This window comes from Leucopleurus acutus (assembly GCF_964270905.1).
Source record: "Leucopleurus acutus genome assembly, chromosome: 19".
NCBI classification, from domain to species: domain Eukaryota; kingdom Metazoa; phylum Chordata; class Mammalia; order Artiodactyla; family Delphinidae; genus Leucopleurus; species Leucopleurus acutus.
Genome location: NC_139161.1, coordinates 46,973,384 through 47,261,741, shown reverse-complemented (window position 1 = coordinate 47,261,741; position 288,358 = coordinate 46,973,384). Strand labels below are relative to the sequence as shown.

Sequence of the window (288,358 nt, the reverse complement as noted above, 5' to 3'; positions counted from 1 at the left end):
GGGAGATAAATCTTTGTGCTCACTTCTGATTATTTCCTTAGGATAAATTCCCCAAAGGGAAAGGAAGTGTATTTTTTTTTTTTGAACTGCACCTCCAAAGAGCATCTAGAATCATTCACTACAAAAAGTTCTGCTGCAGGCAGCTGTGTCCCGTCCGCCTCATGTGGACTTTTGTATTTTCAAACTCAGAACTCAGAGATGGAAGAATCTGTCTGTAAATCTCCAACAAGTTGCTTTTAATAATGTGTACAGTCCTAATCACTAAAAAAAAAAAAAAAAAAAGACCACTTCTCTGCAAACATTCAAGTCTACTTAAAAGAAGGCTTCTCCCCCTTAATGGACTTCGTGGGCTTAGAATCCGGTGAAGCCACACCGGCCTGAGAGCCCGGTGACCCGGCGGTCAGGTAACACCTCGCCAGCCGAGTTCTCTCTACAGAGGGCTGGGGTCTCCACCTCCACACAGGCCCGCAGAGAAGATGAAATGAAAACACGAGCCTGTAAACTCCAAAGAACAGCTCACGTCATTACTAACCCAGGAAAACACTGCCGTTTGAGCCAACCTTCCAAATCTTACAGTCTCTTTAACACAGCCTGGAAAACGTTCCTAGCCTGCAGCTGTCTCTGAGATGTACCAGATTCTGAAGAAGATACCGGAGGGCAAAACAACCTGCCCCTCGAGAGGATCACACCTACCCATGGAGGCTCTGCCCTGCCTACAGGACCACAGGGACAAAGGTAACTACCAAGCAAGGACAGCTCCTCATCGCCCGCACCCTCTCCTGGTGGGGTTCTCTTTTCACCTTCAGACCCTGGTGTTTTCACCTCCTTGGTTTTATTTCAGGGAAATTTTCACTGGTACATACAACTGAGCCATGTCTGACGCCCCAGGCTGGGATGTGAATGGAAGAGCGTTCATGGAGCCGTAGGGTCTGAGCTCGTGGGAAGAGCAGAGATGATACAGGGAGAACAGCGAGAAAGAGGCAGGGGGGGTGGAGGGGCTGAAAGGAGCCGCAGGGTCTAGGAGGGGGCGCCACGTGCAAAGGCAAACACAAGTCACCAACAAGTGCAGGACGCCGGGTCCAAACAGCCACTGAGAGAGAGCAAAAGTGCATCCTTCCACACGGGTGCAGGTGGGTCTTCTGGGAGTGGCTGAACCAGGATGAAGGAGACATGAGGCCCAGGCAAGAGCAGCAGCCACCCCACAGGCTCAGAAGCAATAAAGAAATGTCATAAGCCACCCCGTTAGGGAATGGATGTTACGTGGCATTACCATGGCAATAGATAACTGATACAAACGGCATTTGGTAGACAAAATCCCAACCCTGGTCTCAATATCCTGCTGAGTCCAACCTCCCAGAGCTGTTGAGAGTTTGATCTGCAAACTGTGAGCAGTGGAAAAGCCAAAAGGCCAGATGAGGGAGGCAAAACAGGAGGCACAAGAAGCAAGTAAAACCCATTCTGCTCCCCACCCACGTGCCAGAGGAAAAGCTCAGAGGAGAGGGGTCTGGGGGAGGGCCCGGGAGCCATCTCGGGTGGCCTGTACAGGACTGGAAAAGGGGTGTCATCCCAGTGCCAAATCTGAGCCGATGCCTGGAGAGTCACGCAGGAAAGGAGCTGGAGCCTGCATCAGCCTCTGGAAAGAACACTGTGATCCTTTAGTCATGCCTGCCCTGGGTGTGGGAGGGGATGGTGGCTGCCCATTCACTGCTGCTGCTGGGTTTGCCATTTGGACAACCAACTGTGCCTGGGCAGGGGCGGCGGGGTGGGGGGTGGTCAGGGGGAGGAAATGAGGGTCTAAAGGAGGGAGAAAAAGCAGGGACGAATATAAAAGCATACTGGCCACCCAGCCCGTGCTTCCCGAGGCCTCAAAGACACCGTCTAAGAGCCTGCAGTTCTACACCCAGGGTATTAATATTCCAGGGAACCCTTAGCAACAGGCCCTGACATCTGCTCCGTTACTATGATTCGGGAAACATGATAATAGCAGCAAGATACGGTGAGTGGAGACATCAATGTTTCCTCCACCTGTCACAGTGCACTCGGAGGATGAAAGATTCAGACAGGAAGCATCGAAGGCCTGTCTGAAATCCGAGGGAAGCTCTCTTGGGCTAATTATGCACGAAGCAAGGCTGGAGAGGATTCAGGAGATGAGACAGGAGTCCCAGGGAAGCTACTGCCTGACAAACGTCCCTAGGAGTCACCCTATCAGCGGGCACCGTGCCAGATGTGCTTCCTTGGGTGACTTCTCTCCCCCTCCCCATTCGATTCTCCCCCTATCTTTGCCCAGACTTTGGCCTTTGGACCTCCTGAGGCTCACCTCACCCCCTTCGCTTGTAGCCAGAGAGATCATCCTTAAAGTGTGGGTCAGACCACAGCAAGGCCATTCCCTTGCTCTAAACCTTCGATGGCTCCCCAGTGCCAAAGGGAAAAACCCAAGCTGCGCTAAGGCCGTCCACGATCTGGCCCAAACCATCCTTCCGGCCTCACCTGCCACCACATCCCTCCGCAGGGTCTCCACTCTCATCGCTGGGAGCCTGGATGTGTTCCGGCTGCTCGGCTCTGTTTCTGGAAGTTCTCCCGTGACCCGCCTTCCCTGTACACTGTCTACCTGCAGAGGCCCAGCACCGACCCTCTGGGGATTCTCCTCCCCACCGAACCCCAACTCAGAATGGACCCCCTTTGCCTCCCCTCAGCATTTCACTCCACTCTGTGTCCCGGAGCGGGTGGGTCTTTACTTCTGTTAATCCCACGAAGAAGGCAGCTCTCAGGACACAGGATGCAGGTCCGCCTTTACAGAATGAACACTGACCTTCGAGAGTTTACCACAGCCCATGGAATAAGGCCCAGCGTCCCTAGACTAGAATTAAAGGCTGGGCACTGTGACCTCCCCCCGCCCCTTAACCTTCCTCCCAGCCACACGCAGGCCCCCGCCCTGAGCAGGTCTCACCTATCCTGCCTCAGGTCCACTCTGCAAAGCAGTTTATACCAGCTAAAGCTGTGGGAAGGGACTTCCCTGGTGGTCCAGTGGGTAAGCCTCCACACTCCCAACGCAGGGGGCCCGGGTTCGATCCCTGCTCAGGGAATTAAGATCCCGCCTGCATGCCGCAACTAGATCCTGCGTGCGGCAACTAAGACCCGACACAGCCAAATAAATAAATACATATTAAAAAAAAAAAAAAGTTGGAAATCCCCAAAGGGCTCTAACTCTTGAATGGTCAACAGTAGCCCATCCGGCACAATGTCACAGTCAATGTTAAAAATGACAAATGATCTGGAAAAGGGTTTACAGCAAGAGTAAGTGCAAGACGTGTAGACCACATCATAGACACACAATATAACAGTCATGGGCCCACAAGGAAAATGCAGAGTTTGTGTGTCAGAGAGCAGGGTTTGGGCTTACAGGTGAATTTACTTCTGGAGCATTTTTCTAAGGGTGACTTAGGAAGAGTCAGACAAGTGAGGGCACCCTACCTGTCCTCATGGCCCACTCAGGTTCCTTCTCTCGGGTGGGGCTCTCTAAGACCCCTCAGCCCTAGCTCAGATTCCTGCAGCCTTTCCTATCTGTGCTCTGCAAAAAGCAGTCCATCCTAGACGCCCCAGGGCACATCCCCACTGAGGCACAGGGCCGAGTGGGCTGCTGGCCTCAGAAAGACAAGTGGCACTGCTTTTGTCTTCGTTGCCCTCATTCATTCATTCAACAAACAAGCTCTGAGTGTTGACTCTGCACCAGGCACGTGCCACACCTCAGCTGACCGCAGGGCGAGCCGGGACAGCTCTCTGTACCCCCTAGAAGGCCCCACAAGGTGCACAGCTAGGAGCCCCACATACCACTGCAGGGGTCTTCTCCCCGGGGAAGTAAATCCTCACCCCAAATGCCCACTCCAGTGGACCCAAATCCCTGCCCGTCTCTTTGTCTCACTGAAACTGTTTTCTCACTTCCAGGCTGCAACAGTATTTGCAGCCTCCAACCGAAGTGAGATGCAAAGCATCCCACTTCTTACCCCTCTCACTTCAGGTGCCAGCCCTCCGATTTTAACAGCCGCAAGCTCTGCCTACGTGTCCCCAGAGGCACAGCTCACTTCTGTCATTTCTAAAAGGCCTGAAACAGAGCAGGTGGAGGTCCCAGATCAAGACGATCACAAAGTTGATGGCGGCCAGCTCCAGGGCAACCAGACTCCTCAGGCAGGACTCACCCTTGAACACACGGGAAGGAGGGAAGTCTCGTAGGCTGGCTGTCGCGCCCAAAGCAGTGCTCCAGTCCCCGTTGGACCACGTGGTATTTATTAGTCTCCGACAGCCGCTGTAACCAGGTGCCACGAGCTGGGAGGCTTACAACAGTCTTAGAGCCTGGAAGTCCAAAGCCGAGATGTGGGCAAAGCCAAGCTCTCTCTGCAGGATCCAGAGAAGAATCTGTCTAGAGAAGCATCTCCCTTAGCTTCTGCTGTCTGCTGGCAATGCTGGGTGTGCCTTGGCTCATGGCTGCTTTGTGCCAGTCTCTGTCTTCATCTTCACATGGCATTCTTCCCTCTGTGTCTCCACGTGGCCGTCTCCCTGTGTTTCTATCATGTTGGATTAAGACCAAAGGAGATTCCGATATGACCTCATCTTAACTAATTACATCGGCAATGCCCCCATTTCCAAATAAGGTCACATTCTGAGGTTCTGGGCATTAGGACTTCAACATGTCCCCCTTCAACACGTCCCCTACACATAGGTGTTTAAGCTGGTCTAAAATGCCCCCTGGAGTTCCTGGGGTCCTCAGGACCAGGAGAGAGGTTTACATCTAAAACAGGGAGTTGTCATGGTTGATGCAAAAAGTGGATTCAGGAAAACAGTCTCCTTTGGTCATTGCTTGTCTTGGGAGTTCTTAACAAGGGAGCCATGAACTTGGATGGGAACAAACTGTATCTTCATTTTCATTAACCTATAACTGAAATCACCTATTTCCTTTCATTATAAATATAGGCGACACACCACAGTCATTCTAGAAGTACCTGTGTTTTAGTCATTGGTGGAGTCACAGATATTTTCATACCACAATACTGACCTGCAGACACCTCGAAATATTATTCATGCTCACCACTACTTTAAAATTACAATAGTTATTAGACCTACTGCAAGGCTGTTTACTTAATGATTCAAAAAAGAAGCACAGGGACTTCCCTGGTGGTCCAGCGGGTAAGACTACACGCTCCCAATCAGGGGGCCTGGGTTCAATCCCTGGTCAGGGAACTAGATCCCCCGTGCATGCTGCAACTAAGAGTCCGCATGCCACAACTCAGAAGTCCGCAATGCCGCAACTATGACCCTGCATGTTGCCACTAAAGGATCCCGCATGCCGCAACTAAGACCTGGTGCAGCCAAAATAAATAAATAAATAAAATAAAATAAAATAAAAGAAGTACATAGGTTACTGTATCAAAAGCTTGTTTTTTTAAAAAAATTCTGATAATGATAAGTCAATATAATTGGCATCCTCTGTAATCCTGTTTGTGCATTTAGAGCCATTATTCTGAGAAACATTCCATAGCATTCACCAGACTGTCAAAAAAGAAGTCTATGGCGGTTCCCTGGTGGCGCAATGGTTAAGAATCCGCCTACCAATTCAGGGAACACGGGTTTGAGCCCTGGTCCAGGAAGATCCCACATGCCGTGGAGCAACAAAGCCCATGCGCCACAACTACTGAGCCCATGTGTCATAACTACTGAAGCCTGCCCGCCTAGAGCCCTGTGCTCTGCAACAAGAGGAGCCACCGCGATAAGAAGCCCACACACCGCAACGAAGAGTAGCCCCCGCTCGCTGCAACTAGAGAAAGCCCGAGTGCAGCAACGAAGACCTAATGCAGCCAAAGATAAATAAATAATTTTTTTTTTAAATTAAAAAAAAAAAGAAGTCGATGGCACAAAAAATAAAGAACAGGAGATGGAACTGAAACTCAGCTCATAGGTTACCAGAATAAAATCGAGCCTTCAGGGTGAGCAGGTGTCCGTGGCTCGGGGGACTCTGCTCAGAAAATGCCCAAGTCGTCCATCCCAGGGGCTGCCAGGCACCTGGCTTGGGGTGCACACCGAGGGGTGTGAAGGCTATCTGTCTTTTCACGCAGAAATATAAGCCTGTTTCCATCTTAGCAATTTGTGTGGAAAGTCCCAAGCAGACAGAGTTTTTGCAAAGGAAATCTGATTTCAGCTCACACCTGACAGCTGCTTATTGGAGGAGCCCAAGAGAAACCTCTCCATGAAGCAGAGAAGCCTCTGGAAGGAAAAGAGGCCCACCCCTTCTCACCCAAGCCTCAGGTGTGACGACAGGGTAGTCCTCCGTGTGCTCAGGTCCCGGGAGCAGCGGCCTCTGACAGCCCTGCCCGGATACCAGCTCTAGGCGGCTCTTCTCAGGCTCTGCCAGGTCCTTCAGCCCACTTCTTCCGCCTACTTCCCTGGAGCCGGGGCGGGGACCCTGGCCCTGGCTGTTTGCATAAAGCCAGGAGGCAAGGCAACCCCTGCTGACCTCGCTGCTATCTGTGGCCAGCTGTCCTCTCTCGTTCATGGAAACAAAAACAGGCGGTTCCCTGTTCCAGCTCCAAGGTTAAGTACGTGCTGCCCAGGTGCCAGCTGTCAACTTCTCTGCACACGCCCTGTTCCTCTGGCAGAGGTGAAGACCCCAAAGAACTGGGGATGCCCATCACGAACGACCACGGTGAGGACTGCCAAAGACTCAAGCCAGGCGGAGGGCCATCTGAGAGTGAGAGCGGGGACCACCCCCAGAATGTGGCTTGGTACAGAGAAGGTGAGTGGGGAAGAGGCCAAACAGGACCACCGGCATTTTGCAGGTAGTTTTGGAGGCTTGTAAAAGGAGCCCGCAAACCAAAATTCGCTGCACATGCGCAGCCTGGCCCTGAGCTGCCTAACTGGGAAGGGAGGGCAGCCAACTTTACAGGGTACTGCCTACCTGCCAGGTGCTGGCCACAGGCTGACCGAGTGAAACTCATCACAACCCCAAGGGGATGGCATGCCGTCATCCCCTTCTAGAGAAGAGGCTCGAGACCTGATGCTCGAGAGGTGCAGCCACTCGCTCAAGGCCACGCAGCTGGCTCCTGGTACCTTCTGTCACCCTCTCTGCCCCCAAGGAGCCCTGGCTGCAGCGTGTGGCACCTAATGAAAGCAATAAGCCAGGGCGCATTCTCCAAGCCTCTCCCATGCTCCCAGCACTCAGGAATGTGCCAGGAATTCACAGAAACCGAGACCTGCAGGAACTAGACGAAGAGGAGTTCTGAGAAGGCTCAGAGTTACCTGGGCTGGAGCAGAGCTGGAGGTACCGCAGAGGATGCAGGCTGGCGTGGGTTTCCCAGAGCAGGCAGCCAGTGGCTGGGATTAGAGGTGCGAGGCCCGGGAGATGGGCAGCAGGTGCTCAAGCGCTGCTGTGCCCCACCTATGCCCCCAGGGCAGAGCGGCTTGAAGCCACAGGTCTCTGACAGCCCCTTGTTCCCCACCATTTCCACTGCCTGACCCAGGAGCTCATGCAGAGCTCTGTCACCCTACGATCCTAAGCGGTTCCCCTGCATCCTAGCTACCCCCCAACCCCGACCCAGCCTTCCCCACCACCAGAGGGGCCCTGCAAAGGCCCGGCTCTGCTCAGACACTTCCAAATCAAGCCCAATGTCCTCACTTGGGAGTGCACAGCCATCCACAGGCTCTACGCCACCCTGCCAAATTTACCTCCAGACAAACAGAAACACTTGGCATCATATCCTGTAACTAAGCCCAGGCCTCCTCCAGGCAGCCCCCCTGCTGCTCCCCAGTCCATATCCATTGCCCCAGCCTGAAGCAATGACTCCCTCCTCGGCATCTCCACGAACACTTTTTACCTCTTCCCAGCACTTCCCAGTTTTGGGTGGTTTACGAAAGCGTCTGATCTCACCTTCTGGACCAAACACTCCCTGAGAGCAGGACGCACCTCGTGCCCAGACGACACTCAAAACACGTGCACCAGAATAGAATTGAGAGTCCAGAAATAAACCCATACATCTGTGATCAACTGATTTTTCAACAAGAGTGTCAAGACCACTCAGGGAAGAAAGAAGAGTCTTTTCAACAAACGGTGCTATGAAAACTGGGCAGCCACATGCAAGAGAATGAACTTAGACCCTTACATCACACCATTTAAAAAATGGACTCTAAACGGATCAAAGAGCTAGTAAGAGCTACAACTATAAAGTAAGAGCTACAACTATAAAGCGCTTAGAAGTTAATAGAGGGGCAAATCCTCACGACCTCAGATGTGGCAGTGGGTTCTTAGATACGAGAATGCAAACCCAAACCACAATGGGATACCCCTTCACACACCAAAAGCATAAGCAACAGAAGAAAAAAAGTAAAGTGGATGTCATCGACATTCAAAAATTTTGTGCACCAAAGAACCAAGGCTAATCCTAAATGTTTTCCTGAACATACGTCTATTTCAATATTTTCATGGTATATTTATAGAAAAATATTAAAAGAACAAAGGCTCACCATACACACCTTTTATTAAATTTCATAAACAGCAGAATTATTATTGCTTTCCATCTCTTACTTCCTATAACTTCCCTACTTCTGTAAACCTGATTCAAATTATTGTCCTGATTTTTATAGCTCGGGTCTGTCTCAGGTGTTTGGGAGATAAATACAAATGTCTATTAATAAACGTTGCCTTTCAAGATTTTGAACGAAATGGGTGGCTTTGTTGCCGGTACTTTGGTGCCCAGGCCCATACGGCCAGCACAACCCACCTTTCTCTCATGGGTGTGAATCTTTAAAGTTGAGTATGTGACTACGTAACCCTGGAAGGTAAGGATGCTAAAAAAGCTGCCACTCTGGTCTTGGAAATGTTTTCACCCCTCAAAATGTGTTCACTTGTGCAACAAAAGATATGTATAAGTATGTTTGTAGTTGAATTGTCCTTAATGCACCCAAACAGGAATCGTTTCAAATGGCCATGTAGAGTGCACTAGAAATGATTCATAAAATGGAAAAAAAGAAGGTGAAAAGATAACTCAGAACGGAAAAAAAATATTTGCAAATCACATATCTGATAAAGGGCTAGTATCCAGAAAATATAAAGAACTCCTACAACTCAACAATAAAAAGACAACTCAGTTAAAAAATGGGTAAAGGACTTGAATAGACATTTCTCCAAAGGAGATATACACATGCCTAAAAGCACGTGAACAGACCATCAAGCCCAAACCACAGTGAGATACCACTTCACATCCACTAGGACGGCTATACTTTTTTTTTTTTTTTTGCGGTACGCGGGCCTCTCACTGTTGTGGCCTCTCCCGTCGCGGAGCACAGGCTCCGGACGCGCAGGCTCAGCGGCCATGGCTCACGGGCCCAGCCGCTCCGCGGCATGTGGCATCTTCCTGGACCGGGGCACGAACCCGTGTCCCCTGCATCGGCAGGCAGACTCTCAACCACTGCGCCACCTGGGAAGCCCCTATACTTTTAAGAATGGAAAATAACATGTGTTAGCAAGGATGCAGAGAAATGGGAACCCTCATTCATTGCTGGTGTGAACGTAAAGTGGTGTCGCCACTGTGGAACACAGTTCGACAGTTCCTCAAAAATTTAAATATAGAATTACAACATGACCCAGCAATTCTAATCGTAGGTATATACCCAAAAGAACAGAAAACAGGTTTTCAAACAAAAACTTGTACACAAATGTTCATAGCAGCACTATTCACACTAGCCGAAAGGTAGAAACAACCCAAATGTCCATCAACTGGTGAACAGATAAACAAAATGCGGTGTAACCAACAATGGAATATTATTTGGCCATAAAAAACAAAGTGCTGATTCATGCTACAACATCTATGAAGCTCAAATACATTACACTAAAAGAAGCTGGCTGCAAAAGACAACACAGCATATGACTCCATTTATATGAAATGTCTAGCATAGGCGAATCTGTAGAGACAGAAAATAGATTAGTAGTTGCCTAGGGCTTCATGGGGAGGAAGACAGGTAATAGCTAAAGGATACGGGGTTTCTCTTTGTGGAGATGAAAATGTTCTAAAACTGGCTGTGGTGATGTCTGCTCCCATCTGCGAATATACCAAAACCCACCAAATTGTATACTTTACACGGGTAACCTCTGTGGTATGTGAATTATATCTCAATAAAGCTGTTAAAAAACAAAGCGTGGGGCACAGTGAAGAATGAATCCGGGGTCTGGACAGGGCAACCAGCTACACAGTCTCCAGGGGACAAGGAACTGGCCACTTACATTTTACCGTCACCCTCCGGTGGCCTGGGGACAGATTAACTGCAAATTAACCTCAATAATAAAAAACAACAGATGGTGCATTTGTGAAAACACTGCGGGAGAGGGGCAGGGGAGAGAAAGAGAGAGAGAAAGCAAACATGGTCAAATGCTAAGAATGACTGAATCTAGGTGGAGGGATTTCTTTATACTGTTTGTCCAGCTTTTCTGTAAGGGTTGCAAACTTTCACAGTAAAACTTCCGTAATGAGCTCTCAAAGGCTAAAGGTGGAACACTTTGCACAACCAAAAAAATAACAGTAGTATTGGATTATAACCCATAAGATAAAATAAATATCTGTGAGTCTTTATGATATAAATAATTGAATAAATATACAAATTAACAGGGAAAGGGGACAACTCTCTCTTACAGAAGGGCACCGATTAATAAATACAGGCACACCTCGTTTCGTTGCGCTTCACTTTATTGCGCTTTGCAGATACCGCGTTTCTTAACAAATTGAAGGTTTGTGGCAACCCGGCATCTAGCACGTCTATCGGGGCCATTTTTCCAACAGCATTTGCTCACTATGTGTCTCTGTGCTACATTTCAGTGATTCTCACAATATTTCAAACTGTTTCATTATTACGATATTTGTTATGGTGATGTGTGATCAGTGACCTTTGATGTTACTACTGCAAAAAGATTACAACTTGCTGAAGGTTCGGGTGATAGTTTGCATCTTTTAGCAATAAAGTATTTTTTAATTGAGGTAGGTACATTGTTTTTTTTTTAAGACAAAATGCTATTGCACACTTAACAGACTACAGTATCATGTAAACATAACTTTCATATGTACTGGGAAACCAAAAAATGTGTGACTCACTTTATTTCGACATTTGCTTTATCCCAGTGGTCTAGAACTGAACCTGCAATATATCTGCAGTCTGTCTTGGACAGAAGGAATGAAGGGACAGAAGAATCCGCATTAAAACATCCCAGTAATAACTGTTGCAGTGTCCATGGATGGACATGGATGGACACTAAGATTAGTAAGCAAAAGTCTGGGGAGAAACAGGACACTTACATAGTCTCAAGGTATCTCTCTTGGATATTTATTAATTACAAAATAAAAAAACAGTAACTTTACAGGGGAGAAAGCTGGCAGACACGACCTTAACCAAGTGATCAAGACTAATATCACCAGGGATAAGATATACGGACATCACGTCCCTCTTGAAACAATGTACTGAGAAGGACATAACATCGTTTGGGTGGTATTCTTGGCCGAAATGCTAACTGCAGTCTAATCATGAGAAAATACCAGGCGAATCCAAACAGAGGGACATACTATAAAACAACTGACCAGGACTCTACAGAAACATGAAGGTCACGAACAATAAGGAAAAACTGAGAACGGTTATATTCTTATATGAGATGTTAACAGGGCAGGTAGGGTGAGGGGTATGCAGGAACTCTCTGAACCATTCTTGCAACTTTCATGGAAGCCTAAAATAATTCCACAATAAAAAGCTTGAAAAAGTTTTCATAATTAAAACGCAGCAGTTTTGATGCCAGGTGTCTGTTGTTTAGAATCACACGTACCAAGCAGTACACGATGTGCTGCGGCCTCACAGGACGGTGCCAACTGGGGTAACATCCCCTCCCTGCCCAAAGCAGAAGCTGAGGCCCACCCGGGGAAGGTGAGAGGGGACTGAAGGGGTGACTGTGAGGGCCCCCACTTCCCCGCAGGGGATCTGGGCTGGAGGGAGCAGGGGTTGGTGGAGGAAGGGGTGAGAGTATCTGCCAAGGTCTTTGCTTATTTCTGAGACAAAGGATGACTCCACAAAAGGGAAAGAGGACGTCATCTAGAATTTCACACACGTGGCCTTCTTTGTGTGTGACAATTTGTATGACTTTTGTTGTTTGAAATTATTGCACTTGCAGTATTTCTATACTTTCAGATGGCCTGGATTAAATACTAGACGACATTTTTAACTAAATAACTTTCCAATCTACTTACTAACTTGTTTTCACTAGTTTTGCTTTAACAGTGAGTAGGGTCATCCACGACCCTTTACCTCCCCTATTAACCTGGTTAATGAAGACCAAATTGTCTGATTACCACTGTCTATGTTATGAATGTGTTCTCCTCATGGAGAATTTACAGTGTGTTCACTGACCCACCAGCCAGAGACGAACGACACTGAACTGGGGTCCAGACAAGGAAAACAGAAGTGTGATAAAATGTTAATAGTAGAATCTAAAGTGGTGGGCATGTAGGTGTACACTGCAAACTTCTTTCAACTTCGCTTTGTATTTTAAATTTTTCATAATAAACCAGTGTTAAAAAAAAAAGTAAGGGCTTCCCTGGTGGCGCAGTGGTTGGGAGTCTGCCTGCCGACGCAGGGGACACAGGTTCGTGCCCCGGTCCAAGAAGATCCCACATACCACGGAGCGGCTGGGCCCGTGAGCCATGGCCGCTGAGCCTGCGCGTCCGGAGCCTGTGCTCCGCGACGGGAGAGGCCACAACAGTGAGAGGCCCGCGTACAGCCAAAAAAAAAAAAAGTAAAATTACAAATGAGTATTTTGGGCATACAAACTGTAAACCCAGATTCACAGCCTCAGTGGGAGGATGCGCCCAGGAGGCTCCATTTGCAGAAAAATACGTGCACACCTGTTCCTTCTCCCCGCAGGCATCTGCAGGCAACAGGGCTGTGTCTGAAGGAAGGAGAAGCAGTGGGACATCCCTGTCATGGCCAAGGCTGGAGGCCTGTAGACACAGTCTCCACATAAATACATTCAGCTCCTTGGGTTCAAACCAAGTCAGAAAATGGGTAGCAGCCACAGGTTTCGTTAGCTCTGAATGAATTTGGCAATGGATGCCCGGGCTGACCAAGCGGGTCCCAACCTGGTCACGTACCCTAGGTGGCCCTGCCAATGGCTGATGAATTCTCTTCTTCTGCCAAAAAATAAAGGGAGATGGTTCCTTCTGAGTCTGCTCCTTGGGGCAGGTATCTGGGACCTACATTCTCGCTCTGTGTGAATTAGTAGCTCAGTGGCCTTGGGCAGCTTCCTTCAGTTCTCTAAGCCTCGGCTGCCTCACCTGTAAAATGAGTAGCAGCCTCCCAGTCTGTTGGGAAGAATAAATTAGATCAATGGTTCTGAATCGGGGTGATTTTGTTCCCGCACGAGACATGTGGCAGTGTCTGGAGACATCTCGGGGGCAGGGGTGCCACTGGCTACAACCCAGTGGGTAGAGGCCAGGATGCTGCTAAACATCGTACAATGCACAGCACAGCCCCCAACAACGTAGAATTATCCAGCTGAAAATGTCAAAGCGCCAAGTTAGAAAAACCCTGATTTAAATGGTACAGGTAACCCACCTAGCATAGGACCTGTAACACTGTGCACTCTCGGTGCAGGGCTGCAATCATCATCTTCACCACCACCACCATCACCATCACCATCACCATCACCATCATCACCATCACCATCATCACTGTTATCATCATCATCGTCACCACCATCATCATCACCACCACCACCATCAGTATTATTAGCCTGGAACTCCCAGTACCCAGCAGAGCACAGGTAGGGAGCATCAATGACAGCGTTTTACTAAACTGAAAAAACAGGTCATTCCTTTGAGCTAAGGACATTCCAAAATGTCCCTTCAATCCCCTAAGCCAGTGGTCCCCAACCTTTTTGGCACCAGGGACTGGTTTCATGGAAGACAATTTTTCCATGGACCGGGGGTGGGGTGATGGTTTCGGGATGATTGAAGCACATTATATTTATTGTGCAGTTTATTTCTATTATTATACATCAGCTCCACCTCAGATCATCAGGCATTAGATCCTGGCGGTTGAGGACCCCTGCCCTAAGCTCACCTGAGGGAACTGAAGCATGTAGGAGCTGTGAGATGGGTAAGGGGAGTGGCGGTGCCCTGGGGAAAGGGTCCGAGCAGATGATGGCAATACCACCCGACATCCTTATTTAACACTGAATGTGTGTGAGTTCGGTTCTAAGCATTTGACGTGTATTAATTCATTTTACTCTCTCAGTGACCAAGGAGGTCAGTTCATAACAGAATAACATATTATAATAATGTTCTATTATTACTCTCCACTATGATCATAACCACTGAACTGCTGTTTCCCTGATGGGAGGGAGCAGTGGCTTTGCAGAGTTCACCCTCTGCCTGTGGCCAGTCCTGCCGCCTGCCTGACTGCTCTGCAAAGAACCTTAGAAGGCACGGTCCTGTCTCCCAGCAGCCTGCAGGGAATGTGGATGGTTTCCGAGCCTTCCATTCAGTACTGTAGGAAATGCCCAGACAAGGTCATTTCTGGGCAGGGCAGATGCCTGGTGAGCAGAATGCGTGTCGACTGGGAAGAGAAGCCAGCATGAGGGGAAAGGCCATGTGGCTTTCTGGAGAGGGGTGGGGGACATGTTGGTGAGGCCACCTCAGAAATCAACTCCAAGGCCCATCTCTAAAGGAGCCAGGAGCCGGCCAGTCTAGAGCCACTGCTGGGAGCACCCCACCAACCTGGTCATTTTCCTGCCTGTTTCCCTCTTCCTCACTGCCACCAGCAGGATCCCTACTGGGCCTAGGGTTCATCCTCAGAGAAGTCAAAATGGGTAGTAGCTGGGGTGCCTACACTTATAGCCAGCCTTGGAGAAGCAGGAGCCCAGGGGACATGGTGGATAGAAGGAGTGACCAAGAGAGATGAGTGGAACACATCTGGGGCTCCCAATGGGGAAATGAGAGGAAGATGGGGAAGGGCTGAGGCTGAGAAGTGGGTACCTGCTGGGACATGGCAGGCTCCCCACATGAACCCCCCCAACTGTTCACTGTAAGCACAAATGGAATTCTAGTGGGTTCTGGGGTCTCAAAGACTAGGACACAAGGGAAACCCAAAATGTCACATAGGAGAAGCAAAAAGTACGTCTGCTAATTATCTATGAGAAGACCCCCCGTTTACTGAGCACTTACTATTCGTCAAGCTTGGTGCCAAGTGCTCTATAGAATCACCTTCATTTTTCACAGTAGGCTTTAACAGCTCCATTTCACAGGGGAGCAAACTGAGGCTCAAAGCCATAGGAAGTGAGTTAGTAGGTGACAACGCCCAGAATTTGAACTCCAATCTCAAGCTCTTAATTTCAAGGGTATCCCAACTTCTTGGCACTAAACAGAACTATGTGTGTTTTGGGGCCTTGTCCCATGCCAGTCACCCCCACTTACCCACACAATCTTTCCTTATCCCTTCAGCTAAGTCAGAGACAATGAACAAGATTCTAAACAGGGAAAACACTATTTTTCAAAAAATAAGAAAACAAACAACCCAGTTAAAAATGGGCAAGAGACCTGAACAGAGACCTCACCAAAGAAGATATACAGATGGCAAATAAGCATAAAGATGCTCAACGTCATATGTCATTAAGGAACTGCAAATTAAGATAGCAATGAAATACAACTACAAGCCTATTACATGGGCAAAGTCCAGAACACTAACACCACCAAGTGCTGCCAAGGATGCGGAGCAACAGGAACTCTCATTCACTGCAAAATGGTCCAGCTGCTTTGGAAGGCAGTACCTTACAAAACGAAACATACTCTTACCATATGATCCAGCAATTACAGTCCTTGGTGTTTACCCAGAGGACTGAAAACCTACACACACACACACACACACACACACACACACACACACACACACACACAAAATGGCACACTAATACTTACGCCAGTTTTATTCATCATTGCCAAAACTTGGAAGCAACCAAGATGTCCTTCAATAGGTGACTGGATAAATAAACTGTGGTACATCCAGACAACGGAATAAAATTCAGCAATAAAAATCAGCCACCAAAAGGAAATTAATAAATAAGAAAATGAAAATGAGCTACCAAACCATGAAAAGACATGGAAGAACCTTAAATGCGTATTGCTAAATGAGAGACGCAATCCATACATACATACTGTATGACATTCTAAAAAAGACAAAATTACGGCGGCAGCAAAAAGATCAGAGGTTCGGGGGAGAGAGGGAAGGATGAATAGGTGGGGCGCAGGAGATTTTTAGGGCAGTGAAACTATTATTCTGTACGATGCTGTCAGGGTGGATACGTGTCATTATACATTTGTCAAAACCCACAGAATGTACAACACCAATAGTGATCCCCTTACTGAAATCTATGGGCTTTAGTTAATAATAGTGTATCGCTATCAGCTCATCACCTGTAACAAATGTACCACATCAATGCAAGATGTTAACAATGAGAAATTGCGGTAAGTAGGGGGTACATGGGAACTCTGTACGTTTCAATTTTTTTCTGTAAACGTAAAACTTTTTTTAAAGTCAAAGGCTACCAATACAATGGGAAAAAAATTTTTTTTAATTTTCTTCTACAGAGAAAAAAAAAATATTGCCCTAATCTTCATCCATGGGAAAGAATCTTGAGATATTAATATTATTACAGTTAGATTTGTATAACGTGTCATACTTTTCAAATTGTTTTTGTGTTGATTAACAATTTGATCTCATCCCATCTGCGAACAAGGAAAGTGCACGCTGTTCGGGCCTTTAGTCCACAAACGTCTTGCCTGTCCACACCACATGGCCCTCATGGGTGGGGGACACAGCCTAGTGCTGAAGATGGATAGGTCTTCATTGCATGTATCACAATTTGAATGTGTGCATCTATTTCTTGGTTTACTTGTTAATCTCTGGAGAGGGGCCACCTCTGTTTTGTTGGCTGTGAATACCCAGTGTGGACTATACATGGGCGAGATGAATTCTGAACGAATCAGGCAATGGCTCTAATAGATGCTGGGATTGCACAAAGAACAGTGGGAGCAAAGAGCAGTCTCAGGATTTCTCTCTGTGGCAATCCCAGAGGGCTTCCAAGTGGAGGAGAGTCTGGCAGAGAGCTGAAAGGAAAAAGTAAGGCCTTGGCAGGCATTAGGCAGGCATTCCAGGAAGAGAGACATCCTGGTAGAACTGCTGGAAAGGAAGAAGCCTGTCTGATGTTAGAGCTGGAAACTAACTCAGAGAATGGCTAGTTAAGGTCATAGGGAATTAGGACACAGCTTCTGGGCAGTAATTTAGGGCAGGTGAGATCATAGACCTGGGGCCTCCTTAGAGCCAGGGGAAACAACAAGGTGCACCTTTATTCTCAAGCTTTTACCCAAGTAAGGCTAACAACAGAGGAAAAAGCACACAGATTTCCCCTTCTCTTTACATGCACATCCCCTGACATCCAGGGACGGGGAGTGTGGCCAGAAACAGGCAGGCCAAAGGCACAATGTCTCCAAGGTCAAATTTTCCCATCCTAAGCCATATGTATTAATTATTTTAAAATCAAAACAATTCTTCTCCCCGACTCTGATATCCTCCCAAAAATGTCTCCCAGTAAAACCGACGTTCAGGATTGCAACTCTAGTTTTCTGTCTCACAGCAGTAAGAGCAGGTAACGCTTACACAGCACCTTAGCTACATCATGACTCATGCAATCCCTGCAACCACACTGCTGGATGCCAGCACCCCTATTTCACAGACACAGCCCAGCACACTGCATGGAGCAGCCCCACGGCAGACAGGGGGGCACAGACAGTGAATCTCTCTCCCAGGTGGCGTATCTGGCCCACAGTCTCATTCCTACAACGACACAAGTGTGTGAGTTTGGAATCAGGCGCTGCAGTGAACCGACTGTATAGTTTGGGACACGTCCTATTTCCCCACACCCTGCTTCGTTCTCTGTACAATGCAGGTTTTGTCCAGGGTGAACACAGTAAAAGTTCCAAACACAGCGCCTGGCACACAGTAGGCCTTCAAAGGGAAGAAAAACAAAAACAACCCTGTTTTTTTTTAAAACCAAGCCTGTCTGGGAGAATTAAACAAACAACAACAATCTGTAACCCAGATGACCACGGGCCCAGCTGATGAATGAAATCTTGGCCCAGGGCAGGAATCAGCGCTCTGACCCAGAGAGGAGCTTCCTTCAGCCGACCCCACCCGCTTCCCCCAGAACATTCCACACTCAGCCAGGAGACCCCAGGAACAGGCCACTGGGCCCAGCCCGGAGAGGCAGGCACCTCCCTTCCAGGCCTCTAGGCACAACCTCTGAGCCGCACCCCTGCCCGGCTCCCACTGCTTCCCTACAGAGAGACCCAGAGCTGGCTCCTCTGCCCCAGACCTGCCTCTCTCCAGCGTCTCTAGGCAGCCAGCCAGAGCCCGCTGGAGACAGGCCGGGGCGCTGAGCCACTGGTCCTCAGCCACGGCTCCAGTTTGGCCACTTTACGCTCTCTTTCCTTAGGCCCCTGCCTGGACCTCCTGCCTCCAGTCCTGGTACCCACTACAGATAAACGAGTCTCTTCAGATAGGCATGAAGCACTCCCCACCTCAAGCACCTTCAATGGCTCCCACTTCTCCCTGAATTCAGTTTGGAGTCTGTATCCTGGGATTCGAGACCCTCCACGATACAGCCCAAACCCACCCTCCAGTCCCGACACGACTCATACGTCGCAACTAAAATGGATGATACCAAGATTCGCACACACGCACTTGCACGCTTGCCAGCTCCGATGCACCCTCTCCTGCCTCCACCTAGCTGGATCCTACCCCTCCCCCACCCCTGCTCACTCCTCCAGGAGCCCTTTCCTTTCCGAGCCTGTGAATTTCTCCAGCACGCTCTTCCCACACCTCAGGCGTTCCCATGCCACCTGCCATCCGTACTACTCTTTACTTAATATTTTCCTTTAAATCAACACACTCTTTTACTTAAATTTATTTTCAAAGGAAACTTTATATCTCCACCATAAACAGCAAACCGTATCATTTGCTATAAATAGAAGGGAACTTTAAAAAGTTACGTTCTAATGCACATGAAAATACATAGTCATTAAAATGTTTTAAGTGCTCGTCTGTAGAATATACTTAATATTACTGTATAATATACTTAAAAATCCTCTCACACTCTAAGAAACGCCGCCTTGGCATTTCTTTATTTTTGCCTCCTTCTGGCCCTTGGTTTTTCTGGTCCTGTCCCACAGTTTTCTGAGGACTTGTCACAGTCTTATCCTAGTTGACCCCAAACAACAGCACTTGGGGGGCTGCAGCCCCTCTTCCAGTGCCTACACACAGCGTGACGTGCAATAAAAATATTTAACAAAAGTTCCATTCGCTCAGTTATAGTAACACGGCCCCTTTCTCCACCTGGCCCTGGGCCGATCCACCTCTCAACTTTCCAAAATACATATCCCCTCCTCCAGCCACCCCTAAACCCAGCCCTGTCCACTGGGGTCTCTCAGAGGATGGTACAGCGAGTGTGGCAACTGTCAGGGAGGTGCGGGGGGGCTCCCCCCATTCTCCGACCCCTGCCACCTCTTCCTGGGAAGCAGCAGGCCCTGGGGTAACCCGGAAAAACAAGTCAACCATTAACGACACTCTCCCAGCACAGACACACCCTTCCCGAGTGTTAGCAAAGTTCTGGGAAAACTCCTGGCTCCAGAAAATACAAAATCTTCCCGTCACCTCGTTGCCAAAGACCCCGAAACACCTACCGGGAACCGAGGGGGCCTGGCCTGGGCCTGGCCCTGCTGGCACCCCAGGCAGAGGAGGTCCGGCTCCCGCCCACCACGTGTTGCCAGGGGCGACCCTGATGAAGAGGAATCACTGGGACTTAAGTCAATAAGCGGCAGCTGCGGGTAGGCCCAGCTGGAGCCAAACCAAGGCCTGGATTCTCCTCGGTGGACGGTGGAGGGAAGCCCAGCTGAAGCCCGCCCTCGGCCAATCACGGGTGACCAAGTCCCCCTAATGACATCTTCTAAAACTGAACAGATAAGGGACACTCTCTATTAGCGGGAGGCCTCCCTTGGGAACGTTTGCATTCTTTTTGTTTTCTTTCTTTTTTTAAAGTCTTGCCACTTTTACGTAAAAGTTTTAAGGATTTTGCTGTTGTTATTTTATCTATTTATTTTTTGGTTATCATTTTATTTTATTTTTTGTTGTTGTTTCTAAAAAGGGCACATTTTATGGAAAGGTATCAAAGCCATTCATTCCAGGCAGTGGTCATACGTGAGGTGTCAGCATCTCATGACTTCCTGAAACTTCAACTGCTGGGGGCGAGGCAACCACCTGGGTGTAGCTCCCCAGGAAGGTTTACCGAGGCCCAGACGATGTGATGAATGCCGCAAATGGAGTGGCCTCCCACATGCAGCTCGAGGAGGACAAGGGTCATGAAGGGACAGCCTGAACACCTGCCTGCAGGGAGAAGGAAGGATCCCCTTCTTGCCCTTTTCATAGTGCGAACAAGCTAATGACAGAAAAAAATGTGGTGGTGAGAAAAACACCACAGCTAGCAACTATCCCTCATGGGGGACAAAATCAGGTGCTACAAAGAGGGATGGATGGACGTAATCATGAAGAGGTTCTCAAACTGGGTGCCATGTACCTCACTGGGGCTGCTGATGAATGCGGGGCAGGTGGGTAAAGGGGATGTATTCCAACCTAGCCCAGGGCAACGCTGCTCTTGTCAGCTTCCTCTACTGGAGTTTCAGGGAAGACAGCCTTTGAAGAGAAGATGCTGTAGCTAAAAACGTTGAGAAGTGCTAATGTGTGATCCCGGTTGTATCACGTAGGAGAATGTGATGTGAGTCTCTCTGAGTCTGTGGAAAGCGGTCGCCACATACCCAGGTGTGCCGGGAACCGACTGGTCCTTCATCCTGAGTGGGTGCTCTGACTTTAGGAGAAGCGACAGGTCCAGCCTGGCCACTCTGCCCTTCTCCTGGCAGGACCACAGGCTGGACACTGCAGGCACAATCAGGCCAAGCCTTGAGCTGAGTCAAACGTCCAGATAAGAGACTCCATAGCGACGGGGGCCAAATGCAGACATTAGAGGCAGATTTGTGGATCCAGGGACCAAAGGCCAAAGAGAAGTGAAAAGTGGTGTCAGTGGCTGGAGGCGGCCTCTGGGACACACACGGTGGAGAGAGGTTGGTTTCCACGTGCTCCCGGCAGCTTGCTCCACAGAAAGGCCGAGACTCTGTTTGAAGGTCCACGATGGACCAGACCTGAGGATGTGAAGAGGCCCGAGGGTACACGCTCACTCAACAGAGAACAGCCGGTGTGCTGCTGCCCTGCTATGCAGTTGGCGCCCTGAAAGCTGCCTCCAGACGGCCGGGGCCTCTGCTGGCCTTTCACGATGGACGTACATTCTGTCTGCCCAGCATCCCTCTCTTTGAGAACGACTCCCCCTCAGGGCCAAGGAAATCAAGCCCAGTTCTTCTGGGTGGGAGAAACAGGCCCTTCCTTCCTCTTCCTCAGGGTGAATGTGACTGGGACCGACTGACTAGAATATCCCCACCCACTGGGCACAGTGACTGGCTGAGGCCCAGCTTCCCTGGGCTCTCAACAGAGTTACCGAGAAGTACCCTCTTTCTCTGTGACAGCAAGCTATGAGAGCAATGTTGGCCTGAGATGGTCAATGGCCATCTTGCTGCCACTTGGAAACAGCCTGAGAATAAAGCCAAGCAGAGCTGAGAGATGGACATAATCAACTGCTGGATCCAGCCATGCCTGAACCCTCCTTTGGTTCCAAACTTGCACATCAAGTGTCCTGGGTACGTCACCTATCCAGGAGCGGGAAGGGATAAGAATGCACCACATGTACTAACCTGAGTGAGCCTGACGTCTTAACAGAAATGACAGGAGCCCTGGAAGCAAGCTTCTTGCCCCCATGCCAACTACCCCTTTGGAGCCTGTGCCCGCAGCTGCCCGGCTCAGGGATATCAGGGCGGCAGTTGCTTTCCTCTGAAGCGCCCAGTGCTCATTCCTAGGCTTCCTTTGGTTTCTCTGCAGCAGTCACGTGGTCCACAGGGAGCCCCTCCACTGGGGGCTGCTTCCACGGTCCCTAGATGATGTGGCAGCCTCCTCTGTCTCAGCATCCACCAGACCACTGCAGGAAGTTGACGCGCTTGTTCACACCTCCAGGGACACAGGAAGCTGCCCTGGGTCATCCCAGACCCTTGGCTCATCTCCCAGGTTCCAAGTTCAAGCTCCATTGTCCACCTCTGGCCACCCCAGGTTGGCCGGTCTTCTGGGCTAATGCAACCAGAACGAACGTGGAAAGGAGGCCTCGCGTGCTGGCTCGAGAGCCTTCAGCACCAACACGTGAGGAGCGCGTGCATCCCTTAGCATCTTTCCACCCTGCCTCATCCTAGGATCCAGGAATCACAAGCAAAAAGGTCCCATTGCCATTGCATCTCCTCACTCTCCAGTCAAAACCTCACCGGGTGGGCCTGAACAGTGAAAGTGGGCGCCAAACTGCTTAACAAATCCACACATAAGGGCTTCCCTGGTGGGACAGTGGTTGAGAGTCTGCCTGCTGATGCAGGGGACACGGGTTCGAGCCCTGGTCCAGGAAGATGCCACATGCCGCAGAGCAACTGAGCCCGTGTGCCACAACTACTGAGCCTGCGCTCTAGAGCCCGCGAGCCACAACTACTGAAGCCCGCACACCTAGAGCCTGTGCTCCGCAACAAGAGAAGCCACCGCGATGAGAAGCCCGCGCACCGCAACAAAGAGTAGCCCCTGCTCGCCACAACTAGAGAAAGCCCGCGTGCAGCAACGAAGACCCAACGCAGCCAAAAATAAATAAATTAATTAAAAACAAAAGATAATATGCTACATGTGATCAACGCACGTTCTGTTTAAAATTAGAAATATGTTGGCCACAGTGCTATTGGGTAAATCAGCTACACAGCGCCCCCTAGAGAGCTGGGCCAGGCTGGGGGCGGGGGAGGGCAGAGCATGGCTGGGGCTGAGTCCTGGGGCCAGAACCTGAAGAGCGTGGTCCCCAAGGGTCAACAGGCACAGGAGAGGAAGGAAGGAAACAAAGTCCAGGGAGCCCAGGCACTGCCTCCAGCACCCCCAGGCCAAACTGGGGCCTCCCTGATTTCCCCAGCTCTCCCACCAGCCTGCCCCTGCCTGCCTGGGGCCCCTCCCACCCCATCCCTGCTCCACTCCCAAATCTGCTGCCCAAATCAAGCCTGTGGGCAAAGCTCCAGCAGCTGGCTCGGACTCACCTTTCCTGGTGTGCTCCCTGCCACTGCCCTAAAAGCACCCCAAAGTCATTCTGGCTCCTCTCTCCTCCAGATCTACCTCTCTGCCTCGGTTCCTGCTGCCCCCAGGGCCCCAGATGCCCCCCCCCCTCCACCTCATCCTTCCAGACCCAGCAAAGGGTCCTGCTACACCATGGAGCCTGCCTTGCTTTCCCCTTCCCTCTGGTAGCAACCTCTCCTCCCCTGAAGTCCCTTAGCTCCTTGCCTGTCCCCTCCCTGTAGCACTGAGCATTTGACACCTTATATCTATGTTCTATCTTCTACTGGGCAGTCTGCAACCGCTTCGCCTCTGCACTCTCTTTATTCTTTCAGTCATTCATTCCACAAATATGTATTGAGCACCTACCTGGACCCTGTGCTAGGGCTGGGGATACCATGATGAACAAGACAGATACTGTCCCTGCCACCTTGGGACTCACATCTCAGTGGGGGAAACACTAAACAAGCAAACGTAAATAAATATATCCATATGTGCTGTGGTACAGGCCATGAAAGAAAGGTGCAAGGGGGTGTGATCTGTGAGCTCTGGTGCAGAGAAGAGTCAGGAAAGCATCTCTGAAAAAGCGATGTTAAACTGGGATGAGGCAGGTGAGCACAGTGGGTCAGGCACTCTTGCTAGGCACATAATAGGTGTTTTCTAAATCTCTGTGGAACAAGTAAATGACTGTAATGAGTCAGAAATTCCTAGTATGTCCCCTGTGTCCCTCCAGACACACTTACGACCCGTCATCACCCTGATGGGTCCCTCCAACTGGCACCTAGAGGCGGTTTACAGCAAACACACCTCCTATGGACAACAGGACATGGTGTCCACTCATGTCACCCCTGCAGAGGTGCTTGCCACGGCTTCCTGTGGCTCTCCACTCCCAATACCACCATCATCCCCAGAGCTGGAATAGCAAGCAAGTGGTTTTGTCCTGTATGCCGACTCCACACCGTTGGTAATAGCCGCCTGGAACACCATGCTTGAAGGACTCTGCAAGGCTCTCTCTGGCCTCAGTGAGAAAGGACCGTGATCGATTAGTGATGTCTAGCATGGGAGGAGGAACAGAGAGCAGTGGCACATGTGCCACGTATTTCCCTTGCCCCTCAGGGTCTCGTGGATGACCACCCAGGCAAGAAATTCCCTTCAGATCTAATTGCCTGGAAAAGCACTCAGCGTCTGGCCTCCGGCTTCTTATGGACCCCATGAACCGTGTAAATAATACAATTTTTTTCCTGCTTTGATCACTCATTAGCTCAGAGCTAAATCTGCGGTTCAACCATAGTAAAGTGGGCATAGCTCTACGGCCTGAATATGTGTCTTAACTCTCTCCCTCCTTGTGACCTTCCAGTTAATCTATGTTTTCCCTGATCTTATTTTTATGGGTTTCTATTTAATTACATACACACACACATATACAAGCATATCTAAAAAATATCTATACATAGCTCTGGCATTAAGTATCTACTTTATACCTTTTTATTATAAATACACTTTTCTCTAATTTCTTATATAGTCAAGATATATAGAGAAATATATGTTCTGGTTAGTATCTCAATTCCTTTACAGAACAAGACGGAGGCATAAATGGAGGGATGGATGGATGACAGACAGGAAAACCAGGAAGAATAAGCTACAGACTGTGCCTGAGAGAATTCCGAAGATCGTTCCGCTCTGTTGTGAACAGAGTCCGGGATCCGAAATCAGAAGGCAGGCTTTTAGTCCCAGCTCTGCCCAGCTGTGTGGCTGTGAAGGGTAAACAATTACTGACACCCCCCCTCCATCCCATGCCCAGGCAACCTGAGCGTTTATCAGCTATTAAATGCATATAAAACAATCTGCCCTACTTCCTTCACTAGGTTATAAGAGAAATTAAATGCAGAGGTTCGTGACTGCTAATCAGGGGTAAGGCACCAGCTGCGTGCATGCCACCAGCATCGTTATTAGTATTGGAAGCAACATTCCAGGGAACCAGCACACGGATGTAAAGAAGACGCCAAACAGCTCAGCCTCCTATAAATGCTGCAGGAATTCAAAGAGAAATGGGCCTTTGGAACTCACATCTGCATGCAGTGTCCTTCCTTGTCCCCCCTCTCTGATGTCTGAGAGAGTATCTGACTAAAGGACTTCAATTCCCTGCTTCTCACAGCGAGAGAAAAAGCCCCGTCCAGGATCAATCCCCCTCCTTAGCACTGGAAATGGCTGTCCCGGGGTGAAGGGCCTGGGGCTCCCTGTGTCTCCCCGCCCCCAGCGGTCTCCCTTCCACAGCGTTCCCTGCACAAAGGGCGGGCGGCATAGCACGCCTTACCAGCAGGCCTGCTGAAACCAATGAGCTGAGGCTGGAAACGGTGGGGCTGGGGACGTGACTGGCGGCTGGCCCTCACACATGCCCCCCACTGGACCTCACAGACACCTCCTGTCCCCTCCTGTCCCCAATCAGAGGCCCATTTATTCCGCAACCACCAGGGCCTCCAGGCATCCGATTCAGCGCCACTGAGTTTCAAACAGCAGGTGAAAATGAGACAATGACAGTAACTGGGGTCCTTTTCAACAAGTTTTTCAGCAGGGCATGAGCTAGACCTTGCTTTTCTGGGAAAATGGACCGAATTCACAAAGGTAGTAAGACTCATTCTAAATTCTGGAATGTTCCCTGCCCAGTTAAGGGCTGAAAGTGGAGGCCCAAAGGGGAGGGGAGATGGATAGTCAGAGGGCTGTTTATAAGCCAGTTCAAGTGATAAAATAAAGTCCCCTGTGGTTTATCCCTAGGGACAGACCCATCTTAGGCAGTGAGTTCTCCAGAGTGGTGGGGGAGGGACCCTTGACACAAGGTCGCTTGCATCCCGTTGGACGCCCCTTCTTCTCTCTGGTCTTACCAGCTGCCCAGCTGCCTTCAGGCGTGGGCTCCAGAAGCCTCCAGTTTACACTGGGACCAGCCTCCTCAGGCCCAGCTGACTCTTCCAGGGGTGCACTCAGCCCAGGCTGGCATGTTGAGGTCCCTTCCTTGAGAATCTAGGAAATGGGCCAAGAGACTTCAGTTTTAACTCAACTGCTCTCTGGAATAATAAGATGCAAATTTAGGAGCTGATGGAGGGGCCATTTTCCCCAGGTGGGAACGCCCAGGGAAGAGAAAGGTGGTCTGCGGTGAGAGAAAAGAGAGAAGAGCCGAAACAGAGGATGGCCTGGGCTTCTGTGACATGCTCCAGTGTCCTGGCAATAAATCCCCATTTCTACAGTTTATTTATTTATTTATTTTGCGGTACGCGGGCCTCTCACTGTTGTGGCCTCTCCCGTTGCGGAGCACAGGCTCCGGACGCGCAGGGCCAGCGGCCATGGCTCACGGGCCCAGCCGCTCCGCGGCATGTGGGATCTTCCCAGACCGGGGCACGAACCCGTGTCCCCTGCATCGGCAGGCGGACTCTCAACCACTGCGCCACCAGGGAAGCCCCTCTACAGTTTAATGTCTACTGTTTGCAGCGAGGCGGCCCTAGTTAGCCACAAATCCTACTTAGCCTGATTAATATGATGTCCATTTCCCTCCCCCTCTCTCATTAAGCACAGAGATCTCAGCCACTCTCTGGGCTGATCAGGAATACCTGGGAGGATGCAAATCAGTGGCCTGTGGAGAGCAGAGGTTGCGTTGCCAGAGGGACCCAGGTCTGGCTCCATCTAGTGGGGTGACCTTAAACAATAACCTCCCTGACAGGTAGGTTTCTCTCTCACCTGGGCTACCGCTGACGCCTCCCCAAGTCCACTCCTGGCCCTTTCCAATCTGTTCACCAGGGCTTCTCTGGTGGCACAGTGGTTGAGAATCCACCTGCCAATGCAGGGACCACAGGTTCGATCCCTGTTCCGGGAAGATCCCACATGCCACAGAGCAACTAAGCCCGTGCGCCACAACTACCGAGCCTGTGCTCTAGAGCCCGTGAGCCACAACTACTGAGCCCGTGTGCCGCAACTACTGAAGCCCGCGCGCACCTAGAGCCTGTGCTCCACAACAAGAGAAGCCACTGCAATGAGAAGCCCACGCACCACAACGAAGAGTAGCCCCCGCTCACCGCAACGAGAGAAAGCCCGCGCGCAGCAACCAAGACCCAACTCAGCCAAAAATAAATAAATAAAATAAATTTATTAAAAAAAAAAAAAAGTCACAATGAGCTCTTCAAAATGCCAGCCCTGCAACGGAGCCACCTACAGAAATCCTCCAGTGACTTTCTACTGCTCTAATGATAAAACCAAAGGCAGCCCAGCCCAGCCCACCTGGGGCCTCTGGTAACACACCACGCTCTTTCCCCTTGGGGCATGGAGACACCCTGATACTCCTCCCTGGGGCATGCTTCCCCAACTCTACTCCTCCCAACCTCCTTTGCCTAGTTACCCGCTTTGATTTTTTTTTTTTAACTAACACCATTTTGAGATTTAATTTAGGTACTATAAAATTCACCCTATTAAAATGTACAATTCAGTGGTTTTAGTATATTCACAGTTATGCAGCCACCAGCACTCTCTCATTCCAGAACATTTTCATCTCCCCCAAAAGAAACTCTGTACCCATTAGCAGTCACTCCCCATTCCCCCCTCTCCCCAGCCCCCAGATACACTAATCTTTCTGTCTCTATGGATTTGCATATTCTGGACATTTCATATAAATGGAATCACACAATCGGCGGTCTTTTCTATTCTCTATTTCCCTTTTTGTGCTCTAATCTTTATTACTTCTTTCCTTCTGCTTGCTTTGGATTTAGTTTGCTCTTCTTTTTCTACTTTAAGGTGGAAGAAGGCTAGTGATTTGAAGTCTCTCTTCTTTTTTAATATAGGCAGTTACAGCTATAAATTTCCTCCTGAGCACTGCTTTAGCTGCATCCCGTAAGTTTTGGTACGTTGTGTTTTCTTTTTCATACATCTCAAAGTATTTTCTAATTTCTCTTATGATTTCTTCTCTGACCCACTGGTTATTTAGGAATGTTTTTACTTTCCACATATTTGAGAATTTCCCAAGTCGCCTTTTTGTTATTGGTTTCTAATTCCATTCCACTGTAGTCAGAGAACATACTCTGTAGGATTTCAATCCTTTTAAATGCATCGAGGCTTGTTTTATGACGTAATATATGTTCTCTCACGTGCACATTTAAAGAATGTGTATTCTGCTGTTGTTAGGTGGAGTGTTCTATAAATATCCATTAGGTCTACTTGGTTTATAGTGTTCTTCAGGTCTTCTATTTCCCTACTGCTCCTCTGCCTACCAGTTCTGTCCATTATTGACAGTGGAACCTTGAAGTCTCCAACTATTATTATTTCTCCCTTCATTTCTCTTAGTTTGTGCCTCATGTATTTTGGGGGCCTGTTGTTAGGTGCATCATGTTTATAATTGGTATGTTTTCCTGATAAATTGACTCTTTTATCATTACAAAATATCCTGTTTGTCTGTAGTAAATCTATTTTGTCTAATATGAGTGTGGCCACTTCAGATTTCTATTAGTTACCGCTTGCATGGTATATCTTTATCTTTTTACTTTCCACCAATGTGTATCTTTGAATCTAAAGTGTTTTGTAGATAGCACAGAACTGGGGTTTTTAACTTATTCTGTCAATCACTGTCTTTTTATTGGAGTGTTTATTCCATTTGCATTTAATATAATTACTGATAAGATAGGATTTATGTCATTTTGCTATTTGTTTTCTATATAGTCTTATGTCTTTTTGTTCCTATACTCTTCCCTTACTGCCTTCTTTCCTGTTAAATAAGTATTTTTTTAATAAGTATTTTTCTAGCATACCATTTTAATTCTTTTTTTTTTTAACTTTATTTTATTTATTTTTGGTTGTGTTGGGTCTTTGTTGCTGCGCGTGGGCTTTCTCTAGTTGTGGCGAGCGGGGGCTACTCACTGAGGTGGCTTCTCTTGTTGCGGAGCACAGGCTCTAGGTGAACAGGCTTCAGTAGTTGTGGCACGTGGGCTTCAGTAGTTATGGCTCGCGGGCTTCAGTAGCTGTGGCGCATGGACTTTGTTGCTCTGCAGAATGTGGGATCTTCCTGCAGGGCTCGAACCCGTGTCCCCTGCATTGGCAGGCAGATTCTTAACCACTGCGCCATCAGGGAAGCCCTTAATTCTCTTTTATTACATATTTTTTAGTTATTTTCTTAACAGTTGCCCTGGAGATTACAACTAACATTTTAACTTAAAAAAATCTAGCTCTGATTAATTTCAACCTAATTTCAATATATACAAAAACTTTGCTCTAATATAGCTGTTTCTTCCCCCTTCTTTTATGCTATTATTATTATACGAATTACATCTTTGTACATTATAAGTCTGTCAACACAGTTTCATAATTATTGCTTTATGCAGATAGGAGAAGAAAAGAGTTACAACAAAATACATTTACACCTTTAAAGATGCTCCTTATTTCTTCTTGTGAACTTGAGTCACAGTCTAGAGTCCTTTCATTTCAGCCTGAAGGGCTCTCTATAGTATTTCTTGTAGGGCAGGTCTGATAGCAACAAATTCAGGTTTATTTATACAGGATGTCTTGATTTCTCCTTCATTTTTTTTTAACGTCTTTATTGGAGTATAATTGCTTTACAATGTTGTGTTAGTTTTTGCTGTGTAACAAAGTGAATCAGCTATATGTATACATATATCCCCATATCCCCTCCCTCTTGCATCTCCCTCCCACCCTCCCTATCCCACCCTTCTAGGTGGTCACAAAGCACCAAGATGATCTCCCTGTGCTATGCAGCTGCTTCCCACTAGCTACCTGTTTTACATTTGGTAGTGTATATATGTCAATGCTACTCTCTCACTTCATCCCAGCTAACCCTTCCCCCTCCCCGTGTCCTCAAGTCCATTCTCTACGTCTGCATCTTTATTCCTGTCCTGCCCCCAGGTTCATCAGAAACTTTTTTTTTTTTAGATTCCATATATATGTGTTAGCATACGATATTTGTTTTTCTGACTTACTTCACTCTGTATGACAGACTCTATAGGTCCACCCACCTCACTAGAAATACTCCAATTTCATTTCTTTTCATGGCTGAGTAATATTCCATTGTATATATGTGCCACGTCTTCTTTATCCATTCATTTATCAATGGACACTTAGGTTGCTTCCATGTCCTGGCTATTGTAAATAGTGCTGCAATGAACATTGTGGTACATGTCTCTTTTTGAATTATGGTTTCCTCAGGGTGTATGCCCAGTAGTGGGATTGCTGGGTCATATGGTAGTTCTAGTTTTAGTTTTTTAAGGAACCTCCATACTGTTCTCCATAGTGGCTGTATTAATCTACATTCCCACCAACAGTGCAAGAGTGTTCCCTGTCCTCCACACCCTCTCTGGCATTTATTGTTTGTAGATTTTTTTGATGATGGCCATTCTGACTGGTGTGAGGTGATACCTGACTGTAGTTTTTTGATTTGCATTTCTCTAATGATTAATGATGTTGAGCATTCTTTCATGTGTTTGTTGGCAATCTGTATATCTTCTTTGGAGAAATGTCTATTTAGGTCTTCTGCCCATTTTTGGATTGGGTTGTTTGTTTTTTTGATATTGAGCTGCATGAGCTGCTTGTATATTTTGGAGATTAATGCTTTGTCAGTTGCTTCTTTTACAAATATCTTCTCCCATTCTGAGGGTTGTCTTTTCATCTTGTTTATGGTTTCCTTTGCTGTGCAAAAGCTTTTAAGTTTCATTAGGTCCAATTTGTTTATTTTTGTTTTCATTTCCATTTCTCTAGGAGGTGGGTCAAAAAGGATCTTGCTGTGATTTGTGTCATAAGAGTGTTCTGCCTATGTTTTCCTCTAAGAGTTTATAGTGTCTGGCCTTACATTTAGGTCTTTAATCCATTTTGAGTTTATTTTTGTATACACTGTTAGGGAGTGTTCTAATTTTATTCTTTTACATGTAGCTGTCCAATTTTCCCAGCACCACTTACTGAAGAGGCTGTCTTTTCTCCATTGTATATTCTTGTATCCTTTATCAAAGATAAGGTGACCATATGTGCGTGGGTTTATCTCTGGGCTTTCTATCCTGTTCCATTGATCTATATTTCTATTTTTGTGCCAGTACCATACTGTCTTGATTACTGTAGCTTTGTAGTATAGTCTGAAGTCAGGGAGCCTGTCTCCTTCATTTTTAAAGGACGTTTTTTCCAGATATAGATTTGATTGGTGGTCTTTTTGTCTTAGCACTTTGACTTTCATTCCATTGCCTTCTGGCTTCCACGGTTTCAGGTGAGAAGTCAATTGTTACTCTTATTAAGGATCCTTTGTCTAATTAGTTTTACCCTTCAATTCTGGGCTCAACCATCTCTTCCTCCCCGGACTAGGTCAGGCCCTTTGGTACATGCCCAGTGCTCTGTACTTGTCCCCTGTAGAGATGATCACAACTGTAATTAAATAATTAATGATAGAAGTAGCTCTCCAGTTTGTTTCTATCACTAGACTGTAAGTTCTGTAAGGCAAGGACCAAGCTTGCATTCTTCAGTGGCTTGCATTGCCACTCTATCCCCCAAGGCAACACAGTACCAGTCATACCGCAGCCTTTCAAAAAAACATTTACTGAGCAAATAAATGAAACTCATCCTAAAGTAGGCTGAATCATTGGTGTCAATTCTTCTCTCTGTAAGAGTATGAGATAGCCACACTCTGCCATGGCTCAATGGTAGGCAGGGTGACTCCCTGCCCCTTGGCTTAAGATTGGCCATGTGACTTGCTTTGGCCAAATGATGCCAGTGGTGATGATGTAAGCAGAGGCTTGAAATGTGCTTGTGCAGCTGAGCTTGCACTCTTGCACTCCTGCCTGCAACTCTGACACAAACATGCCTTGGTGTTCATTGGACCAAGTGGGATAGGAGACACATGAAACAGGCCTAAACCCAACTCACAGCTTAAAGCCAACCAAGTCCCACTGAGAGCAGCCTAGGTCAGCCAAACCCCACCCAACCCACAGATACATGAGGGATGAATAAACACTTATTGCCAAATGCCAGTGGGTTTGGGGGTTGGTCTGTTTCACAGCAATATTGTGGCAAAAGATGACTGAGACATATGCCCTAGGCAAGTCTGAAGAGTGGGAGGAAGTCCTGGGGAAGGTCTCGCACCTGACCCTTCATATGGCCCACAGTTGGGTCTGGGTTGACTCTACAATAATGGGATGCACATCCCGTCTCTAACTTACAGACTAAACTTCCCCAAATTCTACAGTCCCACAATGGGGATACTCATCTACCAGCCTCCTGGAGCAGCCCAAAGTGCGTTAAGCACCTACACAGTGACAGGTGCAGGGTGGGTACTTGATAAGAGTTAGTCTTCGTCCTCCTCCACCTCCTGCACCTTCTCATCCATTCCACCCCCGGGCCTGAGAGTGACCTTCACAGCCAGAATATCTGCAGCCTCTTCTCTGCTGTGCACCCTAACCTGTCCCAGGGGCTGCCCCTTCTTATTGCCAACTGATCCCCCAGACTCAGGTAAGACGAGGAGACAGGGATGTGGGCAGTTGAGCATACCTCCTTACACTGTAACTCGGATTCCATGTATGATCTAAAATTATATTTATTCATTGGAAATTTATAACTGCCTATTTCAAGGAGGACTTGAGGCAGCTTAGGGGCTGAACACAATAAAAAATAAACAACTTGAGGATCAAAGAGAACAGAGGCCAGGCAGAGAGCAGAAAGAGGAGGTGCCACCAGAAACCTGATGCAATACATGGGACTCTGCAATTTCCAGCAGCTGTAGAAACAAGACAAGCAAGTGGGCTACAAAATTCAATATAATGAAAGCAGCAGCCCTCAAGCCTGGGTGTGAACCCCATTCGCAGGCAGCTCTGAGGCCAAAGGGGGAGACCTCAATACTAACAATAATAACCACCACCCATGCGCCAAACACTGTTCTAAGTGCTTTGTACATGACTTCTCACGGAGTCCTCTGAACAATGAGACAGATACTATTATTATCTCCATTTTACAGATGAGCAAACAGAGGCAAAGCAACTTCTCCGGGGCACAGGGTGAGGGAGTGGCAGAGCCAGGATGAAAGCCTGCAAGTCTGAGCCCAGAACCCTTAACCACTAAGCAAGTCAGCTTCTGCTTTGCTCACGCTGGGCCCAGCCACAACCCGGAGACCCTGATCACTGGGCCTCTGGCTCTGAGTTGGTTGTAGGCCGACCTTCTTCCCTGTTGAGGCCTTATCCCCCACGCTTCTGAAGATCTGTCGCTAGCCTAGCCTGTTTGTCAGGACCCCATTACTTCCTGGAAAGACCCTGCAGATGGCCTGCCTCAGTTCCCACCTGCCACCCTCTGGAGATGTGCCTTATCTCCCTTCCCACCTAAACCTGCACTCCCAGAACATACCCCTTGCCACCCAGCCCTCCCCAAAGTGTATCAACTTCAGCTCCTCCGACCTGCCACAATTTGCTATCCATCCACATGCCTGTTCCATATTCCAACACAAACTCTAAGAGTCCACGTTCTACATCTGTCAGCAGAGCCCACCATTGAGAGTGATGTACAGTGAACGTCCTCTAAGGCCATGACCCCTGAAGTGCAAGCCTTCAGCCCCTGACTAGCTACCGTGTGAGCCCACGCTCCGGACACCGGGTCTTCACCAAGAGAGGCCAGCCCACAGTTGGGTCCTGCCTGCCCCCTGGGCCTGTCCTCTGTGCCCTGACCTCAGAGTGTCCTGGATGCAAAGTCTCAATTCTGTAAAGGCATTTTAGATTCCAAACAGGGAACTCTCACTCCTGAGTTACCCGCTTTGCTAAATTATCCCCCTTCACCCTGTCAGGGGTGACCCAGTTCACCTCACGATACCCAAACCTGCAGATGGGTTTGGGGATATCTGAGGCCGTCCCAGCCCATGAGGCCCTTTTCCATGAAGTGAGAAGAGGCAACCCTTGGTGGAGGCGTGTCTCTTCCACCTGTTGGAAAATCGCTGTCATAAACTGATAATGCTAAAACAAGATGCTTCACAGCCACGTGTGAGAAAGTCGCCGTCATAAACCACAATGGAAAGCCTCTTCCGTGCAGTGCCCTCGTGTGGCTCCCAACCCGCAAAAATGACTTTGGCAGACCTGCTGCGTCCCCAGCCATGGCAGCTCTGGCCAAGCAAGATACTCAAAGCAGCTAGTTTCCTGCTCCGCAGAACCCTGCAGACGCGGAGACCACGTGGTCAAGAATCACGCCCACTTTCTGCTGCGCTCACGTTAAAAGTGGAAGGTCCTAACAAGCCCCAGGAATGGGAGGAAGGTCTTCGTGTCCAGGCTGGGGTCATCGGCCCCCAAGCAGTGGCTTCTGCAAAGGAGGAGAACCGCCGGCAGGATTAGAACTGGCGGGTAGAGAAGGTCCCCACAGGAACAGGCTCTCGAGAAAAGCCAAGGAATGAGACCCGGGAAACACGGAAAGGAGCCCCGTGGCTGCTCCAAGACACGGCCCGGGCTGCTCACTACCATTTGGGGTTAGAAAGAATTTCACAGTCATCTCTGACCTTTTCTTGGTGAGCCTCACCCAGGGCACCGACCCCTGATCAAACACCTGCCCAGACCCTGCCATTAATGAGGACAAGAGCTGACAGTGCTGAGACCAGTTGAAATTGGGTCGTTTCCTGTCACTAACCCGTGTGATTCAATGACATTAAAAAAGAAACCAGAAGAGAATTCATTTCTTTTTTTACTTGTAAATGAGGCCCCACTTACAGCAGACCAATTTCAACGTTGAGCCTTCTTAGGCAAAGGGTCCCTGAGGGATGGCACGAAAGAACTTGGGGTCTAGCCCTTGTTTTCTGATCATGGCACCAAACACCCCCTCATCCAACCCCCCTGTGCTGTACATCGAAGAGAAATAAACCTGGTTTCCAAAAACGAAGTCTGGAAAATAATATAGACTCCTACATTCCACCTTCTAAATTAGGCCAGTTACTTAAGCCATTAACTTTCCACTGGGGACCGAGAGAAAATTGTTTCAGAACTGGGAACTAAATAGAAAGTTAGGGGGAATGGGACTTTGCTGGTGGGGCAGTGGTTAAGAATCCGCCTGCCAATGCAGGGGACGCTGGTTCGTAGGGGAACTAACATCCCACGTGCTGCGGGGCAACTAAGTCCTCCGGCCTCAAGTGGAGAGCCCGAGTGTCGCAAACTACAGAGCCCACGCGCTCTGGAGCCCACGTGCCACAACTAGAGAGAAGCCCACACACCACAACAAAGATCTCATGTGCCACAACTAAGACCCAACGCAGCCAAAAAAAACCCCACAAACACAAATGGATCTATTAAAAAATGGAATACAGTGTGACTCCATTTATAAAAGTTCAAAAGTATACAAAATTTTAAAACAGATTGTTTAAAGACATAAACCTACATGGTAAAGTTATAGAGAAGAGCAGGCTAATAATGATAACAGAATTCAGCTTAGCGTATCCCCTGGGGATGAGGAGAGAGGAAAACCCACCTAAGGAGAGGCATAAAAACAATTTCTAAAAGGCTTTCGATACTCTGTTTCTTCATTTGGCTGGGCATATGTCTACTTTATTACTCTTCTTTAAACTGTACATATTTGTTTTATATGCATATATATCTATTTCACAATAATTTTTTAATCAAATACTTTCTTATATTCCAACAATATCCAGTTAAAGATAAGACTGGGGGGAAATTATCCTATTCCCTAGCAACAGAAAACATAAAACATCTAGGAACAAACAAGAAATGGTCACAACCCCCATAAAGAAATCTATGAAACTTAAGTGGGTGCTATAAAAAAAGAGAATGACGGGAAGGAAGACACGAATCAGTAAGGGACAGACCACATTTCTAGAGAGGAAAACTCAATATTGTTATTATTTTAGAAATTTATTGTCATTCTAAATTAGATTCTAATGATAAGAGCAGAAAAGCTATAAAATAACTAAATATCATAGAGAAGAATGACTAAATAGGCAAGCATAACCAAAGAAAAGTTGAGAAAGAATCTGCATGGCCAGGGGTTAAATTTATAAAGTCATAATTTAAAAAATGTGATAGCAGAAGAAAAAGAGATCAGTTAATGAAAAAAGAGAAAACCTGGAAGCTCATACGTTTGTGCACGATAATAAAGCTAACATTTAGAGTCAGTCGGCGGAAGGGGGAAGGAAATCTAGTCCAAGACCAAAATCTATTAACCTAGTAACACAGGTTACTGGACCTGGGAGGCTAAGGGAGAGAGGTGGGAGGGAGACTCTCATGTTTTGCCTTTTTGAATTTTGAGCAACATGGTTGTAATGTACAGTTGACCCTAAACACGGTGGGGGAGGGTCAAGGGCATCAACCCCGTCGTAATTGAAAATTCCCGTATAACTTTCCAGTCAGCCCTCCATATCCATGGTTCCACATCCTCAGATTCAACTAACAGCAGGTTGTGTAGACCTGTAGTACTTATTTAGTGAAAAAAATCCATGTATAAGTAGACCCACAGAGTTCAAACCCGTGTTGTTCAAGGGTCAACCGAATAGTCCAAAAAAATTAAATTTCAATTTCAAATGTAGTTGGTAGGAAAAGAAATTGAACTAAAAGAACTGGCGGACAATTTGAGAAGAAATAAAATCAGGTTCTAATCTTATACCATAAACTAAAATAAATTTTGATAGGATGAGAGTTGAATGTAAAAGAGAGAGCTGAGTGGAAAAGCTGACGCCAAATAAAGAACGAGAAGAAAATATAGGTGAATATTTATCTGAACTTGGGGTGGGGAAGACCTTTCAAACCCAAAAGCAAAGGAAGAAATCACAAAATGAAAGGACTGATAGACTTAACCACATGGATCAGTCTGCTGGGGCTGTGAAAACAAAATACCATAGACTAGGAGGCTTAAAAAACAGAAATTTATTCCTCTCAGTTCTGGAAGCTGGAAGTTCAAGATCAAGGTATCAGTCAATTCAGTTCCTGGTGAGGGCTCTCTTCCTGGCTTGTAGACAGCAGCCTTCTTGCTGTGTGTCCACATGGCCTTTCCTCAGTGCATGTGTGAGGACGGAAAGAGAAAGAGAGAGAGAGAGCTCTCTGTCATCTCTTCTTATAAGGGCACGAATCCCATCATGCGGGCCCCACCCTCAGGGCCTCATCTAACCCTAAATACCTCCCAAACATTCCACCTCCAAATATTATCCAACTCTTGGAATTAGGGCTTCAACACATGCATTCAGGAGAACACAAACATTCAGTCCACAACACCACATAAACATTAGAAACTCCTCTATGTTTAAAAATAATAGAAAAACAAACACTGATCTGAGAAAAAATGTATTACATATATGTCAGTCACTATTCTTATGGATAAATAAATGTTAAATAAAATATAGCTTATAAAATCATTCAGGGGGCTTCCCTGGTGGTGCAGTGGTTGAGAGTCCGCCTGCCGATGCAGGGGACACGGGTTCGTGCCCCAGTCCGGGAAGATCCCACATGCCGCGGAGCGGCTGGGCCCGTGAGCCATGGCCGCTGAGCCTGCGCGTCCAGAGCCTGTGCTCCGCAACGGGAGAGGCCACAACAGTGAGAGGCCCGCATACCGCAAAAAAAAAAAGAAAAAAAAAAAAAAGCATTCAGGGACTTTCCTGGCAGTCCAGTAGTTAAGACTTCACCTTCCAGTGCAGGGGGTACAGGTTCGATCCCTGGTCAGAGAGCTAAGATCCCACATGCCTTGTAACCAAAAAAAAAAAAAAAAAAAAAACCCAAAACATAAAACAGAAGCAGTATTGTAACAAATCAATAAATTTTTACTTAAAAAAAAATAAAATCATTCATATAGAATGATCTCAATTTTTAAACATTAAACATGGTTATCTCTGGAGGCTGAGAATCACAGATGTTTACTTTCTCCTTTGTGTTTTTGTGTATTTTCTAAATTTTCCATAATGGATATGAATTACTTTTAAGATTCAAAAAAATTACCATTATTTTTCAAAAGTGTTATGTTCAAGCAACATCGCGGGCATAGGGTCCAGTTCTGCAAAACTTTAGGAGGATGTTTGATGGGCCAGGTGCCCAGCACGGCCTGGAGTGTGATCCATATCTCCCTATAGACTCGACCAGGAGCCCCTGAAAGAGGCAAGTCCTTCTCCCTGGAAGAGGCGGGCATGATGGGGATCTTGCCCCAGCGAAAATCCTGCCCCGTGGAAAACAGACTTATTTGAGATGGCTCGAAAGGGACAGACCCAGAAGCAAAGTGACAAAGAGACAGATCTCAAGATCTCAGCTCAAAAGAGGGAATAATTTCTACCTCTGTGAGCTGCCCCTGAATGCAAAACACCATACAGTGAGCTTCACGTCACGGTCCCTCCATGACTCAGGCATTGATGGAAGAAGGCTTCTTGTATGAGGAAGGGGGTTAAATTAGACATTAATTTTTAATTATGTAATTACTTTTCCTTTTAAAAATTTTAAACACATCAATGAAATTATTTTTAAAAGTTTAAATATCACAGAGAAGGCTAAATTTCTCTTTGATCCCCCCCCCCACACACACACACACAATCCTGATGCCCTGAGGCCCTGGAGATAACAGCTATTATAAGTTTGGAATGCCTTTATCTAGACCTTTTTATATTCTTTTACACGTAGGTATGTGTCACTTATATTTGTATTCATATAAAGTATGAAGGACTATGTGAAAACGTTTCTGTGAAAGGCATCATAATGTATTCATCCCTTGGAAACTTGCTTTTCTTCACCTTATAATCTGAGAGATTCATCATTATTGTTATAGAGAGATCCAACTAATTCTTTCTCAAAGCTGCACAGGACTCCCAGGTGTGAAAATGTGAGCTGATGTAGCGGGTCCTATTCCACCACCAGCAGACGTTCAAACTGTGTAGAGCTCTTCACCGTGGACGGCAAACTGCCACAAAGGCTGTCCCAGGACTTTCCACCTGTGCACACATGCCACGTTTCCTTTAGGGCAGACCCTGGGAAGTAGAATCCTCGTGATGTAGGGCAGGTGCTTTTTAATTTGACAGGTCCTGCCAAACTGCTGTCCTAGCCTCAGATCCCACGGCTTTAAAAACCTGATCCCTGTGAAATGTCTTCTTGTCAGTTTCAGCTCAGCGTTTCAACCTACCTGGCACATCCTGCACCTCGGCTTTGTTCCATTGCGCTCCGTAACTATTCAAAACATCATCCAACCACGAGATGGGCTGCCCTGGTCACTGGCGGCACTCAAGCCAATGGCCACCCTCCCGGCCACTCACGGAGGGGACCTCTTGAATGGGGAGGAGGCCCTTCTAAGCTTCCGTGAACCAGAAGATGCTCTACCAGTACATGAGAAGGGGATGAGGGCTGAGCAAGAAGAAACTGTACAAACCCCGGCATCAACTCAACTGCTTGGATGGGCTGGGCCTAAAGAGGAAAATGCAATCAACACATGGGGGAAAAAGAAAAAAAAGCATCAACACGTAAATTAGGTGTGAGTGCAGCCGAGTGAGTCAGGCAGGCCTGGATACTGACGACCGTTCACCCTCCTCACCGGGCAAGCCAACCGCCAACTCTGTGATGACGCCCACCAAGGTCACCGAAACGCCTGACCGATTAATTGTCTGCGGTAACGCTAAGTGCTTCTACATAAGGTGCCAACTACGGAACTGTGGTCTTACAGAAGGTGCGCCAGTATTTTTAGCAGCACACAACTGCCACGTGAAAGGAGGAGCTGATCTCCCAGCGAATGCCGCTCACTTTCCAGGCGGGCGCAGTCCTGCTGTTGGAGGGGTGAGGATGTCTGTGCAGAGGGCGGCAGACCATCCATACTCTGCAGTTTCTCCAGGCCAACCTGACACCCCGCCGACCAGCAGAAGGCGATCCACGTCACCTCCTTACCCCCAGGCCTCACGGCGGGGAGAAAAGGGCTGCTTCATGGGCAGAACCCCACCAGCCGCCTCCGAGCTTATTAGCAAGCTCTCCCCAAGCCCCACAGAGTAGATGGGGACGGGAGAAAACCAGAGCTGGCCCTGGCCCTGCTCCCACATCCCCAGAACCCGGGTGCCTACCCTCATGTCACCTCCCACCTCTCACAAGAAATCTAAGATTCCGAGTATAGTGCCAAGTGTGTGGCCCCTATAAGGGAGTGGAGCATCAGTATTCATGTCCTGGGTTGAGGGTCACTGCTGCCTTTTGCTCTGTTTCAGTAAATTTTATTGAAGTATCACACACACACAAGTGCACACACTAAATTTTGAAAATATGAGCACACGTATGTGACCAACACCCACATAGAGAAACCAAACATCACCGGCCTCCCAGAAGCCTTCCTTGTGCCCCTGGGAACTACTACTCTGACTTCTAACACCTTATATTCATTCTGCCTCTTTTGCACGTTATATAAATGGAATCCTACGGTACATGCTCTTTTCCGTCTGGCTCCTTTGCTCAACAGTGTCTGCGTGATTCCTCCATGACGTTCCATGTGGCTGCGGACTCTTCTGTGGTAGAGCGTTCTATTGTATGTATTCACTCCACTGTATCTGTCCATTCTACTGCCAAAGGATGCTGGGTGATTTTTAGTTTTGTGACTATTAAAAACAGTGCTGCCGTGAACGCTCTCGTACATGCCTTTTCACTGCAGCCTTTTGCCTCTCATAAGATATAAAAAGTTGAAAACGACTGCTTTAAATCAAATCTTGAGAGAGCCAACCTGCTCTATCTCTCCAATTCACCCTCTCATTCTTTAAACGCAGTCTTTCCACTATCCACGTGGTACCAAGTAAAGAGCGTTGGCCACAGGAGTCAGACTTCCTAGTACTAAAGCCCAACTCTACCACCTACTTGTTCTGTGTCCTCGGGCAAGCACTTAACCTCTCTGCGCATCATTTTCCTTACCTGTAAAATGGGGAAAACAATAGTATTTCTACCTTCATTTGGTTGAGGATTAAATAGAGGAATAAGGGCTGCGCAAAATAAGCACCCATCAAAGTTAGGAGCTCTGATTATGGCCAAAGGCACCCCGTCTCTCTCACCCTTGAGGCACCCTGTTCTGGGTGGCCTCTGCCAGGATAGCTGAGCAAGGGTCTCACACAGGAGGAGACAGCAGCTAAAGACAAACAATTTCACCGCCTCCAACTGGAACGAAGCTGTACCAAAAAGCCCTCCGTAACTCCCTGGCGGTCCAGTGGTTAGGACTCCACGCTTCCACTGCAGGGGGCACAGGTTCGATCCCTGGTCGGGGAACTAAGATCCCACATGCCGCGTGGTGCAGCCAAAAAAAACACAACAACACAACTGCTCTAAAAAGCCTTTTTTTTTCCGTTCTCTGTTCTCGGGGTTCTCTGTTACACCAGACCATGCTCTTTTCCTCTGTCTTTCCAGCCATCAAGGCTGCGTGGAGGCCGCAGCTACCGTCCTTTTACCCACAGGGCGCTGGATTTCATTCGAAATGTGACCTAAACCAGAGGCACCATTCGGGGTCATTATTAATGGTGACAAGCTGCTGGGGTGTTAACAGTGCCCAGAAATCGCTGCCTGAAAAAAACAAATGTTTTAAATGTCCCGGCAAAAGGAGAGTCAAATGGAGTATCTCGTTTTTTTAGGCGACAAAGATGGAAAAAGCCCCTAGAAGCATACGGTGCAGAGACCTAGGAGCAAGACTCCAGGCCTCGCATTACTGGTTGCCGTGGCAACTGTATTTCACATCAGGAACTCATTTTCATATGACAGTGACCTGTGGAGGGAAGGGGAGTATAGCTCCTAAGGAAACTTAGTTGAAGGTGGTACTGTTTGGGGATAGCGTTGATTTTGTTTACAAAAAAAGCATTTAAAAGTGCCCTAAGGGGGACTTCCCTGGTAGCACAGTGGTTAAGAATCCGCCTTCCAATGCAGCGGACGTGGGTTCGATCCCTGGTCGGGAAACTAGATCTTACTTGAATGCCTCTACTGAGAGTTTGCATGCCACAACTAAGGAGCCGGTGAACCGCAACTAAGAAGCCCGCCTGCCACAACTAAGACCCGGTACAGGGGCTTCCCTGGTGGCGCAGTGGTTAAGAATCCATCTGCCAATGTAGGGGACACGGGTTCGAGCCCTGGCCTGGGAAGATCCCATATGCCGCGGAACAACTAAGCCCGTGCACCACAACTACTGAGCCTGGGCTCTAGACCCCGCGAGCCACAACTACTGAAGCCCGCGTGCCTAGAGCCTGTGCTCCACAACAAGAGAAGCCACCACGATGAGAAGCCCATGCACCGCAACGAAGAGTAGCCCCCTCTCGCCAAAACTAGAGAAAGCCCGCACACAGCAACGAAGACCCAACACAGCCAAAAATAAAATAAATAAAAATAAATAAATTTATTTTAAAAAAAGACTCGGTGCAACCAAAAATAAAATAAATTTAAAAATTAAAAGCACTTACTAAAAAAAAAAAAAAGTATCCTAAGGGACAGAAATGACCTGAGGGCTCCTCGGGGTTCTCTGTTCCACAACTCTTACTTAAGACACACATACACACATTTGCACACATACGCATGGCCTGTTTTTGAAGGCCTCGGGGGCAGCTGTCACAGCCTCCCCGTCACTGGTCCCACCATTAAGCATCTGTTCTGTTACAAAGTCCTTTCCTGGAGTCCAGTGGGGTCCCAAGCAAACAGATGACCACACCACCAGGACATCCTGCACATCTGGGCCAGGTGCTAAGAGGACCTGTAACACACTCCCTGGACTGAAGCGTACGCTTTCCTGGACAAATAGCAACCCCTACTATCAATACACAGTCTCAGGAGTCAGACAGACTTGAGTTGCAACCTCCGTTCCGCCCACCTACAAGCTGTGTGGTTTAGGCAGGTCCTTGGACCTCACGGGGTTTATGTCCTCATGGGGAGAATGAAACAAGACTCCTAGCTCCTACCCCTCTGGGGGCTGTGCAAATAACACACACGAGGGATTGCTCGGAGAGATCAGCACACACCCAGCACATCCCGACCACTCAATAAACAGCTGCTATGATGAAGAACCGGAAAAGCATCTCTCATACCCATGGTACAACTGGAGGCTAATAGCAGAGAACAAAGTTGGGTGGCACAAACGGTAATGAATCCATCCATGAGCCCAGAAGTGCAGGCCAGTGGGAATCTGGGACTCGAACAGTCCAGGAGGGAGGTGGGATTTGAACCAGACTCTGAAGGATGGCCAGAGGTGTTCTTGGAGGTTAAGGGGAGGAATTCCTTTATCGAGAGCCAACAGGATACCCAGTCCTGGAGGAAAGGAAGAGGACACAAAGGGGCTGCGATCAGCAGACAGACAGCGGTGGTCCTGAGGGCACAGTGGAGTGGGAAGGCCAGGAAAGAGGCCCCCAGGGCAGCTGGGAGAGGCAAAGCTTTCCCAGGGAGACAGCTCTGGGCTGGGTCTCTAAGACTAAAGCCAAGAGGGTTGACCATGGTAGGGAGGGAAGAAATCTCGGGACTGGAAAGTGGCTCTGGAGGGTGAGGCCACACGACTGAGGGGCTACAGGAGGTGGCGGAGCTGAGCTTTGTGTGGGAGGAGACCAGGAGCCTCTGAAGACTTCCTAGGCGAGAGGGCTCAGCAACAGGGTAAAGGCAGTCGTCATCCAGAGACCGTTGGTCTAGAGGTGACATGCCAGCTGGACTGTGGGAGCTGGAAGGGATTCTGGCATCAGGCCTGACCTCCTGCCTGAGACATTCAAGGCCTGGAACAGCAGCCTGGTCACAAAGGGGCAGGGAGAGGCAAGACGCTTCAGGGAAAAGTCAGTGTGACAGAAGGGAAGGAAACCCACTGCTGGGGAGTAAGGAGGACATGGTGAGTTTGGGGTGTCACTGGGCATCCAAGGAGCCAGGACTAGAGCTAGAATGGCGGGGGGGAGTTCCCTGAGGGATCCTGAAGCAAATTCTCTGAGAAGATAAACACGGGGCCTCACAAAACATCCCAGAAAAGAGGGAAGGGGCATCAGAAGAGGAGAAGGAATGATGGAGAAACAAGAACAAAATGAGGAGAGAAATCGCAGCAGAGAAGGCTGCAAAGAGGGGCCTGCTTCCTGGGCAGAAGGACTTGGCAGCAGGATGAGGCCGACAAAAAAAAAATCGGTGTTTGGAAACAAGCTGACTTTCAGGGAAGCAGTTTCAGCAACGTGGTGGGGACAGCAGCCCAGGCTGCGCAGGAATAAGAGGGGAGGAGTGCAGCCAGGAGGCAGGCGGCAGGTGCAGAGCCCTTGCCGGGGAAAATGTGGCAGTGAGAAAAGAGGAAGCGAAGCTGTCTGCTCCAGTGCATGGATTTTCCCCCCCAAGAGATGGGAGGCCAAGTGAACGTCAGAGGAAGGAGGATGGAGGGGCACCCGGAGACGGGCACAATCTCTCAAGGTGTGTGTGTGGGGGGAGGGGCAGAAACTAGACTGCAGCCCCGGCTCGGCCAATGCTCTTACCAGGGTGTCCCGGGACACTCTGACTCCCCCAGACCTCCAAATGCTGGGGGATCAAAGGATCTCACGCGGCTGCACAGATAGAGCCTCATCACCACCACCCCCAGCCCTAAACTCACGGAGGATGGGTGCCCACCTCCCACATCACACCTCTCCCCAGGGCCACCTCCAGCGGTGGGCATGTCACAGACCACGCAGGTAGGAAAATCAGGTCCTCAGCCTTCCGAGCCCCAAGCAGGGGACAAAATTCCCAGACTTCCCAGCAGAGCCGTCGCTGCAGCCCAAGCAAGGGGGCTTCCACACCCACAGCGCAGGTGTCACAGGCACCACTGTGAGCCCAGAGCCTTCATCCTGAATGCAGGGAGCCCCCCTGATGATTTCTACACTTCCTCCAAACCCGCGGCTGAGGAAAACAGAGCTTGGCCCGACTGCTGGGAGCAGGGTTTTGGGAAGACTGGAAAACCAACCCGGGGCAGGATTCTCAGGCTGAAAAGAGGTGCTCAGGCTGAGGAATCCTGCCTGGCCAGTGAGAGCTACCTCCATCCCGCCCTCCTCACACCCTCCCCGGCACCAAGTGCTATTCGATTCCCACTCCTGACCACCTAACTGGGGGCGAAAGCCCCGACGGCCAGGGCCCAGGCCCACCATCTGGAGCGTGGGATCCTCATCGAAGGCCAGGCCGAGCGCGGAGAGGGGGGGGCGCGCCGTCCCCGCGGGGCCCCTCCCGCGCACGTGCGCGCCCCGCGGGTGGTGGGTAAACACTGCGCTTGTTGACGCGCTCGCCCGGAGCGCTCTCCCCAGCGCCGCCCGCAGTCCGCCGCCGCTCTCGGCCGCCCACTCGCTCCCCGCGGCCCCCCAACGCGGGCGCACGACGCCCCCCACCCCCGAGGGCCCCAGACAGGCTAAGGGCCGGACGCTGAGCACCAGGCGCTCCGGGGGCCGGGCCCAGGCGGTGCCCCGAGCCTCTCGAGACCAGCCCCGGACTCCAGGCCAGGCGGGCAGCGGGCACGGCGGGAGGGAACGCGGCTCGGGCCCTGCGCGCGGCCCGCAGCCCCCAGGCTCGTCCCCACTCCGCGCGCAACAGCTCCCCGCACCCACCCGCCGCTCCAGGGCCGCCCCACGCGCCCCCGCGGTCCCTCCCACCGAGCCGAACGCACGGCCCGGCGCTCGCAGACCGGTCCCCGAAAGGGGGGCCGCCCCCGGGGCGCCAGACTCACCCGGGGTCCGGCCGGCCTCCGGCACGCTCCCTGGCTGCCCTCTGGCGGCGGCCGCGGGAACCCGGCGCTCGACCCGCCCCGCCCCGCCCCGCGCCGCCCCGCCCGGCCCGGGACCTGAGGCCTCTGGCGGAGGACCGGCCTGAGGTCACCCTGTAGGCCAGGGCCCCTCTGGGTGACTGTCCTCGCCGCCAAACCAGTCTCAACGGCCCCTTCTTGTTTCTGGGTAACGAACATCACTGTCTGTTCCCTAAGCAGCTCCAAGTCCCCAACCCCCAAAATGAGCCATTCTAACCGCCCAAGGTGCAAAAGTAGGGCAGGTATGACTTCTGGGGCCTGAAACAGCACCTGGCACCTCCTGCAGCTCAACGTGCATTTGTTGAATGAACGAACGCTCCACTGATAGACACCGGACAAGCTGCGGCAACTTGGCTCAGTCACTAGAGGAAACGGCCACAAAAAAGACCCATCAGCCCTGTGTCTTGGCTCCCCCGTTTCAAGAACATCTGCCACGTTCTCCACTTCCACCCACTCGGAGCCGCGGTGCCTGGCTTGGTACGCAGGTGGGGTGGGAGCGCGAAGCTTGGAGGGGCAGTGCTAGAGCCCTGTTACCCTTCGTTCTCTATCAGGAAAACGATTCGACCCCAAACCTGTTTACGAACTGATGTCCTGAGATAACTCCAGGATCAGGTGCTGAGTGATGACCAAATCTGGAAGTCCTGGTCTCCAGCCTCACACAGCAGCCTCCACCGGTACCTGGGTCAGACCTCCGTTTGGGTTCTGGATCTTGCCCATGGGAGAGATGACCTTGGGTAAGTGAGCACGTCTCTCTAGGCTACCACTGTCCAGTAAACTTCCTGCCATTATGGCAATGTCATACTGCCATGCTGTCCCCTGGCCACCGGTCACGTGGGATGAACTTTTAAATTTAATTTTACTTCGTTTAAATTTTACTTCGCCAGTGTAGCTAGTGGCTAAGCCTCAGTGTCTTTATGTGCAAAAGGGACGTGATAGTCCCGCTGGGAGGACTGAATGAGATCGTGTGGGAGAAGCCCCCGATTCTAGGCCTGGCTCACTGGAGGGGCTCAGTCGAGTCATTACATCACCTTCACCACCATCATCACCTCACTCAGCCTGAAACCTCAAGGCTGTAGGGATTCTGCAGGCTCTAGGCCGCCTACCTGCCCCACAGCCGCCCCTGCAGGCAGGAGCCGCTCACATCGCCGCCTGCACAGCCCGTGACGCAGCGCTCACCACCTCTGGGGGGACCTAGCCTCTCTTTGGACTGCTGACCATGGGAGAAAGATTTCTACACTGACCTGAAGTGGCCTCCCTGTAGCACCTCTTCCTGGCTGAAGTTGTACCTCTTTGGGGCTCAGAAAAAGTGAACCCCGCTAGTCTTCATCCCTTCAGTATCAAAGCTTTCAGCAAAGCACTGCTTGTCCTCTGCTCTGTGCCAGGCTCTGACTAGACGGGATTCGCACTCATTTCCCCAGGCCTCACCACATTGTCCCAGTGACAGTAACAAAACAGCATGTGTCTGGCCCTGGCCCTGCCCCATGCCCCGGGGATGACTCACAGGGGAGAGCAGACACAGCCTCCCAGCTCGCTTAAAAAGCCATTTCCTGCTCTCCTGGCCCAGTGTTTATTCCCTTGGCCCCGCGAGGCAGTACACTGGTCCCGGCCCATTCCTGCCCATTCCTCCCCCGACGCCCTCCGCCATAACCTCCTCCTCCTCCTGGTGTTGGGTCCGTCATGCTCACTGCAGAGGGACACACGCTTCCACACGTGCGCACACGCCGACACACACAGGTACCTACCGCCCTCAGGCAGTCACGAGCTGCTGCACAGCCTCTCGCTCCAATGTCATGGCCGGAGTCTGCTGCTGAGGCCCTTTCTTTTGACCAGCTCCTCTCCCCACAGCTTGGGGAAGAGCACCCTGCCTGCACCCCCTCCGCAGCCAGATTCAGAATGGCCTCCTCTCCTCTCTTCTTGCGACTTGGTCCAAATAAGCTCACGCCTCCTCTTTCTTCAGATGGATTTACGGGATGACGGAACAACAGACACAGAAAACCCCTTCGAGAAATCAAGGGTGCCTATGAGAGGGGCATCTCGCTCCCCAGGAGGATGCTGGCCGAGCTGGTGACTCTGTAGCTCCAGGAGCAGAGAATGGTGAGAGAAGAAGTTTAGGGGAGTTGACTCTGCCTCCTGGACTTTGGGGGCCAACATGAACCTAGGAGAGGGTCTCTCAACCATAGCTCTATTGACATTTGGGCCAGTTAATCCTACGCTGTTGGCCGGGGGTGCTGTCCTGTGCCTCCTTAGCCACCCACTCCCCAGTCATGACAAACAAAAATGCCTCCAGACCTTGTCAGTTATCCCCGGGTGGGGGGGTCCACCCTCGTATCTTCCACCCCCCATCATTGAGAACCACTGACCCAGAGCCTAGTGTATCTTTTTAGCCTAGAGAATTATGGAGGGGAGGGCAGGAAACTGCTCTGTGTTTGCAGTAGTGGGACAAACAGGACAGGGTACGTAGGCCTGCATTTCCACTATTAGGCCAGGGGAGAGGCCAAGAGGAAACTGTGGAAGAGAGCTGTGTTTGGTCTTGAAGAAGTTCCTGTCCAAGAAAGTGGCTGGTGGGACAAGGGAACCCTAGCTGTCGGGGGCTGCAGGATGTTGCTTGGGAGGCAGGTGCTTAGAGGGAGGCAAGAGAATGCATCACATAGGGGCTCCTGGAGAAACCCTCAAATGCCCTAATCCGGAGGAGATCAAAGCAGGAAAAAGATAGGGAGAGAAGAGAGCTCGCCTCCTTCCTCCCTTGAGAAAAACAAGGCTATTTCCTGGATTGACATCATCAAGTTGAACTTGTTCAACAAATTCGTTACACGATCAAATAAGAATATTTTTACCCAAACTTCTGCTTCGTTCAAGATGGAGTAACAGGGACCAGAGTTAGCTTCAGGCCTGAAACCACTAAACTGTCAGACAAAACATATGAAACAACAATACTCAAGACATTGGACATCAGGCAACAAGGCGAAGTGATCCCTGGGAGAGAGGAAACAGCAAGGTAAAGCCTGCACTGCTCAACTTACTGCCTGGAGAGTTTCCAGACCATGGTTCAGAGAAGGAGAAATCTACCTGAATGGAAGAGACAGAGCTGGATTCTGGGGAAATGAAACCAGTTAGAATTCTCAGGGCAGAGGACTAGAGAGGAGAGAGATGCACAGAGAGAGAGAAATCTAGAGATCTGCACAAGTTCCCCCTCAAGTATTCAGAGTACCGCTCAGCGCATGTGTGTGAGAAAATTATGCGAGGCTGGGGGATGAACCACCCGAAAGGATTAGTGGGAACAGTGCCTGGTGTTCACACAAGGCTGGAATAATGCCTGTTCCCAAGAGCCAAAGTGGAAAACATCTCAGGGGCCACGAGTTAGAATACTAAGAAAGGTCTTGCTTTGAGGCTAGAGAAAAATTAACCTTAGACTAAATCCAGAAATCCAGTTCTGGTCCCACTTAAGAAAGCTTACATTCAACATCGGAAAGGATAAAACTCTTTCCAAGTAACTTAACTGCCACAACCAGGTTCAAGAATGTTTATAGGAATTCAGAAATATAACAAGGTAAAATTCACAGTGTCTGGCATCCAACAAAAAATGACCAGAACACAAGAAAGAAGGAAAACACAACTCATAAAGAGGAACAAACTCAATTAATTGAAACTGACTCAGACATGACACAGATGATAGAATCAGTAGGCAAAGGCACTGAAACAGTTATATGTTCCAGAAGCTAGAGGAAGGCTTGAATATATTAGGTACAGATATGGAAGGTTTTTTTTTTAAAAAAAAAAGACCCAAATTGAACTTCTGGACGTGAAAACTACAATGTCTGAGATGAAAAATACACTGAATAGGATTAATGGCAGATTAGACATTGCAGAAGAAAAAATGGGTAGCTCCCCTACAAAACCCTCAGTGAAGTCTGCTTAACTCGCTGACATTTTTGTGTGAGTTGATTTTGGTGAACAACTCAAAGAAAGTGTTGAGATTTTTAAAGAAAGTGTCCGTGCACAACAGCAAGGACAGGGCCCAAGGCAGGGAGCCTTAAGAGAGTAAGTGCTTCACGTTAGGGATGGGTCCTGCTTTGATTTCAAAGCAGGCTTGGAGGAGCCCCAGCTGACATCCTAGTTATTAAGAGTTCTTTCCCAAATTTTCTTTGGTTGCTTTGGCAAATTCCGCCCCCGCCCCTGTGCTGCCAAAAAGGCCCAGTGTTCCTGCGACCACAGCAGGTGTGTGACTTGGAGGAGCATTGAAATCTGCTACGTGAGGAAGATGGGTAAAATACTGGGTCTTCAAGAACCTCATAGTTCAATTGGGAAAACAGAAACATAAAGAAATCATCTCTGGGACTTCCCTGGTGGCGCAGTGGTTAAGAATCTGCCTGCCAATGCAGGGGACACGGGTTCGAGCCCTGGTCCAGGGAGGTCCCACATGCCGCAGAGCAACTAAGCCCGTGCACCACAACTACTGAGCCTGTGCTCTGCAGCCCGTGAGCCACAACTACTGAGCCTGCGTGCCGCAACTACTGAAGCCTGCACGCCTAGAGCCCGTGCTCCACAACAAGAGAAGCCACTGCAATGAGAAGCCTGTGCACCACAACGAAGACTAGCCCCCGCTCGCTGCAACTAGAGAAAGCCTGTGCGCAGCAGTGAAGACCCAACGCAGCCAAAGATAAATAAATTAATTTAAAAAAAATCATCTCTGGACAATGGCGTGCAGGCTGTAACATGCTGCCTATTGTGTGCTGATCTCATGGTAGACAGGTGCCATGGAAGTAGGACACTGTTTATCTCCATTTTACTGCTATGATAGTTGAGACATAAACACCTTAAGGAATGTTTCCAAGGTCGTACAGCAGGTAGTAGCAGGGCCATTATGCCACCTTACCCCTGTGGCTACATAAGATACAAAAGAAACACAGAGGAGTGAACTACAGTGTGGCAGGGCTCAGATCCGGCTTTTCAGAGGAAACCCTTGTTCAGCCTCCCAAAGGATTAGGAGTTTGCCAGGTGGGCCAGATAGGGAAGGACATTGCAGGTAGAAGGAACAGCAGGTGCAAAGGCACAGAGAAGGCAAGAAAGGGGATGTTGAAAGGTTGGGAGTGGTGAATAGTTATGCAGAGCAGAAAATGAGCCCAGAGTGGTAGGTGGGGACCAGTGGGAGAAGGGTCCCGGGCACCTGGCCAAGGATGTGGATTACAGCTGGCCAATCATTTCCAGTCTCATATGCTTGAATTCTGAGGCACCATCAAGAAGTACAGAGAATCAGCAATCTATCTGTGTGTGTGTGTAAAGAAGACATGCCTCTTTTCTATTGAGTCTAAGAGACAAAGGTAAATAGATATTGGCTTACACAGATTCACTCCCACAGATGGGACTGCTTGCTAATGGAAGACTTTATGAATAAAATACGTCCTCATTATAGTTTTATATATTTCCAAGCGCCACTGATTGATGTAATAATCTGTGGCATAGACATTCATGTCCTCAGGTTATAGACGTGCTCATTTATGTGCCCAGAGACACACTGGCACAAATTAGTGATTAAATCTCAAACTCTCTTCTTACTTCAAGGCATGTGGTGTTCTTTTGGTCCAGTAAACCACAGCCCTTCTGTGTGTCTCCGATGACACTTTCAGAAGATTGGAGATGGGGAGCAGGCAGTGTGGACAAGTTAGGTGGCAGGACACGCCTGCAATGAGAAGCCTGTGCATCGCAACGAAGTGGGTGCAAGAGCCCGAGGGGTTCTGGGTGTCTGTAGTGATCCAGGACCACATTGGCTGGCACCCTCTGGCCACCTAATCCGGTGGAAGACCCGGCAACCCTCACTCTTGGCTTCCCAAACTACAGGGATGACGTCATTGACTTCCACCTTCCATTTGACAAAGGCTCTTTCCTTGACCAAACTTCCATCAGGTACTTCTTCTCAACTAGGCCTCAGCCTTGGCCTGTGAGAACTGCAACTCCCAACACAAATGATTTTGTCCACTGTCCCACACACAGAGACTTGAAAAAAAAAAAAATCTAGCCTGGCTTCTAGCAGTCTAAGGCCACGGTGTCCCTGCAGTGACCCAGTCCCTCCCTCCCTCTTGAGTTTCTGTCTGAGAAAGCTCCGTCTGCCAAGGGAATTTACCATTTGTTCCAGCCAACGCCTGCTGACAGGCTCCTGGCCTCCATTTCCTTAGAGCATTTATTTTGGAAACTTATTGTTGTAAATCCTTTCTCTGTGCCTTTGAGATGTATGTGTATCTCCTGGAACCCAGGAGTGTCTTTCTCATGGACCTGGGAGCTATTCCTCTGAAATATAACCATGAGGGACGACGGGGCCCCTGTGTCTCAATCTCTTTAGGCAGGTATCTTGGTTGAGTGATTAGGCCAGACTAAGATGGCCTAATCATACTGACACTGACCACTTACTTGCTTTTTGTAATTTTTCACTGTCTTGACTACACTTGATGCCTCACTCACTCCCCTTCCCTACTCCCTTACTCTCCCTCTAAAGGCCAAGTGCCTTCTACGTAGATCAGAACCAAGCTCGGTTCTATTCTAAAGAAGTCTCTTTCCCCCGCTGCAGTAGTACCGAATAAAATCTGTCTTTACCGCCATTAACTATTATCCAGCTTTGTTTTCTTTAACACTTTCTAGAAATGTTCCTGGTGAGTCGGAGCCTTGGGGCTCCCTCATCACCTCAGAACCAACAGGCGTCCAGGACTCGGAGTTAAACAGCAGCCCACAAAGGCAAACATGGGGGCAGCGATTTAGATCTTTGAGTTCCGGAAATAGACTGGGTGCCAAGATGTAGAACAATCAACGAACGTTCTGAAGGAAACTAAAGCCCCAAGAGAGGCTCCAGCATCCTCATCAGTGTAGCGCTTAACTACAGACGGTGTGGGGAAGGGGCTGTACAAACAGAACTGCCTGTGTAGGTCCCAGCTTCCTGGGGTTTGTCATATGAAGAGACAAGCAGAGCAGCCCAGACGTGAGGAACAGACCATCACATCTGAAAAGCACCCAGACCCTGTGTAAAGAGGCATATTTGGGGGTGACATATTCTTCTACCCTTCAGGATGGAGGCGGGACATCTAGAGCAAGAGTGTTCAGGGGGAGGGAACAGGAAGTCAGAGACCTGGGCTGAGACGTGGACATGTAGGAGAAACAGCTAGGCGGTCAGTGGGTCAGTGTGGCTGGAGGGGAGTGAGGAGAGGGTAGCAGGTGTTAGCAACCCCTTCACACTGCTCTACTTCTTCTCCAAGGACACTCTCTTTGCCTTTGTCCCAAATCAGCCTAAACCAGCCTGCCTCATTCTGTTTTAGAAACTCCCAAGTAGGCTGCCATATGGCTATAATGCGATTTACTTAATAGGTTGTAGGATTTTTCTTTTCCTTTTTTTTTAAGGTACCATGAGGTACAAAGTGAAAATCAGGAAGCAGTTGGAGTGGCTTATGAAAGGAGGAAGAATAAGGAGCAAGCCTGCTCTCAACAGTTGCAAAGCCCTGTTGGGGCAAAAGTAGATGGAGGCCCACATACCATACGTCTAAATATTAAAAATGGTAAAATAAATTGACATACTGTTAAATAAAATAAATACTATCTTTCTACCTTGACAAATAGACCTTCATACCAGTCTGGAAGGCCAGATTTAAATTTAGAATTTCTGGCTCTTTGGGGTTCTGCACCCAGCCCACAGCCTGCCCCCTTCTCTTCCAATACCCAGCTCCATCCTGCACTGAGAAGGCCCTTGAATACACAGGTCTGGACACCTCAGCCTGCCTATTGAGTTTCCACCTATGCTGCCCTTGGCCTAGGGCTACTCAGGAGGATGGACTCAGGAGTGAGGCCCAGATACACCCTACAAGCAGGCAGGGGTCATTTGGGCAAGAAAGTCCAAGGTGCCAGGTACTCAGACTGTGGGCCACAAGTTGGAGGAGGAATGTGAGGTGCTGGGTGGGAAGGATCCCTTGATTCCACAGACTTCCTGTCCCTTAGGGAAGGATACAGTCGTGGGGGGAGAGTCAGAGCAGTGTCCTGTGAAGCGCAAGGCCCAGGGCAGGGACCCCACTTGCCCAAGTCTAAGGCTGGTGCTGCTAAAGAGTGGACACTGCCTGTCTACCTTGGGGAAGGAGCTGACAGCATGGAGAAAGTGGGCCAGAAAGAGCAAAGAGCTGGAACCAGCAGCCCAGCCAGCTGGGGGGACCAAGGCTGAGCCGGTATCAGGGAGGGACAAAGCCGCAAGCCCCACCCAGACACGCCTACGTCAGCACTGGCCAAAGGGGACAACCTGAGCCTTGCAGAGAAGGAAACCTCAGCTCCTACCAGCTCATAACTATCATAGCCACTGAAACCACAAAGAGAAGTACAAACAAGGAAGCTGAAACAAACAATGAAAACACTATCATCTCTCCTGTTGGGCAGCGAACACCTTTGTAAAGTCAACTGTTTTCCTGCAAGATGCTAATGTGTAAAACTGGGAAGGTAGGGCTTCCCTGGTGGCGCAGTGGTTGGGAGTCCGCCTGCCGGTGCAGGGGACGCAGGTTTGTGCCCCGGTCCGGGATGATCCCACATGCCGCGGAGCGGCTGGGCCCGTGAGCCATGGCCGCTGGGCCTGCGCGTCCGGAGCCTGTGCTCCGCAACGGGAGAGGCCGCAACAGTGAGAGGCCCGCGTACCGCAAAAAATTAAAAAAAAATTTAAAACAAAAACAAAAAAAACTGGGAAGGTGGACTCCAGGCCCAGCTGGGAGGCTCATTAGCACTGAGAGGTGAACAAGTCACTCTGCATCTCTCTGTTTCCTCATCTATCAAACAGGTATATACTCGCCTTCTCTCTCTCTACTTGCAAGGGATTTTTGTGATTATTCCAAAAGATGTATTCCTTTGCTGGATGTGAATTTTGTCTCTCGAAGCTGATTGGCTGGTTCAACATAACCTCGATGCAACCTTCACAAAAATCGGGAAGAGAAGTGGCCTAGCTGCCTCCTACCAGATAAGCATCGAGGCAAAGAGGACCAGCTGAGAGGGAAGACAGGCCAGCCTTTCTCGGAAAAGGAGGGCAGCCGGTCTTTGTAAGCACCCGTCTGCGAGCACCAGGGTCAGCAGGGTAGGGTATCTGGAAAGCCAACCCCAGACATCTCGATTAGCAGGTGGTCACCTGCACAAAGGACCTCTGTGATTTACATTTCACTCAGCTCCTGGGGACAAAAGCAGACGGTCAAGGGGCAGATCACAAGCACTCGCTGTGTGCAGAGCTGTAGGGGATACTTTAGGGAGCTGGACAGCAAGTGAGAGACGGAGGAAAATAGAAGAACAGAAGAGTCTTTTACGGAGCAATGTGTTCACTCACGCCTGTGTGTGGATCAGTACTGATGACGATCCTCGCTGAGTACTAGGAGTGCCAAAATGCATAGATCTGATGCCATTCCCATCAAAATCCCGGCCGGCTATTTTGAAGAGACAGACAAGATGATTTGAAAATGTATATGGAAAAGCAAAGGCTCTAGAGGAGTCAAAACAATCTTCAGAAAGAACAAAGTTGGAGGATTTAACATTATTTAATAGCAAGACTTACTATAAAGCTGCAATCACCAGGGCGCTGTAGTACTGCTGTAAGGAAAGACAAATAGATCAACGGAACAGAACAGAGCCCAGAAATAGAGTCACACATGAACAATTAGCTGATTTTCTACCAAAGTGCCAAGTCAAGTCAGTGGGAAAGGAACATTGTGGTGCTCCAGCGACAAAGGACGACCCTGCCTGAAAAAGTGTCGGCGGTGTTACACCCCCTACCGGACTCTTACTCGCCCTCCCCACCATGTTGCGATGGTTACGAAATTCCTGAGCCCACCTGGGTGACGCCCACCTGGGCAATGGGACCTGTCCTGAATAAGGAAAGGCATCTGGACTGTCTCACTCCCACCCTATAGAAGAAAGGTATATGTGCCTCGACCAATCAGTAAACAAAATTTTCACCTCGGACCGTTCTTTCATTTTCTGGCTATAAAAACTGATCAATAGCACATGTTCAGGCCTGACTCTACCAGACTACTAGGAAGTCGGCCCATTGTTGTGGCAGCGACCCTTCCCTCTAATAAATTCTATCTTCTTTACATTCTGCCTTGTGCCTGGAAATTCTTTTCCAACTTGCATTCAGACCACGACAAATGTCTTTTCAATGAAAATTTCTAGAACAACTGGAAATCCATTTGGAAAAAAAATGAATCTTGATCCCTATCTGACTTTATTCACAAGATGAGTTTGAGATGGATGGTGGACCTAACCCAGAACCATAAAGCTTCCTGAAGAAAACAGAAGAGTACTTTTGTGATCTCAGAGTAGGGAAAGATTCCTTGGTCAGTATACAAAAAGAAAAAAACTTATAAAATGGCTTCATCAGAATAGAAAAATTCTGCTTACCACAAGACACCACTAAGAAAATGAATTGACAAGCTACAGACCTGGAAAAAAAAAATCTCTGCAGCAATATATGTGACAAAGGATTTATATCCAAGACATGTAAAGAGCTTTTACAAATCAACAATAAAAATATAAATATCCCAATGACAAAATGGGAGAAGACTTGAACAGACACTTTACAAACTAAGTTACACAAATGGCCAATAAGTAGTTTAACAAATGCTCAACATCATTAGTCATCAGGGACACGGCACTTAAAACCACAGGGAAATACTTCATACACACTAGAATGGCTAACATCAAAGACTGATGTTTCAGCTACCTATTGCTCCATAACTTATCACCCCAAAACTTAGTAACTTAAACAGTTACAATCATTTTATTATTTCTCAGTGTCTTTGAGTCAGGGATTCAGGAAGGGCTTGGCTTAGTGATGCTGGCTTGGGAGTCTCTCCTGCTGTTATAGTCAGACTATGGCTGGAGGTGGAAAAGTGGGGGCTGGAGCAGCTGGGGCATCTCTCTCTCTCTCCTTTTACATAGTCTGGGGGTCTCTCCATGTGGTCTAGCTTGGGCTTCCTCACAGCATGGTGGCTTCAGGGTACCCAGACATCAGATGTCTTAGCAGGAGACTCAGGTCTCCAGGAGCAAGTCTTCGCCTAACAAGGTGGATGTGCCGTACCTTTTATGACCTGGCCTAAGAAGTCACACGGTGTCACTTTCACCATATTCTACTGGCTACATGTGGCCCCACCGAGCCACCCCGATTGAAGGGGAGGAGTTAGACTGTGTCTCTTGATGTGAGAGTGGCAAGATTCTAGAAGAGCCTGGGGAATAAAAGTTGTTACTGCAGCCATTTTGGGAAAATACAATCTGTGGCAGATTAACCTGGAAAGAAAAGCTGACAGATCATACCAGGCCTTGTAAGCCATACTAAAGTTCAGTCGTGTGATGGCCCACTCCCCACCACCCCCCCGGAGGGTTTTAAGCAAGAGAGTGAAATTGTTCATCATCTTAAAAAGTTCTGGGCTTCCCTGGTGGTGCAGTGGTTAAGAATCCATCTGCCAATGCTGAGGACACGGGTTCGAGCCCTGGTCTGGGAAGATCCCACATGCCGCCAAGCAACAAAGCCCGCGAGCCACAACTACCGAAGCCTGCGCGCCCTAGAGCTCGTGCTCTGCAACAAGAGAAGACACCGCAATGAGAAGCCCGTGCACCGCAACAAAGAGTAGCCCCCGCTCGTCGCAACTAGAGAAAGCCCGCATGCAGCAACAAAGACCCAATGCAGCCAAAAATAAATAAATAAAATTATTAAAAAAGAAAAGTTCCTCCTAGCAGCTATGTGGGTTTGGAAGCAGAGACCATTTAGGAAGGGGGTGCAGAAGTTCACGTCCCAGACACGGTGGTCAGCCCCAGCCTAGGTGAGGGTACAGGGAGAGAGTGGGGGTAAGGAAGACTGCCAGGGCTCTGGACTGACCAGCTGTTTTTGTTCACAGAGATGAAGAATAATAGAGAAATGAGTTTGGACACAGTGGGCTTAAAAGGCCAGGATAGACATATGAGATTGGAACTCAGGAGATAAAAAATTAGGAGAGAACACACAGCATTTAAAAGGGCACAGGGGACTTCCCTGGTGGTCCAGTGGTAAAGAATCCACCTTACAATTCAGGTGACGCGGGTTCGATCCCTGGTCAGGGAACTAAGATCCCAGATGCCACAGGGATGCAACTAAGCCCACAGGCCACAACTATTGAGCTCGCGTGCCTCAACTAGAGAGCCCACGTGCTGCAAACTACAGGGCCCACACGCTCTGGACCCGCGCGCTACAACTAGAGAGAAGCCCTCGTGCCGCAATGAAGAGCCCGCATGCCTCAACGAAGCCCCTGCTTGCCACAACTAAGACGGGAGGCAGCCTAAATAAATAAATATAGATAGATAGATAAATAAATCCTTTAAAATAAATAAATAATAAAAGGGCACAGGAGTGGAAAATGAGTGTCAACCCAAGCATTCACAATCTCGGTACCCACTCTTCCTCTTATCACCGCCGACCAAGCAAGCGCACAGGATGAAATGCGCATGCGCACATCTCCTCCGCCAGCGGCTCCTAGGCAGCAGCCTGTGGATTGCGCGCGCAGTGTGCGGCGGTCGCCGTGGAGACGCGTGGCCCTAGCCTGGCCCTAGCCTGGCCCTAGCCTGGCCCTCGCCGCCGGAGCCTCCGGCTCAGCCGCAGCGGGTCTCTGCTGCCCCAGGCGCGGGGGTCGGCCCCGCGGGCGGATGGACTGCGGCGGTGGGGATGGGGTGTCGGAGGACGGCGAGGAGGAGGAGAGAGAGGGCTGCATGGCGGCCTCGCAGGGGTCCAGACTGCCCCGCATCTCGGGCTGCGCCTCAGAACTGACCAAACGGAAGGTGAAGAAGAAAAAGAAGAGAAAGACCAAGGGGTCTGGGAAGGGGCACGGTAAGAGGAGCAGCTAACGCGTCCGCCTCGCTCCCATACCTGAGATTCTTCTCCGAGGACACCCACCCCACCCCTCAGAGACCCCCACCTACTTGGGGAACTTAAGCCCAGAAACAAACTCGCCAGCCCCAATCAGAGGTCCTCCCTCTCTCCGCACGATGATGATCCAGCCCTCCGCACAAAGACCATCCATGTCCGCAGAGACCCCAAATCCTGCGTCGAGAATTCTCAACATCAATGGAGACCTTCAACCCCACACAGAGACACGCCACAGAGCCTCCCAGCCCCACACTGTGACTCCTAGCTTTACACAGACACTCACTCATCTTCCTCCTCCCTCAGTCCAAGCTTAAAATCCTGAACATCTATTCCTTCCCCACAGAAATCTCAAGCCCTCCTACAGAGATGCCCCCATCCTCACACAGAGACTGTCCCCAACCACTGCTACTAAGGCACTAGTGACAGATGCTCTCACTCATACACAGAATCACAGGCTCCTGCCTTCCGCCTGGACACCCTCCTTTCACCCTCATTTGTTAGGGGCACCTGCCTCTGGTTGCCTCTATGTAGACACCCAGGACATTCATATAAAGTATGCTCCCTGTACAGACCGCCCTTCCTTTTCCCTCATCTACGGAGGCCACCCTTCAACTGCACACAAACACCATCACACCAGTCACTGCTACACACTCTTATAATCCCTGACACCCTCAACAACACCCCCTTCTATCAATATAATCGCCAAATAAAGCTAAAGTACAGATACCCCAGCAGGCACACGCATTCACAGTCTGCACGCACAAGCACACACTCCGCTACATACTCACATGCCTAGACCTCTCCAGTACACGTATGACCATACACGTGGGGTTCTCACTCCAGGCCCTCCTGCGGACACTTCACAGACATACACCCACTAACAGCTGCCACAAAAGCACAGAGCCCTCCGTTCTCATAGAACGCCCCGGGAGCTCGACAAAGCCCCTGAGCACCCATTGGTGGAGAGAGTGCAACAGTGACGTCGAGCGCACCTGGCCAGGGGTGCTGTGAGTCTCCACCGTCCTTGTGTGGTTCACCTTGGTGGCTCTTGTCTGTCAGGGAGGTGGCTCTCGCCGACCCTGGCACAGCTGCCCTGACCTCCAGCACGACTAGTCCTGGGTTCACGTTTCTGGGTCCCGGCCCTCTTTATGCAGAACCAGCTCCCCTGACAAGCTGAAGGCAGAAGGCGCGACGGGCAGATGATAATTACTTCTCCAGTTGGGATCGTAAGAAAGAGGCAAGAAAGCAATTCTGGAGTTTAGGTCAATAAGCTCCACGTGTATCTGCCAAACCAAATGAGGAAATTTATTATCTTTTTAGCTTAGCTTCTGCCTCTAGAGATTACAGTGGCACGGACCTCATACTGTCAGCAGGGGCCACCAAATAATTCTCAGGGAGTAGGAAGGTATAGGAATGCCAAGAGAGGATTTTTTTCTTATTTTCTTCTCTCTTTTTTTTTTTTGTGGTGGGGGGAGGGAGATTCCTCTATCCCAAAGAAATAGGATGAGCTGATTAAAGAATCGTATGTTGTAGTACTGTATATGCATGTTATATAATTCAGAAGGGCTGTTAATATTTTTAAAAATCAGTATAAGCCACACAGAAAAAGTATTTCCTGGCTTGGCAGAATGCTTTCCACAGTCAGATTTAGGAAGCTTTTCTGCTGTTCTTCATTTCTTCCATCATAAAGTGTCTAGAGGAGGGGTAAGTCATAGGCTCCCAGAACTGGGCAGTACCTTGGCGAGCACATGGGTAGGTGAGGTGGGGGGCAGTGTGGAAAGGACAGGGCCCTGGCAATCGGGTGTGTGTTCAAATCCCAGCTCTGCCACCTGCTTTGTGACATCGGCAAGCGACTGAAACTTTGGGAGTCTGTTTCCTCACCTGGAAAATAGGGCTGACAGCCTTTACCCAGAGGACCTGGCTCATAGTACATGCTCAATAAATGGTTCCTCCCTCCCCAAAATGACAGCCCAAAGCATGTAGGCAGTGGATGTGTACGGGGCTGGTGGGCTTGGCCACCTGAGGCCCCAGGTGAGGAGGGGCCTCCAGGTCCCCCCTCACATCTTTAGTGGTTTGGGCATCACCCCCAAGCAGGCTGAGGGCAGGCATCACAAACACTAACACCACCCATCTGCTCAGCAGATAAACATCAGAGCGGAGGCCTGAAGACCCAGGAGCTGTCTCCATCCTTCCACGACATCTTAAGTCCCAGCAAAGATCATGGCCCGGGGCCAGAGCACAGACAGGACAGGGACGAAAGCAAGCTCACCCCCTCTTACTCCTCTGCCGTATGTCTCCCCTGCTTTGCCAAAATAGAAGAGACCCTTTCCAACCAGATCAACGAAAGTCTGCGTTGGGATGGCGTTCTCGCCGACCCAGAGGCAGAAAAGGAAAGGATTCGCATTTACAAGCAGAACCGGAGGAAGCGGTACCAGGTTTGGGCCCTGAGGGGCTTCCACTCTGGCCCCCGTGACGAGGAGGCCCCAGAGAACCCAGCCTACCTCTCTGAGCAGACGGCGGCAGCGGCGGCCAGCAGCCCTTGCTGACAACCGAGAGCGCCAATCACTGCTTTAAAGGAAAACTTATCCCGAAGTAGCAGCTCCACCTGAGTGAAAGCCCACCTGTGACGCGGACAAGCTTATCATTTATCCTTACCACACATTTATGTGTTAAAAAAAAAAAGAATAAAAATAAAAGGAAATCAGACCTACCTCTGAAGGAAGCATGTGTCTGGTGTGTTGATGACCTCAACTAACCTTCCACCAAAATGCCGCTCGAGGCCCCAGAAGCCACAGCTCCTTCCTTAAGAGAGTAAGCAAGTCAATGAATAAAATTCTTTTCCGAATATCCTTTTTTTCTCAAATAATCTGGCATCTCTTTGTTATTTAATTTCCCATCACAATTAGATATGTATAATCTCCCCTGCCCACAAAAAAAGAGAAAGTGTGTAGATTGTATCAATTCTAATTTTAAATTAATTTCATGGGTAAAATTCCTCACACAGCATGCTTTCAGAAGCCCAAGGAAAATGCCCCGAATTCCCTAAAGCCTTTTTTTTTTTAAAAATTAAATATACTCCCTGCCCTATGTGGCCTTCAAAATAAGTGAGTTCCAGAACATCATCTTTGGGAGGTTATTACGGAAAGTCTCAAAAGGAACATTGCTTCTCATATCAACGTGGGCCTCCTCTAATCCCCCAAGACAGCATTTCAAGCAAAGTTCTGGAGCATTAAAAGGGCCCCACAACACTACTTGTTCTAAGTTAATATTCTTCCTTTCCACAAATATTGAGTGAGGGCCATGTACTGCCTTAGTTTAGGTTCTTCCAGAAGCAGACAAAGACTGCACTGCAAGTAGATTATCTCAATGGAGAGGATGCAGGGAAGGGGAGAGGGCCAACCCAGGGACACTATGAAAACAGCTTCCATGCTGGGCAACAGGGCCTCAGTCCCATAAGGAAACACTGTCAGGATTATCCCCGCAGAGGGGGAGGGAGCTGGGGTGTTACACTCCCCAGAGGCATTGGCTGATGGGTCCTGGGGGGGTTGGGTTCCTGGCATTTCAAGCCTGCCACACCGGGACCAGAGAGCAACCTCAGCTCAGGTGGGGGGTGGGGGAGGAAATCGCCCTCAGGCACAAAGCAGCAGCCTGAAAGTTCCAAGAGATAGAGGTGGTCTCTGGGGTAGCATCGGACACCTGTGTCCAGCACAGTGCAGGCCCCGAGGGGGACAGAGTGGACACTTAGGATGAGGTTCCTGCCTTCCAAGGAGGTAAAGACGTACAGTGTACACAGGAGAAGTTGAAAGCCAACACAAAACATCACAGAATGCCTATTTGAAAGTCAAGCGAAAGTGGTCCTCTTGGTCTCCGCTAGCCCCCAGCTGACAGAGCAGCCCCCTACCCCTTCCTTAAAAGGACAGTGACAGGTTTCACATCGGCCACCACACCCTGGCAAGATATACTGAGGGGCTTTCAGAAGAGCCCTCTCCTCCCCTGGAGAGGAGGTTAGCAGCCGGGCCTGGCAGGGGCCCTCCCTGTGCCGAGGCTAGGCCTGTCCCCTGCTGCCAGGTTGGGGCACATCCATGGAATCGAGCAAAGGGCACTGAGGGCTCAGGCACAGCTCCATGGGGAGGAGGAGATGGGAAATATACTAATACTCAGACCTCAGCCAATGATCTGGGTTTAAGGTAAAGATAGCAGAGGGTGGGGCAGTTCAGTTGGCATTTCCTGTGCCCTCTGGCTCTACCATGGTGGCTGGGGGTGCGGTGCACATATGAGTCTGAGGGCACACCTGCCTCAGAGTACCTTGGTCTCCTGGTATCGTCTTCCATGGGGGGTGGGGATGGGGGTGGCCTGTGGCCGCCTTTCTGCCATGAGATATTCTGGGATAATGGTGAAAATGACGCACTTTGACCTCAGAGCTGCATTTTTCTCTTTCCCACCACGTGCTAGCTGTGTGACCTCAGACAAATTGCTTAACCTCTCTGAGCCTTAGTTACCACATCTGGAAACGGGGATGCAAATACCCATCTCAGTGTTGTGAGAATCAAATGCAGTAATTACATAAAGCATTTAGCATAGCGCCTGGCCCCTAGGAAGCGCTCAATCTATTGTAGGAGCTTTGAGCAATGATGTTTTAGGTGGGGTGGCTACACAGCCACCTCATCAAAGGGTGAGCTTCACAAAGAAACGTGGCTTCAGCGACTGGCTGATAGAATTCAAACAAACCGCAAAACAAATTACAGGGGTCTGGAGCAAGAGGAATGTAGGAGGAATGAACCAAGGGTCTCAAAGCCCAGTGTTCTGGGGAGGGGGCTTTGAGCCAAACAAGAACGTGCCTACTTGTAGCCTGGAACTAAAGGGGAGTCTGTGCTCAAGATATGAACAGAGGAAGCAGGTGGGGATTAACTCTTCCACAAGCACAGAAGTGGCTCCAACTCAAACCACGCTGGGTTAGAAGTTTTAAGTATCTTTCTCATATCCAGCCTGTTTCAGTGAGGACTCTTTACCCAATGAAAACCGGCTTACTGACAAAACGGAGAGACTGATTTATAAGGCCAACAGTCCATGGATATGGCTTCAGGCATGGCTGGACCCAGGAGGTCATACTGTGTCATCAAAATTTGTCTCTTTCTCCACATCTTGCCTCTGCCTCCCTGATTAGCTTCACGTTCAGGCAGGTTCTCAAAACAGGATTGCAGAAATGGCCACTGACATCCTTATAGTTCATCGAAGAAAAGAGAGTCACTCTTGTATTCATATCAGCCCCAGAGAAGATCTCTGGCCTGGCACAGGTCATATGCCCATCAATGGACTAATCACAGTGGTCAAGGAAATGGAGTATTTGCTGCAGAGACCTAGTGTACGGTGGGGACGTGGCGGAGGGAGTCAACCCCACTGGACACATGTACTGAACAGATTGTCATAGAATCTATATAAAACCTACACAGAATACAGAGTGACTCCCTAGAGAGATGCCAAGTAGATTTGTCCATTACCCTCCAAGTGGAGAATGATTCTTTTTTTTTTTGCGGTACACGGGCCTCTCACTGTTGTGGCCTCTCCCGTTGCAGAGCACAGGCTCGGCCGCGCAGGCCCAGCGGCCATGGCTCACGGGCCCAGCCGCTCCGCGGCATGCGGGATCCTCCCGGACCGGGGCACGAACCCGTGTCCCCTGCATCGGCAGGCGGACTCCCAACCACTGCGCCACCAGGGAAGCCCGAATGATTCATTTTTAAAAGAACTTGAGGAAGGGTCATGGGGGTGGATTGCATAGCGTGAGTTAATCTCAAGGACCCAGATTGGCTGCACACTCATCTCCAGAACTACTGACCCTTGCCCAACACTAGGGAATCTATTAACTAAAGATGAACAAGACTGTGTAACCATGGGTCCCTGAGCTGTTTTGGAGCAGAATGTTATCAGCTGGTCAGCACAGTTTAGTAATAATTGGGTTTATGATTTGCACCTGGTTTTGGTGGCGCCTAGGGGGCGGATTTCAACCTTTAAGGCTAGAAGCTAGCCTTAAGGTCAGGTAGCTAGAATGTGCCTACATGACCAGCTCACTCTAAGACACTCCCACCCTAAGTAGCCCCTGGGTCTCCACACTAGTAGTGGTTGGAGACTCGGGAACAAAGCGCTACTGTTTGAGCCTCGTGAACATCCACTGTGGACACTGCAGGAAAATTCCAGGGAGGTTACGACTTCGGTGCGGATTGGCGTGGCAGACACGGCAAAAGTGATGGAATGTCTCTTCCGAGATGAGGTTAACAAAAAGAGAATGTGTTTGCAGGAAGGAGGGAAGCATGAACAGGTGGAGCACAGGTGGAAGGAAGGACGAACAGGGCTGTGAAACTATTCTATAGGACGCTGCCGTGGTGGACACATGTCATTACACATTTGTCCAAACCCATAGAAAGTAGAACACCAAGACGGACTCCTAAACTATGGACTTTAGTTAATAATAATGTATCAATGTGGGCTCATCAATTATAACAAATGTACCAACTCATGCAAGACGTTAACAACTGGGGAAACTGGCGGGGGTCGGGGGGAGGTTCACGTGGCAAGGAATCCACGCCCCCGCCGACAGCCCACAGCCCCACGCGTGAGCTCGGAAGCAGGTTCTACCCCCGTTAAGCCTTGAGGTGACCACGCCCTGAGTGACGCGGTGGATTACAGCCCGTGAGACTGAAAACCAGAGGCATCCAGCTGAGCGACGCCACAGAAACTGCGAGATAATAAAGTTGTTTGAAGCCACTCAATCTGGGGGTGATTTTGTTACGAATGCAGTTGGCTTCTTCCCTCACCGTCAGCTGTGCTTCTCAGCAAGCTGCGTCCCCCTCGACCTGAGGGTGGAAAAGCCGAAACCCAACCTTCTCCTAAAAGCCATGTATTATTGGGCACCACGGACTCCCACCGCTGGTGCTCCGAGGAGGCTTAAGTTTATACCCAGAAGCAATGCTGTGCCCTGCAGGGTTGAGGGGGGCTGCTGGGTGAGTTAAGGGATAGGTGAGACTGAATGGTTTCCACCTGTTACGCTCACACCTGGAGCTGTCGACAGCTATTTATATTTTCGTGGTCTGTGTTTTGCATCCTGCCCCGCACCTTGTAATTATAATATCTTAGGTCACTTTCTAGTTTATAGGTTCTTCTATCTCATTTGTTCCTCAGTCAAGATGTCCTCTGAGTGGTGGGAACTATTATCTCCACGGTACAGTTTAGGCTTAAAGAGAAGAGGTGAATTGCTCAAGTCACACAACTTGTAAGAGATGGGCTCCAAGGTCTCCAATGGTCGTTTAGAAAATGTTTATCAAGTCACTACTCAGTCTGCAGTTCTCTGCTAATTGCTGCCAGGATACTGGGAATAACCATCTCATGGATCAGGCTCCTCCCTGCCCAGGAGCGGTGGTGCCCAGGAGCGGTGGTGCCCAGGAGCGGTGGTGCCCAGGAGCGGTGCCCAGGAGCGGTGGTGCCCAGGAGCAGTGGTGCCCAGGAGCGGTGTAGGCATCACATACCCAACATAACACGATTCTATCTCCACAACCATCTCTGAGATGCGAGATGTTGTGATCCCAATCACACACGAGGAAATGGACGCAGAAAAGGAAAGTGACCTGCCTACATGAGGAGGGGAGGAGCTGAGATGCCACACCCAAGTCTGGTTCGTTCCAAAGGTCCAGCTCTTAATCGCTGTGCTGTGGTGCCTCAGATGGGCTCCCAAAGCAGCGGGGAGCCAAGCTACACTCCCTCCTGGAGTTCGACCGCCATGGAAAGAGGCAGATGAAGACAGAATGGGGGCTCGTCGGCAGGGCCGGTGGCTGAAGCCGGCTGGGGTGTAGTTGAAAGGTGGGAGTCCTTCCTGGGAACTGTGGCTGGCAGGGCAGCTTGCTGGGAAGAAGAGGCCTGGGGAGGTAGAAATCCACACCCACAGGGCTCCAGAGGGCCCCAGGGTGATGGGAAAACACTCTCTGGGGCCTCGTGGACATGCTGTGTACTTGTTCATGGTCAAATCTGGCCTTTGAAACTCCTGACACACTCCCTTCTGATCATCACTGGGAAGGGCTTAGGAAGCATCCTCTCTCCCACCTCACCCAGGCCCGCATGCCCACCTGGGGCCACTTACCGGCCACGCCTTGGCGTTGAGGATGGTGCCAAGGCCTCACTGTCAAAACAGGGGCCTGGGACCAGCAGCACCCACAGGACCTGGAGCTTGTTAGAAACTCTCCGGCGGCCCCAGGCCAGGCTTCCCGAATCAGAGCCTATAGTTAACAAGCTCCCCAGGTGACTCACGCACGTTGATGTTTGAGCAGCTCTGGTGCTTGGGAGACAGTGTCCCCAGATCTCTCACGTGGTGCGCATCTTGTAAGGAGTCTCCGACTGCCTTTTGTTTTTCCTTTTTTTTTTTTTTAGCTGCACCGCGCAGTATGCGGATCTTCGTTCCCAGACCAGGGATCCAACCTGCACCCCCTACAGTGGAAGCACAGAGTCTTAACCACTGGACTGCCAGAAAAGTCCCTTTTCTTTTTCTTTTTTTTTTGCCTTTGCTCTTTGAAGGATGTTGGGGTGACCAACAGCCTTGGAAGATAGACAGGGTCTCGATTCCAGTTCCTAAGCTCAGAGATCCTCTCCCGTCAAACACCCTTTATATCCCAGTGCCACCTGGCCCCCTCTGCATCATTCTGTGGGAACTGAGGCTCTGGAAACCAACAAACAAATGCTGACCCTCTAGCTATTGCTGTGACTCATAAATCATCCTTTGTCTCTGACCCAAGAGTCTCATGTCTTTAGCCAACATCCCTGAAAGCGTGGAGGCTAATGTGTTAGCTTGCAAATAGTGTTAAAAGCTAAGGCGCTACACAGTGCTTAACACGCTGACCATTTAACTCTCTGGTTTCTCTTCACTCAGATCACAAAGCTGTACCATGTTCTACACGCGGGTTTTGCTTCTCAAATTACACAGGAAATGCATATACATTACAGACAAATTAGAAATTACACATAAGCAAAAAAATGTTTTAAAAACACCCAACAGTCTCACCATTCAGAGAAACTGAGCCTCATCTGTTTCGTCTCCATCCTTCCAGCCTTTTTCTATTCAAGTATCTATATACAGGAAAACAAAATTAATGGGTTAATAATACATGTGTTGTCTTCTAATGATCCTCTTAAAAATATAGCATGAACATCTTTCCAAGTCACTAAATTGACATCCACATCGGACTTTGTAAAGCTGGCCTGGTATTTTATTGTATAGACTATTTATTCAATCCCTATTTGTGGACATTTACTTGGTTTCCTACTTTTTGGCGATTCTGAACAATTTTGCAAAGAACATCCTTACAGGCACATTTTAGTGCAATTGTCCAGTGCTTTGGGTACATTCTTGGGAGTGAAATTACAAGCCAAAAGATAATTAAAACAAGAAACACTTGTATGGCTTTTAACTCATGGCAGGTACTGTTCTAAGCACTCTGCATGTATGAACTCATTTAATCTTCACAAGCTGTCTGTGAGGAAAGAACCCTTCTTATCCTCATTTTACAGAAAGTTTAAGGGACTTGCTAAGGTCACACAGCTAATAAACGATGGAGCTGGGATTTGAATCCAGGTGGTCTGGTGAAGAGGTCTAGAATATGCCACTCTAAAATATGCCACTTTGGCATAAAGATTATTTTGAGCTGAAGGCAATTAAGAATCAACAGATGTAGGAAAAGTTCTTTGCTTTCCCCTTATCTGCCTAAAAGCAGGGCACCAATTTCCCTTTGTGAAGCTGGGATAGATTGCTCCTGCACCTCCTATACCATGATGAGGACAGCAACTCTTGTCACCAGAGACAGAGAGGCACCGAGATGAATCTGCATAAACAGGTCTTATCTTCCATTAATTTCCCCAATTATTTCCTAGTCACTTTCCCACAGTTTATTGGACCTAGGCCCAAACTCCCTTTCCTTTTTCTAATGACTTCTCAATTTATCACCCTTTGTTAAAATGGTATATAAGCTTCTGAGTCTAATTTCTTTGGCTTTTCACTTCTGTGACAACCCCGTGTACGTAAAAAATATTAACATCGGGGCTTCCCTGGTGGCGCAGTGGTTGAGAGTCCGCTTGCCGATGCAGGGAACACGGGTTCGTGCCCCGGTCCGGGAGGATCCCACATGCCGCGGAGCGGCTGGGCCCGTGAGCCATGGCCGCTGAGCCTGCGCGTCCAGAGCCTGTGCTCCCCAACGGGAGAGGCCACAACAGAGAGAGCCCCGCGTACCGCAAAAAAAAAAAAAAAAAAAAGAACTCATTTCAACTAACTTTTTGGACCCTTATTGCTTTGTAAGAACTTCTCCAGGTTGGAAACAGTGGCGCTGGCATTCAGAACATCCTGTTATTTGTGCTCGCCAGCTTAATTACCTGCCCTAAGCCCCAGTGCTTTTGGAGAAAAGCAGTAATTTGTAATTACCAGCAATTGGTTTGACACACCAAAGACCCCTGCCTTCTCCTGCATTCTCATTCTGAAAAAGAAACCAGCAAATGTAAAGAATAGAAACCTCCTGGGAATTGCCTGGCAGTCCAGCGGTTAGGACTCCACACTTCCACTACTGGGGGACTGGGCTGGATCGCTGGTTGGGGAGCTAAGATCCCGCATGCCGCACAGTGAGGCAAACAAACAAACAAACAAACAAAACCCTTTATGCTCTGATGACTAAAAGCAATGTTGTCCCTTAGATTGGTCCATTCAAACCACCATCAAAAGCTACGGTTCTCCAGAATCAGTAATGGTTTATCAGGGAAATAGGAATGATTTTTATTTTCTCTAATATGTATTTTCCAATTTAAAAAAACGATCACTTATCAGTTGTGTCGTAGAAACATTATTTAAGATATACTTTTTCCAGTATTTTAGTATGGAAAATTTCAAATATAAACAAAGCAGACATAGCATAATGAAACCCCATGTACCCATCACCCAGTTTCTAGAATTTTCATCTTCTACCATTCTTGTTTCATCTATATCCCCATCCATTCCCCACCCCTCTCACCTTTTATGGTTCTCTTTTCTTTGGGTAAAAAATTACATTAGAATGCATAGATCTAAATTGTGTAATCTTGACGAAGTATATACCCATGCAACGTACCCCCATCATGGTATAAAACATTTCCATTCCTAAAGAAAGTTCCCTCACTTCTCTTCCCAGTCATCCAAACCACATACACCTAGGCAATCACTATTATTTTTTTCAACTTAGTTTTGCCTGTTCTAGAATGTCCTGTATATGAAATCATACAGTATATATTCTGATGCCTGTCAGCATTATGTCTATGAGATTCATCCATAATGTTTCATGTAGGAGTAATGTATTCCTTTTACTGCTAACTGGTATTACATTGTAGGAATATACACCAAGGTGGATCAGTTCTCTTATCGATGGATGGACATTTCAGTTCCTTCAACATATGACTGTTGTGAACAAAACTGTCGTGAACATTATATATTTTATGGACCCGCATTCATTTCTCTTGGGTAAGTATCTAATGGCATTTCATTGTGATTTTAATTTGCATTTCACTGCTAGCTAATGATGTGGAACACTTTTTCACGTGCTTATTCTCCATCTATATATCTTCCTTTATGAAGTATCTGTTCAAGTCTCTTTTCCATTTTTAACAGGGTTGTCATTCTTATGTTGACTTGTAAGAGCTCTTTATATAGTCTGGATATAAGTCCTTTGTCAGCTGTGAATTGTTTTTTCAGTGCATGGCCTATTGTTTATTCAATATTTTCTTAATGGAGTCTTTGAAGACAGAAATAAATAAATAAATAAATAAAATAAACAGTTTGCTTTTCTTTTCAGATTTTCTATTTCATCTCATGTCAGTTGGGTCAGATAAAATTTTTTAAAGGAATTTTTCCTTTTTGCCTATGTTGTCAAATTTGTTGGCCTACAGTTGTTCCTAATATTATCTTATTACGCTCTTGGTGCCTGTAGGATCTCTATTCAGTCATGATATCGGTAATTTATGCTTTCTATTTCTTAATCAATCTAGCTGAGATTTATCAATTTTTTCAAAGACTCAAATTTTTGTTTTTAAAATTTTCACAATTGTTTGTCCATTTCTATTTCATCAGTAAGAATCTTTATTATTTCCTTTCTTCCTCTGACTTTGGGTTTAATTTGCTCATCTTTTTCTAGCGTCTTAAGGCAGAAATTGCCAGAAGGGGGCGTTAGGGGTGGGAGCTGCTTCCTACAGTTACTAACAATTGGGATTACGTCCCCTCATTCTTTTAGCCTTCCAACATCTGTGTGGTCAACTCTCTGTATGAAATCCCCTTTGTTGGAAATATCTTGTATGGGTTTAGTTTTCCAGACTGGACTCTGACTGTTATACATACGAACTAGCATTTCTTAAAGTGCATTCCAAAGAACACTAGTCCTATGAAATGCACGTAGGCTCTTTGATCTAATGAGTTCGGAAAATGTTACATACTAGACCTTGCCTTTTGAAGATTATCAATGCATGTTATCACATTAAAGTCTAAGGTAGACTATTCTACAGCAAAAACTCACTCCTTCTCACATCCATGGTGGAAGTATGGTTCCCTGACCCACTGATGTGAGCTTTGGCCATGCACCTTGCTTTGGCCAGTAGAAAGCGGGTGGAAGTACCAGGGTGCCGGTTCCTAGTGTAGACCTTAAGAGGTATTGTATGTTTCTACTCGCTCCTCTGGGAGCTTTTGACCTCTTCCATGAGAAGAATGCAACCTTCCCAGCCTACTCCAGAGACAAGGGGAACAAACTTGAACTCAACACCTAGCCTTGGGCAGAAACGCCCTATCGTATCACTGTGATTTTGTGGGCGGTATTATACAGCAAGAGCTGATTAATACACGGCTTCCAAGAAGCCTTCAAGAAGCATGTTTAGCATTGTTCACCTTTTCATTTCCCCAAACTTATTTGATCACAGAACCTTATTTTACTCCACAGAAAGCACTCTAGGAAATAGTGACACATACAAACCACTTGATAATGATTATACGCCAAAATAAAATTATGAGAATTTAATTTTGACAAGAGGCGTCCCACACAATAGGAGTCATTGCCTAATCAATAGGGTTATTCATTTCTTCAATTTCTGGGAAGTATACCAAAAGGGCTTTCTGAGAGTTATCACGTTACTATTAATTCCACCTACTGCTGCTTCTCCAGGGCACCAGCTTAGTCTGATACACTTCAAAAGGCTGAACATTTGAAATATTATTAGCTTCAACACACTTTCGCCTCTCTCTCTCTCGCCACACACGCACGCACACACGCACACACACACACAAATTATAGCTTTAATCCTACAGGCTTTAAATATTTTTCTATCAAAACCTTGGAACTGCTGATTAGCTCATTCATTTTATGGAAAATTTACACCATATGACCTAAAAGGCAAAATTAGCCCTCATTGTCGTCCCAATCAGCCAAGTTAGACTTAATGTCTATTAAAAAGAGACTGGCTTTGAAAATGTATTTGTAAGAATGGTAACATGTATTCCTGGGACATGTTTATTTCTGAGTCGCAACCCAAAGACTAATGGATGAGGCACAGAGCCTCGCCATGAGTTTGAGGCTGGAGTGAAATAAGATGCTTTCACTTTCAGTAGCTCTTACTGACCCTCTCTTTTGCTTTGCCCAAAAGGACGTTTCCTCAGGGAAGACAATAGTCTGAGATTGAAGAGATACGGGTGGTCATAAGGAGTGTCATCATTCTGATTGCCTCAACTGTATGAGACGTTGCAGATGAGAACTCCCAACGCGGGCCCGCCTTGCTTCCACCACCATGACGATTTACATGCAGGACGCTTGCTGCAGGCATGCACAAAACCTACAGTGGATCCTGGTGCCCAGACACCATGTTTCTATCTGTCCCTTTGTCCTGCCTACAGGTTCTTCCAGCCCAGAGCAAAATACCACAATAATATTCAGGCTGGGTGGACTAAGGTGTGTATTTCTTCTGCAAAGTGGGAGGAAGGCGATTTGAAAGGGAAGGTGGGAAGGGGCTGGCCTGACAACATCATTCACAGGTGCATCTCAGAGCAGATCGGCTTTGGGAAAGAGTACACATCAAACCTGGGAACAAATTCCTTAAAATTCCTGTGCCCAGGAACCCCTTGGAAAATCTTCTTATACCCCCAGGAGAATGCACACCCCAGTCAGAAGTATTGTACTATTACTTCTATTACTTCATAATCACGTCTTAAAATTTCTTAAGAGGAGGAACCGTTTGTCTCACTTTTCTTAACCAGGCATTATGAGTTTCTTTTAAAAAAAGGAAGCATCTCCAAGTGTTTTTAAAGGATAATTTATTATTAAATGAAGAAGTCATAAAACAAAATGAAGTGAGACAGATGTCAAAGATAAATTCACAAAGTTATTTTCATCAAATACTATTCCTAAGGTGAGAAACAGGAAATGCATCAAATGAAAAGGTACTTACTCTTTTTCAAAGGTCTGTGATTTCAAAAGAAAACTTTTCTCTGAAAATACAAATCATCTTTATTACATAAAAGACATCATTTAAGAGTCTGAGAAAAAAGACTTTTTAACTCATAAGTAAATGGTATTTCCCAGACTCCCTTAGGAATGCTTGTTTTTAATCAGTGGGTTTTAAAAATCATCGCTTCCACCTTGCAAACTAACATGAATCCACCATGGATCGACAACATGCTATCCACCCTGACGTGTCCCCTTACGTCTTCACATGCTTCCTCTTCTGCAACTTTCAGCAACGCAGATTTGGAGAAAAAGAAAGGATTTGAGAGAACTAGTTTGGTCCCTAGTGAATAACTTAAAACAAAATCTGCTTTTCCACTCACATGACACATGTACAGTCACTCACTTCTACTTACTTTACTATTTCATATCAAAAAATCTCATACATGCATCTCAGCACGGGGCTGTTTAAAGGCCGCATTCTCTACCACTCGTCTCTCTGGCCGAGCTGCCCATGGCATTGTCCTGGGCTCGTCAAGTGTCTCCATTGGGCCAGAGCAAAACCTTGGGAATTCTCTTACCATAGTTTAAAAATCACACTTACCACTTGTCTTAAATGACAAGATCATGAAATCAGAGAGAAAAACCCATTTTTAATCAATAAATGCTGTGTAATTTACTCTTCCAAACGCAGGAGGCTGCTCTGCATGAAGACAGGAGACTACGGGGTCTTGGAATGACCCCTCGAGGGGTCCCTGCTGAGCTTCACGCTGGCAAACTCGGGACCATGGAGCTGATCGCAGGCTCCACGGAAGGGATGCTTCCAACCAGGTGCACGACAGACTAAACACTATTCAACCTGAAGAGGACAGCAGACCATTTGGCTCTCTAGGCCTCTGATGACTTTAAATGACAGTGATTATCATCACACCTGCTCTCCTCAGAACAAAAGTCCCTGCTGTGGCTCCAGGGTACCCAGAGAACTCTCAATTCTGCTTTCAGGACAGATGGAAGCCATCAGCACAAACCCAGAGATACAGCGAGAGTCCGAGCTTCCAGGACTCTGCAAGCCCCAAGAACTTGACATAACTTGGATGCATTGAAAGGAAATACCCACGGTTTTGTTCTCTCCGATATCAGAAGAGCAAAAGTCCTCTGCCACTTTCTTTACTCAAAATCCACAGGGATCGGCAGGAGAAAGAAGTACGGGCCGGGTGAGGCAGGGCGGGCAGGAGGCTGAAGGCCAGAGGCAGCCTGGCCTCCACGCCCTCCTGACCTGGCCCAGCCTGTGTCCCCGCTTCTGTGGCCCGTTCAGCTGAATTCACACAGTTTCTTCCATTCACACGCAACGCCATGATTGTCACACTAAAACGAACGCTTAGACGTGTACGGTCACCCCAGCGCCCAGGTTTGGGAGCCTGACATGTGGCATCATTCCCTATGCTCAGTTCTCCTTTGCTTCCCTTGGCTGGAGGTAGGGAGGTGGATTTCCTTGCTTTTTCGCTTGGACCTCGGGCACCAGCAGAATTCCTCCGCGGTGTTGACCCAAAGTCACTGGAAAGGACGCCCACCCTGATGAACCAGATCACCAGAAACATCTGTGTCCACCTCCTCCCGGGGGGTATCAAGTCCTAGGTGTGACTGTCGGCTCCCACTGTGAGTGAAACGCCCCCTGTGGACTCCGCCAAAAGTGCTTTCCCTAAGCATTCTTTCAAGACGCCATTTCTCTCCAAAGGACCCTCTGCTATGTTTCGCCTTATGAAAAAACTAGGAAAGTATTTGGAAACCCCAAAATACATATCAGGAGAGTTACACAAGCCTGTGGAGACATTACCAGATGCCAGGGGTTCCAGGCGCTTCGCCAGAGCCCGAGCTTGGAACCCACCCGTGGAAGGAACCAGAACCAAGCCGTTGCCCCCGGACTCAGCCACCAGTTGATCTGACCCCACTCTAGAGGCAAGAACAGGGTGAACGCCTTCCTTCCTGCCTGCCTTTCCCTTCCTCTCTTGCTTTTTTTTTGAAAGGCATCTTATATTGTGGTTTGGGGTTTTTTGATATCACAAAAAAGATTTAGAGAATTCCAAGAGTTTTGGTTAACAGGAAATACAAATGGAAATTTTAAAAACCAGAATGGAACTCAACTCTCCACAGATTGAACCCATATGGGTGTCACAGCTCACTGAATTAGCACCACTTTTGTAGCAGTGAAGACACCGGGGCAGAAAGTTCTTCCAACTCACTTTTTCCATCTCAAAGACTTTTTCCACACTCCTCCTCAGATAAACTGACCGCCGGAGGAAGGGCGCTCCCCTCTTCCCTATTTCAAAGTGTGGCCATTTTCCTTTTGCTCTAGCCATCCTTTTATTTTCTCATCAAATCGAGACTTCGGGGAAGCTATGTAGCAGCAAACTAGGAAAACACACTCCTTTTCAAAACACTTGGAAAAAATTGTAAAAAATCAAATTCTTTCAATAATTAGAAGATGTTGTGACTTTTTTTTTTTTTATTCCCCAGGCTGGGCTTAGAGGTATCTCTGGGTTAGACTCTTCTGGGGCTGGAATGACACACAAGGGCAGCCTGGCCCAACCCAACCTGGGCAGGAAAGCCGGGCCAGACCCCCAGCCTGCTGCAGTCAGCTCTCCTCCGACAGGTAATCACCGCCCACGAGCTCAATGGCTTCAAGCTCCACGCTGGACAGGAACCTCCTCAGTGTCTTGCGGCAGTTGTAATCCAGAGTGGTGGTGTAGACGGTCTTGGGGTACTTGGGGTAGACGATGGTGGTGCTGAGAAAGCGGGCGGGCTTGTGGCGCGGCTCAAAGCGCACCTCAGCCTTGTAGTTGCGCCACGTGCAACTGGGGATGCAGGTGATGGTCTGGCTGCAGGAGGCCACCGCCAGGCCCAGGGGCAGGTGGACGTCGTCGATGAAGTGTCGCTCTGAGTCGTACTTGACGGAGGATGTGTACCTGAGCGGGAGACATAAGGCAGCGTGAAGCCGCTCCTCTGAGCTGGGGGCGCAGGGATCCCTACCGTGACCTTGAACCTTGATACTCTAGGGAGAAGCCGCACGGAGTTTATAACGTGCTCACTGTGTGCTCCTGTCCTAGCGCTTTACTTCCAGGATCTAATTTAATCTTCCCAACAACCCTGGGAGAAGAAATCGGGGTGCAGAGGTTAAGGTCACAGTGGGAGGGAGCGGTAGAGCTGGGGTTTCAGTGCAGAAATGCAGGATTCCCAAGTTCAACCCGCACTCACTGTTCCTCACTGCAGGCGGCAGCCCCTGGAGTCGGCTCCCACTGACTTAAGCTTTGAGACTTTGGCCAAGTTACTTAACTTCCAAGCCTGTTTTCTCTTCTGAAAAAGGTGCCCAATAGAATGGGGGAGAGTGTTAACCCAGCAACTGCTGTTGGTGGGGTGATTATATATAACAAGGCAGATTCTCCTGTCCACGGGGGATGAGTGGTTTCTCTATCCCCTGAAGTGAACAGTCAGCTCTTTAATGAGAGGAGAAGGGGACCCAGACATCCTGAATGCTGGTTCTGAAAGCTTGGTGATACCAAATCCTAGTATTGGGGCCACCTCTGCCTTCGGCTTGGAGACTCCCTCAAACCCAGGGAACCGAGATCTGACCTGATCCATCACAGCCAATTACAGTCTTGTTTTCCATAAAATAAATTAACATCCACGTTCCTCAGCAGCTACTTTATAATTCTTTTGAAGTCCATCTTGGGCAATTTGGGAATTTCTTTTTTTTTTTTTTTGGAAGCAAAGCATGAATTCATATTACTTCCTAATTATGGCATCTTCATAGATACTAAAATATGCACAAGCGGGACCTCCCTGGCAGTCCAGTGGTTAGGACTCGACGATTCTGCTGCAGGGGGTGAGGGTTCGATCCCTGGTCGGGGAACTAAGATCCCGCATGCTGCGAGGCGTGGCCAAGAAATTTTAAAAATAAAAAATAAAATAAAAAGTATACACAAGCATCACACACAGACAAACTGAACAGCACTGCCCCTCGCCAGCCCCTACCCACTGGTCAGGGAGTAAGAACCGGCACTCTTTTTTTAAAATGAGTCCAGTGGAAACATCTCTTCGCCTTGGGCAAGTAGGTTAAAAGGCTGGGAAGCTCATGTCATGAAGTCATGTCCCCATTCTGTTCAAAATACAAGCTCCTCAGGAATAAAAGGCTGAACTGCTCACCTCCAAACTGGTGAGCCTCCTTTGTTCTGTGTCAAAGGGCCCTTTGTATTCGTGCAACGGAACTCCATCTCTAAAGCCACCAGCTACCAAAAGTAAAATTCCGTTCTCTAAAAAGACATATCTTTAATGGAGCCTCTCAATGGATCTCTGCCCCCAGATGAGCCTGGATGATAAATTCCCCGAGGAAGAAGAACGGTACTTGCCCAGTGAAATTAGAACCTGAGGCAAGGTCACAGCACCTTGACACTGGGGTGGGGGTGGGGAGATGTGGAAAGAAGCTTCTGGAAAGGGGAATTACTTTATTACAAATTTTTAAACATCTGATGGCCATGATAAGTGAAGTGCAAAAAGCAAGTGGCAGGACTTTATGTATAACACGATCTCGTTTTTATTTTAATAAGTGTATCTATATTCAAATGGTTAGAGCACAGAAAAAATGTCCGAAAGAGTACCCACCAAACTATACGAGTCTTTGGCACACTTTTGTCATTGACTATTTTTTTTTTAAATAACAAGCGTTAATTACTGGAACAAAAAATTGACAATAGAAATAAAATGAAATCAGGGCCTGCTATATTTACCTTACTTCAGTTGGTGGTAAGGGGTCAAACTCCACTCCTTCACCGAACGACAGGGGGCATAACCTTGGCGAGCAGCCGGAGCCCAGGGCGTTGGGGAGAGAAGCTGGATTCTGCAACAACAGAAAACGCAGTTAGATCACAGCCCCATCCGACGCGTTCCCCGCAGAAGGTCCTGGCTCTAGCCTCCAGCTGAGGGGCCCAACGGAGATTTGTGTCACCCTCCAGGGAATGATGCCAGCGAAGGGCTGACCCACAGCACGGGAAGACCACTGGACAGGGCACAGAGGATGCCAAGAGGTCTGCTCGAATCCCAGGCCTGTCATGAATGTGTGCTCTCAGCAGAGTCACAGCACATGCCCTCTGACCTTATTTGCACACCCAGGGGGTATCCCTTTCCATCGATGAGGTTTTGTGGAAGGATGAAAAGAGGAAACAAATTACAGCTCAGCGTCGTGACCGCGGCCAGACCCCGGGGCTGCTGCATCATCCCGCAGCAAGGCGGCGAGAAAACCGACACGAACTGGGACTTCACTAACCAGAACCTTCAATTATGTGCCCCCAACCCTGTCATTGTCTCAGCAACTCTTCAGAAAAGGCCAAAACCAACAAAGAGAAATGCTACAAGGGATTTTTTTTTTTTTTTTACACTGAAGATTCAGTCCAACTTCCCCCATGTCCTCTGCCTCTGAGGCCACCAGATCAATACCCAGCCAAGATGGAGGAATCTGCAAACTCATTGGGAAGATGAACACCACAAAGTTCTCTATGTCATCTTCCACTATCCAGAAAACTCAAAGAGCCAGAGCACAGCATCCCGGGGGTTCACCGCCTTCCAGCCTGGTCAGAGCATTGGGCTTTCTGATTCAGCAAGTAGCCTGAGTAAGAGACGGGACCATCCTCCACACAGCTGCTGGGTTTTCACCTGACCTGACTGGAATCAGGGCTTCTGTGTTAAGCGAGCAACAGAGAGCAGCCCTTTGGGTTCCTGGGCTAACTGGGGGCTGTCATTTTCTTTGCCTGATTTGAGAGAAGAACCGACACTTGGGTCAGGGTATGGCGGTGGCAGCCCCACCCCCATGTCTTCCAGGAAGCAGACGTTTCTAGAAGGTTGACTCTAAGACTGTTATGTTACCAGGACAAGGTGTCAAGTGGGGGCATAGGGTGGACATGCAAAAGCCAAAGGGGACCAGGTAGGTCAGGGAGAGGCAGGGGGACCCCAGGGTCCAGCCCTGAACTTGGTGGGGGGAGAGCTTAATAAGCCCCCACTGGGGCTTGAGAACCCAGCTGGGGGAGGGGGTAAGGTGCGGGCACCAGCTACTGCAGAGCTTTAGGAAACAGCCCCCAGCAGTGACAGGGGGCCCTGCGCTGCCCCAAGCTCTCTAGCTGCCGGGCACTCCCCAACCTGGGGGTGCCTTCCGGGAGTCCTGGGGGCTGCAGGACAATGCAGCCACCAAGAGGAGGTAGGCGCCACCCAGCACTCACAGGTATCCAGACAAGCACTCGGTTCTCTTGCTCCTGCTTCCTCTGCTCCCTCATCCCTGCCACCCAAGCTCCCTGAGCACCCAGCCTGCTCCAGGGCAGGCTGGGAGTGGGGCGGGGCAGCAGGGGTTCTACGCATGAACAAGGGGCTTACCAGGGAAAGGGGACGAAGTCACAGCCTTTGGCATGGCTCTGGGAAGCATCCAGGAAGACTTCCCAGAGGAGGTGACAAGTTGGGCACTGCAGGGCTGGCAAGGGTTTGACAGGTGGAAAAGCCAGCTGGGTGTTGGGAGAGGTAGAAGGGGATGGCTGGGAGGGAAAAGGCACACCAGGGGGACGAGTAGCATCAGAGGCACCGATGTGTGTATCTGCCTGTTGTCAGGGGATGTGGAAGATGAGGCTAAAAAGGGCCAGGTGGCGAGGGTTCTGAAGGCCAAGATGAAGCAAGTGCTGCCTTCTAAATGGAAATGAGAGGATGCACTGATGTCCACCGAGAGACAGGATCATTGGTCAAGAATTCCACGCACCAGCAAAGTGGGTGGGTCCCCAAGGAGCAGCAGCTGCCACTGACTACTTCACCCAGGGGAGAAGGCTGCAAACACCCATCCCCAAGGGGGAGGGGTGGCCTCAGAGTCCCACTTTTAGCTTGACTGTAGGCAGGATGTGGGTCCCCTGGGCTCTAGGTAAAGGCAATAAACACCACCATGTGAGCCATTTCTAAGGTAAAAAGGACGTGGTGTTTTTTCTTTAAATAAAAATTTTAAATTAAAGTAAAAGGACTCATTTTTGAAAGTTTCCACCCACCTAAAGGCCTCCCACCCATCATGGGCCAGACACGGGTTAGGTGACGGGACAAGAGGGGCCACGGATCTGAAAAGGTCCCCTCCAAGGCCACTAACAGTCCCCCAAAGCTGGCCCCCTTTGCTCTCTGAATCGGGGAGCCCGAGTACACCCCTCTCCCCAACACCCACCGGGAGGGGAAGCAGGCCCGTTGGAGCCACCGGGGGCGAGGGCAAAGCCCGGAGGTGCCTGGGGGAAGTTTGCTCTCGGTGTTCCCGGACCCCTCCAGCCCGGCAGGGTCAGGAATGTGGACGAGCCGCAGCCTGGCAGCCCCGGGGGCCATCACCCCGAAGGGAGGAGGCGGTGGTCGCCTTTCCCGGGGCTCCCGGGCCTCCCAGGCGACGACAATTTTCCAGCCACCGGCTCCAGCTGGCCGGGCTCTCGCCGCGCCTCCCGCCCCGGGCTCCCAGCGCTGGCCGATGGGCGGGCGGCGGCGGGGACAGCGTGCCCCGGTAGGGCCGACACGACCGCCTGGGGGTCTCCGGGGCCCGGGCGCGGGGGAATGCAGAGGATGGGGGGAGGGGCCGAGGCGGGGTCACTCACCGGGGCCGCGGGGGTGGCCGCCGCGTCGGGCTCCAGCGCCCCGGGGGCCGGCGCCCGCTCCCCGCCACCGCCGCCCCCGGCCGCCGCGAGCGCCCAGTGGCTGGGGCTCGGGCTAGGGGGCAGCCCCGAGTCCGGACTGTCCAGGACGCCGTCGCCCTTCTTCTTCGCGTCCACGAGCTCGGGCACATCCTGCAGGCTCAGCCGGCCCACCATGGCGGTGCGCGCGGCGGGGCCGGGGCCGCTGCCCGCCGGCCGCCCTCCCTGCCCGCCGCCCGCGCGCCGTCCGGGTCCGCCGGTCTCCGCGCTCCCGGGCCCGCCCCCTGCCCCGCCCCGCCCGGGGCCCGCCCCGCCCGCCCCGCCCGCCCGCAGTGGCGGAGCCGCCAGGCCGGGCGCCAGGGGCCGCTGCGCTCCCGCCGCGCGCAGCCCGCGCTGCGCTCCGCCCGGCCGCTCAGCCAGCCCCGAGCGGCCGATCACAGGAACGGGGGTCGCCGGCCCGGGCCCCCGCTCCGCTCGGCCACCCGCCCCGCAGCAAGCCGACCCTGTACCCCTCTCGCGCCGGGCCCGAGGGCGCCTTGTCCCCTCGCTCTGGCCCAGCCAGGCCGGCAGGCGCTCATATCTCGAGCCCTGGCGTCGGGCGGGAGGCAGAGTAGAGCCCGGGCCCGCAGAGGCCGGGGGAGCCGGCTGAACCCAGCGAGCAAACAACTGGAAATTATTAATAGTTAATGTGCTTCGTATGGTTCCAGCCGCCTCTTGGCTCAGCCGGGCGGGCTCTCAGTTTGTGTCTGGCTCTCATTTCTGCCCCGGAGGAAAAGAGCGCCTACTCCGTTTCTCCTCAGGGGGCTCAGGGGCTGGGGGGTGGGGGCGGAGCTGGGAGGAGCGCATCACCCCCTGGCCTGGGTGCTCAGCGGAACAGGCCGTGGCCACACCTGGCAGGAAAATTCTGCGTGGACTGGACCTCGAACCAGATGGACGGGCTCAGCAGGCTGCCCACCGGCTGTCTGAAGTGCCAGGGGCTCCCTGGTGGGGGTCACAGCTTTTCAGACGGGGGACTTCTTCCTCCTTAGACAGAGAAGCCCTATCTGAGTGGGAACTTGTTGCAGTAGCTGCCAGCTGTAGAACTGGGCTGTTCTCAAATCTAAAAGTACTAGAAAGTTCGAGTACTGTTTCTAACAGAGACCTCCCTGATTATCAGTAAGTATAGGAAGTCCCCACCTCCCACCAGCCACTGTACCCTGGGGGTTTCTGATGGGTGCCCAACTAGGGCCTCAAGCTGGAGCTTGCCCAGACCTAGCCCACAGGTGCTAGCTCTGGAGAGGAGCAGTGCCGTGGACTAGGGACTTCCCTGGCTAGCTGAGAGGTGGGCGTGCTGCACGCCCCACCATAGCGGGCCAGTCTGTGTCCTTGCGAAAACAAAGGATCCTTGTCCTGCTTGGGACCTGGTGATGTCCAAATTTCGAGCAGGTAGATGTTCGAGATTTGCTGGGAAAGTTCAGCCCTCCTACTCTCCTCACTCATCACTTTTAGGTAAGGAAACGGAGAAGGAATTTGACTTGCCCCAAGTCACACAGCTGGTACAACGCAGCTTGCTGTGACCAGAAAGCCCAGGATCATCCCCTTCATAGAGAATAAAACCGGGTACGTGCCTGTGTGCTGGAGGTCATTCATTCAGGACCTGTGGGAACAGATTATAAAATCAAGCGTGCACAGTCCTGGATCGATGGTTCCTGCAAGGACATACTGTAAGCAGTGGGTCTTAGAGATTGGGCCAATTGTGTGGCTACAATTCCCTACTCCTGTTGACCTCACCACCTGCACATCCCAGACTGCCCCCAACCCGGGGCATCACGGGAGGAATCTAAGAGCTTCCTGGGGGTGTGGAAAGGCGGTCTGCTGGCCGTGGCAGGACTCGGCGCCCTAGAGGGAGTTTGCCCTCCAGCATTCCCACGTAGATCCTGAGAACTCTTTCCCGGCTTGGCCAGCTGGGAAAAGGTGTCCAGGAAGGTGGCAATTGCTCCCTCTTCCAAGGTCATCAGTCTGGAAGAGGAGGATGAGGCTGAGGAAGGTCATCATGCTAGGCCAGTGCAGCCACTGTCTCCACCAAGGCCTGGATCGTTGTGGACTGTCTTGGGAGGGATCGCCCCCTGGACCCGCTAAAACATGGAATCTAGGGGGAGCCCTGAATTGCCACCTTCTCAGGGGAATTCTGAAGGGCTTAGATTACTCACATTCTGACAGAGATCCACAGAGACATCACAGCCGCCGAAGAGAGCAAGGGAGCGTGCAGCTGCCAGCTTCGGAGGGTCCAGGCAGATCAAGGGGACACCTTGGAGGCACCCCTTCCTCCTTGGCACTGGGGTCATCAAGCAGGTGGCCCAGGACTTCACGTGGGCATCTCAGCCATCAAACTGGACCCAGGAAGCATCTATGTCCTGAGCTCCAGCCTATGACAGTTCTGTCTGATCCCCAACATAACCTCTCCCCAACCCAGAAGAACATCTTGGCTTTAATAGAGATCAGGACATCCTCAGGCCTCAGGTCAATTGCCAAGGAGCTCGCAAAGCGTGAAATGATTGCATACCCTGGCCTCCTTCCTTACAGAGGAGCCCAGCGCTGATACACACAAAGGAAACTGGAGTGGCTTGAAGAGGAATTCAGCCCCGGGACCTGACGCTGACGGAGAAGCGGCACCAAAGTCTTCCCCGCCATGGTTCCCAGAATCCTGCTGAGCCAATAGGAAGACACCTGGGACCTCAGGTTTGTCCTCTCCTGTCCAGACTGTCTTCAAAGAGCTCAGAGATAAGCTGGAGCTGACTGGAAGCTGCTCGGGTTCAGAGGAGAACGTGCAGGGCATGCCCAGCCAGGCCCAGGTGTCCTGCCTGCACTTGGATCTCCATGAACTCGTGGCAGTCCTGCTGGAGATGGGCAGAGGGGTTCTTACAACAGGAACCATCTGACTTCAGCCTGCCCATGAGTGCCCCTGGGTGGGAGAGCAGAGGGACTTCCTTTGTAACCTCATGGGAGCCATGTGGCACAGACCCTGGAAGACAGCTGTGTTTCGTCAGCCCTGGGACGTGAGTCCGCACTGCATATCTGCTATAGTCCTTGGGAAGAGCCCCATGCCCTGGGCTCATCATTGTCCTACATCTTCTGCCAGGTTGTTTTCCAAAGGACGTTTCTTAAAAAAAAAAACAAAAAACTCTAACCAAGGCTTGGGAAAGACAACGGATTCCACTTGACCCCCTCCTGGTCTGGCTTCGAAGATAGGCCTTCTTTTGAGGAGCATCTGGGTTGCACCTAGAAATCAGGGGTGAGTTGCACAAAAACGAGACCACGGACCCTGCCGAAAGAGTGGCCTCTCCTCAAAGCTGTCCTTTCCGAGCGGCCATCATCCCCTGCCTGGATCACAGAGACTGGTGTCCTCATAGGACTTGGCTTCTGGCCCTGAGGCCTCTCCCAGCAGGGTCTGAGGAACAAAGCTGCGTCACAATGAATGCCAATCCTGCATTTTCCCTTTTTCTCCACTAAATTAAGCTGATGCCCAAACAGGAGTTGAGTCAGTCAAGAGCAGGGCGGGACCCCCCACAGCGCGGCTGCTTATTGTTTTTGGAGTAGCTTGTTTTCAGTAAACCCAGCCAGACAGCGGATTAAAAGCACTGTGGGCTCCAGCGCGCTGGCGTGGGCCCAGGGCCCCAGGTACCTTGCGGTCTCAGCCCCCTGGGTCTCCGGGCTCCGGGAACCACGAGGCAGTGGCTTGGCCTTAGTATTAAACCAGGTCCCCCCTTGCGTTCATATACACCCATGTCAACCAAAATGCTTAAATACATGGGACTTTGTTTCCTTATGTGTCTTAAGATTAAGGTTATTGGTTTCAAAGAGCATGGAAAGGAAACTACCATATTCGATAAAGAAAGAAACTGCATTAAAAAGATGTACTGGGGCTTCCCTGGTGGCGCAGTGGTTCAGAGTCCGCCTGCCGATGCAGGCGACCCGGGTTCGTGCCCCGGTCCGGGAAGATCCCACATGCCGCGGAGCGGCTGGGCCCGTGAGCCATGGCCGCTGAGCCTGCGCGTCCGGAGCGCAACGGGAGAGGCCATAACAGTGAGAGGCCCGCGTACTGCAGGAAAAAAAAAAAAAAAAAAAAGATGTACTGACACGGCCCAGCCCACAGGAGTCTGTGCACACATGAGTTGGTGAGCTTGGTTCATACCTCTGTGCTCCTGGGACTCACAAAGGTGGCCTGAACCAGAGGCCAGGGACACCAAAGGCTGGCCATTTCAGAGCGAAATGGGCCTGAGGGAACAGGCTCCTTTTCTTTCTTTCTTTTTTTTTTTAAAAAATATTTATTTATTTGTAAAATTTATTTATTTATTTTTGGCTGGGTTGGGTCTTCGTTGCTGTGCGTGGGCTTTCTCTAGTTGCAGTGAACAGGGGCTACTCTCAGTTGCGGTGCGTGGGCTTCTCATTGCAGTGGCTTCTCTTGTTGCGGAGCACGGGCTCTAGGCACGCGGGCTTCAGTAGTTGTGGCACACGGGCTCAGTAGTTGTGGCTTGCAGGCTCTAGAGCGCAGGCTCAGTAGTCGTGGCGCATGGGCTTAGTTGCTCTGTGGCATGTGGGATCTTCCTGGACCAGGGCTTGAACCCCTGTCCCATGCACTGGCAGGCAGATTCTTAACCACTGCACCACCAGGGAAGCACCCAGGCTCCTTTTCTGACCTCTCACCTGGGAGACCACCAGGTCAGGTGGAGAGGTGGGATCTGGCCCAGCCTCAGTGGCGACGCTCACCCAGACACCGAATGAAGCTTGGGGTGGAGTCAGGCCAGTGACCCCTGTGTGGGGAACCTGAGGACCCCAAATACAGGCTCCACCCTTGGGGCCTCCTATGTGTAAGCTGAGAGCTGTTCTCCCAAACGCTCCCTAGTTACACAGAAAAAGGGCCGTGGCATCTGCAAAATAAAACCCAGATGGGATTTTGCAAAGCTGGGGCTCACGGCCTCGTTGGAACGACATCAATACACTTGCACTCCTGGCTCCGTTCTGCGTATTCACACCAGACAAGGACTTGCAGCCCAGAAAAATAGCCCTTAGTTGAGCAACTGAAGTTAAGACCCTTGGCTCCTTGGTTGAAGGGCGTGATAGAAGGGTGTGCAGGCAACAGTTGGCCAGTCTGCACAGCCACTCTCCAAAGGCAGCCTCCAGGACCCTCGGGGGATTTCGGTCTGTAGGCTGCGTGGGAAAGGGTGGAGAGTGGGAGCCTGGGGGCGGCCAATTGGCTCTGCTGTCCTTCCCTGGAGCCGGTGTCCCTAAGTGCATTCCTCTCCTCCCTCAAATTCAAAGCAGAATACCCCCCAGCGGGAGGCGGCTGTGGTTTGCAGCTATGTACTGTTGGGAGCTCCTGAGACTTGCCGAAGACATTTACATGCCTTTGAAGAAATGTTTTTCAGTTCTGAGGAAGATTAGCCAGGGGTGGGGTAGGAACTTGAGGTGAGAGAAGAGGTACCAATGAAAAATTCCACGAGTCTCATGTTTTCCCAGGTCGCATCAGCTGGCGGTTAACTGGAATTTTATTGACTCTTGCCTTGTACTTCTGCAGGATGACCCCAACCAATGACAAGTATTTCTGGAAGTCTCTGCCTCTCATATGCTCATAAATAAATCTGGGTATATGCAGAGGATGCCTGCCATTAATTTTCTTTTCCTTTTCCTGCACCCACTGCCCCAGCCTTTGGTTCTGCTAAGTTGGGTGACAGTGACCCACACGGCGGCCCTCCAACAGGCTGCCCTTGCAGAGACCACCACCAGCTCCACCAGGCACTTAGAGAGGGGCTGCAGCCACGCCACCGCTGTGGGTACCAAAGCCCCGGGTGCCGTTGCCGGTGCTGGTGCGCGGGGAGGGCCACGTAGCTTGGAGGTGCCGGAGCTGTGCTGTGGTCCGCAGCTAAGTGCCTCTCGCCCCTTCTGGTTGCGTTTACAGGGTGGTCCTGATGCAGTGCGGCTTCCTTTATGCCTGCTTCCCGCCCTAGGATTCACCTTGAACCGTGCAGGGCTGGGCCAAGAGACAAATAATAAAACAAGCAAGCAAAAAACCCCTTTGAATTCCAAATCCCTCTCCCCTGAGCCAGGCTTACCCTTCTGGGCCGTTCTCTTGGGATTTCTCTAAGAGGCTTCCAGGTCCTGCAATGCAAAGAGCATGTCTGGTCCTGAGAATGACAGGGATACTCGACTTCAGTCGCGGCTGGGCCCCCTGCCCCATCAGACACCCATCAAATATCACCCAACTCCCATCTCAACACCTTGCTTTTCAAAGACTGAAAGGTAGACTCTGCTATTTCCAGGGATGCCTTTTTTAGCATCAAGGCTGTCTGCCATCTGAGAAAGGACCTTCTGCTGTTAGCAGGCTGTGTTGGAAGCAGAAGCTTCTAGAATGTCAGATATCATCATCTTACAAACCCCAAGACAGGGCACAATGCCTACCTATTCTCCACGCTTGTAATAAAAAGAGCAGTTAATACGAGTGCAGCCCGGGCCTTCCATCACACACGGACATTAAGGAATCTGGGCTTTGTGTTCCTCTTGAAAGACTCTTTATCAGCAGATACCCTGTTCTTGTTCCCCAGAATCCATTTCACCTCTACTCCCAAGGCTGAGAGCTCTGCTCTGGGTGAGAGATTTTGGGGTTCGTGTGTGCTCTCCTGCTAGACCCATTAATTCAATCAGCACCTCCCAAGGGCCTACTTCGTGCGAGACAGAGTGTGAGAGCACAAAGAGAGCCTCACCAGCCTGGTGGAGAGAGGGAGGTGAAGATTGGGGGAAGACTTCTGGAGGGAGTGACACCTGTGCTGGTACTAAAGCAGCAAATAAGGAACAGGCAGGCAAAGAAGGGAGGAGGAGATGATGACCAAAGCTCTGCCATGAGGTCTCTGAAGATCTGGTCATCCTTCTCCCCTGGCTTAGATTCACTGAGCGGAGAGCATTGCAGACTTGACAAGTGCCCCAAGTTCATTGCCTCTGGAGTCAATTAGCTCCATTCCCGGACGTGCATCCTGCAAAGATGTTGCACTGGTGACAAAGGGAAGCAAGAGTTAGGGTGGCTGGTTTAGTCCAGCTGTGCTCCTGGAAATACCATGGCGAGGACACTGCAGCAAGCTGTTACTTTTCCTTTTGCACTTGTCACGGGTATTGTTTTGTGACTGTACTCTGGCATCCAAAAGCTTAATTCTCTTTTTATTTTTTTAAACTGAGCTCAGTTTAGCTCGTAAACCCCCGTTTCTCTCTAGACTGGAAGTGTCTTGCTCACAGTATAGTTCTTCTGGAAGATGACTAGTGGCTCTTGGGTAAGTACTACTCTCATCCTTCCCTTTTGCCTGGGTGGCATCTGGGGAGGCTTCCGTCACATCACAGCAGCAAGGATGGGGTGGCTGGTGGTGAGTGCCTGGTCCGTGGTCGCCGTCCTATCTCTCTGGCCTCTACGGAGGAGAAATTTGCTCTGCTTGGCCAAGGAATGCCACCCTCTGCTTTTTTTTTTTTTAATGGCACTGGTTGGCATTTGTGCCTCTACAACGTCGTTTTTTGTTCTGTTTTGCTTTTTTATTTAATTTATTTTTGGCTGCATTGGGTCTTGGTTGCTGCGCAAGGGCTTTCTCTAGTTGCAGTGACCGGGGATCCACTCCTCGTTGCGGTGCGCGGGCTTCTCATTGCGGTGGCTTCTTCCGTTGCGGAGCACGGGGTCTAGAGCGCAGGCTCAGTAGTTGTGGCTCACAGGCTTAGTTGTTCCGTGGCAGGTGGGATCCTCCAGGACCACGGCTCGAACCTGTGTCCCCTGCATTGGCAGGCAGATTCTTAACCACTGCGCCACCAGGGAAGACCCACCCTCTGCTTTTCATGTCCATATGCCACTTGATCTGTACCCTAGTTGTCCCAGCCTGAAGTCCCTTCCAATGAGCTGGCCCTTTCATTACTTCTGGGAGCTCAGGGAGCTTGGAAGCCATCACCTCCCCATGATGGGGTGTGAGGGACTCTGTGAGGTGTGCCCGCCCTTGGGCCCACCTGGCTGGACAACACTCTCAGACACTCTCTCTCCTCCTCAGGTGCCTTGTTGAACACCTCACTTCTCTACGGGGACTGCAGTCTCCCAGGTTAATTGCTGGAAGCCAGGCAATGGTTTCTAGATCAGCGTTTCCCTCAAACTTATGGGGGTTTCGCTTATACTGGGGCTCAGCCCAGAGCGGTAGGGTTCTGGTTTTCTTCTCCATGACCTTCCAGCCTCAAAACCAAGTCATATCCCCTCTAGTTCTTCCTTTTCTATTGATACCTGCTGGTCAAAATTCCCCCTCCCCCCCCCACCTCTTTTTTCTATGGAAAAAAATGTTTATGTCAAGATGCACTGTCCCTCTGCTGATGGTGCTGGCTGTGTGCAAAGTCCTCCAGCATTTTGGCTCTTAAAATGTAAAGGGTAACTTTTAGAATAAAGGACAAAAACAAAGCAAAACGCCATTCCAACAATTCTTGTAACTCTCGTGGCTTTCAAGACTTTCTTCTCTACTATAGAATCACAAAGTCTCTACAGGAGTTCAGAAACTAAGAATTTAAGCTGTTATCTCCATAGCGTCACTGCCAGAAGACAGTGCATGATAGGAAGCCCTGTCTGCTGATGGAGTCTGGGGAAAGGGCAGAGATAAAGAACAGAAGGGATGCTCAACTGAATATCAAACTCTACAAATACAAAGGACGACCGCTGCTTTCATGAGCGAACCAACAAAGCATGTCCTCTAGGAGCCCTGACCATGAGGGAAGCCACGGGGCTTTTGCTCAGAAAGTTTTCTTGCAGCAAGACACAGCACTGGTTGGGTCACATTTGGTTTTGTGCAGTGAAAGCCAAAGGGGGAACTTCTGCTTACGGGGTTTCTACAGATAGAGCTGCAACTACATCCTCTCAGTCAAGAAGCAGGAAAGAACATCTAGGGCAAGTGAGGATGTGGAGAAGAGGGTACACACGTACACACGGTCGATGGCAGTGTGCAGCATAACCTCTGCAGAGGACACTTTGGCGAGAGCTAGCAACATTTCAAATGTGCGTACCCTTTAACCTTTTAAAATGGGAATGGAACGATTTTAGGAGAGTAGCCTACAAAAAGGTGGGCACAAGTAAGCAAAGATATTTACAGGAAGATTTTCACTGGCGATGTGTTTCTCACTGCCAAAAAATAGAAACCTATTTGTATACTGAGAGGAGACTGGCTAAGTAAACGGTGGTCTATCTCAACCATAAAACACCATGTAGCCTTAAAAAGAATGAGTGGCTCTATGTGTGCCGAGGGAAAAGATATCCAAGATTTCTTGTTTAGCTGTAGAAAAATATGCAGATATGCTTAATATTAATTTTGTTTGCAAAGCGCCCTCCCCCCACAGTGTAAGACAGAATGTCTGGAAGAGGTGTGTAGCACTTCTGATATATTTCTATATTGTTTAAACTTATTAACATGAATACTGTGTACTTTAAAAATGAGTAGTATTATTGCAATATTTTATAAGGTGAAGAAAATAGAAACAGCAGTGCAGAAACACTCAAAATCATTGGGGTTAGCAGTCATGAGAGGAGGTCAGTGGAGCGAGCCTTATGCCAGCTTCTTTGCAGAAGCCCTCAGAGCAAAGAGGAACTCCGTGGGCCCGGCTGGGAAACCACGGAGAAGGGCTACCCCACGAGGAAACCCCACCTGCCAGGCCTGACTGGGACTGAGAGCCTTGATTTGCTGGGGCAACTTAGATTTTTCTCTTGGTTTCTGTGACTGGTGTTTGTATAATCATTAAGAAAATGTTTTACGATTAACTAACCATATTGGTTGACAAAGAGAGTTGTCAAGGGTGCCTTACTCTAAGGCCTTGAGACTGAGGAACTAGGAAAAGGAAGGTGGTGCCCTTTAGAGACGAGGAATTTCAGGAAGGGAGCCGAGTGTACCTGGAGATGCTCCACCCAAGTCGATGATGGGACCTGCAAGCGGACTGGGGTCAGCTGAAGGGGACGGACAAGGGCTAAAAATCTGAGAAACCTCAGAAGGCATAGCTGGTGTTTATACCTGTGATGGGCAGAAAAGTCCTCTGAAAGAGTCTGGAGTGAAAACCACAGGAGGCCTAAAACCTTGGGGCTTGACCAGAGTCAAGGTTCAAAAGGAAAAAAGCATCAGTGACAGAGACCAAGACGTTAAGGGAGCAGGAAAGCAAGGCATCGAGGGAGTGAAGGGAGAATTCCCAGGGGCAGGGAGGACTCACCAGATCCACGGAGAGTGCAAAGAGGATGAAAGTGTGGCAAGAAGGTCATCCTTCCAGAGAAGTTTCCGGAAGGTAGTTGAGATGGATGCTGAACAAGAGGGAATGCACTTAGGGGCTGGAGGTGATGGCTGTAACCTTTTGTTGGAAATGGTAACGAAGGCCACAAGAGAAGTAGCACGGGGACCTGGGAGGGTGGTGGGAGATCAAAGAAAGCATGGAAGCCCTGGTTCATTTCTTCAGGCAGAACAGAAAAGGGGACGAGCTCTGAGAAACCTGGTGGGAGTGGAGGAGGGGGCAGGAAGGGAGGGTCGGGACTCCAGGGAAGGCCAGCCAGGGAGGGTGGAGCGGTGAGTGGCAAGTGGGACACAGAGGTGGCTTGGACTTTGCCAGTCCTCGCCACAGTGAAGGGCAAGCTCACGACTGGAACTCTCGAGGTCTCAGTTTCCCAACTGATAAATAAGGAAATTTGAACAAAGCTCTAAAAACAAATAAACCCACATACCACCCAACGTTGATGCTCCAATTCAGAGCTTCCCAACTACAGAGCTGGGTCGTGGCCGGAGTGCACAGCAAATGCCCACGTGGATCCCCTCAGCCCGGTTGGCCGGGGGCGGGGGCGGTCCCCTGAAGCAGCCACAGTCCCCAGGCCCATGAATATGGCCCCGGCAGCCTCTTCAACTGGTTTGCCCCAGTGTGATGCCAAGGGAGCACAAATGTCATCATTTCTATGCTTCAAGTCCTGAAAAGGTTGGGAAGCTTTGCATGTACACAGACAGACGTGTGAGGCCTCAGGCGTTAAGATTTGGGGCTTGTCGGGATTTTGAGAGAAGGATGGGCTTTCTTGCAAATGTTGCCCAAGCCCCCTCCCCCAGTTCCGGTTGCATAGTTTTGTTCTTAGAAAAGAGCTGCCTCGCACAGGGTCGGGGGGTCGGGGGTGGTCCTTGCCCTCTGATGTCCTCTTTCTAAAGGCGGCAAGGCTCAACCCAGAAGGTGGCCTCCAGCGTGACTCGGACAGGATTTGGGTGACAGTTCAGGGATGTGGAGCTCAGATGAAAAGCTGCTCTCTCCTGTACAAAGGTGACACCGCCAAACACCCCCGCCCCTCGAGCAGCAGCCGCCGATGAGGACAGCAGCTTCCAAACTGGCTTCTGGGGAACCTGGAATTCTTGAGATGTTTTAGGGGACAAAGGAGCTCCACAAGGCTTTGATTCTAACCTCCCTTTAAGGATGCATACTTTAAGCTTATTCTAAAAACTGAACATTCGAAAGTAATAACATAACATGCGAATGTGTTATTGGTGCAAATATAAGATTTTACAGATCCTCGGTGTGTTAACCTGCACTGTCAGGGCTGTTCTGTCCACGTAGACCTCAGGATAAAGAGTCCTTGTCACATCTGGGTAACCAAAGAGTATCTGGGATTGGGAGGAGGGCTTGTTTAAAACAAAACTGATGCTGTTTGCAAATTCTTAGCTGGATTAAGTCAAGATTTCTCTATTCTATGCAAGCAAAGCAAAACACAGAAATAAACTGGATGCTGGCATTGGTATATATCGACTGCCACCCATAAACTTAGCTTTGCAATGCTTTCTATTTAACTGAAACAGTTTCAGTGTTCTCACTGATTTGCTTTGAAAGATACTTGAACTCACAAAATGTATTAATAAAATACTTTTATCTATTCGTAGAGTGAGAGTCCCATGTAAAGTTGGGTCTCATAAATTTGAAAACCACTTGTGAAGTGCAAAGAGCATGGATGACACCAGTCCTGGCTCTGCCACGCACGCACGCACGAGCTATATGGCCTTGGGCACATCATTTGCCCCCCAGGCTTCCAGGTCCACATCCATAAAATCCTACCCACTTAACAGGGGTTTTGATCCAATGAGGTCTCTTAACTATCCAGGAGGCAGTAAATACTCAGTTCCCTCCCCCCCCAATAGCATGGGATGGCCTGGATCTCTCGGGCCTGCTCACAATCAGGTATTATTTGCATGCCAGACAGTAGCTGGGCTGCAACTATGGCCCAGGGCTTAATCCACGGGGACCATAAGGCCCATGAGCGCCCTTCTCTGACGACTGAGCAAGCCAGCCAGCCGAGGGGCCGACACTTGGGATCCGCTGAGAGCAGTGCCAGGGTTACAGCAGGGAGTGGGTATGAGGCTGGGGGAGGGGGGTGTCTCTGTGTGTGCACTCATGTTTTCTTTACACAACATTGGCCATTTTTCCATTTGCCTGCTAAAGCGCTTCCGCGGCTGCCCCAGGCCAATCGCAGGACTTTAGTGAAGAATTCCGTGGAATGCGGTCTCTTTAGCAGGTGGTGCGCTTCCCCTCTGCTTGAGAAGGGCCTTCCTTTTCCATCAGCACAAAGCAACCAAGCAGAAGCTGGAGTTTCTCTCCACCACTTCACCTGGTGCCCCTGAAAGTTGCAGCCTACTTGGTAAATGCTTTTCATGGCCCCAGAAGTAAAGGGGAGTTATGCTGAGAAGCTGTTCTTAATTTCTCACGTGTTGAAGAACTACCCCAAGCAGGATCGCACCAGCGATTATGCAAATTCTATTTGTTGCTGAGCAGAGGCCACCAGAGCTCTCAGATTAAGTGATAAACATTCTTAGGGGACAAAGAATGTACACAGCTTTTCCTCTGTATCACTCTTATCGCCCAGCATTCTCTGTATCGATATCCCCAGAGGGGATTGGAAGAGCCAGGCAGGTACTTTTGAGCTGATTACAGGGATTCCGCTGGCCTTGGGAATCATCTTTGAAAGGCAACTGTGAAGTAATCCGAATAGCTGGTGAACTTCTGGCTTCCCTGTTAGGTCTGCCTGTCCCAAGATAATCTCGCTTAGCATTTTCTAGGCATTGAAGGTCAAAAAAAAAAAAAAAAAAGAGTGCAGGCAAGAATTTTGTCCCTGCCAGGACTGGCCGGTTGAAATCGGTTCTGTGGACACCAGACACCATTTCTAAAGACATGTTTTTTGGAAAGCAGCCTTTGGCAATCCTTCTAATTTGCATTCAGAGGAAATGTGCCACATTTTCCGTAACAGGCAGTCCAGCCAACACCACCGAGGAGGGAGGAAGCTCTTTTCTCAGTGTCTGCAGGTTTATCCCTAAATGCTACGGAAATAGCAGCTGCTGGGGCAAGGGGAACAGAGGATGGAGCGTCTTTAAAATGCTTGAGTAAGCTGGATATCCCAGGCGGCAGACCTAAAAAGGCAAAGGCTCCGTATTCCGGTGCTTGCTTCAGATGCGGCCTGCACCCAGCAGCAGGCTGTGTCGTCACATGGCCATCCTGTCCAAGTGAGCCCAGGGACAGAGCAAGCGCTGTGGCCACCCACTTGGGGCTCAGGCCTGGCGAGTGGTAAGGAGCAGGTCACATTTCACACGGCCTCGTGGCTGACAGAGCGTGTGCACAGCTGGCTCTTGTGTGACCTTCACTGCCCTGTTAATTACACGCACCCCCCCCCGCCCCCTTTCATGGATTCTGAAAACTGCTTTTGTTTCAAACTTTCTTTACATCCCTCTACTTACCTGGTTATGTATGTGAGAAAGAAGAGAGCCTGGTGGGTCAACCATCTGGCAGCGTTCTTCTGGGTGGGGTATACGGAAATGTTTCTTTTCTCATCAGATGGATTTCCGGCTACCCTATCGAAGTGGTGAGCTGGTGAAAATAAAGAATGGAAACTAGGGAATGATCTTGAAGCCAACCTAATGGAAGTGCTGCCGCAGATTTTCCAGGGCTGAGGGGAACATCAGACTTCCCCAGAGGTTCGCTGCAAAATGCCCACCCAGCTATTAAGGAAACCGGATTGACTTACTGTGCACAGGACAGAAGGCCTCTGGCAGTCACATGGAGAAGCAGGCTGTGATTGGAGCTGGGAGGTGGAGAAGGGAAAGTCAACGGGGTAGAAATTTGGAGCACAGGGAGGATTCCAAATCAGAAGCAGAACGCTTTATACCTATTTACAGAGGGTTTCCACCACCGCTGGACATGCCGGGACCTCGCTGAGGAACATCACATTCTGGTTTCGTGCTGTCAGGGAATGGGCGCATCTTCACCAGGCAGAAGGGCAGATGCCGAGAGGGGAGCCCGGGCTTCACGGGCTCGCTAATTCTTTCCCACAGCCTGTTCTGTTTTCTGTCAACAGTGAGGAAATACATCCTAGCAAATGACATCCAGTAATGCTTTAATTAACTGTAGTATTTTATGCTGCGATATGCGCCACGAAACCACTTCCAGATGGGGGAAAAATGAATGATATCTACACAAAAAAGCAATCCCTTTATTTTCAGGAATCGATACCTTGAGGGTCCAGGGGGCTTATCTATTTTGATAAATACTAGTAAGAGACTGGAAGAGTTTCTTTACTGTGTAAAACCTAACAGTACTCTTTCTGCACGCCAGCTTTTCATGTGTCCGTGTTTCCAAGGCTATTGTTTAAATGGCCCAACACAGTTCTAAGGATTTTATTTTTAGCAATCTGACTTGGAGGAGACAAGAAGTGTGAAACACTTGCTTTCACGCTCAAGCAAGTTGGTTATTTTGGAGATTTCTCTTCCTAGAGAGAGGAATTACATTTCCAGCTGTGAACTTGTGGCATTTTCCCTAGCGTTCTGTAAACGGGGGACCAGGGCTCCCTGTCCAATGGCAATTCAGGATGGGCTGGTGTCACGTCCCCTGCGTCCCCTGATCGCTCGCCCTGCCTGCCCGTCACTCTTAAATTGGTCCTTGGACGTCTGCTTTCGGTCCTGTTCCACCTGCACCGAGGAGCTGCCCGAGGCATGAGAAAGTCGGTGCCCTTTCCTGGGAAAGCCCCAGGTACTGGGTCTTTGTTCTTCAAGAGAGGGAGGAGTGGCAACAGTTAGCTTCAATTCCAGAACGGAATTTGGAGGTCAAAACACCCCATCCATGGTGGTTCCCATTTCCCTGTTATGATCCAAACAGAACTTTCTCCAGCCTGGGCACCTCTAACGAGCAATCAGGAAGTCTGTCCAGAGTAAAAACAGCAGTGAACTCTTTATCAATTATAAATTACAAATATTTATTTTAACCACATAAGGTGACTTTAAGTTGCTTGTTTTTTTTTAAGGGGCTAGAGAAAGTGGAGGGAAGGAACCGGTACAGTATCTATATAATTTAGCTGAATAACAGAGTTGTTAGCTACTGTTTTTATCAATGAGTGCTCCTTTATATATATTATTTCAAAGTGACAGTAATAAATAAACCTTCTGTTTGGGGCTTGATCATCAAAACAAGAAGAATCCTAGTCAGTATGGGGACAGCATGATTTCTGCCATGGTCCCTACCACCAACACAAATTCAAAACTCAAGCTGCTGGCTATCAGCAAAAAGAAGAACCTTTACCATTTGGGTACCAGCTCAGTTATACAGTAATTACACTTGCTTAGAGTCAGAAAGAACATACCTTTATGAAAATGTGCAATAGGAACCTTCAATAAAGCAAACTTCTGTTACATGGTTCTTCACAAGAAGAAAGCATTATAATCACCTATGGAACTTCTAAACCTAGATGCTGGGCCCCACTCCAGACCTAATTGACTCACAATCTCCATACATCTGTACTTGTAAAAAAAAAAAAAAAAAAAAAGAGCCCCAGGTGATTCTGATGCAGACCCCCCAGATGAGAAACATGCTCTGTCTGTACAGGGCGCACACAGGGCATGCAGCGCCCATCAGCGAGACACTTAACGTAGCTCCTACTGACTTCTGCTGGCTCCTGGAGCTCACTGACAGTGTAATAAATCAAGAAGGCAACTTCCCCGGCTGTGACCACCACCCGGGGTGCAAAACAGCAGCTTGACATCTCAATGCCGTCATGGAGACTTCCAGAAAATGACTCCTCATGATGAAACACAAAGAGAAGTGTGGATCTGTAAACACTGAGAGTGACAAGAACCAGGTGTGGGAGTCCACTGGGTTTCCAGCTCCCAGGCCGAGGACAGATGGCTGAAGTGGCTGTTTGGAGATGGGCCCATCATCCCTTCTTTCAAGAGTGGGAAGAGAATGTTAACCTCAATTAGCTCGGGCTGGATAACCTTACCAGAGCCACACCATGGCTGTCTGGGCAGAGTGAAATCTATCGACTGAGCTGCCCACGTGCCCCCCCAGCCCCTTCCCTGCCCTTCCAGCGCTTTTCTTATTTAGCCAGCTTTCCCTACTAGGGCTTAGCTAAAGGCCACACCTCTTTCTTCCGTCACACCTGTAATCTTCCACTTCATAACTTGGGCCCTAGAGCCAAGCCCAGACGACATCTCTTAAGGGTCCGGCCTCAGAGGGAACCTCACACGGCTGCATGTGGAGGAAGGGGTGAGTTCCAGGCTTTGTCACCCACAGTGCTGGGATAGAAGCATGGAAAGGAACAGGACCACATGCCAGAGGGTGTGACTGCGGGGGTGAGGCTACAGAGTCAGTGACAACTGGACCAGTTGGGGGCAGCCCGGGACCAGCAAGTGAAGCACACGGAAACTTCACCCCCAGCTGCCTCTGCTGCAGGAATCAGGGACCATCTTGACTGCCTTTTTATAATCTGGCTGTTACCCGTCTTCTCCGATTAGGACAGGAATTAAGACAGGACATGGGAGAAACATGTGAATGACCCAAACGCCCCAGCAAGTTTCAAGACTGATGATCTGAGAGTCGGGGAAGCACAGGAGAGGTGGGGGGCTTCCGGAGATCTGGGTGCTGGTGGGGGGGTGTCACTGGCTGGGGGAAAAGTGCCCCTTGGACGCTCCTACAGTCTCTTTTTAATTAGTTTCTCCAGTTTGCGGATGCGAGATGACTCCTGTTCTGGAGTTGGAGCCAGGAGGGACAGAGAACTGGAGCCTTCGGGCCCTGAGGGCGGCGCGGGGAGCCTCTGGCGGAAGAGATCCAGCATGCTGCTCTGCTCGCTCCTTTTCAGCCCCTGAGGTGGAGAGAGAAAGGAGGGTGATGTCAGCTCTGGCCCGAAGGGCCCGAGGGCAAGCGCAGTAGCTGGTATTCACTGGGCTGAGGATTAAGGCTTGCTTCAGGGAGATACCAGCCCTGGGTAGCAGCCTGGGAGAGAATCAGAGGAAGAGGCAATAGGAGAGGAGGGAGAAGGGGCTGAGAGGGCAGAGGACAGGCGGCAGGATGCGTGAGGGTAGCCTCCTCTCCACTGCAGTCCCGCTGAGCCTGGCTCTCTGCTGGGCGTCAGGGTGCCATCAGAACGGGGACATTCACAGGCCCCGGTTCTTCCTCCTCCTTAAAAGGCTTCTGGGAGTTGGGTGTGCAGCCCGGGCCAGGCATGGGCACTTTGAGATAGCTCCCGGGGCCAATATCCCATCCCCCAGTTAACCACTGAGCGTGAGAAGAAGGTGCCCGGGGACAAAACAAAACGCGGAGCCAACCTTCATGTCCAGGATCTTCTGGAAGGTTTCTGTGTTGCAGTCCGTCAGGAGTTTGATGTAGTTGTCCACAAACACCACCAGCGGCTCGTGAGGGGCCATCACGACCTACCGAGGGAGAGAGACGAGAGTAGGCCTGCCGGGAACACTCACGATCGGAGGCCGAGGATTATCTTTCCTCACTTGCAGGCTGATCACAAAACGGACTCTGCACGATCTCCTTAGGTGGCAGCAGCAGCTGCAAACCCAGAAATGTCCTGACAGCCTGTTTCATCTCGACATTCAGTTAGAGCAATGCTTCCTAAATCATAAATGTAACCTGGATTGCTTCTTAAGTACACCTTCCTACGTCCCTCCTCTGAAGGTTCTAATTCAGAGGGCCTGGGGGGAGTCCCAAGTGACTTTTTAAATATCAGGACCACGGGACACACTCTGCTGCAGGGTCCCCTGTTTGAGACATTTCGTAGGTTCGTGGTACCTGCTCCTTCTGTCCTGATGTATCACTGTTCCCGAAAGATGGCCTCAAAAGGCACTGAATTAAGTGCATTTTCTCAAAAACAAAACCCCTAGAACAGCCTCACTCTTTTCAAGACTTCAAATCTGGAACTTCATTTAACTACGTCCAGTTCATGTACCAACAGCAGGAAAGCAATGGCATCGCAACCCTCACATTCACTGCCATTTGGTTTTCAGTGTGGCATCTGATTTCCTTCCTCCAGCAGACTGTTTTTTTTTCCTCCAGAGGCAACCATTGCTTCAATTTTCAAAAATTATTTAATTAATTAATTTTTTGGCTGTGTCGGGTCTTAGTCGCGGCGCGCAGGATCTTTTGTTGCGACGCACGGGCTTCTCTCTAGTTGTGGCGCGCGGGCTCCAGAGCAAGCAGGCTCAGTAGCTGTGGCGCGCGGGCCAGCAGACTGGTTTTGTTTTGAATTTCTGAGCATATGACTCAGACTGGCAAGGAGTCTTCACTCAGAAGTTCTCTCTAAACCCTGCTCTCCACCCTGCTGAGTAAACCGGCTAGGGAAGAAATGGATTAGCCTGCTTCCGGTTTCCTCAGGCCAAAGCCTGAGGTCTGTGTGGGCCCCTTACCTGGTCCCACCCATGTCAGGGCCTGCCGTTACTTTTCACTCCTCCATCATTCGAGTCATTCTGTTTGGAGACAGACCTGAAGGGCCTGCAGGCCCTGGCCTTCTAAGAGCATCCCCTGACAGTTCCGTTTTTTCTCCAGCCTTCTCTCCCCTCCCCAACAGGCCCCCTTTCCCCTTGACACATCCAGATGGAAATCATATGCAGGAGCTCAAGGCTTCAGACGTTCTCAGCATCATCACCCCATGTATATTTTATTAAACGGGGCTTTAGAAAACCCATTTGCTGATTAGAATCAGTTATGCAACATCTGTTCAGAGTTCCTATAAAGTGGCAGAGTTCAGAGTGCCAAAGAGGCTTACGTGGACCTGAGTAACTGACAGCTGGGCCAGAAATTCCTGCTAAGAAGCAGAGAGATCCCTGACTTAGACGCTGATTCACAGTGACAACGCCACCCAACCTCCAATCTTGGTCAAATCTTATTACAAGAGAATCCCACTATGATGAAGAATTCATTTGTCAGATAGAATTACTGACCCCCCGGTAACAGTGCACTGACTTTCAACAATATCTGATGGGGCCAAAGTCTGGTTCAGCCAAAGAATGTGGACAATCTTTTAGGACTGATGGGCATAGGTCCTAACCTGTGCTTTCAAAGACTAGTACTCAGTACTCCTTGGAATAAACAATCAGATAACCAGGCCCTTTAACCAAAACCCCGAGGAAGACACAAGCCCCACCTTGAGGATCATCTCCGCTCGGGTCATGCCTTTCACCACGATCTTTGTGTAACTGGCTGGGGCTTTCCTCACCACCTGAGAGCCGATGGAAGGCAGATCGAGCAGGACCATCTTCAGGGAGTGGGTGTCCAGCAGCAGCTGAGGGAAGAGAGCAGAATAGAACCAGCCACTTCACAGGGACACGATACCTGGTGTACGCACACTGATAAATAACATTTTCCTGATTTTAAATGTAATACGTTCTCATGAACGAATGAACAAACATAAAAGGAAAAACATGAGTTATAATTACTATGACCCAGGAAAAAATAATAAGATGTCACAGTTCAGTGTGGTATCATTCCCACCAGCTTGTGTGTGTATATAACATGCTAGAGTTATACTGTATAGACAGTTTTACGACCTGGTTTTTCCACTTAATACATGAAGTTTTTTGAATTCTATTTTCCCATCTTGGCAGTCTTTAAAAAAAAATCATGATTTTTAATGGCTATACAGTACTCTATGGCGTGTGTGTGTATGTAACTTTAATATTTTTAACCATTCCCCTACACTTTGTTTCTAGATTTTTATTATTATAAATAACGAATACTGTAATGAACAGCTGTGTAGATATAATTCTAGGTCTATCAGCGGCATTTCCTTAGGAGACAGTCTTTGGGACAGATCAAAGGACAAGGGCATTTGGGAGGCTCCTCTCACACATCCTGAGCTGCTTTCTGAATGGAATGTACCTATTTACACAGTGCGGACCACACCCACATCAGCACTGAAAACTGCCATAAAAATTTTGCGTATTCAACAGGCAAAACATGGTAATTCCGCGCTGCTCTATTGTGGATTTCTCTGGATACCAGTGAGGATGTAGGAGATTAAATCAAATTTAAACATCAGCATCTTGGCAACAAACTGTCTTTTTCTTTCTTTTTTTTTTTTTTTGTTCTCTTGGATAGCAATTATTTGGAAGGCTATCAGCTTTCCTGATTGCCCACCAACTGCAGGCACAGAAATGGCATATATACACTGGCCTGTTCAGACAGTGTAGGAGGATGGAATCACATGCCCACCAACCAGACAAAGGTAGCAGTAGGGTGACAGTCTCACTACTGCAACTCTGATGGTCAATCTTACGTTCAGGACAGGGCTTGCTGTATCTACCACTGCCTGCTCCTCTCAGAAAGCTCTTCGTAATTATATCAAGCAGGGGTGGAATGGTATCCCTTCAGGCCCTAGGACACCCTGAATTCTCTCATTCTCCCTGTACTTTGCTATGGACAGGAGAATTAACGACTAAAGATAAGACAAACTCATTAATGAGAAACACCATTAACTTAATGGACATGGTGATTATAATTTTGACAATGGTACAAAAATTTGGAGAAGCCATCAATGTTTTACTTGGGATAACACAGAGGGAAATATTGCTCTCAAAAAATGGTGAGGTATTGAAACAGACTGCTTCTGAAGTTTATATGGAGAGGCAAAAGACCCAGAAGAGCGAACGCAATATTAAAGAAGAACAAAATTGGAGGACTGATCCTACCCAACTTCCAGACTTATAATAAAGCTACAGTAGGGACTTCCCTGGTGGCCCAGTGGTTAAGACTCCACACTCCCAATGCAGGGGGCCTGGGTTCGATCCCTGGTCAGGGAACTAGATCCCACGTGCCACAGCTAAGAGCCCGCATGCCACAACTAAAAGATCCTGCATGCCACAACTAAAGATCCTGCATGCTGCAATGAAGATCCCGCACATGGCAACGAAGATCCTGTGTGCCACAACTAAGACCAAGTGCAGCCAAATAAATAAATAAATATAAAATAAAATAAAGCTATAGTAATCAAGACAGTTTAGTACTGGTGAAAGAATAGACAAATAGATCAACTGAGAAGAAAAAGCCCAGAAACAAATCCACACAAATATAGTCAACTGGTCATTCACAAAGGAGCAAAGGCAATTCAATGGAACAAAGACAGTCTTTCCAACAAATGGTGCTGGAACAGCTGGACATCTATGTTCAAAAAATAAAAATAAAAGGGAATCTAGACACAGATCTTACACCCTTCACAAAAACTAAATCAAAATGGATTACAGACCTAAATGTAAAACACAAAACTATAAAACTCCTTGAAGATAACATAGGAGAAAACCTAGATGACCTTGGGTATGGTGATGACTTTTTAGATATAACACCAAAGATATGATCTGTGAAAGAAATAATTGATAAACTGGACTTCATTAAAATGAAAAACTTTTGCTATCCAAAAGTCAATGTTAAGGGAATGAGAAGACAAGCCACAGACTGGGAGAAATATTTGCAAAAGACACACCTTATTAAGGACTGTTATCTAAAATATACAAAGCTTTTTAAGAAAAACTCAACAATAAGAAAACAAACAACCCAACTAAAAAATGGGCCCAAGAGCTTAACAGATACCTCACCAAAGAAGATATACAGATGACAAATAAGCATTTGAAAAGATGCTCCATACTATTTGTCATCAGGGAAATGCAAATTAAAACATTTGCATGAGATACCACTCCTGAGATACCACACAATGAGATACCACTATACATCTATTAGAATGGCTAAAATCTGGAACACTGACAACATCAAATGCTGGTGAGGATGTAGAGCTACAGAACTCTCATTAGTTGCTGGTGGAAATGCAAAATGTTACAGCCACTTTGGAAGACAGTTTGGTGGCTTCTTATATTAAAACTAAACATACTCTAACCATACAATCTAGCAATCATGCTACTCGTTATTTGTCTAGAATTGAAAACTTATGTTCACACAAAAACCTGTACGTGGATGTTTTTAACAGCTTTATTCATAATTGCCAAAACTTGGAAGCAAACAAGATAACCTTCAGTAGCTGAATGGAGAAACTGTGGCACACCCAGACAATGGATTATTACTTAGTGCTAAAAAGAAATGAGCTATCAAGATATGAAGGAACCTTAGGGACAACTAAGCCCATGCGCCACAACTACTGAGCCTGTGCTCCAGAGCCCACCAGCCACAACCACTGAGCCTGCGCCACAACTACTGAAGCCCATGCGCCTAAAGCCCGTGCTCCGCAACAAGAGAAGCCACCGCAATGAGAAGCCCATGCACTACAATGCAGAGTAGCCCCCACTCGCCGCAACTAGAGAAAGCCAGTGTGCAGCAACAAAGACCCAACGCAGCCACAAAAAAAAAAGATATGAAGGAAACTTAAATGCACATGACTAAGTGAAAAGGCCAATTTGAAAAGGCTACATATTGTGCATGACCCATAACACAGCACTCATATCCTTTAGAGAAATTCTTGCCTATGTAAAAGAACAAACAAAAAAAACCGTTCCCTGCATCCACTGTTTGTAAAGCAGAAGACTGGAAACAGCCTAAATGCTCATCAACGGTAGAATGGATAAACAAATGGTGGCATGTTCATGCAATGGAATATGATATTTTAGTTAAAATGAGTGAACTCAAACAACCTATAACAACATAGATAAATCTCAGAAAACATTATGTTGGGCAAAAAAAGCAAGTGGGGGGCTTCCCTGGTGGCGCAGTGGTTGAGAATCTGCCTGCCAATGCAGGGGACACGGGTTCGAGCCCTGGTCTGGGAAGATCCCACATGCCGCGGAGCAACTAGGCCTGTGAGCCACAATTACTGAGCCTGCGCATCTGGAGCTTGTGGTCCGCAACAAGAGAGGCCGCAATAGTGAGAGGCCCCCGCACCACGATGAAGAGTGGCCCCCCGCTCGCTGCAACTAGAGAAACCTCTCACACAGAAACGAAGACCCAACACAGCCAAAAATAAATAAAGAAAGAGCGAGCTTTCATTAAAAAAAAAAAAAAAAAAGCAAGTGGGGAATGATATGTATAGTACCATTTGTATAAAGTTTAAAAATATGCAAAACAAAATTATATATCTTTTGTGAATAGATCCACATGTAACATATCAAAACATATACGGGAATGATAAAAATCAAAATCAGAATAGTGATTACCTCTGGGCATGTAGGGAGGCGAGAGGAAGGGTAGGGTCCAGGGGGGACTTCAGCCATAACTGTAATGATTTACTTTATATAAAAAACATCTAAAGCAAATGTGGGAACATGTTAAGATCTGACTAAGCTGAGTGGGAAGCTGATATTCTTGACATTATTTTCTCTACTTTTATTAACTGAAACTATGTCTTTTTCTTCTTCTTCTTTTTTTCCCACACTATGTTATTTGAGGCCTAGTGAGGATTCAACTTTATCTTCCATACAGCAAAATTTCAGAGCCTTGTCAAAATCAAAGGCATGTCTTGGCATTATTTGCTAGCAGGAGAAAAAAGATCAATGATCATTTAAAAACTTATGGGGATACTTCCTGTTTTTTCTGTACTTTCTATTTCCCAGAGATATATTATATGCATAAATAATTGTACAGTCTTAAGCGACAGGAAGAGCTTTGAATGAGCCAGACATAACTCTATAGTGTCTCCCATATTTTGAGAGATAGGACTTTTTCAATTCCCAGCCAGTCACAATAAAATTTTGTCCTCACCAGACAGCTGTACAGATGGAAATCTTCGTCTCAGGTTTTACCGGAAGTAATGCAGTCAGAAAAGGTGGGAGCTAGTCTGATAGGCTTAGCAGCTGTCTGTGGGCAATGAAGGTGAAAGGCCCCATTTATCATGAAAATCTGCTGGCTTTCATCTTTGAAAATAGCTGAAAGTTCATCCCCTTAGGCATGAGGCATTGGGCAAGAGGTGGCCATCCACCAAATTTGTTTGAGCCTCAGAGATAAATTTTGGGGTGGTGTGGCTCATGTTCTTGATGGGCTACTGGGGTGCAGATCTGGCCAGCATGCAATGCCTGGGAAGCGTCATCACCCAGCAGTGGGAAGCTCTGAGGGGTTTACTTCTTAAAGAGCCCCTACAACTCTTGGGGGTCATCATGACCATCACAGTGATGGAAACCTTGAGTAGACAAGATAAAAGGCCCACTGCTAGAAGGTAAAGGACCATATATACAACGCTAAGTTTCAATGAGGTGACACAGAAGAGACAGTTCCAGATATGAAGAATGGATGGACCAAGGTGAGGACATGCCTAGTTTCTTTCCTCTTTTCTTTTTTTTAAAATTTAGGTGTAACTTTCATACAGTAAACTACACAAAGACCAAGTACATAGCTTGATAAACTATTACATATGTATACACCTATTGCCTCATTAAAGATAGGGGATATTTCTCCATCGACAGAAGAATGGATAAAGAGATGTGGCATATAAGATGTTACTGAAAAACCCGAACGAACTTTTTGGCCAACACACACACACACACACACACACACACACACACACACACACACACACACACACACACACACACACACACACGTGCGCGTGCAAAATGGAATACTACTCAGCCATAAAAAGAATGAAATAATGCCATTTGCAGCAACATGGATGGACCTAGAGGTTATCATACTAAGTGAGGTAAGTCAGACAGAGAAAGACAAATATCATATGATATCACTTATATTTGGAATCTAAATGAAATGATACAAATGAACTTATTTACAAAACAGAATCAGACTCACAGACACAGAAAACAAACTTATGGTTACTAAAGGGGAAAGGGCAGGGGGATAAATTAGGAGTTTGGGATTAGCAGATACACACTACTATATATAAAATAGATGAACAATAAGGTTCTACTATATAGCACAGGGAACTATATTCAATATCTTGTAATAACCTATAATGGAAAAGAGTATGAAAAAGAATATACATATATATAACTGAATCACTCTGCTGTACACCAGAAACTAATACAATATTGTAAATCAACTATACTTCAATTTTTAAAAAATTAAAAAAAAAAAAAGGATATGAGACATTTCTTGCATCCCAGAAGGCTCCCTCAGGTTCTCTTCCAGTCAACGCTCTCCCTTCCTTCCTAACAAAGATGACCACTCTTCTGCCCTCTGTCACTCAGGATTCGTCTACTGCTCATTAACGTGCTATGGACATTCTTGTATATGCCTTTGGTGGCCATACACCCTTATTTCTCTGGGGTGGCATCTACGCAGAATTGCCGGTTCAAGGAGTAAGCATATGTTTAGCTTTAGTACAGACTGCCAGATAGTTTTCCAATTTGGTTGTGGTGATTTCCATTCCTACCAGCGATGCATGAAAGTTCCAGTTGCTTCACATCTTCACCAACACTTGGTATCGTTGGCCTTTTTAATTTTAGCCATTCTAATGTCATTGTGACTTTAATTTATATTTCCCTGGATGATTAATATGCTTTTTGGCTTTTTTGGTGAGCCTCCTTCTGAAGTGCCTATTCAAATCTCTTGTCATTTTTCTACTGGTTGATCACCTTTTTCTAATTGATTTGTTGAGGGGTTTTTTAAAGTAATATTTTCAACTTTATTGAGGAATAATTGACAAATATACTTTAACTGCATATACTAAAAGTGTACAAGGTGATTATCTGACATACATATATATTGTGCAATGATAACCAAGATCAAGATAATTAACTCTCCTTTTGTGTATGTGGTAAGAATGCTTATGATCTACTCTCAGCAAATTTCAAGCATATCATACCACATTATTAATTACAGTCACCATGCTGTACATTAGGTCCTTAGAACTTATCTTAGAACTGAAATTGTGTACCCTTTGACCTACATCTCCCCATTTCCCCCTTCCCCCAGCCCCTGGCAACTAACATTCTATTCCCTGTTTCTATGAAATTGTTTTTTTTTCTCCTTTTAAGATTCCACATATAAGTGATATGTTAAGAGATTTTTAAAAGTATATACTTAGAATATGAGTACTTCGTTACATATATTGCAAATATCATCTGCTACTCTGGCTTGTCTTTTGAGAAAAAGAAGTCCTTAATTTTAAGTACTCCACATAATCTCTTCTTTTATGATTGGTACTTTTAATGTTTTGTTAAGGAATCTTTGCCTAACCCACAGTCATAAAAATATTCTCTTATTATCTTCCAGAAGTTTTGTTGTCTTATCTTTCACTTTCAGAGCTATAATCCACCTGGAATTGATTTTATAAAAACTGAGATACAATATACCATAAAATTCACCTTTTAAAAGTGTACCATTCAGTTCCAGACATCTCAACACACCACAAATAAATTCCACACCCATTAGCGATCACATCTCTTTTCCTCCTCTCCTCCACCCCTTGCCAACCATTAGTCTACTTTCTGTCTTGTGGATTTGCCTGTTCTGGACATTCCATATAAATGGAATCATACATTATGTGACCTTTTGACCTTTTGTGGCTTCTTTCACTTAGCATAACGTTCTCAAGGTTCATCTATGTTGTAGCATGTGTAAGTATTTCACTTCTATTTAGAGCTGAATAATATTCCCTTGTAAGATTAAACCATTTTCTTTATCCATTCATCAACTGATGGGCATTTGAGTTGTTTCTCCTTTTTGGCTATTATGAATAACGCTGCTTTGAATAACGCTGCACAAGTGTTTGCGTGAACATACTTTTCCAGTTCTTTTGGGTTTCTATCTAGGAGTGGAATTGCTGGGTTACATGGGCACTCTATGTTTAACATTGTGAGAAACTGCCAACCTGTTTCCCAAAATGGCTGCAGCATTTTCCATTTCCAGTGTACGAGGGTTCTAATTTCTCCACATCCTTGTTGGAACTGACTTTCCTATGTGGTGTGTGGTTAAGGTCAAGATTAATTTTTTTTCCACGTGGATATTCAATTACTCAGCACTGTTTACTGAGAAGACCATCCCTTCCCAACTGAATTAGTGCTGTTTTTGTCATAAATCAAGTGTCTATGTATGTGTGGGTCTATTTCTGAACTTGACTCTGTTCTGTTGGCCCATTTGTCCCTGTGTGCTTAATTACTTCAGCATTAAAATAAGTCTTGGTATCCTGAGGTTTAAATCTTCCAACTCTCTGCTCTTTCTTTAGAGTTATTTTAGCTATTCTTGGTCTCTGCACTTCCATCCAACTTTTAGAATCAACTTATCAATTCCCATTCACACCCACATCCACCCCACCCCTACTGGGATTTTACTGTATCTAGAGGTTAATGTTGGAAGAATTGATATTTTAAAAATAGTGAGTCCTGGGCTTCCCTGGTGGTGCAGCAGTTGAGAGTCCGCCTGCCGATGCAGGGGACACGGGTTCGTGCCCCTGTCCGGGAAGATCCCACGTGCCACAGAGCGGCTGGGCCAGTGAGCCATGGCTGCTGAGCCTGCGCATCCGGAGCCTGTTGCTCCACAAGGGGAGAGGCCACAACAGTGAGAGGCCCACATACCGCAAAAATAAATAAATAAATAAATAAAAATATTGAGTCCTTTAATACATGAACATGAGCTTTCCTGACATTTTAAAGGTCTTCTTTAATGTCTCTTAATATTGTATCATTTTCTGTGTAAAAGACTAGCACACTTTCTAATAGACTTATTCCTAGCTATTTAAGGTCTCCTAACGCTACTGTATATGGTTTCATTAAAAATTTTTCATTTTAAATTGTTTGTTGCTGTTATATGCAAATATTAAAAATAATTTAAATACTGACCTTATATCTCACACCCCTACTAAATTTATATTCTAATAGTTTGTAGATTCTCTTGGATATTGTCATTCACAATCACGTTCTCTGTGAAATGTGAAAAATGACAGTTTTGTTTCTTCCATTCTAATCTGTGTACCTTTTATTTCTTTAAAACTTTCTTTTATTTTTTGTCTTATTGTTCTGGCTAGGACTTCAAGGGCAATGTGGGATAGAAATGGTGACAGCAGACATCCTTGTCTTGTTCCTAATGTCAAGAGAAAATCTTTCTATATTTGACCATTAAGTGTGATGTTTATGGCAATATTGTTTTTCATTAACTGATTCATTTCTTTCATGAGCTGGCTCGGTCTCCCCATCTCCAGGACCCTGGCGACCCTGCCAATGCTTGTAAACCCCTGTGGAGAATGGCTGTGCCTGTCTCTTTGTGTGGCACAAAGGGAGGACCCTTTTGACTGGGTGACAGAAGAGGCTTCAAGCTCTCAGTGGGAAGGAGGGCCTCATAAAAATCAAGACGGGCCAGAGCTTAATGAGACAGAGAAAAGTGAGCAGTTGGGTAGTTAAGAGATTCAAAAAGGCCTTTAGGGACTTCCCTGGTGGTGCAGTGGTTAAGAATCCACCTGCCAACGCAGGGGGACATGGGTTCGAGCCCTGGTCTGGGAAGATCCCACATGCCGCAGAGCAACTAAGCTCGTGCTCCACAACTACTGAGCCCGCGTGCCACAACTTGCCACAGCTCCTGAAGCCCGTGCGCCTAGAGCCCGTGCTCCGCAACAAAGAGAAGCCACCGAAATGAGAAGCCCACGCACCGCAACGAAGAGTAGCCACCGCTCGCCACAACCAGAGGAAACCCGTGCGCAGCAACAAAGACCCAACGCAGCCAAAAATAAATAAATAAATGAATGAATAGAAAGAAATGTAGATGTTAAAAAAAATCATGTTATTTAAAAACTAAATAAATAAATTTATTTTAAAAAAAGTCAATATGGTCAAAATGTGGTAATATGTAAGATGGAATACTGTTCAGCCTTAAAAAGAAGGAAATTCTGAAGCATACTAACATGAATAAACCCGGAAAGCACGCTGAGTGAAATAAGCCAGACACAAATGGACAGATACTGTATGATTCCACTTCTAGGAGGTCCCTCGAGCAGTCGTAGTCATAGCGATAGAAAGGAGAATGGTGGCTGCCAGCAGCTGGGGCAGGAGGGGTGGGGAGCTAGTGTTTAATGGGAAGGGAGTTTCAGTTTGGGATGATGAAAAAGGTCTGGAAGTGGATGGTGGATGTTTGCACAACAATGTGAATATACTTAATACTAGGAACTGTACACTTAAAATGGTTAAAATGTTAAATTTTATGTTATGTATGTTTTACCACAATAAAAAAAGTCAATATGGTATATAAAGATAATTCAAAGGAAAATATTTATGGATCTAAAATATTCTGAGCAATATAGTTCATGTCTATATTTCATAGACATGAACTATATTGCTCAAAATATTTTATTTTTATTTTTTTAAGAATTTTTTTTAATATTTACTTATTTATTTGGTTGCTCTGCGTCTCAGTTGCAGCAGGTGGGCTCCTTAGTTGAGGCAGGCAAACTCTTAGTTGTGGCATGCATGTGGGGTCTAGTTCCCTGACCAGGGATCAAACCCGGGCCCCCTGCATTGGGAGCGCAGAGTCTTAACCACTGCGCCACCAGGGAAGTCCCCTCAAAATATTTTAGATCCACAATACAATAGATCTAGAAGGAGGCGTGTGGAGAGTCTGATTCAGGGCTCTTATTTAAACATGAGGAAACTGAGTCCAGGGCAAGGAAGCAACTGCTCATGATCACAGGGACCATTAAAAGCAGAGCGGGGACTGGACCCCAAGTTTTAGGATTCTTTTCCCAACACTACAATGTGCTGCTTCCTCTCTGGTAAGTAGTTTATGCAAATGGATTCCTTTTTTTTTTTTTTTAAATAAATTTATTTATTTATTTTTGGCTGCGTTGGGTCTTCGTTGCTGCACGCAGGCTTTCTCTAGTTGCGGCGAGTGGGGGCTACTCTTCGTTGCGGTGCGCGGGCTCCTCATTGCAGTGGCTTCTCTTGTTGCGGAGCATGGGCTCTAGGCACGCGGGCCTCAGTAGTTGTGGCACGTGGGCTCAGCAGTTGTGGTTCGTGGGCTCTAGAGCGCAGGCTCAGCAGTTGTGGCTCACGGGCTTAGCTGCTCCGCGACATATGAGATCTTCCCAAGACCAGGGCCCGAACCCGTGTCCCCTGCATTGGCAGGCAGATTCTTAACCACTGCGCCACCAGGGAAGTCCCTGGATTCCTTTTCTACTGTGTGCTCGGACATAGATACTGTGGCCAAAAGACTAATTAATGACCCTGCAAATCCCACAAGACTCTCTGAAAATCACAAACTAGCAAGAAGCATTACAAATACTGGTATGGTTCAGTTCCACGTGCCCTTGCAATTGCTCAAGTGGACTCTGGGGCCCAAAGAGAAATAATTTACTTTATACAGTAATCAGGAAGAGAATCAAGAGCAGGAAAATGTCTCCTTTCCTATTTTTGGCACAAGTATTAAAGTGTAGTCTAAATTTAGGATCTAGTACTTCTGTGGCAAAGCAGAGGCATCTGAGATTAGGCCTCAGTCTTTGCTTTGACTCTCACAGCTTTCGTTAAAGTTTGGATTACAGCCGCTGCAAGACTTGCAGCAGAATCTGTGTTTTTTTTTTTTTTTTTCCCTGGTACGCGGTCCTCTCACTGTTGTGGCCTCTCCCATTGCGGAGCACAGGCTCTGGACGCGCAGGCTCAGCGGCCATGGCTCACGGGCCCAGCCGCTCCGCGGCATGTGGGATCTTCCCGGACCGGGGCACGAACCCGTGTCCCCTGCATTGGCAGGCAGACTCTCAACCACTGCGCCACCAGGGAAACCCGGTTCCTATGGTTTTGCTGCCTGATTGATCACGCCTCCAGCTCCATGACTGCTTGGGTTTCTAAGGCCAGATACTCAGGGCAAGAACGGACCCAAGCTAAACCTGAACTTCACGTGGGAATCCTCCAAGGGCCACATTGCCTTTAGTTCTCACCCACGGCCTCCCCCAGGCTGGGCCTGTTGAGATCTATGCTCTCCTGTCACCCACTCCTATTTGTCTGGGGTCTGAGAAAGTAAAACACCAGTTTCACAGATGGTTTTCTCATCCGCATCTCAAAGCAGAAGTAAATACTGGCCAAACTGATATATTTCTGAAGGTGCGGGCTTTCAAGTCTGAGCTGATTATTTTAACATTCTTTTAAAGAAGAGAAAATCTGAGGAAAATAGATATGACATTGGGTTCATGTGACAATATGAAAATATCATGCTACTGGACACTAAATGAGCTTGTAAGGCCTGGGCAGAGCTGCAAACTCATGGAAACGTGCTCCCAATGAGTCAACTTTGTGTTCCAGTGGCTTCATCAAGTCTAGAGACAGAAACCTAGTAACTGAGAATCTAAAGCTTCTCTCAGACACACAGAGAGCAATCACTCCGCGTCCTCTCCTATCACACACAAAAGTGAACGGAGTGGATTCCCGATAAACATGAGTTAATGAAACTGGGCGTGCTGGGGCATTATTCTGCTGTTTCCCGAGGACAGAATTCGTTCTGTGTTTATGACATGCAAGAGGTAAGAATTTCCAAACACTGAAATTCTACACTCAGACACAGTCGGTCAGTGTCTGAACCCACACAACCTCCCAGGAAGTTTGCTGAGACAGTACTTCTGACTCTGCTAAGCTGGTCAGCCAGACAGCCCGCGGCAAGCATCAACTAGATGTTTCTATGTGGGGAGCTGGGCATTGACAGTGGAAACAAACTATCAGTAGCAACAGCTGGCATTTGCTGAGGGCTTCTCATACGCCTGACATCGGGTCAAGCACTTCAGTGCATTATCTTGTTTAATCTTCACAACCACCCTGTGAGGCGCTGCTGTGAGTATCCCCATTTTATAGCTGAAGAAACTAAAGCCCTGGAAGGTTAAGCAACTTGTCTAAGGACAAACACCTTAAGAGGTACTCAATGAAAATGTTTTCAATAAATGGATGAATAATTTAAGCTGCCAGGTCATCATTCTGTCCTCAAACAGGGAAATCAGTGACTTTACTTCTCCACAGCAGCTCTGTACTAGGAAGTTACACAGTTTGATCTACGACAAAAGCCATAAGGAACAGTCCTATCCCAGTTCCGTCTTACCTGTTCTGCTCCCACCATGCTAATTGGCTTGCACTTGAAGAGGTGGGTGATGAACTTGGGAATGAAGGAGCTGTGGATAAAAAAGAAGTGACAAATTAGGCTTATATTCTCTTTGGTAAAGAACTGCAGAAACATTTCTTCTTTTTCTAAGGCCCCACTTCCTTCTACAAGAAAACTGAGAATTAAAGTAGACACTACTGTGGCCTACAAGCATCCACTCTTCTTCTTTCTAACTATAGCCCTGGTTTTATTTGGGTAAATCTGGCCTTGGGATGCTGGGGAAAAGCTGATCCGTCCTAAACTACAGGCAGAGCCTGGGGTCCCTTGGTGACTGTTGTTGGTGCTGACGTGGCTTGTGATCCAAGCCAGCTGGAGGGAAGGACTTCACTGCAAGGCTGGGGCGAGGCTCTCTTCTTCTTTAGGGTATTCGTGTGTTTGGATTCAACATCTAGAGCTAACATTTTACCACTGTTCTAAGGATGAAGCCAGGCCCAAGGAGAGGAGGGTAAGTAAAGAGCCTGGGTCCTTAATGACATTGCTGAACCACTGAGGCAATCATCTTTGGACCTCCCCTATCTCTGGACTCTGGACTTATATGAAATAAAAAAATTCACCTCTGTTTAGGTCAGTCTGAGTCAGGGCTTCTATGACTAGTAGCTGAAAACATCCTAATAGATAAAGATAGTCGAATACACATGAGGTAGTTATGCGATCTTAAATGCAAAATAATAGGAAATAAATGCTAAGGGAGTAACTGTCAGATCAGGGAACAAAATACATGATCTCCAAAAAGTTTACTGGGGACTGAAGGGCAACCTGGGCCAGGTAGATTGGTGATGCTGGTTTGGGGAAAGGGAGAATATGATTTTAATAGGTCAGGAGGGCTTTTTAGAAAATAACTGCAGAGGCCTGTGTAGGGAAGGCTGAGTTGTACTGGTGCAGAACAGAAGATGTGGGAACTAGAAATGCCTATAATCAGGCCAGATTCAGAGTGAGCTGACCAGGAGAACACAGGGCCCACGACGAAGGGAGGACCATGGCAATAAAGGGCTTGGAGGTCGAGGTAAAGCCTGGCCAGCCTCTCCCTCTCCTCACTCTCCAAATGCTGCTCTCAGGCTTGCGCTCGCCACGCTCTGCTCTCTCCACATCTTTCCCAGAATGCGTGTGCCCACTCTGCTATCCAGAGGCCTACTGGACATCCCTCTGGCATGGCACCAGTACCTCGACCCCAGCATATCCAAGACTCAGCCCCACCCCAAAATCAGGCTCAGGGGACTGGATCTCCTCTGCCCAGTCATCCAAGTCAGAAACCGTACCCTTGCCCTCAACTCCACTATCCGATCAGTTCCCAGCTCTTCCCTGAAGGCCCACACCCACCCCTCCTGACCAGCCCCCTGCCGCTGCCCTTCTCTTTCTCACTAGAGCTCTTTCAGTTGTTTCCTAACTGGTCTCCTAGCCTTCGGCCTTACCATTTCTCATCCATCAGCCAGCTGCCAAAGAAATGTATCAATATTTCAGATGCAAACATGACCAAGACGCTCCCCTGATTACAATTCTTGCGATGGCTGCAGACAGGCCTTCCTTCACTGTCTTGACTCTCTCTCCCCAGCCCCATCTTGCTAAGCCCTGGTGCGCTGTGCTTCAAGTGGGCTGGGCCACTTGCAGATCCTACGACTCTGCAGAGGCTGTCTGATGCCTCTGTGCACTTGCTCACGCTGCTCCCTCTGCCTGGAACGCCCTTCCCCACGGCCTTGCAGGTCAGTGCACACGTGTCTCCCGGACGCTGCTCAACGCCAGCTTTCCTATGAAGCCTTTCCTCAGTCACCTCCACCATACTCTGCAGAGTTCACAGACCTCTAGCCTAATACGTAAGCTACTCTCTTACACTTATTTGCTTACACGTCTACTTCCCTCCACTTGACCGTAAGGCAAATGCAGACAGGGACCACGTCTACTAAGCCAAAGCACTTAACTCTGCATCTGGAACACAGCAGGCGCTCAACGGACTGCACACTGAATAAATAATAAATAATAATGTAACAGCTAACACTTTTTAAATGTCAGCATGGTACCAGCACTTTACCAGGACATTTTTAACACTTCTGATTTTATCCCTCCAACCACTAGTAAGAGATCTATCATCTCCATGACTGAATGGAGGAGAATCAGCTGAGTGGATGAGGGCAGTCGCTTATGGTTCAAACAGTAGTTTCAGTCAGCGGGGTGATCCTGATGTCTAAACAGGAGAGACTGTGGTTGCTTCAGAGACCCAGTGGAGGCAAAAGGAAACATCTAAGGCTTTGCATTAGTGAGATGAGAAGGGAAGTTAAAAGGAAAGAGATGTCAGCTCCAGATATCAGATCTACGGGAACGCCTGCCGATTGATCAGGAGGGGGTGAGGACAAGGGCCTATGCGGAAGGGACCCTTCGGGCTCTAAACCAGAGCCAAGTAGTGTGAGATTGCATTACGACCAATGGCAATGACGCACACAGGTTATAACCTAAATCACTTCACACTAGAGTAGGCTTCGAGCGTGCCCTTGAACTGGCTCTGGTGCTAGACTGTAGGGGTGGGGCGGGGAAGATACAGGGACCAGGGACATGTCTGTGTGGGAAGAGCTCCAGCAACGTGACGGGTAACTGCCAGAGGCTCCTCCAGGCCGCTGCAGTGGTGGCAGTTATCGCTCTTGGCTGCAGAAGGGTTTTCTCACAGCCCCCATCTGAGGGTTCTGGCCTTCAGCTGGGAGTTTATAATGATGAGAGGGTACCGGGGATTATATGAGAAAACCACTTTTTAGATCACAGGTTAAACTTTTCCAGATGTGAGAGGTGGGCATCCTCTTCCCAGCTCACCCAATACGGGCTTAGTAATGAAAGCAAAGGGCCCTGAGAGAATGTGAGGCGGACGCCGGGACTAGGTAAGTAAGTGGACCCCTGACTCACTTTAACATTGGCTCCATCAGACCCCCGTGCATCGCACTGGAGGTTCCTGGCCACGGCCAATTTTTACAGAGACGCTGTTTCTACCCAGGGTCACGGGGAGTGTCACAGTGTGATTTATCAGCAATGCTCTCAACACGCACTAAGGAGCACCCAGAGAGTGGAGGGGTGTCAGCTGCTGGCCCACCCGCCGCCCCGCACATGTCAATGCCTCCCGGGAGAGGCCACGCGCGCCTTTCCTGACAAACTGGGAACTGAAGCTTACGCCACAAGCCACTCCGTAACTGTTGCTCCTGAGGGATTCATTTGTGAGGGAAAGCCTTAACTGAACACAAACTGGGAGAGATCTGGGGAAGACAGAAACTTGGAGCCCTAAATCACCCTTTGGGACTTGGATGAGAACAACCTAAATTCAGTAGCTGGGACTGGGCCCATCTTCCTGAGGCCCTTGCCTGCGAAGTCTGCCAAAACGCTTGTTTGATACTTGGTCAGAGGAGGTACTGACCCTCCACGGTGTCCGGTCTCCAGAGAAACAGTGCTATAACCAGATGCTGACTGTCGAGGGACCAAACCATTTCCCCTCTTTAAAACAAGCGAGAAATGGCCACACAGGAGGACGTGGCAGGAAGACACGCAGCGCAGTGTTCACTCCACCTACTTGGCAATGGACTGGCTCCCTGACTTGCTCTCCCCGATTTCTAGTACCTTCCCTGGGCTCATGCATGTCCACAAGTGGATATATTCCAGCAGCCACAGTAACGAGTGCTATGAGGAAGGAGTAAGACAAGGCTCAAAAGAAACAACTCATGGTTCCTACCCTTAAAAAGCTTATCACCTAGCTGGAGACACAAAATACATACATGAAATGTTGAAAAATAATTTTCATTACCCAAACCTGGGGGGAGGCAGGGGTGTCATCATGTCCACGTAATTCGAATGACAGGAGCTCCCCACTCACTTCTGTCTGTCTTAATGAGGATGACTGTATGGCTACTACTGTTCTTTAGGACTTTAAGTAGCAAATTTAGTTTACTATGCTTCTCTGGGGTACAAAGAAATTAGCTGGATGGCGGGGACACCTGGATCGGGCGCGTGCTGGTGGTCAGCATGGCATTCAGAACAACCCAGTGATGAGGATGTTCTAGGACTTACTTTGCAAATTTAATGCAGAACTGTGTGAAGTATTTCCGCGTGGAAGCCAGGTTGTCACGGATGATGGGGACGTTCTGTTTAATGTGAAGAATGACAGAGGTGACGTAGGGGCTCTGGTCACCGACATGCTCCACGTTCTGCCACTGCATCTGAAAATGGAGACAGGGCGGGACAAGCCTTTAGGTCCTCTGCTGGAGGATAGCCTTACCTCTTAGCGAGGAAGGGGCAAGGGTGGTGGAAATGAGCCCGTGACTTGCTGTCACGGAGGCTGATTTGTCTTGGGGGGGGTTTGTCTCTCCCTGTCTATAGGAGCTAATCATGAATAGAAACAAGTAAGCCCACCTTTTCCCTGACAGTGAAGTGTACCTTTTCCTACCCTGTCCCTCTCAGGCTTGAAACAGCCTTCCCCCCTCATCTAAGTGCCACCTTCTTTCTAAACGAACCCTCACCAGGCAGATGAACTGGATCGTATTCTTCTACAAGCTGCTCCACCTGAAAGGGGCTGTGGGTGGACAGGGGAGGGACGCCTACTTCCGACCAGGCTGGCAGCTTGGGAAACCCGAGAGGTGGCTGGGCCACACGAAAGGAAACCTGGAATGCCCTTCTCTCAGGTACACGGGGAGGAGTTGGGGATTTTTTTTTTTTTTTTTTTGCCGTACTCTGCAGCATGTGGGACCTTAGTTCCTCGACCAGGGATTGAACCCGCACCCCCTGCATTGGAAGGCTGAGTCTTAACCACCGGACCGCCAGGGAAGTCCCAAATTGGAGATTTTTTTTTTTTTTTAAAAAGGAAATTAGAAACAATATGACCTGTGAGACTTGCTTCAAAATAATCTAGTGCTGGGAGGAGCAGGTGAAACAAGATTAGTGAAGCTGGGTGATGGGTACATGAGGTTCATTATACTGTTTTCTCTATTTTTTCTGAAGTATAGTTGCTGTACAATACAGGTGTATTGTACAGGTGTATAATACAGCAACAGTTACCGGTGTACAATATAGCAACTCACAACTTTTAAAAAGTATAGTTGATTTACAATGTTGTGCTGGTTTCTGAGTGACTCACAGTTTTGAAAGGTGATGCTCCATTTATAGTTATTATAAAATATTGGCTATATCCCCTGTGTTGTACATTATATCCTTGTAGCTTATTTTCTCTGCTTTTTGGTGGCTTATTTCTTCTACTTTTCTGTTTTCTCTACTTTTGTATATAATTGAAAATTTTCATAATCAAACATTAGACTCTTACTCCTAGAGCCTTTGGGGTTATGTGGGATTTCAATCAAGGGGAAGGAAAGAGGATCTCTGGCAAACACGAGGGGCAGGTCAGAGATTAAGACAGTGCCATGGGGAACGGGGCAGGGACTGTGTAGACGGCAGGTGCGGGGGAGATGGGCATCACTGAGAAGCCCTGTGTGACCCCTGACCAGGCCATGAACAAACACGAGAGACCTGCTGGGCTTAAGTTCTCACAACCTGAGGAGAACTAGGGAAAATGCTCTGAAAGCATGTACAGTAAAAGGGAGGAAGAAGCAGTGGTGTGATACTGCTTCCGCCTCGGATACACATGGGAGAAGGGAGGTCTTACCAGCTCCCAGCCTGCCCCGCGCTGGGGCTCTGCTGAGTCAGCCTCTCAGAACGGAGCCGGGCTGTCTGATAAAAAGACCCTAAGCCAAACACAAACCATGTAACACGTTCACAGAACGAGGGCAGTAGTTCTGAGGCCTTGATGTCTCTGGCAAGAAAATACTATTTTTATAGAGCTCTTGGGGAAAGGAAAAATTCAATCCTGAGAGAACTTGTTTGAAAGAATCATATTGTACGTGGATGATCCCCCAGCTCCTGGGAAGCTCAAATGACTCTATGTTTTACCCGAATGTTTCTTCAAGTCAGCAGATATTTATATCCTGAAAGCTTTCAGTCTGTGCAAGGACAGAACCATGGCAAAGCAGGAAGGCACCTCCGTCTTCATTTTACAGATAAGAAAACCAAGGCCCAGGCACATGAAGTCTTACGCAAGCTTTCACAGTGAGGCTCCAGAAAGAAAAGGGTCTCTAATTCTCTTACTGGGAAAAAAATAAAAATGAAGAACGGAGAGATGGTAGAAAAGTCTAATATGAACTGACTTTATATTCTAATTCTTTGGCTATGTGTAATGTTTTCCTCTTTTTCTTCTATTTTATTCAAGAGGCTTCTCTTCCATCTGATTTTAGAGATGTGACCCATCCAAACAAGGAACATCCTAGGGGGTTTTAAATGAGCGCACAGGGTTGAGGCCAGAATTGGCAGGTGCTGTTAGCACCTGCGCTTCATCTTCCGCTCCCAGCTCGGCAGCGGCTCCGGAGCAGCAGGCCCCAGGACGGCACAGTCAACTGGGTAGAGAGTGGGACGCGCCACCCCTCCACCCGACGCAAAGCTCGTCCACAGTAATGACCACTGTTTTCCAAGTCGGCAGCAGTTTAGGTTTCAACAGCTCAAAAAGTTCATAAACAATTATCTACGCACAACGGTTCTCCATCGACAGAAGACAACCACAGAGGGAGGTGGTGACATGTCCTGTCATCGGTTTCAAAGCAGCTCCGGGGCAAGACGGAGTGTGTGGCGTGAGAGTTCAAGTTCCCGCTGGAGAGCTATCTCCTCTTGATCACCACTGGCCACGTCAATACGTGCCCACATTGGGAATCGGTGTGAAAAGACTGGATTTGCCTTAATACTTAAGCCAGTTAGGACTCCACCGGTCAAGTTAAAGGAAGTATTGGCAAAAGTCAAGTAGATTCGCAAGTTTAAATTTAAGTCAGCTTTATGAAGTAAGAAAAGAATTTAAAGTACTGGAAAACAATGAAAGTTGACATTGCTCGGACTATTTTCTAAAAAATGAACAAAATATCGTCAGCGGTGATGCTGTCCAGCCACTGCCTAGGACGGATGCTTTGCCATCACCCATCCCAATGACTTAGGGTTTGGGCTGTAACTCGAATGACCCAATATACCTACATCAGGGCCTACCGTGTGCAGGCTGCTTGGCCTGGCACTTTGCAAACATCATCTCATTACTATTCAGACGTCATCTTCCTCACAGCGGTCTTCTTGACGAGGAGACTCAAAAAGCTCAAAGAGGAGAGGTCACCTGCCCAAAGTCACACAGCTAGTCAACAGCAGAGGGGAGGCAGCGCAGGTCCATCTACAGCCCAAGCACTATACGAGGCCACTTCCTAGACACTTGTTAACAAATGATTTAAAACAAAGAAAACAAAGAACAAAGCACTCAACTGGCCCTAGTTCAAGGGGAGCCTAGTTTCTCACGGAGAAGCTAATGAAATACACAGGGATCAAGCAAAGTTCTCTTTCAAAAAGGGACACAAACAGTAGCTTGCACTGGAAGAACAAACATCCTGAAAAGCCATCAGTCGAAGTAAGACTCCAACTTTTTCAGATGAACTTTGCATCTGACCTTTGAAATTTACCCCTCCATACTTCAAGTTTTTCCTTCTGCACTTCTTGTTTAGAAGGTGGGGTGGGGTGGAATACCACTGGTGCGATATAAACAAGAAAAACAGTTTGCAAAAGAAGCGGTAACTAAGATGTAGGAGTGACAGAAACAGCAAGCAAGGAAAGGATCAAGAGGACAATGCCAGAGCCTGTAGGACCCCACACTTGGCCTGAGGGAGAGGTTGTGAGGCCCGGGCCGTCGCCAGCACCCGTGGTTTCTGCCACCTGGGGAGGAGTGTGTGGCTGCACCTCACAGGGAGCGTCAGGGAGATGCTCATTCTTCCTGGCGAGAACCCACAGGAGCAGAGAATTCTGACCCATCCACTGATCAGAGGACAGGGCTCCACACTAGTTTACTATGGAACTTGTGTTTCTCCACAGCTGTGTAAAACTTACAAAGGGGTCTCCTAAGAAACTGATTTTCCTTAAGTGAGAATTCAACTTCCCAAGTACTCATCTTGATCATGGGAGTAGAGCTGTACAGAGCACGGATTCAGATATGTGGAGTCTGGGAACACTGCAGGTAATCAGTCTAGTGCTACAGTTTAGGCTGCTGGGCCACTGGCCCCAGGCATGCACACATGCACACGCGCACACTCTCATGTCTGTCGGGGCTACTTTTACTCATAGAACAAGCGTGTGCTATGTTTCTAGGCACCTTCCCCATGTACAGCACTGAACCAAGAACTGTGGGGGAAATAAAAAAGAGGAGGGAACATCTATCGAGCACCTACTGTGCACCAAGCACGATGACTGACATTTTCCTGTGAACCTACTGCTTATGATTATGCAGCGAAGAAGGTATTCTTACCCCTGCTTTATAGATGATAAGACAGGCTTGCGGACAATAAGGGGCTGGTCTAATGAAGCATAACTGGTAAGTCCGAATGGTTGAGATCTAGATATTGGTCTGACTAACTCCAAAATCCATGTTCTTTCCACTTTACCAGGTTGCTTTCCAAAAGAAGTGTTACCACCTGAAATGAACTTGAAATTCGCTGAGGGATCTGGGGGGCAAGCAAAATCTACGTACAGAATGAGCTTGTCCACAGTAGATGATGTAGTGGTGGTGATGGTGGTGCAGAGGGGGAGGAAAGGATGACTCTCCTCACCTCTTTGCTCAGGGATACACATTCCTTAACTCCAGGAGGAAAACCAAGAAGACCCAGGATAGAAAGTGGAGCAAAAAAGGCTCTAAGAAGATATATAGATATAGGGACTTCCCTGGTGGTCCAGTGGGTAAGACTGCATGCTCCCAATGCAGGGGGCCCGGGTTTGATCCCTGATAGGGGAACTACACCCCACATGCATGCCGCAACTAAGAGTTCGCATGCCGCAAAAAAGATCCCACGTGCCACAACTAAGACCCGGAGCAGCCAAAATAACAAAATAAATAAATATTAAAAGAAGATGATATAGGTGTAGATTTTTTTCCCCATTCATTGCTGGGCCAATGGGAAGGTGAATTTGTATAACTTTTCTTTTTTTTAAAAATAAATTTATTTATTTTTATTTTTGGCTGCATTAGGTCTTCCTTGCTGCACGCGGGCTTTCTCTGGTTGCAGCGAGGGGGGGCTACTTTTCGTTGCAGTGCGCGGCCTTCTCATTGCGGTGGCTTCTCTTTGTTTCGGAGCACAGGCTGTAGGCACACGGGCTTCAGTAGTTGTGGCACACGGGCTCAGCAGTTGTGGCACGTGGGCTCAGTAGTTGTGGCTCGCGGGCTCTAGAGTGCAGGCACAGTAGTTGTGGTGCACAGGCTTAGTTGCTCCACGGCAGGTGGGATCTTCCCAGACCAGGGCTCAAACCCGTGTCCCCTGCATTGGCAGACGGATTCTTAACCGCTGCACCACCACGGAAGTCCCCGTATAATCTTTCTTTCTTTCTTTTTTTTTTTTTTTTTGCGGTACGCGGGCCTCTCACTGCTGTGGCCTCTCCCATTGCAGAGCACAGGCTCCGGACGCACAGCCTCAGCGGCCATGGCTCACGGGCCTAGCCGCTCCGCGGCATGTGGGACCCTCCTGGACCGGGGCACGAACCCATGTCCCCTGCATCGGCAGGCGGATTCTCAACCACTGCGCCACCAGGGGAGCCCCCCGTATAACCTTTCTTAAAGGCAAATTTAAAATATCTATCAAAAAATCTTAGCATTTTACATAGCTTTAGATCTCTGCAATTTCACAGCAGTTAATCTGAAGTTAATAATTATGAAGGCTCAGAAAACATACACACACACGAACTTGTCCACTGTCATACTGTTTATAAATGTGAAAAATTGGAAATAGCCAAAAGTCCATCAAAAGTGAAATGATCACTTACATTTCAAGGGCAATAGATGATAGTACTTAGGATGAAGGAATCTGGAGTCACCAGTGATGAGTTCTAATACTGTCTGTGCAACTTGCTAAGTGAGTGACTTGGGCAAGTGACCAAACTCTCTGTGCCTCAGTTTTCTCAGACATAGAATTGGGATGATGATAATGTGTATAATCTATACAGTTACTGAAAGACAGCACAGCGAATGCTCATAACATAGTACCTGGCATGTATTAATTCCATGGTAAATGTTAACTATTGTTATGATTTTAACAGTAAATACTCTGTACTATGGAATACTATGCAATCACTAAAAATATCATAGCTCTAGATCAAATGACACAGAAAACTATTAAAACCTGCTAAATGAGAAAAACAGGTTACACAGTAACTAAAGTATAAACTTATTTAAAAGTATATGCATAGAAAGAATGAAATATGTCTATTAATCAGAATTATGGGTGATTTAAATTTTCTTCTTTTTTTTTGTGGTACGCGGGCCTCTCACTGTTGTGGCCTCTCCCATTGCGGAGCACAGGCTCCGGACGCGCAGGCTCAGTGGCCATGGCTCACGGGTCCAGCTGCTCCGTGGCATGTGGGATCTCCCCAGACTGGGGCACAAACCTGTGTCCCCTGCATCGGCAGGCGGACTCCCAACCACTGCGCCACCAGGGAAGCCCAAATTTTCTTCTTTTTAAAAATCTGTAATTTTCTGTAATGAAGGTAATTTGTTTTGGTCATAATGAAAAAAAAATCTCTTTTTACGAAGAAAGAAAGATGTGCTGTGATTATAGGTGGTATATGAAATTGAGGATTTCTTAACCATGGAGCTCTGTGGGCCTCCTGAAACAGATCTACATTTTAATGACAGAGGGAAATGAGAACAGATTTGAGGACTGTTCTAGCTATTTCGAAATGTCTTTGGGGGATAGTAAGGCGGCCTCCTAAATTAGTACATGTTCATGATCTTGAAACCTAATAGAAATTACATGCAAGACTGTAAGGAAATTTAATTTGGTTTTTTTTTTTTTTCTTAAAACTACCATTAATGGGCAAAAAGCTAAGTTTGTTTGATTTTGGACAGAGACTTAGATTCTTTAAATCTAGTGATGTGAGTAGCCCTAGGGAAAAGGACAGAGTGAGGAGAGGACCACAGGACCTTTTAAGGAAGCCACAGATTTTTTTTTTTTTAAATCCTACTTGTTAAAAAAAAAATCCTACAAAAGGCCATAAGCAGACATACTAATTCCTAAGAATTCACAGAATTTACATTTAAAAGACAAAACTCTTCACATTTCCACCAAAGCATTCCAAACAACTTCCTTTTCAAGAATCAGGAGACTTGGTTTTATTTTTGGCTTCACTGTTATAAACCTATATGGCTTTTTTTATGAAAAAGAAAACCAGGCAACACACACCCCAGAATGACAATTCATTAGTTTTAGGGAGAAACGTGCAGAGCAGACTGCACTACTTGGGGTGGCTGCTCAACCCGATTTCTCCCCTGTAGGAAAGTCAGTGTCAGATTGAGAAATGCTGAAGACCAATATCTAACAGGATGCTTGTAAGTGCTTGAAGAGCTCATAGTCAAAGTGAGCATGAATGCACACTCGTGTGAACCCAGCAGTATCGGGCACACACTGTCATCATTTCTGCACTTTTAGACAAGATGCTTACGCTCATTTTTGCCTCAGTTTCCACGTGTGCCAAAAACACTAACCCTTACTCTGTAAGTGCGGTGTGGTACAATCCTGCACAGAGGGGAGACCTGAGCCCTGGCTCTGCCACATGTTATCTAAGAGTTCTGACAAGCGACCTAACTTCTCTGAGTTTCAGTTCCCTTATCTGTGAAAGAGAGAAGGAACTAACACAGGTACCTTACATATTTGTCAGAATTAAATGAGATAATGCCTTTGGGTGCTGATTCCTGGTAAGCGCAACTTACTATAATCTCACAGAGCTCATCTAAGAGAATAACGCAATATGGGAGGGGAAAGTGGTCTGAAAGGTAATTTTGACATAACTTAACATCAACACTACTGTAATCTCTAGGTTACAGTTTCAGAGAAACCACTAAACTCTCCTCATATTTCACTCCCTCCATGTGGGCCTGGCCTGTTTAAAGACATTCCTGTGGATTTTCTACCAAACTTTGCCCCTCTGTGTTCTCCTCTCCTTTTCCAGCAGCAGGGCTCTTGCCCACAGCTGGGAAGCTAATAGCTAGATGTGGGCATTTCCTATTTCTGACTTTTCTTCAATCAGCTCCAGGATGCTCCTTGTTGAAGAAAGAAGCCCTGCTATTAAGTGCCATCCAGGAGCATCACATCATCCTCAACAGCACCTGGATGAGCCTGGAGGCTTCCGGGAGTCTACAATCCTGCCGTTTCCAATAAAGATGCCCAAGTTTCCTAACCTATGTCTACCAGCTCTACCCAGCTAAATCTGTTCAGGAGAGTTACTACCTATGTCTTACTTTGTCACCATTCTTTGGTCAAATGGGTGTCTACAAACTTTTGTTCTTCCTGTCTTTTTTACTTTCAAAGTCATTCACGGAGACTTTGAACTGTGCTGTGCTGTGGAGATCAAAAAATGAGTAAGACACCGCCCATGAGTTGTTCAAAGCTTAACGGGGGTGGGACATAGATATAAAAATAATTGTACAACAAAGTAGAGAGTTAGTATAGGTGCCGCGGTGTCTTGAGGGAGGAAAACACTCTGGATGAGACAAAAAATGGTGACATTGGAAAAGACTCAAAATAGCCAAAACAATCTTGAAAAAGAACAAAATTGGAAGATGCATACTTCCTGATTTTAAAGCTTACTACAAATCTATAATAATCAGAACAGTGTGGTACTGGCATGAGGAAAGACATACAGATCAATGGAACAGAATTGAGAGTCCAGAAATAAACCCATGTACTTATGGTCAACTGATTTTTGACAAGAGTCTCAAGACCACCCAATGGGTAAAGAATAAACAGTCTTTTCAACAAATGGTACCGGGACAGTTGGACATCTACATGCAAAGGAATGAAACTGAATCCTTACTTCACACCATATACAAAAATTAACTCAAAATGGATTGAAGGCCTAAATGTAAGAGCTAAAACTATAAAATACTTAGAAGAAAATATAGGTGTAAATCTTCATAATTTTGGATTAGGTAATGGTATCATAGGTGTAACACCAAAAGCACAAGCACCAAAAGAAAAAATACAAAAATTGGACTTCATCAAAATTTAAAACTTTAGTGCTTCAATGCACATGATCAAGAAAGTAAAAAGACAACACATGGAAAAGGAGAAAATATCTGCAATTCATGTATCTGACAAGGAGTCTAGTATCCAGACTATAAAAAGAACTTTCACAACTCAACAATAGGAAGACAACCCAATTTTAAAATGCGCAAAGGAGTTGAACTGACATTTTTTCAAAGAAGATATACAGATGTCCAATAAGCACATGAGAAGCTGCTCAACGTGTTAGTCATCAGGGAAATGCAAATACAAGTTGAAACCACAATGAGATACCACTTCACACCCACTAGAATGGCTATAATTTTTTTTTTAAAGTGTTGATGAGTGTTGATATAGAAAAATGAGAACCTTCACTCATTGCTGGTAGGAATGTAAAATGGTGCAGCTGCTGTGGAAAACAGTTTGGCAGCTCCTCAAACGTTACATGTAGAGCTACCAGATGACCCAGCAGTTCTACTCCTAGGTATGTATACAAGAGAATTGAAAACATATTCACACAGAAACATGTACATGAATATTCATAGCATTACTCATAAGAGTTAAAAAGTGGACTCAATCCAAATGTCCATTGACTGATCAGTGAATAAACCAAATGTGGTTTAACCATATACAAGGGAGTATTATTCAGCCATAGAAAGGAGTGAAGTACTGATACATGCTACCCCATAGATGAACATTGAAAACATTAGGCTAAGTGAAGAAATCCAGTCACAAAAGGCCACATACTGTTTGATTCTATTTATGTGAAATGTCCACAATAGGCAAATCCCTAGAGACAGAAAGTAGATTAGTGACCGTCAGGGAAATGGGGAGTGACTGCTAACGAGTATGGGGTTTCTTTTTCATGTGATGAAGATGTCCTGGAATTAGACGGTGGTAGTGGTTCCACCGAATTATACATTTTAAAAGGATGAATTTTATTGTATGTGAATTATACCTCAATTTTCTAAAAGCAGGCAGACATTTGAACTGGATTTTAAAGGGTGAGCTAATTGGGCAGACAAGGGTGGAAAGAGAATTCTAGGCAGAAAGAACAGAATGAGAAAAGGTGTGGAAGCCACAAAAAAAGTAATGCATTCAGAGAAAGAAAAGTGGCTCGGAGGCTGGAGTATAGTTATACACACAGGAGTGGCAGAACCAACAAGGTAGTGAAGGGACAAATCATAAAAGCCCAGTATGCTAACCAAGGAGATCATGGGGTGCCTTCCATGAGAAGGAGGTCTCCTCGCAGGAGGATGACATAACTCAGTTTCTTGGCTCAATCCATCTTGCCAAAGAAGCCTCCTTCCCTCAACTCAGAATCATCTGACGACACCGCTCCACTTTGGCGAGCCCAATGCTCATTTTCTCACCATTTATAAAATAGTAATTTACAGCATCAATTATTCTAAGTTTTTGCCCCACCAGAATATAAGCTCCTCAAGGGCAGCCCTGTTTCCAGCCTTGACTATGTAGGTACAAGCACACCCAGAGTGCTCTGTGGAATTCCAAAGATGTGTAAGGAGACTGGCAATGCTGACAAGGTGCTGAGCTTTCCTAACTTTATAAACCTGTGTTCATGTTGTCACTCAGCTCAGAATGCCCTCCTAATCACAAATCTGTTCAAAACTTTGCCATCCTTGGTGGTCTGTTTCAAATGCTACTTCCTTAAGAAGGCTTTCTTTGCTTCCCCACCTGGATGTGAACTCTCCTCTTTTTTCGTCTGTTTGTTTTGCTTTGCTTTGGCCACGCTGCACGGGCGTGCGAGCGCAACATATGGGATCTTAGTTGCCCAACCAGGGATCGAACCCTGCAGTGGAAGCTCGGAGTCCTAACCACCGGACTGCCAGGGAAGTCCTGAACTCTCCTCCTTTGAGAAGGGTGTATTCTGTACTTCTGGTACTGATTTCCTCACACCTTAACCCCCCTCATCTCACACATCTCTTACCCCACGCTTTCTGGAATCTAAGCACCTTGGAATAAGGTCCACATCTTTCCCAGCCTTGGGACTCCCAGCACCGTGCTGGGTAGAGTCTGAAATGAACTGTTCAACTAGCAGCAAAAATGATGGAATCACAGACAGGAATAAGCATTATCACAAAACAAAAGTTTTAAAAAATCCTAGAAGAAACTACACAGAACAGAAGGCAGGCACAAATAACAGAGGGTATTTGTTTAATCGGTTTGTGACCACTTGGCTTGTTTATATCTGGTCATTTTCATCACATGGATTTCATTTTGCTAGAACTCCAGAAGACTCAGACAAAGAGTAACGGCCTCCCAGCTGCTGCCTTCCCACATCTGTGGTTTTCCTATGATGTAAACAAAAGATTCTGGAGGTATGGTCTCTGTTAGTGTTTGCTGGTGTGGGTATGGTGGAGAGATGGGTGGTGGGGGCAGTTTGAGGGAAATCCACCTAATGAACTGACAGTTCATATAAGCAACACCTGGAGTGTTAAACCCCCTACAACTGTTATTTTACTGAAAAAGAAAAATCCACTCTTCCTTTGGTAAATGTAAAAATTCTTTCGCCAGCTGCATTCCAATCGAAAGTGTGTGGCAGTGCAGGAGAGATGGCAGCCGGAACAGATCATGTTCAGGATGTAGGGAGCGTTCCCCAGCAGCGAGGGGATAATCAGAACCCACAAAACCAATCTTCAGAGTCACGTTCCTTTCAGAAAATGAGTGAGTCTCCCTTTGCCTGCTTGGAGTATTCTGCTTGTAAACACTTGGATGCTGGAAATACACATCCATATCTGATTGGTGGAAGGAAGGGTCTTTTGAATGGAAACTCTGTGACATCAGCTACTCAGGACTCCCCACTGAGCACCATAAAACTCCAAAGCTTAAGTTTTGGTCTTAGCCCTATTTTTGTTAAATATTTACAATCTATTACAAAACCAAATTCACAGCAAATGTGTGTTTACACAACCTTGTGACACGGCCACTCCTGACAAGAGGGAAAGAGGACTAACGGTTATTGGCACCAGACCAGTCACTCTCCTCAGAAGGCAGATCCTGGCATTTCACATACTGATGAGGTAACTTGGGCCCAGAGAGGTTGTTACTTGCTTAACACGCCCAAAGGAAAAATGAGGACAGTTAAGTCTGTCTGATTCCGAAGCCAGTGTTCTACTCTGCTACTGGTCAGTATGCCCCAGAGAAGTTCTTTCTCTAGAATTTGTAAGAATGTTCCAAGAGTCTACGATTCTAGAATAGGCATTGGCAAACTTTTTCTGTAAAGGGCCAGACTGTTTATATCTTAGGCTTTGCGAGTCATCTAGTCTCAGTTGCAACTACTTAATTCTGCCGTTGTAGCACAAAAGCAGCCATAGATAATATATAAATGAATGAGCGTGGCCGTGTTCCAATAAAACTTTATCTGGCAGCACACCAGATTTGGCTCACTGGCTGTAGTCTGCCGACCCCTGCTCTAGAAGATTCAAAGAGTGGGCAACTTCGTGTTATTTGGCTTAGAAATAAATGAAGAATTGCCTATTTCCAACTTAATTAATCAACAAGTATGAGTCTTCTCTATTCTATGTGGTCCATGAACTTAAGGAATTGATTTTCTTTTAGGAAGAAAAGACACAGGCACGTAAAAGCCAAAGAGCAACATGAAGCTGCACGTGATAAGCGCCAAAGGAGGGGCCTGTGGACTGAGGGCTGACTGACGGGCCACCACGATATTAGAAAACCAGGGTCCGCAACCTGATCAAATGATCCTGCACCTGCACGAGAGCGCAGAGAGAGTCGGAAAAACTTCTCAGTGGGCAGGAATGAAAATGAGTCTGAAGTGACTGCCGCCACACGAAGGGTTTTCGGCACGTGTCAGATGCTGATCAAAGGCAACCTCACGGACTTCCCTGGTGGAGCAGTGGTTAAGAATCCGCCTGCCAATGCAGGGGACACAGGTTCGAGCCCTGGTCAAGGAAGATCCCACATGCTGCGGAACAACTAAGCCCGTGAGCTACAACTACTGAGCCTGTGATCTAGAGCCCGTGAGCCACAACTACTGAGCCCTCGTGCCACAACTACTGAAGCCCGTGCGCCTAGAGCCCGTGCTCCGCGACAAGAGAAGCCACTGCAGTGAGAGGCCTGTGCACTGCAATGAAGAGTAGCCCCCATTCGCTGCAACTAGAGAAAGCCCGCTCACAGCAACGAAGGCCCAACGCAGCCAAAAATAAATAAATAAATAAAAACGATTTTAAAAGAAAAAGCAAACTCTCCTTCAAACTTAGGAAACACACCTGCTCCCCGTCTCATTCTCAAAGGACAGGCAATTGACTTCAGGTGCAAGATCAATTGAGTGCTTTAGCAAACTCCTGGAGGGCTCCGTTCTCCTCCCAAGTGGTGCTTTAAGCACTGAAGAGCCTGCAGGAGCTACAGGCAGGGCAGGGAGAAACCACCTGGGGTCACTCTTGGACATTCAGGAAGAAGCACTTCCTGAAAGCTTACCTTGCTCATGGCTGTCAGGGCGGGGTCACAGGCAGCATCGAGATCCTGAACCAACAGCTGAATGCTGCTGGAGATGACACTGCAAATCAAACACACTACTGTGGGCACAGCTTACAAAAGTGAACTGTGAACGAACGACTGACCGACACAGCCCCTTCCAAATGTTTCAGGCACCTGTGTAAAACTTAGATGCACCATTTCCTCAGAAAAACTTGAGTTTCATTTCAGAAAGGAATGAATGACAAGGAGGAGTGTTTTGGCTCCGCCCTCCTTCTTGCTGTGTGTCCTGGTCTCACTTGGATGTGTTCCTACTCAGTCAGGACACCAGATTCCACGGCTCGTCTCCCCAGTTGCTACACCCAGAATTCCTCTTTGCTACCTCCTCCAAAAGGACCCGTTTACCCAAAATGTTTAAATCAGATCTTGCGGGGGTTGGGGGGAAGTTGACAGAAAATGACCTAAGAAGAGAATTTGGACTTTTCCTCAGTAAGTGGCTGATGTGAAAGCAGAAGCTTGGCTTTCCCAAATCTCATTTAACGACCAGGACAAAATCCTGCCAGGTAGCACCAGGGCAATAACTGTTTCAAGAAGGCTTTACAGGCTGAACTCCTTGGACAGACACTCTTCCACCCCAAATACACTTGCCCTCCCCCGTCCCCCAGTGGCTAAAATCAGGCTGCTCACCCTTTATACCCTTGAAACACTGGAGGTGGGGCTGGCTCTCTGTAGATTTAGCGGGTCAGATAGGAGGCCCTGGACCTGACCTTCCTGCAGGGATGGCCAAGGGGGGATTTCTTTTCTCTTGTTATTCTAGATAGTGCAACAATAAAGCCCCCATAAGCTAAAAATGATTGTATTTGAGGAGGCGGGATGGGGGGCAGCTGCACCAACTTCTAAGGCTCCTTGGTGGCTGGTGGAGAAAATAATCCTGATCCAACAGAAGGCCCTGGAAACTTCTCAGGTTCTGTAGTAACCTACGCTGACGGCCTGAGACACGCTGCTCCGTGCAGGGGGAAAGGCGGGCCTCGAGCAGGCGCGCGAGTACATACGTGCTGAATGTGTCCATTTCTCCAGTCAGATTGATTCGTTCAGTCAGACTTATGTCGACCTTCTCCTTGAGTTTCTCTTCCAGCTGTTAGAGAGTAACAGAGAGAACGACATACTTAATGCTTATAGGAAGGAGCAACGTAACAATACTTAACATTTACTGAGTGTGAGGATTCCGGTATAATTCCAGGCACTTTTCGTGTATGGACTCATTTAGTTTTCACTGCCCTGTAAGGAAGATTCTATTATGATCCTCCTTTGATATATGAGAAGATGGAGGCATGCCCTACCCAGGACAGTGAGTGGTAGGGCTGGGAATCAAACTTCCTCCAGAGCCTGTGCCCTTTGGCCCTGCACTGTACTTGGTTCTCACGACACACTGACAATTTAAACAGATCCCCATTTTTAGGATACTCCCTGCCTCGTGAACTGCTGGCTTACCCACCAACACTGGAAGCCTCCAGTGGTGGGTCGCAATAAAATCAGGTAAATTATTCCCTGAGCGCTGGGCTGGGCCACCCACCGCGTTAAGGTGTTGAGGGATACCAAAATAAACAAAAGAAACACAGTTTCTGCCGGCATCATCCTACAGCCAAGGGGGGAGAAACGCTGGCCACGCTCCAGCAGCCTCGAAGAAAAATACAACTGACCGGGAATTGTAAATACCTCAAAACATCCTGGGAATTGCTTCACCTAGCATCCCTAAACCTATTTATTACAGAAACTCTAAGAATAGAGAATGTTTTGTCTTAGATTTAAAAGTGACTCCTAGGAATGGGTAAATTAATGTAACCTTTTGGGAAGGCAACTTATTTAAAAGGCAAACATTTAAATATACACACTCTTTCGGCCGGCGATTTCGCATCTCGAAAGATATTTCAACGAGTAATGAGAACAAGGTACGGAGATGCACACGTGTTCTTTGCAGCATTCATGAATTAAACCAATATTTACTGAGTGTCTATTCTAAATAGAGTGCCAGGCTCTGTCATAGCATAAGGGAGTTAGCTGGTGAAAAAAACAGATAAGATCCTCTTCTCATAAAGCTCACATTCTGCTGTCGTTTATATTAGTGAAAAACTGGAAACAATCTACACGTTTATAAGGGATTGAGGAGAAAAATTACAGCGCAGGCTCTCAAGGCTTCAACTCCCTAGCGGCCTTTCCCTGTTAACACTGAAAATAAAATCCAAACTTCTAACTATGATTTGGGTCCTGTCTAGCTTCAGGGCCCGCATCTTGCTTTCCCCCTTGTCCGCCTGGCTTCAGTTATACCGACCTCTTAAGGTTCTGGAAGACACCGGGTCTTTTCCCCCTCAGGGCCTTCACGCGTCCTACTTCCTCTCTCCGAAGCACTCTCTGCTCCCCCATCCTAGCCAGCTCCTTTGCTTTGCCAGCCCCCCCCCCCCCGCCACTGCCCATCCCTTCCAAGCTCCTCACTTGGCAGTCTCCTTCCCACCCCTCAGGTCTCTGCTTCAATATCACCTCCTCCAGGAGGCCCTCCTTGACTACTCTACCTCAGTAGGCAACTCCCTAAGTAGCACTGCAACATCTGTTTCCTTCCCAGCACTTAGAACAAAATTGAGGTTACATCTTGCCTTACTTATTTATTATCTGGTTCCTTTATTAGTTCTAAGTTCCATGACAGTAAGAAATTTGTCTACTCTGTTCACCTCTGTGAATTAATACCAAATACAATGCCTGGTACATAAGCAGTGCTTCATAAAGATCTCTTGAAGGAGGGAATGGCACACCCCATGCAGGTGTTAAGCGTAAAAGTGTTACAATTAATGAACCGATATTGACACATTATTGGCATTGTTTTCTAAGTATTATTTTTCAATTCTTCATTGCTTGGATTCTCAAGTCTCTTTGGTTTCTCCCTCCATTTCTTTTTGCAACCCCCCCCCCCCAAACCCCTGTGATTTTTTCTTAAGGAAACTAGGTTGTTTGCCCCGTAGATTTTCTCATAGTTTGATCTCATTGATTGTATCCACAAGGTACTAATTAGCATGCTCCTCTATCCCTTGTATTTCCTGTAAACTGTAGCTTGATGTAAAAGCTTGATCAGATTCAGATTTTTCTCTTTTAAAGAAAACTCCTTCATGGGAATCCCCTGGCGGTCCAGTGGTTAGGACTTGGCGCTTTCACTGCCGTGGCCGGGGTTCAATCCATGGTCGGGGAATGAAGATCCCACAAGTCACACAGCACCAACAAAAAAAAAAAAAAAAGAAAAAGAAAAAGAAAGAAAGAGAGTAAAAAAAAAGAAAACTCCTTCATGATAGTGCTGTGTACTTCCATCAGGAGATAACATGATGTTTGGTTGTCTCTCTTTTTGTAATGTCAGCAGCCATTGATGGTCAATGCCCAGATCTATTATTCCATTAAGAAGTATAAAAGAATGATATTTGAATTCAATATCTTTTCTTCTTCATTTATGAACTGAAAATCTGCTATAAAAATATACTTCCCATTGTCTGTGATTTGGTTATCCTGAGGTACAAGTCAGATAGGAAAGGCAGGATAAGAACTTTTCCTTTATTTACCAGTATTCAATTCATACCAGTGGTTTCTTAGTATCTTCCAAGGTGATAAGTGAATTTTAAAAATCATTATAACCAAATGGATTTAAACATATTTGATGTTTACAATCGACTGTAGCTAATATTCTCACTGATACTTGTATGTCTCATCTTTGACCAGTAGAGTTCATTCAGGCTGACTCCTATGATTAGTTTCCTAACGCTGCCGTAGCAAATTACTACAAACTTGGTGGCTTAAAATGGAAATGTATTCTCTCACAGAAGTCCAAAGGGAAGGGTTGGCAGGGTTGGAAATGTGGAAAGGAACTTCTAATCCCACATCTAAGGCTGAAAGGAAAATTCTTCTGGTCTTCCTTCTGCTAATGGGAGCTCCAGCAGAGACATTACCCTTTCCTGCTTCCCAGTTCCTGAACGTCAGCATCCAGACAATGGTTATTTGTTTCTGCAGATTGAGAATATGCTCCATACATTTCAGGAGACACATAAAAGCCCAGAGGATTTTCAGTGAGCCTGGTAACACTCCTGAGAATGGAATCACTGGTTGTGACTCATCACCACCAAGGCTGGGGCCTACCACCACTACGACTGTAACTGCTTTTAGCACGCGGGAGACAGGGCTACTGACCTATTTTCAAGAGGGCACGTCATGCTCTTTGAGTAGCTTACACAGCTCTGGGGAGGAGACCAGTCATACTTTCTTGTCCAGTCTCCTTTTAACAAGGTCCTTCTGCAAGGGGGCTGCCTGAGCCGTCCCCTGGCTGGACCTCGAGTTTTCCCCTGTGGGAGACCAGCTGTTCTGCCCAAGGTTGTGTGTGGCCTCGTTGGGGCCCATATTCTTGCCCACTGAGCTAAGTGGCCCAGGCGGCCCAGGAAAAGGAGGAGGTGGCCCAAGGGCAGCCCGGGCGGCTCACCTGCTGGGTGGTGGCCAAGCAGTACTCTGCAGTGCTCAGGATGCTGCAGATGAGGCAGAGCTCCTCCAGGGTGAACTTGGCCACTTCTGAGCCCTCCTTTTCCTTGAGGAGGCTGCTGATGGTCAACCCACCGCCGCTGCTTGTGGTTCTGAGGAAAAGGCATAGGGACCAGTCAGGCCAGGACTCCTCATTTGCTTCCTGACCCGGAAACTGCACGTTGTAAGACAAAGAAACAGGGGAAGGAGAGGCTGGACGTGGCCCAAACAAATCCACACACAATGAGGCCCTTTCCGAGTGACCTGACCTTGACTGTCATTTGTTTAAATTCTCTGACCATCAGAAATAGGAAGCGACGATCCCAACAGTGAGCCAGCCATCAGTCACGTTAACTACAATGACTCTGCTCTGCTGAGCGGCCTCTCTGCTTAGCGTGGCATTTCCTGATCTGTACAGCTCATTCAGAGTCATGTGTGGTGCAAAAGCTGGTTCCCCAACTGTTCCTCTCAGTTAAGAAAATTCTGCATGGGAGCTTGTCTTCGTGCTTGTGGAGGGGTTCAGAAGTGAATGTTAAGACATGGTTCCTGGCCAAAGGCCTGACTGCCTCAAGAAACAAAAAAGCACGTCATCTCTTCCTACTGATCGAATCATGTAATCACAAAAAATAAAAAAGCAGTTTTTAAAATAACTTCCTGCAGTTATAAATAAAATTTCAACTGTGAGAGTCTATTTTTTAAGAAGACAGAAATCAATGATATTTACCTTAAAAATAAGAGAAAATTTTCCTTTAAAACACACACACACACACACACACACACACACACACACACACACACACACACACACACACACACACCTAAACTTCCCAGTCTTAGGTAATCAAAGATTTGAAAACATCTTAATTTCTAGTACTTATAAGGGTATGAGGACACTGGCTGTCTCTTCCACTACGGGTTAGGAGCTTTAAATTGTACAACTTTTTTGGAGGTATTTTTCAGGAGCTTAAAAAAAGTTCAGACTCTTTGACCCAGTAGTTCTACTTCTGTTCAAGGATGCTCTTCTGAATGTTATTTAAAATACCAAAATACTGAACCCAACATAAATGGTCAATTAAGAGAATGATTAATAAGAAATCTCAGAAGTTAGCTGAGGGCCTTCGGTATGTGGGAACATCATAGCATCATTAAAAGTGTCTTGACGGGGCTTCCCTGGTGGCGCAGTGGTTAAGAACCCGCCTGCCAATGCAGGATACACAGGTTCGAGCCCTGATCCGGGAAAACCCCACATGCCGCGGAGCAACTAAGCCCGTGCGCCACAACTACTGAGCCTGTGCTCTAGAGCCGGTAAGCCACAACTACTGAAGCCCATGCGCCTAGAGCCCGTGCTTCGCAACAAGAGAAGCCACCACAATGAGAAGCCCGCGCACCACGATGAAGAGCAGCCCCCGCTTGCCGCAACTAGAGAAAAGCCCGCACACAGCAACAAAGACCCAATGCAGCCATACATACATACATACATAAAAAAAAAAATCTGGAAAAAAAAAAGTGTCTTGAATATTTTTACTGTGCTGACTGTTCTCTGCTCTTCTCTTCCCTTTTCACCGCTTGGGAGACTGACCTCTGCAGACTTTTCACCCAGGCTCCCCAGCCCCCTGGGCTCCTGTTGGTTTCAGCCATCAGCAGAGGCTATAGGAAGTCAGAGAGGTTGAGGAGAGAGAAGTCAGAGTAACAACTAGCCTTCCTGCTCCCTCTGCTTCAGTGTGGTCCTGGCAGTGACCGTGGCCCCTATGACTACAGTTTATGTTAGGCAGCCCTTTGTCCACAGCCCTAGCTGTCACGTGAGTTTTAAAGTAGTAACAATTACCCACTAGAGTTTGGATGCTTCAGAATCCTCCCTTGGTTCCTTTCACCTGCCCCCATTTCTGTGAACAGTGGCTTTAGTAATAATATCCCAGCTGAGTACCACTTGTTTCCTGCTGTGACACTGACTAATACACATGGCAAAATGCTCACATCATGACAAAGCAGGGTATAAAACTATAAGCACTATAGTCCAGTCCTGTTAAACAAATAAACAGAAGCATTCAGTCACACACATTACACACATAAAGAAAGAACAGAAAAATGTATACTGAAAAGTTAAACCTGTTTTCACTGGGTGGTGATTTTTATCTTCATCTTTGTGCTTTTCTGTGTTTTATAAACTATAACAAACTTGCAGTATTTTGAAAATCAGGATAAAAGTTATCAAAAATTTAAAAATAATGTTTATCATATTCTAAGAAATTCTCATGTGTAAAACATGTCTGTTACTTCAAATCTCTTGTAGAGCGAAGGGATTTTATGTTTCTTTCCTCCCAATTATGTAAAACTCCTATATATGACACATTTTAGTGACAGTGACAGAAACTAAATTCCACACTGTTGAATTTAGCTATGGGAGTGATTTATAATTACTGGATTCTGAAGCATTGCTTCAGATCATATTCTATTACAATAGAAATTGCTATATAACCAAAATATCTCTAAAACTCTAGTCGAACAATCCATTTATTTCAAGTAATAAGCTATATAACAATATTTTAATGCCCCAGAAGAACAGAGTGAAGTCGCTATAATTAGGAGCTATGCTATGCAACCACCTTTCCCCCAATCCTACCACATCTTTAAACATTAGACTCAACCCAGGAGAGCAAGATACACACTCCATAAGAGAGACTTTGGCCTGAATGAAACTGCCCTTGCTGTTCAAAAGTCATTGCTACCACCACCCCACTTCTTTTGCCAAGTACCTATCACTGAATCCATGTAAACTAAGCACGTCTATAATGGGACTGACTCCCCTGAGTCCACCGTGGCAGGATCTGACCTATGCTAGTGGCCAGCGTGGCAGTACTGATTTCCTCTGGCGGTCCTGATCAGCTGTGGAATCCCATTTGAGAGGAAACAGTCTCAGACCCTTGGGAACTCCATAAGGGTGTTTTCCTCCCTGATACTCTTGGCAGTTTAGCGAACAGCTTCAGGGCGGATTTCCTTAAAGATTTCCATACTTAGGTATATTCAGAATCTCACTTCTCCGGTCAGACCAGGAAGAACAGGACTCACTTGGGCAGGTTGCCAGAGAGGATTTTCCAGGCGTACTCTCGGAGGTACTTCTGGAAAATAGTGGTCAGGGCGATCATCGGCTCCCCGGTACTGAGCTGCGAGCACTGCACCATGCACTTCTTGTAGTAGACAAAGAGGTCGGCGCAGCTGGGGAGCACGGCGCCCCCCTCGTCCGTGTTGGGCTTAGGTGGCCCCTGGGCTTTGAAATCGGCCACGAACCGATCTATCAGCTCCCCAAGGTTTCTGGGAGGAAGAAAACATGAAACGTTATTTTATTTCAAGAAAGAGAAAACAAACGTGCTTGACTGCCGCGAGGCGATCACTCCTCATGCTTTTTACATTTAAAATTGGACCCGTTTCAGTAAGTCGGACAGAGAAAGACAAATATTAGATGATATCACTTATATGTGGAATCTAGAAAACAATACAAATGAATCTATTTACAAAACAGAAAGACTCGCAAAAATAGAAAACAAATGTATGGTTACCAAAGGGGTAAAGCGGGGGGGATAAATTAGGAGTATGGGATTAACAGATACACACTACCATATATGAAACAGATAAGCAACAAGGATTTATTGTGTAACATGGGGAACAATGTTCAATATCTTATAATAACCTATAATGGAAAATAATCTGAAAAAAATAACTGAATTGCTTTGCTATATACTGGGAACTAATACAATACTGTAAATCAACTGTACCTCAATAAAAAGTAATTAACTTAAAACATTTTTAGAACCTGGATCCATTTTTATCAATATCATCATTAACTACCACCACCACTCCTACAACAACAGCAGTGATAAAATTTGGCATTTGTGCTGTTTTATACTTTTCAAGGCACTTCATGATCGCATTTGACCCCAAACCCCTGGGAGAAAGATAACGTGTTATTGGACCCTCTAAGAGATGAAAAAAAATAAGGCCCAGAAAGTTTGTCACACGATTTAGTGGCAGAGCTGAGCCTAGAATCTACCGCTTAAGTGTGTGCACTGGTCCTACTACCTTATCAGTACCAGTTCCCCTTTCCACAAATGGAAACCCTAAATAATGACAGTGTTCATTTTCTGAACACTTATGGTATACCAGGCACCATGTCAGCTCTTTGTAAGAGTCTTTATACGTGAACTTCACTTAATCTTCACAATAACCTTATGACGTAGGGACTAAAACTATCCTCCTTTTCAAAAAGCGAGGTGCAGAAAATTAAAGGACCTTGTCCAAAGTCATACGGCCAGAGGGTGGAGGCGCCAGGACTAAAACCCAAGCAGCCTGGCTCTAAACCTCATGCCTTTACCCATCTACCCTACCACCTCCTCAAACACAAAAACGTTACGATGTCAGCAAATATTTAGATATCATTAACCTAAAGGTACCCAGCAGACAGACAACTAAACAAAGAGAAACTGGAAAGAAACAGTCTAATGCTTTCTTTCTCCTTTAATGCAGTTTCTTCTGAACAACTTCCAAAATCAAAGGTGTAAGAAATCTTGGGAGGAGAGAAAATACTGAGCCGCTCCAGGCTTGCCCCAGGTCACGGTGATGAGGATGGTTGCAACTTTCTCCCATTTCCCATTCAAACATCACTGAATTTGCCTCAGTCACACTGAGTCATCACTGTTCACATCCAGCAGGGCTATATTAATTGGTCCCTGCACAGTTGTGCTCTATGAAAAATGGGGGAGAGGTGGGTGTTCCCACCCCTCTTAACATTTTGCATCTTTTTAGTTGCTGTCTAAGGCTACAGGAATCCAGCTGTGTTTTTTGTTTTGTTTTTTTGTATTTATATAACAGTCAAGAAGAAAAAGACAAGAACCACATGCATTATTAATGAGTAGGAACAGGAGAAAATTGACATTTTACTCAAGAGCTTTTCTTATTGAAAGTTTATTCCATCCAGATATAGCCACTGTGCCCTCAAAGAACTTAAGGCCTAGGACAGTCCATTGTGATGGTGGTGACGGTTAGCAAGCAGAGAAGGAGCGAGTTAGTTGACCTTGGAAAGCTCCAGCGTGTCCACCCTCCTTCCTCACACCCTCCTCTTGTCTCACCTTTCCATTTAATTTCCCACGTCTCCTCCACAGCAACCCCGTGCTCCAGCCAGGCTCCCCTCAGCTGCCGCTCTGCTCCATCTCTATCCCTGACTCTGTGCATCTGCCTGGATGCGTCCCCTGGTGACTCTCCCGTCACCACCTGTCCACTCACCCTCCCAGCTCAGCTCAGGAGGCACCTAGATAACTCCTACTCACACCCATCCTCTATCTCAATTGCAACTTCTGTCATCTGTAACACACTGACGACTATTTTTTTTTTTAACACTTCATTATACAGTGTGAGGGTGTCAACTATTCAGGAAACATGCTGACCTTCTCCCATCCTGGGCCCGTGGTAGGCCATGCTCATCAGGAATGGCTGTGTCTTTCTCACTGATCTCCAGGGTAATTTCAGAAGCCTTCCTGAGACAGCACTGTAGCCAGTCACTTCTTATGAGCTGAAGTTGGCAGAGAAGGTGAAAGCTGCTTGCTTTATAGTGGCAGAATCTTCTTCTCTGTGTCACGTATGTTATCGTGAGATTCTTGAGAGCAGGGATAATGTCTACGCTACTTCTGCTCCCCCGAGGCCCAGCCCTCAAGCTTCTGCGTGCAGCTAAGCTCCCAGTTACGTTGGTGCCTAATACGTACTCAGCGGATCAACCTCCACGTTTTGTTCCTACGGGATGGGAGTGGAAGGGTCGGGGCTGGTGCACAGGAGGAGAGCACAGAACAGCAGGGGAGGGTTCCTCTCGAGTCTTCCTGTGAGAGACTCTAACCTCCGAATCCACAGTGCCAACCAAAACAGGGGCGAGAGCTCCAAGGCATTTTTGCCTGAACCACTCCTCTAATGCCACTGGAAGCTGAAGCCAGGATACTTCCTCATCTACCTCCTATTTCGGAGCCAAGCTGATGAGTAAGACTGTAAATTAATTGTGATCATAGAATAGAGACAAAATTTCCTCTTTAAAAAAAACCAAACACTAAAGATCTCCATATTTTGCAGAATGTCTCTTGGGTTACTGTTGACATTGTTCTCTGGCGTGAAAGAGAAATAGACCAGAGTGACCCACCCCTCCCCACTTCCATCTTGCGCTCTTCATCAGCCTGCTTCTATGCCACACGAGACGCTAGACAACGAGTAATCAATACCTTCACAGAAGAGAAGAGGACAAGTCACCTGGATGGGAACGGGTAAAGTTCGTGAGTTTGCAAAAGGGATGCAATCCAATCAAATATGGATGGAGCACTTCGTATGCATAAGGCGCTGTGGGCAGCAAGTATAAGATATAAATGAGTCCAACAACAAAAAAAGCAAAGGTTACCATTTCTTCCAGGCACCAAACACTACCCTGAGTTTTGGCAGGATCTTATAGGAAGGACTACTAGAGAAAGGAACACGGGGCGCGCTGACCTGTTGAATGGAATCACAGGGATGCGCCTTTTATACCCTAAAGCAATTACAATCAAGTAAAAGGTTAAAAAGGGTCAAGTCCTGATTACAGTGCTGCGGGGGGGGTAAAGACACAGCATCTGTCCATTAGAGGCTGTGACCTATTGGGGGAGATAGGACCTTCATGATTATGATCTTTAGATCTCAAGATGGCAACAAAATGCTAGTTTTGCAGTACGGACAATATGACCAATTTGTTTTAGACAAAGGAAATAACAGAGGAAACTGGAGAGAAAATTCCACAGCAGATTCAGGCAAGAGAATAAAGGCCTCGAGTCAGAAGTAAGGACAGAACACGGTGTGAGGGGGAGAGGACGGGAAGAAGGAGAGGAGTTGGCTGAGGCAGAAGACATAGACTGAGAAAAGTCTGACCTGCAGTTAGGTTCATACACACCTCTGAATTCCCACAGCAAACTGTTCATACCTTTAACCCTCCATGCTGTGTTCCAAAAACTTTTTTTGGTCTCTCTCTCACACTAGGCTATATGCCTATAGACTAGGCACTGCACTGGCTACATTATAAATACAATCTTACTTAATCCTCACAACAGCCCTGAGCGGAAGGCATTAGTATCCCTGTTTTATAAATGAAGAAACTGAGGCTGAGAAAAATAAGATAACTTGCCCTAGGCCACAGAATTTATCAGAGCTGGAATTCGAACTAGGGCCTGTCTGACTCCAAAGCCAAGCTCTAACCACTATCCGATGCTTTGATTTCAAAACTCTAAAGCGCTATACAGATACATGGCATTACGATTATTGGTGTGATTCACTTTCTCTGCAGCTTAAGGAAACACGTCATGGATGCAGATGGTGTCTTTTATCCTCTTCCCTGTAGCTTGAGCTTTTAACCCAAGAACTGTATAAGCATTTTGGGGGCACCATGTGAAATACTGCTGGGAGTTCCACTGATACAGAAAACGACCTAGGAATAAAGACTACTGCAGAGCGGTGGCAGCAGAGGGGAAGATTAAAACACGGTGAGAAGGAAAACCACACTGCACCCCAAGCTTAGGTATGGATGACCAAGGCCATTTCTTCTGGTGGGTCTGCAGCTGACATTCACAGAAACAGTATTCTAACTGCAAAGTACAGGAGTGATGGCTCTGGGGGAGGAAGAGGGTAGCCAGAAAAAGTGGGCAAGGAGGTGAGTACGGGCAAAGCGGCTTAAGACCCCCAGGAAGTTACAGAACTTGTTCATCCAAGGATGCGCCGACTAATATGCACCCCTATCCCTTCCCTGTGGTTGGGGCAGAGGAATTGGCTCTGGTGTGGCCAGCAGGGAGCCAAGCTCTGGCTTGAGCACAGCTGGGAGATGGGTTCCACACAGGTAAATAGAGCAGGTAATACATGGAGGATCCTGGGAACCAAGCTTCTCACTGCTGTAGAAGGTGGTTACAGACATGGGACGGGGACACTCCAGTAAACCCTGAGGTTAGGTTAGAATTGGAGTTACTGGCATAGACTCACAGGTTTTGATATATAAATAGGTACAAAAGTAGATAGATAGGTAGATATACACATACATACATTTCTTGGGTCTCTCAGCTCAGAGGACCCAGAAGCATGACACCCCAGCAGCAATGAACACATATAATGCGCAGACTTAGTTTCTAAATATCATTTCCCACCAAAGGAACGAGGGATCCTGGAAGAATGGATGACTCCAGGGCTGGGTTAGGAAAGTACAAGACGAGCCTGGTATATTTTGTTGGGCCAGAAAGAAAGTACTCAAAACACGCTAGGGGCATGCAAAAGAATGGAAAACTAGCTGGGAGGGGCCGAAACCAGGACAATTTGGGCATTAAAACAAATAATGATGGATCCTGGAAGAGAAAAAGGACATTCGTGGAAAAACTGGTAACATCCAAATAGACCTGGAGTTTAGTGAATAGTACTGTACCAATGTTTACTAGCTGATTTTGATAATAACTGTACTACAGTTATGTAAGATGTGAACACTAAGGGAGCTTGGGAGAGGGAATATGGGAAATCTGCACTATTTTTGAAGTTTTTCTGTAGGTCTAAATTTATTCGAGCATAAAGTTAAGAAAAAAAGATAGTAATGACTATAACCCATTGAATAAAATAGGAATCCAAATTCCTATAACCACAAATAGGAATCTGTCCATGCTGATACAAATAAATGGGGAAAAGAGAAGGCTGTTTCTTAAAACAGAATAAATGTAGAAGAAATGATGGAATTAGAAAAATAATTATTTGGCAACTATCTTAGTAATAAGTGATTCAGGCAAGTGTCATTAACAGATGGTAAAATAAGTAAGTGAAAGATGAGAAAAAGGCTATTTATATGGTTTCAAGGTTAATCAACACTTATTAATTACTTATTAATTAATAGAGAAACCTGGCCAATACCATCTAAACCAAGTAGTAAAACTGACCAGCACAAGTTGTGGGACACATCGATACCGTGCATCTCCTGACAAGAGTTACTGAGAAGAACATGGTGCCACTTCTGTATGAATCATAAATCATGAGCCAGCAACAGTCAGAACCAGACTGAGGAACATTCCACAAAGTAACTGGCCTACACGTGTCAAAAATTTCCAAGTTGTGGGACTTCCCCGGGGGCGCAGTGGTTAAGAGTCCACCTGCCAATGCAGGGCACACGGGTTCGAGCCCTGCTCCGGGAAGATCCCATATGCCGTGGAGCAACTAAGCCTGTGTACCACAACTACTGAGCCTGCGTGCCCAGAGCCCGTGCTCCACCAAGGAGAAGCCCACGCACAGCAATGAAGAGTAGCCCCCGCTCGCTGCAACTAGAGAAAGCCTGTGCGCAGCAACGAAGACCCAACGCAGCCAAAAATAAAATAAAATAATTAATTTAAAAAAATTTCCAAGTCATGAAAGATAAAGAAAGAATAGATTATTCTTCTGGATTGAACCAAAGAGACATGACAAATAAATGTAACCTGTGATCCCGGAATGGATTTGAGATCTATAAAAAACGGGATTGGGGCAAATGGGGAAAGAGAATAGGGTCTATGGATTTAATGGGAGTGCTGCATCAATGTTACCTTCCTGATTTTGATGGTTTGTACTACGGTTACATAGACTGTGTCCTTATTTACAGGATACACACACTGAAATATTAAGGAGTAATGGGGCATCTTGCCTGAAATTTGAGAATTTGAATCTCTCAGGAAAAACAACATGTATGTGCATATATCCATGAGTATGTGTGTGTCTGTCAGTGTGTGTGTCAGAGGCGGGAGAGACAGCTGTTAATCGAGGAACCTGGGTGAAGGATACACAGGAGCTCTATGTACGATTCTTGGAACTCTTCTGAAAGTTTGAAATTAATTCAAAACAAACAACAAGCAACATTAGTTTATAGAGAGACTCTAGGCTTCACCCAGCTAGAAGAGGTGGCGGGCTCTATTTCAACGAAAGCTATGACAGGGAACTCAGGAGAATGGGCAGAAATGGAGTCCCTAATAATTTCTTGGACTGAGAATGTCACTGAACGGAGTGAAGAAAGTGCCTATGAGAGAAATCTCTCCTGCAAGTCAGCCAAAGAAAACGCCTACATCCCCAAGAGTAGAAGAGACACTACTAACTTCCTCCTTGGACATAGACAAAAACTGAGAAAACTGCTCAAAGCACAGGAGGACAGCTCAGCCCAGCCAGCTAAGAGGTGGCCGAGGGACATCCCCACTCCTCCTCCCTGGGCACCGGCGCCGCAGTCCTCCTACCAAGGCTGGGCTTTGGGCTGGGGCAGGTGCTGCCAGGACTCTCCCCGGGCAGGTGGGAGGCTGGGGAGACGGAAGAGTGGACCCCATGCCAAGCCCACAGAGAGCTAGCTGGCAGCACCAAGCAGGCCACCCAACCACAGTCCAGAACAAGATCACCGGAAGGGCAGGGCAGGCACAGTTCCCGAGTGCTGTTTACTTGTGCCGAGTGACAACGTGTCATGTCATTTACTCCTCACCGCTAATCCTGTGAGGGGGGCGTTATTCACTTGACCGTAGAGAGCACAAAATAAACTCGGAGAGGTTAGGGCCATGCTCAAGGCCCCAGGCTGGTGAGTGCAGAGCGCGGACTCAAGTCCAGGTCTGTCTGGCACCCAGGCCTATGCTCTTTCCACTACCCTGGGTTGGGTCTCAGTCATCGGGGAACTTGTGAATGGTCTCAGATTTTCCTCCCTTGCAGATTTTTGAGTCAGAACTACAACAAGAGGAGTAATTTGTCCCAAATCAGTCCCCACCTGAGCTCCTTCCCCAGTCTTAGGATTCTCTGACTTAAGGGAGGACGAGCTTTGTAGAACCCCTTGAAGTTGTGCTCAAGATAGCGTGTGGGTTTATGTGGATGTTTTTTTGGCAAGAGGACCTGTGGTTTTCATCGGGTTCTCAGAGGGATCTATGACTCAAAAGAGGTTAATAACCTGCTGCTTTAGGCATTATTTTGTCTGATGCTCTCCTTTAACAGATGAGGAAATGGATTTCTTGAACTCTATTTTCTACTTCAAGCTTTTGCTGTTTATTCTGGAGCGACAACAGCACAGCCTACACAGTTCTCCTATGAGAAGCTTCCGCTACTGCACTAGTGCTGTGGAAACATCCCAGCGAGGCCAGACGGCAGGATGAGGGGCCAGCACTGCATTTTTCATACAGAAATGGAGAGTCCCTAAGGAAGGGAGGGCTGGCTCTTTGCCCAAAGTCTCACGAACAATGAGTGTGCTTTATACGAATCAAGGCCATGCGAAAAGAGTAGATCCCAGAATTACACCAGATAATTCAGAAAACTGACTCTTTAGACCAGATAAGTTTTGAGAAAGTACATGGTTATCTCAGATGTGCACTTTAAACCCTGGACCCAATAGCTTTTAAGCCTTTTAAGAAATAAGAATTTGGATTGATAAGAGAAGAGAGGGCTTTGTCCCAAAATAGTCATACGGGTGGGCTGCTCCAAGACCTGTTCATCTAACAGGCAAAGAGCTGCTCCTTTTCCGGCCCCGTAAGGGTGTCCTATTAATATCCTGAGAGAAAACTTTGTGAATGCAGAAGAGAGGGTGTTTTCAAAGGACTAAACGGCAGTAGTAACTACTGCCCTTCTGCACGCCTGCAGACACAAGCCCAATAGATAGAGAGCAGGAGGAAAACTGGGGCTTTACAAGACAAAAAACGTCAAGGCAACTTTTTCTGTGTGAGGTGGGGGCGGTGAGGAGGTTGTTTTTGTTAACGTAGAAGCGCTTTTACAAAGGTAATTTTCTGGGGTTTTCATATGAAGCATTTTGTAATCAGGGAAGAAAAGAATAGAAGCAATCTATTGATACAAAATCAAATAGTTGAATAACAATAATGTTCCATTTAAGACACAAATAGCCATTTGAAATGTTCTCTTAAGCTGATGGTTTACCCTTGAAACATACTTGGAAGCAAGAATGTTCTAAACTGAAAGAAGCATTAAAAAAAAAAAAAAAAAAGGACTGGACTTCAGCACCTAAATGCTTTCCCCGAGAACTCCCCTCAAGAACTTTCTCACAGCTGCTGTCCTCCCTGTGTGACCCACTGTCTGGTCCTCCCAAGCGTGTGTTCTTTAGGCTACGGGCCTTTCCTCAGAGCCCGGACCAGCCTGTCTCTGGTCAGTTCGGCCTGTTCCAGAAACTGGGCCTTTCCAAAATGTGCCTTCCGGCATGGAAGGGCCTTCCACAGTTGCTCTGGCTGTGGACAGAGATTCAGGGATGAAGAGGGATCTCTGTCCTTTGCATGAACAATGGATACTGGAACATGACCATACTCTTCTGGCTGTGAGGGAACCCGGCTGCAGTGGGCTGCTTTGTAAACATTTTCTGGAGCCCCTCTGTAAAAAGCACATATGTTAAATAGATGATAATTCATCAAAGAAAATATAACACATCGGCCCAAACAGGAAAAAACAAACAAATCAACAAGTGGGGGAGAAGGGGAAGCTCTTCCTTATAGTAGAACCCTAATGAGTAAATACAGCAGAAATGACAGAAACAGACCGTCGTTTGGCAAACACTACAGTAATCATTGTTTCAGGCAGGAATCGTCAAGGGATGTGAAAAATGAGCGGGCAAAGTATGATGAGACATGGGATATTTACATAGTCCCCAAGTATCCCCCCCCCCCCGCTGCAAGATACTTATGAATTACAGAGCAAAAAATAGTGGCTTCACAGGGAGAAAGCTGGCAGACATCACTTTAGCAAGTGGTCAAGGTCAACCTCAGCAACAACAGGGCAAATCCAGGTGAGATGCCTCCTGACATCACGCACTGGGCTCTGAGAAGGACACAGTGTCACCCCTGTGGTATTCTTGCCCAAAATGCATAACCTTGATTTAATCAAGAGGAAACATCACAAACAGAAACTGAGGGCTTTGGACAAAATAGCTGGTCAAACACTCTTTAAAAGTGTCAAGGTCATGAAAGACAAAGAAAAGACTGAGGAATTATTCCAGCTTAACGGAGCCTAAAGAGACCTGACAACTAAATGCATGATTGAATCTTGGACCAGAGAAAGGACATTCGTGGGAGAAGGATACCTTCCTGTTTTGATAACTGCGGTTATGTAAACTGTTAACATTTCTCTGGGCGAAGGGTATATGAGAGCTTTTTAAAACCTTTTGGTAAGTCTAAATGATTTCACAGTGAAAAGTTAAAACAAATTATACTTGAAAACATATACATTAGAGATGAGGCTTTCTTTCTCCACTTTCCAGCTCCTGACACTGTAAAGGCTCACGAGCTGACATACAGAGTGGGATAGGGGCTCAGCGCCCACCTGGGAAGTATGTGCTGGGACCTGTTTGGAACCTTGTTAGAGTCAAACTCAGGCTTCTGAGATTTATGGACACAATACATGATAACACTCAAAAGGCCGAAAAACATCCTTAACAGGTTTCCAGGGAGGGTAACGGGTGCCCCAAGTCCCTCCTTCAACCTCTAGAAGGAGCTGTGCCCTTGTGAGGCCCCAGCCCTGACCCAAGGAGCGAGATATGCAGAAGGCAGCAAAACGTTCATCACTCACTTGTCCTGGGACTCAATATACACGTAGAGATGAGGCTCAAAACACTTGGAAACAATGCCATGAAATGGATTGTCTGGGGCTTTAGGCTTCTTGGGCTGTAAAGGAAAAAAAAAAAAGAAAAGAAGAAAAGAAAAAAGAAACCCTATACTTGAGCCATCTTTGCAAACTTTCAAGCAGTTTCAAAGAAAACATCCCTTCAAAGTTCACTCCCAACTTACAGATAAGAAGCACTCAGCGTAACTAGACTGAGACTATGTCCTGTATTATGAGTCATGCCAGTTTGTGAACAATAAGCCAGCTTTGTTGGCATCATTTACGTGCTCTGTGCGGTGAAAGATTTATTGCTACTTTGATAACACATGCGTTTTCAATTTGGAAGCTCTTCATCATCTGACTGATGTTTTCAAAATGTAAATTCTAGCTAATAACAGCACCGCAGAGCTGTGCCGTGCTTTGGAACATATAAAGTGGTTTCACGCCATCCAGCTATGTAAAAGCCTCCATTTACTGCTTGTTATTATGAGCCAAGCACTTTGGTACGAAATATCTCATCTATTCCTCAAAACAATCCTCAATATAGGAATTATTACTGCTATTTTACACCTAAAGAAAGGGAGGCTCAGAGGGTGTTAGCAGCCTGCCTCAAGGCACATGGTGAAGTTTCCTGTCTCCTAAACCAGAATTCTTTCTAGTAGATCATTGCTGTCTTGCGGTGCTTCCTAAGACTGTTGAATTTCACCAACAAATATAAGAAAAAAGAAAAGTAGGGGGTCAACACAGGGTTGCTAACTTTTTATTTTGTTACTTTCTACTCTAACCACAAGTTCCTAAAAGAACTTTTATACCCAAACATTTTATAAGAGAAAATAGTCGCATAAAGGCCGTCCTTCCCAAGAAAAGACAGTTAGTTGGTGACCTTATACCAGATAGAAAGAAAAAGAGATAGACACACAGGCTGGCTGTTTTGTCTTTCTTTTTTGCCTTGCACCAGCTAAAACCTGGATCAGTACTGGTCCCCAACTGAAACTGGGAAACCACTGATAAAAAGGTCATCCGGGCAGGCAAGCATTTAAAAACTATTATTTGCTACTTAAATTCCCTTTCAAAACATCTAAAAAATAAACAAGGATCTTCCTACATATTTCTTTCTGTTCCTAAAAAAAAAGCCAATTCTATCTATTTCTGTTTGTTGGTATCTGAAAATAGACAGAGGTCCTTGAGCCTCTGCTGGGCTTGATACAAGAGTACAATCTGGATATAAATTGGCACGCACAGCACACCTGTTGAATTGAATGGCTCATATCTTTTAAGAAAAAGAGGAAAAGCTAAGCCCCCTAATGACAGACAGAAATGATTACCTTCTTCTAGTAATTAAAAACAAATAAAACGTTGTAATGGTTAAAAGCATCTGTAAAAACTGGTAATGATCGCCAAAAATTAAATGTCAACTGCAGATACATCCCATTTAATTTCATGTTTAACTCTCTTCCCTTTTCACCTTCTAAGAGTTCCATGTCTTTAATTTTTTTTGCAGGATTTGAAGAAACTCTGGTTCTTCCTAAGAATAACTACAGTCTGGTCTATTTTCTCTTATCATCCAGAAGCCACTGCCAAAGTCAGGCCTTAGGCTGAGACTGTAAGAGGCCTCAAGTTCAGGTTCATTGAGTTTAAACTGACTGGATTCAAAGTCCCACTTCATTTCACAGATGCCTTAGGAGTTTTTCCACATTTCCATTAGTTTAAAATGAGGGATCCATGATGTAGTATGATGGTTGTGAAGGTATGGTCCTTATCTATTTGTTCTACATTTTCCAAGTCAGTTACCTTTTTAAAAAAATTATTCTATTCTTTTCAATAAGATGATCAGATAAATGAATAGACAAATGTGATTTAATCTGAATAACTTCTGTAGGATTAGATATCCTGATTTTAGAACTGGAAAATATGGCCACTATAGCCATATATCTTTTCATTAATTAAAATAGAATCTTCATAAATATTATAATTATTCCCTTTATTTATATTTTCTTCCCTTGACAAAAATATTCACATATCTGTAGGATAGCTTCTGGAAATTATAAATGGGAGTTTATATAATATAGAATGTTGTCATGTTTTAAATCAACATGTGTATTTTGTATTTGGCTTTATTTACCTACTAATTTATGTGTACTTTTCCAACTACTGACAATGTTTCAATTTATCACTCTTGAATCACATTATAAAATTTATATAAGTCTGTAAATGAGATAATAGTATTGTACTAATGTTAAGTTTTCTGATTTTGATCTGTAGTAATTTAAGTGAAAATCTTTTTTAAGCGAATATATTTCCAAAAAAGGAAATATATACTGAAATACTCAGAGGCAAAGGGTGTGATACCTATAAACTTACTTGTTCTGAAAGAGAGAGAGGGAGGGAGGGAGAGAAAGAGAGAGGGAGAGGGGGAGGGAGGGGGGAGGAAATGGAAAAGTAAATGTAGCAAATAGTAACAACTGGTGAACCCAAGTGAAAGATAGTTGAGAGTTCCTTGTAATATTCTTAAAACTCTCCCTAAGTTTGACATTATTAAAAAAGAAAAAAAGTTTAAAATAACAATAAAAAACGTGGCAGATAATCCCAGGTACAGTAGTGGAGCATTTTGAGAAACGGCATATGACCAACACTCCGGATGACCTGGAGGACCACACCGTGGGGAAACACAGACATCCACGCCCGAGTGAAAACAGGGTTAGAGCCAACGTCCTGGTTTTGATAATGCCCTATAGTTATGTTAGCCGTCAGCACTGGGGGAAGCTGAGAAGTGGGTACCCAGGACCTCTCTGTGCAACTTCTTATGAGTCTATAATTATTTCAAAATAAAAAGTTGTTTTTTTTTTAAGTGGTTCAGCAGAGTTAGACTCTGAATGTGAAGAAGTCTTGGGAATATCTTAACCTATTTATTTTGCTTATATTTTCCTTTTTATGTATGTACAAAAGTGATACATGATAAAAATGTATGGATAAGTCTGAAGAGCTCATTTAGTATAAAACATAGATTCTAATGGTTAAGGAAAATGACTACATGATATTCCAACAAACTCATCTTGATCAGTCTCCCAGAGGCCCCGTGCTTGATGAGTCCCCACAGAACCCTCTGGATGTGGCTCAGAGAGCCGCACAACCAGACAGTGCAGGTGGCCCGACCCCCGTCCCCACAGGGGAGTCCGCTCCGCCCAGCCTCTGCCCGCTAACGGCACTCCTGGCAGTGAGGAGGGCCCTGTCGCCATGGCTCTCTGTCCTCTTACAGTGTTTTCAACGTGAGTTGGAAGCAAGAGGGGAACAATGGGAGGGATTGCCTGAAGTTTCCTGTTTTCTTTTTTTCCACAGGGCTGCCTCCTGCCTCTGGCTGCCTCATAGCCGTGCTCATATTTAGATGAAATGGGCTGGAATTTCGGCTCATACTGGTGTCTCCCTTTGTACCGTCCAGCTCCCCAAAGGGTTGCTTCTCAGCTTAAAGAATATACTAAGTCATTTAGCAGTAGCACTCAGGCTGGATTTGGGAGTGTGTGAATTCTGTCCAAAAGCTGCAGATGTTTAAGCTATTTCCTCCTGGAGTTTGATGGAATAATAAAAGGTTACTGTTGTCACAGTAAGGAGGTCTGCAGCTGGTCCCATTTCCTTTTATTACTATCCAGTGTAAACAGATTAAATCTAACTGCTCGGATCACCAGAAGGGTACATTTTAAAACCAGAAATTCCTTATTTCTTCTCTCTTCCTTTTATACTCTTAGAGTACCCTCAGTCCCTCTTCAGATGCCAGTTTTTAATCATCAGGAACATGGTGGCAACTGATTGTTCAAACTAAATAGCTCTTTTCAAGTTCACGCTCCCTTCTCCAGAGCCTAACTGCAGTGGTGCACAGGGAGCGACCCTCACCTCGAGGGCCACCCGTCTGCTAACTGCAGTGATGCAGTGGGTTGGGTAACCCAGGACAACTACTGGGGCCTCCCGCCACCTGCGGCCGAGCTTGCCGCTAGTGCACTGTGGGCTTGTCCTGAGCGCCCCACCTGGCTCCTCATCTTCCTGTGCGCCCAGCTCCAGAAGCCAGCGAGTGGCTGGGAAAAGGGGGGCCCTGAGCTCCCACATCATCAACCACAAGTGGGACAGGTGCTGGGGAGGTGGTGGGAGGTCGGGATGGCAGCTGAGGAGTCATTCACTGACGTGTAAGTTTTATTACTAACAAGTAATAGCCCGTGAAGCTGTGGGTGGATCATTTAGTCCCGGGGTTTTCAGTACTCTCTTTTTGAACACACCTAGAACCCCTGATCCAAAAGCAATTTTATCTGGAAGTCCATGAAAAAAGTGACTCAAAACAGAACTGCTGTATTTGGAGGGACTTGGGGCCCTGGTCTCATCCCAACTCCCCACAGGGACATCTGACAGGGCACCAAGGAATACAGCTGGAGAACCACTGGCTCTCTACACGTGGAGAAGCGAGGGAAGTCCAGAGAGAGTAAAAACCCACCTAAGGTCATGGGGCAGCTAACGGCAAACCAGAGTCTGGCACCTTCCCCATCACGTGACTCTGCTTTACCCCGTGTGCCTGTGTTCTGTGTCCTTAGAATGAGCAGGTCTTTGTCTTTAAGACAGTAACCTCAAGCTTAAAAGACGAGTAAAAAGTTCCACAAGAAAGAAAAATCATATGTTACCTGGAAAAACTGATTTTGTAGCTAATGGGGGCTATCATAATCCAGTTTACTAATATCCAGAGATGACTAGCGGAAGGGATGACTTTTCACGGCAGCATCTGAGTGTTCAGCTGCACAGTTCTGGACATGACAATGGCAGCCACTTGTACTGGGGAGACATGAGGGCCCTGAAAACGTCCCAGCTACAGAAGGCCAGCTCAGAGGGTGCAGGTGCCAGGCGCGGGTGGAGGATACATGGGAAGGATGAGCTCCACACCCAGAGTCTTCTTTCCCACCCCAGTCCTTCCTCCCAAAATGTGAGAGACGCATTTCTTTAGTTAGAAGAAATCTTTTGTTTTCTCCCAGCCTAGCTGATATGATGGCTTTAAATCAATTACGTCTAATCCCATAGATCTCTGGGATACGGCCTCAAGGTATCCCTTCAGTTTTATCCATTCACTTTTATTCACGGGATGCATTTCTATGTCCTCCACTTTTCAGGGAGACATCACCGATGTAATAGAAAGAACGCCAGAAAAGGAATTCTAGTCTCTGACTTCTAGACCTAGCTTCTGGTCTCAGCTCCTCCACTTTCAAACTGTGTAACCCTGGGCTAGTCACTTAACCTGCAGCTCCCATATAAAATCCTATAAAAGGAAAGGCAGGCATTGTGAGGATGAAAGGGAAAAAAGCGTGGAAAGGACTTTTAAACCATAAAGCACCATGAACATGTGAGGCATCCATGTTGTTATAATTATTTAATCGATGGATCAGACACATTTGATGACGTCACTTCAGAACTGCTCCTGGAAACTCTGCTCTCTTGGCTCCTGCCAGGATTGTACACCTACCCTCCCCATGCTAGGAATGCAGGGTTAACTGCAAAGTGCGTGGCTACGGGTTTCCCAGAGCTGCTCTTCCCAGTAGGCCTCCCTTTCGGTGATGTCTGGAGCAAAAACAATACCATAAAATAATCCTCTAGCAGCCAAGTGTAGAAAATTAAAAAGAAGGATCACTAATCCAGACAGGAAAAGTCCTGATTTATTGCTCTAAGCTCTCTCACCATAAAATGGCAGTGAAACAAAAACACCATTCTGTGGGATGAAGGGGGAGGAAATTTAGAGTTGGACAGAAAAAGCTGAAGGAAATGAAAGTGCTGGTGTGCTCTGCAAAGTAACTCTCCAAATATGCCATTGGTCACCATGGTGTTTCCAGGCCTCTCCACCAGCTTCCAGACTAAGGTGCTCGGCTTATGCTGGGCAGAGACCTCTCCTGGCTGACGGTGCTGCTAACTTCACCCGGGATCTTTCAGTCACCCATGTCATCACCAGACCAGATCAGGGGACAATGGAAAGCTAAGCTGACAAGCTTGGGAGATGATGAAGGAGGCAGGGCAGAGTTCTGCTGCCCCACCACATGGGCTAATTAATTAAGCTTGGCCGCGTTGCTAAGGCCGGTGTGCCATTCGGGAGCCCAGGGGTGGGGCAGGAAGGGCTGCTCCTTCACTCCGGTTTCTAAATGCACTTTCAGAGCAAGGCCTTCTATAAAGACCACCAAGGTTGTAGTCTCTGAATGTAGTCAACAGCCAAGGGATCACATTTAGAGCAAGCAGACCCATTTCCAGAAACAAACATTAGGTAGGCTGCACAGGGGAATGCAAACCAGACTTACTTGCTCTACGTCTCCTTTTTCCATCGCCAGTTCCTCCATCTCTGGTGCCGGCTCATCTTCTAGGAAGGGATTGGTGGATGCGAGTGGAGACTCGAGTTTTTTCTGTTGATTAGATGTGAGAAACAGATAGGTATTTTCTGAGCGTGGTCAGTAGCTTTCCCCACTGATCTGCTTTTTCCAAGTCTCTCCAACAGCTACATCATGAAATCTGATCTAATGAGCAAAAACTGAGACAACCTGGACCACATTCTCACCTCCAGGCCTTCACACTGCTTCTTCCTCTTCCTGAAACCTTACTGCCCACCCAACCCCAATCCCAAGCTGCCTAAGATTCTCCATCATCCTTCAGTCTTCAAGTCAGAAGTCCCCTCTTTTGGGAAGCCTTTCTCACCTGTCAAGTCTGGGTTGTAAGTCCCAGTCACACGCTCCCATCACCCCGGTATGTCCCCTACCCAGGTATTTACTAAAATACCACAACCGCTCATTTATTTGTCTTCTCCCCACTAGCTTCTGTGACAGCAGGAATCACATGTCTTGTTTCTATCTCTGGTGTCTGGCATGTCATAGGTCTTCATAAATATGAATGAGTCAAAATGCCAGATGGGTTTGAATTCAAGAACAAACTGTAGGACTTCCCTGGTGGCGCAATGGTTAAGAATCCGCCTGCCAATGCAGGGGACACGGGTTCGAGCTGTGGTCCGGGAAGATCCCATATGCCGTGGAGCAAATAAGCCCGTGCGCCACAACTACTGAGCCTGTGCTCTAGAGCCCGTGAGCCACAACTACCGAAGCCCTCGTGCCTAGAGCCCATGCTCCGCAACAAGACAAGCCACCGCAATGAGAAGCCTGCGCACCGCAACGAAGAGTAGCCCCCGCTCGCCGCAACTAGAGAAAGCCCGTGCGCAGCAACGAAGACCCAACGCAGACAAAAAAAAAAAAAAAAATTTTTAAAAAGATACTATAGAGCTAATCTTTTGTGTTCTAGATTATAGAGAGAAGTCCCGTCCCAAATAAGTCTCATTACAACAACCACAATAAAATCTTGAGAGAAGTTACTCCCCAGCTCCTGAATGCGACCATTCTTTCAAAAGATGTCATCGAGTGGGACCTTGGGCTAGCGGGAAAGCTGGAGGCAGGAGATGTGGGTTTTTAGCCCCAAAGCTGCTGCGCTGGCCAAACCGCCTAGCTTCTCTGAGCCCCGGCGGCCGGATCTGCTGAATGAGGAGGATAGAGTTACAGGACTACTTGAGTGATTAAATGTGATAAAGCATGTGAAACCCTAGGAGAAGCACGTGATACATATTACCGATGATGAGTCCAATATGACAACAGAATCGAGGCAGATCTTTGGAATTTTTTACAAATTCTACCTCAGGATGTTATTTATGCCAGGGAGCTGGGAGTTCTAGCAGAAAGGGAACTAAGTGGACAAGCAGGATAAAAGGGACTGGCTGGTGCTGGGGAAGAGGGGAAGGGGAAAGGAATGACTCTCTAGAGACAAGAAGCTGGGTGGAGAGGAGCTTCTAAAAGTACTTATGACATTTGAGCATATATCAGTGGAGCAGCTTGAACTAATCCCTACGCCAAGAGGGAAGGCAGATGGACCACAGTGTGTGAATGACTTTGTCAAGTGCCAGGACATCAGCTGAAGATATTACCAAAAAAGAAAGAAAGGAAGAAGAAAAAAAAAAAAAAAGAACAAAACAAACAACCCAGAAAAATAAAACTTAAACACAAAAACAAAAACCACACCTGTGTCTGGTTTAGGCTTTAAGACAATTCCACTTACATTCATGTCAACTACTTAATTCTTGGCCCCAACACTTGGACGCTATTATGTAGCTAGACAGAGCCTTGGGGTATGAAGAAAGCCCTGTGATTAATGTATTAGCTCTAGGTAATCAGCAGTAGGACAATGATTTTTGTGGTATCCTCTGGAGAAACAATATGGTCTAAGAACCCAGCAAACATTTCAAATGTATACACTCCGAACTTTGGCTTCTTTGCCTGATATGGAAAAAAAATCCTTATAAATGTAAAGCAATTGACATTCATTTTCAAAATTAGGATATTTTTAGAAATGTTTCTTTGAAAGCCATATTTCTAAGTTTTAGTTGTCACTGTGAGGGTTGCTGGTATTTTAGGGTGAGGGTGAGAAAGGGAATCTAAGCTTCAACAACAAGTTAAATTAGTTAGTAGCACTGGATTCCTGAACCCACTGGCTCAACAGTGGGTTTGGGGATCATACTGAGGAGCTGAATCTCTATGATTCTGAGTCTTTCAGTCCTTTGAACGTGTAAAGAGCAAGCCAGCAACTGAAGTGAAAAGCTTTGTTCAAAATCATTCAGCCACAGAAACAGGATATGAATTTTTGAACCAAACGTTCCTCATCTATTGCTAGGTCTACCAGGGTTGATAATAACGTCTCACAATTATTTACAGGTGGGCCTCATTTTAAAAACAATGTGTTACTGGAAATATGACAAAAAGGGGACATTGGTGAAGTGGACTGAGGGTGTTCCTGGGCTCCATGCTCACCGGTGGGGTATCCAATGGGTGGACATAAGTACTAAGAAGGAAACATAAAAGGCAACACTGAAAAAGCAGAGCAACATTTCAGGCAGTATAATGTGGGCTACTTGTTGGTGTCAGCGGGTCAGGAGATTCCCAAAAGGAAAGGTGTCTTTCCTATTCCCGCAGTCTCTCTCTAGTCACATACTGATGAGATTACCAGGGAGTCAGGGGCACTCAGGAACTTCTTGTTCATTTCAGGCACACACATTCCAACAGGGGACCAAGCTGATACCAGAAAAGGGATTCACTCCTCCATTCACCCATTCGACAAAGGGATGTGCTGGGCACGACGAGGAAAGCAGGGAGCAAGGTGGACCACCCTCTGCCCTCAGGGAGCTTACAGTCAGGTGGGAGAGACAGACTCTAACCAAATAATCACACAAGCATATGTGATTATTTTCAGGAAAAGCAAAGGTGACGAAAGGATGCAACAGAGGGTCACAGAAAACTTCCCTGAGGAAACGACGTTTGAGCCAGAACTGAAGGATGCTCCACAGTTCAGTGTGGGAGGGGCACGGGATGGCCGGGGCTTTCTAGGCAAAGGGACCAGCACGTGACGCCATCCATTCCATAGTCCTGTGCTGAGCATCTGCTCAGCTCCAGGCACACTCTTAGGCACCGGAGATGCAGCAGTGAGCAAGATAAAGAAGGGAGGCACTGTGATGAAAATACAATGTAGGAACTGGGCTGGGCTGTGGGTGAGGCTGGGGAAGGGCTTCTTCATATGGTGATCCGAGAGGGCCCCTGTGAGGAGTGGATTTTTGAGCAGAGACTTGAATGAGGAGAAGGAGCCAGCCGGGCAAAGATCTGGAGAAGAGCATTCTCACCAGGGGGATCCCATGCAAAGGCTGGAATGAAAGTAGGACAGGGGGAGGGGGCGGGGCAGCCAGGACCCAATCACACAGCCTGTCGTGGGCCGTGGGAAAGGTTAGGTTTTCTTCTCACGGCAACTGGGCAGTCACTGGGGGTTTTAAACAGGGCAGCGGTAGGATTCAGTTTTAGAGTGTGAAGAGGTTGCTGCAGCGTGCCAGGTGGGGCTGATGTGGGAGTGGGCTAAGCTAGAGCTGTGGAGATGGAAAAAAGTGGCCAGACCTGGGGCACCTTTAGGAGAGAGAGTCAAGAGGACTTGGTGAGAGGGTGGATATGAGGAGGAAGAAAAGAAAGGAATCGAGAGTCGTGCGCTTTCTGGCCCGAGCAACTGTGTGGCTGGTGCAACCACTGACTGAGGGACGGGGCTGGGTTCGCACCCAGGCTCTACCGCTTGGGTATGTGGCTTAACTTCTCCACGCTTCAGTCCTTCTAGCTGCAATGTGGAGGGATATCAACACCCGCTGCACAGAGCTGTCATGAGAATTAATGAAGTAACGCACGCAAAGCATGTCTATAGAGCAGCTTCACACAACGGTCAGCTCATAGCGGAAGCTCAGCACATGGGGGCTGTCGTTAGTGTTTAATCGGGGTGGGCAAGTCACGAAGGCAGAACCATGGCTGTGCCTCTCTCAGTGAAGCAACTCTCCGGAGGGAAAAAGCGGGGAGCACAGGACTTCGAAGACTCACAAAAAGAATTCTTTTTAATCACAAGTGAGATCCTGTCCCTACTATACCGTCTCTTTGGGAGCTCTCCAGGAAATGTAAGCAATGCACCCATCAAATTACAAGGCTTCACCCTTCTCCCCTAGTCTCCAATGAAGCCTTCAAAGTAACGCCTGTACCACCATCCTACTGGCAAATGTTATATTATAAAACCCTGAGGGGTGGACATAGACTCTGCTATTTAGGGGCCATGTTACTGCTCAGATTGATTTGCTGTGATAAAAGAACAAGTCTTTGCAGGGAGCCATCACCGGCACAATTCAGCCTTCTGTGCAAGGGCCCCCCAGGCGGAGCCAACCAGACCATGCTTCTCATTCCTGCTCTGCGGCTGTCAGAGCCCACAGAGAATTACAAGGTTAGGTTTAGATTTGAAAGAACTCAAATGACACATTCCATGAGCTCTGGGGCTGCTAAGTGAAACCAAAAATTTGCCGAGAAATGACCGACTTTCCAATTTTAAAAGGATTCATTCTTTTTGCTATGATGACAGTTGATTTCAAGTCCATACAGGAAGGAAAAATTCTTCATTCGGCAAGTTAATTCCTACTAATTAAACCACATGGGACTCCCCACACCCACCTTCAGAACCACAAGGGCCGCAGGCCAGCCAAGCTGTCTAATTTACTGTTGGGAAGAGATGGTCAGGCTTTAGTCAGTAGTACATCCATACCTGGGTCTGCCTGCACACATGCCTTTCTGAGGCCTACCTGGACACTTCAAATGATCAAAGAAGGAATTCTGAAATTTAAGATGAATCTATTTCCTTTCTCTGGAGGAGAGAGCTTTCATTATGAGGTGAAAGTTCCACAATTTCTGCATTTCTCATTCCATAAACACTTTACTCCAGCCCAGTTCCTGATCTGTTCTTAAAGAGATGGCTTGGAGGCTTCAGTTGATAGGACAGTAAGTACAGGACTATTTGCACCTGGTTTAACATCACTGGAACCCCTCTTTTGTTCTTGGTACCACCATGTTCATATCTTATGTTGTGACAGTTATGCATAGGTTTCTTTCTCCTAATAGAACATAAGCACCTGTCTGATTCAATTTTTCATCTTTTCCCAAGGCCCTGCACCAAGACGGAGCTTGAAAAACACTTGTGGATAAATGCTGATCACATGAGAAGCACTAAATAAAGTCCTCTTCAGACACATGGGCAACATTGTCTGTTTTTTTGTAAAACAAACAACCAAAAAACCCAGTGTGTGTGTGTGTGTGTGTGTGTGTGTGTGCGCGCGCGTGTGCGCGTGTGCACGTGTATGCTTGGAAGAGTCTCAAATTATACCCCAAGTTGTTAAACAGTGCACATCTCTGGGGAGAGGGATTTAGAGTAATTGAGAAAGAAGAGATTGTTCTTTTAGAATTTATTTGAGCTTTAACAAGCATGTATTACTCTCCCTCCGTCTCTCTTTTTGGTAAACAAATTACCTGAAACATGAAGATGATTTATAACTAAACTCAGACAATATTTTCTAAAACCCTTGGTATTTTAAAATTGTGATATAATTAACATAAAATTCACCATTTTAAGGTGATTTTCACTTCAGTGCTTTCATAGAGGCTGAATATAATGTTTAACCTTAAATCTAATCGTCGAGTCCCTAATAATGCACGTGGGCATAGTTAAATCATACCTAGACATTTGCTTTTAATTTCAAGGCATTTTAATTTACAGACTTTTTTTTTTTTTGGCCGTGCAGCACAGCATGTGGGATCTTAGTTCCCCAACCAGGGATCGAACCCATGCTCCCTGCACTGGAAGTGTGGAGCCCTAACCACTGGACTGCCAGGGAAGTCCCTTAATTTACAGACTATTTTAAATCCCTCCTAAAGGGTCAGGAGTTTAGGCAATTAGTTAGAAGGCTTGGCCACTCCCTTCCTCCAGTAACAGTTAAGCACAGGGTGTTATAAGCTTGTTGGGGCTGGAATAGTAAAAAACAAAACAAGCCCTGTCCTTAAGACTCTTTCAGTCTAGATTTCTACAGATGTCAAAGAGCATCTGTCAAAAAAAGAGCAAAAGATGATGCATCGCATGGATCAGTTAGGAAGGTCTTTGCAGGTGAGCCTGTCCCCTCTCAAGCTCACCCTCATTGTTTGACTGTCAATCAGTCACCAAGGGTCTTAAAAGGACCTGAGTGATAAAGTGAAGACGGGGAAGGGCACAGGCCTGGGAGGGTCTCTGGTCAACTTGGCTCCTTGGCTGACTTCTTATCTGCTCTATAATCTTCCAAGGAATCTGCTAACTTTCTATGAAATTTGGCATATGTTAAAGGGTATTATGATATACTCTGGTTCATTTTGCAGTTCTGATACCCTGAAACAAAATGGTGACCACAAAAGATTTTCCAAAAGGTATATCCTGGGATCAAGGCACGACGGGGAGGAGACAAGGGGCAGCCAGTCTTCAGGTGGGGTATCCAGCAGCTAGCATGGCCATCAGGCCAGGTGGCCCTCCTGGCCCAGGCCAGGCCAGCCTCTTCCCAACACTGTCTGTTGGGAGCATGGTCAGTGGTCATGACTAAATCCATCGGGGTCCCTGATGCTGAGGCTTACAGGCTACTGATGAAGGTGTGGTCCCAACTGCCTACAGCAAGGTGCTGGCAGGACCAGGGTCAGAGTGAACATCAACGACAGTGAGAAGCACGGCGTTCACATCTCCCCACAGCAGGGCTGCAGTGAACCAATTCTCTAAGACCTGGCCTGCCTTGTGGAAGAGGCCAGAGGAGTTCTGTTGCCTTTCTAGAAACTAATCTTTAAGGGAAAATCCTCACAGGCTATGGAGCAGCCATGGTCAGGACTTGGAAAATGCAGAATGATCACTGGGTCACGATAACTGTGACAAAGAACAGTCTGAGGGAAGAGCTGACTTAAAGACGTTGAGTGACTTGGAGAAGTCTGTACAGAAGACAGCTGACCAACTGGAGGGATGAATGAAAAGCTCCTGGCTCAGCAGGATTTCCTGGCCAAGGATCTGTAACCTGAAACTCTCTGCAAACTTTATAGGAGAGGCAACCAACAGCTGAGCAACTGGAGGACATCTCTGTAAATCAATTATGCCAGAAAATTTCAAAACCAGAAGTCCAGAAAGGAAGGGATTGGTGGGAAAGGTTCAGGGGCTCCTAGTGACCATGAGCGGCACCGCAGAGCGCAGCACCCCCAGGAGATGGAAGGCTGCAGCCCAGGAGCGTGGCCCTGGCAGCGGGTGAGAGTGGAGGGGCTGGGCTGCCCCAAAGAACAGGTGCCTCCAGCCGTCTCCTCCCTCAGACAGAAGTTGGTTAACAGCTGACCAACTGCTGCTTTGACATTCCTATACCAGTTTTCCACAGAAAAAGCGCTGTCTTTGCAAACTTACATTCAGCTCCTGCCTGTTTTTCATGGTCTCTACGTGGTTACCCTGCACAGTAGCCTCACCTGGTGTAGAGGGGGTCTTCCCAGCCCACATTACTCTAGATCTTTTGACCTTTGGGGCATTTCCTAGCACAGGTGAGACCTGACGTGTCCCAGGACAGCCCCGAGTTTGCAAGGTCTCCTGGTCATCAGGTACCACAGGGCCGGCCATTCGTTCCCCTGTGACATTAGAGCTCCCGAAATGTAAAACCAAAATCACTAGGAAGAAGGGCCCAGCCAAAGGAAGGGAGGAATGGCTCAAAACAGGTGTTTAGGAGTGCTGTGATTCAAGCACTCTTCACGGGACACATTTCCTGAACAGTGAGCCGGACTACTGGCTCCCGGAGCCCAACCCCGTGCACTACCCACCCTGCCCGGCGGGGAGCCGTGTGACGCAGGCGGCACACCCAGCTGGGGCCTGTGCTCAACGCTCAAACCGCCTGGTCCCCAGGCAGATCCCTGGAGGGCTGAACCAGAGCCACACGAGTCTCTGCTGGAAGCCAGCCCAAAAGCACAGCTCGGGCAGGGAGGAGAGGAGCCCCAGCGTGAGGACATCAGGTGGGTGCTGCAGTCAACCCAATACTTCTCAGGAGAGACACAAGCTTCTTTCCACAGCATCTGTGGGACCTGCTGCCTTTGGGATTTGCATTTTCTTTAAGGGCACTTTCATTTGTCTCATGTACTATTTTTCTTTTCCTTGTTAATAAGAAGAAATCCATTTTGAACATGAGTTAACAAGCAGAGGAGCGTCCATGTATCTGTATATGTATGTAGTTTTATTTGTTAAGTATGGAAAGAGTGCTTTGTGGTTCCCCACATTTTATTTTAATGAGGTCACGCGTGGCCCTGAGTGGACAGGGTTTTATGGTCTTGCCTTAAAACTAAGCGCTGCCATCACCACGCTTCAGCCCACTGCCCTGAGGGACCAGCTCCTTACGTGCCTACTCTGGGGCAGGTCTTGGGGGGAGGCAAAGAGGGGATTCCAGTGAGGTCCCAGGATTTTATGACTGGCAGGGTGGGGGCCAGAGAAAGTAGAGGTGACAGGTGAGCAACAGAAAGGCGCTCTAGGCCCAATATCCACCTTGCCCCTGCTTCAAGCACAATAGCTCAGAGTTTTCCATATGTGCCTATTAGCTGTGTGACCTCGAGTACGTTTCAAATGCGTATTTCCTACAGTTGATGAAGCAAAGTGATGGACTGCAGGCAAACGCACCTGGCACAGTGTGAGATACACAGTGGAGGTTCCCAAACTGTGAGCTCTTATTCTGTGTGGATCCCACATTACAGCTTGTTAGAAGAAAGAGTTTAGACTCACAGACATTGAAAATAAACTTATGGTTACTAAAGGCAAAAGAGAGGGAGAGGGATAAATTAGGAATACGGGATTAACAGATACACACTACTATATATAAAATAAACAACAAGGACCTACTGTATAGCACAGAAAACTATATTCAATATCTTGTAATAAGCTATAATGGAAAAGAATCTGAAAAAGAATACATATATGTATAAATGAATCACTTTGTTGTACACCTGAAGCTAACACAACACTGTAAATCAACTATACTTCAATTAAAAAAGGAATGAGGGCTTCCCTGGTGGCGCAGTGGTTGAGAATCTGCCTGCCAATGCAGGGGACACGGGTTCGAGCCCTGGTCTGGGAGGATCCCATATGCCACGGAGCAACTAAGTCCATGCGCCACAACTACTGAGCCTGCGTGTCTGGAGCCTGTGCTCTGCAACAAGAGAGGCCGCGACAGTGAGAGGCCTGCGTACCGCGATGAAGAGTGGCCGCCGCTCGCCGCAACTAGAGAAAGCCCTCGCACATAAACAAAGACCCAACACAGCCATAAATAAATAAATAAATAAATTTATGTTAAAAAAAAAGGAATGAGGAGGAGGGGGAGGGGGAAGGGGAGGGGGAGGGGAGGGGGAGGGGAGGGGAGGGGGAGGGGAGGGGAGGGGAGGGGGGAGGGGAGGGGAGGGGAGGGGAGGGGAGGGGAGGGGAGGGGAGGGGGAGGGGAGGGAGGGGGAGGGGGAGGGGGAGGGAGGGGGAGGGGGAGGGGAGGGGGAGGGGAGGGGGAGGGGGAGGGGGGAAGGGGAGGGGAAGGGGAGGGGGGGAAGGGGAGGGGAAGGGGAGGGAGGGGGAGGGGAGGGGGAGGGGAGGGAGGGGGAGGGGAGAAAGTTTGGAAGTCACTGTTTGGGCCATCTCCCTCATTTAAAAAAAATTGAAAAATAACGTTGTTAGACTATGTAAAAGCAATGTTTAAAAAGTATGTAAATGCATTTTTATAAGAAAAATTCAAACGAATTACCAGAATAAAATGAAAAAAAAAATTCTTTGCTTCTCTACCTAGTCTCACTCCAATCTCCTTTCCCCAGAGACATCCATCCACTGTTATCATTTCCAGACCTTTTTCTTACCTATTTACATATATAAACATGCTTCTCACACAAATGGAATTATACCATATATACTGGGCTGCAGCTTACATTTTGCACCTAATATATGTGAGAGGTTTTCTTTCTATGACAGCACATCTAGATCTATCCCCCATTCTACCACTTTCAAACTGCTATACCTATTCCACAGCATGAATTTACCACATTTTATTTAACTATTCTTCAGTGATGAACACTGTAGAAATCACCAACGTTTTCTGCTTTTAAGGCTGCAGTTCACCTCTTTCTTGGTACATTTCCTCTAAACATATCCTAATTGTAATAAAACTCAAGAGTTGATAATGTAATAAGGTATTTGTGACTGAATAAGTGAGGCCTCTGTGACTCACAGAATTACTAGTCTTTAAAATGGGGCCTATCCTTAGACAAAATGATGACAGGACATTCTAGGAACATGAAGTACTGCATAATAGACAAACAATAAATCCATACAGAGTATCCTGTATGACTATTTGCACAAATTCAGCAAAATCCCTGGGATGGGGGATTAAGCACTTGAGCCAATGGATGGAACCACCACAGTGTGAAAGACTGAAGTGAAGCCCACCCACCCAGGCCACTGATTTCCTGGTCCAGTCTCCCTTAGGACCGTCTTACCAGAGTTCCATCTGTCAGGGTACACCCGGAGAAGCGTTTTGCAAGAAACCCCTCAAAGTTAGTCGTTCTCTGAATAGCAAAGAGAAGCAATTTCACTTCAATTTCCTTAGCTCTGGTACGCATGATCTTGGCCAGTTCTGTCCTTCAAATTAAAGATATAGGAATGTTGTCAAACAAACTGATCATTCAAGATAAGACAAAGTAAGTGGCTTTAGCGTATATTATAAAAAAAAAAGTATGTGGTCATTTCAAAACCTGACATCTATCACTAACTAAGTTTAATGCCCAGGGAATAGAAATACATATCCTAAGTAACAATTTTAAGATGAAATTATCCACTAGTCAAAAAAAAAACCTCAAGGATTATGGACATCAATTTGTTTACATGGGTACTACAATTTTTATCTTTAAACTTTTCAATAATTTGTTAATAATATATATGAAGCATTTACTCAGTATTTTATAAAAATGCATATATTCTATACAATTTCACAAGTCATTAAGTACTGAATTACAAAGCCCTCCCTTTTCCAGAGAGCTCAATAATCACCTCTTCCACCATACAGCAGGAGCCCTGGAAAGAGACGTGAGAGACGGGAATCCCCATGTGAAAAGTGACATGTACATGTCTGGGTGGTTCCTGCCTGTGAAGCTCACGTGACACTCAAGTGTCCCGTCTCGGAATGTTAAGTGGTAAGGGAGCAGTAACACAAGAGTTCTTAGTAAGTACTGAGCTATGGGTCATCTTTCCTCATAAATAAGTGACAAAAACCAAATAAAGAGTCTCTGAATTTATTTAACAATTATGTATCTGTAGGATTTTAGCCAAAATTCGAATAATGAAAGCTTGGCAGCAACACTGCCATTAGCTGACACAATAGCAGCAGATGTGTTGGCTTTTGGGTACTCCCAGTCTCCTGCGGACTTCATTTTTCACAGAAAACGAATTTTGCAAGTCACTGAACTGGAGGCTAACGCGAATTATTTATCAATTTCTCAAGGAATTCACTCTTTCTTTGCTAATCAGGACTTAGAAAGTCATAACCACAATTAACCTTGAATCAGTACAAAAAGGTTATCTAAATCCAGTGGCAAATGTGCTTCTGAAAACCACCACCAGAAAGAATGTACAGCACCAAGGGTGAACCCTAATGTAAACTACAGACTGCTTGGTAATGATGTGTCAGTGTAGGTTCAGCGATTGTAACACAGGGTACACTCTGGTCGGGGATGTTGATGATGGGGGAGGCTATCTGGAGGGATGGGGCAGCAGGGGGTATATGGGAAATCTCTGTATCTTCCTCTCAATTTCACTGTGAACCTAAATCTACTCTAAAAAAATAAAGCCTATTAAAAAAAAAAACAACAGCCAATATCCCTTAAGAAATCCCCACCCCCCCACAATGTGCCCTTAAAGCATACAACTTGACTGTACCTATGATTTTAAGAGAGATGACTACCATGAATTACTCTAAGGTGGTTCAGTTATGCTTAGATATGGGACTTTTTAAAAAATTAACTTGGAGTTGGGACTTCCCTGATGGTCCAGTAGGTAAGACTCAGCGCTCCCAACGCAGGGAGCCCGGGTTCGATCCCTGGTCACGGAACTAGATCCCGCATGCATGTCACAACTAAGAAGTCCGCATGCCACATGCGGCAACTAAGACTTGACGCACCCTAAATAAATATTTTTTAAAAATAAATTAATAAATAAATTAACTTGGGGCTTCCCTCGTGGCGCAGTGGTTAAGAATCCGCCTGCCAGTGCAGGGGACACGGGCTGGAGCCCTGGTCCGGGAAGATCCCACATGCTGCAGAGCAACTAAGCCCGTGCGCCACAACTACCGAGCCTGCGCTCTAGAGCCCATGCTCCGCAACAAGAGAAGCCACCGCAATGAGAAGCCCACGCACCACAACAAAGAGTAGCCCCTGCTCGCCGCAACTAGAGAAAGCCCACACGCAGCAATGAAGACCCAACATGGCCAAAAATAAAATAAATAAATTTATAAAAAATAAAAAAATAAATTAAGTAACTTGGAGTTAATGTAATTGTGCACTATTAGAAGGGACTACATAACCAATAAAAGCCCGTTCCCACCACTGTTGTGGTAAAGCTGCAAGGAAAGAATAAAAACTTTTGACTCTAGCTTTGTCAATGGATACGTCGATCTATACTTCTTGGGCTTTAATTCTTTGATATAAAGAGATTATCTGGGACTTAGCTGGTGACGCAGTGGTTAAGAATCCACCTGCAAATGCAGGGGACACGGGTTCGAGCTCTGATCTGGGAAGATCCCACATGCCACAGAGCAACTAAGCCCATGCGCCACAACTACTGAGCCTGCGCTCTAGTGCGCACGAGCCACAACCAATGAGCCCATGTGCCACAACTACTGAAGCCCGCGTGCCTAGAGCCCGTGCTCCACAACAAGAGAAGCCACGGCAATGAGAAGGCCGCGCACCGCAACGAAGAGCAGCCCTTGCTCGCCAAAACTAGAGAAAGCTCGTGGGCAACAACAATGACCCAATGCAACCAAAAATAAACAAACAAACAAACAAATTTTTTTTAAAAAAAGAGAGACTATCTGGCCCTGGGCTACACTCATTGAAAGTGAAGACAGGATGAATGAGAGAAGGTCTTTAAAATGCTTAGAACACTCAGATGCCAATAATATTAACTATCCAAAGACTATAAACACTGTATTGGGGTGGGAAATGTTCTCAACAACTATTTCCTGAGTGCCTACTATGTCACTGAAGTAGATATTGCCCCTGTCCCTCTGGAACCACCTACCCAGCAAGTAGAAAAGCAGAACAGGGCTTCTCTGGTGGCACAGTGGTTAAGAATCCACCTGTCAATGCAGGGGACACAGGGTTTGAGTCCTGGTCCGGGAAGATCCCACATGCTGCAGAGCAACTAAGCCCATGCACCACAACTACTGAGCCTGAGCTCTAGAGCCTGCATGCCACAACTACTGAAGCCCATGTGCCTAGAGCCCGTGCTCCGCAACAAGAGAAGACACCACAATGAGAAGCCTATGCACCGCAAAGAACAGTAGTCCCCGCTCGACCCAACCAAAGAAAGCCCGCATGTAGCAACGAAGACCCAATGCAGCCATAAATAAATAGATAAACAAATAAATTTATTTTAAAAAAAAGAAAAGCAGAACAATGATGGATGTATTCTCACTGCACATTGATATAGGTGATACAGACACGTGGGAAAATGTGGGGCACTGAACCACTACAGGGAAATCTGGTTGATGAACTTTTAGTTGATTAAGAAGGCAGGCTGTTCAAGGCAAGGGCGAGGCTATAGGAAAGTCCTAGAGCAAAGATAAGAGCAGACATAGCTGCTGTGTTGGGTATATTTTACTCTTAAGGCAAAACAAACACAAATACAAGTGCTCTGGCTACAATCTACTGGCCCAGGGCTTCTCATGTAACCTTTTCCATGTCTCCTTATCAAGTGTTTACCTTGCCTTCACATAATGCTCTCTCCTCTAGGGCTGGAACTCTAAAGTTGGAGAAGGTGGGATATAGCTACAGCTGGAGTTTGGGACTTGGTTTGGGGTATATAAAATCTGACTTTCAAAAGGAAAGGAGTTCTCTGAGGGGAGTCCAGCACAGGTGAAGACATTCTCATTAAAATGATGACTTTCAAACAAACAAACCAAAAAAGGTGGGAGTAGTACCAAATCTACAAGACAACACGGAGCCTGTAGAGCCTGGGGGATTGGTTGCAATCAACTGGTTTCAATTGATTCCAATCAACACCAAAACCAGTAGAGAGTTGGCATCTACCTTGTGATGTGGCAAAATTCTACTGCAATCCTCTCCGCCATGTACCACTCTCGCGGGAACATCCGGCCGTATTTCTCCTCGTAGTCCACAAGCTGGCGCTTGATCCAGGCATAGCGCCGGTCAATTTTGTCCAGCCAGGCAACCTTGGGGAGGCAGGGAACAAAATCCACCCCGCTGCTTAGAAGCAGTATTGACAGTTCAAGGAAATAAGCAAAAACATAGAAGAACCAACAAAGACAAAACCAATTTCTCACAGTTTCAGAGTCTAGGCTACTTTTTTTTTTACTTGATCCAGAGGTTCTTAACCTGGGGTCTATGACTGGGCTTCAGGGTTCTACAAACTTCCTGAAACTGTATGCAAAGTTTTATGCATAGGTGCATTTTTGGGGAGAAGATCTGTAGCTCTCATTAATTTCTCCAAAGGGTCAGTGACCCCAAAATGGTTAAGAATTGCTGAACTGTACAGTCAGCCCCTAGGGTTCATGGTCCAAAAATCAACATTTTAAGACAGTAACACTAATAAAATATAAATCACAGACTTGAGAGCAATCAATTTTCAATAAAATTCAAACGTAATAGGGCTTGCCTGGTGGCGCAGTGGTTAAGAATCTCCCTGACAATGCAGGGGACACGGGTTCGATCCCTGGTCCGGGAAGATCCCACATGCTGCGGAGCAACTAAGCCCGTGCACCACAACTACTAAGCCTGAACTTTAGAGCCTGCGTGCCACAACTACTGAGCCTGCAAGCCACAACTACTGAAGCCCGAGCGCCTAGAGCCTGTGCTCCGTAACAAGAGAAGCCACCGCAGTGAGAAGCCTGCGCACTGCAACAAAGAGTAGCCCGCGTGCAGCAACAAAGACCCAATGCAGCCAAAAATAAAATAAATTTTAAAATAAACTAATAAATTCAAATGTAACATCTGATCTCCTTTGGTCAATACTTACATCTTGGTTTTCTTGAAAAAGTACTAGATACTCTGACAGATGCTGTTTAATAAACTTTTTGATGATTTCCTGCTTGATTCTGGGGTCCAAAATATTAGCAACCAGACAAGCATCTCGTAGGACATTGCTGGGTCCTCCTGGCCTCTGGAAAAACAAACAACACACACCAGTTCAAAAGCCAGAAATGACCTTTAAATCTTATGGCCTCTGACAGCTGCGGCTTCTTGTTCTACTCATGATGTTATTATTATTTCCACTCCCCTGACACTCATTCTTGTGCTGTGGATGGATATTTTAGTTACTTGTTCCTTGATGAAAGAATCATTAAGCTAGTCTGCAGTAGCCAGTATAAAAGCTACTCCATGAATCAGCAATGAGACATTTTAGAAACAGGGCCAGCAATGATGGTAGAAACTTCTGCGATCTGAACTGAAGTCGCCTTGCTGAAGAGCCTTAAGAATCAGAATGATACCAGTCTCACTCCACACATGCCAATTTCCCCTGATTCGAACCTTGGATTCCTGTTCCTAAGGTGCTATATTTGTGCCAAACAGTGTGCTGGCATTTAAAACCTAAATCCCGGTTCTAAACCACCAGCCTTGTCCCAGTGATAGTCAACCATGCAGACAGGTAGCCAAAGGTAAAACATTATGATACTGGCCCCTTGACCTGAAAAGAAACAGTAGAAGTAACTCTCAAGGGGCTGTATTGATACATCATGGTGGGAAGGCCTTTGTATTACTGAAGGCAACTCAGTCTCGCTGACCCTTTCTTTATAGTAACTCACTGAATGAACATGGCTGGCTGAGTGGGCTATAGCGAAAAGAACACCTGGCACCTGCTCTTGGCTTGGCTAAATAGCCACATGGCTTTGGCACAATTATTGACACTCATCTGAAATAGAAGTGAAAAAAAATAATGGACTTTAACTAGGTGATGATTAAGGGTCTTCCAAATCTTTATGACTTCTTTTTTTGTCAATTCTGTCCAATTTATCCACCTCAACTGAAGTTCAAGAGTTTCCTAAGTGTTACCTAAGCTGTCCGAGAGCTAAATTGTTAAAATTCTGACTTGCTCCGTGCTGAGTGGCTGTTCTGTCATTCACTGAGCACCCTGACTGCTCAACTCTGGCTTCCAGATGAAAATGTTTGATCTGACAGAGAAGTCACGAAAGCCAAAACCTATGGGCTCATGGGTTCAGATTTTTTCATTTAAAAAGGACCTAATAGGTAACCTTTGGATAATTAAAAAAAAAAAATCTTTATTTCCATTTGTGAAATAGTAATAGTAACACAAGGCCTTTAAGAGAAGTCAATAGTCATTCAGAAGGAAAAAAGAAAACTCTTAAAAAAAAGTCGCCCAGACAGAGAAAAGGGAAGCAAGTTGTTAAAGAAAACCATTTTTCACCTCATCTGCCTCGTGGAGTCTGAGAAAAAGACATAATGTAGGTCAACATTATTTTTTTCTAAATGATAAAGCTGGGTTTCATCCACATTTTTCTGAAACTTCTTAAAACCAGGGTGAACAGCAGAGTATAGTGTAGCAGGCCCTGGACTAAGAAGAGGCTAGTGTTTGTAATTTGTGAATACTGTACAACCCCTTTTTACACGACAGCTTTCCAATATCCACTCTCCACACTTAGAGCAAATGAATAAGGAAGATGAAGTCCGCAAAGGAACGTGCTTTACACATAAAATACCTGATTGCTAGAAGTCAGCCAAAATATATGACATTAAAATCAGAGGCAGGTTTCCTGTAGAAGGTAATCTACAAAGCTGGGGCTGCTACCCCCACCTACGTCCTAAGTTTCTTTTATGAGGCGCAAAGAAAAACGATTAAGATATTTCCAGTTATTGAATTATAGAGCAGATCCAGGAAACGTTCCTTGGCTCGGTGAATGAACATATATCCCCCATCTCCACCCACCAAGTGCTGCTTGCCGGCGTGTGCTTTGGGTCACTTCTGCGCTGCACAGTTCTTTCTCCTGAAATAGCTCAAATAATAGAGGGGGAAAAAAGCTTCTGAGGGTTCTTCTCTCCCCAACACATGCAAAGCATTAAGATTATGTCTGCTATAATTTGCAGGATGGAGCTGAAGGCAGTTACCCCGGCAGTTACCCCAGCACGGTGATGGCCAAGTGAGGCAAAGCTTGTTACATGAGAAGTGTAACCAATAGCTCACAAGTGAAATACCGTGGGCTTTGCAGACACAACACAAACAGCTATGCTACCAGTGAGAGCTAAAGGGATTAATCCCAAAGAACAGGATCATTAAAAGCCAGCCTCCTAACTGTGTCACTCCAAGAGTTACATAAGCCTGGGGACGTTCCTCCCAGTTGTCTCTTCACCAAACTGAAACCAAGAAGTTATGTAACGATCCTAAAAAACACTGTGGCTTGAAAAAAATTTATTATTATTATTTTTTTAAAACATAGCCATGAGAAAAAGAAGGAATTTACCAGGCAGACATCTTGGGTTTGACACACATTAAATTAAACTGAAACAAATCCTCACTTTTTGATGCTGGGAGGACACAGATGGGGAATCAATTGTTGCTTTGGGATATTTAAAATCAAGGATGGTCTCATTACCCTGAACCTCTAGCCAACAGACGTTATGGCTGCTGGCAAACGCTTTTGGAATGGTCAATGAACAGTAACTACAGTGAGCGTGCCTCAGGCACAAATGGTGATAATATCCAAAGACTGAAGGGAAAATGCAAAACAATACCTTGGTACCCTGGGAAGGAAATGCTTCTTCGAAATCGGCCAGGATTTGCTGTCCTAACTCGGTCTGGGCAGCCTTCACTCTGTAGGGAAAAGAGAACATATCATTGCCTGGTATAAATTTCCAAATGTCCGTAAGTAATTATGCACAGATCCGTAGGGGTTAGAACTGTTGAAGTCTTTAGGGATCATCCAGGAAGGGGGGAGGGGTGGCTAGATAAGAGAGGTCACACACTAGTTAGCAGCAGGTTTATGACCAGGACGCAGGCATCGGATTCATGCTCACTACGGATTTTCCACATCCCAAAGTTCTCCTGGGCCACCTCTCACCCGTTGTGAGGTAGTATATGTTAATCTTTACAAAATGTCATTAGGGGGTAGTTATGCTGCAGGAAAGTGCTATATAATAATGCCCAAATCACATATAAATCCACTTCGGGTTACTGGTATAACTACTCTCCAGCTCCATGGAGTATGGGATGGGAGGAGGGCTCCACAGTGCTTCAGAGTCGCTGTTTTTTCAACCCGCAAACTAATAGCAGGATCCCAAGTTTCAACAAGAGAACAAAAAAGCATGTTTTCTAAAGTAAGAAAGATCCAAATGATAAAATGAACTGCTAATTGAGGGTGAAGGCCACTGAACGAAGATTTAAGTTCTCTCAGAAGACTGTGAGGATGAAAACTGAGTTATCCTGAGCATGAGTTAGAACAGGGAAGTCGGTCCTGAACACGGTGGTTTGTATGGAAGCGAGGAGCTCAAGAAATACTTGTCCGCTGAGAGGAAAGAGGAGGAAGGAGAGCAGCTGGGAGGGGAAAGGAGCTAGGGGTCAGCCTCCTGTGAGGAGCTTGTCCTCCACCAGCCCCAGGAGTTGGATGCCTCCCACCAGCCATCCTCAGAGCTGGACGGCCCTGTGCCTGCGGCAAATATTTTATCTTTGCTAAAAGCACCGTAAAATAACGTTCTTCCTTTTTTGGTCTCCGCCCTGTTACTTTGGAATTAACGTTATGAAGTTTCTAGAAATAGCGAACAGCTCAAAACCACAATTTCTTTGGCTACTAGGCAGTGCCTGGCGACGTACTCAGATTTTTTTTTTTTAATGAGGGGCCAGTCAGGACCCAAAACAGTTTGGCTTTTCTATGGCATAGTTATAATTATGCCTTATTCCAAATACTTTCCAGGGTTTTTCCACCATCTTCAAAACTTTTAAAACCACTCTTATAGGTGGGTTTGCAGCCTCTTTAGTCACCTTCCGAGGGGGTTAGAAACGACAGAGTTAAGGCTATCACCGGAGGAGCCCCCAAGGCAGAATCAGGGCCATCCACCTACAGTTGCCCAGTGGACCACAGGAAACATTCCTTGAGTGTGAGCTCTGACAGGACAGAAGAGAACACGCTTTTGTTAAGCCGTTGCCTCCAAGGTCTTATGACTCCACATAACGGGCCAGGCAGACAGACTGCCCTGGTGCCAGGTCACAAGACGGAGCTTCCAGAGCCTCAGGCCCCTCTGTTCCTCCTCTCCCCTTGGCAGCGCACAGAGAGCACAGGTTCCCTCCTAAGCCACAGGATCATTCCTGGAGGAGGAGCTCCAGCCCCGCCAGACACAGTCATAGTCTTATTCTCAGGGCCCCTGAGCACTTCAGTGGTAAAGATGGTCCCGGCTCTGGTTCTGTCACCCTACCCAGCCCACCATCCGCTAACTCCATATTCTTAACCAGATTTGAAATTGGGGTGCCTGAGGTAACATGGATGGACCTAGAGATGATCACACTAAGTGAAGTAAGTGAGAAGGAGAAAGACAAAAACCATATGCTAACACGTATATGTGGAATCTAAAATGACACAAATGAACTTACCTATGAAACAGAAACAGACTCACAGACATAGAGCACAGACTTATGGTTGCCAAGGGGGAGGAAGGGTGGGGGAGGGATGGATTGGGAGTTTGGGATTAGCAGATGCAAACTATTATATTGGGTAAGTTCGTCCACATTTTTCCGTAAGATCTTATGAACTTTTTGGCCAACCCAGTATATAGACTGGATAAACAACAAGGTCCTACTGTATAGCACACAGAACTATATTCAATATCCTGTGATAAACCATAATGGAAAAGAATATGAAAAAGAATGTATATACATGTATAACTGAATCACTTTACTGTACAGCAAAAATTAACACAACATTGTAAATCAACTATACTTCAATAAAATCCATTAAAAAAAAAAAAAGAGATTGGGTGCCTGAAAAGACAACCAAAGCCTATGATAAATACAGAAGTACCAGGCTGTGATTTGCAGACCCCCTTGCCTTCTTCTTCAGTCCATTCCCAAGGTCACCTCTTGAGAAAGTCTAGACTTAGCTGTGCCACTGGTGAGCTACATGTAATCCTAATTAAGCCATTTCCCCTATGTGGGCCACGACTAAGAATGGTTGTGAAATCAGAGGGTGGGGATGGAGGCCTGGACTAGATGCCTTTCAGTATCCGCTCCGATCCTGACTATTCTACCACACCCGTCTTACAGCGCTAGCTGGCAATGGCATCCATCTTTACAGGTGACTGGAAGTCGGATGTTTAATTAATGTTGGAGCAGAATAATAATAATTATAATAATATGTTTCCAAGCATAGTTCCTGAAGTATCTACCAGTTACTCAGATGAAAGAGAAACCATTTCCCTTACTGACAATAACGATGGTACCTATAAACCCAAACCATGATCCGTGTACTTTCAGGGTAAGATGTGAAGAGCAGTCTTTATAATCAGTTGCCTGAGCGGGATCCCAGAAAGACATCAACATACTTAAAAGAACACAGCTTTGGTCTCACTCCTTTATACTCCTTCCTCTTCCAAAGATGAAAAGTAAGTTCCTACTGGGAAGAGATGCAGCAACAGACTCTGTTAGCGGAGCATATATGTGAGTTCAGCTACCAAGACTTCCTAGTCATCGTTACGAAAATCAATCTACCACTACTAGAGAAGAAAGGAAATAACAATTCCTCCTGGCATCCAAATAAGCTCGGCCTGGTTGGGTGGTGACAACTCAGCGCTGACCACTCTTAGGAGATGAAAGATTCCCTGTGCTGCCCGGAAATGAAGGTGAACCAACTGCCTCCTAGCATCCTCCACGCCCTGTGACCAAGGGTTGTTCAAGGGCGCCATTCCCTAAATGTGCTTCATAAGGGGTGGCAGCAGAGGGACAGCAAACTATGAAAACCACTTAGACATTTATGGATAAAATAACCCTGATGCTTCCAATACCTTGTGAATGAGAGTCCTAAAGAAAATACCCTCAATGATTCGCAATAAACTGACCTCTCAACATACGGAGTGCCAGACAGAATGGTTAGTCAGTCAGATTAGTCAGATGCTCCATCTCCAAACAGACAGAATCTCAACCCAGAACCTTAGAGTGACTCAGTGGGATGCTTCGAGATCATCAAGTACAACCCTTAGACTTTCTTTTGAAACTTAAGTTCTTTCTGTCATAGTCACACAGCTAACCAGGCCTTTTCTTTCTCTTTTTTTCAAACTTTATTGAAGTACACTTGATTAGCCAGCCCTTTTCATTCTCCACTTTAGTTTCTTTGATCACTAAGCCATGTGATCCCCTCAACCTGCCAAGTACCTGTCATGTATAAGAGGTTAGAAATAGCCCTGAAAAATATGTTTCAGTTCAACGGTTTCATGGGTTTCAAGAGAATGCAAGAATCTTCCATTCTTCCTCAGGAAATACTGACTGATTACTAGACACATTTGCTTTCATGGATATTCTTAAGCCAGAGGATCTGAAACGTAAAGATGACATTAAAGAAAAAAAATCTTTCCTTCAACGCTACATTAACGTTTAAGCATTTTCCAGAAGGGTAGTTGGAAGAAACAGCTATATTCAAATCAAAGCCTATGAACTTCATATGTCAAATGTACAGGCAAAGATTTCAGAACACAACCCTTTGTATGACTTCCACAGTTTACAGACAGCAAGCTATTAAGTTAGAGAACCTGAAGCAGCACGCAGGATGTAACTCTCCTGCCTTCTCCCCTCCCCCCAAACAAACAAGCTATTTCTATCATTTCCAGATGGTTCTACTGTCACTATGTAAACATACGGGAGGAATATTCACCAGAAATGATGCTAAAAATAAGAAGTCTGGACTTTCCTCAAACTTTTAGTACCTCTTGAAAAAGAACTGTAGTCAGACACTGGAAACGAGAGATTCCTTCCCTTCCGCTATTTTTCGTGTTACTTAATAGTATATATTCTCTGTTAATCAACACTTTTTTTTTTTTTTTTGCAAATAGAAGTTGTGAAATGAACTAAAAGAAAAGTAAATCCTCCTGTGTTTGCAGCAACCCTACATGATAATGAATGGCTGGAGCACCAAACTATACTGATAGAATGTTATCTTTTTCCATTCCTAAGGGGAGTGTTATTACAGCAGTGATCACAAAGTTCCTTCAAATTTATAAAACCACTTCTTTGAAAACAGTGTTAAAAGGCAAGGAATCCTAAAAGAGTGCATTCTCTTGTTTGTCCCTATGGTGCTTTTTTATAACTAAAATTCAGTTCTGCCACGTTCCTGCCATTCAGCAATGCCCATCTCATGGAACCAATGGGTAACCAACTCTTCCCCACAACTCCTTGACCTCATGGTCACTGTCATGGTATGGTCTTCATCTTTTCTAATCCAGAACATAGCCCCAACCTCCAGTCTCTTGTACCTATAACCCACAAGAGTTTTACAAAATACAAATGAGACCATGCCTCTCCCCGCTTAACATCTTTTATTGTCCACAAGATGAAGAACGGATTCTTTAGCGAGGCATATAAAATCTGACCCTGCCTACCTAGACAGACTTTCACCCTCCACTGTCTCCCCAAGTACCTCGATGTTCTCTCTCTCTCCTATTTCCCCCCCCCTTCTTGTCTTGGTGGTAAGATCCTACCCATTCTTTTAAGATCACATTAAAATTGAATTTTTCTGTGACCCCTATCCTTGACCCCTGAAGGGTCAGTCTATCAATTCTCTGCTGTGCCTGTACATATACTATATCCATCCTATACTGAAATTTTCTATTAGTGTCTCTCACAAAAACGGTGAGCGCTTTGAGGGCAGAGAGTATGTGTTTCTTATCTTTGTGCCCTCAGTCCCCCAGCACAGGGCCTGGGATACAAAAGTGTGTGGTAAGTATCTATTAGTGAGTGAAGAGAAGAACAAGTGAACGGGGAACAAAAAGATCAACTCTGGATTATCAGGAGGGTAAGGGGAGGTGATGCTGCCTCTCCTCTCTCCCCCGCATCCACTGAGAGTGAGTCTGCCTTCTCCATCCAAGCTTCCTTCTTTCCTGCAGCTCACAAAGCCCCGTTTGTCTGCTCTCCTGGCTGCCTCACATCCCCAGTGTGACATGGCGATCAGCCAGCTCTGAGTGTGAAGGGCTTAGGAAGGATAAGGGAAAGGGTGGTGATTTCCCGAGTATTCCGCCAAGCTCTGTTCCAACATTCCTTAACAGTTCCTTGGCATTTCACCTCTAAGATGGCACCCTGAGCACGCAGGGCAACCCCTCCCCTTCCTGTCCCAGAAACTGAGAAATAATGAAAAGATTTTTTTTTTTTTTTTTTTTGCAGTATGCAGGCCTCTCACTGTTGTGGCCTCTTCCGTTGCGGAGCACAGGCTCCGGACGCGCAGGCTCAGCGGCCATGGCTCACGGGACCAGCCACTCCGTGGCATGTGGGATCCTCCCGGACCGGGGCACGAACCCGTGTCCCCTGCATCAGCAGGCGGACTCTCAACCACTGCGCCACCAGGGAAGCCCAATGAAAAGATTTTAATAAGAATCCAGAACTGGGCAAGAAAAGGAGTGGTAGACGAGAAACTCTGGTAGGAGAGGATTGAAGAAGGAAACCCCTGCCTAAAATGGCTTCTCAAAGATGAAGGACACGAGGGGAGTGGATACCAGAGCAGGAGGGGGGCCCAGGGAACCGCTGGAGGGATACGCTGGGGTCCTGCAAGAGGAGCCATGAAGCCAGTGCCCAGGTCTCACCCCTGCCTTGAGCGTTCAGCAGGAATGGGTGTGGGTCTGAGAAGCCCAGCAGGGACCAGAGGGCTGACAACATCCAGGCAGATCAGGGAGCCCTCGGGCCCAGAAGATAAGCCACCAGCATATCCCACCTGGCAGTTCCCCCAGCTCCAGCTCCACCTCACCTGAGAAGCACAGTCTGTGGCACACGTAGCCGAGCGGCACATCCCGCCTCCCCCTCACGAGCAGGTGACAGTAAAAGAGCATCTCTGATCAGAATGACAGAGAATCTCACAGCCAAGACTGAGCGATCAGCTAGAAATCACCAAATATTGGCAGAGTGCAAACAGCAAGAAAGAGAGTCATCGAGCTCAGCAAACTGAAGACCTGACATCAGAGGACAGAGAGATGGAGCAGGCGACTCAGAACTTTAAAACGCATATAGTTTATACTCCCTGAGAGACTTAATATGCCCATGAAAAAAGAATCAACTAGATACCCTGAAGATTAAAGCTGGATTGTTGAAATAAAAACTCAACAGCTGGGCGAAATTACAGGATGGACAAGATTGAAGAATAAATTAAAACAGGGGGGTTGAGTTGAGGAACTCAGCTTAACACAACAAAAAGATACAAGGTATTTAAAAAAATTAAGAAACAAGGCAGCAGACCTAGAAGTTCCAATATTCATGTACTAGGGATTCCACAAAGAGAGAACACAGAGAACAAAGCATAAAAACTACTCGAAGAAATAAAGGAGAACAATTGCTTGGAATTTAAGGAACTCATGAGTCTTCAGATTAAGAATACAATTAAGGGGGCTTCCCTAGTGGCGCAGTGGTTAAGAATCCGCCTGCCAACGCAGGGGACACGGGTTTGATCCCTGGTCCGTGAAGATCCCACATGCCGCGGAGCAACTAAGCCCATGCACTACAACTACCGAGCCTGTGCTCCAGAGCCCGCGAGCCACAACTACTGAGCCTGTGTGCCACAACTACTGAGCCGGCATGCCACAACTACTGAAGCCCACGTACTAGAGCCCGTGCTCCGCAACAAGAGAAGTCACCACAGTGAGAAGCCCGCGCACAACAATGAAGAGTAGCCCCCGCTCACCACAACTCGAGAAAGCCCGTGTGCAGAAACAAAGACCCAACACAGCAAAAAATAAATTAATTCATTAAGATACAATATTAAAAAAGAAAAGAATACAATTAAGTACAGAGCAACATGAATGAAAAGAGACCCATGTCCTAGTAAAATTCCTGATTCTCCCATCCCGAAATCTCAAATGCTTCCAGAACAAAATTAATTATTTTATAGATTATTTTATAAAGGAATAAGAATGAGATGGACTTCAGATTTTTAATAGGCACCAGACGATAGATTTGCTTAGTCTACACTACAACAGCCACAAGGTGGAAGCAACCCAAGTGTCCATCAACAGATGAATGGACAAACAAAATATAGTCTATATGCATAATAAAATATCCAGCCTTAAAAAGGAATGAAATTCTGATAAATGATATGACACGAATGAACCTGAAAACGTACTAAATGAAATAAGCCAGGCAGAAAAGGACAAATAGTGTATGATTCCAAGTATATGAGGTACCCAGAATAAGCAAATTCATAGATAGAAAATAGAACACAGGTTACCAGAAGCAGGGAAGAGGAGGCAATGAGTGTTATTATTTAATGCATACAAAGTTTCTGTCTGGGGTAATAAAAAAGTTTCGGAAATAGAGTGGTAGTGGTTGTACGATACTGTGAATTTATTGATACTTAATGCTACGAAATTGTACACTAAAAAATTATTAATATGGTAAATTTTATGCAACGTATATTTCAACACAATTTTTAAAAAGGAAAAAAAATAAGTAGGCAACATGAACAGACCAATTACCATTGAAGAAACTGAAAGGACAAAGATCTGCCTTGAAAACAGGTGACACACCTACATAGTTTTGCAGGCAAGATCTGGCAGATCTGACAAAGGACTAGTATCCAGAATACATAGAGAACTACAAATCAATAAGGAAGGGATAACCAACTCAGTAGACAAACAGACAATGGATATAAACTGGCATTCCACAGAGGAAATGCAAATGGCCTATAATCAAGTGAAAAGAAACTAACCTCACTAGTTAACAGAGATATGAAAATGAAAGGAACTAGGTACCATTTTTCATCCATCAGATAAATGAAAAGGAAAACTGACAATACCAAGTGTTGTTGAGGATATGGGGAAATGGGTACTCACATGCTATGCAGATGGTACTATAAATAAATCAAGCCTCTTTGGAGGGCAAAGGGGCAGCAGTTATTAAAATTTTAAATGCACGTGACCTATCACCCAGAATCTATCCTAGAGTAATACTTGCAGATGTGCAAAAGGGAGTATATTTTTCCAATTAGAAGCAGTCTAGTGATATGAAAATGGTTAAATAATCTGTGGTATGGGACTTCCCTGGTGGTGCAGTGGTTAAGAATCCACCTGCCAGTGCAGGGGACACGGGTTCAAGCCTTGGTCCGGGAAGATCCCACATGCCACGGAGCAACTAAGCCCGTGCGCCACAACTACTGAGTCTGCTCTCTAGAGCCCGCGAGCCACAACTACTGAGCCCATGTGCCACAACTACTGAAGCCTGCGCGCCTAGAGCCCGTGCTCCGCAACAAGAGGAGCCACTGCAGTGAGAAGCCCGCGCACTGCAACCAAGAGTAGCCCACACTCGCCACAACCAGAGAAAAGCCCGTGCGCAGCAATGAAGACCCAACGCAGCCAAAAATAAATAAATAAAATAAATTTTAAATCTGTGGTATGTTATACTACAGAATTCTATGCATCTGTTAAAAGGAATGAGATAGGTTTGTATACACTGATGTGGAAAAACCTCTAGAATACACTGCTAAGCTAAAAACAAAGAGAAAGTTTCAGAATGAAGCATACAGTATGAGATCATTTATTTAAAACTAAACAAAGCAAAATAAACCCACAATCTAAAACTACAGATTTATTTAAATGCACAGAAAAAAATCTGGAGGATAAGCATTAAATTGATAATAGTAACTACTTCTATGGGTAGCACTGGGGTGTGAGGTATAGTTAAAGAGGACTTAAGTTTCATCTGTATGTTGACTTTTTTCTAATAAAGAAAATGTATATGTGTATTACTTATATAATTAGAAATAAAGTAACTTAGAAAACAAGAGGCCTGCAGCCATCAGGCCTCATGAGAAAGCAGAGTTGAAAATGATGGCTCCTGCTGAGTAACGGCCCCTTCGTTTCCTCTTTCTTGCAAAACAAAGGTTGTGATCCATCAATTTTGACTGTCTCTTAGTATTTTCCCTGCTGCTACTTCTAACAGAAAAGGCATTAAATTCCCCACCCCTATCTTCCTCCAGATCCTCATCTTCCTTCTCTTTAAGCATCTGCCTTTCTTTCTACTGGCTCTGAATCTAGGATTAAAACTCAACAGAATAGGAAGGAAAGAACAAATTTAAAGAGGCTAAGTCATCATTCTGTCACATCTGAAGTTCAAGGGCAGACTGTATTTGCAAAGACTACCACAGTGATCTCTCATCCCACGTGCTCTTCGTTTTTTATTATTATTTAATAATACTTTAAAAAATAATTTATTTAGTTTTGGCTGCATTGGGTCTTCGTTGCTGCAGGCTTTCTCTAGTTGCAGTGAGCGGAGGCTACTCTTCGTTGCTGTGCACGGGCTTCTCGTTGCAGTGGCTTCTCTTGTTGCGGAGCATGGGCTCTAGGCACACGGGCTTCAGTAGTTGCAGCACATGGTTTCAGTAGTTGTGGTTCACGGGCTCTAGAGCGCAGGCTCAGTAGTCGTGGCGCACGGGCTTAGTTGCTCCACGGCATGTGGGATCTTCCTGGACCAGGGATCGAACCCATGTCCCCTGCATTGGCAGGAGGATTCTTAACCACTGCGCCACCAGGGAAGTCCCCCACGTGCTCTTTATACCAATGGGGCTTTGACACTCCTCCCGTTGGGAGTGGCGGAGGCTATATCCCTTCCTCTTGAATCCTGACAGGCTTGTGACTACAGAAACGACTCTCTGTGGCTTCTAAGACCTGGTTCTCTTGGCATGCTCATTCATGGGCCCCAGCACCACCTCACCATGAGGAAGCCCAAGCAGCCCAGGGAGGACAACCCAGCTGAGCTCGCAGCTGACAGCAAGCACCCATCTGCCAACCATGAGATTAAACCAACGGATCCTCCAGTCCCCTGTGGAGCCACCCCAGCTGATGCTGCACGGAGCAGAGATGAGCTGTCCCTACTGGGCCAGGCCACATTACACGAGCGAAATAACTGTTGTCATCAGCCACTAAGTCCTGCGTTTTGTTGGTTTGTTACAAGGAAGCAGACAACTGGAACAGCTTCCCTCACGAACGTGGGCTTGGTTCACTCCAGTGAACCAGGACAGCAACTATCTAACACAGGTAGTGTTAGAAGACATGGTAAGGAGGTGGTGAGGGGACAGAGAGGGGACGTCTGCAACAGGCAGAGTCAGATCAGGTGACCTCTGAGGCTCCTTCCCACAGTGAGACTGTACAATGAACATCCTGAGCTGAGTGCTTACGCACTTCCCAGCACCACCTTCTCTTAAAAGGGAAGATCGTTTTCTCCAATGACATTTTACCTTTCAGAAAGCTGCCGGATCTGTGGAATTCCCATATATTTGTGGAAGTGCTCCAGAACATTCATTACGCCCTGAAGAAGATTAGCAACTTCTCCATACTGCCTTCTCCTGGTCATGGCTCTGCAAGGAAATAGGAAGTTGAGGACTCCAGAAAAACACTAAGGACACAAGATACAGATATGGACCAACCTACTCTCGGCTCTAAAACAGACATCAACTCAACTTAATAAGCATTTCCTGAGCACTGAATATATATGGTGCTGTGCACTGGGGGAGAAAAAAAATAAGACCAGGTCCAAATCCTTAAGGGAACATGAGTTAGTAAGGGAGAGCAACAGGACACATCTAAGTAGTACCAAGTAGGATGAATGGAGCTCTAAACAGAAGTCCAAGTTACGTGCTCTGGGACGTAGAAAAGAATGTGTGAGTGATGGAGTCTCCCTGGGCGGGGGAAGGGGAATCTGGGAAGACTGTGGATTTGGGATTTGGGTTGGGTATTATGGATCAGTTGGCTTTTGACAGAGAGCAGGGGTCGGGATGTTATTATTGGAGGGTTACGGCATTTGGGCAAACCAAACATATCTCAGGACACAACAAAGAGCATGTATATGCACTTACATGTTAACTCAAATCTGTAGACTTTAAGCCAATGTTAAGCAACTCTGTGTATGTTTAGGTATGTTTAGGTTCCCTGCTGCTAAGGTTAATGAAGCTTAAATAAAAGGATGCTGATAAAATCAAGTTACACACAGCAAGGAAGGAACAAACTATTAGATTTAAAATTTTCATTAGGATTGGGTTTTTTAATTAAACGTATTATTTATGACTTCCTTTACAAGGCATTTAAAAAGACAGGCTCAAGTTCAAGCCAAGGAGTTACATTGCTATCACTGCCTGGTCTGCTGGTTTGTTGGAAAGCACTGAGCACCTGGGGAAAGGGACAAGGACACTGCTCTTCCAGTCTCCTATGGGCGTGCTGTCCTCTCCGATCACTGCTCGCAGGAGAACAGGCCAGGGCTCACTGAAGACCATGCAATCTCTGGGAGAGACCAGGAAGGAGTCTGTCCCCTGTTTCCCCCAACTTTGGACACTGTGTCTAAATTCCCATGGAGGTGCTCTTTCTTTATCCACACATGAGATTACACTGAGGCTGGGACAGGGGCAATTCTCATGAGACAGACCACAAAAGTGAACAGGAATATCAGAATCTTCTAGGAAAGGAGGTCTTTGGGCTGCTTCGTTGTGGTCAATAACCAACTCTTCCTTTTAATACTGTTTCTCATGTTCTCATGTACCATTCCCTATAGTTCCCCTACAAGCCAAACAGAAAGCTTCTGCCTTTGGACAAGTGGGTGGAAAAAAAAAGAAAGAAGTGGGTACAAGGATCTGTTTCCATAAGGCATGTTCAACGACAGTGCAACTGAGCCCAACATAAGCAGGAAAACTTGCCAACGCGCAGGCTGGGGGCGTGATTACAGCCCCACACTGCCTCGTCAGCCTCCGTGGTAGAGATCTACCACGTGGAAATGACCTGTGCTCTTGAAGTCATTCTCCACATGCTTTTTGGGCCCCTTCAGACTCACCTGCCCCTCACCTCAAAGTCTCGGGTGTCTGTTACACGTTGAGCACCCGAGGGCACAAAGCCAAAGTGGTGACTAAACATCTGAGACCGCTTTGCAGGAAGTGGGCCAGGATGATGAGACTCTCCTGGCTGAGAAGTAAATAAACCTACAGTGCCATCTCCTCTGATACATTTATTTCCCGTGGACCTGAAAGGGACCGCTGACGTGCTTACTCGAGGGAATCAACGCCGCCCGCCAGCATGTGCAGGTGGTTCAGCGTCGTGATCGAGGTGGTCAGGTGGCGTTTGGCGTGATCTAACTGCTTGATGTCGCGGGTGATTTCCTTCACCTAAACAGTGAAAAACCACAGGAGAAAAAGGAGGAGGGTTAAAACAGACGTCAACCGGTCTGCAAATGGCCTCCGGAGAAAATAATGCAAACGAAATAGGGACAAACATAACTTGCGTTAGCCCTCGGAGAAAACACAGGTGTCCTCCCAATACATACTCAAAATAATTTCCAATCAGCCCGTTTACATTTAATTGGGCATTTCTTCAGCAGACTTTACCCAGGGTTACAAAATCCTCAGTTGTGAGAATGAAATGAACTTTATTCTTCACCCCAAGTAAAGAGGAGTGAGCCACATGGTGACTGAGTATGGAGCACACGGTGTCCGGCAGCCAAGGACGCCGATCTCCTCCTGAACAAGGTCAGGGAAGTATGCCTTCTGGCACCGGGGTTACTAGGTTCCATACAAAATGGATAGCATAGTATGACTCAGCTAATTCTATTGAGATGGGCTTTATTCGTGGATCTAGGGCTTATTATCCGGTCTCCAGATTTCTCCTCAAATCTCAAGAAGACTGAAATGTAACCCCCGCAAAGTAAGCTTAACATGACATCATTAAGAGCAGAGCCTTCAGGGAGACAGATGGCCATCAGGGGAGTAAAATTCCAACAGTGTTGATCCAGCGGGTCCAAGAGAAAGAAACTCTGTAGCTGGGAATGTAAGTATATTTAAGTCACTAGAAAAGTACATTCAGTAGTGAGGTGGGAACAATTCTCCACCTTTACTAACACCCAGGCGGACTCTTCCACTAAACTGCCTGAGTCCATGCTGAACAAGAAACTTTCTGAAGAGCAGTTAGGTTCCCCAGGTTCTATGACACCCGGAGGGAAGGGAGCGCCCTGGATACCAGGCACAAACATCCTAGTTACTGGAAACATAGGTCTCCCATTAAAAGTGAAAAAGGCCGGTAGTGAGTTAAATTCACATGACCTGATTTTTTAGAGTTTGATCATCCTGGGTAGAGTTATGAAGTAAAGGTCACGACCTGTACAGCTGAGATCCACACCTACAAAGCCGCAAGGCTGACCTGGATCCTAGCAGAGAAAGCCTCTTTCACGGGGACTTGGCCCATCAAGCCTGCTCTCTCTGTGACCCTCAGGCCACCAAAATGTCTCTATTTCTATCGTGGGGGTTTGGGGAAGAGGTGAAGAACCTACCACACCTTTACCAAATAACTGAGTCTGGGGGGAAAGACGATCAAGACTGATATAATAAACTAGATATAGGAGTTCGGCCTTATAATCTAATTACCCTTCCAACTCTGAAATAAATCATCATTCTCTTTCCCATCAAAAAAAAAAAAAAAAATCCCTGTACTTCTTCCTGGGTTCCTTAGCTCCAGCACTAGCATCAGGGGTCTTCAACTCCTGTGTTAAAAGTCAGCGTCAGGGCTTCCCTGGTGGCGCAGTGGTTGAGAGTCCGCCTGCCGATGCAGAGGACACAGGTTCGTGCCCCGGTCCGGGAAGATCCCACATGCCGCGGAGCGGCTGGGCCCGTGAGCCATGGCCGCTGAGCCTGCGCGTCCGGAGCCTGTGCTCCGTAACGGGAGAGGCCACAACAGTGAGAGGCCCGTGTATCGCAAAAAAAAAAAAAAAAAAAAAAAAAGTCAGCGTCATCTACCAGTCTTCTCATTCCTGCAGGTCCTGCATCATTAGTCAGTCATTATATCCGGAACATTCTTCCTCTGCCTCATCTCAAGACTCTGTCCCTTCTGCTCCTCCTCCGGGCCCTCGCTGCTTTGCACCGGAGCTCACTGGTCCCTTCACTCCCAGTGTTCCCCATCTCTCCCCATCACACACCCTGTGCTTCCCTAGACAAACCCAACTTCTTGTTATTCCCCAAATAAAGCCCTTAATGGCAGCTCACGCAAGTGGCGCTCAGGCCACACCGGTTCGCCAGACCGGTTCGCAAAACAGAATGCTGGTCGTTAATTTACCTTAACTGTTACCCCTGGGCAGCCAAAAAAGGACAGAACAGGACGTGGCAGGTCTGGGAGTCAGACAGTTCTCAGATTGAATCTCGGCTCTTTCACTCACCGACTCGGTGTCCTAGACCAAGTGGCTTAGCCTCACTGAGTCTCAGTTTCCTCACTGATAAAATGGTCAATCATAAAAATAATAATGAGAGTAAAACCGAGTTTGTAAGGCTGTTGTGAGGGCAAAGTGAGATCACTTGTATAAAGGAACGGGCACAGTGCTTGGCACAGTGAAACAGCTCCACAAATATCCTCTTCTTCCCTTTAGCAAAGCACCGTCTGGGGAAGCAGACTGCTTTTTTTTTTTTTTTGGCCACACCACACGGCTTATGGGATCTTAGTTCCCCGACCAGGGATCAAACCCACGCCCCCTGCATTGGAAGCACAGAGTCCTAACCACTGGACCGCCAGGGAAGTCCCAGACTGCTTTCAAATAAAACATCTACTGGCGTTAGGAGCGGTCTACTCAGACTGTTATTGCGTCCCCCCTCAGCTTCAAGAGGGAGCGTGGTCCAGACTAGCAGGTCAGAATCCTAAGTGCTCACGAATCTCCACAATTCTGTGATGTACACACAAATATTACCTCCACTTCACAGAGAGGCAGCTGAGGTACAGAGGGGGTAAGTGACTTGCTTAAGGCCCCCAGGGAGGAAGGAGAGAGGGTGGATCTGAAGGCAGGCGGTCTGACGTCAGAGGCCATGCTGCTCACTAATGGTATCCAACTGTCCCCTCTCCCACCCCACCGCCCCATGCCCTCCGCTGAAGCCAGGCCCGCCCCCACCGCCTTCCACAGCCTGTCCAGTCTTGCCAAATGGCCACTGAAGAGAACTGAAGGGTCCATGGGAGTGTGACCTCGGATCTGTTCCTGAGTAGATTATAATAAGATGTAGGCAGAGAAGTCTGGGAGGGTTTAGGAGTTTTTATAACCAAAACGAGTAGGGGGAAAAGAATGACATTAATAATAGCTTCGTTCATTAAGCAACTAACCCCAGCCCAGTACTACGCTCTGTGTTCTTCATACGTTTAATTCTTACAACATCCCTTTGAGGTAGTTATTATTCTTATTAAGAGTGGAAGAAACTGGCGGGCCTCTCGGTCGGTGGAAGTCCCTGAACACATCACCCGAGGGCAGCACTGCGTAGAGGGAGAGTTTACTCAAGCCCCTCAGCACGTATCACAGGCAGGATGCGGCCCACCTCCCAGATCCAGGTCCAGTTTTCAAGCAATGCCAAGTTACATGTCATACATCTGAACTGAGAAACACGTGATATAAACAAATGCTAGAGAAAGGAATCCAAAATGACTAGGAAACTATTTTGGGGAAAGGAGAAGAAGAGAACTTTCCCTGTTTAAAAACAGGGCTGCAAATACAGGGCAGCAGAGACAGTGAGTCACTGCCTGTCTAGCGGCACCTCCTGAATGGACGTCATCCCAGGGCCAGCACTGGAGACGTGGGCGCTGTGCTTGGCAGGAAGAGGGAGACCAAGTCTATTGACTAGTGTGACTGGACGAGAAGCCAACTTCCTCTTCCGGCGCAAAAATGTCCGGAAGAGACCGGAACTCACCATTTGCTCTGATTTTTCTGCTTTGTCCTTGATGTCTTTGATTTTTCCAAAGAGTTGCTGAATCGCTTTCTGGGCCTCTTCAAGTGCCTAGAAAAAGAGCATAAATGAAAAACAAGGCAGCACCGGTCCCTACACTGTGATCAAGTGCAGCCTCAGAAGAAAATGCCTAAAGCTCTCTTGCTTCGCTGCACTTGCACTGACAATTTTACCAGACCTGAGGCCGAAGCAGCAGAGGCAGAGGGAGTCCACCATTTGGATACAGGCAAATAAACACTCAGAGCTCTTGCCAAGTGGCATCATAAAGTTTTAATTTAAAAACTAAACTATTTCCCTCTGTATCAGTGATTACTACACCTAATTACTACACATATTTCCCTCTGTATCAGTGATTACTACACTGATGACATCACTGTCATCAGTGATGACAACGAATAAATAAGACATGCACATCTGTGTGTGTATGTTTGTGTGTGTGTGTGTGCACGTATGCAGTAACCTTCAAAACCCTGAAGAGAGACATAGGTGGCTCAAAGTTGGGGGCAGGGGAAGCTTTAGGTTTTGAGAGTTCCAGAAGACGATGCCATAAAAAAAAAAAAAACAGTCACATTTGTGCATGGGGACTCCAAAACCATGGGCAGACCTTAACGACATCTGTAAGTACCCCACTTGGAAACCAATGAAATGAAGTTAGAAAGGAATACTTACACCTAACGGTGAGCTAAATGTTTCCACTGAAATAAAAACCAACAAAGATGGATGCCACCCATTAAAAGCATTACAACCCACAGTGGTAATTGCGTGAGTCTGGGAAGCAGTGTTAGGGGAGGGGAGAGGGCGCTCAGCCGCACACGTGAAGAACACACGTACTGGTGAAAGAGGCAGCAGCCAAAAGAACTCCCACTTTATTTCATTGAGCGCACTTTATTTTGGATTTAAGAGTGGCCTGGGGACTTCCCGGACGGTCCAGTGGTTAAGACTTCACCTTCCAATGCAGGGGATGTGGGTTCGATCCCTGGTCAGGACACTAAGATCCCACATGCCTCACGGCCAAAAAACCGAAAACACAAAACAGAAGTAATAGTGCAACAAATTCAGTAAAGACTTTAAAAATGGTCCACATCAAAAAAAATAATAATTAAAAAAAAAAAAAGAGTGGCCTGCCCTAACATGGCTTCCCGAACCCTTTGTAAATGTAATGACAAGGCCAGCATCGCCCTAGAGCTGTGTGTGGCCATCTGTGCCTGCAGGGGGGAAACAGCCAGCCTCTCTGAGGACACCCTGACAGAGCAAAGAGGACAGTAAAGCTGCGACGTGGGGAGAAAGTCAAAAGCCCTGACAGAGGTATTTGAACCTCCGCCTTCAGTAGAACCCAGCAGAAGAGCTACCTCTAGACTATGAACTAACACGTTTTCTTTATGGCTGAAAAACATGCTCAAAAAGCAAACTTAAGTCTGCTTCCGCTGCAGGAAGCCCTTCCTTGTTGGAAGGAGGGATTGGATCTCCCTGTCTTTCCCAGGTTTCCGGGAGGCCCACTTCTCCTGATGCTGGGACTCCTTCCTTCCCCTGCAGCTCCTCGCCCTGTGTGTGGCTCAGCCCCAGACAGAGCTCTCTTCTGACCTTCTTCATCTCTGGGATCTGCAGGGGTTTCACGCCTGGGGACAAGGATACCGAGCTTCTGCGTGTGACTGTGTTATGGCTTCCTTTACCCGTTTGTTGCCAAGTCTGAGGTGATGCTAGTCGAATAAACAGCGGCTCTCACCACCTCCTGGGACAGGCAGGGAGTGGGCGTTTGCTCTGCTGGATCGCTTCACTTATATCTACCAAGGCTGGGGAGCAAAGAAGCTTTTATACTTGTCATTCTGTCACCTGGACAGAGGTATTTTAATCATCAGAAGGTTTGGTCTTAGAACAACAGTTGGCATTGCTATCAGAGACCAAAATCCGTAACTCGGGAAGTTTTACCTGAAGAGTAGTAACCAATCAAAAGGGGCGATGGAATGGAATTGGGTCTCACTGAGCAGCCCCTCTCAAACCCATTCCCTCCCAAGAGGGTGCCTCACTCAGCAGCTGCTTCCTCTCTGCTTCCTACCGTCCTGCCTCCCTCACTCCCAGATTCAGCACCCCCAAAACAGTTGTGGTGCCGTGAGAAATCCCTCCACTTTCCAGCCAGAAGGCAGGAGTTTGAGGCCTGTCTCTGCTGTCACATACCAGCAGGGCAACCTCTCTAGGGATCAGTTTCCTCATCTGCAAAGTGGTGACGATGCCACCTACTTCAGGTGTTGTTGGGAAGACTCAATGACATAATAGGTGTTGAAAGCTACACAGATATTAGGTCTATTTCCAGGGCTTTTTGACCAGCCTGGGCAAATGCATGTTTGCACCTAGGGATACATACATATATATCAAGTGGAGATATCAAGATGGACATATGAGTCTGGAGCTTGGAAGAGAGAAATTGAAATTCAGAAGTCATCAGCTTATAGATGACACTTAAGTCTGTAGGACTAAAAATCACTTAGGAAGAGGGTACAGACAGAAGAGAAAAGAAGAGAAGAGAAGATGGCCCAGGGCTGAGCCCTTGGACACTCCAATGTTCAGCAGTCTAAGAGAAAAAAAGGAGGGAGGAAAGATGCAAGAGAAAAACCACCAGTGACAGGAGAAAAAATCAGGGACTATGGTGTCACAGAAGCCAAACAAAAGTGTTGGAAGGAAGAGGAAAAGAGTGATTATGTCTTACATTGTTGAAAATTCACGTAAGATTAGGACAGAGGATGACCACCAAACTGGACACCAGGGAAGTCACTGATGACCTTGACAAGAGTGATTCCAGTGGAGACAGTGCGTGTGAGAGCAGGGGCCAGCAAATGATGGCCTCGGGGCCAAGCCCAGTGTGCCACCTGTTTCTGTAAACAATGACAGCTTGGATCACACAATCCCGTTCATTTAGGAATTGTCTGTGGCCACTTGCTCCACGTAACAGCAGGGATGGGTAGTTGCCAGAGACCAGATGGCATATAAAATCTAAAATACTTACTACCTGGTCCTTAATAGAAAATGCTTGCTGACTCCTGGTATAGACTATTTTTTCAAGAAGCTTTTACTGTGAGAAGACAAGAGAGTAAACAAGAAGAGGAGAAATTGATTGGGGGGTAGGGGGTGGGTAATGGGACAATTTCGGAAGAGAAGGACTTTTTTATAATGTTCTTGAATTGTTTACTGTTTAAGTACCAGCTCTCTAACGGGGCTGTAAGTACCCTTTAGAGTGCGGCCCAAGGATATGAATGGCACTCTTAAATCCCCTATGGTTCAGGCAATTGCCCATTCTGGTGGCCAGAATGGCAGGCCCAGCTGATAAGTACTGTCTCAGTATAATCACCACTAGCTCCTTCTCACTCCAAAAGTGACTCTGATGATAAATCATACGATCACCTCAACTACAGCATCTAACCAAAGCTGGAGCACAGCTGGAACTTGACAAACATGTGCCAACAGATTAAAAACATCGTGGGGGGGCTTCCCTGGTGGCGCAGTGGTTGAGAGTCCGCCTGCCGATGCAGGGGACAAGGGTTCGTGCCCCGGTCCGGGAAGATCCCACATGCCGCGGAGCGGCTGGGCCCGTGAGCCATGGCCGCTGAGCCTGCGCGTCCAGAGCCTGTGCTCCGCAACGGGAGAGGCCACAACAGTGAGAGGCCCGCGTACCGCAAAAGCAAACCAAACCAAAACAAAACATCGTGGGGCACTTCTCAGAAGAGTAGCAGTGCTGAGGCTACTGTTCTGGATGAGGTAGGATGACACCCATGGCTTTCCCTAACTCCAGGCACAACTGTAAGCAGTGGTTCAAAAACACAGCATCACACTTTCTGCAACTGTTACCTATTTGGCTAATGTGGAATCTAAGGCTCCTGATGCTGCCAGGGGTGAGCAAATTCTAACCCCCCGGAACCTTCTAAAACATGTTGCCTCGTGGCACGGAAAAGCACTACAGAGGCCCTTGCCGGCAGCTGCGCACCTTCTGGGGCACAGCTTGCATGAAATTCTGTGATCTTGCTGGTCATGTCATGGTATAAGGATGTGCTGATGTGATTGTAGCCATCATGTTCTGGCCAAACACTCTAAGACACATGACATTCAGCTAAGAAAGGCAAAAAGGGCCAGTTCTATACTTAGATCTCAGGGCTGAAGAAGTTTCCACGATCCTTTGTCAGAGAAAGGGTTTCTATCCCTATTTTTCTCTTACTCTCCACCTGGCATCCTACCAGAGTTGTCTCTGCTCAAGGTACCACTTTTTTCTTTCAGCAAACAAGTGAGACTCACACAATCTTACATTTCACAGTCTTAAAGAAAGACAAACTGTCTGCCAGATTTTTTTTTTCAGGCTGGAATACTTTCACTTGTTATAACAATGCACTGAAGTGGAGGAAATTTAATATAATTCACTTTCCAGAGTCAAAAAGGTTCTTCTGAAGCATTCATTCCATCAGCAAGTCCATTCTCAACACACACCCTAATATTTGATATCTAATGTCTAAAAATCAATCACACAGGAAGAGGAGTGTTTTGTAATTGGAAAAATCATAAGACCTATAAAAGGTTAAGATCTTATTTTTAAGTAACACTAAAATACTTTTATACCTAGCTAATCAGAAAATGTGCTGAAAGAAAGATTCTGGCACTGTCCCTAGACACTCTTTAAAATAAAATGTGGCTACTTTTCCATTCCAGGCTGTATGTGGATTAAAAACAGAACTAATCACCCAAAAATGTCTGCTTTCAACCCACCCTTACCGGAGTTTCTGAATCGAGCACTGGAGCGTGGCTGCAGCCTGCATGGGAGGGTGCTATTAGGAGGCAGTGGCCGTCCTCTTTACTAACCCAAATCCTGCAATCATGGGATGCAAGGCGACCCACCGAGCTGACCCAGAAGACCCAGCAGAACCAATTATGCTATCTCTGTATTTTTGTGCATCACTAACTGTAACCATTCTTCTTAATTTTCCTTGCCTCCTGAAGTAGACTCTGAATAGGCTACCAAAGCCACACTAGGTCACGTGCGCAGAAGATAAGCAGCATGGAACCTGGCACAGACCCCACTGCTTTCTTCTTCTTTCATCTCTTTTTTCTCCCCAGCACTGTGTCAGCCACCTGTGTAGATAGAGCGGATCCGAGCCAATGGAAATGCCTTGAGAAATTAACATCCCCTCTGGCTCTTAGACGCATCGAACTTTGCAGTTTGCTCTATGAGAGAATTATATTGCCTTTATCCTGTGAGTCCACGGGCAGCCTTTAAGAGATTTAAAACTGAGATCCCATTTGCTGCCACTACAGGAAGGAGGAAGAGGCTGCTCATTTTCAGAAGAACTAATATGGCATTCTGTTCTTTGAAAAAAAATAAGGTGCTAATATTCAAGGTTACTGGGAAGAAAACGATATTTTCCCACTTATTCTGCTATCATTTCTGTGGTCCAACTTTACATCTGTCTGCCGGTTCCCTTCCTATTATTTGGAAAAACAATGTACTGTTTTAGTAAAAAGCAGGGGTTTTTTGAACCAGCAGACTGGGATTCGAATGCCGGCCTTGCCACTTACTGTGTGATCTCTGGTAAGCCAGTTAACCTCTAGGAGGCGCAGACTCATCATTTCTAGAACAGGGACAATAGTCCCAACCCAGAGACTTGTTGTTAGGAAAACAGGGCTTAGCAGTAAACACCTTGGGTACTGTTTACTCAGTACTGCCTTCCTCCTGGGAGTCTTCCTCTCACTGTGTTCTGAGTCGCTGTCCCAGAGGCAGTCCAGGCCTAAGCTGGGCCACCTGGAGCTTTTCTGTGATTTTCCAGAACGAATTGGGAAACAAAGTTTCTCTCTCTCTGGTGGTGGCATCCCCACGATGTGAAATTAGGTTAGATAGTAGCTGGTCTCCAGGTAGAGACAATGAAGCCGACTCCCAGAGAGAGACACAGACAGGAAGATCCAGAGCTGTATTCCAGGGCCACCTTCCGCTGTTTGAAAAGCCCAGCTGAGAAACTACTCTTTCACAGAGTGACTGTTCAAAACAAGACACAAGAGGCTTCCAAATAATCCCCCTTTTGCCTAAGCCAGTTTGAGCTGGGGTTTTGTCTTCTGCAGTCGAGAGAATCCTGACGGAGGATGCAGCTCATAGAAGGGGTTTACTAAATGGTAATTATTAATATTATTCCCAGATCTCCCAGATAGAGTGTGACATTTCAGATGAGACTGTCCCTCTAAGAACCAGAGGTTGTCGATCCGTATTTTAGAGCTTTGCAAATAGGCTGGTTAAGTTCAACATCGGCAGGCACACACACAAGAGTGGCTCATGGATCGGAGGGTGGTCTCCTTGAACCATGTCGTAAATGAGCCATTCTCCAGGGGAAAAAAAAGTTTCAATCTTTTGTTCGCCCCGTCAACAAAAAGTGAGCGCCTACTATATGCACTAAGCTAGATACGGAGAGAAAAAGATCGCAGATGGGGACACATCTTTAAAGAGCTTGTGAGGGATACGTAAGAAACAAATAACTAGAAGATGAGAACGATAGAAAGAAGTATGAATGCCAGGATCATTTGGAAAGCAAAGGACTCCGCAAAAATGTTGCTGAGGGCGACCACATCTGATGAGCCCTGAACAAAGTGCCCTGTGACATCCACTAAAGGCAGACACCTACGGGTAAGTAGCCTCTATTTATGGAATGTCCCTTCTTTTGACACTACTGGCTAGCCTGGTACCACTGAGAGCTGTTGCTATGGAAACAAGGCATCCCCGGCTGGAGCAGAGGTGCTTTAAGAACTCTCAGCAATAAAAACAATGCAGCCCATTCCCCACAATGGTGCTAAACAGGAGCAGAGGCTCCAGGGATCTCACCGCCATGGACGGCTGCATGTGCGCAGCACCACGCTTCTCTGTGTCCTTGAACACACTAGGTACCTTCCAGGCCTGGCAGCCCCGGTCAAATGCCAGACGGGCACCCATCAGAGGCAAAGCATTGGTGCTAACGCTAATTCCTCCTTAGCCCATTCAGAAACCTTGAGTATAAAGGGGCTTTATTTAAAGCACAGATTTCTTTCCAAGTTTGTGAACCAAAAGAATATAAAGGGCAAAAGGAGTAATTTTCACCTTATTTGTTAAAATGCTCTGTTCCACCTGTTACTTTAATTTACGATGTCTGCAAACCACATCCACTGAAAATGTGAACCAAAGAGTTCATTTTTATTGTTTTTAGGAAACAAGCCAGAAATTAAAATTGTAAGACAGGGCTGGGACACAAATTCAGCAGTACCCTAACAAGACTAAACATTTAGATTTTAAAGTTCTGCTTATTCCTGTTATCACCTGTAACTTAAAATCTGTTCCTCCTGAAATAGCGGGGAGGGGGGAATGCACTCATGCACAGCCTCCTTTGATGAAATGCAACCCCTGAGGATGAGCGCATTTAAAGCAACAACTCCAAATGGAGTTGGAGAAGGAAAAATTCAAGCAAGAGTCTCAGTTGCTTTGCTGAATAGAAGGTACAGAAATGCAATACTGTAGAAGATGGGGGCACATTTAAAGGAACACTCTGCCTGAGTTTAACAAAGGACTATCTCCCGCAAATAGCTAGGACTTCCCAGCTGCCAAGCGAAATTCAAATCCCCCACTGCAGTCACTCAGTAACTCTCATCTGTGTTACGGGTTTTCATTCAGGGCTTCATTTGGGGTTGACTTCTGGATGCTCCTTCAGCTGCTTTGCAGAGACACCTTCTGTGCCAAAGCCCTTCAGGCTATGGCCCGCCTTGGGGTTTCATCTGGATGACTTTCTCTTCCTGTTTCACTTCCCTTCAGGATCGGGTCCCATGTGTTCAGGACCACAGGTGCTCAGTTCTCTCCTTCCCTCCTGGAGTTCCTCTCTTCATGCTGAGAGGGGCCCAGCTGGTTAAGGGGGCCACAGTCACTATCACTGTTTGGATTCCCTTGTGAACCAGTTAACTTTCCAGGTTCTACAGTGGAAAAAAAAGTGGCTCCCAAATCTGCTTTTAAAGTTTGTCCCTGTTTCAAAAGAGAATTTGGTATACACAGGTAAGGCCAGATCAGAAAATCTGGACCTGTGATTAGCTCACCCAGTGTAATTTGGGGCAAGTCACAGAACCTGTGTGAGCCTGTTCCTACATCTGTAAAATTGGGAGAATAACATCTATGTGGCCTAATTCACATCTTTGTGAGGATTAAGTAATCGATGCAACAACGTTTTGCAGAACGTAAGATAAACATGTTTATTTGCTTTTTTGGTTTTGTTTTGTTTTGGGGGGTTTTTGTTTTGGCTGCACCTCACGGCTCATGGGATCTTAGTTCCCTGACCAGGGATCAAACAGGGACCCTGGCAGTGAAAGTGCTGAGTGCTAACCACTGGACCACCAGGGCATTCCCCAAGATAAACATATTTATATTGTAATAAAACATAAGCACTATATATTAAGACAAACAAATCAAAATGTATCTTCTGCCTAAGCAACTCAGAATGTGTCTCTGCTTATAGTGAATCAATCAAGAATGGCACATTCGTCTCCCAGCAGTACCTTCTTCATTCTAGAGATCTGGGTAATTACAGGGCTGCCAAGTGTATTGGAACTGGACCACAAGATGCTAATCCAGAAACCAAAATCTCCAAATATCAGAATCTCCAAGTATTCGATGAAAAAAAAAAAGTATAGCACGTGGCTTCGCATAAATGATATTATATGAATAATAATTGGCTCTCTGTCCCTACTGTTCTCATGTGACTGAGAACAAGAAGAGTTCAGAAGTATGACAAGAAGACAAGGGTGAGCAACTAGGTTGGAGGTGGGGTAAAGACCCCTCAATTCACCTCTTCTGTTTTATAGAAGATGGTATTTGGACCATCAGATTTACCTATCTTTAAGTATATCTGTAGAAGAAACATCCCCCTTCTGGTTGGGGGCCATTATGAGAGTGACACTCATGTAGTTTGCCCAACATGCAAATTCTAGGTGTCACATACAATGCCTAGAGGTGAACACAGCATCTGCGAAGAGGGTCCACAATATACCATGGAAACAAAAAGCAGAAATCCTGGCATGTGATCCAATGCTATCTGAATGACCGTAAGTGTCTTGTATATTTTAGAGCTTTGATTTAGACAACTATAGAACACCAAACCAAAACAGACTAAAAAGGCATTATCTCTGGTTTGGCAAAACTAATCTCCTTCCAGAGGAGACCTTAGAGTCCAAATTAGAGTAAAGGACATTTTACAGCTATGTTACAGACTCCTGAAAATAGGGATTTATGAATGAAAATGTTGACAGAACCACCACGGAACTGAATTCACGCTGCTCTAAATTCTGTATTTCCATGGATGAGAGAAGGGAGAGAAAAAAGGAGGTCAAGTTCTTACATGAAGTAACATAGTTTCAAATTCCCATCCATTGTTCAAACACACCTGGATGACTTCCCCTGTCAAGGATCTAAAACCCAGAAAGCTTCACCTTGTCAGCAGCAATACTGCAATTTTTCTCACGGGCGAACTCAAACTAAGGGTGGAATTTTCCTTCCATCACTAACAACCAGCAGTCAAAAGCAAGAGTAACCTGGGTAACAGCCAGAGCAGCTACAGTCGTGATGAATAGCATTTTCCTCTTTAGATGCAGAGACTGTAGTTTAAACTTGTGACTGCCCTTAACATGGGAACAAGCGGATGGCAAAAGTTATGCTTGACCTTCTTTGTTGGCTCCTGTAGAGTGCCAGTGTACACGGAGATGGCTCAGAAGAATAATACACTTCAGTGTTCCTCCTTGGCAATACTATTTTCCTAAAACCATTTTCAATAATCATGTTGCACACAAGTGGGACTTGATGTGTTTCTAAGGTCAGGAAGGAAATAGTCCAAATGCTGGACATGCTAACTAAAAGAAATCATCATGGTAGTTTTCTTTTTCAGAGAAGGCAGCAGTATTATTATTAGGTACTGAACACAAAAACTTAAGCCTGTAACTAATCTGAAACACATCGTCTGTATGGATTAAATGAAGACAAAACAGGCTTGTCTAGAGGAAGAATATATTAAAGTTCAGAACAATATGGAAAAAGTCTCCATTTCCATTTACTGTGAAGGAGATTAAATATTGAAATGATTAAAAATTACCATATGATCCAGCCATTCCACACCCTAGGTATATACTGAAAGGAACTGAAAGCAGGGACTCAGATATTTGTATGTCAGTGTTCATTATGGCATTGCTCACGTCCATGAACACATGAATGGATAAACAAAATGTGGTATACACACGCAATGGAGTATTACTCAGTTGTGAAAAAGGAATAAAGTTTTTGAACAGGAATGAAAATCCCAGATACACATACCAGGACAATACACTGTGACTCAGCAGGTATTTAAGGTGGGTTAAATATTAAAAACAAAACAAAACTAAGCTAATCATCAAATGGAAAAACCATATGCTCCTATCAGAAGAAGATGGAAAGGCATATGATAAAATTCAACATCTCTTTTCTGGCAAACAGGCTTCTTAGTGAACCAAGGTCATGAGGATAAGTCCTTAATAGAGAATTTGGAAACGAGAGACCTTCACACTTGGTGTCAGCTCTAGAGGAGAAGGGTCTTGGCTCTGTTCATTGCATTATCGCCAGTGCCTAGAAGAGAGCCCAGCATGGAGAAAGCACTGACCTTCTGTAGGAGCGAATGAACAAATACACTAATTAGAGTCACTAAAATCAAGAATGAACTGCCTGCCATTCCTACGTATTGAACACTGAAATATTATTCAGAAAGAGTATTTCTAAAAATTTTTATCTCAGGATCCCTTGATACTTTTGGAAATTACTGAGGGCCCCAAAGAGATTTTATGTGGGTTATAGCTATACCATATTGGAAATTAAAACTGAGAAGTTAAAAAAAATTTATCTATTAATCCATTTAAAAATAACAATAATAAACCCATTACATGTTAACACAAATAACATGTTTTTATGAAAAATAACTCTATTTCCTCCAAACAAATTTCTTGAGAGAGCGGCATCGTCTCTGTGACTTTGCAAATATCTTTAGTGTCTGCTTTAATAGACGCCACCTGGACTCTCATATATGCTTCTGTATTGAATCTGTTGTGATAAGTTGTTTTAGTTGAAAAACATGATGAAAATCTGGCTTCACACAGATTTGCAGTTAGAAAAGAAAGAAATATTTTAATATCCTTTTCAGGAACTTACTGATAATCCTTTTTGAAACTACATCAAAACTTGGAAAGTGGTAGATCCTTTTTAAAATTTTTTAATCAAACTATAGTTGGTTTACAATATTACATTAGTTTTAAATGTGTAACATAGTGATTCAGAAATTTTATAGATTATATTCCACTAAAAGTTATTATAAAATATTGGCTACATTCCCTGTGCTGTACACTATATCCTTGTAGCTTATTTTACACATAGTAGTTTGTACCTCTTAATTCCTTACCCTTATTTTGCTCCTTCCCTTTCCCTCTCCCCATTGGTAACCACTCTGTGAGTCTGTTTCTGTTTCCTTATATTCAATCATTTTTTAGATTCCACATATAAGTAATAACACACAGTATTTGTGTTTCTCTGACTTACTTCACTAAGTATAATATCCTCCAGGTCCATCTATTTTGTTGCAACCGGCAATTTTTCACTCTTTTTTCAGGACTAATATTCCATTCCATATATATATATCACATCTTCTTTATCCATTCATCTGTCAATGGATACCTTATGTTGCTTCCATATCTTGGCTATTGTAAATAATGCAGCTATGAACATTGGGGTGCACGTATCTTTTCGAATTAGTGTTTTAATTTTCTTCGGATATATACCCAGGAGTGGAATTGCTGGATCATATGATAGTTCTACTTTAAGTTTTTTGAGGAAGAGTGCTAGATTCTTAAAGATTGGTTGCAATGTGGAATCTGAAATCTTATTACTGAACTTCTGATACTATGTTACATGAAAATCCACTGGTCAGTTGTGCTTTTGCCCAAGATGCAGAAAGCTCGAGTGTTGCTCTAACATTAACAATGAGAAAAAAAATAAACAGCAAAATTACAACATTTCTTGAACCCATCAGAGAGCTGAAGGCAACCAGGTCTCCTGAAATCCAAGAGATGGGGACACCCAAGAACTGTTTCATATGTGGCAGAGCCTAAGAGGAAGATGCAGATGCTATCCCAGCGGACAGGAAGGAATCAACTATGGTTTTTAACAAATTGCTGAGGGCCAAGTGTGGGGCTAGTGCAACAGCGTGGAACCTCTGGGAACTGCATAGTCAGCAGTTTGCACCCCTCTCAGGCTCGTTTCCAAGACCTGCACCGGGTGCTCGTGAGAAAACCTGCAGGCAGAGGGGGAGACCAGAAAGAGCCTCCCTTTGGGGTGCAGATGTGCAGGAAATTAACGGGCACTGTAGGAAAGGCTAGAAGCCTTGATAACCTTCACCCTTGCCTGAACCCACCTCTCTAAAGCCTTAAAACTCTGAGTGAGGGGCAGCCTGGCAAATGTCCGAGGTAAGTCTTAAGGACAGAACAAGAGAACAGAGCCTTTCACTACCTCTGATGCAACAATTCTGGGCCTCGAGTAAGCTGTGCTGCGACTTCCATTCACAAAGAACAGCACACCAGGGGACAGTAAGGAGGCTTTCAGAGGAAGGAAACCTACAGGTGCTTCAAAGCAGGGCGGTAGGGATGGAAAGGAGTGGAGCTGATGGAAAAGCCACCGGAACTTGAGAAATGCCTGGATGCACAGAATTAGGAACATGGATATTCCAATGTACCTCATAACCAGCAGCAGCAGTATTACGGCCATTTGCTAAACAGGACTGAGCCTGATGTTGTGCTTGGTGTTTTTAATTAGTTAACTCGAATCCCCACTGCCCTGAAGTAGGTATTATCATCTCCATGTCCCAGATGAAGAAACTGAGGTTCGGAGAAGTAATCTGTCCAAGGTCACACAGATAGAGAGAGTGGCAGGAGCCAAACTTTAAATCCAAGGCTCAGGTTTTTTCATTTGACCAGGCTGCCATCTAATGTCACATTAGGGACAGTGTCCAATTCCCCCAATCCTTAGAGAATCCAAATACAATGCTCAGTCCTGTACATAGAGGAGAGAGAAGATAGCTGTTTGGACTCCCTACAGATTGTCTAAAAATGAGAAACCTTAGAGGACAAGTGGCAGGAGGTTCTAATATGCAGCAGACATGTCCTTCTGCCTAAAAGCGCTATACAGGCTCATGGGCAGTAAAAAAGATGAAGTACAGTGATACGACCGCACCTAGCCCCTGTAGTGCTCGATACTGGACATGCTATGAGTCCTTGCCTCAACTACAGCCAACAGTGCACTAGAAGCATGGGAAACTGAACACTCACTTGGATGCAACTTATCAAATAAAAGCCAGCCAGCCCTGACCTCTGCACCCGATGGAAGAAATCCTGGTCGGGGAATGGCGGAGAGTCCCAGTCAAAACCAGGGGCGCTGGCCCCTGCAAAAGACTCAACTACACCCTGACTTCAGCACTGCCCCACTGAATCACAAGGCGTGCTGCACTCCCAGGCCATTCTCACACCTTAGCGATTGCTGAAGTTCATTCAGTGTTGTCTGCAGTCTGAAAAATATAATTCAAAAAAAATCTAAAAGAAACCAAAAAATGCCTAACCATTCTCGGTCACAAATGGAAAAATTTGAGCCTACATTTTAAAAAGCTCACTTGCTTCAGATTTAGTATGTTTCAGTAGAAGGAAGCAAGTGACAGTTGTCTTTTTTTTTCCTCCCCAAACTATTTATGGTCCCTCTACTAGTTTAAAGTATTTTTAAAATTAAATTAATTTATTTAGTTGTGCCAGGTCTTAGTTGTGGCAGGCGGGCTCCTTAGTTGCAGCAGGTGGGCTCCATAGTTGTGGCTCGCCGGCTCCTTGGTTGTGGCATGCGAACTCTTAGTGGTGGCATGCATGTGGGACCTAGTTCCCTGACCAGGGATCAAACCTGGGCCCCTGCACTGGGAGCGCAAGGTCTTTACCACTGCGCTACCAGGGAAATCCTGGTCCCTTTACTACTAAGTGCCCTTTATTTTCTTCCATCGATGGGCTTCATTTTCCTCCCAAAGAAAAGATGAGAGAAAGGATATATTTGAAATGATGGAGGGGAAGATTCAAGCCGTCTTGCAAGAGAGCTGACGATTACAGAGTGATAATGCCACATGATGAAGATCGGTGCTGTACTGTGAAGTCCGTCTACCTAGTTCAGGGTCTTGGAGAGCACAATTATTTTTGCTCTAAGGCCTGACGCAGATGATATACTAATTTTGAGGGTGAAAAGCAAAGAACACTTTCTCCTTGGAAGGCAACATGCTTTGCTGATTTAGTTAATAAATCTTTACGATATCTCTACGTAAAAGAGAAGAAGGCAAGTATGATTAGCCTCCTTTGCTGAGGAAAACGAAGAACATGGAAAAATTAAGAAACACAGCCTTGGACGGATACAGAAGACCGGAAAAACAATCCTTTGTCCCCTGGGCCTGGCACTTTGACTAAAATGAGGATAAGAAGAGAAAAATGAGAAGTCTCTAATAGCATGCCACGTGACTCTGAACTCATCCTGGTCAACCTTTTCATATGCAACTTGAATGAAGACATAGAAGGCCCATCTGGCAAATCCGCTCATGATAAATGGGAAGGTCATCAAGATTCCAAAAGGTCTCAAAAGGCTGGAACAATCAGGCAGAACTGGCAAGATGAAACCAAGAGTGAGACACATAAAGTCCAGCACTTAATTTCAAAGAATCCCTTAAAAAAACAGAAGAGGGGAGAGTTTAAAAGCAGTTCGTATGAAAAAAATATTGCAGATATTGCAAACTGTTGGCCCACAGATGTGTTTTGTTTGGCCTTTGAAGTATTTGTGGAAAACGCTAAACCAACATTTAAAAATTGGGGAGAGTCACATAAAAATCCAAATTTCCAGCTTCTCTTGAAAAACTGATAGATCTGGCAAACTCCATGTCTGTGCTTAGACATGACAACAGTGGGTGAGGAATAAGCTGTGGCTCTCTCCTTTAGACAGGGCATCCGCTCCCACAATGGGTGCCCGCAGATGCGTCCTGACCTGCCAGAGCCAATTTAGGTAACTTTCTTAGCTCTGTGGGCATCTGTTCGCAACTCTTGACCTGGAAGTTTCAGATACCTGACAGCTCAGCAGAGGCCCACCATGTGATACACCTGCCAAAAATGTCACCCAATCCATGTTAATGGAAGAACTGTGTCACAGACTCCTTAGAAAATCTAGAAAAATCAATGAGTCTTCTCTCCAGACATATGTCTATCCATATAAAAATTTACAATTAATTTCTGGGAGTTGAAAGACCCCCCTGAACTCCCAGTTCCCAAGTTAACAAGCCCACTCTAGAACAAGGAGGTAAACTGTCCCACTGTATGTTCACACAGTATGTCTACCCATGGCCAGGAGGGATGCTGACAAACTTCAAGGCAACCAGGATGATAAAGGGTCTAGAAATCATATCATAGAGCTGAAGAAACTAAGAGTGGTTAGCCTAGGAAAATGAATGCTCGGAAAGGAACATAATATCCATTTTTAATTTCAGAAGCTATAATAAGGGACAGGGATTGGGTCTACACCTGTCCAGCTGTCAGAACTAAGACCAGTGAGAAGTTACAGTGAGGTCTATTTTCTTTCTTTTTTTTTTTTGTGGTGCGCGGGCCTCTCACTGTTGTGGCCTCTCCCGTTGCAGAGCACAGGCTCCGCACGCGCAGACTCAGTGGCCATGGCTCACGGGCCCAGCCGCTCCGCGGCATGTGGGATCCTCCCGGACCGGGGCACGAACCCATGTCCCCTGCATCGGCAGGCGGACTCTCAACCACTGCGCCACCAGGGAAGCCCCAGTGAGGTCTATTTTACTATTTCAATTCGGTGTAAGAAAAAGAACTTTCTTACAATTAAAGCTGTACAGGGGGCTTCCCTGGTGGCGCAGTGGTTAAGAATGTGCCTGCCAATGCAGGCGACACGGCTTCAAGCCCTGGTCCGGGAAGATCCCACAGGCTGTGGTGCAACTAAGCCCATGCGCCACAACTGCTGAGCACTTGTGCCACAACTACTAAAGCCTGCGTGCCTAGACCCCATGCTCTGCAACAAGAGAAGCCACCACAATGAGAAGCACATGCACTGCAACGAAGAGTAGCCTCCGCTCGCTGCAACTAGAAAGTCCGTATGCAGCAACAAAGACCCAATCAGCCAAAATAAATAAATAAATAAATAAAATAAATTTATTAGAAAAATAAAAATAAAGCTGTACAAAACTGGAATAGACAGTCCTGTGGAACAACAGAGTAGTGAGCTCCCCATCCCTGCAAGAATCCAAGCAGAAACAGAAAAATGAAACGTCAGAGATGTGATAGAAAGGATTCCTGAACCGGGTGGGAGGTGGTTCTACAATTATCTAATGCTTCTTCCAAATCAAAGTTTTAGTGAGCAGAACTGAAGATGGCAATAATAATTTTCTTCCTCTCCCAAACCTTAGTCTTGCTGTGATGCAATAGTTAAATTATAGCCAAGCTCCACACAGGACACTGAAGGAAACCCAGAAGGAAGCCCCATGACTGATCCTCTCTTGGCGATTCTCAGTGAGCTGACTAGGAATTGATAAAGGTATGGCCACTCTTGAAATTTCACATGCTAACTTTTTCTTCTTCTAACCCACTCCTCTATTTGCCTTTCTTTCTACCTCTGTTCAAGCTGTCCATTTTAATTCTTGGGAAGCTGTGTAAGTTTCAAAGCATATCAGCTCATGTACTTACTGAATTGACTCATCTCATCCACAAACTTTCAAACATGTGGGCATTTAATTAAAGCTTTTGCCTGATGATTTCAACAGATAAAAATGGGGAGAGGGCTTCCCTGGTGGCACAGTGGTTGAGAGTCCGCCTGCCGATGCAGGGGACACGGGTTCGTGCCCCGATCCGGGAAGATCCCACATGCCGCGGAGCAGCTGGGCCCGTGAGCCATGGCCGCTGAGCCTGCACGTCCGGAGCCTGTGCTCCGCAACGGGAGAGGCCACAATGGTGAGAGGCCCGTGTACCGCAAAAAAAAAAAAAAAAGAAAAAAAAATGGGGAGAATTCTGTGCTGGATTAATTTTGTACAAGCACCACATTCTGGTTAGAAAAGGTCACGGACTAGACCACTTCAAGTCTGCCCCCACAGGAGGTGGTCGACATCGAAGGCTCTCCAAAACGTGCAGCAGAGTGCTAACCAGGCAGCGGGTGTTTCAGAAATTTCAAGAAACTAAAGCAACTGACTCACTGTGTCTTCAACTTCTAAATCACTCCCTCTCCACAAGTAATTTTTGAGTCAGAAACACTGCTTTCCAAAAAGAACTTTTCTGCTAAAGACGTCTTTTAAGATACCACAAATGTGAAGTCAACACTTTCCCCTATTTACACGGATTACAAAGCCTATCTGTTCAAGACGCGCACAATCAAGATGAAATGTATAAAAGGAAAACTTCCTTTTGCCCATATTACTGCTCTCCCCTTCTGAGTTGTTCCCCAGAAGCTTCGGAAACAAGTTCTGAAAGCAAAGCTTTCCTCCGTTCCAGGGAAGAGGGGAAACTGGGGCCTCTTGACCTAAAAACTCAATATTTTGGAACATCCATAATTCTCCCGAGTCCATGCCAGTCAAATGGAGTCTCTCTTTAGCAAACCACTGGCCAGCTGGGGCTGGACAGCAAGGCTCTCACCCCTAGGAGATGACAAGGATAGGACTCAAAAGCTCCCTGGAAAAAAAAAAAAAGTCTCTCCTTCAGCTTGCATTACAAGCTGTTGGAAAACACAGATGGAGGAGATGACAGGAAAAGCAATTACTTCTTCTGGGCTTCCTTTCTGTCTGGATGCTAAGGAGACGGATACCAAATTCCATCACAGATTGAAATGCTATCTAAACATTCTTGAAATGTGGTCTTGCTCTCTGAAATATGGCCTGCCTTTGCTGCAGCAACCTGTAACCTATTAACATGTGAAGGTGGGGAGGGCCGACTTTCCTCCAGGCTGTCTAATTCTGGGCCTGCCTCTCCAATAACGCTCGTTTGTGACCACAGGTTAAAACATAAATAACTAAAAGATATATATATCTACACAGCATGACCCAACAGAAAGTGCTGATGAATCATTCACTTTATTTTCACATTCTTGGAATTGTAAATACCTGAAACTCTCTGAAGTATTTCAAGGTTTCTAGTGAGCCTTTCTAAATATAGGTGGAAACACACTAAACAGTAGTGTTATTATTTCAAATAGTAGTAAGTTGGGACTAGTCATAAACAAATCAAGCTTTAAACATCTTTAAAAGAACACACACACTGGTCAAAATGATGTTTTATGGGAGAGGGCTTTCGTTTACTTACAAATAATAAATACTCTCCCACAGACCTAATATTCAATACAGTTGAATAAAATGTTATTGCAGGTGGCCTATGTGTTCTGAGAAATGCCAAGATGAGAGAGATACAGCTTTTGCCTCCAGGACCTTATACACGAGCCAAAGGGACAAGATGTATTCACTGATAAGTCAGAGCAGCTCACGAAAGCCAAGTCAAAAACACGGGCGCAGGACTGTGGGAGTTCGTGGACAGAGAGACTGTACATCTAACTGATGGATACTGGGATCGATTTTCTCATCTGTGAAATGAGAGGAGTGGACCAGATGAGTTCCAAGTCCCTTCGGGTTCTAAAACTCTGATTCCTTTGGTATATACTGTTGAGCCAAACAGAAAATTTCGTAAAGGAAGTAGTATTTGAACTGGGTATGATCTTGAAGTGAAGCTACTGGAAGAAAAAGAGGAGAGAGAGCATTTTAGGCAAAAAGAAGAACATAAGCACAGGTCCAGAAAGCAAAGGGCACGCTCGGGAGAGCACTAGGCTTCCAGCGTGGATGGGTCACAGAAGGAGACAAAACTGGAAAGGTAGATTGAGGCCTTCAATGCCATGCAAAGGAACTTGGATTGAAGTTGGTAGAGAGCCCACAGGGGTTTGTGGGCTGTGTAGATGACATGACCAGACATATGTCGGAAAGTGAAAGAGCAGAATGAGGCTACAGTGTTGGCCGGCTACCCTGTTACTCTTTGTTACGTCTAAGGGCCCTATTTACACAGGCCTCACCTGCCAGAGAGGTGACACTTCATGGGAGAGACCTAAATAAACAAAAACCAAAGCAATAAGGACTAAGAACCAAGCAAGGCCAGGAAATAGGATCAGTTGCGGGAAACTACGATGTCTACACACAAATATTGACGATGACTACAAGGCAGACTACTTACAAACAGGCCAACGGAAGATGACGAGTAAGAGGAAAAAGAAAGTCACAAAATGTAGGAAAAATAGAGAAGCGGATAAAACTAAACATATAAGAGAAAAGGAAAAAGACTTATATAACACCTGTGAGCTACTAGAGGAAACCGGAATATGAGAGATCATAGGAATACATGCTACCCCCATAAAATCTGGGCAGCATAATGAACATTTAAAAAAATTGGCTATATACTAAATAATGTCAAAACAGGACAAATAACAGAATTGAGAGGCGCACACAGCCGACCTAACTGAATTACTGTTGAAGAGGGCAGGCCGGACACTGTAAAAGAAGACTAGACAGGGCACGATCAGCACTTCTGTTACGACAGCAATTCCGAAATAGGACGTCTAAGCAGAAGACTAGAATCCAGATGAAAAGGAAAAATGGTTAACAGATAACATCTGGCCCCCCAGTCACTGAAGAATACCTCTTCCCCGTACAATGCTTCTCCCCTGCATCCCCTTCCAACAGCCCTCCTTAGCTAGATCCAAAAAGAACTATAAAACTTGGAAATGAATCGACAGTTGCCTGCTAGGCAACAAAACTAGGTATGAGGAATTATAGCTGTGTCAGGTTACTACTATCTCTCTCTCTCTTTTTTTTTTTTTTTTGCAACATATCAACTTTATTTCCATCTTGATTTCAAAAAAATTTTATTGAGGTAAAATACACATAACATAAAATTTACTACCTTAACCATTTTTTATTGTACAGTTTCATTGACCTGTTGTGCAACCATCACCACTATCTATCCCCATAATTCATCCTGTAAAACGGAAACTCCACATGTATTAAACACTAACTCCCCGTTCTCCCCCAGACCCTGGCAACTACCATTATACATTCTGTCTTTATGATTTTCACTACTCTTAAGTACCTCATATAAGTGGAATCATCCGCTATTTGTCTTTTTGTGACTGGCTTATTTCATTTAGCATAATGTCCTCAAGGTTCATCCATGCTATAGCAGATGCCAGAATTTCTTTCCTTTTTTTTTTTTTTAAAAAATATTTATTTATTTATTTGGCTGTGTCAGGTCTTAGTTGCAGCACATGGGATCTTCATTGCTGCATGCAGGATCCTCAGTTGCGGCATGCGGGATCTTTAGCTGCGGCATGTGGGCTCTTAGTTGCAGCATGCGGGATCTAGTTCCCCGACCAGGGATCAAACCTGGGCCCCCTGCATTGGGAGCTCAGAGTCTCAACCACTGGACCACCCGGGAAGTCCCCCCCCCTTTTTTTTTTAGAATTTCTTTCCTTTTTAAGGCTGAATAATATTCCAATTATGTACAGACCATATTCTGCTTATCCATTCATCTGCCAATGGACACCTGGGTCGCTTCCATGTTTAAGCTATTGTGAATAATGCTGCTATGAACATGGGGGTAACAGGTATCTCTCCAGGACCCTGCTTCCAATTCTCTTGAGTATATACTCAAAGGAGAACTGCTGGATCATATGATAATTCATTTTAATTTTTTGAGGAACCACTGTATTGTTTTACACAGCAACTCTACCATTTTACATTTCCACCAGCAGTGCACAAGCATTTCAATTTCTTCACCTTTGCCAACACCTGTTGTTTTCTGGTTTTTTGATAGTAGTCATCCTAACGGGTGTGAAGTGGTATCTCATTGTACATTTTTTTTTATAAATGTTGTGTTTTTTTCCAAGAGAAACACTTTATTTATTTATTAATTTTTGGCTTTGTTGGATCTTTGTTGCTGTGCGCAGGCTTTCTCTAGTCGCGGTAAGCAGGGGCTACTCTTCGTTGTGGTGCGTGGGCTTCTCCTTGCGGTGGCTTCTCTTGTTGTGGAGCACAGGCTCTAGACACCTGGGCTTCAGCAGTTGTGGCTCGCGGGCTCTAGAGCACAGGCTCAGTAGTTGTGGCGCATGGGCTTAGTTGCTCCGCGGCATGTGGGATCTTCCCAGACCAGGGCTTGAACCTGTGTCCCCTGTATTGGCAGGTGGATTCTTTTTCTTTTATTTATTTTTTACATCTTTATTGGAGTACAATTGCTTTACAATGGTGTGTTAGTTTCTGCTTTATAACAAAGTGAATCAGTTACACATATACATATGTTCCCATATCTCTTCCCTCTTGCATCTCCCTCCCTCCCACCCTCCCTATCCCACCCCTCTAGGTGGTCACAAAGCACCGAGCTGATCTCCCTGTGCTATGCAGCTGCTTCCCACTAGCTATCTATTTTACGTTTGGTAGTGTATATATGTCACATGCCACTCTCTCACTTCATCCCAGCTTACCCTTCCCCCTCCTCATATCCTCAAGTCCATTCTCTAGTAGGTCTGGCAGGCGGATTCTTAACCACTGCACCACCAGGGAAGTCCCACTCTCACTGTACTTTTTTTTTTTTTTTTTTTTTGGCGGTACGCGGGTCTCTCACTGTTGTGGCCTCTCCCATAGTGGAGCACAGGCTCCGGACGCACAGGCTCAGCGGCCATGGCTCACGGGCCCAGCCACTCCACGGCATGTGGGATCTTCCCGGACTGGGGCATGAACCTGCATCCCCTGCATTGGCAGGCGGACTCTCAACCACTGTGCCACCAGGGAAGCCCTCACTGTACTTTTGATTTGCATTTTCCTAATGATTAGTGATACTGAGCACCTTTTCGTGGGCTCATTGGCCATTCATATTATCTTCTTTGGAGAAATGTCTATTCAAGTCCTTTGCCCAGTTTTTAATCAGGTTGTTTGCTTTTTTGTTGTTGAATATTAGGAGTTCTCTAAATATTCTGGATATTAAGCCCTCATCAGATATATGATTGGCAAATATTCTCTCCCATTCTATAGGTTGGCTTTTTACTCTGTTGATAATGTCTTTTGACACACAGGTTACTGCTATCTTTTGCAGCAACAAAAGTAATATGAGGGACTTCCCTGGTGGTCCAGTGGGTAACACTCGTGCTCCCAATGCAGGGGGCCCGGGTTCAATCCCTGGTCAGGGAACTAGATCCCGCATGCGTACCACAACTAAGAGTTTGCATGCCGCAACTAAGACCCAGAGCAGCCTAAATAAATAAATATTTTTTTAAAAAAAACTAATATCAAAATCCCAACAACTTAGCAGATAGATAAATGCAGCAACCTTGTTGGGCCACAGTACACAAAATAAAGGAGGGCTCAGAGACGTCCGACATTAAGGAGGAAGCCAAGGAAACTTCGATTTTCTCATTTCAGCGCGCATTTAACCCTGGACCTGGGTGAGCTGTGCTACAATATATGCTTCTGGTCCAAGGGACGCTGAGTGACAGCTCATGGCTGGTCTGGGCAGCCTCTCCCTGCTACTAGCGGGACAAGTCATGCAAGTTTCCTGCTGTGTATGGGGCAGATCAGTTAAGGAAGTACTCTGTAAGCAGGCAGATCAATATTTTGGTCACTTGGTTGTGGGGTCTTGAAGAAAACGGGATATATTTAATACGAAGGAATAAGTTACTTACTTGCCGGCCATCCTGTCCCACATTTGTTTGACCTCTTACAACAGTTCGAATGCTGTCATCCAGTCTCCTAGCAAAAAAAGTTAAAGGATACAAATCATTAAAATATCTCGATTCCTTCAAGACGAAAAGACAACCCTCAAAACGGGAGAAAATATTTGCAAACGAATCGATGAACAAAGGATTAATCTTCAAAATATATAAACAGCTCATGTAGCTCAATATTAAAAAAACAAACAACCCAATCCAAAAATGGGCTGAAGACCTAAATAGACATTTCTCCAAAGAAGACATACAGATAGCCAAGAAGCACATGAAAAGCTGCTAGACATCAGTAATTATTAGAGAAATGCAAATCAAAACTACAATGAGGTATCACCTCACACCAGTTAGAATGGGCATCGTCAGAAAATCTACAAACAAATGCTGGAGAGGGTGTGGAGAAAAGGGAACCCTCTTGCACTGCTGGTGGGAAGGTAAATTGATACAGCCACTATGGAGAACAGTGTGGAGGTTCCTTAAAAAACTAAAAATAGAATTACCATATGACCCAGCAATCCCACTACTGGGCATATACCCTGAGAAAACCATAATTCAAAAAGACACATGCACCCCAATGTTCACTGCAGCACTATTTACAATAGCCAGGTCATGGAAGCAACCTAAATGCCCATCGACAGACGAATGGATAAAGAAGATGTGGTACATATATACAACGGAATATTACTCAGCCATAAAAAGGAACGAAATTGGGTCACTTGTAGAGACGTGGATGGATCTAGAGACTGTCATACAGAGTGAAGTAAGTCAGAAAGAGAAAAACAAATATCGTATATTAACGCATATATGTGGAACCTAGAAAAATGGTACAGATGAACCAGTTTGCAGGGCAGAAATTGAGACACAGATGTAGAGAACAAACATATGGACATCAAGTGGGGAAAGTGGTGGGGGTGGCGGTGTGATGAATTGGGAGATTGGGATTGACATGTATACCCTGATGTGTATAAAATGGATGACTAATAAGAACCTGCTGTATAAAAAAAAAATAAAATTCAAAAATTCAAAAAAAAAATCTCGATTCCAGGTTGACCAAAAGAAAAAAAGCTGGGATTCCCTGGTGGCACAGTGGTTAAGAATCCGCCTGCCAATGCAGGGGACATGGATTTCATCCCTGGTCCGGGAAGATCCCACATGCCGCGGAGCAACTAAGCCCATGCACCGCAATTAGGGAGCCCGTGCTCTAGAGCCCACGAGCCACAACTACTGAGCCTGTGTGCCACAACTAATGAAGCCCGCGCACCTAGAGCCCGTGCTCTGCAACAAGAGAAGCCACAGCAATGAGAAGCCCGCGCACCGCAACTAAGAGTAGCTCCTGCTCGCTGCAACTAGAGAAAGCCCGTGTGCAGTAATGAAGACCCAACTCAGCCAAAACTAAATTAATTAATTAATTTTTTAAAAAGTTAGTAACATATCCATCAGTGTTTGCAGATTGCAGCTACTTATTCAGAAGAAAAAACAAAGATGTCTGATGATAGGAGGAAGAGTGAGGCCTTGGACCTCAGTGAGGGAGCAGCAACAGTAGTGTAGAAGCCAAGCCCAGCACAGACTGATGAGTCACCTTTGTTATTTTTTAAAAGGTTATTTTCACTTAATGTTCAGAGCCATTCAAAAGGACCAATGTAACTTTTAATATTTGTCATGGAGTAAACCAGAAACGACAAAGTTGCTGAAACTTTATGGGAACAAGCCAGAGAATTCAAAGTAGTCCACACAAAATCCTTCCTCAGTAACATCCTAGGAACCTTAAAAGGGATGAGGAGCAGGTGCTATATGAAATCCATGCCTCGCCACCTGGGCCCTGATCTGCAGGAGGCGGATCTGTGGCCCCCACTTCCTCTTTCTCCTGCAGCTTAACAGGGGCCATTTAATGGCATCTCAACCAGAGAATTTTATGTCAGTTTATGTCATTTATGTCATTTTTCATTTGAAGAACCGTTAAAGGTATGGTGAGAGAAAGTTGAAAATAACTGGCTTGCAAGTGATTTTCATTTTTGTTGTTGTTTTGGGATTTTTTTGGCCGCGCCGTGCCGCGCAGCATGTGGAATCTTAGTTCCCCAACTAAGGATCGAACCCGCGCCCCCTGCATTGGAAGCATGGAGTCTTTTTTTTTTTTTAACATCTTTATTGGCGTATAATTGCTTTACAATGGTGTGTTAGTTTCTGCTGTATAACAAAGTGAATCAGCTATACATATACATATATCCCCGTATCTCCTCCCTCTTGCATCTCCCTCCCACCCTCCCTATCCCACCCCTCTAGGTGGTCAAAAAGCACAGAGCTGATCTCCCTGTGCTATGCGGCTGCTTCCCACTAGCTATCTGTTTTACATTTGGTGGTATATATAAGTCCAAGCCACTCTCTCACTTTGTCCCAGCTTATCCTTCCCCGTCCCCATGTCCTCAAGTCCATTCTCTACGTCTGCATCTTTATTCCTGTCCTGCCCCTAGGTTCTTCAGAACCTTTTTTTTTTTTTTTTAGATTCCATATATATGTGTTAGCATACGGCATTTGTTTTTCTCTTTCTGACTTACTTCACTCTGTATGACAGACCCTAGGTCCAACCACCTCACTACAAATAACTCAATTTCGTTTCTTTTTATGGCTGAGTAATATTCCATTGTATATATGTGCCACATCTTCTTTATCCACATTCATCTGTTGATGGACACTTAGGTTGGGAAGCACGGAGTCTTAACCACTGGACAGCGAGGGAAGCCCCTCGCAAGTGATTTTTGGATCATGGGGGAATTTTCATTTTCTGTGCAAACCCTATAAAACTTAGCCGTCTCTACTACCGCTGTTACAGCTAAAGTCCACCGAAACAATCAACAGGCTTCTTTGTATTTATTTATTTTTGGCTGCATAGGGTCTTCATTGCTGTGCGCAGGCTTTCTCTAGTTGCGGCGAGCAGGGGCTACTCTCCGTTGTGGTGCGAGGGCTTCTCAGTGTGGTGGCTTCTCTCGTTGCGGAGCACAGGCTCTAGGCACACAGGTTTCAGTAGTTGTGGTGCACGGGCTTCAGTAGTTGTTGCACATGGGCTCAGTAGTTGTGGCGCACGGGCTTAGTTGCTCTGCAGCATGTGGGATCTTCCCAGACCAGGGCTCAAACCTGTGTCCCCTGCATTGGCAGGCAGATTCTTAACCACTGCGCCAACAGGGAAGTCCCTTCTTTGTACTTTTTAAGGCACCCAACTGAACAAAACATTAATGGCAGAGGTCTTCACCTAAAAACCCAAAGGTTGTCAGGGAAAAATAAATCATCTCCTGGATTCAAAATGAAGGCTTCTCCTCATCACAAGTTAAAAAACAACAACAACAAAAAAAACTATATTTAAAGTAATAACATCAACCATTACAATAATAATTACAACAAACAAACTTTGAGTATCTACCATGTGTCAAAACTGGAAATTCAGACATGGATAAACCAGAATAAGGCTATTTGGCAGAAAGGACATCTGATGACCACCCTAGACATCCTAGATTAATCACAATGTTTAGTCCTGGGACACCACCCACACCAACCAGCAGATCTGACCACATTGTTAGCTGATGCATGGCCAAGGGATATATAAGCCCAGCTTCATATCTAAGCCTCGGGAATACAAAAAAAAAGAAAAAGGGTAAATCTGCTAGGGAAATAAAGTCACTAAAAATGTCGCAGAAATGCTTTTGTCTCCTTTTATAATCAACTGTTTTGAACAGCCTGTTACAGATTCCTTCCTTTTTTTAAAATAAATAATTGAAGACTGATCAAAGAATCAAGTTCTTTGCCACAAGACTCATATGGAAACCCAGAAAAAAATACTATTTTTAAAAAGATTACCATCTACAGCAAACTTGAGATTTTAGTGTTCTTACAGATAAGTGTGATCCAGAATGTGATCAACTAAATGAACAGCATACTTTCATTAATTATTAATAATCACACGGTGTTACTTACCTTATTTTCAGTCTAATTTTGTTCACAACTTCATCGATGTTTGCCAGAGACTACAATAAAGAAGGAGAGGTGCCAGCTGTTATTTCACTTCCAGGAATTCCTCTTTCCAGAGAAATGATGAACTATAATGGCTATTTATGACATCTCAGAGAAACTAATCATATGGTATGATACAATTTTCACTTAAAAAATATATATATAGGGAATTCCCTGGCGGTCCAGTGGTTAGAACTCCACGCTTCCACAGCAGGGGCATGGGTTCAATCCCTGGTCGGGGAACTAAGATCCCGCAAGCCTTGCAATGCAGCCGGGGTGGGAGGGCGGAGGAAGTACAGCGGTAGTTGGCAACAACTGCAAAATTCAGCCTGGAATCTATTTTTCATAAATAAAGTTTATTGGAAAACAGCCATGTCCATTCGTTTACATATTATCGACAGCTGCCTTTGAGCTACAAAGACAGAATTGAGTAGCTGCAACAGAGACTGAATAATCCATAAAGCCTAAAATTACTATCTAGACCTTTACAGGAAATTTCCTGACCCCTGGTATATAGGATCGTGACAAACTCGTCAACAAAATCCTCATAGCAACAAAAATGAATGAATGATTACAACAGACAACAACATGGATGAATCTTACTAACATGATGTTGCGTGCGCACACACACACATATACACAAACCAGACACAAGAGCATATACTGTATGATTGCATTTATAGTATTTCAAAAGTGAGTGAAACTATTCTCCTGCATTAGAAGTCAGGATAGTGGTTAACTCTGGAGGAGGCAGTGACTGGGAGAGGCAAGAAGGGGCTACTTTATTAATGTTTTATTTCTTGGTCTGGGTGGTGGTTACCTGGCTTTACTCATTTGGTGAAAATTCATCAAGTTGTACATTTAGGATCTGTACACTCCTCCACATTATGTTAAACGTCAATAAATAAATACCTCTGTTTTTTATTACGTGTCTAGGTCCATTAGAAAAAAGCCTGGAAGGATAAACACTATTACTTTGAGTCTATATTAGTAGCTGTAACCTATGAAATCAGTAGCAGTAGTTGTAATCTATGAAGAAGAGGGATTTTAAGTTTTTTTTCTTTTTGCCTATGAGTATTTTCTAATTGCTCTATATTGACAATGCACTGCTATTGCAATTACAATACAGTTATTTCTATTTTTAAGACAATGACAATAAAAACAAATGGACTAGTACCAATTTAGTGAGCTGAAAACATGAGGAAAGGGTGCCCCCTAATGGAATAGAGATGGTACAATTTTATAGCACCATTTTAACTGAAGTTTTCAAAATATAATTTTGTTAAGTCCTCTTTCCCTCTCTCCCGATAGATATTTTACCTCAGAAGGAATTGGGGGTGACACAGGAATTGCGCTTATAAATTGCTACCGGCAACCTGTGCTGGCAGGAAGAGGCAGAAGCCCTCCAGGCACAGGTCTGATAAGAGAACCAGGTCACACATAAAACAAGATGAAACCTTGCCATTTACGACAAGATGGATGGACCTTGAGGGTATCAAGTGAAATAAATCAGACGGAGAAGCACAAATACTGTATGATTTCACTCATATGTGAAATATAGAAAACAAATAAACAAACAAATAAACAAAATAAATGAACAAGGGCTTCCCTGGTGGTGCAGTGGTTAAGAATCCACCTGCCAATGCAGGGGACACGGGTTCGAGCCCTGGTCTGGGAAGATCCCACATGCCACGGAGCAACTAAGCCCCTGTGCCACAGCTACAATGCAACTACTGCAATGTCCATGAGGTATATAGATGGATTTTGCCCAAGATTTAGCAATAGTTGAAAGAAATTATAAATCATGCCCTTACTTTCTATTACCTTTTAATTAAGGTCCATGAGAATCTGGGTTGGAAAATGGTATAAATCTGGGGTTGGGGAAATAAAGGTACCCCTGTGTCATAAATTTCCTGAATTACCTGAGAAACTTCACTATACATCACCATGGATGTCGGGACATAATTAGACAAGACATATAACTGAATCTGTGGAACAACAAATGTCTTATGCTACCTTCAGTAGTTTAAAAAAAAAACCCACAAAAACTTATCAGGAAGAAGGGAGAACCTGGTGGTTCCCTATATACATAATTTTCAAATCTAACAATTTGTTCTGGTGAGTTAGCTGTCTTGATAGGCTGGGGTAAATTAAATCTTTTTGTGGATAAAACTGCTATCTTTATACCATTGCTTCCAAATTTCTATCTCCAGCTAATTCCTAGAATTCGTCTTTCATAGAAAATGATGAGCTCTTAGGAATCCCCTGGCGGTCCAGTGGTTAGGACTTGGCGCTTTCACTGTCAAGGGCCCCCGTTCAATCCCTGGCCGGGGACTAAGATCCTGCAAGCTGTACATGGTGCAGCCAAAAAAGAAAAAGATGAGTTCTAAAGGCTTTCTGTGAAAGCTCAGAAAAAACGATCACACAGTATGATACCATTTTTTCCAAATTTATTGTAAAAATCAGCATGTCCATCAGAAAAAGTTTGGAAGGATATATGCCAAAATATTAACAGTTATGGCAATGATGGGCTCCAGACTCAAATATCCAACTATGTATTTCTACCTGGATGGCCCAAATATGTTCAAAACTGAGCTCACCTTTACACCCTAATTCTACCTTCCTTACCACTAAAACTGGCTCTTCCTCCTTACTCCCAGTACAGGATAAAGGGGCCAACACCACCCACAGTCTGCTGGGCTAGAAATCAAAGTTCTGAAATTTACATCTTGAAATAGGAATAAAAGTAGCTTTCTAACTCCAGGCTTATCCTGCCTACCTCATTCCCATTTTCCCCCTATTACATTAGAAAAATCCTGTCTACTTCCCAATTTACTACAGAAAATTGGGGGTCGGGGGGCAACAGGACAGACATTTTCAACCTAAGGGTACGATTCCTAATAATATGCTCACTATACAGAGAATTCCACACTAACACAACAACAGTATTTGGTATTAGCTAACCCTCCCCCCACCAAAAAGAAAGCTGGTTACAACGGAGTCTAACTTGAATTTAACTCTCACTTGCTTATCAAGGTCCCTTAGATTATGTAGTATAACACATAATACATCATTAATATTCAGGATGAGCCAGAAGCCACTGCAAGAAGAAAACTCTACACTTACTTGCTCTGTTGGGAACAGGGTGTTGATATACTCCACAGCATTGAAATCTGCTCGATCTAGAGGATCCTGGCTTGGAAATACCTACATAAAGATAGAGAATTAAAAATCACCTACCTTTCTGCCTTGCTTTATGTATTATTTCTTTCCTCCCTATTGGTTGGTAAGTTTTTGGAAGGCAAAGACCATAGCTTTTTTTCATTTTACGAGGCTTAACAACAACAGACGCGCAATAAAATAGCTAGTAAAGTAAATCTGTAATTTTCACCAACATCCGTAATTTTAACATCTTAGTAAAACTAACAGAATGTGCAACAGTGAAAAGTTCCAGATATCCACGAAATCCCAAGGACAAGGTAAAATAAGTGGGCATTGTACACGATCAGATTAAGCCAGCGGATGACATGCTTGTATTAAGGGAATCTTGATAACAGACTTATTATACACCATGTCTCAGTGATGTCTCAGCAGTAGAATTCACTATGCATCAAAGCGATTATTATACTCAGCGTCCGGAAGTGGAGAGCTGACATTTAGGAACTGTCCATCTCTTTTACAGAAGAAAGCAAGCCGCCTTCTGAGAAATATACTAGCTCCCTTCAAATGTTGCAATTTGAAGAACATGTATCAAGGTGGGTTGCAAAGCAGTTAAGTGATCCCCTGGGTACTAGATTTCACCAGCTCAAGGCAGTTATTCTGGGAAGCAAATTCTTTTTTGAGGTCTGCTTATTGGAGAAACCTGTGCTAGAATTCAATCTTACCAAGAAATAGGAAAAACTGTGCTCTTCTAAAACCCTTGTCAAATGATAACTGACTGCATTGTTTGTTTCTTCTATTGGAGCCCACTAGGTCCAAAGGGAATGAAATGTATGTCTCTGGGAATTCCCTGGCAGTCCAGTGGTTAGGACTCATGCCCTCACTGCAGGCAGCCCAGGTTCAATCCCTGGTAGGGGAACTAAGATCCCACAAGACCTGAGGCAAGGCCAAACAAACAAACAAAAAACAAACGAAAAAAGAAACATATGTCTCTTTCTGGCAGATGGAGATGGGTGGAAAGCCGTGTGACTTGAACACCAAAACCTTTGCGTAATGGCCTGGCATCCTCAGGATCTGCCAAATGTGCCGTGAATGAGTAATCCAACCACTCCAAGGAAAACACATCTAAAAATCTATAAATGGGACAATACAAACAAATAACTTAGTACACTGGCAGACCCATAGTAATTATTAATGGTCAATACATATTAACTATCAGTAATAGAAGTAGTAATGTTTTACTTCAAAAAACTTCCCAGTGGTCATTAAGTATGGCTCACCCCTCCTTTTCCTAAATCCCCGACACCAACTTCTTTAAGGGAGATTTTTCTCCCTTTATCAGGAGCGATACCCTGTACAAGGGTCTAAATTGCTATTTCTAATATCATCACTCTTAAAAACTCCATACACTTGAAAAGAGAATTTAGTCACCTAAAGAATTCCTGCAGGGAAGAGAAGCCACCTGGGAATATTCTACAACCTAACCCAAATTAATCAACAGCAGGAATTCTCAACTAAGTACGGTAAAGGGTTTTTTGTTTTTTGCTTTTAACCTTTGCCCCTCTGCTTTGCGATATGCTTCAAAAATAGAGGTTACCTCCTCCCCTCAATTCCGAGTCACTCACAAGGGACTAGATGGAGAATCCGGAACACTGCGACACCAGCCTGATAAATGAATGAACAGCCCCGCAACTCCCAAAACCTGAGGTTGCTACCTATGAGGTCCCTTTTTCTACGTGCATTCTTTCAGGAGACACAGCTCCTTTGCCCAAACCCACCAGGACGCCCCACCCTCCAAAGACAAGGCCTAGAAAAGATTCTCTCCCTCCTCTAGATTCAGAAACCCCTTCCCACCACCACCTCCCACCAAAACCTTTCCTTGCCCTTCTGCGCCTAGCTCCCACGTCTCCCACGAAGACCGCTTCCCCGGCGTCCCACCGCAGGTCCCACCCCCAGAGCTGCCCCAGCCTCCGCACTCTCCTCCCGTCGAGGGGCGGAACGCTCACCTGCTCGATGGCGAGCTGCACGTCGGGCGTGAGCTGCAGCACGGCTTCCAGCTCCTCCACGAACTCCAGTTCCTCCTCCTCCATCATCCTGCCGCCCAGCTCCCTCCCGGCGCCCACCCCTACCCCGAGCCGCACCTCCTGCAGCCACCCACGCCCCAGAACTGCAACCCTCCAGCGGCAGCGCTCCAGACAGCCGGGGCTCTGTCACCCAGTCGGGCACTTCCGGGAAGCCAGGCACTTCCGGGATCCGGGGCATTCTGGGATAGCGGAGGACTGACCTCTGGTCCCAAGGAGGAGGTGTTCCTGTCACCTCCCGGAGTCTCCCTGGGCAACCCTGTAGTCCGGCGGCCCCCACCTGCCCTCACCCCTCCTTAAGATGGTGGGGACCCGCTTCACCTCGCCGAAGGCGCCCTCCCCACTTGGGCCCTGGCGCTAGGGAGGACCCGGCCGCTCCGGCAGGACCACCCAGTGAGGGTGCGCCCCAACACCGTCGCGATCGAATGACAGCAGCTCTCACGGGCCGCGAGGCCGGCGATCCTTCTCAGGGGCCCCTTGCTCAGTGGCAGTAGGTGTCCCCCCAGCCATCGGGGGAGAAATGACCCCAGCTGGTAAGTGGCGATGTTGCCAAGGACAATTTGTAGGATGGGAATTTGTCCACTTGACAAGAGTTAAATTCCCCGTGTGCCAAGCTTCTAGGCAGCATTTTCTGGGGGCGTCCGCACCCAGGGGTCCCTTGCTCAGTGGCAGTAGCGGGGGCGGGGAAAAAGATCCAGATTAGGCAGTGACCCGCCCTGGGGAAATGTTGACTTTCTCTGAGACTGAGTAGCTGGAGTCGAAGTCACGGTCCACGAATGATGAGCTGTGTGATCTTGAACAAATTACTACATCGGCCCTGCTTACCCTGCAAGGATGCGGCGAGAGAGAAAAATTAAAATTTCTATGCAAATTTAAGCTAACAATACAGGTAATATGAGTGTGTCTAGCTCTTATGTACCACAAAGGAAAAAGCCAGGTCACCCTGTGGAACCACTTTTCCTCCAGACACAATGAGATAATTGCAGACAAGGGAAGAGTTGTTTTATCAGTTAAACATGGTAAAACTCCATGATGAAGTGTCCCTGGCCCCAATGAGCTTTTTTTTTTTTTAAATCAAAATTGTGGTTAAAAAAAGATGGGAGCAATATAATTTCTAACAGTAAAGGAAGGCTTAAAAATATAAATTGGTTACATAATAGAATATTACTGACTCAAAATCATGGTTTTTGAAAATTATTTAATGACATGGGAAAATGTGCATAATATATTTCAGAAAGCAAAAATATACAGCATGGTCCCAGTTTACATGTGTGTGTATTTTGTGCCTATAAAAATTATAGCAAGAAATATTACTTTTCTGCAGGTGATGGAATATATTCTTTGCACATTTTCCCAAAATGTCTATGAGCCTGTAGCATTTTTATAATCAGAAATATAAATGCCTTTTTTTTTTTTTTTTTTTACGGTACGCTGGCCTCTTAATGTTGTGGCCTCTCCCGTTGCGGAGAACAGGCTCCGGAAGCGCAGGCCTAGCGGCCATGGCTCACGGCCCCAGCCGCTCCGCGGCATGTGGGATCTTCCCGGACCGGGGCACGAACCCGAGTCCCCGGCAGGCGGACTCTCAACCACTGCGCCACCAGGGAAGCCCATAAATGCCTTTTTTTTTTTAAAGGAAATGATAATTTTATCCATCTGTCTTGGATGTTTTTCATTTTTTATATACAGTAAGAAATAATTTATATACAGTAAAATCCACCCATGTCGTTTAGAATGCCGTGAGTTTTAATAAATGCATATAGTCATGTAACCACTGTCACAATCAAATCCTAGGACAGTTCCATCGTCCCCCCCAAATTCTCTCATGCCCCACCTCATCCCCTGGCAACCACTGACCAGATTTCTGTCCCTATAGTTTGACTTTTCCAGAATGTCATATAAATGGGATCATACAATATGTCACCTCTTGAGTCTGGCTTCTTTCACTCAACATAATACATTTGTATATCATCCATGTCGTTGCATGTATCAGTAGTTTATTTCTTCTTGCTGAGTGGTAATCCACTATCTGGATATACCACAGTTTGTTTATCCATTCCCTGGCTGAAGGACATTTGGGTTGTTTCTAGTTTGGGGCAATTATGAATAAAACTGCTATAAACATTCATATGCAGGTTTTTGTGTGAACATAAATTTTCATTTCACTTGGGTAAATACGTAGAAGCGGGATTGTTGGGTTGTATAGTAAGTCTGTGTTTATAAGAAACCGGTCAACTGTTTTCCAAAGTGGGCTGTTATCATTTTCGCATTCCTGCCAGCAATGGATGAGCGTTCTGGTTGCTCACAGCACTTATATTTAATGATGATAATAATGGCTCACATTTCCTAGCCCTTCCTATATGCCAGGCACCATGCTAAGTATACATTGTTTCAATCTACATGGCAGTTCTGAGGTTGGTAGTTACTATCATCATCTGCTATTCACAGATGAGAAAATTGGGATGTAGTTAAAAACTAACAAAAAACGTTCCCAAGGTTCCATAACCAACTCTTCCTGCCATTCATTCATTCATTCAATAAATTTATTGAATGAATAAATGAATGTTCCTGCTGGCAATAGGCACTAGGCCAGGTGCTGGGACTTAAGCAACCAACAAAATAGACCAAGTGCCTGCCTCCACGGAACTATTTCCGGGTATGAAAAGGGTATTCATACTTATAAGCAAAGAATTGTGTTAGGTCTAATGAAAGACAAGTAAAGCATACTATGGAAGACGATATTGATAGAGTGCTCTGATTGTATGTGGGGGGTCAGGAGAGGCTTCTTTGAGGAAGTGACTTTTAAGCTGAAGCAAAGGGTGGGGTGTGAACAGGAGATGACAAACTAAAGGAACAGTATATGCAAAAGCCACGAAGATAGAAGAAATTGGCCAGGGTGATGGGACTTTCAAAGCCGAGGGGAGAATGGAACAAGAGGCCGAAGAAATTGGCAGTGCCAGGTGGTGGAGACTCTTGAAGGTCATTTGAGAGATGGGAAGCCTTTGAAGGATTGTAAGCAGAGGAGTGACAGGACCAGCTTCACCGGGCCTGTCATCAGCCCTAGTCCCCTCATTTTTGTTTTCTCTGCTTCCAAGTGGCCCACAATGTCATGGAGAGTCATGATACCAGGGTGACCATCTCCAATACAAAGTCATGCTGTCCCATTGCCACTGATTGTCCTTTTACAAGTCCCTTGTCAACTCTCATTGCATTCCCCCTGCAACCCAAACCTTTCCCTATGCTGAAGCTCCCAACTCCATTATCCCCCTTCTCCCTATTTCCAGATAAGATAATAATAATGAATATAAGTTTGGGTTTAAGAGAGTTACATGGTACAAAAGTCTAGGAAGATAAAAGAGCAGAGAGATAGGTGGACATCAGGTGAAGAAAACTGCATTAAATAGTAACAGGCTAGGGCTTCCCTGGTGGCACAGTGGTTGAGAGTCTGCCTGCCGATGCAGGGGACACGGGTTCGTGCCCCGGTCCGGGAAGATCCCACAAGCCGCGCAGCGGCTGGGCCCGTGAGCCATAGCCGCTGAGCCTGCGCGTCCGGAGCCTGTGCTCTGCAGCGGGAGAGGACACAACAGTGAGAGGCCTGTGTACCGCAAAAAAAAAAAAAAAGTTTTATGTCCTAAATATAATATTGTTCAAGATTCGATAGCTTCCTCCACCCCAATCCCCCTTGGAGATTCGTTGCTTTGAGAGATCACTCCCACAGCCATCTCTAGTCTCCACATCTTTTCTGTCCACACTTGGCTTTCTCTCCTTAGTGTCAGTCACACATTTTCAAATGCCTGTGAAAATCTTCACTTTGCTTATCATCAGTTTCTCTTTTTCTTTGCCCTCACTGCCCTAGCCTAAGCACATTTATCTGTTGGGTTTAGAGTTTAGCATTTGATGGCGAGGCACTCCAGTAGTGCAATCAGTTAGCGCCCGGGGTACTTATACAGAGTTTTACGGGCAGATTTAATCCACTACACCAAATGATAGCAAATGGTTTCAGGGACTAATACGATATAGTGCATTTACATAGTACTTTAATGAACAGTCTAAATGTTTTCATATATGTTATTATTATTATCTTGGCCAGAAGGCTTGTGCGATCCTAGTTCCCTGACCAGGGATTGAACCCAGGCCCCCTGCAGTGGAAGCTCGGAGTCCTAACCACTGAACCACCAGGGAATTACACATATATGTTATTTCTTTTTTTAAAAAAGTTTTTAAAGTTTATTTATTTATTTTTGGCTGCATTGGGTCTTTGTTGCTGTGGGTGGGCTTTCTCTAGTTGTGGTGAGCGGGGGCTACTCTTCATTGCAGTGCACAGGCTTCTCACTGCGGTGGCTTCTCTTGTTGCGGAGCACAGGCTCTAGGCTCGTGGCCTTCAGTCGTTGTGGCACGTGGGCTCAGTAGTTGTGGCTTGCTGGCTCTAGAGCGCAGGCTCAGTAGTTGTGGTGCATGGGCTCAGTTGCTCCACGGCATGTGGGATCTTCCCGGACCAGGGCTTGAACCCGTGTCCCCTGTATTGGCAGGCGGATTCTTAACCACTGCGCCACCAGGGAAGTCCTTCATATATGTTATTTCTTAGACTTCTCCATAGTTCTTGACGTAGGTGGGACAGTAGGGTGAGAAGCCAAGGTCAGGCAGCTAAGTGCTGGCCTGCTAAGATGACACCAAAGTCTGTTATGTTCAAGTGTTTTTGCTCTTAATGCCTCTCAAACCTACCTGAGCCAGGTCCTGTTACAGCATTACGTATAAAAATCAAGGCCGTTACTTTTCAACAGCTTATGTGACACTTTCACACTTTAAAAAATGATGATTCCTCAAAAGTATGTTAAATGAATGTCATTTCTTTTTTTTTTTTTTTTTTTTTTGGCCATGCTGCACAGCGTGCGGGATCTTAGTTCCACAACCAGGGATTGAGCCCGGGCCCTTGGCAGTGAGAGCACAGAGTCCTAACCACTGGACCACCAGGGAAGTCCCTGAATGTCATATTTTTTTACATATTACCTTTCATATAATTTTCAAGGCAGTGTGCTTTATCAGATTTCTAACTATAGTTTTCAAAACCCTCATACACTTGTACAACATGGGAAAATGTAAAAGTCATTCTTAATTCACCTCACCCCACAGACACAAAACCGACACATGCCCATACACACTTCTCTCCCCACACGGTTAGTCTGGTGTTCCCCTTCCAAACCTTTCTTTGCGTGATTATGTAGCAATATACGTACAAGCACATTTATAGTTTTTTTTAAACTCATTTACATCTCACTGTACTTATTGTTGTGATTTGTTCTTTCCCCTTTAAATTTCCAGTATGTTCTGGAGATCTTTCTCTGTATTTTGGTCTATCTCTCCTTTTAGAGGCTATGTAGCATTCCATTGTTTGATCATACCATAAAATATTTTGTCAGACGGTCTCCCACTTGACTTACGATAGTTCAATTTACAATTTTTCAACTTTATGATAATGCGAAAGCAATACGCATTCAGTAGAAACCATACTTCGAATTTTGATCTTTTCCCGGGCTAGCAGTGTGCTGGGTGAATATACTCTCTTGCGATGCTGGGCAGGGGCAGCGAGCTGCAGCTCCCTGTCAGCGAGGCAGTCGAGGGTAAACAACTGGTACTCTTACCCATTCTGTTTTTCACTTTCCGTACAGTACTCAATAAATTGCATGAGATGTTCAACACTTCATTATAAAATAAGCTTTGTGTTAGATGATTTTGCCCAAATGTAGGCTAATGTATGTGTTCTGAGCACTTTTAATTAAGATGGGCTAGGCTCAGCTATGTTGTTCAGTAGGTTGGGTATATCAAATGCATTGTCAACTTACGATATTTTCAACTTACCATGAGTTTATCAGGACATAACACCACCATAAGCTGAGGAAGATCTGCATTCCACTACTGGATATTTAGATCATTCCTAATTTTTCTTTGCTATTACAAACAATGCTGAATCCTTGCAATACATATTTATACTTCTATCAGCACTGAGAAAAGTGTCTATAACCCTCATATCTTTATGTACACTGGATATTATCAGTCTTGTAAATATTTGCTTGCACATAATCTCTAATTCACACAAGCTTTATTATTTATTTATTTATTTGGCTGCGCCGGGTCTTAGTTGCAGCACGCGGGATCGTGGTTGCTGCGTGTGGGATCTTTAGTTGCAGCACATGAACTCTTAGTTGCGGCATGTGGGATCTAGTTCCCTGACGAGGGATCAAACCCAGGCCCCCTGCATTGGGAGTGCAGAGTCTTAGCCACTGGACCACCAGGGAAGTCCCACATAAGCTTTAGAAAGAGCTTATGGAGTCCATTAAAAACACGCTGGGATTTTGACTGGAATTGTATTGAATTTAGACATCAATTTGGGGAAAGTTGACATGTTTACAACATTGAATTTTTAGGCCATGCTCTCCATTTATTTAGGTTTTTATGTCTTTCAGGAAAGGTCTGTGGCTTTCTTCATACAGGTCTTGCATATTTCTTGTTAGGTCTAAAACTAGTGATTTTATAAATTATAAAAAAAATTGTAAATGGTCCTCTTTTTCTATTACCATTTCTACTTGTTATTTGTTGGCTTATAGAAAAGCCATTTATTTTTGTGTGTCAATTTTGTATCTAGCCACCTTACCTCAACTGTCTTATTCTAAATTTCAGTTGATTTTCTTATTTTTTCTTGATAAAGTACCATATTGTTTGAAAAATAGTGATAGTTGTTTCTCTCCCTTTTCAATGTTAAAAATCTTTTTTTTTTTTTTTTTTTTTTTGCAGTACGCGGGCCTCTCACTGTTGTGGCCTCTCCCATTGCGGAGCACAGGCTCCGGATGCACAGGCTCAGCGGCCATGGCTCACGGGCCCAGCCGCTCCGCGGCATGTGGGATCCTCCAGGACCGGGTCACGAACCCGTGTCCCCTGCATCGGCAGGCGGACTCTCAACCACTGCGCCTCCAGGGAAGCCCTTAAAATCTTTTTTGAAGGCTAATATGTGTGCTGCTGTATTGGCCAGAACCACAATAGTAGACGTTAAACAGCAGCAGATTGAGTGGACATGGTATTTACTATCTAAACAGGAGAAGAAAACATATAAGGACAAACCAATCAAGCCACAGATACTGCATAAGGAAACAATGGATTTATAACACATAAAAGAAGGAAAGTGGCAGACTCTTGACTACCAACTGCTCCCTGCTCTTCATCTTACACTAATATTATTTAAAACCTTCCAAATCCTTCTAAGACTTCTGCTAGGCAGCTCCATCATGTTACCTGGCAACGTGGGAGTTTGCTCTGTCTGCAGAGCAAATGTATTTCAGCCTGGCTCTTACGTCAACAGCTCATTCAGTCTTTAGACTGACCATTCATAGTTCATGAGGTCAGTCACAGACAAGTGTGACACTCAGGTGCCACATAAGCATGCGCTAGGATTCTTGGGGCTGAGGTTCTTTTTTTTTTTAACATCTTTATTGGAGCATAATTGCTTTACAATGGTGTGTTAGTTTCTGCTTTATAACAAAGTGAATCAGCTATATGTATACATATATCCCCATATCTCTTCCCTCTTGCGTCTCCCTCCCACCCTCCCTGTCCCACCCCTCTAGGTGGTCACAAAGCACCAAGCTGATCTCCCTGTGCTATGCAGCTGCTTCCCACTAGCTATCTATTTTATGTTTGGTAGTGTATATATGTCCATGCCACTCTCTCACTTTGTCCCAGCTTACCGTTCCCCCTCCCCATATCCTCAAGTCCGTTCTCTTATTCCCGCCTTGCCCCTAGGTTCTTCATGACCTTTTTTTTTGTTTGTTTAGATTCCATATATATGTGTTGGCATACGGTATTTGTTTTTCTCTTTCTGACTTACTTCACTCTGTATGACAGTCTCTAGGTCGATCCACCTCACTACAAATAACGCAGTTCTGTTCCTTTTTATGTCTGAGTAATATTTCATTGCAGCTGTATTTACAATAGCTAGGACATGGAAGCAACCTAAGTGTCCATCAACAGATGAATGGATAAAGAAGATGTGGCACATATATACAATGGGGCTGAGGTTCTTGTTGCTATATATAATGAAGATTCCTTCCCAAAATAGACTTTTAAGTCTCTGTAACTAATCAACTCTCTCTGCATTGTTCTTTTTTTTAATGAAGTATAGTTAACTTATAATGTGTTAATTTCTGCTATACAACAGTGATTCAGTTATACATATATATACATTATTTTTTATATTTTGTTCCATTATGGTTTATCCAGGATATTGAATATAGTTCCTTGTGCTATACAGTAGGACTTTGTTATCCATTCTATATAAAATAGTTTGCCTCTGCTAATCCCAGACTCCCAATCCATCCCTCCCCCAGTCCTCCTCCTCCCTGGCAACCACAAGTCTGTTCTATGTCTGTGAGTCTCTTTTGTAGATAAGTTCATTTGTGTCATATTTTTATTTTATTTATTTTTAATTAATTAATTTATTTTTGGCTGCGTTGGGTCTTGGTTGCTGTGTGTGGGCTTTCTCTAATCGTGGCGAGTGGGGGCTACTCTTTGTTACAGTGCGCGGGCTTCTCATTGTGGTGGCTTCTCTTGTTGCAGAGCACGGGCTCTAGGTGTGTGGACTTCAGCAGTTGTGGCACATGGGCTCAGTTGTTATGGCTCGTGGGCTCTAGAGCGTAGGCTCAGTAGTTGTGGCACACAGGCTTAGTTGCTCTGCGGCATATGGGATCTTCCCGGACCAGGGCTCAAACCTGTGTCCCCTGCATTGGCAGGCGGATTCTTAACCACTGCACCACCAGGGACAGTCCTGTGTCATATTTTAGATTCCACATGTAAGTGGTGTTGTATGGTATTTTCCTTTCTGTTTCTGACTTCACTTAGTATGATAATCTCTACATCCATTCATGTTGCTGCAAATGGCATTATTTCATTCCTTTTTATGACTGAGTAGTATTCCACTGTATATACATACCACATCTTCTTTATCCATTCACCTGTAGATGAACGTTTAGGTTGTTTCCATGCCTTGGCTATTGCGAATAGTGCTGCTGTGAACATAGGGGTGCACGTATCTTTTTGAATGCTAGTTCTTAGTTTCCAGCATTTAAGTTTTCACCTACAATCTTGCTGAGCTGTAATTAACTCCTGGCGTTGAGATTGACTGTGCATGGCACAAGACACTACAGACTTAGCTTCACAGGAATGCTTTTCCTTCATTCATTTCTTAAGTACATAGCGCCTACATAACTGTAGTTTACTACATAGGTTAATAGAGCTCAGCCTATAAAAAGAAAAAGCTAGATGCTTAAATAGGAGCTTGGGGTCGCTATAGATATTATGATGCCACTTTAAAAACAGAAACTGAGAGTGCTAGTAAGGATGAGAATCTTAATATTTTTAAGGATAAAGTTACCAGAAAGGATGAAGCCATTGTCTATGTTTGTGTGCCAGGATGTGTCTATGAACAAACCTGCTCTCACCCCAAGAATTCCTTTCAAAACCAGTGAAAACCCACTTTGAAATATAATCTACAATAATTTAAATATCAAATCACTTCTGACTTATTAAAAATGAGGTTTGTGAAAATCTTAACATTGAAAATGCTTATGATAAGTGAAATATTAATATTCAAAATTAATTTAAAGGGACTTCCCTGGTGGCGCAGTGGTTAAGAATCCACCTGCCAATGCAGGGGACTTGGGTTTGAGCCCTGGTCCAGGAAGACCCCATATGCCACAGAGCAACTAAGCCCGTGCGCCACAACTACTGAGCCTGCGCTCTAGACCCTGCAAGCCACAACTACCGAGCCCACGTGCCACAACTACTGAAGCCCGCGCGCCTAGAGCCCGTGCTCCGCAACAAGAGAAGCCACTGCAATGAGAAGCCTGCGCACCACAACAAAGAGTAGCCCCCACTCACCGCAACTAGAGAAAAGCCCAGGAGCAGTGACGAAGACCTAACACAGCCAAAAGTAAATAAATAAATAAAATTTAAAAAATTAATTTAAAGCATGATCTCAATGAAATATATAATAAATGCATATTCTACTATATATGTATACATATGGAAGAATTCTACTAAAATGTTAATAATCTGAGAGTAATATCTCTCAGTGGTGGCATTATTTATGATTATTTTCCATATTGCACAGGTTTTACTTTTTAAAGTACTACTTTTATGACCAACAAACTAAAAAGAAAGAAGAAATCATATAAGTTAAAGTAAGCAAAATCAACCTTTTATGGAATTACTTATGAGACATGAAGACACTGAAAATTGTTGACCTGATGATTTAGGAAGGCAGCTGAATTTGTTCACAGCAATTTGCTGGTTCTAACTCATTTCAAAGGTAATTTCCTTAATGGATTAACGTCCTTGAATACTTTTTTTTTTTTTTTTTTGCGGTACGCAGGCTTACTCACTGTTGTGTCCTCTCCCGTTGCGGAGCACAGGCTGCGGACGCACAGGCTCCGCGGCATGTGGGATCTTCCCGGACCGGGACACGAACCTGTGTCCCCTGCATCGGCAGGCGGACTCTCAACCACTGCGCCACCAGGGAAGCCCTTGAATACTTCTTAAGCTTGTAGGACTCACTCTGCTTTTAGTTAGGTGTAGCCATCTGCAAACAAGCAAATTTTTGCATTTATAGCAAAGGAAACGCCTATGTGAAAGGACTTTGAAAAAACAGAGCAGTACACAAAGGTAAGCACTATATAATCAGCTCTTTGTGTAAATTATGGTTTTTATTGACAGGGATCATTATCACTGTGTACAAAAGCAAAGACTTTCCTGTGGTGTGCAGCTGTGGCCACTGTTTGCAGAAGCCACGTGCTTGGGTGTGACTGCTTCTCGGACTCACAGTTTGCTATTGCAAATAGTCCAGGATATAACTGAAGAAGCTGCAGTCTGGAAGCTGGCTAAGGCAGGCCTAGGGCATCTTCAACCCAATAGATGTTTATTGAGAAGCTTACCAGCAAGTAACTGTGCTGTGGGGATACCAAGAGAAAGAACAATAATCCTGGCCTCTGCCCTGCATATAGTTGTGTTTTTTTTTTTTGTCTGAGCCAGTGGCATGTGGGATCTTAGTTCCTGGTCCAGGGATCGAACCTGCGCCCCCTGCAGTGGAAGCGTGGAGTCTTAACCACTGGACCGCCAGGGAAATCCCTGCCCTGCATATAGTTTACATGTATTTTTGAAAAGATCTCAGCTAATTCTCACAGCCACCCTGTGAGTTAGGTAGAGGAACCCCCATTTACAGGGAAGGGTAGGTAGTTTTCTCCATGTCACACAGCTTCTGAGTAGCAGAGCCAAAACGGGCACTCAGGTCCTCTACTCCTAACCCTGGAGCTGCCATGGCTGCCTCCTGGATAGATAGGCCCCACCTGCCCATCAGGAGCATTCAGCCTGGAGGGGAAACACAAATGCAGGTATCAGTGAAAGGTGTTGATCAGGTGTTGTTACTGAATGCAAAGTACAAGGGGAAAAAAAAGGAAGGCAACTAACTTCCTCCTGGCCACACTCTGAGTCCTGAGAGCAAGCTGCCTCCTTGAAATGCTGTCTGGCTTTTGCTGATGGTAGCCTGAAGGGAGTGATGTTCCATTAACGGCCATCACTTTCTTTCTCTTTGTCTGCCTCAGCATGAAGTAGTTGCAATCACCCTGGAACATGAATCAGGAGTCCAGGGTCCTAATTTGAGACTTGCCACTTCGTAGGGTGGCAATTCAGTTTACCATTTGCATCCAAGTCTCCTTATCTACAAAATGCAAATAATATGTTCACCTACCTCACTGGGTTATTTTGAGAACCAAGTGAGATAATACATGTAAAGTGCTTTGAAAAATTATAAAGTTAGGGCTTCCCTGGTGGCGCAGTGGTTAAGAGTCCGCCTGCCGATGCAGGGGACACAGGTTCGTGCCCCGGTCCGGGAGGATACCACGTGCTGCGGAGCGGCTGGGCCAGTGAGCCATGGCCGCTGAGCCTGCGCGTCCGGAGCCTGTGCTCCGCAACGGGAGAGGCTACAACAGTGAGAGGCCCGCGTACCGCAAAAAAAAAAAAAAATTATATATAAATATAAAATGGTGTTAATAATAGCAGCATCAGAGCCCATAAGCTCCACCCCACACATTTATATTTGTGGGTAAACAATTAGAAACAGTGGTTATTAATCAGCAACCACATTGTGAAAAAGAATTATGTACTCTCGCCTTGCTTATCAAGTTTGAAGGCAGAATAGTCATTAAGCACATTGACCTTGAAGGCAGAAAATACTGAATCCCAACTCTGCTACCATCAGTGTGACCTTAGCAATATTTTAGTTGCTTTGGGTCTCATTTTGCAGACACACACTCACTCACACAGAGTGAGGACAACAGATTTTTCGCGAGGAACCAATGAGATAACTCATGCAAAATGCTGGATCCGGTACCTGGCACACAGTAAGCACTCAATAAGCATGAGCTTTAAAAAGTATCAAACATTTCTTGAGCGCCTGCAATGTGCCAGGTATAACTTAGGAAACAAAACAAAAAGATTCTGAGGGGTTTTTTTTGTTGTTGTTGTTTTGGGGTTTTTTGACCGCGCCAAACGGCATGCAGGATCTTAGTTCCCCAACCAGGGATCGAACCCGGGCCTGGCAGTGAGAGCACCCAGTCCTAACCACTGGACCGCCAGGGAATTCCCGACATGGTCCTGTTTCAAGGAAAGCGCATACAAATAAAAACCAACTTGCTCACTACTCAAATGCAAAGGCAGTTTAGAAAATGAACTTATCAACCTGCCTGGACAGACAGGTAAATTGAAACCTTCTTGCAGGAGGAAACAGTTGACTCAAGACTTCTGAAGGGTGAGTAGAAGTTTGTGTAAAAAAAAGCTTGATGCTTTTTGACATTATCGTTTGCCCACTTGAAAAGCCAGGGCTCACTTTATGCTTGTTGCCCTTCTGGTGGTTCAGCCTAAACATTCTGGTGACTTCATGAGCATGGTGTTGGAAACTGATTCTACTGGTTATTTTCTATGCATGAAACATCTGTTGTTTTGTTGTCGTTTCATAGACTCCTTAAGAGCTGTACAAACGACTTCTTGCATAGGGGGTAGATTGATTCCCATCACTGAAAAGTACTGGCATCCTTGATGCATGTTGCTGATCCCTTTAAGAAGAGAAGGCAGGGAGGACTTGTGACCACTTGTCCCTCTCTGGAAAAGCTGGAGCCAGAGGTGACTGGGATAAACGCGTAGGGAGTAGAAATTGCAATGCAGAAGGATTTGTTGTTCTGAAGAGAATGGAAGATAGCTGTCCTTTACCCACATGCAAATGTGAATGTACAGAAAGCTTTTTATTTGCCTGATATCTTGCTACCAAATTGAAGTATCTTTCTTATTTCACCAAGGGTGTTACTGGTGAATTTGGGAGTTAGAGATGTTGCCCTAAGTGGAAGAAATATCAGAATTTTCTTTGGGTTTTCTGCTTCCTTAATGTTGCTTCCTAAATCCCTCACCTTAACCACATATACGACGACGTTAAAAGCTGTGTTTACATCGTTTTCTACACCAGCAACTGCCATGTTAGAGAAATTTAACTGACATCTAAAGAAATAATGTTACCTTATGAAAGTCATAGAATCTTAAGAATTTTGAGCTGGAAGAACCAAAGAGAACTTGTAATTCAGCTTTTTCATTTCACAAATAAGGAAACTGACCCAGGGAGGCTGAGCCCAGCTGTTCCAAAGGACTCTTATGGGGCTTTGGTTAGCATTTTGCATGATGGTGATTTGAAGAGACCCACAGTACCTTTCAATTGCTGTAGACATAAATGAATTGTCTTTCCCCCCACATTTGTAAGCTGAGGAAGAGACAGACCAAAGTAAAACTCTGGCAAGTCCCAAGAGAAGAGAAGCCGGTAATACTGCAGTTACTGTATTGGTGCCATGTGACTGGTGCTGAGTGAAAATGATTCGATTCCGCCCCCCCAAGTTCAGGGCATTTGGCCCGAGAACTTTGAAGTAAGCACAACGCTGTCAACAACAACAACAAAACAGTCACCAAGACGGGACAGCATCTTGACCCAAAGCCTAGAGACAGTACCGCAGTACCACGGGAAGTCTGCAGCCGTGAGATTCCACCTCGATGTGTGGCTTGAGAGAGGAACTGCTGGATCGATGCTCCTCTGGAGAAATTTCGGCGGTTGGCAGGACGTGGAAAAGCCATCTCTGGCCGGCAGAACGACCATTTCCTTAAGCCTCCCACTTGGAAGCGAGAGTGCTTCATAGATAAGTCAGGCGAGCAGACGGCCTCAAGCCCACCCGCCCTCTCCTTCCTTCGCCTGGAGAGACGCTCACCGCCCTGTTCGCGCCGGGCCACGCCCCTGCCCCGCGGGCTCACCCCACCCTGCTGGTCGGGGTCTAGGCCCGGAGCCTTTTCCTACCTGGCCCTCTCGGGGCCTCCCCCACCTCCCCTCCCTCGCCCGGTGGGCAGGTGCGGGGCAGTTCGTCAGCCAGGCGGGTCCCCGAGGGAGGGGGAGGCGTCAGCGGTGACGGAACAGAAGCTCCGAGAGCCTCGACGCTTCCTCCACGGCCTCGGCCCCGGCCCGGCGGCGGCCACTCGCGCGCCGCTGGTCGGGGAAGCAACGTCCGCTCACTCGGGGCCCGGCGGGCAGCAGCTCCCGCTGCCGCCTACTCGCCGGCCGGGAAACCAGGGGACGCCTCGGGGCCCAGGGGCGGTGGCGGCGAGACCCCGCCCCGCCCGGCCAGCCCGCTCCTATCGCGGTCCGCGGCCTGGTCACGCGGGGAGTGGCGCCGCGGGCTCGGGACCAGCGCCCGGCGGCTGCCGGAGTCGCGGCGGGCCGGGGCCGGGGCCGGGGCCTGGGCCGGGGGGCGGAGGGCGGAGGGTAGAAATAGGGGCGGGCAGGCCGCGTCAGTCCCGGAGCCGCGCGCGCGGAGCCGACTGAGCCACGCCGAGGGCGCCGAGCTAGGCGGCCGAGCCCGAGCACCCATGCTGCTGCCGCTGGCCTGGGGCTCGCTCCTCTTCCCGGGGCTCTTCGGGCTCTGCGCCTGGGGGCTGCGGCGCGCGCGGCCCGCCTGGACCCACAACGACTGCGTGCTGATCAGCACCAGGTACGGGGCGAGGCCGCGCCGCCGCCCGACCACGCGCCCCGGCTGCGCCCGCCCAACGCCAAGCCCAGGGCGGAAAAGGGGGACGACAGGAAGCGAGGGGGCCGCCTCCCGGGTCCTCGCCCAGTCCACGGCGCGGGCCGGAGCGCTCCGAGGACCCTGTGCAGCCTGCCCCCGGAGGGAGGGAGGCGGAGGAGGGTGGAGCGGGAGCAGGCTGGAGAGTGGGGGGGCTGCCCACGCTGATGAGGACCGGGAGGGACGTCTCCCCGATGCTGACATCTGCCAGCTGCTTTGGGAGTCGGGAGCGCGGCGGCGGCCCTACCGTTTTCCTCGGCGCCCTGGCGGCCGGGGGAAGTCAGGTTGAAGAGTTCTGGCTTCATGCTGTCCATGGGACTGGACTGAGCACTCTTTCCGTCCCCCCTCCCCCCTTTTCTCTTTTCTGTTGCACGTTAGGCTGGTTTCTTCAGTGCAGGCTGTGTTGGCCACCGGGTCTGGGATCATCATCATCCGCTCCTGTAGCCACGTGATCACCGACAGGTAACATCCAATGCCAGGTGAAAGCTACACCGATCACGGCGCTGGGCTTTTTCGAAGCTTCCGCATTTGAGTAGCTCACAGGTCCTAGTTCTTTATCAGCATTTGCCGTCAGGCTGCTGATTAATGGGTGAAACTTGGGCACTATAACTAGTTCCCTCCTCCTCTCCTCACCTTCAGCATCGCCAGCTTAGGAGAAAGTAAACTGAAGAAATGCTAGAGCATGACAGAGCCTGAGTCTGATTTAAGGTGGCGTGTTAGAGGACAGTGTGGTCCAACGATCCAGGTTCTTTATGCGATAGATAAATGTGAAAATTATTCAGAAGTGGAAGTGTGGCTTTTGGTTCTTTTAAATGATCTCCCTGGGGTTCTGCTGTGGAGCATTCATTGGCCAAGATAGGATGTGTGGTTAGCAGAGCCCTGCTATGGAAAGGAACAAATCCACCACCCCTTTCCTTACAAATGCTGCTCTTGTCTTTCCTCTGAAAGATGAAGGTGATGAAGAGTTTTCTGGAGCTTTCAGAAAACTGACTCGAATGGGTGTGAAAGTTCAGTCCACAGGCAGGACAGGAAATGTGCATTCAGTGAAACAAATTATAGCGACCAGGCTGGTCTACTTTGTATAGTATTTAGACCTGGGTAACAGTGCCCCCCCACCCCATTTAAAAGCCATCCTTTCAAAGCCATCCTTTTTTACCTGTCTTCCTAGAATCACCGTTTCCTCCTCAAAGTTGAAGAGCAATTGTCATATGTGCAGGGAAAGTTAATAGCCTTTCCTAATCCCTTTCTCATGTTTACTCCATTATGTGTCCTGGTTTTCACCTGTTGGGAATGGAATGGGAGGGGAGCCCGAGAGGGGCATCTATCTCACTGTGGCCTGCAAATTTAGTGCCTGGTTCTTATTTGGGATTAACCCTGCCATCAAGATTTTCGTGCTTTTCTTTTGCCTTTTTTTTTTTTTTTTTTTAGAGAAAACCAGTTATTGGCGATGAATTGTAGATGCTGAGAGAAGATAGGTCAAGTGACTTTGATTGCATACACCAAAGACTAACAGCATTTTCTCAGCTGGGTTCAATTTTTATTTTAATTGAGCATTTCCTGATGGTGCAGCAGGCTCCCTCACTGCCCCCAGTTTGTCAGGTCAAACTTGAAACCTGCCTCCTTTGCAGAGATTAAGCTAAGACAGATGCAGCCCCCATGGCACTTGAGGGCAAGCGGCAGGCAGCTGCTACACATCTCAGGAAGAGATCTGCACACAATTAACTTTCAGTTCTGTAGCACGCTTGTGTTCTCCCCTCAGAAGCCATGTGTCTTAGTGGCTTGAGCATGGTAGCAAATCTAAGTTTGGCTTTTAGGGTCCTCCTTTTGTATATCTTTTTTTTTTTTTTTTTTTTTTTGCGGTACACAGGCCTCTCACCGCTGCGGCCTCTCCCGTTGCGGAGCACAGGCTCCGGACGCGCAGGCTCAGCGGCCATGGCTCACGGGCCCAGCCGCTCCGTGGCATGTGGGATCTTCGCGGACCGGGGCACGAACCCGTATCCCCTGCATCGGCAGGCGGACTCTCAACCACTGCGCCACCAGGGAAGCCCCTCTTTTGTATATCTTTATGCCTTAGATTCATCCTCTACTTGCAAAATAGAGACAGACACCACCTTCTGTGCCCTCAACTTACATGGATGCACAAGGATGCCCTAAAGGCACCTAATCATCTGGAAAAAAAAAGCCTTTTGGGGTTCATAGTCTGTACATCCAAATATTTTTCTATTCTATGTCTTTTAATTTTAGGCCTTCATATAGAATGTCTGTAGGTAGGAGGGGGTGTCTATGAATCTTCCCAAATTATCTGTAGGGTGTGATGCAGGGCCAGGGGTTTCATCAGCTCCTTAAAGAGACCCAGATCCCTAGTTCTCAATGTAAGCGCTTCCTTTTTTTTGGCCACACAGCTCACTTACACTTAAATAAGTGCCGAGGACCTGGGTTTGATCCTGGTCTGGGAACTAAGATCCCACAAACTGCGTGGTGTGGCCAAAAATAATAATAGTAACAATTAAAAGTACTCTCATACTTTTAACTTTCTAATCTTCACAATAACTTCATCAGGAAAGTAAGACAAGGATTTTTTTTTTTTTTTTTTTAATTATCTTCATTTTATAAAAAAAGTTAAGGTCGGGCTTCCCTGGTGGCGCAGTGGTTGAGAGTCCGCCTGCCGATGCAGGGGACGCGGGTTCGTGCCCCAGTCTGGGAAGATCCCACATGCCGCGGAGCGGCTGGGCCCGTGAGCCATGGCCGCTGAGCCTGCGCGTCCGGAGCCTGTGCTCCGCAACGGGAGAGGCCACAACAGTGAGAGGCCCACGTACCGCAAAGAAAACAAAAACAAAAGTTAAGGTCCAGGCTAGTGCTAGCTAAGATTATAATCCAGATCGCTTGCTGGTAAATCTTCAGGGAATTCAACTAACAGCCACAATTTCGCATCTTATTGAATTGGTACCGTGTGCAAAATTTTAAAACCCTAGGCTCCACGCAAGGGGAGAGGTCAGTTATATTTCAGATGAGTTTTTAATTGCTCTTCATAGTTGTTTTACTTTGGAATTGCTTCAAGAAAGCGATGGAGACCACAGATGGGCAGTAGAATAAATATTGCATCTTTTTGCCTCATTGGAACTTGGCTAATTAATTTACCTGAATGTATATTAAGTTTGCCATTACTTGTTTGCCTATTTCACTGCTTACTCATTATTTAGTTTTGCTGTGGTAAGTGTGGAATCATTCAGGAACAGAAATGTGAATGGCACTCTATATTCCCAATGTTGCAGTTCAGTGGACTGGCTCCTTAGGTTAAATGAAGACAAGGTTAAAAATACAGATTTGAGGTCCTGGGCACACCATGTTTAGTCTCTGAGGCGTGGAGCCCTTTATAAGCACTGCAGGCGATTCTGATGTTCAGGTAGTTTAAGAACCATAAAACTAAATGGTTTCTTCTACCTAACACATGGGCGCTTGATAAAACTTTGCTGACTTAGTTTAATCCTTCCCAGGATAGTACATAATTTCAATTTAGATTTTTTTTTTTTCATGTAGATTTTCTGTAGAGTGACTATTTGGGGAACAAAATTTTGGAAATTGTAGAGACTTACCTTCTAATCTGCTCTGGGACAGTGATAAACTGTCATTTTGACTCAGCAAATATCGATTCAACCCCTTTGGACAAGTAAATGGGAACACTGTCTTTTGTCCTAGCTTCTCTTTTGGTATCTATCTACTTACTGTAAGGTAGTCCTTGAGCTCTCGGCTCATTTCCAGAGATATTTTTCTTGAATGAAACTGGGTTTAGCCATAGTATTGTAAAGAAAGTGGCCAGGGTTACTTCCTGGAAACTTCCTAGAGTGGGGTTGCAAACAGATTCAAGAGTAATGTCCCAACTATTGAGCAACTGAGTAGAGTTAAACTGGAAATACTGGGTTTGGGATTTGGGTCACTTTCCAAACCTGTTTCTTGGTGGGTCTGTGGAATCCCTGGTAGAGATATCTATCAAAGTCAGCTTATATCACAAAGTACCAGAAAATCCATTACAAATGAGTAGCTAAACCAGACAAACAGTGAGGGCAAGTCACTGAAGCCCATGGTGCTGAGTGAATCCTTGCTTTCTACCTTTGACACTTGTGAGTTTGCCCTGTAATTTAGAGAAAGTTGTTCACTCTCCTTATTTGTCAGCTTCAGCATGTTCATTGTGAAGTATCTGGAGTAAAAACAGCTGATTAAGTACAAAGCTGATGCAGATGTGTTTAAGAAGAGGCTGGCTGTGAGCCTTCATAACGGATTTCCATAATTACTTCTTGGACCATCCATATGCTTTCTTTCAGGCACTGGCTTGCCCGAGAGTATGTCTGGTTTTTGATTCCATACATGATCTATGACTCCTACGCCATGTACCTCTGTGAATGGTACCGAACCAGGGACCAGAGCAGCAAACATCCCCTCACCATTTTTCGAAACTTCCTAAGTAAAAACCGCCTCATGATCACGCACCACGCAGTTATTCTGTTTGTCCTTGTGCCGGTCGCACAGGTAATGGCCTCCCAGGACAGGCACCAGTAGGTTCAGCCACTCATTCCTCCTGTTGAACTGGGTGTCCCAACTGTCAGACTGCCCCCTTTTCTTCCCCTTTCCTGCTGCCCCCACTGCCCTCCTGCCAGCTGCTGCCACAGTGTAGAAAGGAGTTAAATCTGAAATGTCTGTGATCCTCTTTACTGGCAATCCCCCAGCCCTCTGTGATGCCCAAGCATTTGTCAAAGGTTCTGCCTTTAGTTCATACAATATAATAGAAAACACCATAAAAATTGTTTCAAAGAAATGAGCGTAGCTCCATCAACTGGTTATTTGCTCTGATAGTGCCCAGAGAGGGCTGTTTGCATTATTTTGATGTCACAAAAGCACAGACTCTCAAAGCAAATAGCCTCATAATTTCTCCCCAGATCCATTTTTTCCCATTAAAAAAACTCACCCAACAAGGAAGAGAAATGGGAATGCAGAGGGGAGACTAGTAATTCCAAAGTGCCTACCAGGTGACAGGTGCTTGATTTAAAAACTTGTAGCTTGGGGACTTCCCTGGGGGTCCAGTGGTTAGTACTTCACCTTCCAACGCAGGGGGTGCGGGTTCGACCCCTGGTCGGGGAGGTAAGATCCCACATGCCTCACGGCCAAAAAACCAAAACATAAAACAGAAGCAAAATTGTGACAAATTCAATAAAGACTTTAAAAATGGTCCACATAAAAAAAAAAATTTGTTGCTTTCTAATCATTAGAAATTATTAGAAATAATTAGAAATGATAATTAGAAAATATTAGCCCTATACCATAGATGAAGAAACTGGGGCTCTACGAGTTTACGTACCTCGCCCGGTGGTACTAAGAGACAGAACTGCTATCCCAATACTGCATGCTTGCTTTCTATTTTTGGCCGCGCCTTGTGGCTTGTGGGGGATCTTAGTTCCCCAGCCAGGGGTCGAAGCTGGGCCACAGCAGCAAAAGTGCCGAGTCCTAACCACTCGACTGCTAGGGAATTCCCTATACTGCTTTCTAGAAAGGATAAAAGGAGAGGTAGAGTGCATGACATTCTTTAATAAGTCTCTCTTGATTGTGTTGGGGACCCTAACATCAGGCATGGGCCCTGGTGCATATTTCGTGGAACTGAACTGGCTTAAGTGCCTGCCCTTGGCATGACTAAGTTGGATACCCAGAAGTGGGCTGCAGAGTTCCTTTTGGCCGACACTGAAATTCTAGAGAAAGCTCAGTGTGTGATGCAGTTGCCTCTGGACCATGAGGATTCCAAGTGTGAACTGGTCTGCACTGGCCCGTTTAGCACTTCCATTTCCCTGCATGGTTGCTCAGGGTTACCCTTTTCAATAGCCCTAGTTAGAATTTTCCTTCCAGTGGTTCCTTAACCTCCATTACTTATTTCCCTTTTTCCTCTTTTCCTCTGCAGAGGCTTAGGGGAGAGCTTGGGGACTTCTTTGTTGGCTGCATCTTCATGGCAGAACTGAGTACTCCGTTTGTGTCGCTGGGCAGAGTTCTGATTCAGGCACGTATGAAAGGAGTGGCAGAAAGAGTGCTGAGGGAACAGACTCTGCTTCTCCTTGGTAGATTAAGAGGGTTTGGAGAAACTTCTTTAGTGCTACCAATAGTGGGGTAGGAGACCCTTGAACAGACTTAAAGGTCAGTTGGTCTTTCGAGCCAGTGGGATTGAAAAATTGTACATTTGATTCAAATTTGATCCAGTTCTTCATATATATTTATCCTGGTCACAGAGTTTCTCTAACCCACCGTTCCTGTGCTCCTGTCAGCTGGGTGGCTTAGATCAAATTTCACATCACTGTTGGAAACAATATGAGACTCTCTGCATATACAAATACGGCAGTGCTCAATCATCTTTTCTACAAGTGTCCGAAAAGGAGACGCTTGGCCTGTCCGTTGTGGGACTCAGGCTAGTCATTCCCTGAAAGTGACCCTGTGCTCTCCTTCCCTCTTTTACAGCTAAAGCAGCAGCACACGCTGCTGTACAAGGTGAACGGAATCCTCACGCTGACCACCTTCTTCTCATGTCGGATCCTCCTTTTCCCCTTCATGTACTGGTCCTACGGCCAGCAGCAGGGACTGAGCCTGCTCCAAGTGCCGTTCCACATTCCTTTCTACTGCAATGTGGCCAACGCCTTCCTCATCGCTCCCCAGATCTACTGGTTCTCTCTGCTGTGCAAGAAGGCAGTCCGGCTCTTTGATGCTCCCCCAGCCAAAAAGGATGGTTAATTGCTCCATGAGCCAGGCAGTGAGGGCGCCTCCTCCACTCAGTATTCCCGTGGACCAAACTGCAGATTGTGCCCTGGGTGGCCTCAGCCTTTTGGGTATTGATAAGCAGAGGGATTAGCGTTTCTCTAAAGAATATTCCTATCACCTCTCGTTTCTAACCTGCCCCTTTTGCAAAAGCACTTTTTCCTTAGTAACAACTATTGGATCCCGTCAGACCTCCACTGGCAGCAAGGTGGTTTAACGTGAAGCCCAAGGATCCTTCCTTGGGTCTTATCTCAAGGGCTCTGGAGGTAGAAGCATGGGGTGTGGAGATAGGTGGACCAAGGTGACAAGGAACTGGGCGCCTGCCTGGTCCTCATATTGGTGGCTCCCCACCTTTCCAGCCACTCAGGGAGTATCCACACATACTGGGCCAGCAGAAGCAAGTGATGACTTGGTTCTTTTCCTGTGATGTTGGCCTGGGAAAATCGTTGTGGGTAGGTAGTTTTTTATTGTTTACTAGATAACCCGTAGGTCCTTTGCCTCATCCTTTCATCCATGTGCCAACATTGAATTCTCCTGTCTACCGACTTCTGATCAGAAGTCTCACTGGCGGGGTGGGGTAGATGGCAGGGATGGGAACCTGAAGCACCTGAGTAGGTAGGAAGGCCAATAGGTCAGCACCTCTGCAGGCTGACTTGGTTAGAGCAACAGTCACAGATACTATTCCCTTTTTAGCATGTCCCTCAAGCCCAGATTTCCCCATATCCACACACACAGGATGCTCTTATTAAAAACTATAGGGGTCAAGTGAAATGATGGCTACCGAGCTATTCACTGGGTAACCCCGCTTTGACACTGTCCTTATCCTATGAAGCAGAACGGACTGCTGTATTCCAAACCATGAGATGTCTCATCTAGACTGCCTCCTGATAAGCCAGAGCTTGTGGTCCAAAGTCTGTTCCTATCTGACTTACTGCCATTTGGCCACAGAAGGCTGGAGAGCAAAAGTGCGAGTCAGCCCTGGCCAAATTATGTTCTGTGGACTGACTCCTTCACCCACCATTTACAGATAGGATCCTCCGGTGCCAACACTAATTGCTCCTGAACGACAAGGACGGGTTTTGGAAACTGCTACCATGCAGTTTTTTCCCAAGCAGTAGTGAAAAACTAGATTTTTAAAAAGTGCCTTTTAATTCACTGTTGTCTGTGAACTTTTAAAGTACTGAGTGTGTAACAGTGTCTCAAATTTTGACTATTTCAGTCTTTAATGGGTGCCATTTAAAAACATAAAATGCTGTAATTTTTTTTACCGTTTTGTTTACTATCCGTATATCTTTATAAATCACCCCTGTGGTGACTAAGTTGCACTAATATTTTCCAACTTATTCTCATTTGTGAAATATATCCACGCCGACTTCTGGTAAGACCTGTCCTGTGACCAACTTGAATGGCTGCTGTGTGCTATTGTTTCTGTTCTGTGTTCTTCTCCGTGTAACTGGCAGAGATGGGCTGTTGCAGGAGAAGGGGGTGTGTGAATGCCTTCAGCCTCCAGCAGACCCTAGCTCATACCTCACTCTAACATGTTTCTGTAATTCACGGTGCCAAGAGTACACTGCAGAGTTCTAGAGATCTAGCCCAGTGGTCACGTAACTTTAGGCCCTTTCTTCTCTTCCCAGGTGAATCCCAACGAGGAGTCAGGAGGGTGGAAATCCAATTGTAGGCTGCAGACAGAGCCAGCCCACTTTAGGTGCGGGGGGAGAGAACTTGAATACTGCCTCACTGTGATTGGGGGTATGGAGCTGTCCTTCCTTGCCTCCCAATTAAACACTTCCCTAACGAGTCCTCATGGTTCTGGAATATATCCTGGGCACGCATTTGCACACACCGTTCCCTGCTCCCACATGTTCTTCAAAACCGTGACAACCGGGACTTCCCTGGTGGTGCAGTGGTTAAGACGCCACGCTCCCAGTGCAGGGGGCCAGGGTTCGATCCCTGGCCAGGGAACTAGATCCCAAATGCGTGTCGCAACTGAGTTCACATGCCGCAACTAAAACAGCTGGCGAGTCACGACTAAGGAGCCCGTGAGCCACAACTAAGGAGCCCACTTGCCACACTAAGACCTGATAGATAGATAAATAAAACAAACAGAAAAACCAACCAACCAACCAACCCATGACAACCCACCCCAGGCAGAAGATAATTACACCCATCCTTTAAACACGCCTCTGTGGTGATTACCAGACAGTATCAGCACAGCCCCTTTGAGATCCACTGAATGGACAGAGTTAACACTGTGGGGCAGAAGTCCTCGATTCAGAAGAGACCCATTTTCCTGAGGTCACTGACCTCCCTCCCACCCACCCCACATTTCATGTTCTTGGTCCAACCCTCTCCTTTTACACTGGTTGCAGGCCTTGTGCGCACACAAATCACATGGCCAATTGGTAGCAGAAAAGAGTCCCTTTCCTAGTTCCTGCCCTTTCCAAGATACGGCGAAATGAGTCTTAAAGAGACCTTCAGTGCAACAGAACACACGTACCTCGTAGTTAGTCCACCTGGGTGGTTTCACCTTTAGACTTACTTGCCGGATTCTAGGGTGGAGAAGCCCAGTGATGAACACGCGCCTCCCAGCTTGACTTGATCTTCACGACTGGCTGCGCCCAATTTCAGAGTGTACTGATGAGCCTAGACTATTGAGAAGAAAGTCTCAAAAGAGGCAAGATAAAACTCAAAAGAGAATTTTATTACAATTTGTATGTTACAAATACCTAAGAAACTATTTTCTTTACAATGTCGTCAGATTTTTGGGCTTGTGTACAATTTCACATAACCGAAAAATTTGTGTTTTTCAGCTGTAGCTCCCGTAGACCTGGCCAAGTTGAGGCCCAGCTGTTTTCTGACCCACGAAGGTCAGAAGTTGCTGATCTTCTGCAGGAGGGTTTGGCGCCGCTCCTCGGGGCTAATGTTCTCGGCGATGGACTTTAAGAAGTGCTGCTCGTTTACTTTCTGGAGCAAGGAGCTGACAGAAGGGTTGGTCTTGCTCAGGGTTTCGTAGCAGGTGAGGATCTCCAAGGCCAAAACATACAGTGGTTCACACACCTCCTGGTGGAGCATGGCCATGATGTGCAGAACGTGACAGAACACCTGGGTGTAAAAAAACAGGGTTTCCTGGGTCAGGTCCTGCTCTCGTCCTTGGGCCCAAGGGCCAACTGACTGTATCAACCGAACAGAGTCCAGGAGGTTGGTCAGGCTGTTGCAGAGGAGCTTGACCACATGGCTCCAGCCTTCCACAGGGAGCCAGTTATGGCAACTCTGGCTGCAGAGAAACTGGAAAGCTCTCAGCAAGAGTACGGAGAGTTGGAGCTCCTGGGCAAAGGGCTTCAGGTTGAGCAGAGGGACAAACTGAATATACTCCAGGCTGTAGGGGACATGCAGGAGCTGCTTCTCCAACAGTCTCCTGGTCAGCTGGTGAAGGCACTGCCACTCCTGGGGGCTGCACCACGGCATGACCTGCACCAGGGCCACCAGGAAGCCCTTGCTGAACAACCTGACCTCCTCAGGGTTGCCCACATCCACCACCAGCAGGGCGAGCATCTGCTCAGAGATGCTGCTGGAGATGCAGGAGCACTCCATCCAGGCCAGGAGGCCTGTGCCGGGCCCATACCTGGGGCGGGCCTGGCAGGTCCACTTGTCCTCAGAAAGCTTGCAGATCTCAAAGAGCGTGGCTGGTACCTCACACTTGAAGTGGCCCTCAAAGAAGCTCTTCAGTCTCAGGCCCACAGTCCAGTCCAGCTGCTCCAGCTTCCCGTGGAGCCAGGACAGGGACTTGACCCAGGTGTCCGGGGAGAAGGTCTCGGCGTTAGCCGACACCACCTCACAGAGGAGCTCCAGGATGTGGATCACCAGGTCCTTCCCGTCCAGGGGGAGGCAGCGCTTCTCCTTGGGGAGCTGCCAGTATCTGCTGAAGCCATTCAGGAGCTGGCACAGGCTGAAGATGAGTGGGAAGGGAGAGCAGGTCTGCAGCCAGTATTCCTCTAGACATGTGTTTGCTTCCAGAGTCTGGATGAAGATCCTCAGACTGAGGTCCACCTCTTTGACGTCGAGCATCAGGAAAGGCAGGACGAATTCCTTTAGCACCTCATCTGGCTTGAGAAGAGCAGCAACTGGAATCCCTTGGGGCTTCACAGGATTCACCAGGCATCTCAGGAACTCCAGAAACTGCTTCTCTTCCCTGGGTGTAGAGAACTTCGTCCAGACTGTTTCTTTGAGGCAGGACACCACGATCGTCGTGGAGGGATTTGGACCCTGCTCTTCCGCGAACCTGAGGGCGGGGAAGGCGGTGAGAATCTGAGCCAGGAACCTGTGGGTGCCAAGGTTGACCACGGCCATGCTGCACACTTTCTTCACCGTGATCTCCGGGTGCAGAATGACTAGGCGGGCCACAGAAGCGATGGCGTTAGCCAAGCCCTGTTCAGAAGCGCTCTGCGTGAGCTGGTTAAAAGTCGTGTTGAGATCTTCCTGAAACCCCTCCAAGTGACCCAACAACTTCTCAGAGAGGCCCTTGCGCCCCCAGGAGAGCAGGACGCCCGAGAGGACTTTATTTTTATCTGGCAGTGAGAGGTGTGCATGACACTCCAGGATCAAGTCGATGACCTGTTTGATCTGGGGTCTGGGGACAGCCCCGTCTGCCGCGCTGACGTCCACCACTGCTTCCAGCAGCTCTAACACCAGGCCGGGCTCCTGGAAGACAGCCCGGCTGCTGGCCAGGCAGGCCAGCCACTCATCCGAGAAGGCCCACTTTCTCTCAGAAGCGAAAATGTAGCACATTTCCATGTGCCGGTCCAACTTCTGCTCAATGATGGCCATGGCGATGGAGGCAGTGAGGTCCTTCTCGAAGCCCTTGTTCTTCAGCACCCTGTTCTTGTCCTTCAGGAAGTCACCCACACACTCCGCCAGCTCAGAGGCCACCTGCCTCTCTTCCTTGGACAGGCTAGCGGTGTCCAGGTAGTGCTTCAGGTTCTGGCTGAAGGAGGTCAGGCTGTCGCACAGCCGGTAGCTGCTGTAGCTTGTCCCCTGGCTGCCACCGAGCGTGGCCCGCAGCTCCTCCAGCCACTCCCGCAGCAGGCTGCGCAGGAACTCGAAGCCCACGAGGATCGTCTCGCTCGGCAGCCTGGCCAGTGAGGTCAGGCTGATGTCCCGCTCTGCCTCCTTCACCTTCTCTGCCAGTGCCTGCTGGTGATATGGGTTCTGGGTGTCCGTGTTCCACACGGAGATCACCGTGGCCAGTTTGTCTAGATACACAGTGGCGGACACTTCCTGGGGGTTGTCCTCCATCAGTGCAAACACGGTCAGCATGTCAGCCAAGTTGGCCAAGGCGCAACACTTCATCCCGGGGCACAGGATCCTCTCCTGGATTTGCTTCAGCCCGGTAAGCAGCATGCCCAGCAGGGGCATGGCAGGACACACATCCGGGTCGGACTTAAACCTCTTTGGAGGGTGGGAGAGCTCATCTGAGGAGGACAGGTACTTATGGGCCATTGTCCGGAACTGGGAGAGCAGGGGGTCCTGCTGATTGCCCTTGTGCTTCATCATTTCCCACCAAACGTCGAGGAAGAAGGCCACATCCTTCGAAGAAGTGTCGATAGTCACGTGCTCCAAAAAGCGCTCTAGTTCTGCACGGCAGGCAGTAGTGGGCAAGGCCATCAGGAGCTGGATAAAGAGTCTGGAAGCTTCCAGGGACTTAAGCAGCTCAAAGAGGACCGTGTGATTGATGGTAGGGATCATGTTGCCCACGGAGAAGAACACATCTTCCTGCCACAGGGTTTCAGTGTCAGAAGCCGTGACAGGGTAGGGCTGCAGAGCCTTGGCCCAGATGATAATCAGAGCTTTCTTCTTCCAGGCGAAGGGCTGGGAGCAGGCCGTGGCAGAGGAGATCTCCCTCAGAGCCTCCACAATCGGCCGCCCGACATGCTCCCAGTCAGACTTGGTCAATTCTGCCAGTGTTTTGGGGCGGAACAGCTGCTCGGCCAGCAAGAAGCCCCCATGCAGAACAGTCATTTCTTCACAGATATTCAAAGGTCCTGCACAGACAGAAGTCCAATAGGATAGAATGTGGTGAAAAATTTTCAGAACAGCAAGCAGAGGTTAGAGGGAGAGGCAGCAGTTGGTCAGTGGGCTGTCATTATTAGGGTTAGAGATGAAAAGGGTTCTGAATGAAATCAGTGGGAGAGGGGGAAGAAGGGATGGTTCTAGGACCCGCTGCAGAGCTGAAGTCAAAGGATTAACCTGAGGAATAAAAAAGGACTCCCAAGCTCTCTAGCCTGGACCTGGGAAGACAACGGGCACTACTGCAAACAGGGAACACGAGAGATGTGCTTGGAAGGAACACTGATACATTTTGGTCATTTGGAGTTTGAGGTAGAACATTAAGGTAGAAACGTCCTCCAGCAGTGGAAACAGGGCTGAAGCTCAGGAGGCAAGTCAACCTTGAAATGTGACTCAGGAAGGAGCCTGCCCAGAGGCAAGGCCCTCCAGCAAAGGATGGGCCAGCAGAAGATTTGAGGAAGAAGGGCTGGCTGAGAGAGAGAAAGAGAGAGCGCGCAAGGACAGTACCAAACTACAGTGGCCACCAAGTACTTACTGCAGGACTTGACAACTGAGCTTCTAAGTACCGATACAGACTAGGAAGGGCGTGGACCAGGACTGTCTGCACAGCAGCACTCAGACAAGCCCTGCTTCTCTTTTTTCTCTTAAAGCCTTGTCTTGGAAACAGATTTCAAACGTTCTGCCTTTTGGGGAAACAGTTCAATTCCCACAGCTCTTTCCATCAAAGAGAATAAGCTACTAATGGTCCTGGTTCTCTGGTAGAAGCCAAGAAGTAGATAGAAAAAAATACTGTACTAGATTCAGAAAAGTCCTTCTTCAGTGAGCCCTGAGTTGACACAGACTTAGCAAGGAAGGCATCTTGGGATGTTTAATTAGACATGGGTTTAACTCCTAGCTCAGCCATTTAAAAGTGGTGTGGGCTTCCCCGGTGGCGCAGTGGTTGAGAGTTCGCCTGCTGATGCAGGGGACACGGGTTCGTGCCCCGGTCCGGGAGGATCCCACGTGCCACAGAGTGGCTAGGCCCGTGAGCCATGGCCGCTGAGCCTGCACATCCGGAGCCTGTGCTCCGCAACGGGAAAGGCCACAACAGTGAGAGGCCCGTGTACTGCAAAAAAAGAATCAGGCTACAAAGAGCCTAAGTGCTCGATAAACGCTGGTTCTCCCAAACCTTTCCACTGTTGCCAGGACCAGAATCTTGTCCCTATTCTTTGCTTCCTCCAGCTCAGAAACAGGACATGTCTTTCTTAGGTATATTTCCTTTGGCCCAGAAACTAAATCATCGTACAAACATTGCTCACTCTTCAATGTTCCTGACCCCTCTCCCCTTTCCCAGGGCCCCTTCCTCAGTCCCTCAGGCCCCCAAGAACACAGCTTCCCCATTTTCATGGGCCAGGAGGCTATCCTGCCTCTTCCATCTGGAACAGCACTCCTATGCAACCTGCTGGTGAAGGCAATCCATCTTGGTGCCCAGTGGCTGAGGCAGACTCCCAGGAAGAGCCAGGTTGCTGAGAGGTCTCCCTGGGGGTTCTCGCCTTTCTTTCTGGTTCAGGCTCCTCTCCCAGGGCTCCCCAAAAGGCTCCCTTCTGACTCTGTAAATTTAATTTTATTGCTCTACCTGCTCAGCTGAGATGTTTGGCCCCCGAGACCCACCTTCCAGAGACGGTAAGTATATACTCATGCCACCTGAAGGAGTAAGTCCCAGGAGCAGTTAATGGCTGGGCGAATCCCAAGTGTTTTATCACGAATGGTTAACTGGCGCTTGTGAGTGCCCGCTCCTTATGTTTAAGCGCTTACTCTGTACCAGGCACTGTGCTAGTTGGTATGTGTATCTTTTCATCGTCAGATCAACATTTTGAGGACCATTCCTGTTTTAGAGATGGAAACATTAAGACTCAAACAATTTGCTCAGGTTGTCGGAACTGCAAAGCAGTAGGCTGGGACAGAGATCACCACAGCTGCAGGGCTCCAAACTCTTCCAACTCTACCTTTCCACCACGGAACAGCTGGCTGGGGACAGGGACCAGAACATTTCTCAACAGCCTACTAATACTGGCACATCTTGGGGAGCCTCACCCCAGCTCTCCCAGAACAGCCTCTTGGTCTTATGCCCTTAAGAGCACATCCAGCAGCGGGGGAGGCTGGGCAAGGAGCCGCCGACTTATACCAGCTGTCCCCTCCCTTCTCCCAGACCTGGCGTCTGGAGAATCAAGACGCACGTTGCCGCCTCGGCTGCTGCAACCCGTGCCCACAACTGCTGGTCTGAAGAACGCTAGCCCTGCGCAAGGCACCGGACTCGACACTGTACACACGTGATCTCAGTGAAAACTCCCCCAAACTCTGTGAGGCTGATACGGTATCATCATCCCCGTTTATCCACGAGGACCTCAAGAGCGTCAGACGCTTGCTCAAGAACTTAGTAGACGTTCAATAAATGAGATCGTTGGGGATACGGGATTCCCCGGGGCGCCGCCGGAGCCCGGCCTTTTCCAAAGCACGTGCCCGAACCTGTCCACTCACGCGAACGCTAACTTCACATCCGCTGGCCCCTTCACGTGGAAAGGGGCCTGGAGCCGGCAAGAGGCGAGCGGAAGAGCGGCGGGTAGAGCCCAGCCCCCCGACCTCCGGTCTCCAAGACACCCCCGCCCTCCCAAACCCCTCCCCGGCCCGGAGGTCTCTCTCAGCCCGGGCCCACTCAGCACTGCCTGGTCGCCGGTTGCTCAACGCGGCCCACGCGGGCCCAGAGGAACCGAACACTCACCTAGATCCATGGCGGCGACGCTGGCTGCGGCGCGGGTCGCCCCTCCCCCGCCAGGCCGCGAGGGCGGCGCAAGCGTCACGGCACAATGGGCGGTCCCGGGGGGCGGGACAATGGGCGGCGCCTCGGCCCCCGCCCGCAGTCTCAGCTCGGGCTCTGCGCGGACCCCGGCATATGTACGCCGCTCCGCGCGCACGCGCGGTCCCACCTAAGCGCCCGCGTTATCGGGGCCGCCAGGCCCACAGCTCCCCCTATCGGCCCGAGGCCTCCAACTAGGCAACAGGCAGGTACCCGCGCCTCCATCCCACGGCGTGCCGCCCCCCCTACCCGGGGCCCGGCCCCCAAACGACCGCCCCCTCCCAGCCCAGGCTCCGCTCGGCCGCGCGTCTCTGCAGTTCCCTACTTCCTGGGCCCCAGTCTGCCCTACCTATAGCTCCGTCCCTGGCCCCGCATTCTCCCGCACCCAGTAATCCCCGGATTCCTCACACCCCCGCCACAGTTCACCCTCGCTGAATGCCCCTACCCAGGCTGCCCACTAACCCGCATGGACTCACCACTCCCTGAGAGGCTTCCTCCCCCGCAGCGGGTCTCTTCCCATCAACTCTTACCATAAATTTCAGTGGCCGACGGGGAGTCCTCCTGGAAACTCTTCGACTCACAAGGACATTGTGGGACAGGTGAGATGGGCAGAAAGTCATACTAAGGAGCACTAAATGTCCCTGGCTTTGCTAATTCCATTCAGACGTCAGACACACATGGATTTCATACTAACTTTACAGGCTAACCTAGGAGAACTCCACAACACAGCCATTCTAAATCTCTCTGGATTTAAACTCAAGAGATATTTGAACTTCAACTTAATACGCTAGGACCACAACCCCTCAAGTCGAAAAATAAAATGACTACTCTGAAAACACAACTCTGGAGAAACTGAGGAACTTCCCAACTTCATCTGTTTAAAAACACCAGCTTGGGCAAAACTATCTTTAAACCTTGTTTTGTAGCTGATTATACCATTCCCAGAGATGGGAAAGTAGTAACTTTTGGTTTAAAATTACTAGCTGCCCTGTGCAGAGGTAAACTTTTGGATTGCTTGATAAAAGGCCAAAGTGGTACAGTAAATGGTTTTAGGATGAATAAAATATTAAAGACTGCAACAAAGGAAAAATGACAGGCAATGAGAGAAATAAAAGGAGGCTGATATCATGAAGCTAAAATGTCCCAGGTAGATAAACAGCATTCAGTTCTCTCATGCATAGCTGTACATTTAAGAGAAAAAATTGGGGGTATGTTACAACATAAGATAAACAGATAAAGAGGAATCTGGCATGTGTTTAGTACTTACATAAACCACTTATTTTACTATAACAAACTTAGAAGGCCACATCAGGCACTTCCCTGGCAGTCCAGTGGTTAAGACTCCACCTTGCAATGCAGGGGGTGCGTGTTCGATCCCCGGTCAGGGAACTAAGATCCCACATGCCGTGCAGCGCAGCCAAAAAAAAAGAAAGGCCACATCACAACAGCCTAATACACTGGGAGAAGTATAGTTTCTTTTCAGGAGAACAGTATTACCTGAGATAAACATCAAGAATTAATAATCTAATTATTAATTAATTAGAAAATCTGAGAATTAACAAGTCATAGTCTAAAGAAGACAGAGGCATTTACTTGATTATTCAAAATTCATATAATAATTTCCCCATGCATAGGAAAAAAAAAAGTGAACCAACTGTCGACAGGAGGAACATAGCTTGATTTGCTTTGAAACTCACAATTGCTTCCCTAAGATAGAGAATTTAAGTGGAATGAAAAGTGCTGTGGAGCTGGGAAATAATTTTTTCCTCTCAGTGAAGGTTAAGATAGCCCTATCAGAAGGTGAGCTGAAACTCACTCTGAAATTTCCATACCCTACCCTGCCAGCAAGGGAGAACAGCAGAGGCTATGATTTACGAGTAATTTCATGTATATTGTACAGGAACAGGTATCTTCTGAGTCAATCATTTCCAATCTCATCAGTTTCTTCCCTATAGTTTGAACCTGGCAACCACTTTAAATAATGAGTCTTACAGATTGGTTGTAACAGCTTGATTTCAGAAGCATAATTTCAAAAACCATTTCATAATAACTATGCCCAACTTAATTCTATTTCCAGTGATTAAAACTGATTTGTTCTGCAGAATCAAATAGAAAACAAGAAAATATTAAAAAAAAGTTTTTCATGCTGAAGAAATCATCTAATTCATCACTAAGAAATCTAACATGGTCTCTTCTTACGAGGATTAAAAGAAAAAAATAGAGAGAGAGAGAGAGAGGGAGAGAGAGAAACTAGCACAGAGCCAGGCGTGTAGCAACATAATACGTTAGATCCTTTTGTCTGTTTTCTCTGGCTACTCAAAAATTTAAAGCAAAAAATGTGGGAGCGTTAACCAAGTCTTTTGGTTCAAGGCACAAAATTTCTTTAAAAGTTTTTATTGGTCAAGGCCTGCCAGAGTTAAGACATTAGAACAGCATACTGTCGCCAGGTACTGGAAGTACTCCTGCTGCAAGCAATTGATTTGGGTTTATTTGTTCTCATTAAATCTACATACTTATCAAAATTCCCTCCATTCCCAGCCAAAGGTCCTGTTCAATGCAGCTGTCCCAGGCTGCAGAAGAATTGATTACTAATGTAATACAGTTACACAAAAAATGTACCCTTCCAGGGATGGCACAGATGACAGCAAGAGCTCTCCTCTAAATGGACTGATAATGATAGGATCTTCTCTCTAAAATATATCAGAGCTCTCAAAGATAAAAATACACAAATCTTCACCACCCAGCCTCTCTGCCCACACAGGAAACCACCACGTTGTGAGAACATTTGTCACATAATGCACACATCAGGCCTCACAGCTGTTCGACAGGAATCACTAATGCTTGTTCCACGTGATGTCTTCCGTTAACCTGAAGCCTTTGGTTTATTTTGTGCAGCAAACCATTCATCACTTTTATCTTTTGCCATTGCCTATAGAAACAGAATTGGAATATTTATTTATTCTCAATCCATAAAATAAAACACATAGTCTACTTCATACCTCACTGCACTGCCCACAATCAAGAAATTAACAATTAAAAGATGTTCAGGGACTTCTATGGTGGCACAGTGGTTAAGAATCCGCCTGCTAACGCAGGGAACATGGGTTCGAGCCCTGGCCCGGGAAGATCCCACACGCCGCAGAACAAATAAGCCCATGCTCTACAACTACTGAGCCTGCCCTCTAGAGCCCACGTGCCACAACTACTGAAGCCTACGTGCCTAGAGTCTGTGCTCTGCAACAGGAGAAGCCACCGCAATGAGAAGCCCACGCACCACAACGAAGAGTAGCCCCCGCTCACTGCAACTAGAGAAAGCCCGGGCACAGCAACAAAGACCCAACGCAGCCAAAAAATTAATTAATTAATTAACTAAAAAAAGAAGAAAAAATGTTCATTCAGTATAGAGTCTTGTGTTTACTTTGACAGAGGATGCTGATGGGTATCAAGCAATCGCTTGTTAGTTCTCATTTTGCAGAGTAAAGGGCAGAGCCTGCAGCCGGAAAGTGCGGCTGACGCTGCCTGGAGAGCAGGCCAAGCACACCCCGCTGTGGGCTCTTTGGAACAGAAAGTGCTGTCATTCTCAGAGTCTGGGTGGGCTCTCAAGAATCTTTAGTGCTCAGGAGACTCAGTCTAATGATGAGACCAAATGTGAAAAGCTATTTTGACGTCTTAGCAATGAGCCTGGAATGATTTCCTTTTTCCACGCCTCCTCCCACACCATTCCGCTGATGTTGGTACTGTTTGGTTTGGAACCTCTTAATTAAAAAAGAAGCCTTGTTAATAACAATATGTTTTGGTTCCACCAGAGTCCTTTTATCCTATCATTCCATGAGGTTGAGGTCATAGAAAGGGGCTTGTGGGCAGGGAGGGCAGGGGAGCCCAGCTTAAAACTGAAGTCTCTTTTTTAAAAATTTTATTTATTTATTTACTTATTTAGGCTGCTCTGGGTCTTCATTGCTGCACAGGGGCTTTCTCTAGTTGTGGTGAGTGGGGGCTACTCTTCTTTGCGGTGCGCCGGCTTCTCATTGCGGAGCACGAGCTCTAAGCGCATGGGTTCAGCAGTTGTGGCTTGCGGGCTGCAGAGTGCAGGCTCAGTAGTTGTAGTGCATGGGCTTAGTTGCTCCCCGGCACGTGGGATCTTCCTGGACCCAGGGCTCGAACGCGTGTCCCCTGCACTGGCAGGTGGATTCTTAACCACTGAGCCACCCAGGGAAGCCCCTAAACCGTTTTTTAAATTACTGGATTGATGCTTTAGAGAGCTAGTGCTAGCAACAGGGATTGACAGGAAGGTGGGAGGAGGCTTTTGCAGTATTGCAGGTGAAAATGAGAGCTTTTTCAAAAGGGAAGTAGATAGACAAAGGATTTCAGAGGTAGAACTCACAGTTCTTGGTGACTAATTGCTAATAGAATGTAGGAGTGAGGAGAAACAGTAATCAAAAACGGCTCTGTTTGTAAATCTAAAACTATTCTAAAATAAAAAGCATATTAAATGTTAAAAGAAAAACTGGCTCTGAGGATTCTAGCTTAAACAATTGTGATAACAAATATATAGTGCTATTCAGGGGCGGGAGCAGAGTATAGAAGAGGAAAAAAGAACTGGCTTTGAAACTTGAAAGACCTCAGTTTGAGCCCTTGCCTGCCACTTACTGAATGTATAATATTGGGTGACTTACTCTTTTGAGCCTCAGTTTCTTCATCTGAAAAGGGAATGCCATCCACCTTGTAGATTATGGTAAGAGTTGCAGAATATACATAAGGCGCTTAAGAACATGTCAGTATAGGAGATGCTTAATAAATAGTAATTTTTATTTTTCTATTATACTAATGAAGACTGGATTTGAAGTAAGATAAATTAAGTTATAGGCATGTGGAGTTGAAATGTCCATGGTCTATCCAGGTAAAAAGTTTCTCTGGCTATAACACTAGTCTGACAAAAAAAGCATTAAGCATAAAAGGAAAAGTTGATAAACTGGACTTAGAGAAATGTCTGTTCTTCAAAAGCCTATATTAAGAAAATAAATAGTCAAGCCATTGAATGGGGAAAGTACTTGCATTTGCAGATTATCTAACAAATGACTCGTATCCAGAACTCCAACACAACAACAAGAAAGAGAAAAACAGTCAAAAAATTTTAAAACAGGAATTTAAATGGGCCTTGAAATATAAGCAAATATTCAAATGAGAGAAGGGACATTCTAGGATAATAAAATAATGTGAGCAAAGACACAGAGAGTGAAAATAAATTTATATGTAGAGGTTAGAGAATGGCTAAAATGTGAAATAGATCAGTGGCATGTCTTCCAATTAGTTTGTCATGAAACTCAATGGATCAGATAAATTATTCTGTATTGATATAGTCCAATTATATTAAAGCTAAATAAAAAATACATAGGGCAGCAAAGAAACAAAAGAAAATACACAGGGCAAACCAACTGTATAAAACCATTTTTTAGGTGGTCAGGGAAATTTTAATAAGAACTGAATTTTAGGTGACATTAAGGATATACTGTTGGGAGTTCCCTGGTGGTGCAGTGGTTAAGAATCCGCCTGCTTACAAAAGGAATAAAATACCTAGGAATAGACCTACCTAAGGAGGCAAAAGACCTGTATGCAGAAAACTATAAGACACTGATGAAAGAAATTAAAGATGATACAAACAGATGGAGACACACCATGTTCTCGGATTGGAAGAATCAACATTGTGAAAATAGACTATACTACTCAAAGCAATCTACAGATTCAATGCAATCCCTATCAAACTACCAATGGCATTTTTCACAGAGCTAGAACAAAAAATTTCACAGTTTGTATGGAAACACAAAAGACCCTGAATAGCCAAAGCAATCTTGAGAAAGAGAAACAGAGCTGGAGGAATCAGGCTCCCTGACTTCAGACTATACTACAAAGCTACAATAATCAAGACAGTATGGTACTCGCACAAAAACAGAAATATAGATCAATGGAACAGGATAGAAAGCCCAGAGATAAACCCATGCACCTTATCTTTGATAAAGGAGGCAAGAATATACAATGGAGAAAAGACAGCCTCTTCAATAAATGGTGCTGGGAAAACTGGACAGCTACATGTAAAAGAATGAAATTAGAACACTCCCTAACACCACACACAAAAATAAACTCAAAATGGATTAAAGACCTAAATGTAAGGCCAGACACTATAAAACTCTTAGAAGAAAACACAGGCAGAACACTCTATGACATGAATCACAGCAAGATCCTTTTTGACCCACCTCCGAGAGAAATGGAAATAAAAACAAAAATAAACAAATGGGACCTAATGAAACTTAAAAGCTTTTGCAAGGCAAAGGAAACCGTAAACAAGATGAAAAGACAACCCTCAGAATGGGAGAAAATATTTGCAAACAAAGCAATGGACAAAGGATTAATCTCCCAAATATACAAGCAGCCCATGCAGCTCAATATCAAAAAAACAAACAACCCAATCCAAAAATGGGCAGAAGACCTAAATAGACATTTCTCCAAAGAAGATATACAGATTGACAACAAACACATGAAAGGATGCTCAACATCACTAATCATTAGAGAAATGCAAATCAAAACTACAATGAGGTATCACCTCACACCAGTCAGAATGGCCATCATCAAAAAAATCTAGAAACAATAAATGCTGGAGAGGGTGTGGAGAAAAGGGAACCCTCCTGCACTGTTGGTGGGAATATAAATTGATACAGCCACTATGGAGAACAGTATGGAGGTTTCTCAAAAAACTAAAAATAGAGCTACTATACAACCCAGTAATCCCACTACTGGGCATATACCCTGAGAAAACCATAACTCAAAAAGAGTCATGAATAAAGACACAGACTTACTAGAGAATGGACTTGAGGCTATGGGGAGGGGGAAGGGTAAACGGTGACAAAGCGATAAAGAGGCATGGACATATATACACTACCAAACGTAAGGTAGATAGCTAGTGGGAAGCAGCCGCATAGCACAGGGAGATCAGCTCGGTGCTTTGTGACCGCCTGGAGGGGTGGGATAGGGAGGGTGGGAGGGAGGGAGACGCAAGCGGGAAGAGATATGGGAATATATGTATATATGTAACTGATTCATTTTGTTGTGAAGCTGAAACTAACATACCATTGTAAAGCAATTATACTCCAATAAAGATGTTAAAAAAAAAAAAAAAAAGAGTCATGTACCACAATGTTCATTGCAGCTCTATTTACAATAGTCAGGACATGGAAGCAAGCTAAGTGTCCATCAACAGATGAATGGATAAAGAAGATGTGGCACATATATACAATGGAATATTATTCAGCCATAAAAAGAAATGAAATTGAGTTATCTGTAGTGAGGTGGATGGACCTACAGACTGTCATACAGAGTGATGTAAGTCAGAAAGAGAAAAACAAATACTGTATGCTAACACATATATATGGATTCTAAAAAAAAAGGGTTCTGAAGAACCTAGGGGCAGGACAGGAATAAAGATGCAGACAGAGAGAATGGACTTGAGGACATGGGGAGGGGGAAGGGTAAGCTGAGACAAAGTGAGAGAGTGGCATGGCATATATACACTACCAAATGTAAAACAGATAGCTAGTGGGAAGCAGCCACATAGCGCAGGGAGATCAGCTCGGTGCTTTGTGTCCACCTAGAGGGGTGGGAGGGAGATGCGAGAGGGAGGAGATATGGGATATATGTAAAGCAATTATACTCCAATAAAGATGTTAAAAAAAAAAAAAGAATCCACCTGCCAATGCAGGGCACACGGGTTGGATCCCTGGTCTGGGAAGATCCCACATGCCGTGGAGCAATTAAACCCGTGCACCACAACTAATGAGCCCATGTGACTAGAGCCCATGCTCCACAGCAAGAGAAGCCACAGCAATGAGAAGCCTGCACAGAGCCCACGAGCCACAACTACTGAGCCCGCACGCCTAGAACCCATGCTCCGCAACAAGAGAAGCCACTGTGATGAGAAGCCCACGCACCGCAATGAAGACCCAACGCAGTCAAATAAATAAATAAGAGGTTGATATAAGGAGGCAATATAACACTGTGTTAACTGTAAAAAAAAAAAAAAAAAAAAAAAGGATATATTTTTTAAGTGTGATTATATCAATATTGTATATATGAAAATTCCTTAATTTTTGCTTTTTTTAAAACTTATTTTTATTGGAGTATAGTTCCTTTACAATGTTGTAATTTTCACTTTTCAAATCATCTTAAAATGTGTAAAATACTTAAGTGTTTAGGGTTGAAATGACATGATGTCTGAAATTTGCCTTAAAATTCTCCAACAAATATCCCCACTGCCAAAAAAACAAGTGGGGTGGAAAGGAATGATGAAAAATTATGGCAGAGTTGACTGGTGACAGTCACATAGGGATTTTGTACTCTTTTGTGTATATATGGAATTTTAAATCATGAAATATTAAAAATAAAATCTGTTACAGAAAGAAACGGACAAAAGACAACACACAAATGTTGGTGAGGACGCAGAGCAGCTGGAACTCTTCTATACATACATGGCCAATAGTGTAAAGCGGTTCAATCACTTTGGACAACTGTTTGGCAGTTTCTTAGAAAGTAAAAGCAATTCCCCTCCCAGGTATTTACCCAAGAGAAATGAAACACATGTCCATAAGAAGAGTTGTGAGAATGTTCAGAGCAGTCTTCCTTAAAATAGATAAAAATCTGGAAAACACTTCAATGTCCACCATTGGAAGAATGGATAAGCAAATTGTTATATTCATAAAATTGAATACCACTCAGCAAAGAAAAAAGAATTCTGGCATGTACAATTACACTGAGGAATCTCAAAAATGTTACATTGACTGAAAGAAGCCATTCCATTTATATGAAGTCCAAGGACAGACAAAATTCATATGACAGAATTCAGAACAGTAGTCGCTGCTGGGAGGAGGGGTTGGGACCTAGAAATGGGCACAACAGAACTTTCTATAACAATGAAAATACTCTATATTTTGAGTAGTGGTTATACGAGTATATGTAACTGTCAAAACTCATCAAAGTGGACACTAAACTTTCTGTACACTTTAATTCTATGTATATTTTACCACAGTAACAACAATGAAAAATGCTCATTTAGAGCTTAGTGGGGAGTGGGAACTAGAAGTTAGGAAGTTGAGAACGGATGATGGCTGAAGCTCTGCACAGAGATGACCAGAGTAACAGGTAACTTCTACTCAGAGAAGAGAAAGAATGTATAATGAGAGGGTAAAAGACAGCCAAGGTGGGACCGTGGGCAAAATCATTTCAGGATCAGTCACAGAAAAAAATGCCTGTGGCTGAGGGGAAGCTGTCAGAGAGATAGGAAGATGGCAGGATCCCCAACATCAAGGGAGAAGAGAGCTCAAAAGAGGAGGAAGTTGGGGACTTCCCTAGTGACGCAGTGGATAAGACTCCGTGCTCCCAATGCAGGGGGCCCGGGTTCAATTCCTGGTCAGGGAACTAGATCCCACACGCATGCCACAACTAAGGAGCCCACGTACTGCAACTAAGCAGCCCACAGGCCACAACGCAACTAAGGAGCCTGCGAGCCACAACTAAGGATACTGCCTGATGCAACTAAGACCCGCACAACCAAATAAATAAGTAAGTAAATAAATATTAAAAAAAAAAAAAGAGGAGGAAGTTGGTCAGTGATATGAAAGAGCAAGAAGAACAATCTAGCCAATCTGTCAACTAAGAGGTTGCCTGAGATTCTATTTTCCTTTATGGTAAAATTTGTAAACGCTACATTTTTGGTACATTTCCAGCTTTAATGAACAACAATTGAGTGTCCGTTATTATGTCAGCAGTTTGCCAAGCTCTATAAACAACACAACAATCCTATGAGGTGGATAATCTTATTTCCTCAAATTTTTGGATAAGAAACTACAGTTTAGAGATTTGAAGTAAATTTCTTACGGTCAGTCACATAGATCCTAAGCGACAGAACCAGGACAGATTGATTCATTCCTTTCAGCAGCAGCAGCAGAGTATTCACTGAGTTCCAGCTACATATGAGGTATGTGCTAGAAGCTGGGGTACAACACTGCATGCTGCTAAAAGATCGTGTTTGATGAGGATAGAAAAACAGTCACTGGATTTGGCAAGAGGAGGTCACCGATGATGTCAATGCGAGCGTCTCACTGCGTGACAGGAGCCAATGCGGAACAGAATGAAGTGTGAATGGGGGGTAAGAAGTAGAAACGGCGTGTAGGGAGATTTTTATAACAAATCTGGAGAAGGGATATGGGGTGAATAAAAGATTTTTAGAAGATACTAGAGTTAGTTTGTATGCTTATGAGAACAATTTGCTAGGAAGGAAGAGAACGATGCTGTAGAGTGGAGAAGAGATGACCAAGGGGCTAAGGTAGTGAGAGGGGGTGGCGTCGGGGCACTTCCGATCACCGAGCAGAACAGTGATGTATTTAGCAGCAGTGGTTCTCCAAGGCAGCGCGAGGTGGAGGGAAGGCACACATACTGCACCCAGATAAGAGTCACATAGGTGGCAATGAAGTTGACACAAGCCTCTGGCTCAAAAAGTCACCTCAAAAGGACACGGTTCTGAAAGTAAGAACTGGCCCTGATGCTTGGGTCCTTCTTCATACACACTTAACAGCACCCCCTTGAGCTGAAGGTGAGATAAATTTAGAAAAGAGACTCACGTCATCCAATAATTTGCTTCCCTCTGGATCCATCTTAGAGAGTTCTCGAAATGCTTCATCCCCCACAAAGCAAATTTCATGTCCATCCTACACCAAAAGAGAGAAAAGAAATTTGGCAAAAAGACACCTCAGAAGAAAGCCCTGGTGCGGCCTGTCCTGTTCCTAGGTAATACTTACAGGGTCGGCCAAAATGATAACTTGCACTGTTGCTTTCCCTGGAGTGTCCAGACTCACCAGGGGAGTCAGAATCTTCTGGTTCTCCCTTTTCATCAAATCTTCTAAGTCTGACAACTTGAGGAAAACAAAAAAGCAAAGTGAGCAAGGGGTCCCACACCACTCTTGGGCTGTGGTCCTCGAAAGCCCCAGAGGAATCTCAGATCAACCAGAAAACTCTGGCGCCACTTGTTTGATTTTATATCTCAGCTGCTCAAGACAACTGCTGAACTTGATACCAAAGCCACAATCAACATGAACCTAGAGAAGGGAGGGTCAAGTTTCCCGGCTGTTTGAACTAGCTAGTCACAGAGTTTAAACAAAAGACCTGGTACCAAACATTACCTCTTTCTGGGGGCAAGAAAAGGCAATTCGTCCAAAAGCTGTTGCATGAACAACTGCTCCTTGGATGCCCTGTAGCTCCAGCTTACACTGAAAAGACATGAGAAAGCGGGTTTATTTTTCGGAACAGGCTAGGTGGTAAAAGAAAAAAATTCAAACAGGGCTAAAGGAATAAAGTAAATTCTCAGTCTCCCTCTTACTCTCACCCCAGAGGCAACCAGTCAGCAGGCATCCACAGGCATATATCCTTTTTTCTTTTTTACACAAATGGTAGCATAATTTATGCACCATTCTGTCCCTTGTTTTTCTCCAATTAATGTTACCATCTCAGCACATAGAGACTCGCCTCATTCTTTTTGATGGCTGCTTACTAATCCATTCTATGGATGAACCATAAATGGTTGAACTATTGCTTGAATCCACAGGGCATTTAGGTTATTTCTTATATTTTGCTATTACAAACAATGCCGCAGCAGATAACCTTGTACATACTTCTTTGTGCACGTGTAGGATAAGTACATTTGTAAAATAAATTCCTCGGAGTAGACCTTCTGGCTTAAAGTAAAAGGACTAAATCATGCTCAAATGCTAAGTTATTAAGAGAAAAAAAAAAAAGATTATCATTACAGCATTAAATCTTGCCTACATCTCTTCTGACTCAGCAAATCCACTCCTGAAAGGACACATTCCCCCAATATAAACAAAGGTAATATCTGGGTGGTGAGCTTACCAGCAATTTTAATTTTCTTCTGTCCTAAATATTGAATTACTATGAAGAAACTATGAGAATAACCTTCATGTTAACTTTATTTATAAGCCAAACTCATAGTAACAGATTATTTCTCTCCAAGATTGCTCACCTGGTTATCAGCATAGCCCAGCAAAGCCCTCTGCTTCTTTTCATCTTTTTCATAAATTTTCATTCCCAGTAGATTAGACCAGTAGTTCAAGGACTTCTGAAGATCAGACACTGCTAGAGTTACTTTTAATACAGGATCTGTAGGGTAATGAAACAGCAGGAATGAACAGGGCAGTGCAAAGGAATGGAAGAGAAGGACCCAAACAGGCTCAAGTATATATAAGAATTTAGTTTATAAAAAAGGGATTTTAAGTCAGTGTGAAAGGGCAGATTATTCAATAAAGATAAACGGCATTAAGATAACTGGCTTCCGCGGAGCAACTAAGCCCATGCACCACAACTACTGAGCCTACGTGCCACAACTACTGAAGCCTGCATGCCTAAAGCCCGTGCTCCGCAACAAGAGAAGCCACCACAATGAGAAGCCCGTGCACCGCAATGAAGAGCAGCCCCCGCTCGCCGCAACTAGAGAAAGCCCACGCACAGCAACAAAGACCCAACGCAGCCAAAAATAAATAAATAATTTAAAAAAAAAAAAAGATAACTGACTTCTTATTTGGTGGGAAGAAGCTACACCTTTAAACTAAATGGCAAAATACATTCCTAATGAGTTAAAGGATTGTTTAAAGACTGAAACCGTGAAAATACTAGAAATGGGTGATTATTTAAACAATTTTGGGGTGGAGAAAGACTTTTTTTTATAAATAAGATTTTTAAAATATTTATTTTATCTATCAATTTATTTTGGCTGCGTTGGGTGTTTGTTGCTGTGTGCAGGCTTTCTCTAGCTGTGGTGAGCGGGGGCTACTCTTTGTTGCGGTGCATGGGCTTCTCACTGCGGTGGCTTCTCCTGTTGTGGAGCACGGGCTCTAGGTATGAGGGCTTCAGTAGCTGTGGCGCACAGGCTCAGTAGCTGTGGCTCGCGGGCTCTAGAGCACAGGCTCAGTAGTTGTGGCGCATGGGCTTAGTTGCTCCGCGGCATGTGGGATCTTCCCAGACCAGGACTCGAACCCGTGTCCCCTGCATTGGCAGGTGGATTCTTAACCACTGTGCCACCAGGGAAGCCCAGAAAGATCTTTTTTAATCTGACACTAAAGATAGAAAAACCATGAAGAAAAAAATGTGCTAGGTTAATTACATGAAATGGAAAACCCCTAGACAACAATCAAAAAAAAAGGATTACTATCAAAATTAAAGAATAAAACAAAGTAGGAAACATTTTTTAACAACATATGACAAAAAGTCCTTAATATTTAAATCACCTTTAAACATCATAAGGAAAAGATGCACGTCCTGGAAAAATAAGCAAAAGGCACGAAGCAGTAATCCACAAAAGGAGGAACTGGAACAGTCAATGAACATATGAATGCATGTTTGACCTCACAAAGAAATTAGAATTCAAATAAGGGGCTTCCCTGGTGGCGCAGTGGTTGAGAATCCGCCTGCCAATGCAGGGAAAACGGGTTCGAGCCCTGGTCTGGGAAGACCCCACATGCCGCGGAGCAACTAGGCCTGTGAGCCACAACTACTGAGCCTGCGCGTCTGGAACCTGTGCTCTGCAACAAGAGAGGCCACGACAGTGAGAGGCCCACGCACCGTGATGAAGAGTGGCCCCCACTCGCCACAACTAGAGAAAGCTCTCGCACAGAAACGAAGATCCAACACGCCAAAAATAAATAAATAAATAGAATTCAAATAAAACATTTTGTTATCTAATTAGCAAATAATTTTAAAAGTTCACAGTGTTAACTGTTATAGTACAGGGGGAAAAAACCACAATCATGTAATAATGGCAGAGTGTAAATTAGTATGTTTCTGAGCAACAATTTGACAAAATGTACCTAAAAACCCTCCACTGCTTTTGAAAGAGCAATCCCATTTTCAGCAATTAAAGAAGTGACTGCGGATGTATGAAGGCCTTTTGTCACAAAGACATTCATCACAGTGTTGCTCATAACAACGAAACACCAGAGACAACATGAATATCTAACAACAGACAACTGTTTCTCTTCCTACAATGTCACACAATGGAATCCCATATATATTTAATTATATATTTATTTCTTTTGATCAAGATTGGAAAGATATACTCTAAAATGTTAACAGGGACTACCCTGGTGGTGCAGTGGATAAGACTCTATGCTCCCCATGCAGGGGGCCCGGGTTCGATCCCTGGTCAGGGAACTAGATCCCATATGCATGCTGCAACTAAGACCCAGTGCAACCAAATAAATAAAATAAGTAAAATGTTAACAGTGGTTATCTCTTTTCTTCTTCCTTATTTTTGCGTATCTGTGTGTCTAGGGGAAAAAAATCTATTTTTTTTGTAAAAAGAATAAAAGTTATATTTAAACACTTATCATTATTGGAAACTTTTATATTGTAAAATGACTTTTTAAATTTACATATTAATTCATTTAAAAATAATATTACATTTTTTTTGTGAAAAACAACTTGTGTTTTCCAAAACAAGCAATGACAAGAACAGCATCGTTTTACGTTTTTGTGAATCTCTTTAAGGTCTGGATTAGTAGAAGATAGCTGGATTCTTACATCTGCTTCTGTACCCTGTCTGTTGCAATATATTGTTTAGTTGAAGCATATGAAGAAACTCCAGCTTCTGAGACATAAGTTGTTTGAGGAGTATCTTAAAAGTCTTTTTGGATAGTCTTTTTAGATACTATACTAAAATTTTTCTTTAAGGAGTTTGTAAAGTGACTTTTTGAAGAGCTGTTCCAAGTCTGTATCTGACTAGGATAAATTCAGTGCATTTTCCTTCAGTTTTCACTGCCTTAGTCCCGTTTTCTAGACAAGCAATACCATGGCTAAAGCAAGGTGTTTCTCACAGGTGCCTCTACCTGGCAGACTGTTTTAGTTTTCCCCATTCACTGAGACATCAACAAATTCCAGGTGATTCAGACCCTGAAGGGAGGTAGGGGCAGGAACAGTCATAGTGGGTGAAACTACACAGGAGTGATTCATTCAAAGAAGTATGGACACCAGGCTAGACTTATAGATTTGACTATATCACCAACCAGAAATTAATGCCCCAAAGGTATTATTCCAAAGAACAAAAACATCTTATGATGAATCTAGCGACTGTCATACAGAGTGAAGTAAGTCAGAAAGAGAAAAACAAATATCGTTTATTAACGCATATATGTGGAACCTAGAAAAATGGTACCAGTTTGCAGGGCAGAAATTGAGACACAGATGTAGAGAACAAACGTATGGACTCCAGCGGGGGAAAGTGGCGGGAGGTGGTGGTGGTGTCATGAATTGGGAGATTGGGATTGACATATATACACTAATATGTATAAAATGGATAACTAAAAAGAACCTGCTGTATAAAAAATAAAATAAAATTCAAAAAACAAATAGTGACCAGGGCTTCCCTGTGGCGCAGTGATTGAGAGTCCGCCTGCCGATGCAAGGGACGTGGGTTCGTGCCCCGATCCGGGAGGATCCCACGTGCCGCAGAGCGGCTGGGCCCGTGAGCCATGGCCGCAGGGCCTGCGCGCCCGGAGCCTGTGTTCTGCAACGGGAGAGGCCGCAGCAGTGAGAGGCCCACGTACCGCAAAAAAATAAAAAAAATTAAAAATTAAAAAATTAAAAATAGTGACCAAAGAAAAGACTCTATGGGGCTTCCCTGGTGGCGCAGTGGTTGAGAGTCCGCCTGCTGATGCAGGGGACACAGGTTCATGCCCCGGTCCGGGAAGATCCCACATGCCGCGGAGCGGCTGGGCCCATGAGCCATGGCCGCTGAGCCTGCCCGTCCGGAGCCTGTGCTCCGCGACGGGAGAGGCCACAACAGTGAGAGGACTGTGTACCGCAAAAAAAAAAAAAAAAAAAAAATTCTATGGAAAACTTTTCAAGTTATTTGGAGGTAATCAAGATGATGTCATTAGAAAATATTTGAATTTTAATGTCAATACCCTAAATTGATATCTTTGGAATATAAAAACCAAATCTAGAAAGCAAAGAAAAAAAAACCTTATGATTGTGAGGTCCTGTATTATTTTATGTACTGAAACATCATTAAGACTAGGGAAAAAATGTATAATGGAATGAGTGGCAGGAGTTAAGTTTCAAAGTTAGTATATAAAACACCTATCACCTATCAATAAAAATACTCATAGGAATCCCTTACATTACCAGTGAAGTTCAGAAATACCATCTCTCAGTACATCCCACAGTACCAGCCTAACCTCCCACACTGGAACATCGCTCTTTCTTTTGCTGAGCTCCAGATGAAAAGCAAATAGCAGTGGGGACTTCCCTACTGCCTTCCAATGCAGGGGATGAGGGTTCGATCCCTGGTCAAGGAACTAAGATCCCACTTGCTGCGGGGCAACTACAGAGCCCGCCGCGCCCTACAGCCCATGCGCCACAACTAGAGAGAAGCCTGCCTGCCACAACTAAGACCCAACGCAGCCAAATAAATAATAAATAAATAAATATTAAAAAAAAAAGAAAGAAAAGCAAGTAGCAATAAACACAACTGTCAGGTTCAGTCTGAGGGGCCTTGGGGACTTGAGGCAGACCAGCGGGGAAAGAGAATGTCTTCACCTCAGGTGCACTTAGGGGCCTGTGTTCACTGATTGAATGACAGGCAGAAGTGCCCTTGCTATTCACCAGTATTTTTTTTTCCCTTTTCTTGCTTTTGTTTTTCTCTTGGCAGAGCAGGTAGCAGAATTTGCAGGAATTAAATACATGTGTGACGAGGATGCCTCGTACGTGAAACGTCATGCGGTTTCTCTCCCACTCACTGCGGCAGTCAGGGCGGTGGGCTCCTCACTTCATTCACCCACACTGACCAAGAGCCAGCACTGTAGTCTGGGAAACTGACCTTAGCTGCAAGATACGACTAACCGGTCTAAGGATAATCCTATTTCTCTTGCCTGCCAGCGATTGTTTCAGGAGCAGGCATGGGAATCAATTCTGACCAGGCAGTTGCTGGAAGATTCTGGGAAAGTTTTGCTGTGCTCTTAAAAAAGAGCCACAGGAAGTCAGTTTCTCTTCCTCCTACCAGATGAGAATGTGGAGGCAGGTAGCCCCAACTGCTACTGGCAGCCACCCTACAACCCTGAGAGGGAGAAGCAGACCCTTGAGGACAAGAGGATGCAGAGAGAGAAGATTTGGGTTCTTGATGCCATTGCTGAGCTGCTGAATCAACTAACCCTGAAGTCTTTCCTACCCAGAGAATGCCTGCTCTGTGAACTAAAACATTTTCTTACCGTTCAAGCTACAGTTGGGTATCTAATATCTGCAGCTGGAAGTATCCTAAACAGATACATTACCAGTAGAATAGATAGAACCAGTCCAGAACCCCTACAGTGATGCACTCAAATTCTGATATGAGAATATAATTTCTTAGAGGACAAATAACAACACTGGCTTGGGAAAGATGTGTCATGTCAATATAGAAAGACTCCATAGGAGACAGAAATTGAGCTCCCTCTCTCCTTCCATCAGAAGCCTTTAGACAGAGGGCTTTTGTCAGTGTGGGGATAATTACCTGACTGAGGTGGATTGCGGTTCTGCAAATAGAACTTATATCCTCCTGGGGCTTTGGTTTCAAAAACACCTTCTGCCACTTCACTGAGTGGCCACTCCAGCTTCCTGGCGTTGCTGACAGCCTGGCTAGAAGCGAGCGTGATACCCTATGGCAAACAACAGTATCACCCAAGTGCGTAATCACAACAGATCTTTTATAGAAGGTAATGAAGCAAAACCCCACTGCCTTTACATCAAATCACCTAAGATTTAATTGGCATTCAAAATTTTCTGCTAGTAATTTTGAAGTAGGTTTTGGACATTTTTCTCCCACAAAGATTCCAAACTTTGTGAATTGTAGGACAGAAACACAAATGCCAGAGAAAGTTGATTCATTTAATACCAAAGATAATCTCTCCTCACTTTCGAGATCTGGTCAGAGGAATCTTGATCTTACCCTTGGTTCGCCAGCTACTTATTTAAAATATTCTCTTTTTAATTTTGCTTTTTAAACCAAAATACATAAACCAACTATCGAGGCATTCTTTATTTAAATTAATCAAAATGCCTAAGAATGCGCACTATGCCTTCCGATGTGCCCAGCCTCGTTTCTAGCCTGGACTGCAGATCAGCCTCTCTGTGCCTCCAGTCTTGTCAATCCATCATCCACTCTGCAGCCGGAGTAAACTTTCTGAAACCCACCCTACAGTCTATCTCAAGACGGCAACCCCATGCTGTTGTTCCTCTGCTTAAAACCCTTGATGGCTCTTCATTTCACTCAGGGATGGCTTACGATGGCCTTAAAGGGCCAAGACAATCTGACCCATGTCATTTCTGAGCCCCTCTCCTCCCCCTCTCCCCTGGCTCTATTCCAGCCATGCTGGCCTCCTCACGTTTTCTAAAACGTGCCAGGCGCTGTCTGAGGGCTTTTGCAGCAGCTGTTTCCTAGCTGAAATGCTCTTCCCCGAGATATCCACACGGCTAACTCCCTTATCTCCGAGACTTTGCTCAGATGTCACCTCCTCATGGAAACCTGCTCTCAACACCCCACTTAAAATTAAAAGTGGGGGCTTCCCTGGTGGCGCAGTGGTTGAGAGTCCGCCTGCCGATGCAGGGGACACGGGTTCGTGCCCCGGTCTGGGAAGATCCCACATGCCACGGAGCGGCTGGGCACGTGAGCCATGGCTGCTGAGCCTGCGCGTCCAGAGCCTGTGCTCCGCAATGGGAGAGGCCACAACAGTGAGAGGCCCACGTGCCGCAAAAAAAATAAATAAATAAAACTGGTCATTTGCCCCATACTCCCAACCCCCCTTATCCTGTTCTGTTCTTACCCCATTACAATAATCACCTTTAAAATATTCAATAACATATATTACATTATATTATATTATATTATTTATTTATTCATTCATTGAAATTTATTTTTTTATTTTACTTTATTTTTTGCCGTATGCGGGCCTCTCACTGTTGTGGCCTCTCCCGTTGCGGAGCACAGGCTCCAGACGCGCAGGTTCAGCGGCCGTGGCTCACAGGCCCAGCCACTCCATGGCACGTGGGATCCTCCCGGACCGGGGCACGAACTCGTGTCCCCTGCATCGGCAGGCGGACTCCCAACCACTGCACCACCAGGGAAGCCTCATTGAAATTTATTATTTGTTGTCTGTCAGGCCCTGGGCCCCCTCCCCTACCAGGCACAGATTTCTGTCTGTTTTGTTCACCGCTTATCCAAAGTTCGTGGAACAGTGCCTGGCACATAGCAGACACTCAATAATAAATAATTTAATACATAGGTCATTTCACATATTTGTTAACATATGCATAAACTAAACTCCTAGAAGTGAAACTGCAAGGTCAAAGGGTAAAGGCACTAATTCTTTTGATACTGCCAAACTTGAGGCTGTACCACTTCACACTCTTATTAGTAATGCATGAGTGTGGCAGTTTTCCCACACCCTTCCTCACAGTGTGTTATCACACCTTTTGATTTTTGCCAATCTGATAGATGACAAATGGCAGCTCGGAAGTTGAACATCTTTTTCAATGTTTAAGAGACTTCCTCTTCTTTTCACTATACACGGGTTCTTTATACATATGGGAGTTCTATTTAACCTGTTTTTCTTTGTGTTCCATGAACTGAGGAGCAGCACCGAAGGCACCTTTCATCAGGGCTCTCTTACTACCAAAGTCTCCTGGGAAGACCCACAGTAGAGCCACCAGGCTGTTCTCCACCTACATGGCTTCTAGTACCTGCAGGCCCACTGATCAACATTTGACCTGAGCCGATTAAATGTTTATGGCAACAAGATGGTTTTGCTCTTTTTTTTTCTCCCTGATTTAAATTTGGAGAGTAAAGAAAAGAAAGATAAGGAGAAACACAGAGACCCTCATATACACTCAATCACCAAATCTTATGAACTCTACCTCTGACATCTCTCAAATCCATCCTCTCCCTCCCTCCCCCACTACTGCCACGTTTGTTAGTTATGGAACTGCAGGTTGCTGTGTATCCTGTGTGCTGGTGGCCTCACTTCCAGTCCTGCTCCCTGCCAACCCAACCTCCCTGCTCTAGCCACGGATTCTTGTGCATGGCAAATACTGCGTCATTCCCCTGCTTAAAAGTGGCTCCACTCTGCTTTCAGAATAAAGTCTGAACGTCCTGATATGATGTGGCCCCTGCTCACTCCTCCAGCCTCAACTCTACCCACTCCCTTCTTCACACACTAAGCTCCAGCCAGAGTGAGTCACTCACAGTTCTCTTAGCGCCATGCTCCCTCTCACCTCCAGGCCTGTGCACATGCTGAGGACAGCCATCTCACCCTCCCACCCTGCCCCCCTCACCCTGCTCAGACGTCACTTCTGGGAAGCCGTCCCTGAACTCTCATCTGTCTGAGCACAGGCTGGAAATTCCTCCTGTGTGTTCCCACATTCTCCTGTTCTTATCCCTATCTTAGAACTTATCACACGGTATTCTTGTTGTCTCTTTACCTGTTTCCCCCATCAGACAGGAAACTGCTTAGGCCAGGGAACATGCTCTAAATGGTATCCCCAGGACTAACAAGGTACATGGCATAGAGCAAGTCACAATAAATATCTGTTAAATGAATAAATTAGTGAGAGGCATGGAGAGTGAGAAAGAGAAATGTATTAATATGTTATATCTGAGCAGTCCTTTCCATTTACAAAACACTTTTATATATATCTGGTCCTACAAACTTCAATCTAGGTACCATTATTTTAACATGAGTTAACAGGAATAGCGAGATCAAATGAGCAAAATAACATCTAGCATGAGGTAAAGTTGCTCAGTAGATTCTGGGTAAGAATCAGTTACTCCTCTCTTGCTATGTATTTGGGCCCAGTGACATTCCCTCTTGCACACAGTAACTGCTCAGCAAATGACAGATACTATTACTATAACAGGTGCACAATGACTTGAATTCTTGAATGCATTAATGAATACAGTGCATGCAATGACACCTTCTTTCTATCCTTAAAACCTCAGATTTTTCTCTGACTAGGATTCACTGCAATCAGTCACCCCAATCACAACTGTCCACTAGAGAGAAAATATTTCCCTGGATGGTGATCAGGACCTGACGAACCATTGACTCTGGCCCTTCCACCTCCCGAGATTCAGTCATTCCCCCAGGGGAGTCTTGTCTCCTTCAAACCTGTCTCTAAGCCTTGAGCTTGATTCCTAAGTGGTGGGAGAACACATTTCATCCTGAGCCAGCTTGGAGACAGGGGCCCAAGCAGGTTTCTTGGTTTTGTTCTTTTTTAAATAGAAAATATCAAAAAGCTAATCACTAAACTGCACCCCAAAGCCATCAATCAGTAGTCATCGTTATCTACAGCCGTATCAGTGACCTCTCTAAAAGGTACAGCCAAAAATCTGCTAGAACAAAATGATATTTACCATGAAGTCATTGCCAAGCTTGTAGTTGCCAATGCCGTAATTGTAAGTCAGTTCTGCAACAAAATGATCATCCTCAGGTCCAAATCCCACCATTGTTTTACTCCATTTTCCATCATAAGGCCTAGAAAAATGAAAAAAAAAAAAAAATGAACCCAGTGACCACAGACAAAATCTGCTTCAGGTTGCCCCCAAAGAACTATTGGGACAAAGAGGTGGGCAGTCCCTCTGGTCCTCCAAGTACCCATAAGGATGAGATGACCTCAGCCGGTGCTAAGAGCAGCTGTGCACAGCGCTCATGGGCCCCATCACCAAAGGCTCAAAAGACCATTTGTCTGGCACTTACTTGAGGGAAAGATTCGTTTACCTTTTCTTTAAAGTAGGGAGCTGAATCCTATAGGGACAGCCGTCCCACCTGACCTTAACTCATTTTTTGCCTACTTGTCAAGCATGCAATTCCCATCAGGCCTTGGAATTTCTCAGCTTGCCATGGTTACTAAGCTTAAGAGATACTCCATAAGACACTGCTTCATCCACAGCATATACTTATTTGTGACCCTGAAGCTGCCTCCCTAATTTATTGCCTCCTTAATTTATTCTACTGCCTTCTACTCGCTTTGAGAAACTGCTTTCTGTTCTTCAGGGGTATTCAGAGACTAAAGAAGATGTTAAGAAACAAGGGGTCATACCCATTACAGGCAGCTCTGCAGCCTTCCTCAAATTCCTCATGCCGAAGAATCTGGTAAGGGAATGAGAATTAATGGCAAAGTTGTCCTAGTAGTACACACAGCATATTTAGTACAAACTAAAATGTCAAAACACAGACATTATTATTTGTAAGCTTTCTGTGTAAAACAAACAGAAGATAACGAGCTGTATATCTTTCCCAGGCTGGAAGTAGTAGAGGTAAGAAAGATCGGCTTGATACCAAGGGTCAGGCAACCAACCAAAGTTGTAAATCTATTATATTTAGATCGGGAAGCACTACTGTGTAGTGAAAAAAGTGTGGCCTTCACTTAGTAGCTGTGTAACTCTGAGAACAACATATTAGGATCTGAGTCTCCTAATATGTTGTGAAAATAGATAATTTATTAAAGCATATGACACAGAACCTACTACACAGTAGGCTCTCAATGTGTCAGTTTCTGTTTTCCTTTTTGAGTCCCACAGCTACTGCTCCAGTTCAAGCTCCCATCACATCTCTCACAGACTATTTATTAGAAATCATCTTATTGGGGCTTCCCTGGTGGCGCAGTGGTTGGGAGTCCGCCTGCCAATGCAGGGGACACGGGTTCATGCCCCGGTCCGGGAGGATCCCACATGCTGCGGAGCGGCTGGGCCCGTGAGCCATGGCCGCTGGGCCTGCGCGTCCGGAGCCTGTGCCGCGCAGCAGGTGAGGCCGCAACAGTGAGAGGCCTGCGTACCGCAAAAAAAAAAAAAAAAAAAAAAAAAATTAAAAAGAAATCATCTTATTGATCTCTTTCCTTAATACCACCATAAAATTAAGTCTCTAAAGCACAGCTCTGATCACACCACTGCCCTGTTCTAAAATGTAAGAGAGCTCCCCACTTTTTATGACATCAAATCCAAATTCCTTAGCATATTATTCAAGATACTATCAGGGACTTCCCTGGCAGTCCAGTGGTTAGGACCCCGCGCTCTCACTGCCAGGGCTGGGGTTCGATCCCTGGTCAGGGAACTAAGATCCCATAAGCCGTGTGGAGCAGCCAACAACAACAACAACAAAACCCCAAAAAACTAAAGGCACATAAAACTAGTGGTGCTTCCCAAATATATCTTAACTTTGCATTGGCTGTTCAGTTTTTCTAGTATACTCCTCCCTCTAATCTAGGTCTATGGATATCCCACCTATCTTTAGAGGTCACCTCAAGTACCAGGTCTCCATGAATTATTTCCTGAGGACCAGGTTAGAATTAAAGCTCTCCTACTGTTGTACTTTTATAATAATGGTAGCTAACACTTACATAAGACATACCATGTGTCAAATACTACACATATAATAATGTGTTTAATCTTTACAACCACCCTTTTATCAATGAGGAAACACATTAAGAGAGAGCTCTGTGGTTTTCTATCATCAAATTTCAAGTACCGTTACCATCAGCAATGTACAATTCCCACCCCCATTCCAAGCCAGGAGCTTTAATTGAGGACAGATACCAGGGTTATTTTCATCTTTGTCACCAAAGCCCAACACAGAACCATGAAGTGGGTGATGTTTTTTAAATGACTGATGAAGTCAGGTAACTCCCTTTGCACTCCATGTCTCCTGGGGTGTCTTTACATTAAATCGCACTCTTGCACACTGTAAACAAAGAATGTCGCCTGCAACTCCATTTCTGCAAGGACCAGGGCATCAGCTACTGCAGTGGCCCACCAACAGTGCACCTTGAAAGGAATTCAGGATGGAGAAAAACAAGAAGCATTCCATGCTTTGGATGCTGGCCCTAGATATTTAAGATGCATATCTAAGGAATAATTTCAATGAATCCAGAACCCATCTTCTGGGACTTCCCTGGTGGTGCAGTCGTTAAGAATCCACCTGCCAATGCAGGGGACCACTTCCTGGACCGGGAAGATCCCACGTGCCGTGGAGCAACTTAGCCCATGAGCCACAACTACTGAGCCTGCAATCTAGAGCCCCCAAGCCACAACTACTGAGGCCCACGCGCCTAGAGCCCATGCTCCGCAACAAGACAAGCCACCGCAATGAGAAGCCCGCGCACCGCAGTGAAGAGTAGCCCCCACTCGCCGCAACTAGAGAAAGCCCGTGCTTAGCAACGAAGACCCAATGCAGCCAAAAATAAATAAATAAGTTTATTTTTAAAAATCCCAAGTTAAAAAAAAAGAAAGAAGCATTAACTTGAGATGTCTGTTTTTGTGATTAGCAGTAATCTTTTGATGTTCAACTACGTGGTTTTGTTTTTTTTTCCCCCCCAGAAAAAAACTCATATATATTCTAGCTCCGCCCTTGCCTCTTCAGGGCAGTTCCTCAGAGCTATCTGAGAGGCTGTCTTCCAGGCTACAGTCCTCAGTAAGGTTCCCAAAAAGAACCTTTCTTTTATTTTAGGTTGTGCATTTTATTTTATTTTATTTTAGGTTGTGCATTTTTTTTTAGGTTGTGCATTTTATTATTTTATTGTGCATTTTTTATTTTAGGTTGTGCATTTTATTTTAGGTTGTGCATTTTTGTTTCAGTTGACAACATCTAAAGTCCCTGCTTATCAGGAAGCTCCCCAATAGCTTCCACCAGCGCTTGCCACCCAGGTGATCTCTGCAGAATCACAGCTGCTCAGAGCTGGAGAGAGGCGACTTCCAGGTGTTGGAGACGAGGATGGGTTCTTACTTCACACTTAGATCTGGATTATGGAGAGAAGAACTGGAGCACTCACCCAGAGACTGAATATCCAAGAGACCAGTCAAACCAGCAGCAAGAGAAGCAGAACTCTGACTAATGCTTATATCTAAACCGAAAGGCTCCAAACCAGAAGACAGTCATTGTTCACCGGAGGAGTATTATATATAACTTTTTATTTACTGCCTTTCCCACTAGACTAGAAGCTTCGCAAGGACAGGAATAAACATTCGTGAATAAACTTAAATGAAAGAACGTGTGTGGGCAACACAATCGGCGACTAGTAAGTGTGACCCCCTTTCAAAGTCCATCTAACCCAAGCCGCGACTCACGACTCTTCCTGAAGTTGAAAACCACAGAGCTAATGGGAAGTCTAGGGGCTAAGGTCGGACACCCGGGTTCCCGCTGAAATCCACATCACACCCTTTTCTCCCCTCCCTCGGCCATGTGGGGCTCAGCCTCCCGCGACCCCCTCGCGCGCCAACCCCTCTCCGCCCCGTCTCCACCTTCATTCCCAGGACATCACGATAGAAACAAGCCGTCTGGAAGCGGTTTCCCACTTTGAACACGAAGTGCAGAGACCGACGAGACGCCATGACCAGCCGTTACTCGTACAGCGCCGCACCGCCCACAGAGGCTGCCGGCGCGGTAGTGACGTCACTGATCGCCGCCGGCGCGCCTTCGTGACGCACCTCACGGCGCAGGGGAAGATGGCGGTGCTGGGGGAGCGCGCGTGTTGGGCCACGCGACCGTTGTTGCCGGTGGTGCGGACTTGGGAACTCGATGCGCGGCGCTGGGTCCGGGCGCTGCGGCGCAGCCCCGTGAAAGTGGTGTTTCCATCAGGTCAGGTCGTGGAACGGAAGCCCGGTCCCGGGAAGCAGCCTCGGAAGGCGGCGGCAGAGGCCAGTCCCCGCGAGCAGCGACTGAAGCAGTCGCGTCAGGTGCTCCCATCCCAGACCCCCAGCACCTGGGAAGAGTCGGGGCTTCGCTATGATAAGGCTTTCCCCGGAGACAAAAGGCTGAGGTGATGTGTTCCTGAGGCTTGTCGAGTTTTCTCGTTTCTCTTTCCCCTCATAACGAGACCTTGACCTTTTTCCTCCCGTTGGAGGACCTCTTGAAGCACAACTCGCTGGTTTTTATTATGCACGGAGGGTAGGATAAGTGTCTAACAGTTCGTTTCTTTCTCCGCGAAGCTCTTCATGTCTGTTAGAACTAGATGTGTCTCCGTAACGAGGATGTTGGTAATTACCCGTCTTTTTGTTTCCACCCACAGCAGCGTGATGACAGTAGTTAAGTCCAGGCAATTTCGGGAAAAGCAAGGGAAGATCCTGTTGGAAGGTCGTAGGCTGATTGCAGATGCTCTCAAGGCTGGTGCTGTGCCCAGAGTTTTCTTCTTTAGCCGTCTGGAATACATAAAGGAGCTGCCCATTGAGAAGCTGAAAGGTGTTAGCCTCATTAAGGTGAAATTTGAGGATATCAAGGATTGGTCCGACCTAGTAACACCACAAGGAATAATGGGTCAGTGGTTATCCAGTGTGTCTCTCGAAGTAGAGACTTGGGATTATTTGTTCATATTTGTCTCAGGGCAACAAATTTTATTTAAACCAAATTCAAAATATTACTGTGCCTAACCTTTTCTTAAGACACCCAGAAAAATACATTTCTCAAATCTTTGCATCTTGTATCTTCAGTGGAGACTCAAGCCATTTTTTTGTCATTTGTATTGTGGGTTTTTTATAGTCTCTAGGGAATAATCAGTCTTCCTCAGACCTTATTTTTGGGGGGTCACTTCTTCAACCTTAAGTGTTCAATTAAAAATTAAGAAAATGTTGGAAATTCCCTGGTGGTTCAATGGTTAGGACTCGGTGCTTTCACTGCTGTGGGCCCAGGTTCGATGCCTGGTCAGGGAATTAAAATCCCGAAAGCCACGAGGCACGGCCAAAAACAAAAAAATTAAAATGTTTACCAAAAGATTTATCCTCTATTTCCACAAAACCTCTGCCAGTGTGGTAATACCTATATATTGTTGACCCCCTTATTCTAGAAGCAGGTCTGAGCAGTAAGCTGCAATTTGTCGCCCAGTTTAGCCTGTTGAACAGGAAACCTTGTCTTCATTTGATTGAATCCAACTCAAGATTCTAATAGACTGTTAGCACTTAGAAAGTCTTTTTTCTAAATATGGAAAGACTAAACTCTTTATACTTTTTTGACATTCAAGATATGAGAATCGAATGTGTGAGTGTAGAGATTTCTCTTAGATAGTAAGGGATAGTTGGGGCAGGGAAGGCATTTTCTGCAAGATTCTAATGTTTAGGCCAGGGCCTCTCACACCAGTTGTGCATGCATATTCCCTGTAGTGGGCTCACTGTATAGCTATTAATTGGGAGCGGAAATTCTGGGGACAGTCTCTTGTTTCTGTAACCCAGCAAATCCTAGGAATCTGTGCCCCCGTGCCCAGAACTCTCCCATAGGGTGGGGACTTGGACTACTAAAGTCCTCCACTCAGTCTAAGTAACTGTGCTCTTATTAGCTATAGTTGTCCTTGATAAGGACCCGGGTTTGATCTCTGGTCGGGGAACTAAGATCCCACAAGCCATGCAGTGAGGCCCAAAAAGAAAAAAAGAATTACTAGGTTACAGAATAATTTCATAGAGTGTGATTTTTTTTTTTTTTTTTTTTTTTTTTAGGTAAAAGAAAAAGCACTTATATATGGGTAGATGGACATACATGTAGGGAGATGCATGGAACAAGTTCTGAAAGGATACACTCCAAGGTTGAAAGCAGTTATGAGGGAGAGGAGGGCACTGAATTTCTCGATCAGAATGTTTTCACCTAGTATGTAATTAAGAATACACAAAGAATGATAAATAAGTGAAAACTCAAATTACTCCCCATGCCAGACAAATGAACCACCTTTTTTTTTCTTTAGGGATTTTTGCCAAACCTGACCATGTCAAGATGACATACCCAGAGACTCAGCTTCTCCACGCACTGCCCATATTGTTGATTTGTGACAATCTCCGCGACCCTGGGAACCTGGGGACAATTCTGCGATCTGCTGCTGGCGTAGGCTGCAGCAAAGTGTTACTCACCAAAGGTAAGAGCACCTGCTACTGGGTGGATCAGGTGGCTGTTTGTAAGTGAGCTGGCTCTGTGGGCAGACATGTATGTATTTGCATCTTGGATTTGTCCCTTGGTAGCTATGTGTAAGCAGTATTCTGAATGTCAATTTCCTCATCTGTAAAGTGGGCATAACAGAATCTACCTGGTAAGGTTGTTCTAAGGATTAAGTGAGATGATGAATAGCAAGTACTTAGCACTGTGCCTGGCACACTCATTCATGTTGATTATCTTTAAAGTTATTTTGACACCTGCTACGTTATTAAAGAACTTATAATTAATCAGGGAAGAAACAGATGCTGGTTTGAACACTTGGTTATCTCCTCTCGTCAGAAACGGGAATTAGTAGCCTTGGTTCCAAACAGACTTGCCTAACAGTTGGGACATGCCTGAAAGGGCTATTACAACCCGGGGGGAGCGGGGAGGGAGAGGATCATTCATCAGAAACAGTCAAGCTACCATTTGGTGTAAACTGAAGTGGTCCCATTGCTGAGACTCGCCTGAATTGCTCCTGACAGCTCCTCCTCCCAGTCAGGCCTCGCTGGGATGCATCTCTCCGCTGGGATGAGTGAGGTGCGGGGTTCCATCATCAGTACCCCACTCACCTGCCTCACTGTTGAGACCTCGGAGAGCAGGTGTGGTCTGGGAATGCACCTGTATAATCCAGGCAGTGTGGTTTCCACATTGATGCTGGTGGATGGTGTGTGAGAGGTAGGGAAAGAGTAGGAACACTTGGTGTGGTGGCCAGTGCTGAGGACACCAGGATGAGGGGGAGTCTCACCTTGTCCCTTGCTCCCCACCGGTGGAGGGGTCAGACTAGATGGCGCCCCTCCAGTCTGGGCCCCTCTTCTGCCCGCCCCTCCTGCCACCTCTTGGCACACAGCCCACTTTCCATGCCTTGTTTCTGTGGTTGGGGATCCATGTGAACAGTGTACATTCTGCATGTCTTTTTTTCCTTTATAAACTTGGTTTGCCTACTTAACCTATCCTGAAGTTTGACAGGCTAACTTCTAAGATAACTTATAATGAGGAGACTCGTGCTGACAAGTCAGGGAGGATACCGGATATGTGGTGCCCTGGTCCTGCTGTCTCCCGACCTGTGGGAAAGGCCAAGTGTCTGCTGATGCATAGAGGTGGTTGGGTTTAGCACGACTGCACGGAAGGGAGAGGAAGTGTGTATGGAAGAAAGGGCTGTGGCCTTGGTTCTCCCTGGATTACTGTAATTGCCTCCAGTCTAATTTCCCCATTTCTAGCATCTTCCTTGCTCCAATCCAGATTCAACATGGAAGCCAAATGGGTCTTTCTAAAACAAAAACCAGATTTTGTCACTACTTTGCTTAAAATCCTTCAGGGTCATTATATTGTCTTCTGGATAAAATCCTAAACTCCTCAGCCTGGCATACCCAGCCTCCTTTAAATTGGTCCTTTCCTGCCTCCGGTCTCATCTCCCACCTCACCCCCATCCCACCCCCACTCAGTAATTGGCCCAATTCCCTTACTTAGTTTTTCTTCCCACTTCTGTAACTTTGTCCTCTGACCCGGTCATTCTGACAAAACCCTCCTAACCTTCAAGATCCCGCTCAGTGTTGTGTTCTCAGGTGGTTTTTCCTGCTTCGATAGCCCTGCTTCGTACGAGAGTTTTCTATTACCTTGTTCATGCTTCTTTTACATCAGTTATTACTGGTAGTGTAGTCACCTGCTGAAATGTCATCCCGACGCCACTGCCCACTCCATCATGAGCTCCTTGAGTTTGGGGACTTTAAGGCTCTCTCATCTCCCGTCCAATGTCTGGCACGTGTGTGGTAAATGTTTCTTTTGTTTGTTTTGTTTTTTGTTTTTGACCTCACCACATGGCTTGTGGGATCTTAGTTCCCCGACCAGGGGTGGAAGCACCGAGTCCTAACCATGGGACCACCAGGGAATTCCCTGTGTGTGGTAAATGTTGAAGGGATGAATAAAATCTGTTTCAGCACTAGCAGGAACGAATCCTCCAGTCCCTTGGCTGGACACCGCCGTAGCTGGGGAGGCAGAGGCCTCAGCCACCCAGAAGGCCACACTAGGACATTTTTTGTTTTATCTCCTGATCCAGAATTAATCTGATTTACTTCAAAGTCCCCATGTCTGGGAAGGTTTGTAATGTTAATTGGATCCTTTTATTTTCTAGGCTGTGTGGATGCCTGGGAACCCAAAGTGCTGCGGGCAGGTATGGGCGCACATTTCCAAGTGCCCATCATCAACAACCTGGACTGGGAAGCAGTGCCCAACTACCTGCCCAATGACACCCGCGTCTACGTGGCTGACAACTGTGGCCTTTACACACAGGCCCAGGCCCAGATGTCTAATAAGGCCAGTGACTACGGCTGGGTATGTGACCGACGACCCCTAAAGTTTCACAAGTATGAGGAGGAGGAAGAGAATCTAGAAAGTGCAGCCAATAAAGGCTGGCTCCCTGAACTTGAGGTCCAGAGTTACGACTCAGACTGGACAGAGGCACCTGCAGCTGTGGTGATAGGTGGGGAGACGAGCGGTGTGAGCCTGGAGTCCCTGCAGTTGGCTGAGAGCACGGGGGGCGGGAGGCTGCTGATCCCCATCGTGCCTGGTGTGGACAGCCTGAACTCGGCCATGGCTGCGAGCATCCTGCTCTTTGAAGGGAGAAGACAACTGCGGGTGAGGGCGGAACACTTGAGCAGGGACGGGAGTTACCACTGAGAGGGGACGTGGAAGCCAGTCCTCAGTTTTAGGTTGTCTCTGTGGTTATTGGAAAAACAAGAACTTCCCTGACTTTCTGCTTAGCCTCAAAAATAACAAAGGCCAAAATTCCTCCTGAGATCTCCATCTTCCCACCGACTTTTATATATGTATGTGTATGTACGTGTGTGGGGGGGGTAAGAGAGAGACAACATAAGTAAATGCTTCTCATGGCTGTATGTTTTTAAAAACTGTCCACCAAGGAGCATCTCTGTGCCCAGAAAGTTGCTGAGGGCATCACCTTGGGTAGGGAGGACCCCTCCCTCCACAGCTGGGGGTGCTCTGCAATCATGGAGCGCTGGTTAGAGGCCGGCCTTGGTCACTCAACTCCTGTGATCATTGGTCAGTGGAAATTGACTTCACCCCTGTGAAGTGTAGACCAGCAGATTACATTAAAGATTTATTTCAGTGTGGTCAGTGGGTCTCAATGCCTGTCTTTTCATCTTTGGCCTAGTGATGAGGACATTGCTAAGAGGTTAATGACCCAGGAAGCTGAGGGCTACAGGTGATGGCGTTCAGCAGCTGGCTCTTCTTTTGGCTGGGCTGTGTTAATCTCTGTGATTGTTAATTCAGGCCATGACTTAAACACTGTTTATGTATGACACAATTTTTTTCCCCCATTTCTGGTGAAAGAGCTGATACCACCATTTCAGGTGGTATTACACCTTCTTAGCACCTCTGCAGATATCTTTTTGAGAACTTGGTTCAGAAAAGGAGGAAACAGTTCTTAAATCTTCAGCTTAATCCTGCATCTATCTGTCAGCAAAGCTGTACCCTTTTTACTAGCTTCCTGCTGTTAGTCCTACTTTGTATAACACTTTTGGTTAAATGTAATGACTTGTTTACATTAATCCCCCATCCTGCATAAACAGAACTGTTAGGAAGATGCCACTGTTCCTGGAGGCTGTGTGAACAGAGGCTTCTGTGAGGGGAGAGGCTGAGGTTCTGAGGATGAGAGCTCGGGGCCCTTGAGCCCACAACTCTGCAGCAAGACCCTGCTGTTCTTCTCTCTCTCAAACCCCCAGGGGACCAGGGCAAGCTGGATCCTTACTTACCAAGTGCCAGTGGGATGTAGCCAGGGACACGAGGGCAGAGGCAGATGGTGATCGCTGTGTGAGTCACTGCGCGCGTGAGGTGGGATGCGGGAGCCAGAGGATGGGACCTAGTTCAAGCAGTGCTTTACCACCACAGTGAATATGGTTGGAGTTGAGGACAGACACTAGCAGTGTAGTGTCACCACGTCCCTTCCATACAGTGGCCCCCGTCATGGTTGGGGTTCCTCGGGAGCCCTTCAGCTGCTCATCACAGGGAGGTCCAATGCGTTGCAGCATGCCCAAGACGAACCGTGGACCCCTCCCTCCTCCCTTGGCTCGCCGAGCTCCCTGGTAAGACCAGAAGGTCACGCGTGACCGTGCCCCACGTGGTGCCCCAGTGGGATTGCTTTGTTATGTTTGAGGGGAGGGGTTTTTAAAAGAACAATCTCTTTGGTTGGCTGTGCTCTCTCAGGCTGACTGGCCAGAAGCTGCTCTGGTGTCCCACTCTGGTCTGGGGCTGCCCAGGGCCCCACACAGATGTTGGGTGACAGCGGCCCCCAGAATGTTCTTGAGACTCTCCATCCCTCATCAGCTTTTAAAAAGTAGAAAAGCCCACAGCCTTTATGCTGTGTTGAGCCCACAAAGGCTGGGGCCCTCTGCCAGCTTCACAGCTATAATGCCCGTCACACCAGCAGGCGAAATTGGGGGCGGTGGACACCGGAGAACGATACCACTCTATTGACAGTCTCCCAACACCTTGGAAAAGTGCTAAAGAAACACGTCACTAAGAAGAGGCTCGCAGAAACTAACACACACTCCATTGTAAAGCAATTATACTCCAATAAATATTTAAAAAAATAAGAGGCTCATGCTTTTTCAGCATGAAACCAGTCTCTGGCAATTCTTGTCCCTGGGTTATTATTCCTGCTGGCTTTTATTGCAAAATAAAAACCAATGAAAGAACAACAAACCCATACCTTGTCTTTGTTTAGAAAAACAAAGCACCGCAGAAGAGCACACCTAGCAAGTCATTCTGTCATCCTGGGTGTAAGAAGGAAAAGACATTTACATCCCATTCACTTTATAGTCCATGACTTGTATACCATGCCTTGTGAGTTCTTTTTGTATATTTGTGGGTATAACTTAGCAGAGGGGAGGGCAAATTTTCCTTTTTTTAAAATGATTACAGGGGAAGCAAATGGTGGTGAACTTGTTTGCCTAGTGATGGAAATTAGCCATCTGGAAATTCTTCTCAGTTTTGAGGCCAATATTTATGTCACCATTTCCCCAGGAGACAGGATGAAAACTGAGCAGTATATGACAAGTAAAACACATTGCTTGGCTGAAAGAGAAGCCTTCAGAAGGTTGGCCAAGCTGCCCCTTGCTTTTGTGTTGCATGTGGCTGTAATGGTGATTTCTGCCACAAGGGGCCAGTCACGCCTCAACCACTCCCAACCCTGAAGGGAAGGGTGGGGATTTTTCCTGGATATAACTTGTGAAAGAGGATGGAATCAAAAGTCTCCCTCCACCACAGTGGGCCTTTTGCAAGCTGTTTGTGCTCAGAGGTGCTAAAGTTGAAGACCCAGCCACGTTGTCATTCGTTCTCGGCAGAATCTGAAGTATAGAATATTGGACCAAAAACTAGGGAGGAAATGGACAGAAGTGGGAAGTAGCTGCCTCAAAAAAAACTAGCACATCTTTTCCCCTTGAATGGAGCCTCTGGGAAAGCAGCTCTGGGCTAATGCTGATGTCCCCAGGTGCCTGGGACTCACACTGAGAACCCACTGCCTCATCCCGTTTAGAGTTTCAGGGCAGGGGAGGCAGAAAGGTCCTCTTCCCTCCCCCAGCCGTGGCTACTAGCTCATGTTAGAATCTTAGTCTTTAAGGCCCAGAGGATAAACAGACCTCGGGGGACTGGTTTCCACTGGGGCCTTCTGCCACCTGCCACAGGGCTATTAGCAACACCCGATGTCACCAAAAGCTGAACTGCTCCACTTCTGTTCCACCACACGAAGACTCCAGGATCAGCACCTCGCCCAGGGCTCCCCGACTGGTGCTGAAAGCCACGGCTGTGCTGTGGGCTCCTCTTGGCCAAGCCGCCTCCACCCACTGCGGGAGCAGAACTGACTGGCCCACTTGAAAAACGTGTTGTAAAGGACACACACTCACGTAGACACCTTTAAACTCCAAGATCTCACGTCCTCTGCATCAGTGAACACGCAAAAGAAAGAAGCTAGAAGCCAGATGTGCTGCTGTGGGTGACTGACAGTCCCTGAACCAGGGTCCCGCGTTACCTTGCAGCAGCTGCAGGCGCTCATAGCCTCAGGAAGCCAGGCCGCTGCTCGAAGGCCAGGTACTGAAAACGTGCATACATCACGCATGGTAGCAGCTCTGTTCTTCACATGTTTTCTAGGGAGGAGCAAGTTTTTTCAACTAAGGTCTCATAGTTGGAGAAGACCATCACCAAAGCTGATCCTTCCTCAAAATGCAAGAAGAGAACCAAGGTTGGGGAGAGACGTGGCTATAGCAGGGTCTGGCCTCCCAGCCGCCCTTGCACCTCTGTGACCCCAGGCCGGCAGAGTGGCTTGACTGGCTGGGGACTTCGTATCCTCTGATATCAAAGGAGATCTGTTTGGGGGGACTGGGTCCTAATCATGCCTCCTCCCATATCCCACTTGTAGCCCGTGTGGGTGACTTACTTGTGTGAGGCAAGAGCGCCCAGGAGTCAGACCTGAGACTGGCTGCCTTCCTGGGGCTGCACACTGGCCTACAGGCCTGGGGACAGAGGCTCTCATGAGGCGGCACATTATTGCATGGAAACCCTACAGCCCCTCAGAACAAGTCCTACCCAAATCTAGTCACACATTTCCTGACTCGGGAAGTGTTCCAGAAGGCCAAGAGGGTGAGGCATACTTAGGCTGAAAAATGCAGCAGAGTTACTTCTCTTCGTGCTTTCACACTTCGGCATACCTAGAATGTCCTGATATCAGATCTACCCTCGTAGAAGGAGAAGTCCCAGCCGTAGAGTAGAGCCAATATAAGATTTCCCTATATCCGAGCTTTTTGTTTCCTGGAAAATATTCTACCCTTCACACATGCACCACTTGCTAATAATGAACAATCAATAATGAGGCGAGGGCCTTCCCTGGTGGCGCAGTGGTTGAGAGTCCGCCTGCCGATGCAGGGGACACGGGTTCGTGCCCCGGTCTGGGAGGATCCCACATGCCGCGGAGCGGCTGGGCCCGTGAGCCATGGCCGCTGAGCCTGCGCGTCCGGAGCCTGTGCTCCGCAACGGGAGAGGCCACAACAGTGAGAGGCCCGCGTACCGCAAATAATAATAATAATAATAATGAGGCGAATAGACAACAGCCGTTTGTCCCCAAAGCATTTTCCCTTGAGCAGCCTGCCTGGAGGAAAGCAGTGGGCGCTCTCGTCCCTGTTGGTGTCAGCAAAGAGGGACTTAGGTTTGAGTGCTCACTGAACACAGCTGCTTCAGGGCAAATGGAAGATCCTGAGCTCTGGGCTGTCCTCAGTTCATGCCGTAGCACCGCAGAGAAGCTGCAGGGGCACTGCTGAACCTCCCACGATCCACACCGCTCGCCGATCCACACCACCGCCGCCGCCGCCGCCGCCGCTGCCGCGCTCAGCTCCTGCTCCCAGCGGGCAAGGGGCCTGGCCGAGGAGGAGGCGACAGTGAACAGAATGCTTGCGTGACTGGAGGCGCTGGACCAGCTACTCGCTTGGGCCCCTCCCAGGGCTGCCACTCCAAGCCCGCGGGCCTCTCCACGTGTACACGCACACGCGTGTGTAGTTCTCCTCCTCCGATGACCTCATTGGGTCCAGCTGCTCCGTTCCTGGACCACATTCTACTATGTCTATCACTGCAGAATTCCGTTTGCTGCCCTGGAACAAGGCCGCAGGAGGAGAGAACAGCTTTTCAGTGGCTTTAATTAGGCAACAGGAAAAAACACAGTCTGGCTGAAAATTACCACTTGAAGCTTGGCTGATGCCAGAAAAGCAGAACAGGCTCCCTGCGCCTGGATGAGCGAGTCATTGATTGCGAGGACACACTTGGAGCGGGGGTAGCAGGCAGCCCCCTCACTTC

At 46.5% G+C, this 288,358-nt stretch overlaps 7 protein-coding genes across 10 annotated transcripts; 3 read left to right on the top strand and 4 right to left on the bottom strand.

Annotated features, from left to right (window-relative positions):
• Nucleotides 1–58,665: 58,665 nt before the first annotated feature.
• On the top strand, nt 58,666–61,431 carry LIAT1 (ligand of ATE1; the record flags this gene model as incomplete). The annotated part of the gene is made up of 2 exons (XM_082860747.1): nt 58,666–58,846; nt 61,028–61,431. 2 exons carry the CDS (start codon nt 58,666–58,668, stop codon nt 61,429–61,431), a joined length of 585 nt encoding a protein of 194 aa, XP_082716873.1.
• An 11,775-nt stretch (nt 61,432–73,206) lies between these two features.
• RFLNB (refilin B) lies at nt 73,207–81,271 on the bottom strand. The gene is made up of 3 exons (XM_082861440.1): nt 80,997–81,271; nt 78,135–78,244; nt 73,207–76,316 (listed from the first exon to the last, which is right to left on the bottom strand). The coding sequence occupies exons 1-3, from the start codon at nt 81,207–81,209 to the stop codon at nt 75,986–75,988; spliced, it is 654 nt and encodes a 217-aa protein (XP_082717566.1). The 5' UTR covers nt 81,210–81,271; the 3' UTR covers nt 73,207–75,985.
• Nucleotides 81,272–97,382: 16,111 nt separating this feature from the next.
• On the bottom strand, nt 97,383–221,659 carry VPS53 (VPS53 subunit of GARP complex). The gene is made up of 22 exons (XM_082859861.1): nt 221,556–221,659; nt 219,517–219,597; nt 216,355–216,404; nt 212,353–212,419; nt 189,516–189,602; nt 185,860–185,975; nt 184,065–184,184; nt 173,395–173,473; nt 170,666–170,809; nt 169,720–169,862; nt 165,916–166,057; nt 155,299–155,400; nt 148,958–149,052; nt 138,458–138,700; nt 135,357–135,504; nt 131,905–131,987; nt 130,856–130,934; nt 117,363–117,511; nt 113,271–113,340; nt 100,471–100,608; nt 98,645–98,749; nt 97,383–98,181 (listed from the first exon to the last, which is right to left on the bottom strand). The coding sequence occupies exons 1-22, from the start codon at nt 221,640–221,642 to the stop codon at nt 98,011–98,013; spliced, it is 2,499 nt and encodes an 832-aa protein (XP_082715987.1). The 5' UTR covers nt 221,643–221,659; the 3' UTR covers nt 97,383–98,010.
• A 14,899-nt stretch (nt 221,660–236,558) lies between these two features.
• Nucleotides 236,559–244,918, top strand: TLCD3A (TLC domain containing 3A). The gene is made up of 5 exons (XM_082860639.1): nt 236,559–236,740; nt 237,191–237,274; nt 241,132–241,336; nt 242,754–242,849; nt 243,302–244,918. Exons 1-5 carry the CDS (start codon nt 236,619–236,621, stop codon nt 243,569–243,571), a joined length of 777 nt encoding a protein of 258 aa, XP_082716765.1. The 5' UTR covers nt 236,559–236,618; the 3' UTR covers nt 243,572–244,918.
• Nucleotides 244,919–246,337: 1,419 nt separating this feature from the next.
• GEMIN4 (gem nuclear organelle associated protein 4) lies at nt 246,338–252,456 on the bottom strand. Its single transcript, XM_082861061.1, has 2 exons — nt 252,417–252,456; nt 246,338–249,633 (listed from the first exon to the last, which is right to left on the bottom strand). Exons 1-2 carry the CDS (start codon nt 252,424–252,426, stop codon nt 246,464–246,466), a joined length of 3,180 nt encoding a protein of 1,059 aa, XP_082717187.1. The 5' UTR covers nt 252,427–252,456; the 3' UTR covers nt 246,338–246,463.
• Nucleotides 252,457–254,443: 1,987 nt separating this feature from the next.
• Nucleotides 254,444–277,970, bottom strand: GLOD4 (glyoxalase domain containing 4). Its single transcript, XM_082860366.1, has 9 exons — nt 277,858–277,970; nt 274,665–274,714; nt 273,979–274,099; nt 270,085–270,229; nt 264,568–264,704; nt 263,711–263,797; nt 263,330–263,443; nt 263,153–263,239; nt 254,444–255,420 (listed from the first exon to the last, which is right to left on the bottom strand). The coding sequence occupies exons 1-9, from the start codon at nt 277,945–277,947 to the stop codon at nt 255,355–255,357; spliced, it is 897 nt and encodes a 298-aa protein (XP_082716492.1). The 5' UTR covers nt 277,948–277,970; the 3' UTR covers nt 254,444–255,354.
• A 91-nt stretch (nt 277,971–278,061) lies between these two features.
• Nucleotides 278,062–284,295, top strand: MRM3 (mitochondrial rRNA methyltransferase 3; the record flags this gene model as incomplete). Of its 4 annotated transcripts, none has more annotated exons than XM_082860918.1 (4): nt 278,062–278,375; nt 278,625–278,869; nt 280,281–280,448; nt 282,636–284,295. In XM_082860918.1, 4 exons carry the CDS (start codon nt 278,062–278,064, stop codon nt 283,178–283,180), a joined length of 1,272 nt encoding a protein of 423 aa, XP_082717044.1. In that variant the 3' UTR covers nt 283,181–284,295. The 4 variants fall into 4 exon arrangements, with proteins under 4 accessions (XP_082717044.1, XP_082717045.1, XP_082717047.1 ...); XM_082860919.1 differs by having other exon boundaries at nt 278,123–278,194; XM_082860920.1 differs by lacking the exon at nt 278,062–278,375 and adding an exon at nt 280,039–280,186 and having other exon boundaries at nt 278,745–278,811.
• Nucleotides 284,296–288,358: the final 4,063 nt, after the last annotated feature.

Excerpts from the sequence above, each read along its gene's own strand:
- RFLNB (XM_082861440.1), bottom strand. The coding sequence starts at position 81,209 with ATGGTGGGCCGGCTGAGCCTGCAGGATGTGCCCGAGCTCGTGGACGCG. Across the intron at positions 78,245-80,996 it reads CGGCCACCCCCGCGGCCCCG|AATCCAGCTTCTCTCCCCAA; the intron begins GTGAGTGACCCC and ends CTGTTGTTGCAG. Across the intron at positions 76,317-78,134 it reads TTACCACCAACTGAAGTAAG|GTACACATCCTCCGTCAAGT; the intron begins GTAAATATAGCA and ends TCTCCCGCTCAG.
- VPS53 (XM_082859861.1), bottom strand. The coding sequence starts at position 221,642 with ATGATGGAGGAGGAGGAACTGGAGTTCGTGGAGGAGCTGGAAGCCGTG. Across the intron at positions 185,976-189,515 it reads CAGAAAAATCAGAGCAAATG|GTGAAGGAAATCACCCGCGA; the intron begins GTGAGTTCCGGT and ends TTCACTGTTTAG. Across the intron at positions 98,750-100,470 it reads GAGCGGAGATGATCCTCAAG|GTCGTGATGGCCCCTCACGA; the intron begins GTGGGGCTTGTG and ends CTCCCTCGGTAG.
- TLCD3A (XM_082860639.1), top strand. The coding sequence starts at position 236,619 with ATGCTGCTGCCGCTGGCCTGGGGCTCGCTCCTCTTCCCGGGGCTCTTC. Across the intron at positions 236,741-237,190 it reads TGCGTGCTGATCAGCACCAG|GCTGGTTTCTTCAGTGCAGG; the intron begins GTACGGGGCGAG and ends GTTGCACGTTAG. Across the intron at positions 237,275-241,131 it reads AGCCACGTGATCACCGACAG|GCACTGGCTTGCCCGAGAGT; the intron begins GTAACATCCAAT and ends GCTTTCTTTCAG.
- GLOD4 (XM_082860366.1), bottom strand. The coding sequence starts at position 277,947 with ATGGCGTCTCGTCGGTCTCTGCACTTCGTGTTCAAAGTGGGAAACCGC. Across the intron at positions 270,230-273,978 it reads AGCTTGGCAATGACTTCATG|GGTATCACGCTCGCTTCTAG; the intron begins GTAAATATCATT and ends TGTTTGCCATAG. Across the intron at positions 255,421-263,152 it reads GAAGCAAATTATTGGATGAC|GCAATGGCAAAAGATAAAAG; the intron begins GTGAGTCTCTTT and ends CTGTTTCTATAG.